General features: G+C 45.9%; 2 protein-coding genes across 2 annotated transcripts; one reads left to right on the top strand and one right to left on the bottom strand.

The window, feature by feature from the left end:
- Positions 1-6,726: 6,726 nt before the first annotated feature.
- QDPR (quinoid dihydropteridine reductase) lies at positions 6,727-43,784 on the bottom strand. The gene is made up of 7 exons (XM_069202278.1): positions 43,568-43,784; positions 41,568-41,660; positions 40,695-40,791; positions 35,969-36,109; positions 19,089-19,197; positions 10,536-10,619; positions 6,727-8,024 (listed from the first exon to the last, which is right to left on the bottom strand). The coding sequence occupies exons 1-7, from the start codon at positions 43,658-43,660 to the stop codon at positions 7,919-7,921; spliced, it is 723 nt and encodes a 240-aa protein (XP_069058379.1). The 5' UTR covers positions 43,661-43,784; the 3' UTR covers positions 6,727-7,918.
- Positions 43,785-110,797: 67,013 nt separating this feature from the next.
- CLRN2 (clarin 2) lies at positions 110,798-233,354 on the top strand. The gene is made up of 3 exons (XM_069234745.1): positions 110,798-111,178; positions 185,243-185,422; positions 232,667-233,354. Exons 1-3 carry the CDS (start codon positions 110,926-110,928, stop codon positions 232,930-232,932), a joined length of 699 nt encoding a protein of 232 aa, XP_069090846.1. The 5' UTR covers positions 110,798-110,925; the 3' UTR covers positions 232,933-233,354.
- The last annotated feature ends 55,004 nt before the right edge of the window (positions 233,355-288,358 follow it).

Raw genomic sequence — 288,358 nt, 5'->3', positions numbered from 1 at the left:
CAATTGAAGACCTAGGTGAGAAATAGATCCCCCCCCATCCCCGTACCGATCGCTTGTGATTAATTAACCTGACCCCCCCCCACATACATCTCAGTCACTTTCACCGAGATGTAATCAGAACCTTCTGTTTCAAGATACCCTCTATGTAGACGACACTCCGGTTTTTCGGAAATATAATCAAGCAATAGATAAGTTCATTGCACATTCAAGACAGACGTGCTGACACTAATAACTGAATAGCTAAGGCATTTTTTAAACTGCACAGTGAAAAAACTGAGATCCTAATTACAGCAGGAAACCTGCCATGCCGGATGACCAACCTCTGGCCTGAGTCACTTAGGGCCAGATGTAGCAACCGGTTTGCATGTCGCAAACTGCAAAAAACGCAGTTTGCGACATGCAAAACGGCCATCGCGATGCAGAGTCACATTTTGTGAGTCGGTACCGACTCGCAAAATGTGATTCCGACTCGCAAATAGGAAGGGGTATTCCCTTCCTATTTACGACCGCATCGCCATGCTGAGTTGCTTTGTGAGCGCGAAAGTGGTGGCAAACCAACTCGCAGTTACCACCCACTTGAAGTGGGTGGTAACGCATTCGCAAACGGGAAGGGGTCCCATGGGACCCCTTCCCCTTTGTAAATGTCGCTGAAAATATCTTTTCAGAGCAGGCAGTCGTCCAATGGACCACTGCCTACTCTGAAAAAATGAAACCAAATGGTTTCATTATTTTTTTGAATTGCAACTCGTTTTCCTTTAAGGAAAACGGGCTGCAATTCAAAAAAAAAAAAATGCTTTATTACAAAAAGCAGTCACAGACATGGAGGTCTGCTGTCTCCAGCAGGCCACCATCCCTGTGAGTGCAGGGACTCGCTATGGGGTCGTAATTTGCAACCCACCTCATTAATATTCATGAGGTGGGTCTTTGCGACCCCATAGCGAGTCGCAGAAGGTGTCTGAGACACCTTTCTGCATACAATTTTGCGAGTTGCAATTTGCGAGTAGGTATGACTCGCAATTTGCAAGTCGCACAATTTTTTCCTGCTACATCTGGCCCTTAGTTCTTTCCACACACTAGTTACTAGGGCAAAAAATCTGGGCATCTAGTTTGAGCAATAGCTCTCTTTCGTCACCCAGATGCAAAAAGGGAGAGATTCTTGCTTTTCAGCAGCTGCGTAAAAATAAGACTAATTATCCGGCATTCTAGTGTGCTTTGAAAACACCTGACTAGCTACTTCTGTTTAATATTTATGTTTTTCCTGTATACGATAAGATGTCAAGGTTCCTCAATCTTCCCTTCTTTGTTTGTCGTCTTCCTCTACTATGTGCTTGGTTCCTAGCGCCAACATGCCCAAGCATGTACACTAAGGCACCTATAAATAAGCAAACAGATAAATAAATTGATAAATAGTGTAGCAGCTGACTCAAACCACGAAACAGTATAAAGATTTCACTCAAAGTTGTAACGTAGTTTCAGGACTTCAGCTCATGGGTTGTGAATTCCTCTGTTCTGGACATTGACAACTACATACAGCCATTTAAGGACACACATGAGCAAATAGAGCTGATGCAACAGCTGTTCATGGGAACTCAGATACCCAAACAATGCCCAAACATGTTAGCACAGGTGAGCAAGGTTTGCGAAAGAGCCAGAGTGCTAGACATCCTGAATAAGGCCGCTGACCTGTGGAGGCACAATGTCAATCCACCGAAACATGAGGACGTTTGTGAGGATGTCGGCGTGAGTGGTAACCCCCCCCAATACGTCATCCACGTTTAGTTTTCAACACTATCAGGGAATCCGCTAATAAATAGTATTTGTACAGTCCTAGATGGTTTAACAGGTCTTACTCTGGCTGCTTGTCACTGCACATAGGGACCATTTTAAAAATATCCTTGCTCCCACATAATGAGGTATAAGTCCACTAGGTCATTCAGATACCTTGAGCTCAAGGTATGGGAAACCCAGTGATTAAGCATGCCACTTTTTATGTGGGTGAGGGCTTTACATTTCCCAGAGATAGCTCTGTTTAAGTTGGCACAATAACGGTCCTGAAAAGCCTAGACTTTTACTTGTGATGTGTAACTGAGAAAGAGCAAAAACTCCTCGGCCCATGCCAAATATGCAGCTGTGGTTTCCTCATCCATTTAATAAGATCACACGTGACATGTGCAGAGTACAGTGGTCAACTAGTGGATGTGAAACTGCAAGGGATTTATATCCTGCTAATATATTCATAATGTTTGAGGAGGCACATAAAGCTTCCAGAGTTAGGTCTGGGCGGTTCCTGCAGTATGCAATATGAGCTCAAATGGCTGTGGAACTGTGGGTAGGTATTCCGAAAGCACCTGAGGAACTCTGGAAGCGACGTGGTCACTGACAACAGGTGCTAATCTGTGTACTACATTGAAGCGGGCAAGCGAGACTGATCGCCCCTGGTAAGGAAATGATGGGAAGCAGAATGTTGAGAGCCAATGTCAGACAAACGGGAGTGGGCCTGTCAACAAATTAAATTAATTCCGAGCAATGCGAGATTAAAGCTAGTTCAGCTCAACTATTTACATAGGACCTACCTGACACAGGTGAAGCTTCATAGAATACATCTGGGGCACCCATAAAAAGCTTCAAAATGTGGAGAGGTCAGTGGTGTTTTACCCCTGGGAAAACAAGAAAAGGTTTTGAATCAAGCGCCAAGACGGGAAGGTCTAGCTAATATGCTGGAACTGCTGGTGCCAGTCCCTCCTCCGTGGGCTACAGTGGGACACAAGATGTGGAAATTGAAATATTAGCTTTATGTTTTAAAAAAAATGAAAACAAAGTTTAAAAATGAAACACCATACTAACCAAATTTTTGATCTATCCTGGGAATCCTTGATCACATTCCATTAGCAACACTCTCTGCAAGTGGGCACAGTGTAAAGCTTGAAATATTGCTTTCTGCAAATCTAAGTGGCTTGACTGGAAATCCATTGCAAGTGGTTGAGTTAGACACTTTAAAATATTGACCTATCGCACTCCCCTCTTTCGGAGTACTGGTCGCTATACTATGCGCTGACAAGGTTTCCAATGAAGCTTCCATTTTGTGTAAAAAAATATATATATTTCTGACACACAGCGAAGGTGCAATGTCGGTATTTGCGCTAGAATGACTACTGCCACTAAATCTACTACACCTCTTAATAGAAATGGGGTCTCTGGTTGGCAGTCAGTGTGCACTCTGTCCAAGCAGGGACCCTCACTCTAGTCCGAGTAAAGGAGATACACACCTAGGATAACTACTGCTCACCCCCCTGGTAGGTTGGCACAAGTAGTCAGGCTCATCTCAGAGGCAAAGTGTAAAGTATCTGTACCAACACACACAGTAACACGGCGAAAACACTACAGAATGGACAAAAACTAGCCAATATTTATCTGAATAGAACAAGACCAAAACGACAACGATCCAGCAGGGGCGTCAGTCCGGGCATCATCTGAAGTTGGTGCACTTGGTTTTCTTGGTTTTTCACCAGGTTCTCCTTTCAAGGGCTGGATTAGGCACCACGTGGCAGGGTAGGAATCTTAGCAGGAGAGCCCAGGTGCTGGCAGAGGAAGTCTTTGATGGTCCTGAGACCTCAGAACAAGGTTCAAGCTCACTCCAAGCCCTTGGAGAATCTTCTCAAGCAGGATACACAGTACAGTCCAGTCTTTGCCCTCTTTAAGGCAGAAGTAGCAACTAACTGCAGGCCAACCCAGCAAAGCACACACTGCAAATGGGCAGTACTCCTCCTCAAGCTCTTCAGCTTTTCTCCTTGGCAGAGGTTCCTCTTGATCCAAAAGTATTCTAAAAGTCTGGGGATTTTGAGTCCACTACTTATACCTCTATCTGCCTTTGAAGTAGGCAAACTTAAAGGAAAGTCTCTGTTGTTGACAAGATCCTGCCTTGCCCAGGCCTGGCCACAGACACACAACAGGTGGCTGGAGACCACAATGTGTGAGGGCAGGCACAGCCCATTTAGGTGTGTCAGCTCCTCCCCCCCCCCACTCTGACTCAGGAGACTCGTGAGGATATACAGGCTACACCCCAGCTCCCTTTGTGTCACTGTCTAGAGGGAATTAACAACAGCCCAACTGTCAGTCTGACCCATACGTGGAATACACAAGCAGGCAGAGGCACAGTGTCACGGTGTCCTTTCCTCGGGATCTGCACGTTGCCGAACAAAAGGCCCACCTCCCCGCGTAACCAACTCAGAAAGCTATTATAGCACAGAGTTATGATGAAGCCAGTCGGGGGGAAGGGAATTAGAGTAGGGAACTGCAGGGAGAGAGATCTGAAAAGAAAAGGTTAGAACAAATATGCATATACCCATACTTGACTAAAGGCGTCTCCGTGATATCAGATTTGAGACCCCTTTTGAAGGGAGGGCAAAGCCCCTTCTTTGAATCATGGAACAAGAACAAACTACAACCTCGGAACCAAGAGATGGCAAGAGCTTTGGACTATGGTCATATAATGAATATCAATCCTGTAACAACTATGCATTCATAACAAACTTCTGATCATAGGCTAGAAATTCTCAAAGACTTAAATATGGTTTTCACATAATGTGCTTTCCAAAAAACAATGAAACTATAATTTGCTTATCTCCAAAAATGCTTTCACATTTATAACTATAGGCCTGAAAGTTTTACTCATTGAACTTCAAGCGCTTTATTCGTTGGACAGAAGCGCCTTGCTTGTTGTTCATGAAGCGCTTTGATAATCATACATGAAGCGCTTTATTCACAATGCCAGAGAGCGCTTTAACTTACTTTATCTGAAGCGCTACGCTCATTATGCTAAGGGGCGCTTTACTCATGTGGCCTGAAGTGTTTCAAATGAGGTGCCAAGGGCACTTTACTCATGTGGACTGAAGCGATTTAATTGCTGTGCCCGGGGTGCTTTACCAACGTAGACTGAAGCACTCTAATTGCCGTGCCAGGGGCGCTTTCCCAATGTACACTGAAGCGCTTTAACTACCGTGCCAAGGGCGCTTTACCAACGTAGACTGAAGCGCTTTGCTCTTTCTGCTAAGGGGCGCTTTACTCTCGTGGACTGAAGCACTTTGATCGTTGCGCCAAGGCCGCTTTACCCTTTAAGCTGAAAACGCTTTGCTCGTTGTGCTAAGGGGCGCTTTACCTTTTGGAAGTAACAACTCCCTTAGAGATTGGACTTATCAAAACCTTACCGCTACGAGTACGATCTACTCGTATCTGAATTCACCATGGAAACAAGGATACTCCGATTTGTCGTCAATCTGCCATGCAGGAAATCTGCTCTTCTTCAGTGGAACCCCCACAAAGTCTGACTGCATTGAAGTCTTCAAAATAGTGAGCAACGTGCTTGGGTGTGGCTGGGCTTTATAGGCCTGCCACACCCCAAGATGGCTGCTGCCTCTAAAAACATGGGAATTGTAGTCCCTTCATAGAATAGCACTGATAAATGCATCTTGTCCACCAATGTCCTGACCATGCAGCTATATGAGCTTTAACACAGGGCAGACGACGCGGATGGCCACTTTTGGAACAAGAGGGGATGATAAGTAGTGCGCATAAAGCGCCACAAATCCGCGCAGCGGAGTTTCAGGCGGGACCTGGACCGCGCACAGCCTTATCCCTGACACACAGAATGGTTAAGTAAGAAAATGCCCACTTACCAAAAGTGCGTTTTCAAACAATCTAAAAACCAACTTTACCAAAAGATGCATTTTTAAATTGCGAGTTCAGAAACTCCAAACTTCACATCTCTATCTGCTCCCAATGGGAAACTGAACTTAAAGGATATTTAAAGGCAGTCCCCGTGTTAACCTATAAGAGATACGCCTTGGAAGAGTGAAAACTGAATTTGGCTGAATTTCACTGTCAAGACATGTAAAACACATCAGTACACGTCCTACCTTTCACATACACTGCACCCTGGCCATGGGCTACCTAGGGCCTCCCTTAGGGGTGCTTTACATGTACAATGAGGGAAGGTTTCGGCCTGGCAAGTGTGTATACTTTCCAGGAAGAATTGGCAGTTTAAAACTGCAGACACTGCAGTGGCAGGTCTGAGCCATGTTTACAGGGCTACTCGTGTGGGTGGCACAATCAGTGCTGCAGGCCCACTAGTAGCATTTGATTTACAGGCCCTGGGCACCTCTGGTGCACTTTACTAAGGACTTACTAGTAAATCAAATATGCCAATCATGGAAAAGCCAATTACGCATACAGTTTACACAGAGAGCACTTGAACTTTAGCACTGGTAAGCAGTGGTAAAGTGCCCAGAATACCAAAAACCAACAAAACAAAGTCCAGCACAAAGTCAAAACACAGGAAGCACAGGCAAAAAGACCGGGGAAACCATGCCAAAGATGCAAGGTCTAACACCTCTGCTGCTGCTCTACAAGGTTTCAAAAACAAAAATCTGATGTGTTTTCCCATAAAGAGCCCGAGTGTTCCACTGTTCTACGACTGAGCCCTCATCTCTGCGGTGATGAAGGTTCCTTCTCTTTATCCTGCAGCATGAGGACTACTCTGATTGCTTCTAATTTTGGATTCAGCTTACGTGGGGGGCAGGGCAAGAATAACAAACCCTTCTCGTCAGAAGGGCCGCAGCCAAGTACTTTTGTTTAATAATAACGTTCAGCTACGGGGAGCACAGTTGCAAAGGTGCAGATATAAAATAGTAGCCTCTTGCTTCAGTCCAATGACTATTTCGACATGTGGTGTGGTATGTTACAGCACAAAAAATGCTTTTTTAATTGAAAAAACAACATCTCTAACGTTACAGCTTTTAGGTGGCACTGTTCCATGTCATGGAGTGGTAGCTCATTAAAACGTTAGCAAAGACCATGAACACATTTAACAAAACAATTTGACAAGTTATCCCAGCATCATACACACAACAGTACTGCAGCTGCAAGCGCTTCTTCTGTCTGAATGATTTGATAAAGGCAGTGGAGGTAATCACAGTGTACATTTAACAGTAAGACTCGAACCCTAGCTTTGCAGTAACTCCCAGAGCAATGGACCGGTAGCCTCACCCGTAGTTCCACTGATCCGTGTAAAGGCCATTTGTCTGTGCTGATTCTTCTGTCCTCTGAGATGTGATACATATCATTTAACTCAGTCACAACCTTAAGTCTATTGAACTGAGGTCTGACACACCCATACCGAGGGAATATGGTTGTCTCGCCATCCCCATTTATCTGTCAAAGTAGCTTGATTATATGATCTATTCTTGTTTTGTACTGTCTCGTGATGTCTCTTCACTATTCTCAAACGGTCCCCACCTTCCCTCTCTCGCACCCTCCGATGTGTTTCCCTCTCTAAGCATCTTCAGCTGTGTATTGCCTGCAAGCACCGCAATGATCATCAACTTCCAAGTCCCTACCACCCAAAAACGTACTTGTAAATACCCGGATAACGAATTTGGAAACCATGTACCTGCTATCTGTAATGGCCGTCCAGAAAACAAAAGGGTGCAGGTTGCAGAAATAAAAGTGTGTTTAATTCTGTGCTTGAAAATTTGTACAGTCCAAAAAAACTACTAACCAAGAAAAACAGGTTGATGTTTAATGACGGTACATTTTCTGATCACAAACTGTCAGAGTGAAAAAAAACACTTATTGTCAAACCGTTCTGAATTCATGTTTCTAAACAGTAGACTCCATGAACATGGCACGTGCCTCAATAGAGGCTTTGCTATTGGTAACTCACTTAGGAACTTGTGTACAGCTATCAAAGGGCAAAAATATAAGGCAGCGTGTACATGGCAGCACTAACAGAAAGTAACGCTTCTCAGTATGCTCGGATGGTGCACTTATCGATGCACTGCAGCTGCAGTCACACACGTCACAACATTCATGACACAGAAAACAGGGTTCAAGCTTTGTCGTGTTAGAGCTCGGCAGTCGTAGTTTAAAGATGCGCAGGGACCAGCTCTGACTTCCCAGCTGTGGTTATCACCTGGATTAGACTTCCTGATTTTGGTCGGCTCTTCCCTGTGGTCCAGTCAAAAAAGGTTCTGTAAAACAGAAGCATATGCCGTTAAAAGCTGTATGCAAGAGGGGCTGCACATGCAGAATCAAGTGAAGCTAGTGGCAGTCATTAAAACAGTTTATGCAAGCACATCACGAGGATATATGGGTTGTAGAAACACAATTGAACTGTCGCTCCCTTTGGAGTATTACCAATTACTTTTTGATCACAAAGTCCGGCTTCTCAGAGCAGGTGAGGTGTGCGAAGCGAAAAGGCTCCTAATTTGATAAAACATGCACTAAACTGACCGGCTAGTACCAGGTCCTGCATGTTATTCAAGCTTGTAATTGATGTAAAATACAGTGACATACCACACATTAATTGTAATTCTGGTTCTGGTCTCACCACCAACTCGTAAAGGGGTCTCAAGATTTAACAACAGAATGCTATATTTAACTGTATTTATTCGTTTCCTCTCATTGCTTACAAACGTCTGGCCAGCAAGGAAGTACTGCAGTAGAAGAAAGCAGTGTCCCTTTTGCCCATGCTGAACAGCAGCCACACTGGTGTAATATATAGCTAAAACACACTGACAAAGCCAATAACTCGCGCATAGGCGAGATCTATTGGCTTTGCCAATGCTTGTTTCCCCCCTTACTATTTACCCACGTTTATCTAGTGTGGTTACATTTAGAAAGCTTGTCAATTGTTACGGAAAGCATTCTGAGGGGCAGAGTATGGGCGAGTTCCCAGAACTCTGTTGACAAGAAATATCAGGAAGGATATCTATTTCCCTCAAATGTTGCAAGTCTATGCTCTAGGGCAAGTGTTAATGTTTCTACGGCTAGCAGGTCTCAGAATTGCATCTTCCACCTTCTCAGTTGGCACCTTCTGCTGCTTCCACAAGGTCAGAATAGTCTGGATTGCTGGGACACGGGTCAGGGTGAACTATTTGCCTCTTAGTGTTGACCCTTGAAGACCCCAGGATGGCCACTCCAGATTTGCTAAGGACCTAAAATATCCCATCCAGCTCTGGTAACATCCTCCCAGTAGCTACTGAGTTTTGGACAATGCCACAGGAAAGGGCCCTTTCATCTTGCATATTGTGGAGCAATTGCCAGTCTTCTGCCTGTCCCATAATGCTAGCTTTTATTTCTGTAAGTAGTTTGCACTAAGTTTCTAACACCTTAAGGTTGGGTTTGGATGTTTATGCCATATCGCTGTTCTTCATCAGTGAGCTCTCTTACTAGTTATTTTCCAGCCTCCTCTGTCCTGGGCTTTTAGTCAGATGTGTTGAATCTTCTATAATCATACACCGAGCCAATTTCATGGGACTGTCATAGGATCCATCTTTTAGACACCTGTTGAACATTGTTACAACAGGATTCCACAGTATAGGTTGCAATGTGGGATAAGCATTACTGAGTTACATGTACTGGATACCAAGTGCAGTGTTAAAAGAGTAATGGCCAACATGTCTCATGGAATGCAACAGCCATAGACAACTCTGTGGAATAAAACTGAGCTTATAGGCCCCACTGCATGCAACTGGTCAATAAGGCCAACTGAGGCGGAAAGGTTTCATTTTGGCACAACGGCGTGACATGCCTCTAGTGGGCATTGTAGCACCACACTAGCCTACTGGAAAAACCTAGCATAATAACCGCAGGTCCTGTGGGATTAAAAGGTCACCCGGATCCATAGTGTAAAAAGCTTTTTGAACGCCAGTGTATGAAACTACAGTATGGCCACACGTCATAAAACTATTAGCCATGCTAGATTGAAGAGACGCTTGAAACCACTGGTATGAAACTGGCTCACAGCTGGACAGAATCATTTGGTTTCCTGAGAAGTGGTATCATTTCCTCTATTCCAAACCGTCCTATCCTCTTCTGTGTGTTTGATGTTTAGCCCCAAGTGGCCAAGGATATGCCTAGACATGGGTCCCTCACCCACTGTGCCACTCAAACAAAGCTACGCCTAACTAAAGAGCCATAATGAGGGAAAACTGACTTGGGTTAATTGTATTCTGCTTAAAGGAGGACCTGGATTGGCATTTCAGGCTAGACTCTGATTTGCACATAGCTGGGTCCAAACTGGGGCGCCATGGTGGCAAAAGAACGATCAGTTGAAATGCTACTGCGATAAATTACCAGTGGTTAGACTTATTGCAAGCATTCCTCCCGTTCCCTTTGTGTGTCTACAGTGATTTATAACTCCTGGTATTTTTCTGTGGCTGGCAGACAGGCATAAATAAAGCCATTATGGCCGTATACATAGGTTTATGGACGGAAATGCTTTTGTGATCTTGCCAGTTGTCTTGTATAAACTACTCTGAATTAATATTTATCCAGAGGACGAAAAGCGGACATGGCCTTTCGATTTAATATCAATGAAAACTCCTCAAAACATAAATTAGAGACTTAGCAACTGCAAAATCTCTAAGATAGCAGCGAAACAGCAGCATCCCAGAATGAATTTAACATGAAAACATATCCGTTGTTACAATGTGCGCACCGAAATATCCATCTAGTTTATTAATGGCTTTCATACTTACTCAGCAACGAAATCCAATGGCGTCCAGGAAGTGTAGTCTGCGTTCGGCATTGATGCCCTATTAGCAGGTGTATCCAAGGTAACCCTGTGATTAAAAGAGATAAGTCTTTGAACATAATGTTTTTGTTGCGTAGTGAGCGCATCAGGTCTCAAGTAATCTTCGATTTATTAATCTTCCTGCAGCAGAAAAAGGCACAGGCATGAAACCATTTCCTCTGACAAACTCGTTTTTTGTGTCTGAACAAAAACCGACTTACAAGTGAAATACTGTAAGATACAGTTCGGTAATTAAACTATTAAAAATCATTTAACTAATATATCTCTATCTGGCCTCCAGAAATAATAGCATTTGCCTTCACTGGCGGATTTATTAGTGCTGACTGAGGAGAGAAACCTAACCTGCCACCATGTGCCCCGTACCCACTGGTCACGACAAACCCCAGCCACATTAAAACACAGTTAAGTATATCACTGCAAAGGCAAAATACAACTGAAATAACTATGACCATGATTGTTAACTTAGATTCGTCGCTAGTATGAGTAGAACACACAAATTGCCAGGAAAAAAACAAATTGAAAAGATAGTTACTACAACACACAGCCTAAAACCACTGAAAATAACAACTGCTGTTAGCTTTCCAACAAAAGAGAAACCTATATCAGCGAGTGTACATCGCTCTTAACGTTCAACCATCTCATATTCGCAGCTACCATCTGACATAGGGTACCATTTGCTCATAAATATAGCTTGATCACCACATTATAACACACTCTTGGGGAGGGGTGCAGGGAAGTCCCAGGTATGCCTGTAAGCACTGATTTTTCCAGGAAAGGTGAGGGGCAGCCCCCGAACAGGGATATAAGAAAAGGCATGTATTACTAAACGATAATTAGTTCTCATCAACCACCAGTCAAATCATGGTCTTGATACAGGGACAGTAGCCATCCATGACGAAAGGACAGTTTGTGCCTGTCCTTCAATCGTCTTTCATCAAGGTCGCCAAAAGTCAAACATTCTGTAGAGGGGCACTTTAGACCACCTCTGAGGAGACAAATGCCATGAGTCTCCTGAGCAGAAATGCATAGCAAGTCTGCCAAAAACTGAGAACAGGAATAGGGTCGACTCTACGGCAATCTAACATTTTTATAGTGTTCCTAACTGAAAATAAAAATATATATTGATAGTTGTGGAACAGGGGAGACCCACCATACTGGGAGAAATTACCAGGTACGAGAACTGATAAAACCTGGTAAAGTCATATGGATATCCAGTAAGGGGCTGTGAGCAGACAATGAGCCCAAGCCCAACCCCTCCTAACTCTCTCCTTCACCACAGAGGGAGCATGCAACGCACCCCTCTGGTTCAGTCATACCCGTGTCGACTCTCCACCCCTAATTAAGAAGGGTCGGAAAGCAGGAAAGGCAGAACCCAGAACTTTAACACTCACTCAGTTAGGAGACCCTGCACATCAAAGCTTTACTAGTTCTTGGTATTTATAGATTTATTCAAATAATAGTATCATTACAGAGAGCAAAAGACATTAGAGTAATGGGAATGAGCATAAAAAAAAAATCATATTACAAAATGCCATGCGCCGTAAAGAAATTAAGTAGCCACAGCACATTTTGTAAATAATCACCTTTAGACTGACTGAGCCTAAATACAGAAGGAACCACAAGCATTTAACCCTCTCTAAGTAACAAACAGGAACGTACGGCATTAGAAATGGCTCTTCCCCAAACAGCAAGTCTTTCATAATCTGGACAAAGAAAGCACACAAATTCATAGCGCAAATGCGCAGCACTAAAAATGTTACTTGCACAACATCAATCGTGTATTAAGTTTAAAACAATACATGCTTGCACATTCATTTAATTTGCTGTAAATTACATGATTTGTTACACAGAAGAAATTGTACGTTTTATTAACGCAAAAACAAGTTTTAAACAAAGAACTGCTTCTGCACATTTATAGTATGGACATGCCAACGGACGTTTAGCTCACAATCTTGTAATATTGCAACACAAGTACATCCCTCCCCCGCGAAAGGTAGCGATAAGTTACATTTGCACACGGGGCCACAGACCACGGGTTGCATCTGAATTTCAATGATTTACTGAAAACAAATAAAACACATAAACAAATATGCACTTTTCTGCAAAGTGGCAAGCACTCTTGATCTTGAGGCCCAGTAATGCTAACTAAACCAGACTTAGATTAAGCACTATCTTCTAATAAAATATTTTAGCTTTACACCTCTAAACGCCCCACTGACCCAACACCACCTGAGTACCACCCGCCCCCACTCCAGCTCAGATTAACTACCTGCTCAGATGAGGTGCTAAACATTACCAGATTTGTCCCCAGAATGGCGGGTAATCATGTGAAAAACGGCCTATTATTCCTGGATATGCATGGATATTTCTAATTCTAGGCGCCTAAAAAATCAACAGCAGATTTGGGCACAGAATTATTGTCCAGAATGGGTAATACTTGGCCTATGTCTCTGCAACCTAAAGCTAGCCGTGTTCTAATCGGGCCCCAAGTGACGGTGAATGATGTAGTATTTATTCTCTCCTGCAACTGAGATCAGGCAACTTAAAAACAATGCTTGTACCATAATTTAAGAAACTGAGAATCAAGTAACTGATATCATGTTGTGGAATATATTGCCAAAGTCTATCCAACATATCAGTCAATGGTTACTGGACAGTACCTCTGGTGGTTCATGTTTGCACGCAGGTACTCGCACACTCCAGTTGAGAACACAAATTATTTCTATGACTCGAGAAGTATAAGAAGAGTAGTCAAGGCGTTCACCAGGATGTCTGGAACTGGGATAACCGAGTATACCTTCAATGATTAGCCAGACCATTAGAGTGACCTCCTCCTGTGGAGGGCAGTAGTGCAGAATCCACATAAAATTGCAGATATACTGCCCAAACTTGTACCAGAATTACCATCCTCTTTAGTGTAACTTAGGTGGCCAATTCGATGCTCCTGGAAACATCTCCTCAAGAACCCCAGTAGATTTTGTCATTCGGCCACTCAATCTAGGGTGAAAGGTCTGCCGCCATATCTGGCAGGGTTGACATCATGAAACACTGCCATAGAAACAAAGGTGAATCTTTCGGCAAACATAAGTATAGCATCTACAACATGCTGAGCCATTCCCAGTGTCATTTTAGAGTCTCCTATGTGGGACACTGATAGTGTACTCTCATATTTGGGGGCATTCCTTATGCCAACATTAACCAACACTGGGGGGATTATACTGAAATGTTTCTCCCAAACAGTGTTTCACCCAAAGAAGCTAGTCCCAAAGCAGACACAATCAACTTGGTGGAGACTTTGTCGCCCTGAAGCTGTGAGTCTGCCAACGTGGTGAACAGAAAATCTTCTGCATTTTTTCTTTTCATATTGGGAACACATCAATTAAAATAAATTGCAAAAAAAAATCCTAACGTCTTCTGGGGCACAGTTATGGCTCCAGTTTATAAACAATTAATGGTTAAACATTACACTTAAAAATAATATCGGAATGTTCAGAGTATTATGGACTGATAAACAGTATACTGTATGTGAATGACTAATCAAAGGAACAAAGATTATATGGGAGTGAGATGCTCATTGCCTTGTTTATTGGTATATATTAAAGTTGATTTGGGAAAAAAAAAACATAAACTTTGCAAAATGATAGCATTTGGAGAAAAGGTAAGTTCTTCAATGTCCTCAGAAATCCTTGGACTGTGTTTTATTAAGCCATGTTTAGAAACCCTGATTGATGTAACAAAGATGCCAGATAGAATAATGCTGTGTATGGAGATTACTGATAAGCATCTGCCATTTATCAAAGGTTTTTAGGTGCCCTTGATCAACTAATCAAATCGATCAGTCGAAATGTGGATTGTGACTGGCAGGGTCCACGACCTCAGTCGAAGAGGCAAGTTTCCAGTGCCCTATGGAACTTCTGTAGAGTAGGACAGGTCCTGAGGTGCAGTGGGGAGGGCACTATAGAGGGGGGAGGGTGTCCCAGGCTTTGGCTGAGAGGTAGAAGGAGTGTCCTCCTGCTCTGCTGTGTTGAATGCAGGAAGTATGGGCCAGTGCAAGGGAGGTGAAGCTGAGGTGCCTAGAGTGTTTGAGGAATCTCAGGCAGTGGTTGGTAGAAGTGGGTCCAGACTTGTGCAGGACTTTGAATGCAAGGGGCGAGGAGCTTGAACTGTCATCTTTTCTGAAGCAGGAGCCAGTGCAGTTTCTTTCAGTTGGGGGGTGATGTGGGTGCGAAGAAAGAGATGCAGGATGAGTCTCGCTGCGGTGTTCTGGATGGTCTCCAGTCTTTGAATTATGTGGTCCTCGTTTCCCACGTTGAGGGTGTTTTTGTAGTCCATTCGACTGGTCACGAGGGCTTGGTGATGGAAGCCACCTGAAAGTCTTTGACTTGGGACCTCATGGTGGGATTGCGGTCCAAGATGATACAGTTTCCTGGTGTGCTCAGCTGGGGTTGGCGTTGGCCCTAGTTCTGTGGGCCACCAGGAGGTGTCCCAGGGGAGTTGTCATTGTCAAACATCAAGACCTTCATCATGCACTGGTGGAAGTTGGTTCTGGCAGTGGTGGAGTTTTCAGAGAGGGAGATGACAAGCTGCATGTCATCAGCCTAAGATAAAATGTTAAGTCCATGGGATTTGACTATGTTGGCAAGGGGAGACAAGTAGCTGTTGAAAAAGGTGGGGCTGAATGATGAGCCTTGATGAACTCCGCAGATGATTGGTTTAGGTTCGGAGGTGTAGAGTGGAAGGTGGACTCGTGTTCTGTCAATGAGGAAGGAGGCAATTTATCTGAGGGCACCTCCTTGGATGCCTATGTCATGAAGTCTGGAAATGAGCGTGTGGTGGGAGACGGTGTCCAAGGCCGGTAAGAAATCAAGGAGAATAAGCTGTCTTTCCTTTGTCGAGGAGGGCCCGAATGGCTTCTGTGGTCGCGATCAGGGCGATCTCGGTGCTGTTGTTTCTGTGGAATCCAAAATGGGAGTCGTCTAGGAGGTGATTGTGTTCCATGTTAATGAGTTGCTGGCTTTTTTATGACTTTGGCCGGGAAAGGGAGCAGGGAGATAGGTCTGAGTTGCTGAGTTTGTAGGGGTCTGCCGATACAAGGGTTTGATTTCTGCATGCTTCCAGTCTTCTGGAAAGGTGTCAGAATCTAGTGAGCTGTTGAGTAGGGTGGAAGGTTTGAGGCCAATCCTGGATGCTCCTAGCTTTAAGATGTGGTGGGAGCATGGGTCAGATAGGGCCCTAGAGCGGATATATTTCATGATGGTAATGGTGTCCTGAGTGGTGAGGTGGTTCCAGGTGGTTATCCTTGGGATGGTTGTGTGTGAGGAGGTACAGCCGTTAAAGTCTTTGAGCTTGAGTTGGGGGTTGAAGTTCCTGTAGATTTTGGCAATTTTATTGTGGAAGAAGGCTGTTGCAGAGGTCCTAAGAGGAGAGATGTTGCTTGTCACCGTTGTGGGGTTGGTGAATTCTTTGACTATTCAGAAGAGCTCCTTACTGTTGTTGCGGTTAGCTTCAATGAGAGGATTTTTTTTTCTTTTCATCTCACGTAGTTGGCAGTGGTATAGGTTTGGTATAGTGCTTATTTGTAAGCAGTTCGGTCAAGTGGGTCTTTGTTGCTGTGCCTTCTCTCAAGGTGCTTGCAGTGGCGCTTACCTGTCCTGTTGCCCTCGGTGTACCAGCTGGCTTGCTTGATGTATCTTCTGTGTTCCTTGTTCTTGATGGGGATGACGATGTCAACACAATCAGTGATCCAGGTGTGGAAGCTTCTGACATCCTGGTTCACGTTGTTGTGGTGTTTGGGTGGATTGAGGACGAGGATGTTCCTCCATTCGGTCTCTGAGCCCTTATTCCAGCTGCGACAGGTGGCTTTGGGTTGTGACGGGGCACGTGATAATGAAGCAGACAATTGAGTGGCTGGTCCATGTGCGTTTGGTGGTGTGGCTGTATTTGATGCAGCCTTGGACATAAATAAGAGGTGAATATGGGACCGAGCATGTGTCCTGTAATGTGCGTGGGGTTGTGTATGAGTTGGGTGAAACTGATGTTGTCCAGGCTGTCAAAAAGGTTGGTGGTGTTAGGGTCAGTTATGTCGTTGAGGTAGAAGTTGAGGTCTCCCAGGAACACGTAGTTCTTCTAAACGATGGCTCGGGGGGGCAGGGGTGGGAGCGATAAAATCAGCCATAAGGTTACAGGAGGCAGTTTGAGGTCCTGGTGGATGGTATGCAAGGGTTCCTTAATGGTGGATTTCTTGCCTGTTTGGCTAGGGAGGTTAAGGTGTTCATTTGCTGGGATGGTGTCGTCTGTGGTGGTGGTGGTGCATTTGATAGTCTCTCTATGGATGATGGCGATTCCTCTGCCTAGCTTAGTGATGCTTTCATGGTGGGTGATTCTGAATCCAGATGATATGACGGTAGTGATGAACGGGGCTGGCACAGAGTTGAGCCAAGACTCGGTGAAGAAGACAATACCAGGTGCAAGAGTGTCCATAAGGTCCCAGACCTTTACGGCGTGTTGGCTGAGTAAGCTAGTGTTGAGGAGGGTGCATCCGAGCTGGTCATGGGTAGCTGATGTTGCACGTTGTGTGGTCTGGGTGTTGCTGAGAGGGGTGGGGGCGTGCGTATTGTGGCAGGTGAAGTGGCTGAGGGTGCACGTGAAAGGTGTTACCGTGTTACCATGCAGTGTGGTGTGGAGCTCTGGCAGTGTTTGTAGCAGGGTCAAGTTGCAGTAGGTGGTAGAAGTGTAGCTGTGGGTGGCAGTTAGACCAGGGTCCCTGGCGATGGGCTCAGTCCAGGTGTGGACAGATGCAGGTGGGCTAGTCTTTCACACACCTGCGCCGCGACCACCACTAAGCAGGTCCTGGGAGGTGGGGGGGTGCTAGGAGGCGGGTGGGGATGGCTAAAAGGCTGGAAAAGAGGGCAAGGAAGTTAGGAGGAGGGGGGAGGTGGAGGCGGTGGGAGCGGGAGGAAGGAAAAGGAAAAGGGCAAAAAGGGGCAGCAGCAAAAGCAGACTAAAACGGTCCAAGGAGAGCAGAAAATGGAAAAAGAGAGAAAAAAGAAAAGAATCAAGGAATAAGGTGAGAATGAAGCAGTAGGTAAAAGACTGAACTGGTGAGTAAGAAGAAAAGGGGGAAAAGGGCTGGAGCAGCAGCAAAAAGGATGGGAAACAGAGCAGGAACAGGCTCAAGAAGAGACTGTCCCAGGTAGAGGAAGAAGAATACAGCAGAGGAGCGAGGGCCTGGAAGAAAGTGTGTCCTGAAGCTGGCTGAGGGCCATCAGAGGTAGGTGGCTAGCTGGGCCTGGGATGGGATGCCAACTGCAGTGGTGCAACATACTCAGTTTGCGCACAAAAATATCACACAAGCCCAAAAGGAACTGAGATTTCTATTGATAATAAAAAAAATTAATTAAGCGAGCTGATGGAATGTATGCCAAAGTCAATAGTCATGATGTCATGGAGGATAGCATGTATCTTGAACTACGGACAAAGGCAGAAAGCCACAGTCAATAACGCCTAGGTCAAAAATCATAAATCAGAAAGCTTAACCAGCTAAATTGATGGTGATTTTGCTTCTTTCTTTCTCAGGTAACAGTGTTTGTTCAGAGGAAGACCAAGCCACCCCTGGATAGGTTAGTTTCTAAAAAGTCCTAACTTCATGATATGAAACGGGCCATAGGCACAATAAAGACAACCCAATCAGAGGTAAACCGTTGTTATGAAACTCCAACACACAGTTGCCCAAACCACCAACCATTTCTGTTTGTCCTTAGTCCCAGTAGTAATATTTGTCCTGGCAGAGAACAGATGTAGCATTCTTACAACTGTCAAAAAAGCTGCAGTTCACTAGAAGGTGAAAGCTGTTCCTAAGATGTCATTCCTGCAAGGCAATATGGAAGGGAACCTCCACGTTATGCGGTAATCATTATGTACTTGAAGAGAACAATCTGCACGCAGCCACTACATACTCCTCACTGCTCAGAAACCAATCACACATATCGGGACTTGCAAGTAATAAATGGGAAAGTGAAGGACTCCAGTTAAGCAGAGGTGAATGAAATTTACATTGATAACCAGTAGTCCAGAAGAACCATATAAACATGTGGGTCCTCCGCTACCATCTCAGCTGCCACCAATAGTCGTCTTATTCTAGGCTGATGAGTAGCCTGTAGCAACCCTCCTCAACAGAGACGTGTGCCCTATTGGTTAACAACAAAAACAAGTAGTACATACAGAAATCTCACATAGAGCTAGTTCCCTTTAGGAAAAACATTTGATTTTCCAGAAAGCTGAAGGAAAATGCAGGGTGGAACAGCTGTCCAAACAATGTCGGAACTTACACTGGAACTGCAATAAGGAAATATTGCAGGAAGCTATAAAAAAAAAAAAACTTTAGGTTTGGCATTACAATGATTAGGCTTCGGAACATGCAACATACAGTTAGCTAAGCCACCAAATGAAGCTTTAGTTAGTTGTACAAAGAAGGTCATGTAATTCTTTGTTCACTTACGGTAATATAGCAACAGCAGCAGATCCAGCTGGCAAGCCACTATTGTCACCGCCAAGGCTTTGACAAAGCTGATGTACAGTTGCTTTTGCCATTCCATAGGCAACCATACCTAATGAAAAACAATAAAGACAGAATAGTCAATTCCCTTAGTTGTAGTTTTCAACAACTCCATAAACTATACTTTAGAACTCACAAACCACCTTGCAATAAAGTTTCTTAATGTGTGTTATTACAATATAGTTATCAAGTAAGCTTATAGGTTATACAAGCTTTTATGTAATGTTATTAACCAATTTATATGAATTTCATGAGCTATGGTTATTAACACACACAACATACGTGAGGCCCTGCGTCCAGGTGGCCCTAGGTCCTCAATCACGCTGTGCACAGTGGAAAAGGTTGAGCACAGCGCCTGGGTTGCGTAGATGTGCAAGGGTTGATTCATAACCTTTGGACTTTGGCAGGGCCTTTTTTTCTCCAATTCATCAATCTAAAACAGGATTTACGAATAAGATGTAAGTGTCACACCCTCAAGATTGCCTCGGGATCACAATTCAGATTTGTGATTTTCAAATCCTCAGCACGATGGTCCGAGGTATCGAGACAGGTAAAGCAGTTCCTGCAAGCCGTTTTAGGTGTCTCATATCCGAGGCTTTAAGAGCCCTCATTAGTAACAGCACCCTGCCTTCCCCTACAACAGGATTTTGTTTTCCAGAAAAAAACGAATTCCCAAGTTAAGTATTTGCTGGGTACAACCTGCAAGGCTTATTCGACCAGGACTTTCTCATAGTCAACCTAAAACTGCACCTAGGTCCTGCAATTCACTTTCATTGACCATCTGTGTGTTATTTGAGCTTTTTGCCGGAAACATAAACGTATCTCAGCTTTAACTAACATTGCTGAGAGATAAAGCCTGCTGCTTGTGCCCTAGCCACTTGACTAGAGCTTGAGCAAGGTTTTCTCTGCAAACTGTTTCAAGCAGATCAGATATTACACTGTCCAATTAATGGTCCAAAATCTCCCGCTGAATTTAGAAATTGCCATTAAGAAGGATTAAAATAATATGTCAATGTAGCTTTTAGTGCAAAGGCGGAGAGAATGTTGTTTTAGTCAGATTAAATACCTGTAAAAATAGCTCTAGATCTTAATTCAGAAGGCAAAATGTGGACATGAAAAATTTAGGACCTAGATGGTAAACATCTCGACTCCAATAACTAGAATAAACACCTAATGTTGCCTTAATCTTCTAATCCCAGGCTATTTTAAGGCAAATGACATGTCAATATTTGAGTATGTTTTTATAATTGCATGTCAATCTTATTGCAGTCAAATTTTGAGCATTTTTAACCGATTGGTGGTATTGTCTACAACTATTTCTTCGATTGGTGCTCACTTGACATACGACTCTAACTGACCTTCTGCACCTGCAATCCTTCTTCTAGTACAGAAACTGGAAAACCTCCAACTACTATACCTATCGTCCTAATCAATCCGCTCACTGGGGCTCCTACCTCTCATGGTCTCTCAAACCTCTTGACTCGCCCACATATTTACATTGTTCACCAGGTGCTTGTTCTCCTTCACAGGTGCATAAGCATTCCAATATGTTACCCCATGCAATATTATTTAGTTTCCTAGACTCAGCATACGAGATACAATACAATTACTCACAAGTAATTCGTCCACAACACTGTATTATTGCCTAAGGCAAGTCAGATTTATCTGTAACAAAACAACTCGTATCACTAACTGCTTTAATTCTCAAAACTCTCTTCCAGCTAAAAGACCCCACCACTCCTATCCCTCCTGTTATTCACATTGACGAGACTACATCAGTGCTCCCACGTATCCCATAGGTCGTAGCATGCCCGCTCCGTAGCGGAAAGGGAAGAAACCCAATGATGATGCATGTCACCAAGGGGTAACCCTGGTGGGTGAGGGTTTTTCTAACAGGAAAATCCTCCTTCCTGTCCGTCCTGTGGTAGTTGTTTTAGCTGGGCCTCTTTTGCAATGTTTTATAGGCTATAAGGAGGACAGACCCAGCCCCACAAACTCCTTCTCCCTCTGTTTTTGTTTTTTAGGTATGTTCACTGTGCCACCAGACGCAAGCAATACCCAACTAACAAAGCCTAAGGAGCTGGAATAGAGTCTGTTGTCCCATTCAAAGGGGACCTGGTTTGACATTTCAGTCTCGACTATTCCCATTGGAGCAGGACCAAGGCTAATTGGAATATAGCAAGATTCTGTCTGGAGTGATATAATGATCTAAAAAGAATGGACTGGAATGTGACCTGGCTGTTTGCCACATCATCTGAAAAGGGAGCGACCAACCGCCACAAGGGGAAAACAATGCATACCTTTTAAACAAATGGTTTTAAAGGAAATACAGGAAACAAGGGGTGTACACCAACTACCAGACAAAGCAATTTGTAAGAAATATGTTTCAATGACAGGGAAGAGCTACTACCCCAACTCACTAAGACCTGTAAGACTTGACCAACCATCCACAATGAAGAATACCTCACCACAGGAGGATTCAAGACTTGTATACTATGCACATTCTTCCTGGTGAGTATATTCTATATGGTCAGACACGCCAGCCACTAAGCAATGGTAAGCTGCTATAGCTGAGCTATAGACTGTTCTGTATGGTAATCCAGATCGGAATAATTTAGTCAAGTAATTAATCACATGGATTATATCCATTGAAACAGGGTCACAATTCTGTCTAATACACCAACAAACCCATTTCTTTCAAGCTAATCTATATGCTTTCCTAGTTACTGATGCCCAGGATTCTGATACCAGTCTGAAAGCCTCTGCCGAAAGATCTACCATTTCCCACCGTCTCCTGAAATCTTCCAAACCATCAAATCTAAAAGTCCCTCTTCTATCAAGAAATGATACTCTCCTTCTGGCCCTAGGATTACCTCTCTGAAAGTCAGTTTTAAAAAATGGGAAAATCTATTACCATTTCCACCATGATTGGGAACCAAGACTGAGACCTCCAAATTGGGATTACTATCATAGCGGTTTCCACACATGTGCAGAAGTACTCTTGGTATTATAGCAAACAGAGGGAAAGCATAAGGAGCTAAACCCCTCCATCCTGCAGAAAAGCATCTATTCCCTAAGCCTCCGGGTATGGTCTCCAACTGACAAATGTACACCAAAAGGAACCCATTATTCCTGAATATTCAGAAATATCTCCCTGTTCAACCTCCAGTTGCTTGGATCTCTGAAATTCCTGGAAAACCAATCTGCTGCACCATTGTTCAGACCAGGAATATGTTCCACCACTACTGAAATTCCCTTCCTCAAACAATATCCCCAAAAGTGTTTTGCAACATCTGCTAGGACCTTCGAATGAGGTCAGCCCATCTTGTTGACTTACCTCATAGCGAAAACACTGTCCACACGAGCATCATACAACATTTCATCATTCCTTGGGCAAAGTAAAATACTGCAAATGAACCTGCTAACAAATCTAAACAACTGATGTGTAACTTCTTCTTCCCAAAACGTCCATCAGTGGATGAGTTCCCACATCTCACTCCCCCATCCTTCTAAACTTGCATTTAACTCCGTCACTATATTGGGCTCCTCCAAGAAAATCGCCTTGTCATTCCATGCCTCCACATTCTTAAACCACCACTGTAACTCCTCTATGCATCCTTGATCTAATTATATCTTCTAGGAGTGTGACCAATTGATTCTTAAGCATTTGGTTTTCAGTCTTTGAAGGGCCTGATAGAACAATGGCCCAGGGAATATCACCTGAATCGTCATGGATATCAGCCCCAGAATCCTTGCCAAAACCCTAAAGGTATCACCTCCATCCTTAAAACGTTCCTCAACTCTTCTTGTCGTTTCTTAAATTCTTCCCTTGGTAACCTCAACTCTGCCTGGACTGTGTCTACAACAAAACCCAGAAACTGAGTTTCCTGACTAGAGCTCAAAGATTATTACTTTTTGTTTATCACAAAGCCCAGTTATTCCAGTAACTCTATAGTCATCTTTGTATGCCATAAGCCTACATCCTTGCGCTGACCTATTAGAATGTCGTCTAGGTAAATTATTAGCCTCACTCCCCTCAACCGTAGCCATGCTGTCACTGGACAAAGTACTTTGGTAAAGCATCAAGGTGCTGAGGAAAGGCCGATGGGAGACTACGGAATTGCCACAGCTTTCCATCCATCTGAACTGAAATATCTCTGGTGAGGTGGCCAAATTGGTATAGTCAAATACACATCCATGAGATCCAGTCCTGTTAGCCAATCTCCTTTCCTTAACACATCTCTTATCAGATAGATTTCCTCCATCTTGAACTGGTGATACACCACCCACTCATTCAAATCTTTTAGGTTTATCACTGGTCGCATACCCTTGTCTTTCGTCTTAACCAGGAATATATTGCTGATAAAACTTAGACAACCATCCGTGACCTACTGAATGGCCCCTTTTGCCACTAAATTCTCTCCCTCTTGTATCACCAACTTTGAATCTTTCTCTGAAAGTTTTCTCTCTTGAGGTGTCCTTGTTTGAACCAGGATATCTATAAACTCCACTTTGTATCTCCTGACAGCCTCTAAAACCCAAGGATCTCTAATTCACAAAACTGGACTAACCTGCCTCCCACCTTCATAGGTATATCTGAAAGGTCTTGTGAAACTCTTACGTGTTGATATTCCTCTTTGCCTATCTCCTCTGGGGGACCTGCCACAAAACTTTTTTTTCTGGGGATAGAAACCTTGATAGTATCCAGAGTATATATGGCTTAATCTTGTATCAGATCCCAAGTGGGTATTGAGGTAGATTGTCCTCAGCTGAGGGACCGACCCCTCTTTTCCTGGCCCTACAAAAAACCCTGTCCCAAAAAACCCTTTTAATATCGTTTTGGGACATTTTTATGGAGCTAAAGACCCCAATGTACTTGACCATATCTTTTACAAAATCATCCCTGAAGAGGTGTTCCTGAGAGGAAGGAACCCCCATCCCTTCCTCATTTGTCAACTCAAACAGTTTTGAGGAAAATACTCATCATTCTCTTGTTAGATAAAGCAGTATTAGCACTGCCCAAAAGGCAAATGGTTCTCTGGGCCCACTGGCGTAATTCCTTGACACTGACTGGAATATCGTTAAGATAGGCACCTTCAACCTTTTCAAAAAATTTTGTTAGGGGACAATCACATCCAAAAGTTGACCCTGGAAGGATTTCAAGTCTCTGTCTAGGCCCTTCCTTGGGTCTTTACAGCTCTCATTGAAAAATGCCACTACTATGGCATCCACATCAGGGGTCATAGCAACCTTATCAGAAACAGAAGGGAGCGGGCACTCAGATCTTAGTCGAGATCTCACCTCCTTAGGAATCTCCCTCCTTAGCCAGAAGGAGATGTAATCAGCCATGTGCTGTAACGGTGCCCATTCAGGGGATAGAGGATGTTTTATTAAAAGTGTGTCGAACATCTCATCTCCCAAAGGTTCGGGTATGCCCATGTTAGACCCCGAGGCCTCCTCTGTTGTTCCTTTCTTCCTGATCTCAATACCATTGTGGTAAGAGTCAAATTCTGAAGAGTAACAGAGATCAATTTCTGGCTGTAAACTTTCATTACTATCAATGTGGATACAGGAACTTTCGGGCCTTTATCCTGCCCATCCACATTGCCAGAAGCATTAACCCAGTCATGACCACCATCAAGTGTCAGATATTCCCCTGTTATCTTTGCTTTCTTGCTTTCAGCATTATATTAGTCTACTGAAATTCTTATCCATCCAAGCTGAACGTTCTGGCTGATCAGCTGATTTTGAAAGCCTATGTTTTTTTAGAGAAAATATCAAATGTCTTGTGGATGGCGTCATTTAGCGACCCCATCAACTTTCCTAATGCTCCATTAACTATAACCTCGAATTTCTCTTTCAGTCTCTGCTGTAGTTGTTCCTCCACCATCTCTGTCACACTAACGTATGCTTAATAGAAAAGGGAGTCGCAAAAACTAAGTATCAGGTGCAAAAAACTAAAGGTAAAATATAATTAGTCCCAGCAAAAAATACTTTTCTAACTAAAGGCAGTGCAGAGATCAAGTTGGACTACAATTGCCAAGAATTTTCACAACTGATTGAAAAAAACAGTGCCCAAATTAGCAAAATGGCAAAACAGATACACTATCCCAAACATGTAAAATGGCAGCCGACATGCATGACAGAAGTGTGATCAGCCACTATTGTGCTGTCTAAGGTGCATTCCTCAAACGTCAGGAAGCACCCAAAAGAGTCATATATGCTTTCATTTGCTACAAATTGGTGCTGGCACTTTAGTATGAGCAGCGCCGCACCGTAGTAATCGGAACCAAAATGGGGGGGAAACCATGCAGTAGGCATGGTCACTCAGGAAAGGTGACTCGCCTTCCTCCCAGCAATGGTGTAGTCGAAATCTAGGCGATGCGCTGCACCGAAAGCTGCAGTCCAGGAACTGTGAGAAAAGCACATGGCCGCTCGCCAACTCGCCTCCCCCTTCAGGGAAATCCACAGTGAGAGCATGAGAGAGCAGAGAGCTCTTGAGATGTACATGTGCTCTGCCGCATTATCTGAAAAGGGAGCGGCCAAACACCACAAGGGGAAAACAATGCCTAACTTTGAAACGAAAGGCTTTAAAGAAAATACAGAAAACAAGGGGTGCTCGCCAACTGCCAGACAAAGCAATTTCGTTTATTTAGTTTCCCTCAGGGTAACTTAGACGTCTACATGGGTGGGGGTCTAAGCCTTAAAAGGGACTCTCCCTTAACATATGATGTTGTGTTTCTCCTCCTTATGCCTTGAATGCTGGACAAATGTGTGATGGATACGTTTTCAGCCAAGTCACAGATTGCCTTTCAGGGAGGTGGATCCAATGAAAGCTCCATGTTGAGCCTATGAGTGAAGTGCTACAGACCAAAGCCTGTAGGGAATCGTTTCACTGAAAGGTACCCCTTAGACAGTCTCTGACTCCCTTCCACTCTTAGTCAGCACGTTTATATCCAACAGGGCATGTACTAATACTGTGAGTGGCCAGGTGGATGACAGGGTGTGCCTGGTCTGCCTTACTTAGAAGAAGATTGGGATTCAAGTTTGAGGGGGGCTCTGAAGGGAGTGATCAAGAGAAAGAGTTGGGCTCTTGTTTTTGTGTTTTAGGATTGTTATTGACACTGCTCCAGAAAAAAAAGTAATAATGCTAGGAATGGCTAATAGGCCAAAACTACAAAAGGAGATAACATGAATTAAAGTGCAGTCAGAGACTGATCTTGCACAGGGTTCTGTTTGTTTCTTGCATTTCTAAAGTTGTAATCTTTCCAATATAGCATAGTGAATTATAAAATAGCGTCAAGGAGCTGCATGCAAATGCAAAGGCATGATTTTAAACAGTTGTCAAAAAGGGTTCCTTTTGTTAGTAATAAATTATTATTACTATATACAATCCCAACTACTGTGTTACGTTACATTTGAAATCCCTTCTCTAGATCATATACTCAACATATAATTCCTATCCGTATTGATGATGTGCGGGTCCTACACCTTGTAACCATGATTGTTTTTTGTCATATTTCCTCTACATTTATTTACATACTTGTACGACTTATTATTTCTGTGTATGGGTGATGTAAAGTGCTCTGACACCCTACACTGGATGAGTACTGCTAAAAATAGGATTAAAAGGATATTAGTGAGTGCCATTTAAATTATCATTAGTGTTATTAGTCATACAGATTCATGTGACATTCTTACAGTGTATGCAGATCTTTTACATGCAACAGTTCAATAAGGTAAACAACCGGTCTTCAAATCATAGTTTCTGCTAAGTTTTTATTAAGTTATAAGCTGTATGCCTTTGTTTCCCTCCACAGTATTGCAGTCTAGGAGTTAGGCTCCAGATAACTCCCAGCCAGGATGATGGCCAGCTTATGGCCATTTAAATAAGGCCTTTGTTTTGGGCTCAGCTGGAAGTTAAAATAAGAAAACCTTCCATCCTTGCAGGTTTCTGCTCTGCTCTGCGGAAACTGCTGAATGTGTCCCGGCGTTGTCAAATTACACCAGGACAAATTCAGCATATTTCATTATGGCCAGTTGGTTTCCAGATCCGGCTCAAAAATAGCTGTGGGTCCGGCTGGATCCCCTACATTGCTCTTGTTCCTGGATGATATTCATGGATAGACAATGCAAATAAAATAACTTAGAATGTAGAACTGAAGTGTAATGGACACAATATTCAATGTCGAACTTTTGAGCTAGATTTGGTGAAGTTAATTGAACTCCAGATACATTTTTCTCCTAGAAGTAAGTAATGGAAAGTGAAAGTTGCCCTGGAAAAGTTCCAATTAAGGAACAGAACACGTTGGCTGGGCTGTTTATTAGTGGTGTCTATATAAATAATAAAAGAAAACAGAGGGGTTTCTTTTGAAAAAAAGTTAGTGGTGCCAATGGACGTTGACATTCCCACACAGGACAGAGAGGACTGTTTGAAAATACACTGGACTTGTCTGAGGATTCATATTTTATCCTAACAGTGCACCTTCATTTAGTATACACAACTTAATAATACTGTCAAGCCACAATCTGATCTGTTTTTGCTTGCCGTTTTTGAAGAAACCCATTTTTAGGATTGAAACTCCCTAGCAGTAAAAATATCAGGGACATTCTAGAAAACGGATTATTAGCATGCACTGACAATGATGCAAATAGGCAATATCACAGATGTGGACTTTGGAGGGAATTCGGAGCATTGTAAAAATCAATGTCATGAAGGCTGCAAGCACTGTAGAGTGTGGGCGTTTTAGAGAGGGGTGGTTTATAAGATATCACGATTGGAAAGCTTCAAACTGTGCATTCGGTTGAATGAAGTTAAGGGTTTGAAATGGAAGGTTTCAGAAGTGTACAAGACAGCTTCACAGGAAAAGTCTTGGGAATTAAGCCAATTCAGAATAGTGTAGCGCGGGCACAGATGAAATTTAAAAGTGCTCATGAGAATGGCGATCCTGAAATAACATAAAATCGATGGCATTTCCCTTGACGTATGCCTGCTGTGTGTTTAACGTGAAAAGGTCCCAGCCTGCTCAAAAGCACTCTCTGTTTGTGCAACAGTCATTTCACAACTTCCATGGCCCTTCTTTGCTTAATAAATAACAGGCACGTTTGGGAGGCACAGAGGCTTGTTGCTCATTTTAAAAGCAAAATAATTGAAACCATCACGCAGACAACATGGAAGTAATTTAATAGGCTCTCTGATCTCCTTCGGCATGGAATTGCACGAAACAGATGTTTTTTCCAGTTTTTTTTTTTTTTTTTTTTTTAACATGAGCAACGTTTCACTGTTTCAGAAGAGAATACAGACCTTTTCCTAAGAATTATATTTTGTTCATACTTTGAATTGCCTTGAGTTTGTGTCAAACGAGTTAATTGCTAAATGAAAAACAAATAATAGGCACAGATACTTTCAGCATTCCTTTATAAGGAGAGCATGGCACAGAACCTGTAATACTGCATCAGGTTTGAGAATTTAATTTACTACTGCATTCCAGAAATTTTAGTTACCAAAATCATTTTCTAAAAATCCCCAAGTATCAGGTTTAAAAGCCACCTGCTTACTGATAGTTTGCACTACTGAATCTAAAAGTGAAGTCTTGCATCTTCCTGCAGATGGTTGTATCAGTCAGGATACTCAGCCATACTCTTCCATGTGTATACGTACCATGTAGGGCACATCCAGGGAACAACCAATCTGATAACCTGTTCAAAGAGACATCGACAACAATGCCCTAATGAGGTGAGCTTGATGCCTACCGCTTGGTGCCAGAAAGGCAATCTGTGGGAAAGGTCTAGCAGAAGGGGGCTTCCAAGCCAGTAACCCCATGCAGAGTTTTCCAAATAATGGGAGTTTTGGTTTTGAGCTACAATGAAAAATGTCAGACATGTGGTGGGTCAGTGCTTAATTTGTAAATAAAAAGGTGCCAGTGCTAAAAGATCTCCTCTTAAACATGCGGCTGCTGCAATTAAAAGTGCGAGCACATAATACTGAGGCAGCGTAATCCTGAAGCCACCTCGGGTTTCTTCAATCCATTTACAGCCACTCCCTGCCCCTTCAGCTCACTTGTGCAGCTTCCTGCTTTTCCCCTTTTTGACGCTTTTTTGTTTTTCTCTTCCTCCTTCTTTTCCATGTGTCTTTTGCTCGCAGTAAATGCTTGAGACAGAAAACTAAGCGCCAGCCCTCAGAAATAAGTGCTGGTGCTCCGCACCGGAAAAAACAAGCACAAATTAAGCACTGTGGTGGGTGTGGGAATGGGGGAACCTCACACAATGTGCTAGCTCGAATGCACTATCCTGAAGCTGCAACAGGTTTAATGAACTCTGCAACTCTCTCAAGTGCTAAATTTTTAGTATGTTAACATCAGCGTTCCACACAGGGCAGAGGTGTGTTAAAGTATTTTCTGCTACAAAAAGGAAAACTGTACTTCTAAAGCATGTAGATGAAGTAGCTCATTAGAGGGAGAAAATTTTAATTTACATCTCACCTAGAGAAAGTTCTCAAAGCTGCTTGGGGTGGGGAACTTGAATGCAACTGTATGATATGCAGCAGGTTGAATGCCAGAGTAGACAAATTCTTAACAGACTTAATACCTATTGATTACTGAAAAATCACAAGGTCTTGCATCTAACACCACGTCACAGAACTATCGTTTTTGCTTGTTTTGATTGTGCCATCGTGCATGACAGAAGTGTCCACCTATGCATTTGCATGTATGGGCACGTCTTGCAATATTGTTTTATAAGCATAACAAAAAACATTCTAAAATTGCAGCCATGCATTACCATGCATGGCAATCACGCACATACATGTGCCACCTTTGAATGTTTTTTGTTAGTTCTAAGAAAAAAGATCCAAGACAGTAATCATGAATGCACACACATGCATGTGGAGGAGGGGCAATTGTTTTCATATATGCATATGGCCGTAATCTTGAATGTATTTTGTTATGCTTTATGTAAAAAGGTCCAATATAGCTATTTACACGTGCACGTCTGCATTCTTGAAATCGCTTTTTCATAAAGCATGAGAAAAAACATTTGAAGATGGGCGCCCTGTGAACACAGTTTAACAAAACATTGAAAAATGGCCATTAGCAGCGGATAGTATGCTTGGAGGCAAAAAGGTACTAGGGCAGAGGTCCGGTGTTAAACAAGGAGTAGGGCTGTGGGTAAAAGGGAGGAGCAGAGAGAGCACGGAGAGAGGAGTTAGAAAATAGTCCCTCGTGCACTGCACTGCCCTTGCATCAGCAGTGGAAGGATTCAACTCAATCAAAGAAAGTACAGGAAGACTGAAATCCTCTTCTGGGCAGGGGAAGGCCATCGATCAGGAAGAGGGAACTTAGACAAGAAAGCAATCAATTCCTGAGTTAGGGGCCGACTCAAAGCCCTCTTTACATATTCTTCATACTGAATACATTAGGCCCGTTCCCAAATGACAAAAAGCTACATGTAGGTAAGCGAGACCTAAAAATAACAGACTTCTGTTGTGCTGTGGAAAGTCATGAAGTGTGGAACGACACCTTCCTAGAATGAAATCACACCCAGCAACTTGTTTTTTGCAAAGACATGTTGTGATCTTGCACCAAACTGTTCAAAGGAGGAGAGTTTGTAGGCCCAATTGATCAGATCTTTATCATGGACAGGTAGCCCAAATTTTGAGCCTGAGGCGGTAAAGTATCTTTCTCTCTGGGAAAAAAACTGGAATGTAAAACTTACCATTGTTGCTGCTGAACTCACCCATGAAAAAAAAACGAATAAGTAATGTTGCTTGCAGTGTCATGTATTTATACATTTTTTAAAAATCTAGGCTCCGTATGCCTCCTCTCAATTTTCCCCAAGCCAAAATGCTTGTATTGTGAAGTTGACAATTAAACCTTTTAACTCGGAACTATCCACAAAGTAAAACATAGCAACCTTAATATTACAAAATCTGCGGATCAGTGCTTGACAAATGCAATATAAAATGCAACATGCAAACAAAACGCTACGCACTTCGCTGTATTGTGGCATATGGATGTTACAATTTAGCCAACCAAGTTACACCCCGTCACTATAAAAACGGATCCATGTTTTTTCTATCTCCCCGTGACTCGAGTTCGTCTATGTCTGCCACTAGTTATAAGGTTCGAAAATTGCTTCCAGACAGTTCTCGGTCAATAAACGGCTGCAGGGAGCAGCCACACGTGGGTGACATCAAAGCATGCCGAGTGGACTTAGCAACATCAGCTGAAAAAGCTTTCACATGCTGGGGCCAAAGGCCACGCAACATATCTAAAACTCATCCGTGAGCGATCGGCATCAGAACAAAACCAAGAGTACTGCACATAATGAAATCTGCGGAGTCAGGTAGTAGCAGCAACCACCCCACCCCCTCGCACTCCCAAGTCCTCTGCCCTCTACAAGGGCATAAGTGCATGCGATCAATACAAAAACTGTCTCATACGACCTACATTTTCTTGAACTGTAATTATTGCTCATTAGCCCGTTTAACTTTTTACGATGACCATGTTTAAGCAAAGAAGCAAAAATAGGATGTTGTTTACATAAGTGGATGCAATCTATTTTTCTGATGACATGGCTAGGTGAAACCTACATTCATTTATTGTGTACTTTAATCGTGTCATATTTAAAGTCCAATACACGATACCGAGAACATATTACACTAAATACTTCGAATTTATTCGTAAAAGTCTTTTTTTTCTGAAAATGTGACATGATTCTGAATTTGCATGCATGTACACCTACAAAGAGAAGGTCTGAATCACAAAGCTTGTACACGTTAGTGATATTTTTGTGACATCACTCCATGTCCTGTTTGGGAGTCACAAAACATGAATTGGCATTCATAAATTAATTTATCGCACATGGTATTAAAAGTTTGTTATAAATGTAAATGTAAGTAAATCGCCTCACAGAAGCAGGTTATGAGAATTCGTGTGTGGGGAAGAAATCAAAAAGGGGTTAAAAACTTCAAAGTTTGTGGGAATTAGCAAACCTTTGGCAGCTAATTTCACAGCCTGAAAAAGCCTGCAGATTCGCTCCTAACAAAGGCAGAGAGATTCTGTTTTTCCCGGTCCAAAAAACAGGACACTCCCAAAACTGGTGGATTTGCAAGGGGAAGAAGTGTCTCCAAAAGAAAAAATATTTTCGCCATGAACAGAGAAATAAAATTAGCTAACGCTCAGATGCGATGCATATATATATTTTGAAAAAAACTTCTATCCGAATATGTAAAGGTTTACATGTCATTATTTCTCTGAAGCCCTGAAAAAAACCTGAATTGGGCCCGGAATTACACACAACACAAATATATCATATCAATTTTTATTTTACATATTTTTATTTGCATATTCTCTACATATTTCAAGTATAAGCAACCGAACATGAACTGAATATAGGCTACTCCCACAATTCTAAGTGAGCAAACGGCAATGAAAGGAGATATTTCAAATTATTCCACTTCTATTCTCAAAAATTCAGACTGCCTTCAACCTTAAAGCAGGGGAATAGGAGGTAAAGGGAAACGATACCACAAAGGGAGGAAAAGAGGAACCCTAAAAGTCACTTGTCTAAAAACAACTCCATGTTGCAGCCCAAAGTGGACTGGTGGTGACATTTCAGGCCTGGAAACCAGCTTTCCCGCAGTTAACAGCAGTTAACAGCTTGTACAAGGTATGGGTCAGCAGCCATATTTAAGGCCTTCGCTTTGTGGACACCCATTAGGAAGGACCAGGAAGGGATCTCATGAGTCAAAATGTATGTTTTCCTTTAGTGGTGCACCATAAGCTGGACAGGGTGGCTAATTACTTCCCCTTCCATTTTCCTCTTCCAGATAGTGTTTGGTAAGAAATCTAAAGGCTTCTTCTAACAGCAGGTACACTTGGCCTCCCTAGTCTCCAAAACCAACACAGCAGATGCCATGTCCAGAACCACAAACTCGACCTGTTCAGGGCAGGGTGACCAGATTTTGAAAAGAAGCAACAGAGACAGGTTAGACATAAAAGTAGGACTAAAGCCTTTAGCCTCACTTTTATATCTTGACTGTCCCATAAAAAAAAAAAAAAAAAAAAAAAAAAGACTTCTCCAATTATTTAAGACTCTAGAGGTGCATACGAAAGGAGAGCTGTTCGGGGAAAATGAGGACGTCTCATCACCCTAGTTCGGGGGGGGGTGGCAACTCAGACCTGAGCCTTACCAGACGTCCTTCCAATTGTGCTTTTTTATGTATCATGGGGCAAACTACCCAGTTTTTAAATTTAACTATACCGCTCATTGAGGCCTCTGACAGCACAAGCATGTTCCAGAGAGTCAACCTGCTATGCCATCATACATGCGGTCCATCACCTCTGCAGAAGGAGATCCAAGCAGCAGAGCGGCAACCTGCCTCTGCGTGAATGAGGGAGCTGCATAAACCACCTAGTTTTAAACCACGAGTAACATGTAAAGTATTTTAAACATTTCTGGATGGGCATCTTAGAACCCAAAATAGTCCTTTTTAGGTCGAGCCCAAGCAGCGCGCAATCTACATCAATGGGCTTGCACCACACGCATCTCATGCCCATCACTTTCATTCGTTCCTTGGCCTGCCTTTCAAAATTCCCTTGATTTCATAGGTAAATGCTTTAGGTTTGCCCAGGTTTGGAGACTGACCCTGTTTCATGGATTATTGCACGATCAGCCATATATCTTAGTGCGGCGCATTACTTTTTTCTTTCGCCTCGCCACTTCACACTGTATCTTGTTTCTTCCTCTTCCTTGTTTTGGACATGCTGCTGTTTCTTTGTGGTGTCTGTGCACAAAGCCTGCAGGCTGGGGTGGGGGGGTCATTTTTTTTTTTTTTTTTTTTAAAGGTTTGTATAGCGCAAACTTGATCGGAGGAGCACTTTACATGAGGATATGAAGTTTCATATAGCGCAACCTCGATCTGACTTAGGTACAAGTTTAGCAGTTAAAAAATATGCAAGCTGGAGCACTTTAAACAGAAAAAAAACCACAGAAATCCTCAAAGCGGTTTCCCCCAGCTGTGCCGGGAGAACCGATACTACAATATTCACCACAGTCAGGAAACTTGCCCCATAATATTTTGCAGGGCATTTATTTTTTTAAACATTTTTGCCCATATCTCAGCATGTGGTGGTCCTACGACAATAAACCCACCACCAAACCGTTCAGCACAACATGCCCTTTCTGTCTATGTCATTTCTAGGTCCCTACACTAGGTTGGTGGGGGGCCCAAAATGGTAACCTCTCCCACCAATCAATGTCTTCTTAAGCTCACTCATGGCCGGAACTTTTGTTGTGCAGCAGGGAGTAGTTTGTGTTTTAAGAGCCTTGTTTGTAATAGTATTGCAGTATGCCTGCTAGGCCTGAAAATGTGTGATGCACCACGTCCTCTAGGGGTTACATATATGATTACACTGCAATACTTTCTGCCATTCTGTTTTCCTGTTGTTATGCCCTCTAGGAGCTTGCTATATGTTTACATGACCATGTTTCTCACAAATGCTATTTTTATTATGGTGTCCTCTAGGCGCTGTTCTGAGCATTACAGTCAAGATACTACAATATTCACTGCACTTGGAAATGTGCCCCATAATACTTTGCCGGGCATTCCTTTTACAAAACATTTGTGCCCATAGCTCACCGTGTAGTGGTCCTAGGACAATGGGACCACCATCAAAATGTTCAGCATGATTCACTCTTGGTCTAGGGCATCTCTGGGTCCCCACACTAAGTTTGGGAGGACCTCGAAATAATAATCCCTCCCACCAGTCAGTGTCTTTTAAGTTCTCCCATGACTGCAACTTTTGTTTTAAAGCTGGGAGTAGTTTGTATTCTAAGGGCCTTGCTTGTAATATTATAGGCCTGAAAATGTATAATGCACTGCATCCTCTAAGGGCTAAATATATGGTTACACTGCATTACATTCTGCATTTCTGTTTTCACGTGGTTATGTTCTCTAGGGGCGGACTATATGGTTATGTGACCATGTTTCTAACAAATGTTATTTTTATAGTGGTGCCCTCTAGGGGCTGTTCCGAGCATACAATATTCGCTGCACTTGGAAACTTGCCCCAAATTGCTTTGCCATGCATTCCTTTTACAAAACATTTTTGCCCATAACTCACTGCATGACATGCTCTGTCTAGGTCATGTCTGGGTCCCCACACTAGGTTGCAGGGGAGGGACTCCAAAATAAAAATATAAAAGAATATAATAAATAATGGCAATATTTTTATTTTTTGCTACGGATAGAGGAAGAAGGTAAATGGAAGGGCTTTTGTTATATGCAGGGCCACTGGAATTATGTAGCAGAGAGGACCAAATTACATGACCGGATTGACCAATGTATGTGGCAAGAAAAATCCAGTTATGCATTTACAACGCCAATAGTTCTAAATCAAACAAGTGCAAGACTTATTGCATTGCAAATGCTCGTTAACTTTGCATTTGCTGCTCCACCAAAGAGTCTGTACCCACAAGGGTAAAAAAGTGCAAACTGCAATCTCGTTCAGACATTGGCACCTTTGAGGAGACCACAAATGCAAGAGCAAATCAAGTTAGTGCACGGAGGATTTAAACAGATCAAGACACCATAGAGATTCATTCCTGATTGTGATTCAGAGACTGGCTGTGCAGGTAAATGGATGGTTCAGTTACATCTAATGGGCATCTGCAAGTTATGCAGGAAGCTAGAAATTTTTGCTTGTGATAGACTGCAACTGCAGATTCAAATTTCACCAAAATAAAGGATATACATGTTTTAAATGAACGGCAACACGTACATACTGCATTGAACAACCTTAGTTGTCTCTTTGTGTGGTTACCTGGGGTTCCTGCTAATCCAGCCTTTGCTCCTGCAAGGGTCAGCAAACCTCCTTCTTTCAGGTGCTTTGTGGCCAGGTGGCTGGCAATTGTAGAAGTCCAAACGCTCTGTTTCCACATCAGGTCACAGTTCTTATAAAAGGCTGCCAAATAAATCATGTATTAAAAACTGCCCGTAACAATGCAAAAAGTCTGTCTTAGGTCTCTAAACAGTACAACGTAATTCAGCGAAAGGAGAACTTCCATGCATAGGGTTTGAGTTCTTGTTTGTACACTATAGACACAAAGACACTACTTCCAATTGTATTGAGATAAACAATCAGTGTGATACACTACGCACAAGCTGCCTATTTGCGTACTTATAGAAGCATACTGAGGGGCATACTTTTTATGACGCACCACCGGCACATAGTGCAGGCCCATATATACAATTCAAAGAAATGCCATTTTAACGCTGCTTTTCATTGCCTTATAGATTATGATGTAAGGCAACGCAGCTCGAGTCGCTGCATTGCCTCACACTGCATTAGGGAGGCTTACCATGGGTGTTGCTGTGGGTTTTCCCACGCAACACCCACAGGTTTTGACGCATTCCCAGATTTACAAGAATCTGTAAACCTGGGAATACATCAAAATTGTATGCATCCACAGGGCAGGCGCAATGAGGAGAAATATCTCCTTGTTTCCCCTTTTGCAGCACACATAGAAAGACTGCAGCACACGTAGAAAGAGAAAAATGCCTCCAAGTATTGGTTTTTTTGCCCCTTTCTGCACAAAAGCAATCCTGCTGACAACGCACACACCCTTACACCATGGTATAAGGGTACCTTGCGTTGGCGCTGGTGCAAGGAGAACTGACACAAATGCACAGTATCCTGTAGATGGGGTACATTTCCTCCCTTTCCATAAGGAGGAGGGCAGCACAACAAGGACACTTGCTGCGCTGCCCTGTGCCACGTGGCTTGTAAATATGCCCCCGAGTTTTCAAATTGGCAGCTTTAACCTGCTGAGGATGTATTATCGATCTAGTAGCTGGACTGGGGCACTGGGTCGAAAATGGCTAATCACACAGCATTAGAAATATTTTCTATCTATTCATCAGCCACCTTCAAAACATCACAAGGCATACAAATGGAGTAAATTATACTATAGAGCCATGAAATTCCTGCTACCCATTGCAAAATTGCTCACTGAGAGCTTGTCACCCAAATCAATCTAAAATTAAGCCAGTTCTTCAGTCCACTTTACCTTTCAAAGATAGTCAACAAAACCTAGATAATATTGTTGCCATAATATTTAGATACAACAGTTCCGTAATTTATATAAACAATCCTAGTCAACACACAGGCACCAAGTCCTAGAAGAGAGTTACAGAGTCATGAGGTTTTATTAGTCCACGTGCGGGGTAGGGGTCATGCCAGCACATACCTTACTTACCACAGACTGGCCAGGTCGAGTTTTCCCTTCCTAGGGCATTCAGATTAGAGGAGGGTATGATAAATGCAGATACTAAGACTTGGAGAAGCCAGACAACTCAGCCATGTCTAACTGTTTAACCAAGGACACTCAGCGACCACCAAATCGAAACCCTTCTCACTCTTGCCAAAATTAATCTGCTGCAACCACATCAATCTGAGGCACAAGCTTGTCCGCCAACTATCACCTAAAAAATAAAGCTCTATCATCAGTTTGGGGATTAAATCAATTCAATAATAAATATGGGGGTCCTTCCTTCCAGCCAGTTATTTCTGCCTTCAATGCTATGGTACGTCCCCAGTTTCAATATGGAGTGGAAGTTCTAACATTTTCTGGGAAATTAAATTGGGAGACAGAAGAAAGCATATGCGTAAAGCGCATGCTCTCACTGCCTCCTTCAAGTATGCTACAAGCTATAAAAGCAGAATGTCAAATGTCGGCATGGACTTGCCAGGGACTACAAGCAACACTGAAGTTCTGGTTAAGTATAAGAGATGAAGGGAACTGTAGGATTGCGAGACTGTGTAAAAAAGAAATAAAAACAAGCGAGTTACATTGGGCGCTACAAGTGAGAGGACGGTTGGAAAAGATCTATGTCCTCTTAGGCTTACCCGGCAACCAGTGGTGTGGTGCACAAATTTCGAAACCTAATCTATGAAGAATAGGGAAGGAAAGAGCAAGAGAACTAGGCCTGAAGTACTTAGAGAGTAAAATTTCAACTCAGGCTATCGTTGTCGGATGGAGGAATCCGGAAAACGTTCCCTATATAGAGGCTCTACCTAACCCAAGATTAAGAAACTCAGTGTTACAGTTCCAAATTGGGCTGAATCCAGGCTATAGAGATCCCAAAGTAAAAGCATTCCTTAAGGATGCTCAGGCTATATGTACATGTGGCTTACAACAGAAATATACTATGCAACACCTACTTTTGGATTGTCACTGTTTTTTAGAAGTGCATAATAAGTTTTTAAAACCAATTTTTAACTAATATAATATTATTAATCAGGACCAAGCACTTAGGTTACTCATTGATATGAGATTTTTAAATGTGACCTGTGCATTGGGCCTATTTTTAAATAGCCTAAGAGGTGTTTTAATTGGAATTATAGGGTCTGGTATGATGTAGGAAGTAAACAGGAATGAAGAGTTTTAAATACTATAACTGGTTGATGGTATTTTAGAAAATTGTGCCAAGTTATAACGAGGCAAGAATTTAAATGTAGAGCACTTTATATCAGAAATTGCACTTTAGGAGATTGTAAGGACCTGAGTCTAATTAGAACCATATGTGGGATAAATCCAGTTGGCACATTGCACTTTATGAAATTGTAAGAATTTGAACCTTGTAGGAAGTAAAGAGGTATGAAGAGTTTTTCACTATAACTGATTATTTTAAAATTATATTGGTCGATGCTATTCTAGAAAATTTTGCCTCGCCTTAATGAAACACAATAAAATGTTGGTGCACTTTATATCGGAAACTGCACTTTATGAGATTGTAAGGACCTGAGTCTAATCAGAATTGTATGTGGGATAATCTGGTTGGCACACTGCACTTTATGAAATTATAAGAACCTGAACCTTAAAACACAGGCTTGAGCATGATGCAAGTGCCACAAATATGAATGAGGCCTCATTAAAATTCGTCACACATTATCGGGCCCAAGGAAATGTCAGTGTGGAACGAATGTCTTAGCTGGTCTATGCTCTGGGCTGATTGTGGCCGAGAGAAGGCTTGGCTGGCTGAGATGATGTACCTTTTAATAACATTTTACTGAGTTCTTGGGAGTGTGGACCCTCCAATGATGCTGCCCAGTCGTTTTTTTTGTCCATTGCACTTGTTTCAGGGCCTCAGATACATGTGCACCACAACTGGATAACCAAGTTTTCATTGTGTACCCTTGACTCTCGAAGGGTAGGCAGGTTAAGTAGCCAAGGCACACTCAAGACTTAATAGATGAATAGCTCTTTATTGACATGCATAAAATCTAGCTAGAATCATGAATAACAAAACACACTTGTTGCTCTAGTGCCAGAATTCTCGGCTATCCTCAGAAAACTCAGGGTCTCATTATCTTGATGTGACTTTGTTTGTAGTCCTCACTTTCAGACTGAATGTTAAAGTAGGCTACAATATGTTTGCCATTTATCCCAAATTTTGAGATGCCCTGGGCTCCAAGGATACCATTCAATGAATTTAGCCCACGACAATTTTGCAAAAATGTCACAGATTTTACAAATATTTTATTCAACAAAAAAAATCTAATACCCAAAGCCAAACTGTGATTCCCTACAGAAAAAGTATGGTTTCAGGGCACCAAAGAACAGTTTTCTAGGAGCCAAATGATTGATTTACAGAGTCACATTCCAGTTTACATTGCCAGTGAAGCTGTGGTGGCCAGTGACAAGTGTCCCTGGCATCAAGCACAGGAGAAGCCTAGCTGTAGGTCCCACTATACCTCAACAGTCAGCTGCTCTAATAGGGGGACTTCTGGTGATTGGCCTGGCACCTATTCAGGGTTGCCAGGAAGGGGTGTATATGTTTAGGGAAGTATATCTTACAAACGGTTGGTCGTGGCTGAAAGCATTATGTGGTACAGCCACCTAAAAGACCTAGGCCACACACTTGACACATTATAGCCATTGCAGAATCAGGGTGAACCTCGCTCAGTCATTGAAACATTAGCCTAAAGGCTTAAGGAAAAGGGGAAACTACGCAGTGTCCTTCTTAACTGGAAGTTGATCCAGAGTGCCACAAGTCATGCTTGATAGGAGACAGGCTACGGCAGAGGTCTTCAAAGTGATGGCGAAAAAGAGCATTTATTATGCTCTTTGGAAAGACAGCCGGGTATGCTTATTCTACTGGTCTTGAATGTGAAGTAGCTGCTTCTGAAGATGATGTGGACTTGGAGAGAAATACTTCGAAAGCAACCACAGAGACAGTAATAATAACTTCATAATTATAACTGAATAGTCTCAAATTTACATAAGAATCCAAACACATAAGTAAGGCTGGTTGTGCACAATACTATTTTCTACACTGACCTGCATGCTGCCACAGCCCTTGAACAGCAGGAAATGCACATGTTTTCACTGCACAAAAACATAGACAGCAGGGCGCGCGCACACACACACACACGCGCACACACACACACACACACACACACGGCAGTGAAGACATTCTTCAGATCGGCATTTCTATTTTTCTCTTGAAATCTGCCACAATATTGATAGTGTTAAGAAAATACTTACATTTTGCTTTTGCAGAGCCACCTGCCCATCCGCCTGCAACACACAAGATGGCATCCACCTTCTGCTCACCTAAAAGGTTCCCGACATCTGTTGTCACCTTAAAGATGTTACAAGCACTGTTATACAAACATTTTGGGAAATTAATATTTTACACTAGAGCTTCAGTAAAATAGTAGGTTTTAGAACTAAGCAACAATTCTAAACAAAGCTGGTGCATGTATGGTTTACATTTAGGGTGTAATTAACATTGACATTTAGCCGACCCCATGTAAATACTCCTCGTATTTGTAAATTCAGTGACTGATTCAAAAACTGAACAGGCGCTATGCTAGGGATCATACAATGTAGTCAATTACGGAACAAGTTACTCTCCACCTACAGTCGAGCCATGGTTTCTATTTAGGCCACCACACCACATTTAAATGTCATTTGATCACAGTATTTTCAGAGAGTATACTGTCTACATAGTATCTGGGCAGAATATTTTCATGTAAAGAAAATACATAATTGCTCAAATATTTGTGAATGATGAAAACATTAAAATATATTTAATATATCATACACAATAGGTCATCCTTGTTATGAGAGCATTATCTGCGAGACAAAAGCCCTCCACACTCCTAATTCTCCTAATTCTCTTCTCTTCTTATGGAAGTTTACATGCGTCAATGCACAGCTACGGGCGACTATTGAGAACTTCTTTTACTGCATGGATGTAAAAGAAGCATTACACTCTAGGGTAACTCTCTGAAGCGTGCAGCTTTCAGGAATTAACCATACTGTTCACGTGACAATAAGTGTGGCGCAAATAATGAATCAATAAATAAAGAAGAAAAATCGGTCCAGTACAAATTGTAAATAAAATTACGTTACCTGGTCTGTCTGCTCGGTAAAGGAGTCTGACATTTTCACAATGATATTAGCGCTGGCATCTTTATTTTCTACCATGTCAATGGAAGCCACCCACTGAAAAACAAGAAAGAGATAGTCTGTACTCTTGTAATATTCACTGCCTATCTTAAAATACATGTTTTGGTCTCAGATTCAATGAGATAAACAGCTCGAAAGATGTAACCTTCAAACAGTTTCGAGTGCAGAAATATTCGCCAACAGTGCAACCTAAAACAATGGATAGATATGTTCTTAGTTTTGACAACAGGGGAACGTCGTTGGAAACAGATTATTTAATTGACTATTTTTCAGATGGGTGGGATTTTAATCATGTTATACATTGTTACTAACTCCTCAAAATAAATAAATATATAAACACACACATGCCACAATGCTCCAAGACTACACAAAAACATTTTCTTACTACAAGCTAATCGTGACATCCCTGTTTGCCTGTGAGGATAAACGTATGTATTACAGTTTCGTTGTGAACTCTTAGTAGCTCTGCCAAGGTCAACATACAGTGTGAAAGGCAATCCACTGATCAGAATTATTGAGTTTTAAACCAGGAACAGCATAACTAACATTTCAGCATTGTCTTCTATATTTACGGCAGGATGTTTATTGCAGTGATTGAGTTCATTACAAGAAAGCATATATCTGCCTTTTGCCAGACAGCCTAAACTACAGCTGCTTTTAAAAGGTGGCGTATTAATAGGCCTACTTAGTACATAATTTGCAACCAACTGTACTATGCAGCTACGGATCTTCTACATATCGGTAACATGGATCCTTTAGTAGCATGAGCAAAAGACCATAGATTTAAGCAGTTTGTCTGGAAGAGCAAAAGTAAGACAAAAACTTATATGGAATAAAATAACCATTGCTTATGTTACTATGATCTTGAAAGTCAATTCTACCAAGTCAGAAAAAGCTTTTCAAATGGAAGACTGAACAGAACTAGAACTACAGTGTACTGAATGTGTAATGTATTTATATAACTGTTTTAATATATCAACGCAGGCGGTGCATATTTGCTGTAAGGATGATTGGCATCAAGGCAAGTAAAATGCTTCTTTTGGAAGAACGTTTAAAAGTTAGTGCTGTAAATGCTACCCTTTGGAAACGTAAAAAATGTTAAAAGTGAATTTAGTCTCATATATTAGTTGTAAAGAAAAAGTGGATTTTTTTACGTTTAAAACAAGTTGCAGTTACGTTTGTGTAAATCTCCCCTGATGTACCGACCATTGTTAGAGCGGCCAGGATGAAGTCAAAGTCCACGTTACTACTATCAAGAGATGTATCTCAATGTCTAAGGAAGATTTCGAACAAAAGTCAAACTTGTAACAGAAACACGACTAGTTTGAAGCACAAGAGCCTTTATTGTGAAAAGGCTCACAATAAATATTCGTGTATAGTTGGGCTGTGGGTGAACTTGTGAGACCCACCCCACAGAGTGAGAGTCGATGAGCCTTGCTGTGAAACTATCAGCAGCACACTATGGAAATCAGTTACAGACCTGCCAACTCATACAGTGCTACATCGGACATGCTGGGGCCTACATAAAAGGTTTAAGCAATACGAGAAAACGGAGTTTCACATTGAACTAAAATAGTAAAGAATACTACTTTTAAAAACATGGAAAGAAAAGAGCAGGACAAACAAAAGAAAAACATATCTAATGTGAAGTATCATTGTTACTTTCACTAATGCACATTGGAAGCATTCACGTATGAATGCAGCGGACTTTAAAGAAACTTGATAAATCATAACTCGGCGTTGCAGCTGAACACTGGCAGCAAAACAACTGCAACTGGAAGAGAGATGACAAATTAGTAAATCTAAAGTGCATTTAACATTTTATAGATTTCCAATTTTGGCTCTCAGCAGCGTGCTTTTCTTTTCAACTAACTAAGGGCATGCAGCAGGTGGCTATGATGAAGTGGAAATAGATACTGGTGTGTAAGAGAAACGCATTTTACCCAGTTCCTCGATTTGAAATAGTCGACAATTTTAGATCCTAGAGCTCCTCTTCCGCCGTACACAAGCACTTTCTGAGCCTCTGCCGCTGCCATTCTGGCTTCTGGTTATCTCCGAGGGGCCGTGGCAACTGCGCACAGACTGAGCGATCTCTGCACAGTACTAAACACAGTCCATCTGCTTGCAGAACATCTGGCCCCGCTGTACAGTTCCTAGGAAACAAATGTAAGTCGCTCTTTGATTGGTATATTCACGCAGCTAACGATTGGTCACTGCGCGTCTTCGTCTTATTGGTCAACGTATGCTCCAGTTTCAGCATGCGGCTGCTTCCTAGGGAGGTTTTCTGTCACCGTGTGCGTCTGGTTGTTTTCCACTTTCTTTTATTGGCGACCTTTTACGTATTTTCTTTGCTCAGGCTGAAAGCTTCAAAATCCTTTATTAAGTCACGTAAACGGGGACGACCATTAACTCCAGTCCACGCACGCAAACGACAACCCTTTAACAACTGTTACATATTGTATTTTTTAATTATCGATGTGCTTGTAAACTGCTGGATGGCTCCATGACACGTGAAACCCCTTTAGCCGGTCCTTTTTAGGGTGGAGCCTGCTTTGCATGCGCTCGCGCATGCGTATAGCAGGGAGACTCTTTTGTATTTAGAAAAGGGCTCCGAGCCCTGTCAACTTCACGTCAGTGCTTTTTATTGGTTCGTGGGCTTCCCTAATTAAATCGGCTTGCTTTCATTAGTCGAGGCACGCATATGTCATGCCTTTTCCAGTGGCAAGCCCTCCTCGAGCGCAGCGACCAAGTACAGAAAACATGCGAGGCTCGCTGTTTTCCATCGGGCTCGTGGACTTTTTTTTAAAACTAATTTACGAGCCCGACCTCGTTTGGCAGAAGTCGAGCGCTTTACCTACTTGATTTCACTTTTTCGGGTTACGTGCATAAATGCACTTTTGCCCGATAGTTGAAAAGTCGGGTTAGGAGTTTACAACCCGATCGGCTCTAACACGAGCAAACGCGAGGCCCGATGCACTGTAAATGCTTGTTTTCTTAGTTAACAGCACATTGCACCGTGGAACTGTAATTGCTAACAAGGGGTTCAAAATAATGGCATACAAAATGTTATTACCAAAAATTCAGGACTAGCTCGCACACGACACGGGGTTAATTGGCTTTTACTGGAAAACATAATACACTCTGGAAGAAAAGAAATGTGGCATACCTCTGAATATTTTCACATATACTGAGGTTCCAAGAAGGGTGATGTCAGTGCTTGCGATGGCTGTCTCCACTAATGTCAATGGGGAGAGCATTCTAGGTTTAACCTATATTAGAGCAAGCGTTTTTTGCTCGCGAGACATATTGTTTACTAGAAGAGGTTTGGAGCCCGTCCGTTGTTTACCATTCATGAGCTTCTTTGTCACTCATTTGCTGCCTCCTAATTGAGCAGCACCTGCGGCTTCACTCTTTTCGTCTGAAGCATGGACCAAGCACAGATTTTTGGGTTTATCAGTGTCTGTTGCATGCCTCGATTCAGGTGCTATTTTTTTCTTGTTGGTGGGGGGGCCGTGATGAAATATGGCATGTGCACGTGTGTGCGTCGGCTGGAGGTGGGGGGGCTCTAGTTCAGCCAAAGGTACTGCGCAAGAGACAACAGCCTCAGTAATTAGACAGTAAGCCAGGCAGCATTATTCCTTTCACAGTGTGCGACCCTTTCTTTCCTCCTGAAATCAATCAATCAGGGTTCTCATAAAGCTCTACTACTCACCCGTGAGGGTCTCAAGGCGCTGAGAAGTGGCAGAGGGTCTGCGGATTAGTTGAAGAGCCAGATCTTGAGGTCCTTCCTGAATTGCGGTAGCAATGGTGATTGCCTGAGGTGCAGAGGTAGGGAGTTACAAACTTTCGCAGTGAGGCAGGAGAAGGATCTTCCTCCAGCTGTGGTCTTGCAGATCTGTGGGATGGTGGCCAGGGCATGTTGGACGGAGATGTCTGGTGGGAGTGTAGAAGGAGAGGGAGTGGTTGAGGTATGCAGGTCCGACATTGCTGAGGGCTTTGTAGGCGTGCATGAGGAGCTTGAAGGTAATTCCTTTGTTGATAGGTAGCTAGTGAAGGTTTCTCAGGTGGCCGGTGATGTGGCTGCGGTGTGGGATGTTCAGGATGAGTCTGGTGGAGGCATTCTGGATGTTCTGTGTTTTCTTTAGGAGTTCCTGGATGATGCCGGTGTAGAGTGCATTGCCGTAGTCAAGTCTGCTGCTGATGAGCGCATGGGTGACTGTTTTCCTGGATTCGGTGGGGATCCACTTGAAGATCTTTTGAAGCAGGTGGCGCGTATGGAAGCAGGAGGAGGAAACAGCATTGATTTGGCTGTTCATTAAGAAAGATGGCTTCAAGAGGGCCAGGTAGATGTTGAAGAGGGTGGGGCTCAGGGTGTATCCCTGAGGCACTCCGCAGCTGATCTCTGAGGGTTCTGAGTTGAACAGTGGAAGCGTAACCCTTTGTGTTTGGCCAGTGAGGAAGGAACAGATCCATTCTAGGGCTTTGTTACGAATGTGTTACAGGGAAATCTGTTAATAAAATAAGACAGATCAATTTGACACAATAATATAGGTTTACTCGATTTTCAGCTGGGAACAACAGGCAATCTCAACATAGAGGCCATGACTGAAGTTCAAAGTTCTGGTTCAAACACCAGTAGCATTTATACTGTAAAAAACACAAAAAACTGTGGTCAAGAGTCCACCATTGACATAAGCAACTACAAGCAGTACAGATAAGATAATGAGGTGCTTCTGGAAAGAAGCACTTGCACTTGTTGGCCTCATGGGTGGGTAAGTTACTCTGACGTCATCCACCATATCTATCTTTCTGCACAACAAGAGATTATATGTTGCGTGCTGCTCATGGTAGCCCTGCCTTGCAAATACTTATCTGACCCTTACACAGTTCCCCTTGCCACAATATGAATGACTTGTGGTTTTTAGGACCCCTGTGCTAAGGAAGGATACACCCTTTTTGTTCCACCCTGTTCGTGCTAAGTGAACATTTTGAGAGCAACAGTTGGTGCAGCTTTAAAGAAAAACTCTCATTCTAATGTGGCTTGGGCTTCTTGTGTGTTTCAGCACAGCTAACTTAACAATGCAGCATGTGTATAAGTTTCCTTAATAATAAGTGTTTGTTTGTCCTAAATATGACATGCCTTTTCTATTGAACCCACAGTCTGTCTTTTTTTTTAACATGTCATGTATTAAGCCTTTCACTACTTACATTGGTTTACAACTATCTAGCCTAAAATGTTTGTATTGGGATTTGGGAACTTATGTTTGTTTGTATGTGATGTATTCCTATTCTTCCTACATCATTCCCCCCTCTAGTTGATTATTCAACTACTTTTCCTACCTTCCCATCTACTAATGAAATTAGGGGAATCATCACATACCCACTACTCTGTCCCTCCCAATTTAGCTGTTATCCTTTTGCAACATGCTATTATTACCTGAAAAATAAGAGACATCAAAAGCAACAACACAATCAAAGGCAACAAGGCCTTGAACAACCCCAACCTCCAGAACGGCACCCATTCGAATCAGCCCTCGAACCACCCATCAGGGGCACCCTCCTCATCGATCATTTTCTTTTGTAGATCATGCAATGTCTGAATGGCCTGAGTTAATGTCCCATTGTCCGCATCATTGGCCGGCACATAAGTACAACAGCCCGATCCAATCTTCTTACACACCCCTCCCTCCATGGCCGTCATTAAATCAAGTACATGTCTGTGTTGCATTACCATCAGCCTAAGGGCTCGAAGTTCTTCCTTGATAGAATTGAACCCATCTTCAGTTGCATTTATGGTCTTCATCAATTCAAAGCGCGTGATCTGCAGCCAGCGTGCAGTTGCTTTCGCCTGAATGAATGGTAGGATGCTACCAAAAAAGATTTGGGCATCATTAAATAGTCTATGTTCCTGTGGAACGTCTTTCCACACTTCAGTACCAAGAAACTCAGAAGCTCGTTTTGTCCGGTAATGGTGAAGCAAGGTTGTGGTCATGTAACTGAGAGATGTCCACGCCTGGTATTACGGGGGGGGTGTGTGCAAAGTCACTAGGGAGCAGAGGCCATTCCAGTTCGGGGGTAGTTGCATGTGGAGCCGGGCCCCACACATCCAGTAGTGATCCATCAGGCTGGAGGTGCCGCCCTGCATATCAGCATTGTAGGTGGTGATGTTGCAGTTGAGGTTACTCCCCACCTTTACTGTCCCTTTCCCTCTGAAACAAAGATAAAACTCTGTTAATTTCATTGCTATTCTAGGGTGTATGGTAGTCCCTGTCCATTTATATCTCTGTATGTTTGCATCCCATATTTCCTGACGCTGGCCTATTATCTTATTAAAGCTTAGTGGACCTTGTGTCTTGGTACCATTCCATAATGATATTGCTCTACATGAGAACTTGACCTCGGTATGCCATTTATCATGGGCAAATACTGATCCTGTGATACTAAGAACTGGCCTGCTTGCGCAATCAGGGGGCAGGGGTTTAGCTAAATAGTTACTACATTCAGATGATGGGTAAGACCTTCCAAAAATACCTTGACGTAATACCCATTTTTCCCAATCTGGGTGAAACATTGTTTGCCCTGCTTCCTTCATTCTTGATATCTCTTCCATTATCTCTTGTTTTTCTGTCAGGACTTGTAGGACTTCTGGGGTGGTGTCAAATCTAGTTGTATTAACTCGTGCAGTAGCAGGACTAACGTGAGTTGGCTGTAGCCGTGCTCTCATTCTGCATAAAAATAGGTGCAGGAGACAATGTGTAATGTTTGGGGATACCTCTTTAGGGAGATGCAATTTATCTACTCCAGCAGCATGGGGGATGAGAGAGTATACATAACAACTGATATTGGATGTGGATGTGCCTATACTGTGCATGTGCTGATATCAAACAAAGCAATATGGAGAGGGTGATGGTCAGTATCATTATCAACAGTTCTACGCATGCGTATAATAAATGATATAGGATCAAAAAAAATTAAATATCCAAGGGCTAAAAGCAGCAATATCAGTGCAACGAGGAGGAAAAACAAACATAAAATACATAACTTAAAAGAAGAATTGTCTAAGATTGAAGCTTTAGAGGGAGGCTTTACTCCAGTTGCTTCTCCTGTTCTCCCCCTTCTTTTTCCAGCTCGGTGTCCAAAGGGATGGATGGCATGGTTGGGGCCAGGCGGATATCTTGGAGTTGGTACCATGGTTTGTGGCCTTGGACTTTCACTGCTGTAGTCGTGCTTTCTGTCACTGGGAAGGGTCCATTGAATTTGCAGTCCTTCCACTTTCTGACAAAATTGCGAATATATACTAAAGTTCCCAAAGGTAATGGTGTTTGTTGATCCTTTACAGGAGTTGCATTGGCGCGCTTCTTGGCTGCACGTGTAACCTGTTTAGAGAAGAACTTTGCAACTTTGGTTAGCTCAGGCATGTATTCATTCATTTCAGTTTGTACAACTTCAGGTGCACTCTCAGTCTCCAATTTATGTCTAGTTGATGGCACATATGTGCTCATTGTTCTACCTGTCACTATTTGATGGGGAGTTAAATGATGATCTGATCCTGGGGTATTTCTCAAAGCAAAGAGTGCCACAGGGAGGCAGTACAACCATTTCTTCTTCAATGTCACACTTAGTTTACTTATTTTGTTCTTGAGGAGGCCATTAAGGCGCTCCACAATTCCATTGCTTTGCGGATGATAAGCTGAGGACAATTTATGTGTTATTCCTAACAAGGTGGTGAGGTGAGAAAATATATTATTGACAAACTGGATGCCATTGTTGGATCTGATCCCCTCAGGGACACCCCACTGTGGTATTACCTCACGGATCAAAAAATTAGCAGCAGATTTGGCATCACAGTGAACACAAGGTCCTGCTTCAATCCACCTCGAGAATGGGCAGACTACAACTATAAGATAGAGATAATGATTGCATCTGTCAATCATATAAATGTAGTCAATGTGCATTTCCTTAAAGGGACCTGGTGGGCGAGGTATTGTGGGAGCTATTACCTTAGAGGTGTGATTTGGTGAATACTGCTGGCACACTGTGCAGGTGTGTATGTACATTGTAATCATCTCATGTAAGTTAGGGACAAACCAATCGTGACGTATTTGGAGGGACATATTGTCTCTAGCAGTATGTGAAGGAAGATGTAGCTGGTTTAGAGCTATCAGTAGCAATGCTTGGGGCATGACAGGCTTCCCTGTTGATATTTGTCTGTATATTAAATCTGTTCCTGTCTGTGTGCATCCTCTGGCTTCCCACAACTGTTTCTCATGCTCTGGTGCATTTTCTTGTATCTCTCTTATATGCAGGTGAGCTGTCTCTGTGTAATGTCTGGATGCATTCAAAGGGTCTGAAGGTGTCAATGTTTCACTAGCTAACAAAACTGTGGTATGTGTATCACTAAGAGGGCGTGTTGCTGCATCTTTGGCTGCCCAATCAGCCAGGGCATTTCCACAGGACACAAAATCCTGAGCATTAGTGTGGGCTGCGCATTTCACTACTGCAACTGCATGTGGCAGTGTTAAAGCTAAGTATCAAGTCCTCTAAAAGGGGGCGGTGCATGACAGGGCTTCCATCAGACTTGAGAAATCCCCGTCTATTCCACTGCATAATGCTGGAATGCACTGTTGTAGTGACATAGGCTGAATCAGAGTATACTGTTATTATTTCTCCTTCCCCTTGTTTGAGGGCTGCCACTAAAGCTACTAATTCAGCAGCCTGGGCTGAATATTGAGATGGCAAAGTTATCTGTTCAGTTATCTGCAGTGTGTCTGAAGAGTTGTGCTGCATCGCTCTGACCACTGCAGCACCTGTATGTCTTACCCCTGTGTCCTGATCTATTGAGGAAGATCCATCCACAAAATATACAACACTACCTGGAATGGGGTCTTCTGTTGCTTGGCTACAGTCATCTGGAGTATATGTGGCACAATCATGGGCATCATCATCAGTGTCTGAAATGGGGTGTGCAAAGAAGGTAGCAGGATTGACTGTGTGGCATTTAACCACCTTTAAGGATGGTAATGATAATATTATATCGTAGCCTGATACTCTCTGTGTTGTTAGTGTTGTTTTAGCTTTCTGAATTATTGCAAACACAGCATGTTCAGCATACAGTGTCAAGGGTGCACCCATGAGAATGGGAGCACTTTACTGCAAAGGCTGCTGTGGCTAGTGCTTGTTCACAAGGGTAATGACTTTTCATGACAGAATCAAGTAGGCCACTAAAATATGCAATTGGTTTGTGGCCTAAAGGATACTTTTGGGTGAGGACAGCCATCATCACCTGGCCATTACAGTGGCAAAAAAGGAAAAACTCTTTGTTATAGTCTGGTGTTCCTAACACTGGTGCATTTGTTATCTCTGTTTTTATCTTACTGAAGGCTTGTTTCATCTCCGTAGTCCATGTTATCCTGTCTTTCTGTGTTTTCGCCTGTTTGATAGATGCAAGCAGTGAGGATATTAAAGTACTGTAGTCAAAAACCCATTGTCTGACATACTTACATAAGCCTAGGAAGTTCTGCATTCCTTTCACAGTCTCAAGTTCTGTTATCTGCTGAATGGATTCTGCTCTCCCAGGCATAACTCGGCGGCCTGATGCTGACAGTAGTTGCCCCAAGTATTGAACTTCTTCCTGACAGTACTGTAATTTGTCCCTGTCTACCTTGTAACCTCTTTGAGCAAGGGTGCACCACAGGGACACAGTGTCCTTTCTACACTGCTCTTCTGTTGGACTACAGATCAGTAGGTCATCAACATACTGCAACACTGTGCTGTCACATTGAAAATTGGTGAGGTCATTCTTGACCGTCCTGTTAAAGACACTAGGGGACTCACAGTACCCTTAAGGTAATCTGGAATACAGGTACTGTGAACCACGATAGGAAAATGCAGTCAAATAATGACTGTCTTGGGGCAGGGGAATGTTGAAAAATGCATTCTTCAAGTCTGTGACTGTAAAGTATCTAGCATCTTGGGGTATGTTGGTTAGGATGATGGAAGGGTCAGGCACTACAGGGAATTCTGGTATCAATATGGCATTAAGGGGCCGCAGGTCTTGAATCATGCGCCAAACATTTCCCTTGGCCATCTTTATAGAGTAAATTGGGGTGTTGCAGGGGGATACACCTGGGTATATGACTCCCTGCTCCACCAATGCCTGTATAACAGGTGCAATGCCCTCCTCTGCTTCTTTGGATAGAGGATATTGTCTCACTCTTTGGCAGTATTGCTCCTTCCTTCAAAGTTATTCTGAATGGTACTGCTGTGCGGACGAGGCCTACATCATAAGGGCCTTTTGTCCATAAGTTAGAGGGTACCTGCGCAAGGTCATTATCTTTGATAGGACTGGAGACATTTATTGGTATCACAGGCCTTGTCTCCAGTGTGGTGCGTAAAGGTACACTGTTTTGAAAAAACATTTCTGTCCTTCTAAAGTCATCAGCAAACAACCGGTCATCTGATATGTCACCCTCCTGCATGTTGGGATCATAAAAGATGACACATGCCCACATCGCACCAGTGTGGTCACTTGCCATCAGTGTTCCATAGGTGGGGGACACTTCTAGAGCCTCTATTTCCAGAATGAGGTTTTTGTCTAATGTTTCAAAACAGGGGCCCTGTCGTCTAAAGAGAAAGTTTTTGGGTAATTCAACTAGTTTCCCTGTCAGTTCTGGTGTTTCTGCTATGATGGTGTACACTGCTCTAGTAAAGGCTAAAATGTCTACAGGTCTGGCTCTAACTTGGTTACCATCTGGGGGGTGTGTAACCATTGCCATGATGCATGTACTAGATACTCCAGGTGTTGAACAGATCATAGTCCCATCCTCTTCAAAGTGAATAGTCATATTTAATTTTGCCATGAGATCACGTCCTAGCAGATTAGCTGGTGCATTTGGGGAGAATAAGAAACATCCATCAACATACCTCCCCCCTATTTCCATCTTCACAGGTTTAGTGAATGGAACCCTCATTACAGCCCCGGACAACCCCTGTGTGTCCATTGATAAATTTGTGGGTAAAATTACAAAAAAAATTACAAAAAAGAATGACAACACTATGTAATATCCCACGGATTGAGAAACAAGTAACAACCAAAATTATCGACTGCCCACACATAAATGTAATATTTTCAAAATTTTCAAAAGATGGAGAATTTAAAAAGAGGTCAACAAACTCCATAAACAAATAGCCCTACATAAATGGCCAAAAATGCCACAAAGAAAGACCACCAAAAGAGCCCATAATAGGTTGGACATTTAATTCCAATAATATGGAAAGACAATCAATTTAAACACCATGCAAATATGAGGTATGATGTGTTTGATATCATATTTATTTCTCTCTATATAAAAAAAATATTATTATTATTTTTTCTTTTCAATAAATATATTGTTAAAAATTACAGAATGATGGCGATATTATGAAAATCTTTAGAACTATGTAGATTATATCCTTTTTAAAAAAAACTGGTGTTTATATTTTGTTTTTTGTATTTTGTCTTTGTAAATATTAGTAATATGTTTCATGTGATATATTAATATATATGTCTTCATCGACTATATGTGTGAATAACATTCCTGGTAGCATGTGTCCCTTGTCTCTTATGATTATGAGTTCTTTATGACCCTAAGTATGTGTATTAGAGGTGATTTTATGTATATATTTTTTGTATGTTTTTGTATATTTTCTTTTTGTTGTTAAATTATTTTTGTATTTATTGTGTCTTTTCTGTCCTGGTGTGATATATACATTCTTTTTGTGTTACATTTCAGCCCTGAAGAAGTCCTTTTGTGTAGGACGAAACGCGTTTGCTGATTGCTCATTTGTTCAAGAAAAAGCAAAAATAAAAAATGAAGATTTTTAAAAGACAACGTTGTATTACTGGGCTTTACTGACTTTGCGCAGTGGTGCACTATCCATATCTTTTTGCATGTAATCCTTTCAGGATTGCCCCTGTGGTGGCAGGTGCCGAGATTTGTGCACAGGTATAGCCATAGATATTGGGCGACAATATACCTCACAGAGTTTTAATGTTTATGGTAGTCCAAGACAGCTGCATTTGTAAGGTTTAACCCGCCACCAATTCAGTAGCACCCCTACTGCAACTTGATATCCGGAGGCGATTCCCCTAATTAGCATGACAACATAGACGGTAGCCCAGGCCATGATCAAGTTTTTTTCCAGGGTGGGGTTCCTAGGGAACGTCTGACAAACTAAGGGTCCCCCTTCATGTCGAAACTCATAGCACAGATATGTCAACTCCTGGGAATAACCCAAATCCACACTTCAGTGTACATTTCGCAAACTGATAGTTTAGTGGAATGCTACAATAGAATTATTAAAACCTTGTGAAAAAAACATATCTGGGTCAGGAAGGGACTGGGACAAGAAGCTGCCTCTAGTACTGTATGCTATTAGAACTCTCAGACATCAACTGAGCATAGTCCATTTGAACTGTTATTTGGACGTCATCCCCACTCTTTTCTGGATATGGCTGCCGAACAGTGGTAAGAGGAGGATTAAGGGAAAGATATACTAGACTATTCCCACACTCGTAAAGATCATTTACACAAGCTGTGGGAAGAGGTCAGAGATTATATGGAACAAGCCTAAAAGAAACAAGCAGATCAGTACAACAAAGGTAGTAAGATGTGCAAATTAGCAGTGGGAAGTAAGGTCTTAATCCTGTTACCCACCTCTGAGAAAAAACTCTTAGCGAAATGGCAAGGTCCCTACATGGTGAAAGAGCAAATCACCCCAGTGACTTACCATGTTGATGTTCCCTATGCCCCTCAAAGAGTTCAGATATATCACATCAGTTTGTTAAAATCATGGGTGGAAGGGGAGGACCACCTGGTCCCTCCACAGCCTCCATTATTAGTCTCATCTTCTAAATCACTAGACATAGATCTACCCACCTTTACACAAGTAAAAACACAGTTGTCCCCGAAGATCGGAGAAAACCTAACCCTGGCACAACATAATCGAATAAAAGTCCTAGTTCAAACTAATCAAGAAGTTTTTTGGTCCTCCCTGGGAAGACAAGAATAGTAGAATATAACATTCATACCGAAGCAGGGAAGATAGAACGACTAAAACCGAATACCAGAGGCTCATTGACAAATAGTCGAACAGGAAGTAAAGACAATGTTGGACAGTGAGATTATTGAACCGTCAACTAGTCCCTGGTGTTCACCGATTGTAATAGTACTAAAACCAAATGCCAGTGTCCGGTTCTGTATTGACTTTCGCCAGCCAAATGCAATTTCCTGCTTCAATACGTTTCCCATGCCTCATGTCGATGAGCTGATTGGAAGAGTAGGGCTAGCCCATTACCTAACCACTCTGGATTTGACTAAAGGCTACTGCCAAATTCCCTCTCTCCAGCCGACAGAGAGAAAGCAGCCTTTTCTACTCCCTCAGGATTATACCAGTTTAAGGTGTAACCATTTGGTCTACATGGCACCCCTGCTATTTTCCAACAGTTAATGGATACCTTATTACGATCTCATCAAGATTACGCTGCTGACTATTTAGATGATATCATTGTCTATAGTCTAACCTGGGAGCAGCAGTTAAGTCATCTAGAGACTGTGCTTCACATCCTCCACAACGCCAGGCTAACACCTAACCCAGAGAAATGCCACCTAGCCAAAACCTCTATAAAATATCTAGGTTACGTCATCGACAGTGGTACAATAAAACCACTGACCTCTGACGGATTTACTTACAAAAAACAATCCATGCACCTTTAAAACCCTGACAAAGATTCAACAGGTCAGCTCTGACACACTGAAGTCTTTCCTCTGCTCAGCCCTAGTCCTACGGTGTCCTGATTTTCAAAAACCATTTACACACGACATCTGGAGATTGGCGGCTACAGGACGATAAAGAAAGTTCCGGGGGTTCCACGTGCCGAACAATCAACAATCCTACTTCTCGTCAGAGAACGTAGAGTACTCAGATTGGTAAATGGGGAGGGAGAGCCTCAATGAGATGCTGGAATAGGAGGAGAAGGGCAGGAGAAGAGAAAGAGGACCCAAGGCCAGGACCCAAAATTAAGTCCCTGATTTAAGACGTGTGGAGTGCTGAGAAGTGACTACAGAAGAATACCCTTCCGGCATCAAGTGGACGAGGAAGACACACTTGCTAGCATACCAAGGTATGTGACCGCATACACAGCCAGAGTGACTGGTTTTGGGTTTGGAAGGGCAGAGGGAGTGAAGTAACGGGCCAGTTGGCATTCACAGGGATTTTTGTTTTGCATGACTTCTCTCCTCTGTGGACACTCAGTACACACTAGTGAGCACCTAAAAATCACGTAGATATAGGCAGCACATGTTTAACGAGTTACCAAGGTACATGTCGGTGAATGAAATAAAATCCTGCACTAGACCCCGAACTCCACACTGCCCTCCCCACTAACCCTTACCCATAAGTAAAGAAAAAACCCAAACTTCCACTTACCTGCGATTGTCCTTTTAAGTGAGGTACCGGGAGCCGGATGGTGAATCCTATTATAACTAGAGAGACAGAAAAGAAGAAAAGATTAAGGAAAATTCAACCATTACCAACATTCCCGGACCAAAGAAGAGGAAGTCATTAGAGACATGATAAAACCATAATTTGAATTAAAGAATAAATAATGCAAAGAAAGCACAATTTTTTTACTGGTAATTTTTCTTCAGCTTATGGACTAACATCTCCAACTTCCTCACTACTGCGGGACAGGCCATGACCAACTTGCTGCAGGGGCAGCATGAACTGACTCTCCCTCGCACCCACTCCACCACCACTAGGGTAGAATATACACGATGGTGTTGTGATGAGCAGAATGGAAAGGGATCTGGAACAAAAACAAACTAATACAAAAATACAAATAGCTAAAATAGTAAGCTAAAACAACTAGCTGAAATAAATATAGAACAGGTGAAGGGACCCCCTGGGAATTTCCTAGAGAGACTTTAACTGTAGTGTTGGACGTAGCCCTTTTTGCATAGGTAACCCAAACTTTTTGCCTCCCTCTTCTTCAGAACTTTGTGTTGGCTTTCGGCCTCTGGGAACTTTACCACAGCTAACCAGTTCTAAAGTGCATGTGATGTCTCCTCTAAACAAGGTATGATTGGTTTACACCTGTTTGGCTTATTTGATTACCTGTAAGTCCCTTGTAAAGTGGTGTACCATACACCCATGGCCTGTAAAATAAATGCTATTAGTGGGCATGCAGCACTGATTGTGCCACCCACAGATGCAGCCTTTCAAACCTGTCTCAGGCGTGCCACTGCAGTGCCTGTGCATGCAGTTTACTGCTGCTTTGAATTGGCTTTTAAAACTACTTGCCAACCCTTAAACTCCCCCTTTATAACAGATACGTCATCCCTAAGATATGCCCTAGGTAGCCCTATGGGCAGGGTGCAATGTACGTAAAAGGTAGGACATGTGCTTTTATGTTTGGCATGTCCTTATAGTGACAAACAGCCTGTTTTATTTTTCACTACTGTGAGGCCTGCTTCTCTTGTAGATTAACATTGGGAATACCCGTATACAATTTAAGTGGTAATTCTTGATCGGAAAGGAGTATCTTTGACATGTTTGGTATGTTTAGAATGGTAAAGATAAGTCATACTTACTGGTGAAGTTGGATTTCACATTACTATTTTAGAAATGCCACTTTTGGAAAGTAGGCATTTCTCTGTGCTGATAACTCTGCTTTGCAGCCTGCCTCCAAAACATGTCTGGTTTGAGTGACAACTACACTTTGTGCATTCTCTCTAGACATCCACAACACAGGAAGGGCTGGGTGTGACAGGGAATACATCTGCATTCATCTGTACACTGATAGCCTTCCTGGGCTGGGAGAGGGAGAGGTGGTTCACATTTACATGTCAAAAGATTGGGACCTGCCCTTACACAAAGGGGCTGAATTACCCCCTACTGATCGTCTGGAGCCAGGTCTAGGCTTCCTTTAAAGTCACCCCTTCATCAAGGAAATTTTTTAGCATAAGTACTGAGCTTCTGACTCATGTTTTTAGTCACTGCATGGGATTTGTAACTAGGCGCTTCTGGCTCTAAATTCTACACATTGCCAGAGGACTGCTGTGCGACCAGGAGGATTCACCATTTGGACTACTTACCTTGTGCTGGTCTGCTGCCTGCTGGGCTGTTGGAGGGACTGCTACTCTGCAAAATTTACTTCATGTGCTGGCCTGTCTGCCTGCTGCCCCCTTTTCCAAGGGCTTGTTGGCTTGCCTCCTGATTTTCCAGAGTCTCAGGACAGAAAGGACTCTGCAGCCACCTAAAATGCCATGTGTCTCTGAGTCCGGCAATAATAAGTATCTAAGTGGGCCAGTGCCTGATGTGGCTACGTGTATATCGCTCATCCTGCCGAGGTTCAGCGCTCCTTGTCTGCCTGTAGTAATGGAGCCCGTCTGTCAGGAACAAGCACCCTAATTGATTTTCTTGATGCCACAGTGCTGAACGGTGACGGAGCCCCCGTACCCTAGGGAGACTTGCTGAGGAGTGGTGTGTCACTCGTCTGAGCGAAACCTTCTAGGCTCTACCCGTGACTCGAGATGCCCAGGTTGGGCACCCTGACTCTGTAAGTCACCAGCAACATTAGCGCCACCTTTCTGAATAAATCATTGCTGTGCATGGGGACCACTGCAGCACGTGCTCCCTTTGGAAGGCACATTGCCTGGGCAACGCAGGAGACTCCACCGACATCAGAGCTGTTCCGCTCTAAACCAGGAAGCGCTTGGTTGTCGATGCGGGCCCTGCTCCAGAGGCCCGCCGACAAGTGTGCAGTACTGCTCGGAGGAGTCATGAGGACCACCTCCAACCCCAAGGGACTGTGAACAAGACTGGTGTGGGTTCCAGAAAGCGTTGAAGCTTACTGTTGGAAAGTGGGTTACTGGCAGCGGTAACTATGAACCTACCACTGGCACTAAGGCCACTAACCAAATACAGGTTCAGTACAGGTCCCAGTAAATTAGCCCCTTGCTCAACCCTTGGTAGCTATAACCGAGCAGGCAGGCCTAACTTAGGAGACAAGAGTGTAAAGCATTCAAAAACACCAATACAGTAAATAAGTGAGACACAACACACAATAAAAATCCCACACCAATTTATAAAAATAGGTTATATTTTTATGAGTAAATAGACACCAAAACGACAAAAATCCAATGTAGGGAACCAGCAATATGAATTTTAAAAGAATAAACACTTTTTAGCGCTTAGAAACACAAAGTGCCAACTTTCCCAAAATTCTCCAAACTTCAGGAGGTGTTTCCTGAAGTCTTCCTTGCAGGTACAAAATGTCCAAAACACAAACCCAAGAGTCTGGAATCTCCGGGTGGGTCCTTGGAACCAGAGATATGAATTTTTAAAAGAATAAACACTTCCTAGTGCTTAAAAACACAAAGCGCCAATTTTACTAAAATTCTCCAAACTTCTCCAATCTTCAGGAGGCGTTTCCTCAAGTCCCCCTTGCAGGTACAGAAGGTCCAAAACACAAATCCAAGGGTCCGGAATCTCCTAGATGGTCCTTGGAAAGGTGGACCACAATTCCCGCAATGCACCTGGCCAAATCCTTAAAAGTCCATTGGATGCACTCCAGGCTGGGGACTTTTGCTGGGGATGATGCAGGTGAAGCTCTGTTAACCTGTAGCTGCAGGGAGTCCACTCCTGAATCCTTCTTGAAGCAAGGCACTGTCCCCAGGGCTGTAGTACCAGATTGTGCAGCAGGTGCAGTTCACTGCAGGTCAATGGTGCAGATTCAGATTCCAGCAGGACAGTCTTTCTTTCTCTTGTAGTTTCAGGCAGCAGATCTGAGAACCTATGCACCTCTCACATATTTATTCCCAGCTCCTGGGCGGCAGGAAGGGGGGCGCCCAACCAATAGAATGCAGCCTGACACCCAGATGCATGACCACTTCCTGCAAAGTGTGGCATATTCCTGCCCCAGGAAGCACCATTTTTCCAAAATCCATGATGTCTGAAACTAAGAGCTGACTAAACCATCCTCCAGTGTGGCTCATTTCCATAGCCCTCCTCCTTCTTACATCTGCAAATTCCTTCCTTAAGCCTAATATCTGACTGAGGGGTCCAGAAGGTGGGGGTTAGGTGATCTGGCATTCTCTCCTGTCTTGCTCTCCTTTGAGTTTGTATGTTTTATTACCCCTCCCCCTGCTCATGCATTCCTGAGTAGCCCCTGAGCTGCCCTTCACCAGATATGCTCCCCCCTGGACAGCTACTTATCACTTAATCAAGCAGCTCTGCTAATCCTGTTAGCACTGACGAATCAGAAGGGACAGTCACAAGGCTGGACTTTGGCTTACAGAAAGAAAAGCCTTATAACTTATTTTCACCAATGTCCAATTGCTGGATTTATCAAAACAAATCTTTTAAGTCCTTGAACTACTTTTCTGTGCTTTTCCTTACTATTTTTACCATGAAAATACCATATAGCAATGATAGCTTATGAAGGCAAGTATCTATAGTGGGGGAAAATGAAATGGTCAGTTTTCCCTTACCTGGGTTTATAAAACATATTTTATAAGACCCCTGCTTATGGTTACATGACCCCCGCCCCTGGGATACCTAGGGGAGATCCTGGGGGAACCTAATATGTGAAAATAAGGAAGATCATCACATTTAAAGTGCCCAAAGCACCAAAGTCGAATTGGGACACCATTTCCATGTAAATGCAGTCTGCAGAGTCAGGCTGCATTTTAAAATGACAGAAAACCTTCAGCAGTGCACACATGCAAAGGGCAGCAATTCTGCTGGGTCTCTACTTCCATGCCCTATTATATAGGGGCTTATAGGCAGATTGTACACCCTTGCCCATTATATACTAGGGACTTACAGGGTCTGTCAGGACAATCGAAAGCGTACCCTAATACCTAGTGTACTCTACTACAAGTGTGTGTTTTAACATAACACTGGCTTGGATCTGGCTAACAGAGCCCAGGGCACAGTCAGAGTCAGTTATCATCAGCACCAGTCAGCAACAAACAAAATGGAGATGAACAGGACAAAAAGCTGACTATGCAACACTTACCCGCTCTGATTTGAGGGGCATGTCTTACAACCTTTACGGCCACTGTAAAGAGCCCGAGCTAGGCCTCTCGTGCCTCCCTTACACCCTCCCACTCCCTTGCACCGAACATGGGACATGGTCCCTCTCTGTATTGTAGAGGTGGAGGTGAGCAGGCCACCTAAGAAGTCACCAGCCATCCTGCGCTCCTTCGCAGGGACGGTTTTCCTTTTGGATGTTTGCTATCAAATTACCAAATACTGGGGGTCATTCTGACCTCGGCGGTAAAAGGCCCTTACCGCCGGTCAGAAGTCCGCCATTCTACCGCCGCGGCCGCGGTAAACCGCCACGGTCATTCTGACCCACAACGGCGAAACCGCCAAAATCCCGACATCCAAGGAAGGCCGCCTCATCAGCGGGCCGCGGAAAACTGGAGATGACCAAACCTCCACCGTCACGCCAACACAAACACGCCCATGCCATTCTGACCCACCAATCCACGCGGCGGTCTTTCATCCGCGGTATTCCATTGGCGGTACACACCGTCGCGCTCAAAATACACACACAGCTCCAAAACACAGCCACATTGGACAATTTGAAATACACACACCTGACACACATACAAACAACACTCCCACACATCCAACCAACTATAAAACACACACCCACATCACCCACAAACCCCTACGACCGAAGATCATAGACGAAGGAGAGAGAGAGACACATCACAGAATAGAGAGCTACATCACACAGAGGCACACTACACCATCACACACACCACATAGAAGCACAAAGCACCACACACCAACACACTCTTCACCATATACACCACCCCACACCTCATCCACACCACCCCATGGCACCCCAAAGGCACCCATGCTTTTCGGACCAAGAACTCCGGGTCATGGTGGAGGAGATCATAAGAGTCGAACCCCAGCTCTTCGGCTCACAGGTGCAGCACACCACTATAGCCAGGAAGGCGGAGCTATGGCAGCGGATCGTGGACAGGGTAAACGCGGTGGGACAGCATCCCAGAAATCGAGAGGACATCCGCAAACGTTGGAACGACTTACGGGGAAAGGTGCGCTCGATGGTCTCGCGACACAACATCGCAGTGCAGAAGACTGGCGGGGGACCCCCACCCACACCACCCGAATTCACAGCATGGGAGCAAGAGGTACTAAACATCCTGCATCCTGATGGCCTCGCTGGAGTACACGGAGGAATGGACTCTGGTAAGTACAATCTCAACTACTTCACCCCCCCCCCAGCATTCCAACCCCCACCACCACCCTCACCCCCAACCCCCCATCACACATCCTCCCTGAGAATGTCTCCCCAGCACAACCCACCCAACACCAACCCCTGCATGCCACCACAAACTATGGACACCCATCACCTAAGCATGACCACTGCACATACCCCCCCCCAAACACCCCCACAACACCTCCCCCAAGGGAATGACAGCACTGGGGGACAAGGGCACCCATAAATCGCACACAATAGCACACACAGAAACAATAACCATACTCTCTTACCCCATGCAGGACCCGAACGCCAACACACCGGCCAGGAGGGTCCAGAAATGTCCATCCCCCCGCCGGAAGAGGCACCCAGTGATGACAGCAGCTCTGTCGACCTGGAACCTGATGACCAGCCCGGACCATCGGGGACCTCTGGACAGTCGCTTCCCCACACACAGGCCACAGCAGACCCAACCCCCTCTGGGAACAACAGCACAGCTCCCACCCAGCGGGCCCATGGCTCTGTCTCTAGGACAGGTCAATCAGCGGTGTGTCTGCCACTACAGGGCCCCCAGGCTAACCCACCACCCCAACAACAACAGGGACCTGGGGGCAGTGGTAGTGGGCACACCGTCCAGGGGACAGAGTCCGAGGGAAACAGGGCAACTCGGAGGGCTGCTGTGCGACAGGGGGGGGAGGAGAGGCCCAGGGAACCGACTCTCCAAGAGGCCCTCACCACCATCATGGCAGCCTACCACCGCTCACAAGAGACGATGGCGACGGTACTGGCCAGGTTCCAGGAGATCCAGGCACAGCAGGAGGAACGCTACATGGGGTTCAACAATCATCTCACCAACATCTCTACCGCCATGGGGAGCATAGTCCAGGCCCTCCACCGGATAGAAGACACGTTGCGGGACCATGTGGCACCACACAGGGCCCCTGTCACTAGCCCGGACCAGGAACAGCCTACCACCTCCGCCGGCGCTAGTGGACAGGAGGCCCCACCACAACGACAGGCCACCAGAACCCCACCTCCTGCTGAAGAACAACCACCCCGCAAGAGGAGCCTGAGATCCAAAAAAAGACAGAGTAGGATGTCAAGACCCCCGCCAGCATGAGATACCCCCTGGAGTCATCCCACTGTCCCACATTGCCACCCTGTCCAACCTTGAACTGCCCCTGCTCCATCCTTCCACAGGCATATGGACAATGCACCTGTGAGACTGAGAACTGGACTCTGCCATGGACATTACTCCACCCCCACCCATCACCGTGTGAATATCATGTACCATCATCTAGCACCAAAAATAAATCACGCAATGCACTGAAATCATGCTGGAGTCAGGCTGTATTATTTACAAATGTAAAACACATTACCGATCAATTATGTTCTGTAAACTTTGTGCTGAACACATACCGAGATCAATAAGCATTAGTCCATGGGCTAACCAAGCAGAAGTCACGCAGTGGGTCATACAGCACTGAAAAGGGAAGGGAGAATCAAACATCAGTTTCAAATAACTGGGGGGTCATAGACAAAGTTGAGAAGCACGAGGCATTCAGGAAAATTAAAATGGCGTGTGTGATTCTTACCTGTGTGCTACTGAAAATACTGTTGGATAACTCTGTCCCTGTTGTCTGGGTCGTCCTCTGAGTCTTCCTCCTCTTCACTCTCCACAGGCTCCACAGCTGCTTCAACACCACCATCTGGACAGATTGTGAAGCATACAGCAGGCCACGATGATCTGGCACACCTTCTTTGGTGAATACATCAGGGATCCCCCTGTCATATGCAGACACCTAAACCTGGCCTTCAGAACCCCAAAGGTCCTTTCTATGATCCTCCTAGTTCGCCCATGGGCCTCATTCTACCGTTCCTCAGCCCTGGTCCGGGGATTCCTCACAGGGGTCAATAGCCAAGGCAGGTTGGGGTAACCAGAATCACCTATTAGCCACACACGTTGTCTCTGTAGCTGTTCCATCACATAAGGGATGCTGCTATTACGCATCACATACGTGTCATGCACTGAACCAGGGAACATTGCATTCACATGGGAGATGTACTGGTCAGCCAAACAGACCACCTGGACGTTCATAGAATGGTAACTCTTCCTGTTTCTGTACACCTGCTCATCGTCTTTTGGGGGGACTAAGGCTACATGGGTCCCATCAATGGCACCAATTATGTTGGGAATATGTCCAAGGGCATAAAAATCACCCTTCACAGTGGGCAAATCAACCTCCTCAGGGAATATAATGTAACTCCGCATGTGTTTCGTCAGGGCAGACAACACTCTAGACAAAACCTTAGAAAACATTGGCTGAGACATTCCAGATGACATGGCCACTGTTGTCTGGAATGAGCCACTTGCAAGAAAATGGAGGACTGACAGCACCTGCACCAGAGGGGGAATTCCTGTGGGTTGGCAGATGGGGGACATCAGGGCTGGCTCCAGCTGGGCACACAGTTCATGGATAGTGGCACGGTCAAGTCGGTATCGTAGTATGATGTGGCGTTCTTCCATTGTCGACAGGTCCACCAGCGGTCGGTACACGCGAGGATTCATCCTTCTCCTCGCAAATCCCAGTGGACGGTGCCTAGGAAGGACAACATGGAGCACAGAGTCAAGATAATCACTGGTACGTTCACCACTGCTTGCATGGCACACGGTTATCTAGATATTGAAAGGCGTGTATGTGTGGCAATGCCAGGCCTAGGCCTGTGTGTCGCAGTAGAAATTATGCCATGTGGGCCCTTGAAATGGCGGCTGTCTGACCTGTGAAGTGGGACAATGGGATGTGAGGTCACTGCGCTGGCGGAGCACACCGTGGCAGTAGGCGGTCGAAGACCGCTATACGGAGCCGCATTGGATAACATTGAAGCCTATGGGTTTCAGGAGCCAATGACGATGTGCGCTGGCGGTCGCGGTACGCACCGCCGCGGTACGCACCGCCGCGGGCGTGACCGCCATTTTCTATCTGCTTAATCACTCGAGACCTGATCATCCACAGGAGAGGACCTATACTGCAAGTGCTGCTGTGAACTCGGTCTGGAAGTGACAATGGCTGCTGCGACTGGGGAAAGGGCCCCTGCCTTCACGTCTGAAGAGTTGGAGAAGCTCGTGGATGGGATCCTCCCCCAGTATGCGTTACTCTACGGTCCTCCAGACCAACAGGTGAGTACACCGGGTGCACATGGAATGGGCGATGCCTGTGTGGAGTGGGGTGGATGTAAGTTGGTGGGGGGCGAATGAGGAGTGCAACGCACGACAGATGAGAGCATGTGCTATATTGCAAGGTTGGGGAGGGGGGGCCAATCACATCTAACATGCAGTAAGTTGATTAATGTTTCCTTCCCACCCTGTACATGTCACATAGGTCAGCGCCCATCAGAAAGTCGAGATTTGGCGTGCCATCGCCAAGGAAGTCCGGGCCCTGGGGGTCCACGTCAGACGGGGCACCCACTGCCGCAAGAGGTGGGAGGACATCCGCCGCGGAACCAGGAAGACCGCCGAGTCACTGCTGGGGATGGCCTCCCAACCTAGGAGGGGTGCCAGTCGTACCCTGACCCCCCTGATGTCCCGGATCCTGGCGGTGGCCTACCCTGATTTGGATGGGCGCTTGAGAGCATCACAGCAGACACAAGGGGGTGAGTATCAGCACATTCAGCTAACTTTCTGCGCAGTGGAGGCGTCTGGGTGGGGGAGGAGGGTTGGGGGTGACATTAGGCCAGGGCGCTTTCTGTAGTGTAGTCCTCTCCCTTAGGCATGGCCCTGTGCTCCCGGCCCCCACCTCCGTAGGGTGACAAGTCCAGCTATTGATGGTCCAGCCTCACACATGTGCGCGTTTGTCGTCTCCTGACCTGTTGTCCGAGTCAGAAGTACTGAGTAGTGTGCCCCGAATGCGCGGCTTAGTGCATGCGGCTCCTGTGTCTGTCCTCTCCGCCAACGGTGTTGACATTGCATGCACTCAACCAGGTCTTCTCTTTCTCCCCCCACCCTTCTTCTTCATCTTCTTGTGCATGTGTGCATTAGCATCATCAGGCGGAGGAGATTTGGCATCGGAGCACGAGGGAGCTGCAAGCCACAAGGCCCCGGTGGGCACAGGAACAGACACCGAGGGCCCAAGTGAGCCGGAGGGCGAGGGGAGCACCACGACGGGGACCGGTGGTGAGAGCAGCGACAGCGACACGTCCTCGGATGGGAGCTCCCTAGCGGTGGCGGCAACATCCGGGCCCCCCGCCTCTACAGGTACAGCCGCCACCCAGTGCACCAGCCCCGCCCTCCCAGCAGCCCCTCAGCCTACGCTCCGTGCCCGCTCACCCAGGAAGGCGGGCGTCTCCTTTGCCCCAGGCACCTCAGCCCCTGCCCCTGTTACCCCTGCTGCCCTCAGTGAGGAGGTCATTGATCTCCTCAGGACACTCATTGTTGGGCAGACTACCCTTTTGAATGCCATCCAGGGGGTAGAAAGGGAGGTGCATCGGAGCAATGCCTACCTGGAGGGCATTCATTCGGGTCAGGCTGCCCATCAACGATCGTTCAGTGCTCTGGCCTCAGCACTGACGGCAGCCATTGTCCCTGTTTCCAGCCTCGCTCTTCTGACTGCCTCCACCCTGTCTCTGTCTCCTGTTCCTCAGCCTATCCCATCCACACCATCTGACCAGCCTGCACACACCTCAACACCCAAGGGCAGCTCATCCAGACACAAGCACCACAGATCCCACAAACACTCACCCAAGCAACACACAGATGCAGACATCCCAACAGTCACTACCACCCCTGTGTCCCCCTCCTCCTCGTCTCCCTCCTCCCTCCCTGTGACGTCGACACTCACACCTGCATGCACACCAACATCAGCCAGTGCTTCCATCACCACCACACCCTCCTGTACAGTCCGCACACGTGCAGTCACCACCCCCACTGCCATTTACACGTCCCCTGTGTCCTCTCCCACTGTGTCTGTCACCACCCCTTCCAAGACACACAAACGCAGGCAGACACCCACCCAACAGACATCCACCTCACAACAGCCTACAGCACCTGCACCTTCACCCAATGACAGCACACCTGACTCTCCTACAACCACATCTTCTTCCTCCACTTCCATCTCCACTTCTCCTACCTTTTACCTTGGCCCTAAAAAAGTTTTCCTGGCTAATCTTGACCTCTTCCCCTCTGATGACCTACCCCCTCCATCTGCAAAGAGTCCCAAGAGCACCACAGCCACCACCAGCCCAACTTCGGGTGTCACTGTTGTGCATGGGTTCTGGAGTCCACCCTTTGCCAGCAGTGACACCTCCATCAGCAGCAAGGACACATCCAGCCCCCCCCCCGGCAAGAGGACCAGGAAACACAAGGGCCGCCGTGCGAAGACTGACACGGCTGCCCCCAAGGAGCAGAGTTCGCCCACTTCACCAGCCACAACGTCTAGGGGAGGCAAGGGCCCGAGAGCCCCATCTAAGGAGCGTAAGGGCAGCAGGGCGGAGACGTCAGCCAGCAGGAGCGCGGAGCAGGTGGGCCCCACATGCCACATCCCAGCTGTAAAGGAGGACACCAAAGGGCCCAGGACTCCGTCACCGAAGGGCCCAGGAACATCACAGTCGGAGGGCGTCTGAGCACGGAGCCCAGGCCAGGTCTGGCTCCCTTGAACCTACTGGATGTGCACCGCTGAACAGGGCCCGCCGTGCAGAAGAGCACCGCTGAACAGGGCCCGCCGTGCAGAAGAGCACCGCTGAACAGGGCCCGCCGTGCAGAAGAGCACCGCTGAACAGGGCCCGCCGTGAAGATAGGCACCGCTGAACAGGGCCCGCCGTGAAGATAGGCACCGCTGAACAGGGCCCGCCGTGCAGAAGAGCACCGCTGAACAGGGCCCGCCGTGAAGATAGGCACCGCTGAACAGGGCCCACCGTGAAGATAGGCACCGCTGAACAGGGCCCGCCGTGCAGAAGAGCACCGCTGAACAGGGCCCGCCGTGCAGAAGAGCACCGCTGAACAGGGCCCGCCGTGAAGATAGGCACCGCTGAACAGGGCCCGCCGTGCAGAAGAGCACCGCTGAACAGGGCCCGCCGTGAAGATAGGCACCGCTGAACAGGGCCCGCCGTGAAGATAGGCACTGCTGAACAGGGCCCGCCGTGCAGAAGAGCACCGCTGAACAGGGCCCGCCGTGCAGAAGAACACCGCTGAACAGGGCCCGCCGTGAAGATAGGCACCGCTGAACAGGGCCCGCCGTGCAGAAGAGCACCGCTGAACAGGGCCCGCCGTGAAGATAGGCACCGCTGAACAGGGCCCGCCGTGAAGAAAGGCACCGCTGAACAGGGCCCGCCGTGCAGAAGAGCACCGCTGAACAGGGCCCGCCGTGCAGAAGAGCACCGCTGAACAGGGCCCGCCGTGCAGAAGAGCACCGCTCCGCGGGGCCCTTCCTGTCAAGCACCGCTCCGCTGGGCCCTGCCGTCTCAAGCACCGCTCCGCTGGGCCCCTTCATCTCAAGCACCGCTCCGCTGGGCCCTTCCTGTCAAGCACCGCTCCGCTGGGCCCCGCCGTCTCAAGCACCGCTCCGCTGGGCCCCGCCGTCTCAAGCACCGCTCCGCTGGGCCCCTTCATCTCAAGCACCGCTCCGCTGGGCCCCTTCATCTCAAGCACCGCTCTGCTGGGCCCCGCCGTCTCAAGCACCGCTCCGCTGGGCCCCGCCGTCTCAAGCACCGCTCCGCTGGGCCCTTCCTGTCAAGCACCGCTCCGCTGGGCCCGCCGTCTCAAGCACCGCTCCGCTGGGCCCCTTCATCTCAAGCACCGCTCCGCTGGGCCCTTCCTGTCAAGCACCGCTCCGCTGGGCCCCGCCGTCTCAAGCACCGCTCCGCTGGGCCCCGCCGTCTCAAGCACCGCTCCGCTGGGCCCCGCCGTCTCAAGCACCGCTCCGCTGGGCCCTTCATCTCAAGCACCGCTCCGCTGGACCCCGCCGTCTCAAGCACCGCTCCGCTGGGCCCCTTCATCTCAAGCACCGCTCCGCTGGGCCCCTTCATCTCAAGCACCGCTCCGCTGGGCCCTTCCTGTCAAGCACCGCTCCGCTGGGTCCCGCCGTCTCAAGCACCGCTCTGCTGGGCCCTTCCTGTCAAGCACCGCTCCGCTGGGCCCCGCCGTCTCAAGCACCGCTCCGCTGGGCCCCTTCATCTCAAGCACCGCTCCGCTGGGCCCTTCCTGTCAAGCACCGCTCCGCTGGGCCCCGCCGTCTCAAGCACCGCTCCGCTGGGCCCTTCCTGTCAAGCACCGCTCCGCTGGGCCCCGCCGTCTCAAGCACCGCTCCGCTGGGCCCCGCCGTCTCAAGCACCGCTGGGCCCTTCATCTCAAGCACCGCTCCGCTGGGCCCCGCCGTCTCAAGCACCGCTCCGCTGGGCCCCTTCATCTCAAGCACTGCTCCACTGGGCCCTTCCTGTCAAGCACCGCTCCGCTGGGCCCCGCCGTCTCAAGCACCGCTCCGCTGGGCCCTTCCTGTCAAGCACCACTCCGCTGGGCCCCGCCGTCTCAAGCACCGCTCCGCTGGGCCCCTTCATCTCAAGCACTGTTTATGGTTCACTGTGCCCACCATGCCTCCTCCTTGACCAGTGGAGACTGTTATCCACTTGAGAGACTGTGGCTTTGCACTCCCCAGGATGGCACAGTGGGCAACCCACCCACTGTAGAGACTTGAGAGACTGTGGCTTTGCACTCCCCAGGATGGTACAGTGGGCAACCCACCCACTGTAGAGACTTGAGAGACTGTGGCTTTACACTCCCCAGGATGGCAGAGTGGGCAACCCACCCACTGTAGAGACTTGAGAGACTGTGGCTTTGCACTCCCCGGGATGGCACAGTGGGCATGGTGGCCCCTTCGTGGATCTGGCGTCGTGGACTCATGTGGCTGTGGTGCCCCCCCTTCCCTTCCCCCTGAGGTGCCTGTAGTATTTTCATCAGATGCCCCTGCAGTGTTCTCTCCAAAGGACTCAGGTCTCCTGTGTGGGCTTTGCCCTTGTGTCGCTACACTGTAGCCCACGGACTGTTCCATTTGACTTTGATGTAGCGGACTAATTGCCTCGGTTCTCCATGGCAGTGTGTATAGTATTATTTTGTTATGGATATTTTGCATAGTTGCCGATACATATCAGAGTCTATTTTTTATATAAAATTTTGGTTCACAATTTAATTATGTCTTTGCATTTTTCAGGGGGGTTTGGGTGGTGTCACTGTGCATTGTTGCTCTGCATTGGTGTGTACATAGTTTGGGGGGGTGGGGGTCGCATATGTGTGTGCCCGTAACCTTTCCTCCTCCCCCCTCCAGTGTATCGTAGGTGCAGTACTCACCGCTGTCGTCTGCGCCGGAGTTCGTACTCGTGGTAGATGAGCAGGTAGACGAGTGCAGGTAGGATGTTTAATTCGGGTTCCATGCTGTCCTCCGTACTCGTGGAGTGTGTTTTGGTGAGCGTTTTCCCGTCCGTAGTCTGTTTCCGCCGTGTTTTTATCGGCGGGGCTCCCGCCCCGGAAAAGGTGGCGGATTGGTGAATTGTAATACTGTGGGCGGTACATTGTCTGCCGCCTGCCTGTTGGCGGTGACCGCCGTGCTGTTTGTCTGTACCGCGGTAGCGGTCGGAGTGTTAATGTGGCGGGCTGTGTTGGCGGTTGCCGCCAGGGTCAGAATTCCATTTTTTGGACCGCCGGCCTGTTGGCGGGTTGGCCGCCGCTTTATCACCGACCGCCAGAGTTAGAATCACCCCCACTGTCTGGAAGGTGCGCAGGTGCTCCTGTGCCCTGTGGTCACATGTTATAACCATTATGATATTTATCCTAGACCTGTATTACCGTAAAGTGTAAGAATTCAAACAAAGAACCTCCCCACTAAACCTGTATACATTTTTTAAAACTCTTTATTTTATATAATTGTACACAAATAACGACTGTCGTTGTTTATGAAAAACATTTCTGTGCAAAATAGCAAACAGTGTCATTGTTTACAAAGGAGAACCCATTTTGTAGTTTATAGAGGAAAAACCTAGCCCCTACACCCTTCACTACATTCATTCACACATTCATACTCATAATTAACATCACATTAACAACACATATTCCGGACTCCAAGTATAGTCCATTGTGTAGCCTTTGTTCCTTTTAATCAACTATTTCTGTGCAGCATCTGGTGAACGTAAAAGTGGTTGATGCATGTTTCAGTGGCTGCTTTATTTATGATGCCACCTTCCTTAGGACAAAACTCCAATGGTCTAAACATCAAACATGCAAGGTTTGAGGTGTTTTTTTCCACTGGCTTCACAATGTTTTAAACATACTGCACCCTCAGGAATTTATTGATAGAGGGCATATGAAATGGTCTATTATTGCTGTTTTCTGAGTATATCAATATACTATTTAGTCAATTTAGTTAATACACTTGCTCCAAGACTGTCAGTCATCTTTTGTCCATGATTATCAACTTGTCAGAGAGCGTCTGCTTCTTAGTTTGATGTCTCTTTTCTTCAAGGCCTTTTTGGAACCTCACTGGTGATTAGAGAAGCTGTAAAGGGTGGAGATATTGTCATCATGAATGCAGAGGATTACAGTCAGGAAATATTAAGACAACTATCAGGCTAAAAATGTTATAAAAAGGCCTTTGGTAATCTGATACCTATTGTTAAACAACTCAAACATAATTGATTAGAAGGAAAGAGGTTTCCTTTCAGACAATGAATATCATTACCATTTAGTAAAGTATTCCAGGTGTTCTTGTTTTGTTTACCAAAGGTTCGTACAAAAGCCCCGTTCCCACCTGGAAGGCCAATCATCTTTGTGAGGAATTTACCAGCATATATTCAGCACAGCAAAGACATCTTGAATAAATTCAAAGATGTATTATGGTTACAAGATACCTTTATGTTTATTACTTGGGATGTGACCAATTTATAAACTTGTACCCATAAGAAATTTGGAATGATGGCTTTGAAACACTGTCTTTCTACAAGAAAAGAAAAGCCAATGTCTATGGACATACAGCAATATTTATGGACATGCTTGATATTGTCTTATCCAGTAATATCTTCCATGGTCGATATTATCTTATCCTTCATGAAGGTTCATGGTACTATCAGTTGCAGGGGACTGAGATGGGCTCCAGGTCAGTTCACTCTTATGCAACTCTTTTAATAGGTTGGTATAAGATTGAGCATGTCTGAGGCCCGTTAGCTGCAACATGGATTGACTGCATTTTCTTTTGGCTTCACTATATTGACAATATAATTTTCATTTAGAATGGGAGCATGGACCAACTAAATAGTTATCATAAATTTCTACATGACAATGGCCCTCATTATGTCCCTGGCGGACGGCGGTATTTTGGAGAAAGGTACTGCCAACAGGCTGGCAGTACCTTTCCCCAAAATATGACATTGGTGGTTTGGCTCAAGCCAAATGTACCACTCCGTCCGCCAGGGCGGTAACAGCCGCCAGGCTGGAGACTTCGGTCTCCAGCCAGGCAGCCTTCACAGTCCCACCCTCGGGATTATGACCCCACCTACCGCCATGGTTTTTGTGGCAACCTTACTGCCACGAAAACCTTATTGATAAGCACTATCAGTGCCAGGGAATTCCTTCCCTGACAATGATAGGGGTCTGCCCGCCCCCCTATCCCTCCCAAGGGTCCTCCCCCACCCTCCCTCTTCTGACCCCCACAACATACACGCACATTCACGCACCAACACACACACGCATACACACACTCATACCCACATTCACCCATGCATGCATGCATACATTCACACACACACTGACATACATACAAGCACACGTGTTCACACAATACAGCATACACTAAACACTCACACTCATTCATGCACACACGCATTCAACACGCCTCAGACCCGCATGCACACACACACAAAACAGTCACGCACACCCCCACACACATACACAACCCCCCCAACCCCCTGCCCTGTCGGAGCACCCGAATTAACTGCTTGCAGGGGGTCCTCCGGCAGGAGACGAAACGCAACACTGCTGCCAGCAGCAGCGTCCAGCAGCGGAACACCACCAGGTCGTATCATGTGTCATGATATGGTCAGCGGCGTTCTACTGTCATGGCGCTGCTGCTGAATATGAATTTTCAAAAGAATAGGGCCCTCATTACAACCCTGGCGGTAAAGTCTGCTGACCTCCGTGCTGACTGCCACAAACATACTGTGTCCGCAGCGGAAATCCGCTCCGGGTATTATGACCCACACTTAGAAATCCTCCACAATACAGACACCCACACAAGTCCGCCACACCAAAGGTCAGTGATAAACTGGTGGTACCAAAACCCGCACTGTTACTCCCACAGGAATACGCCCACACTATCACGACCCACGAATCAACGCAGCGGTCATTCAACCGCGGTAAACCATAGGCAGTACACATCGCCACGCTCAAAATACACACACACTTACAAAACACAACCACATTGGACAATTCGAAATACAAACACCTGACATACATACACACACCACACTCACATACCCAATCCAATATAAAACACCCACCCACATTACCCACAACCCCTCACAACAACATTTTTGGAAGAAGCAGAGAGACAGAAAAGCTAAGACAACACCAGCATCCAGAGACACATGGCACCATCACTTATACACCATCCACACACAAAACACCACACACCCCAAAATATCACATCTAACATTACCTCACACATGACTCACACCACATCATGGCACCTCAAAGACACCCCAGGTTTTCAGAGGAGGAGCTCAGGGTTATGGTGGAGGAAATCATCCGGGTAGAGCCACAGCTATTCGGATCACAGGTGCAGCAGACATCCATTGCAAGGAAGATGGAGCCATGGGGGAGAATTGTCGACAGGGTCAATGCAGTGGGACAGCATCCAAGAACACGGGATGACATCAGGAAGAGGTGGAATGACCTACGGGTGAAGGTGCATCCTGTGGTATCCAGACACCAGATAGCCATCCAGATGACTGGCGGTGGACCCCCAACCTCCTCTCCCACAACTAACAACATGGGAGGAGCAAGTCTTGGCGATCATGCATCCTGAGGGCCTCGCAGAAGTAGCAGGAGGACTGGACTCTGGTAAGTCATATTTCTACTATTATATCCCCCCACCCTACCTGCATGCCATCACAAACCCCAACCCCTACCCTCACACCCATCACCCCAACACCTCACATATACCCCACTATCACAACCCACACATCCCAATACCAAACCCTGCATGGACACCCATCACCAAAGCATGTCCAACGGAGAGACTCACCCAGGGCACACAATCACCACTCACACAAGGGCAAAGGCGATATTGCAAGCACAGTAGTAGAGAGAAACACACCCACTGCACAAGATGGCACACACAGATACAATAACAATGCATTTACACCCCAACAGGACCCCTACACAACATCACCGGACAGGAGCTGCCAGCTATATTCAGTCCCCCACAGAAGAGGCCCACAGTGACAACAGCAGCTCTGCACGCCTGGATCAAGATGACTAGCCTGGCCCATCAGGGACCTCTGGACAGTCGGTTCCCCTGCCACAGTCCCAACTCACCACTGAACCTCTCCCCTCAGGAAACACCAGCACAGCACCCACCCAGCGGGCCCATGCCACTGTCCCCAGGACACATCAATCAGCAGTGTGTCCACCTCTACAGGGATTCCAGGCAGCCTCACTAACACAGGACGAACAGGGACCTGGGGTCAGTGGCAGTGGGCACACAATTCAGGGGACAGAGGCACAGGATAACAGGGAGGACTGGGGTGCGACAGGGGGAGGACAGGCCCAGAGAACCCACTCTCCACGAGGCACTCTCAAACATAATGGGAGCATACCACCATTCCCAGGAGACCATGGGCACGGTACTGGCCAAGTTTCAGGAGACCCAGCGGCTGCAGGAGGAACAGTACCTGGGGATCAGGGAGGACTTGAAGTCCATTAACACCACCCTGGTCACCATTGCAGGGGTGCTGGCAGACATGGCCAACACCATGACGGAGACAGTGGCATACCACCGGGCCCCTGACACCAGCCCGAACGATGAACAGCCTTCCACGTCCGCCGGCGCTAGTGGACAGGAGGTCCCGCCACAGGACCAACAGGCCACCAGCACCCCACCCCCTGCAGAAGGAGAACCACCCCGCAAACGGTCCCTGCGATCTAGGCACAAGACAGAGAACATTGCCAAGACCCCCGCCAGGAAATAGGACTCTCCTGATTGTCACCCTTCTGTCCCACTCTGTCACCCTGTCCACCTTGAACTGCCATTACTCCCCTTCCTATGCCCCCTTGGACAATGCACCTGTGATACAAATAGACTGGACTCTATTCTGGACATTCCTCCACCATCATCCCAGCCCATTGCACATCCCCCTCTACTTATTAGCACTTAAACACCCTTGAATAACACAACAATCTGGAGTCAGTCTGTACTTTCACTAATGTATTATTAGAAATCCTTAGACAAATATCAATGTAAATGTTCATTTGCACATACCAATGTATGACATTTGTTGGGCAGCAGTAAACATAGCAGAAGGCAGAATGAGGTACCCAGATCTGTGAAAAGGAAAGCCACAGTGAACTGTCAGGGTCCATACACAGAGGTTAAACGGCTGACTTATACAATGTCCTACAGTAGTCAGATATGAGATGAGCTGTGCCAGTCTCTTACCTGTGTCTCAATGGAAGTACTGCATGATGATGTTTCGGTTGTCAATATCTTCTCCCTTTGCCTCCTCTTCCTCACTGTCCACAGGCTCCACAGCTGCCACAAGACCATCATCAGGCCCATCCTCATGCATGGATACATTGTTGCAGGCAGAGTCTTGCTTCTTTGTTGCAGCTTGTCGTGTCCTGGAGCGTCCAGATGCAGTTTCTTCAGTCAGAAGTCGAAGTGGAGTTTGCAGAGGACTCCTGCTGGAGTCTTGCAAGCCGAATCTGAGGAACCACCCACAAGAGAGACCCTAAATAGCCCTAAAAGGGGGATTGGTCACCTAGCTGGGTGACCGCCTATCAGGAGGGGGCTCTGACGTCACCTACCTGCATTGGCCACTCAGTGCTCCCAGAGTTCTCTGCCAACCCTGAATCCAAGATGGCAAAACCCAGGGACCCTCTGGAGGAGCTCTGAGCACCATCCCTGGGGTGGTGATGGACAGGGGAGTGGTCTCTCCCCTTTCCTTTGTCCAGTTTTGCGCCAGAGCAGGGACTGCAGGTCCCTGAACCGGTGGAGACTGGTTTATGCAAGGAGCCCCCAGAGTGCATGGAATCATACTACCAATGCTTGCAAAAGCATTGGGGTATGATTCCAACATGTTTGATACCAAACATGCCTATGTTCAGAGTTACCATTATGTAGATGGAAATAGGTATTGACCTAAGTCCAGTACATGCGTAAAATGGTGTCCCCGCACTCACGAAGTCCAGGAAAATGGGCCTGGAGTATGTGGGACACCTCTGCTAGTGCAGGGGTGCCCTCATACACAGGTACTTTGCACCCTGCCCTCTGCCCTCTGGCTAAAAGGCCTGCCATGGGGTGACTTATAAGTGACCTGGTGCAGTGAAAAGTGGCAGTGAAAGGGTGCTTGCACCTTTTCACGCAGGCTGCAATGGCAGTCCTGCAAAACCCTTTGCTTGGGCTCCCTATGGGTGGCAAAATATATGCTGCAGCCCATAGGGATTCTCTGGAGCCCCAATGCACTGGGTACCTTGGTACCATATTCTAGGGGCTTACAGTGGGGCGCCAGTGTGCCAGTCGTGGATGAAATACAGAGTTCTGGGAGGGAGCATAATCACTGGGGTCCTGGTTAGCAGGATCCCAGTGAACACAGTTAAACACACTGACAGGCAGAAAAAAGGTGTAACCATAACAAGTAAGACAGTACATTCCTACAGGCAGGCACAGCCCATTCAGGTATAAGTGACCACTCCTCCCTCCACTCTAGCACAGATGGCTCATCAGGATATGAAGGCTATACCCCAGCTCCTGCAACTGTCAAACTGACCCAGACAGACAATACACAAACAGGCAGAGTCACAGAATGGTTTAAGCAAGAAAATGCCTACTTTCTAAAAGTTGCATTTTCAAACTAGCAATCTAAAAACTTCACTAAAAGATGTATTTTTAAATTTGAGCTCAGAGACCCCAAACTCCAAATTTCTATCTGCTCTCAAAAGGAATATGCACTTTGAAGTTATTTAAAGGCAGCCCCCATGTTAACCTATGAGAGAGATAGGTCTTGCAATAGTGAAGACTGAGTTAAGCAGTATTTCACTGTTAGGACATGTCACATACATCAGTACATATCCCGTCTTTAACATACACTGCACCCTGCCCATGGGGCTACCTAGGGCCTACCTTAGGGGTGCCTTACATGTATGAAAAGGGCCGGTTTAGGCCTGGCAAGTGGGGACACTTGCCAAGTCGAATTGGCAGTTTAAAACTGTACATACAGACACTACAGTGGCATGTCTGATCCATGTTTACAGGGCTACTAAGGTGGGAGGCACAACCAGTGCTGCAGGCCACTAGTAGCATTTGATTTACAGGCCCTGGGCACCTCTAGTGCACTTTACTAGGGACTTACCAGTAAATCAAATATGCCAGTCATGGATAAGCCAATTACACATACATTTTACATAGGAGCACTTGCACTGTATGACTGGTTAGCAGTGGTAAAGTGCCCAGAGTATCAAAAACAGCAAAAACAGAGTCCAGCACACATCAACCTGGGAAGCAGAGGCAAAAAGTTAGGGGAGACCACCCAAGGATGCCAAGTCCAACAAATATCTAACCACCACAAGGACACTTTTGGTAACTTGTCATATAATAATGAAAATTTAGGGACATATAACTCCATATATCCCATATGACATGCTCAAACCTTATAATAACATCAGTTATGGCCAATTACAACAAAATGCCTACCCACATATTAATGACTAGGGGTTGCCGCTATTCTATGAGAAAAGATGCAAGCATGTTGTTGATTACTGAATAAATATATCTGTCACCTATTGGGAAGGTATCAGTTTTATAATACCGTCATGCAACAAAAATATTAGATGTAATTATGTAGCAACTTGTTCCCTATCTGTTTGCGTCATGTTTTATTATGTCTTTTACTTGTAAAATATTCCCTCTATGATAAAAATAGCTTATCAATACACACTTCTTAAAATTTATGACTTTGAATAAAGGACGATAACTGGAGACGACATTTAAGGAACATGTATCAAAAAGATGACACTGCAGCTACCGTGAATGAACGACTAAGAATACATAGTTTATTATTTAGTAATCTCTATACAAACTATGGAGGGTCTTCTCTGGATGAATGTATACACATTTTAAAATATACAATTCATCCCATTTCTTTCTATTTCTCTCTTCTATATTTTCTTTCTTTTGTAACAGCTCATGAGCGAGGCACTGTTGTGGACTTCCGTATGACTCATAGACCAGTTATGGACAGTGTTAGTGTAGCATAACAAAAATTACTTATATGAAATATGTTGTGTACTGTGCACGTTAAGTTATAGTATTTGTTTTTACAAATTAACAAAAGATTTTGATGTAGTATGAGGTGAACTGAATTTGTACCTACTTTTCATACAGGTGGTTGATGACTATAGACCGTGTGGTAGAAGATACAGATGGCCTAATCTATTTTCTCTCAAAGTGTTTCAATATAAGAACCTATTGGCAATATTGTTAAGAATAATTTCATCACTAAATGCTTATGCTCATATGAGATCAGTAAAATCCTTTTGTTTCCTTTCTTTTCATGTTCCCTCCCGGGTATACAATATGTGATGAGAACCAAAAATAATATATTGTGTAATGAAGACACAATTGAGATTTTCCTAGCCTTGGTGTCTGAAAGGCTAGATTGTATTAAAGACACGGAGGCGAGTATTATGCAGTCTGAAGTCAGGATATTGAAATCTTGTTTATGTGTCATTTCATGGAAACAGCCCTAAAAGAAACAAGAAAAAAAATTAAGCCAATAAATTTCCATGAAATGACACATAAACAAGATTTCAATATCCTGACTTCAGCTTCCAAGGCACAAACCTTTCACAGGAGGATCTGCATTCCGAAACTTTTCCTGGCTCCAAGGATAATATCTGAGTACTTGTACTTGCTGAATCCACATTCGGTGCAGACAAACTTTGAGAACTTGTACTCGCCGAGTACATGCTCTATGCAGCGGACCAAAACTGACATCATCCTCACACCCCCCATCATGAAAACATTCCACAGGAATCTTCACAACTTTGGACATATTCCACCAGTGACCCCCATCAACCATTACAGCATTGACACAATTTGTTTTTTACCCTTACAAGAACACTGAAACCTGGGCCCCCTTTCTTAACATACATACATCTTTTTATACGAACTACGTCTCCCGGACAAATCTTACAAGATTTGGTGGCCTTAATGGAATCGTATCTGTTTTTCACCAGTTCCTGTCTCACACTGACCTCTTCCCGCTTATTCATACGCTCTTCCTCACTCAATCCCCTATTTTTCACAGAATTTGATAGCCATGCCGGAAATAAAATAGAAGTTGGTTTACGCCCTCTAAACGCTTCAAAAATAGAGACCTTGGTCAAAGAATGAGGTGTCGAACGATAGAGACACAACATAGCCTTCACTGCCTCTTGAATGTCAAAATTATTTTTCCTAGCCCATTTTATACAATCCACAATTACTTTATTCATCCTCTCCACCAAACCATTGGTTTGAGGATGATAAAGAGAACTTCTTAAATGCTTAATACCGGACTGCTTCAAAACATTTTCCATTTCCAAGTTGACAAATTGAACTCCAATGTCAGAAATAATGACTTCTAGAAAACGTTCCTGCATGAAAATGTCCTTGAAAAAGTTCACCACATTAATTGCAGTGGCAACAAAACATACTTCCGACCACCTACTGTGATAGTCCATGAGAACGAATGCATATTATAAATTGTAAGGCAGGAAATTAAATGGGCCAATCACGTCTATACCAAACTTCGTCCAAGGTCTCTCTGGAAGAATAATGGGTATTAAAGGTGGAACACACACCTTCAATCCTTTCTCAGCAGACTTACAAATCACACACTCTTTGACCACAACGTCCACGTCCTTATCCATAGAAGGCCACCAATAATTCTCTCTAAGTCTCCTTCTGGTCATTGTAGCCGCAAAGTGACCCTCATGGGCTGAATTTATCAACCCAGTGTGGACCCCAAATGGAGGAATACACTTCTCACATCTCAAAATCACCCCATCTTCAATCAAAATTTCCTCAGCAATTTTGCAAAACGGCTGTAGTGACGAAGCCACATTCCTTTCTTTGGGCCAACCATTAACCACAAACTCCCTCACTTTAGCTAAAATGTCATCATCAGCCTCAGCATTCTTCCAATCAGACTTGCTAACAGCTCAGCAAACCGGTAGATCCACACTAGCAACAAAACAGTCTTCACTGCCATCCTCAGAACTCAATTCATCCAAATTTTCAATCGGGAATCTTGAAAGAAAATCAGCCCTCACATTATCTTAACCTGACAAGTGTTGAACCTCTAAATCATACTGCCGAAGCTTAGTGTAAGACGAGCAATACGTGGAGTAGTATAATTGATCTTGTCACCTCTCAAATTATACAGAAGTGGTTTATGGTCAGTCACTATTACAAACTTCCTACCCCACACATAACTTCTAAATTTCTCACTTGCCCAGACACAGGTGAGAAGTTCTTTTTCTATGACAGAATTATTCAGCTCAGCATCACTCAACACCCTAGAGGCATAACTGATGGTTACTTCTCCCTGTAGAGATTTCTGGGTCAGCACAGCTCCCAACCCATACTTGCTTGCATCTACCATTATGGTACACATTAATTGAGGATCATAAGAACGTAATGCCTTAGCATTAGTCATTTCCCTTTTCACTAAATCAAAAGTATTCTGACAGTCCTCAGCCCACACAAGCACTGCACTATTTTTCAACATATTGGACAAACACCTCATCTTAAAGGCATAATCAGGGATGAATCTGGCATAAAGTTCACACAAACCAATGAATGAGCACAACTCATCCTTATTTTTAGGAGGAAGGCAATCACTAACCGCCTTGACTAAGCCTGGTCTAGGTTAGACGCCCACTGAGGAAATGACATGTCCCAAAAACTCAAGTTTTCTTCCAGGAATCACACTTTTCACTTTTTACAACTACCCTGTACTTTTCAAAGATCCGTAAAACTGACACAAGAATCGAATCATGTTCCAACAACTGTTTATCAAAAATAAGTACATCATCCTGGAAGACCAAAGCCCCAGGAATTTCTTTCAATAGTTGTGACATAATCCGCTGGAAAACAGATGCTGCTGAGGCCAGCCCAAAAGGCATCCTCTTAAACTGAAAAATACCAAAAGGCGTGTTAAAGGCTGTGTAATGTCTAGAACTAACTTCAAGTACCACCTGGTGGTATGCTGACATCAAATCAATCTTAGAGAACCATTCAGCAACATTAATTTCTTCTAAAGGATCATTAATCCTGGGAAGAGGAAATGAGTCTATCCACATTTCCTTATTAAGACTCCTTAAATCCAGGCACAAACGCATTTCACCATTACGTTTGTGTGCGACCACAATGGGTGACAACCATAGGCTAGACTCAACAGGTTCAATCACTCCATTCTCCTGCAATTTCTCCAACTCCTGTTTAAGGTCATCTCTCAAACTGTACGGTATAGATCTCAGTTTGTGCTTAATAGGAATAGCACCTTGCTTGACTCTAATTCGATGTATAAAACCCTTTGATGCATCCTAATTTTTTCTCAAAAACACTGGGGAAATCTTTTCGTAAACTGTGTTCATCCAACCCACCATATTCACTAACAACCATCACTTGTTCACTGGTCCCAGGTTTGAGAACCATTCCAAAGAGGCCCTGATGGAACCACCACAAAATATTGAGTCCCTTGACTGCCACATACACTTTTCCCTGAATTGTGTGTCCTTTGAACTCCAAAACATCTTCAATAAAACCTTCAAGCTCTATCCTCCTGCCTTCATATGAAACTGGAGCTCTATCAGGTGGAAACATCTTCCTAGAACCCCATGTTTTCTTAAATAGTTTAGACGTCACCATGATGATGCATGTGCCAGAATCTACCAACAAATGTAACATCTTTCTACCAACCATAACATCCACATAAGGATCCACACATTCATCAGGATCCCCAGATCTAACGGAGTCATCTGTAACTATAACAACCATATCTCGGAACCTCATTCTCCAACATCTGATCCGACACTGGATCCACCTCAGAAATACAATTGACTTTCGTATTCTTGCTCACATTGCTTTGACAAACTTTGGCAAAATGGCCAGTACGACCACATTGCGACAAACAACTGTCTTGGCTGGACAACCCTTATAATCTGTTCCTTGTGGCAAATTTCCACACCTGAAACAAATGTTATTGCGTTATTGTTCATATTTCTATTGTCTTTTCATGTAGGGGCGTTGCCAATGGCATTGACTTTCTCTTCTTATTTATGCAGAAGAGCTTGTTCCTTAAGTGCGACCTGAGCAAGTTCAACACTCTTTGCCACTTTAATAACTTCTTCCAATGACGGGTCTCCCATAGTAAGTAACTTCTGTTGGATGCGCTTGTCAACACAATGACCAATTAACTGATCTCTCACCAACTGATCATGAAAAGTTCCAAATTGGCAATGCGAACACAACTTCCTCAGCGCACTAATGAAGTCATCGATTGATTAACTCTGAAATTGAACTCTTTTGAAAAATTTGTGATGTAAGACTACCAGGCTAGGATGTCTGTCAAACCTCAGAGACAGTTTTTTCACAGTATTCTGATATTCGTCCAACTCTTCACCATCTGCCACAACAACTTCAGGTGTTTCAAAATGTCTCTTCCTTTAAATCCTAAAGAGTGAGTAAGAAAGATTTTTTTTCTTTCTGGTCTGTAATGAGCTGCACCTGTAGCACCCAGATAAGTTTCAAAGGTGTTAGACCACTGCCTCCACATAACAGGTGGTTCTCCAGGTGCATCTAAAAAAGGAGGAGGAGCTGATCCCGATTTCATGCCTTATAAAAAAATAAATATGTAAATATAAATCTTCAATCTAAATCAGTTACTTCTGTTAAGAATAAAAAAAAAATTATTTTAAGAGGAAATTAAATTTTGCATATCAAACTATGTGTTCCAGCAAAAAAAAACAAGGCTTTGAAGGCACTGCGATTAAAGAAATTATCGACAAAGTGAATCTGCTGTGCACAGCTTGTTGCCTATAAACCATAGGGATGATCTCATTAAGGTTGAAGGTCCGACGTCAGCTACACGTGCACTACCTGCTCGCGATAGCTTTTTAAAAAATAAAAACAGAAAGCTCGCGCTCAAACAGTTTCTCCTTCCAATAAAGTTCGAAAGAGATGATAATTATATTATCGTTCAAGGAGACATTCACTTGTTAAAGCGAACAACAAATCTTACTTCTCCAGTAACGTAGCGTCGCAGCCGAGGACATACGGACTGCCGCTCCTTGAACGCCGAAACAAACGCACGGGTTCTTGAAGATGGTGGCTCCCGCCACTCGTCACCAAGTTATTTTGAGGTCTGAATCCAATATACCAAGGTAAGAGTGTATAAATCCTCTTTATTTGCGGGAACCACAACCAACACGTCCAGCAGTTATCTCTCTATTGCTCGTGTCCGGTTGTTAGGACAATACCAGAACGAGCACACATTATTCCACAATCTAACTTTCTAAATAGAACAAAGACATAACACAGTTCTCTTATGATGTCATTCATGATTGCCGTTCCCACTGGATTGGTAGGTTACATATCCTCATGACTATGCAGATTTATACAGCCTCTGGCTGCTTTGGTTTGCTCGCCACATTGATGGGGGAGATCCACGGGGTTGGGCTGCACATGCGTTCAATGATGGCAGCTTTTTCTAAGAGCGTCACTTCTCCCTCCACCCTAGCATGGAGGTGGAAGGCAATCCTTCAGTGTTAAGTGCCACTGGGGTCATGGAATCATCGATATGTAGGCAGATGGCAGGGCTTACCAGGTAACCTATGCCATGAAATAGAGAAACAAATACCTGTAGAAGCCTGTCAAGGTCGTGAGCATGCATGCTGAAGGCAAATTGGACTAAATTGAGCTACTGGGTAGTCTGGCAGCTGAGGAGAAATCGGACCATTCCTGGGACACATAAACTTTCGCTGTCCAGCTTGTGGAGTCATGAGAGAGATCAGGGTGGAGCATACCCTTAGCTTTTGCAATTAGCGGTTGCAGAAAAGGTACTCTTGCACACTTGTGTGGCATAGAGCAGGACAGTTGGATAGACCGTGGTATACCTCAGAGGTCATCAGATTAATGGAGGCATCTGTGTCAATAAGGGCTGAGACTGGCTGGCCTTAGTATGCAATACATCCCAATTTTTTTTCTCCTTACTATTTTTCTCACCACTAACCATGCATACATCTCCATCTCTTTTGTTCTCCTTCCTCAAACTTGTATACATTTTTCAGTTACTTCAGTGCTTCTAGCAACTTCCCTGCTGCTTTTAAAGACAATTCTCCAGAAGACCATAGTTTCTCCTGGATCTTCTTGGATTTTATTTTAATCAATAATTGATCCCATAATACGTGGTCATACCTCATATGCTGAAATGGTCATGTCACAGCTAACCCTCTTAACGCAGCCATGTATTGGTCAATTGTTTCGTCTTCTTTCTGTGCTCTTGAATAAAATGTATATTGTTCCATTACCACAATAATCTTCCTGCCATACCTTTCCTGCAATTGTTAAACTGTACACTAGTACACATCTGCATCACCCACATTTTGCAAAGGCGGGACATTTTTGAATTCTCTTAAACCTATAGCCCCTAACCTAAGCTTAAGTAGGGATAAACACCGTTCAGTAGTACATTCACCATCCTCTAGTACTTCCACATATGCTTTAAATAAATCAACCCATAACACCCATTGAATGGGCAGATCCCCCAGCTCTGCAAGGAAAAACAGTGGCGGTTGAATGCTAGCCCTTTTTACTCAGGCACTAGAGCACGTCCACACTCCAGATTTCTCCTCCAATGGCAGCGCCGACCCTCTACAGGGACGCGGCTCCAACACCACGCAGGCGCACAACTGCCATGTACACTGCAACTCCTGCCAACCTCAAATTCCTCTGGCTCCAACTCTTAGTAGTGACACAGCTTCGACTCTACACAGGAGCACAATCGCCCCTGCACCCAGTATTCCTGCCAACCTCAAACTACTTCATCCCTTCCATTATCCTGAGCTCTCCATCCATCTCACACCCTTAACACCATAGCTGCCAAGATACACGATCCAGGACACCGCGTTCACTCCTCATCAGCTAATGCCTTACCACCAACTTTGCTCTCGCCCATCCCATCACCATTGTTAAGAATAACTCCACTGCTGTTAGGTATGAAATATGAAAAACCTGGTGGAAACAGAAAGTATAAAAGGAAACACCTACCTCCAGACACAGAGACGCCGCCGCCATGGCAAATGAACTGCTAGTCTTCCCAGCGTTGTATCTCGCCAGACACCTTCAGGACTACCGACGAAGACGACAACCGTAAGTATACATAGCACAGAGGGGAGGGAAATGGCAGTGATACACTCCGACAGAGAACACACATACCCCACACACACAGTGAAGGCCACACACACGCACACACAACAAACGTCAATGCCAAATATCCAATACACACACAAAGCCATCCAGATACATGCCAAACATACAGCACAACACACAACAACACCACCAACACACCCCATAACCACGCAACAACAACTACCCCACAAACACCTCAACGATGGCATAGACGGGCATGTTGTGCGACACCACACATATACACACACCATGAACTCCATGTAGCAATGACACACAATCAATAGCTGTGAACACACAACCAGGCACAAAACATACAACCAACAATCAAGGATATACACACATGCAGCACTAGACACATGGATGCGCACAACACCACATACAAACAAACAAGCAAGCAGACACACACATCACAACATCCCAATAGCCCAAACCATCCACCAAGCACATGCAACAACACAGGCAGAATCCAAACACAGACCTCACACACCTTTGCACACAGATGTCACACCACCATGTAGAAGGAAGCCAGGACAAGCATCTTATCTTTCCAACCTCTGCAGTGTGGGCAGATGTATTCCAACAATGAATGAACTATATACAAAATGTGCTAATGGAAAGTCTAAATGTCCAATTCAGCAGGATACATTGTCCAGTAAAATGGGCCCAACTTGACTCCTGATTGAAAATAGGCCTCCACTTCATAGGGGCAGCAATGGGACAGGCAGGCACCTCAAGGTGTGGGGGTGGTGGGGGAGGCTTGGATGTGGAAGGAGCACGTTTCAGCTTGGGCTTGGGAGTGGTGACCTAAGCACTGGGACGGGTGGATTTTGTTGCTGGGTGGAGGAGCAGGGGAAACACCAGAGGAGTACCCAAGGAATGGAAGGGCCTGAGAGGAGCGGGGGACACGCTGTTTACGGGGAAGACGGGGTGGGAGAGGAGTAGGGAAGAGGTCAAGGGCGGCAAGGAAAACTCTCTTAGGTACACAGGGTGGTCACATGATTGAGGGTTGGGAGTGGAGGTAGAGGGGGTGCTCATCTGACGTGTCTGTGTGCTGTACATGGATGCTGGTGTGTGCAGCGTCTGGATGTGTGTGGTAGCTGAATGTTGGGTGGGTGAGTGGGTATGTATGCATTTCTTGGGAGGGGGCAGAGTTGCAGGGAGAGGGATTGGATGAAGTGTGAGTAAATGTTGTGGTGGTGTGTGCAAGTGAGGTGGATGTGCTGCAGGTGGCAGAGACGGTAGTCATGGTGAGTGTGGATGTGGTGTGTGGGGTGTGTGACTGTGAGTCTGTTGTGATTGAGGGGATGACAGGAATGACAGCAGGATCAGTGTGTGATGATGCTGTGCTGGCAGGTATGAGTGGAGATGTGACTGTACGGGAGGAGGTGGTGGGAGAACTGTATGTTGCTGTGTCTGTAGATGTGTGTGCATGCTTGTGTGAACATTTGTGATGCCCATGTTTTTGCGCACCTTTTCTATTGTAGTGGGTGTATGCATGTGTGTTGGTGTGCATTGGACGGGTGTAGGGAGAGGGCTTGTGGATTGGGAACAGGTAGGTGGAGGGGGGTTGGAAGATGAAGGGACACTGGCTGCCATCAAAGAGGAGGCCAAAGCCTGAAACGATCTCTGGAGGCCAGACAAGGCACCGTGAATGCCTTCCAGGAACACATTGGTCTGCTGCATCTGGGATGCAAGTCCCTGGATGGCATTCACGATCGTTGTCTGCCCCACAGAGAAGGACCTCAGGAGGTCAATAGCCTCCTCATTGAGGGCAGCAGGGCTGACTGGGGCAGGGGCAGAGGTGCCTGCACGAAGGAGACGCACGCCATCCTGAGTGAGCAGGCACGGGCAACTCGGTGGGGTGCTACAGGGAGGGTGGAGCTGGTAAGGGGGGTGGTGGACAACGCTGATCTGGTGTGGTACCAGAAGGGTCCGCCACTGCCAGGCAGCCGCCATCGGCGGAGGTATCTGAGTCAGATGTTGTGGTAGCTCCAGTCTCCCCTGTGGTGCTCCCCTTGCCCTCCATCCCACTGGTCCCCTCGGCTTCACTGGTGGCTGCATCCTGGGTCCCGTGGGCTGCAACATCCCCACTCGCCGGTGCCCTTCCTTCCTCGCCAGATGATGCTAATGCACACATAGACAGAGGAGGATAGAGAAAAGGAGGGTGGCAGAAACAGAAAGGGGGGAAAATATTAGAACCCACACATCCACTTTACATACAAACAATGCAGATAACAGTCCTTGCCTGCGAAACAATAGACTAATTAGCAGTCATTCCCATATAAGGTCATGCAAGCTATGTCCAACCCCATCTCAACCCTGCAGACAAAACTCCTGCATGAAGACAACTACATGTCCATCAATGCCAAAATGACTACTCCTAGAATCAAGCCCAGGACTATACCCAATCACATGTCATCCATTACAGGATGATACTAATCTAAGCAGAGAGGGACTCAGGACGCTAACTAACTGCTAGGAATGTGAGGAGTACATGTGGTACAGAGGATCCATTGATGTAGGAAGTGATGCAACTGCAACCTTCACGTAACATGCCTGTCATTACCCATATACAGTGCCATCATGACCACTTCGTACTACTACAGTACATGCAGAGATGGAGGATTCAGCCATTGACCTGATAGCAGACTTGAGAGACCCATACCTACAGCTGAACATGTGTTACTGTACCACCACTTCTCATCCTACATGGCTCAACATAGCGACCGTCACACACTCCTACTTGATGGGTGTGGCAAACCAGGACTGTACATTCCCTAAATCGCATCTGACCACATTCATTCCAAGTCCAAGGAGGGTGACAGAGCACAACCATGCAGTAGTGACCTGACAGTCAACACTTACCCCCTTGTGGCTGCTGTGCTGCCTTCAAGCGCCCATCCAAATCATGGTACACCACCACCAGTATGCAGGCCATTAGGGGGGTCAGGGTCCAATGTGCACCCCTCCCACGTTGGGAGGCTGTCTCCAGCTGGGCCTCTGTGGTCTTCCTGGCCCAGCGTCACAGGTCCTCCCACTGTTTCCTGCAGTGGGAGCTGCGCCGGCAATGGACCTCCAGGGACTGCACTTACTTGACGATGGCTCACCACAACCCTTTCTTCTGGTGGGTGCTTACATGATTGGAAAACAGTGTGAAAAGGGGGGACATGATGTAAATGATACCGATCCAGCAGTAAGCTTTGGCGACACACAACGAACACTGCTCATGCACACTGGCAATATTCCACACATTTCATGTGCATGCTAGAGACCCGATCAGTCATGAAATGTCAATGTGCACATGCATACATCGTCAAACACCACCCAACATGTGTGACAAAGGACGTTGTACTGACCTGTTGTCCTGGAGCTCCGTACAACCGCCCATACAGGGGTAGGACCCCTTCCACAAGTTTTTTCAGCTCCTCTGTTGAGAAGGCTGGGGCCCTTTCCCTTGCAGTGCGTCCCATTGTTGTTCCAAGAGACAGGACACAGCAGCACACAAAGTGGAGGTCTGTCTAGCCGGAATGCCAGGAGTCAAGTGAGCTGTCCCACACAAAATAGCGGTTACGACCATAGCGGTCATGACCGTCACTGCCAGCGGTGAACGTCATTGGTCCAAGTCTCCCATTGACATCAATGTTAACCAATGAGGAGTTGCACGGCGGTTCTGACCGCACTCCACCATGACTACTTCCACCAGCGAAACGAGGTAGCTTCCAGTAGTCCAATGCATGCCGAACACGCGGATGCCATTTTAGTCTGTGACAATACTGTCCTGAGTTACACAGCGTAACTACCTGCATGTCATCACAAATACATGCTTCAGGTCTGACATGGTGAATATAGAAACAAGTAGTGCGTGTCTAGTAGCATTTACAGACTTATCACAACAATTGTCAACATATTTGATCAGTATAGTAAAACACAGGAAAGGTGTAGGTGTACATGTCCTGTATACGTCCATTCACACAGGAATCATGTGTCATTGTCTAGTTCGGTACGGAGGGTAGAGTAATGTGTACTCCCACATTACAGTCAACTTGCATTACTATTACAAAATGACTGTCATGTGTCATACTTAATAGCCTACATTGTGACAGATACCCTGATTGTTTTTGTATCCCTGCACAGATTTGGCCACAATGGAGTGATGAGGAGTGCACCAATTTACCGACCACTCGTAGATCTTGAAACCATGGAAGAGCGCCACATCATCATGACCTATCAACTAAGCAGTTTGTGCATCAGAAACTGTTTACCCAGTTGAAGCCAGACCTCCTGCCGGGTTTGAGGAATCTCCATGCCATGCCTGCAATAGTCCAGGTGTTGTCAGTCCTGCATTTCCTGGTGAGCGGCTCTTTTCAGGTCACAGTGGGACTGGCTACAGGGTTTTCCCAGCCCAAGTTCTGTAAGGTGTTGCAGGATGTGCTGGATGTCCTACTCAAGAATGTGCACAGGTACATTAGGTTCCCACTACCTCCTGATTTTCCCACTGTAAAAGCACTGTTCTACAACATCTCAAATGTCCCACATGAAATTGGGACCATTGATGGGACTCACATTGCCCTGGTACCTCCGAGGATCAATGAACCGGTCTACTGAAACAGGAAAAGTACATATTCACTCAATGTACAGGTGGTGTGTCTTGCAGACTAATACATTACACAGATGAACGCTAAATTCCCTGGAGCAGTACATGATTCCTACATCCTGAGGATCAGCAGTGTCCCTGCAATGATGTCACAGCTACAGGGAGAAAGGGCTTGGCACATAGGTATGTGTACTGCTCTCCATGTCAGACGTCTATACCCCTCATGACACAGTCAGCACTCCGCCTAGCAATGTTACCTATGGCCATGTTTCCTTTTCCACACAGGTGACTCCGGATACCCCAACCTGCCCTAGCTCCTGACACCTGTGAGACATCCAACTACATTAGGGGAGAACAGGTATAATGAGGCACACGGCCGGACGAGGCGTGTGATTGAACGTACTTTCGGTCTCTTGAAAGCCAGATTTTGTTGTTTTCATGTGTCTGGTGGTGCTCTACAGTACAATCCAGGGTCTGCAAAATCATTTTTGCATGCTGCATGCTCCATAATCTGGCCCTCTGAAGGCACATCCCACTTTTGGAGGAGGGGGACGTTATTGCTGGAGCAGTGTTTGTGGCCGGTGACTCTGATGCTAAGGGGGAGGCTGACGAGGATGAGGCACATGGCACCAGGACTGACATGATTCGTCACTACTTTCCTTGATGTATAGGTATGTCTGCATTACATATCATCTGCGCATGGGAGATGTATTGCTGAAGCCAATCTATAGCCAGTGTTTGCATGCATCAAGGTATGTGTGGAGACTGGAGCCTTACATATTGGTTAACGACCTTGAAGGGTAGGTGACTCACCATGAGAGGTAGTGGAAATGCACAGCTGCTAAGTTCATTTCTGGAATGCTGGTGCTATTGCGGTACAGCCTTCTAGTTGTACTAAAGGTTTAGGGGCATCATGCTGCCGATTTGGGGATATATTAGTGGGACTTATCAGTCTTGTCCTGCTGCGTAGGCATGTCCTGCATTGTCATCTGTCAAGTACCTGTTCATGACTACTCAGGGAGTTGTGCAATTGAGGATGTTACCTATGTTTTATCTTTCCTGTCCCACACGTATGTGAATGCCAATGAAGACCCTTACATATGGTGTAACATAGCTGCTGGGACACTCATCCTGTGTTTGTGTTCAACTGCTATTGATGTATGACTGTGGATTACATTCCTTACAACCTTGTACCTCATTCCATTTATTTATCCCTCTTCAGGTGACATCTCTGTTTGCAGTCTGCACGCTTATTTGCCTGTTTTCATAGTTGGCATAGTTGACAGTTGATGTTAAAACAATATGGATGTACTTACACATCTGCTGGAGTATCCCGCTCCATCTGTAACTTGGTTGTAGCTTGGTTGTATAGACGTGTATTCTTTTGTTGTTCTTCAACATATTTGGCAATGCTAACAATAAAGAGACATGCGCCATGACTTGTGATAATAGGTGTTTATTTAGTGTTGTATTTCACAGTTCAGAGGAGTGGGGTAGTGCTCTAGGTGATGAACAGAGTGGGTGGTCCAGCTGTTAGGTTCATAGGTCCTGTGTCCATTTGCCTCCGAATGATGTGACCTTGGTATTGGACAGCCAACAGGGTGTAACAGTGGCACACAAGGATGACATTACAGAATAGGGATCACTTCCTGGTGGGGGGATTGGTCTTGGCCTGAGGTCCTGCAGGATGTCTGGATGGGCGACCTCTTTTACGGGGGGTTCCTCAGCTGCAGGGGTAGGGGTGCTGTTGTTCTGTGGGTCCTCCTGCTGTGCCTCCAGTCCAGTAGCAGGTGCCGATATTGAGGGCAGTGGTGTTGACTGACTACTGGATGGGGCCTGCTGTTGAGTGGAGAATGTCTACAGGATGCAGTTGAGTTCCTTGAACTCCCCTAATATGGAGGCCATGGTGGCATTGTGTGCCTGCCACTGCTGCCTGGCCTCCTGTAGTATTCCTCCTGCAGCCTTTGTGTGTCTTGCAAGGTGGTGAGTATCTGGCCCAACTGGTCCTGGGTTTGCTGGTAGGCTGCCATGACCCTGGAGACGGCCTCCTGGCCAGTTGTGTCCTGTACCTGCCTCGTCCCTTGTCCCACGATTGGCTTTCAACTGGCCCTTGCCCCCTGTGCCTGTGCCCCTTGTGCAGAGTGCCCCCCTCTGACTGACACCACGACCATCACTGTCTTGTGTTTGCACCGTTGACTCCTGCCCCTGTCCTGTGAGGCACACTGATGATTGATGTGACCTTGGGACATAGGTATGGGAAGGTGGACTCTGCTGTGCACTGGCTGCCACAGGGGAGGTGGTTTGAGTTGTGGACAGGGTGAGGCTGGTGGTGGTGGACGGACCACTCATGCCTGATGGGCAAGGTTCATTGTAAGATTCTAGACTTGCATATGAATCCTCCCCTATTGGTGCTGCATCCGGGCCTGGGCTTCCTGTCACTGGGCTCCTCTGCTGTGTGTCAGTACTTGGGAGACCTGTGAGATGAGAGGTATTGTGTCAGATGATGGTATTTCTGCAGTGACACACATAGTTGTATTCCCTCATTCACTGTATTTGCAGGGCAGTAATGACATTGATAGTTTCCAGTCCACTGCTTGTGATCCCATCAGTGAAAGGTTACAATGGCCCTAATTTGGAGTACAGTTTACATTTGTCTTGCTACTGACATTGCCATGTACTGATGTGCATTCCTACCACATATTGGGACATGGTTTAACATGCAATAGCAGAGATGTGATATGGACGTAGCAGTCAGGCAAGGGTATGGAGAGTTGCATTGTGGAATTTGTGGTACTTTCTGCTGTGTGAGGCATACATGCACTAGGTTGGGCTGTGAGGGGATGGTGTCAGTGGGGCGATGTGGCATCCAAGGGTGAGTATAGAGCCAATGATGGGATTGTGCACATTCGGGTGGTTTGAGGTGGTGAGAAGGTGGTGGGGGTACATGCTGTGCACAGGGACATGGGGGCCAGTGAGTATAGTGGACTTACCAATGTCCAGTTCAGTAGCAATTCCCATCAGCCCTTCCGGATTTGGTATGGCCAGGACCATCTCCTCCCACGTTCCATTTCTGGGGGAGGTAGTGAGGGTCCTCCACCAGTTCTCATGACGGTCAATTAATTGGTGCCTGGACGCCATGGCCCGTACCTTCCCCCTAAGGTCATTCCACCTCTTCCTAATGTCCCCCCTTGTGCATGGATGGTTCGCCACTGCATTCACCCTATTGACTATCCTCTGCCATAAGTTGTTCTTCTGGGCTATGGATGTCTGCTGGATCAGTGCTACAAACAGTCGCAGCTCCACTTTGACTATTTCTTCGACCATTACCCTGAGCTCCTCTTTTGTGAATATGTTTTGTTTTTGTGGTGCCATGGTGGATTTGTTGTAGGTGGAGGTGTATGGTGTGCAGGGATTCTAGGTGTGCTCTTTGTAGTTGTGATTATGTGTAATGGTATGTGTGTGTGCTCTGTGGTGTTTGTGTGCAGTGGTGTGTTGTGTGATGCGTGCTTAGTAATATGGTGCTGGTATTTAGGTGCAGTACCTCCTTTCAGTGTGATCTTTTCTCGCTCTGTCAGGTTTTCTAGTTGCAAAGGGTTCTGGGTATGTGTGGGGTGTGTTTTGTAGTGCTGTGGACAGGTGTGTGTATGTGTTTCAGGTGTTGCTATTGGTGTTATCCTATCTGGTGCAGTGTTGCTGCGGTGGTGACTACTTTTTTTCCCGCGGCTGTGTGGACCGCCAATGGTTTACCGCTGTGTTGGTTTCCGCAATGCTGATTTGTGACTCCGAATTTGGCGGGCGGCATTTTCTTGGCGTGGCGGTGGTGCAGCTGCCTCCTTCATACCGTTGTTTGGGCCGACAGTGTTGTTTTTTTCGGTCTAAATTTGGCGGTGTTGTGTTTGTCACTCGTAATGCGTCAAGCTTCACTCCACCATCGCTGGCAGTGTATCGGCTGCTGTTTGCATGGCGGTCTTCGGCAATGACTGCCAAGCTCGGAATGAGCACCTTACTGTCCACCTCATTTAAAGGCTCCACTAGATCTTTTAACTGGCCAAGAATTGTGTTCAGATCCCATGGCAGTAGAAGAACCCTAACAGGTTTAACAGACCTGAACAGACCTCTTAAAAAATGGCTTATTTATTATTTTTAATAGAAGAGATGACCTGATGAGGATGATCGCCTGAACCATGAAAGAGCCGTCAGATGTACCTTCATGGAAGCAGACTTAAAGCCTACTTGAGCTAGATATAGGTGGTATGGCAGAATTTTATGCTGTTGTGCTGAAATTGGATGCAATCTGGAGTCTTGATCCAAGAAACATTTCCATTTCCATTTGCCTTGATACGTTTTAACAAGGAAAGAGGCCTTAGGTTGGGGTAGAAAGTCTCAGCACTCCTGTGGAAATTCTATTAGTACAAACTCCAGACGTTCAAAAGCCATACCCATGGGTTCAGAAATGCTCAGTCATGACGTAGAACCTGCCCATAGTCCTGTAAAAAGAGATTGTGATGTTTTCACTGAGGATTGGTGGAACATCCGAGAGTTGAAGGAGGTCTGTGAACCAACATTGTTGAGCCCAAGCTGGGCAATCAGGATCAGCTGGCATAGTTCTCTCTTGGCTTTGCTAAAAACCCTTAGGATGAGGGGAAGAGGAGGCAAGGTGTGTACAAATGTCTTGTTCAATGATATTGAAAACACCCTCCACCTCTTTCCTTGATGCCACTGCCTGTTTTCAAGGTACTGGCATTTTTCTTGTTTGAATTGTGTCACAAACAGGTCTATTGATGACTAAGCCGATTTATGAACAACAAGAGTCATTCAGCTCTGATTTAACTCCTATTTCTGAAAGACACTTTCAGACCAGTGGGAGTTAATCTGTTCTTAATGGAAGTCCTAAAGGAGTTTTGCTTCTTCCGAAAGTGAAGATCTCCTACTTCCCTCTGTGTTGATATAAGCACCACAGTGGGGTTGTTTGTTCATATCAGGACTGGAATTTCTCAACCTGGGAAGATTGGCTTGTATTCCATTTTGAACCACTTTGAGCACCAGGACATCTATGTGAGGGTCGTTCTCCTGGACTGTCCAACGACCCCTGGATTCCAGTGCCTTACAACATTCCATTTGATGACATGACAAAGTAGCTTATTTGCTGTGAGATTTGACCATTCCAGCCACCAAGTTAAGCTTGCTTTGATCATGGTTAGCACATGAATTAGACAGGAGAACACACCTGGTTACTTGGAACCACTGGGCATCCAACTCCTCTTGCATATGCTACATCCACAGCCAGGGTAGAAGTACCAATGGAATGCAAGATCTAATGCCCAGTAGTGCCTTTAAGTTGGAAAGACATTGTTTCCAACTTTTGAATCTGCCAGACGAGGGGCTGATGATGCATACTTTCCTTTAACGGAAAGGCTTTGCCAACCCTTGTGCTGAGGAGGGCTCCTGGGAACAAGGTAGAGCTTTAGTCATGTTGATGATCACACCTAAGTTGCAGAATAGTTTCACAGATTCCATTATAGATGGGTCTGCTTCTCAAAAGGTTCTTCCCTTCATCAGCCAGCCACACAAATATGGGAAGATTAGATACCCTTGACGGCATGCCATGCATTTTGTGGATATCCGTGATGTTGACTTGAAACCAAATAAAAGAGCCTTGTATTGATAATGATACCCAGATATCTCAAATTTCATAAATATGCAATATTTGAAGTAAATGGGCATGTGAAAGTAGACATCTTGTAGGTCTAATGCAGTCATAAATCCCTGTTCCTGCAGCAAATGTAACACTTACATTGTGACTTTAAATCAGATTACAATGTTTACTTTTTCATTGTTCCATGCCTCCCAGTGATGAGATTCCAGGCATTTAGTTTGAACCAGCTGTGTCCCTGCGAGGAGGATGAACAGGCTGCTTATGCAATATACGCAAGCATCCAGCACAAGTTTCCTGAGACCTTAATTCTACAGTAGTGTCATGCAAAGACTGCTCATGTAGGTATTTGTTGAACTCCTGGCGATCCAGAATGGGATGCATCCCTCCCGATATTATTCTGACCAGATGCAAACTGGAATGGACCCTATCAGTGTCTTGTCTTTGCAAAGTTCAAGTTGTGTTTCTTCTTTTGGTTTGGAGAAATGCCATGCAACTCTTCTCATTCATTCCCTGCTTGAGAATGATGTGTTAACACTGCAATAGCATGGATAAAATAAATTCAGAAATAAAACAGAGAGCAGAAAAAAACTCTAGAAGTTGAGGCTATTGGATCAAGATAGCCACAGGAACAGCAGATATAGCAAAAAAAAAAGAAGTGTCAGGAGGACCAGTGAGAGAACATGTCTGCTTTTATGTCTTGCAGCTGAGCATAGAAGGCAGAAATCCTGCCACCCACCGGGTCTGGAGGTGACAGTCAAATCACAACTAACCTGTACAACCTGTACATCCAAATGCTGCTGCAAGAGTGATGCAGAACCCACCAGTCTCTTTCCCTGTCAGCAATGCTGAACACAGCCAAAAACTGTGCTAGGTGCTGATGGTAAATAGGGGGGAGGGATATGAGAAAAGGCACTTCAGAGATGTTGTTTTGTAGTCACACAGCTCATCTCATCAGATAGAGGTTTTCCTGGATTTTCTGTGGTCTCTCATGAGTGATGGCTTCCTTACACTAAACAAAACAAAATACTACTGTTTCTCTCTGCTCTTACATCAGCTTACAATACACACCATTTTTTCATTTACATAGTAACTGATGTAAAAACAACATATAAATGGCACTATTCCTTTATCTTGCTATAGCCAAACAAATCATTGTGAGACTAGTATTGTTCTGTTGTCCTTTAGCAGTTGTTAATGCTTCAGACACCCATCAGAAACAAAGGTTCACTAAGGACCTGCATAGAACACTGGAGAGGCCCAAGAGACTGTTATCTGCAGCACAATTTCAGAATGTCAATATCCTATGGCATAGATTCAGAGGACACTATAGCGACCCAACAGGAGTTTCATAATCCAAATAAGTAATATCAAGCTCTCGCTAGTTACGGCTAACTTAAAGCCTCTGAAGACAGAGCTGGGAGAAGTTAAATAATTCCAAGGATGCATTGAAAATAAGGTGATGCTGAGCAGGAATTTCCAGGAGTGCCACAAACAGACGACTTCTGGGACGATGTTCTCAAAATCTGGCTTCAAGATTAGCTCCACTGGAAGGCCAAGAACACAGCTGAAGAGCTGAGCTCAAGCAGAGGAACAGAGGTAAAGAGCAGAGCCCAAGAGATGCTTCCACATGTAACCAAGGAGAAATATCAAGCACCTGGCCACATCCTGTGTGTGGCTTTTGTAGACTCTGAGATCCTCTAATCCTACAGTAGATACTTGAAATGTAGGATCCTCAAGTCCTGAATTAGATACTTGAATCCTATAGTAGATCCACAAATCCCACTATATCCTGTGCCTCAGATGAGGCATAAAGTCACAGGTTTTGGGGTTCCAGCAGGGGTCAGGATCGACTGTGCTGGTGATGAGGGGGTAACAACTGGGCAGCACACATGGCAGTCACAGCTGTCTGGTGTGACTCCTGACGTGCCAGCCAGGATGGAATTCTGAGTGCCACTGCCCTGAAAAAAGGGTGGTCAATAATACCCAGGCCCAGATGTTGACAAGAGTGAGGGTAAGCATCTGTGACAGGCAATGGCAGGAGGGATGTTAGGCGGAAATAAGGTAGCTATAGATGGCAGGGGATAACACAAAGTCACTAAGGGCATAATTAGTTCTGCTATTTGCTTTGCTTTAGAAATTCTTTATCAATGCCTGGTTGGTGTAACCTGCGTAAAGTGATCTATTAGATGGCGGTAGATAGTAAGTGTTGGACATGGACATTCTAAGGTGAATACCCCGAAACGTTTTGCTTTTTCCTCCCAGTTTTTTGCTGACTCCCTTTGCGTGGCCTTAGGACTTTGGTCACTCGCCAACGTACTGCAGTGGGATAGTGCATGCACCCTTCCTACACATGCCGTGAAGGGGCGCTTATGTGAATGGATGAGGTGCTGTACCCAGGAGTGCCCTGTAAAGAGGTACATCTCATACCAGGGGCAGGTATAGTTCAGGCTGCTAGTAGGATGCTGTACTGAATGTGCCACCCAGCAGAATGGCCTGTCAAACATGTATCCGGCCTGCCATGGCAGGCCTGTGGAGCCACAGTTGCCCTTGCGCAAACTCTGACTAGGTCTTACAATACCCCTAGAAAACCCCCTGAAGGGTGGCACAGGTGGTAAGTGGAAGGCAGGGCGGGTACACATGGGTGTTCCGTGCCCCTGTATTGAAGAACCCCTACGTGGGTGTTCCCTGCCTAGGTGATAGGCTCCTTCCATGGGTTTTGCTGATTCTCTTCTAGTGGCCTTAGGGCCCTGGGCACTTTCTCACTGTCAGTATAGTGTGAAAGTGCATGTGCCGTCCCTACAAGTGTTATGAAGTGGCGCTAACCAGTGTGTGCTGAGCCTGTCACTGCAGGCCAGTCTGTGTGCTTGCACAATGGTGTTTTCAGGCATGTGCTGAGTCTGTCATTGCAGGTCATTGTGTGCACACTTGCACAATAGTGTTTTAGCATGTGCCCAGCCTGCCATTGCAGGCCTGTGTGTGCGCACTTGCACCAAGGCTGTTTCTAAATGTAGTAAAGAATGTGTGTTTTCACTTCCTCTGATGGCTGTTCTCCCTAATGGCTAACAACGGGGAGCAATTGAAATCGCTCCCAACTGCAATAGTGGATTGCAGTGGGGCAGTCTCATGGTGTTTCCTATCATTAGATTTGCAGTGATAAACCCCTTCCTATGGTAAGGGTGGTTTTGTCATTAATAACTGGGAAATGCCACTTCTGGAAAGTGGGCATTTCTCTATACTAAAGTTCATTGAGTGCATTTCTGCCTGACTTCGGTCGATACTGGAGGCTTCAGGAGCACATCAGTGCATCACAGCTGTAAACAATGGGCACTCAACTGGAACAACAGACCTCTGCCATTTGAGGGCCTGGCTGGATAGATCGGAGGGAGAGGTTTTGACACTTGGCCTTGCGGAGTCAGATGAAGGCCCCACTAAAGATTAATATCTGCATTTCACGGCACCATGCCAGACAGGACTGAAATTTAGGGGAGACATCTGTGGTTCAAAGAGAGCACCTTTGAACCACCCCCAACTTCAAAGGCACACTACAGTATAAGTGGTGCCATACTGCAGCAGGGTAGAGATACAATTGCAGGGATGTGGGACTGGAGCTGCTGGACAGCTTGCTGCACACGGCTCGAGGAATCTATTGTGCACAAGGAGGATTACTGCCCTTGCAAGGGACCGCACACCCTTCCTGAATTGTGGTTGGCCTAGACAGACTGCCTTCTGCTCTGTGGCACCCTGAAGTTTGCTCTCCAAGGTCTTGTCGGCTTTCCCCCTGTTCTTTTGTGGCGGTCTCAAGGACATCAAAGGCCTCCCACAAGGGACCCACACCATCTGCTGGTGACACCTGTAGAGCCATACCCTTGTAAATGCCCACATCGTCTGTTCGATTCCAACTGACAGTGCAGAGTGAGTGTGTTGGAAATGGGGTCTTTTGTTTAGCAGTCAGGTTACCCCCTGTCCAAGCAAGGACCCTCTCTCTAGTCAGGGTAAGTCACACACAATCCAAATTATCATGTGCCCACCCTCTGGTAGCTTGGCACTGAGCAGTCAGGCTTAACCTAGAAGGCAATGTGTAAAGTATTTGTGCAATAAATCATGCAATAACATAGTATAACACCACAAAAATACACCACACAGTGCTTAGAAAAATATATATTTATCTGGTAAGATGCCGGTCAAAACGATCAAGATTCAATAAGTATACGTTGAGATATCACTGTAAAAATGATATAAAATGTCTTTAGTCTTTAAAAAGCAACAATTGTCTCTCGCAAGCACAAAGTACCTGGTTTGCGTTCAAATTCTCTGAAAGGGACCTTAGAGGAGGAGTTGCATGGAAAACGGGAAGGTGAGCGTCGATTTTTCCGGTTCACACAGACTATGCGTAGTTGAGTTTTCACGCAGGGCAGGCTTTGCGTCAATTTCTGGTGCTTAGACTGGGATCCTCTCGGGTTGCGGGGTTTTTGGACGCCCCGGGGACGATGCATTGAAATCCTCAGCGTGTAAGACGAAGTCACAGGGGCTGCGTTGATCCGGTGGATGATCCGTGGAAATTTCTGCCGCACGGCAGGCGCTGCGTCGATTCCTCTAAGGAAGTCAGGCTGCATCGTTCTGGCTCGGCTTTGCATTGATCCAGTGGGCCGTGCGTCGAATTTCCAGTTGCAGTGCTGGCGCTGCGTCAATCTCCTCATCGGGAAGTTGGGCTACGTCGTTCTGGTTCGGCGTGCAGTGATTTTATCACCGCGAGGCAGGCTGCACATCGTTTCTTGTAGGCTGTGCTTCGATTTTCACCGCACAAGGAGTTCTTTTGAAGAAATTAAGTCTTTTTGGTCCTGAGACTTCCGGGAACAGGAGACAAACTCTATCCAACCCCTTGGAGAGCACTTATCAGCAGAGCCAGAGGACAGCAAGGCAGCAGGGCAACAGCAGGGCAGCAGTCCTTTGCAGAAAAGCAGTCAGGTGAGTCCTTTGGGCAGCCAGGCAGTATTACTTGGCAGGTTGCAGGTTTTGGTACAGGGTTTTTTCTCCAGTGGTATCTTGTCCAGAAGTGTCTGAGTTGGTAGGGTCAGAGACCCTGCTTAAATACCCAAATGTGCCTTTGAAGCAGGGGAGACTTCAAAGAGTGGCTTAGAAGTGCACAAGGTCCCCTTTCAGTTCCATCCTGTCTGCCAGGGTCCCAGTAGGGGATGTGGCAGTCCTTTGTGTGAGGGCAGGCTACTGTCCTTTGACATGTAAGTGTCAGGTCCACCATCCTCCCAGCCCAGGGAGACCCATTCAATATGCATATGTGTGCAAGTGTGACTGAACATCCTGTGTTTAGGGTTTATCTGAGTGAAATGCACTGTCAACTAACCCAGCCAAACTTGGATTGTAAGGTACAGAAGGATTTAAGTGCAGAGAAATGCTAACTTTCTAAAAGTGGCATTTCTAAAATAGTAATTAACCCCAACTTCACCAGTCAGCAGGATTTTGTATTACCATTCTGGCCATACTAAATATGACCTTGTTACTCCTTTCTGATCAGAATCTATCACTCAAACAGTATATGAGGGTAGCTCTAATGTTAGCCTATGAAAGGAGCAGGCCTCACAGTAGTGTAAAAATGAACTTAGGAGTTTTAAACTACTAGGACATATAATCTGCACAGGTACAGGTCCTGCCTTTTATCTACTTAGCACCCTGCCCTATGTGTTACCTAGGTCCTACTTTATGGGTGACATATGTAGAAAAAGGGGAGTGTGAGGCTTGGCAAGTACTTTTAAATGCCAAGTCGAAGTGGCAGTGAAATGGCACACACAGGCCTTGCAATGGCAGGCCTGAGGCATGGTTAAGAGGCTACTTATGTGGGTGGCACAATCTGTGCTGCAGGCCCACTAGTGGCATTTAATCTACAGGCCCTGGGCACATGTAGTGCACTTTACTGAGGTCTTACAAGTAGATTAAATAGGCCAATTGGGTATTAACTAATGTCATCATGTTTTAAGGGAGAGAGCATTTGCACATTAGCACTGGTTAGCAGTGGTAAAGTGTGCCGAGTCCCAAAGCCATCAAAAACAGTGTCGAAAAAGTAGAGGGAGGCAGGCAAAAAGTTAGGGGTGACCACCCTAAGGCTGTCAGGTCTAACAGAGCGTGAAACTAAGAATTGTGCCTGGAGACCGGATTGCCTGGAGCGGAGCCCCAAAAGTATTGTCCGCATCTAAGGAGTGTGGCCCCTGCATTGTTGGGCCTCAGGACACATAAGTGTCTTGGTGGTGGTGAGTGGATTCACCAGTTGTGGGACCCCACGTGGCTCACTTCATCGATCGTGCTGCATCTGTCTCGTTCGTCACGCTGACTGCATGCTAATTGCGTGCGGTGTCTGAATCACAGGCTGCAACCCTCTGAGGTGGGGGTGTAACTGTAGTAGTGCCTCATTCTACCTTGTGCGTCACTACTGAATTTGTGCTGTGTGTGTGTGTGAGACCGGAACTGTCTAATTTGATGTGTATCAATGCGCACCAGGCGTTGGGCCTCATTTCCAAGGAAGTACTGGATTTGCATCTCTTCAATTGTGAGTGATTGGAACTGTTTGATGCAACTCAGATCAACGCGCACCACGTATTATGCCTCACTTGCCGGGAGGCACAGGATTGGTAACTCTTCATCGTAAGTGATTGGGACTGTCTGGTGCGACCCATATCAATGCACACTGGGTGTTGTGCCTCATTTCTGGGGAGGCAAGAAACTGGCATGTCATTGTAATGTGTGAAGCCAGAATTGTGTGATTTGACTCGGATCATCGTGCACCAGGCGTTCTGCCCGGATTGCCGGGATGCAACTCTGATAAACGTGTACCTGACGGGGCCCTTTTACCTTCCAAGAGGCTCCCCTGGTACATTCTCCTCTGCTCTCTGCATCGATCATTCCTTTTGGGCCCTCTATTCGGTGAACTACCTGCCTTCTCCTCTCCCGGCCCAATGATATTGCGTGCCAGGTAGTATTCATGATCCGGGCCTGGGTGATGAGAGTAACGCTTCTGAGAGTGATGGGAAGTGGATGAAGAGATTGGACGACCCTTCCCCCCTGGTGCTTTGCAGAGCTGGGCCAGAAGGCACGTTTAAAATCCTTTAATTAAACATTCTATTGCCCTCAGTTGCTTCTGCTCCGCATTCTGTGGGTGAACTTCATGAGTGGTTGCCATCCCCCTTTTGTCTGTCAACTGCTTCCTAATCAAACCTGCTACCTACCCCCCCCCACTTTCTTCCCTGGGACCTCAAATAAGAGTGACTCTGGCCGAGAGTGGCCTACTCTTGGGGGGGTCTCTTTCTAATCCATGGGTTTGGGGTAGTCGGGTGAGAAGGAAGGTGGAGGAGGGTTTGGGCCGTAGGGTCTGCATTGTGCTACCAATGTATTTGCCGGATATCAGTTGCACAGCATTGCTCTGCTGCATGTGTGTTTGTAAGTGTGCTCCATATGAGCCTGCCTGATATCCGTAGCCCTCTATAGCAGTGCTGAGTAAATCTGTGAGTGTGGGGGTGCTTGCATGAGGACCGCCTGCTAGTGATTATATCGTCAGGTGGTGCTGCTTTACACTTTGATTTCTTGCCAACTAGATACTACATTTGACATTGGTTCTACCTGTGCGCCGTTGGCCCACAGTGCTGCTAAAGTGTTGTCATTATCTGTATGTACATATTCCTAATATCACTGTGATCTGGTGTGCATCCTATAACTGTGTGGTATTGCATTATATTAATTGTCAGGGTGGGCCTAGTTCTGACAACTTATTGCACCGTATAAGGGTACTGAGGGGATAACATAGGATTTCTCCCAAGTGTGCATACTACTGATATTATTTTAACATGGTTGGGCTAAGTACTGCTAGTAAAATTACCAAGTGTGAACAATGCCCAGAAGTCATGATGTTTATGTTGTGTTAATTAATGTGGGTGTCGAATACAAACTTTGATTACCTACTGCACGTGTGAAGTCTCTTTTGTGAAGTTCAGTGTATTTATTGTGTGAGAGTGCTGTGTCAATGCTTTACACCAGTGGTTCCCAACCTTTTGACTTCTGTGGACCCCCACTTTATCTTTACTGGAACCCAGGAACCCCCACTGAATCATTATTGGAATCTGAGGACCCCCCCACTGAGTCATTACTAAAAGCTGTTGACCTAATCTGTTAATAATATTTAATTTTCTAAGCAGTTGTGGACCCCCTGAGGAGGCTTCGCGGACCCCCAGGGGTCCACAGACCATATGTTGGGAACCACTACTTTGCTCATTGCCTCTGTAATAAGCCTGACTGCTCAGTGCCAAGCTACCCAAGTGTGAGCCCAGATTATACAGTGATTATAATCACCCACCCCTGATAGGAGTGTTAGGTTCTGCCTAGCTGAGGCACCACCAAAGCCATCCCAAACGTGCTGCCTCCAACAGAAAGGCTGTGTGGAGTAAGGAGGTTGAATGGGTTGATTTTACAAGGACAGCATGATTGGAAACTGCCTGTGTAAAAGGACCTACCTGTAGCTTTGTGAAAAGGCTGCTGTTGATATCGTAGCTCCTTAAGTGAATGTGCTATGTCTGTGTCACATTTGATAACTTGAAGGTCTTCATCTGTAAGCCTCCCAAAGAAGTAGTAGCCATAGAAAGGCATGTCCAAAATCCTGAGATGCACATCAAGTCTAAAGGAAGCAGAGCGCAACCACCACTGGCATCATAGTAGCACTGCCATTTGTCAGAAACCAATAATGCCATATCTGTCTTGGCTATGGAGGCTTTCTCATCATTGCACAGAATGGCGAGTGCTTCTCCCTTCTTTACTTCAAGCACAAGGTCCAGTTATGGAGCCATGTCTCTCGACAATCGACAGTCCTATATGTTGGCTATAAGATATGGATACCCTGTTCCCAAAATTGGCCATCTTCTGGTCCTCCCTGTCAGGGTGTGACATGCACGGAAAAGATGGCTTCTTGGAGCCGTTTTTAGCAGTTTGAATCACAACCAAATCAGCTTTAGGATGACTGATTAGGCATGCTGGTGAATTGTATCTGGTTCTAAATTTTTTGTCCATTCTAGGGGCCAAGATTGAAACTGAAGCCAATGTTTGCATAATCTTTCCAACATTTTTCAAGATGTAATCAATTATCAGTATTGCCTTCACTGATTTCTTGGGTTTCTCTTGAAAATCACAGAGGAAATAATCAGTTTGAGTCACAGTCAATGATAAGTCAAATAGTTTAGACGTGCTTTCCGTTTGTAAGTGCAATTATGTAATATCTCCCGGAGTTAAGTCAGCATGTGGAGGGGTTGGCGACTTCTTGCTGAGACAATATAGTCATCCTATTCATTGCCACTGAGCTCTTCTTGTTCCTGAATGCCTCATCCAAAGACCCAGCTGCAGTGGAAGCAACATTTGTTGAGTATTTGTAGGTGGCAGTGGTAGTGGAGGAATCAACACTGTAGTATTAGGCTCTTGTTGTGAGGGACCTGATTGAGGTGAAGCAGCAGAACTTCCACATGAGGTGCATGATGTGGAACCCTAATATAATAGTTTTGCATTATACATTGCAGATCATCAGATTATTAATAAGGTCTATTGGGGGTTCCTGGTAGAATGGGTCCTCGTACTATTCATCATAATGTCTATCTTAACGAATGCGTCCATAAGCCCAGTGAGATGTCTTCCTCATAACATCTGCAGTCAGCTTCTTCCTGCTGCCTTTAGCGGTCAACAACTTTACACTTTACATAAAGCTAAGTAAGGCTATTGCAGTTACAAAGGGTCTCTCATCCTGGAATTCACCTTATGTGTCCAAGGGCTTTGCAGGGATCTGCAAAAGTAGTTGAAATTGATGTGTGGAGGCCAATATAGGTGACAATCTGCAAAAAGGTGATAGAAACATCTCTGAGTAGAGGTCTGAGAAGGACTCCCTTCCACACAATGTGGAGTAGAAATCAGATGTATGGATGCCTCTGGTGGGAGTGAAGTTTGTGCATGCTTACTGTTAGAAATGGGTCTTTGGTTGACAGTCAAGTTATCCTCTGTTCAAGCAAGGACCCTCACTCTAGTCAGGGTAAAAGAGAATCACCCTCAGCTAACGCCTGCTTACCCCCTTGGTAGCTTGGCAGAGTGCCTGCTTTCCCCCTTGGTAGCTTGGCAGAGCAGTAGGCTTAACTTCAGAGTACTAGCTGTAAAGTGTTTGTACCAACACACACAGTAACTTAATGAAAACACTACAAAATGGTACAACACCAGTTTAGAACAATAGGAAATATTTATCTAAACAAAACAAGACCAAAACAACAAATATCTGACATACATAAGTCAAGTTATGAACTTTTAAAGATTAAATCCCAAAATAGCGCTTAGAAACACAAAATGCTTCGATGAGCTGTTAACACGGCTTCGGGAAGGAGTCGTTCCCAACAAACCGACACCAGTGGCGCTGGCCATGGAGTCACGTAGACCCCCAGGTACAGTACCTTTGGTGAAGAGTGAGAACAAGCCGATGCGCGAAGTCGGGGATCGCAGCGTCTGTGTGAAACGTTGAATCCATGCACTTCGAGTGGTGTCGGTCACGACGTGGTGCGGCGACTTCCACAGAGTCGTGGACTTCGGCAGGGCTGCAGCGGTATCAGGCCTACGAAGGTCATCGCGTTCCAGCGAAGATCACGGAGTCTGTTGCTGGCAGCGTCAACGGATTCAGCAGCTGCGTCGGTCCAGAGTTGTCCGAAGTCAATTTCCTTGAATTTTCACCACCTTTTCCTTTCAAGGGCCCAGGGACTGGATAGGGCACCACTTATCAGGGGAGGAGTCTCTCCAGAGACTCCAGGTGCTGGCAGGGAGAGGTCTTTGCTGTCCCTAAGACTTCAAACAACAGGAGGCAAGCTCTAAATCAAGCCCTTGGAGATTTCTTCTCAAAATGGAGGGCACACAAAGTCCAGTCTTTGCCCTCTTACTCTGGCAGAAGCAGCAACTGCAGGATAGCTCCACAAAGCACAGTCACAAGTAGGGCAGCTCTTTTTCCTCAGCTCTTGAGCTCTTCTCCAGGCAGATGTTCCTCTTGTTTCCAGAAGCGTTCTAAAGTCTGTGGTTTTGGGTGCCCTTCTTACTCCCAATTTCTCCTTTGAAGAAGGCCTAATTCAAAGTAAAGGCTCTTTTGAATGTGGAATCATGCCTTGCCCAGGTCAGACCCCAAGCACTCACCAAGGGGTTGGAGACTGCATTGTGTCAGGACAGGCACAACCCTTTCAGGTGTAAGTGACCACTCCACCCCTTCCTCCTAGGACAGATGGCTCATCAAGAAATGCAGACTACACCCCAGCTCCCTTTGTGTCACTGTCTAGTGTGAGGTGCAACCAGCCCAACTGTCAAACTGACCCAGCCAGGGAATCCACAAACAGAAATGGTATAAGCAAGAAAATGCTCACTTTCTAAAAGTGGCATTTTCAAACACACAATCTTAAAATCAACTTTACTAAAAGATGTATTTTTAAATTGTGAGCTCAGAGACCCCAAACTCCACATGTCCATCCACTCCAAAAGGAAATCTACACTTTTATCAGATTTAAAGGTAGCCCCCATGTTAACCTATGAGAGGGACAGGCCTTGCAACAGTGAAAAACGAATTTAGCAATATTTCACTGTCAGGACATATAAAACACATTACTATATGTCCTACCTTAACCATACACTGCACCCTGCCCTTGGGGCTACCTAGGGCCTACCTTAGGGGTGTCTGACATGTAAGAAAAGGGAAGGTTTAGGCCTGGCAAGTGGGTACACTTGCCAAGTCGAATTTACAGTAAAAACTGCACACACGGACACTGCAGTGGCAGGTCTGAGACATGATTACAGAGCTACTTATGTGGGTGGCACAACCAGTGCTGCAGGCCCACTAGTAGCATTTGATTTACAGGCCCTGGCACCTCTAGTGCACTTTACTAGGGACTTACTAGTAAATCAAATATGCCAATCATGGATAAACCAATTACATACAATTTACACAGAGAGCATATGCACTTTAGCACTGGTTAGCACTGGTAAAGTGCTCAGAATTCAAAAGCCAACAGCAACAGGTCAGACAAAATAGGAGGCAGGAGGCAAAAAGATTGGGGATGACCCTGCATAAGCAAAAAAAGTCCAACATTTACATCATTGGCTGGAGTATGGTCTTTTCTAATGAGGCATTTGTGCATTTAAAGTGACTTTTCTTGTACTGTTTTCTGTAACGCATTGAAAACAGGAATAACTTGGTGGTTCTATTTGCTATTAACTGTAATTGGTGATCTCTTAACTTGCTTTAAGAACATCTATACTGGTGTGTTTTGACAATATGTAGTTTGTTCAGTCCTGATACAGCCATTTTAAGCTCCAAATGAGTGCATAGCTGCACTAACCAAGTCTTAAAATGTCGGGTTGATAATTAATGCCTCTCTGTATGTTTTAAATGTGCGCTAGTACAAATTCGTTTTTGTGTAATTTCTGCAGCACCCTATTTCCAAAAAGGCACTCAAGGCTTACATCTGCACCTACAGATCTTGAATTCTCAAATTTGTACATTTGAACAAATGGCCTATGTCCTTGGGCTAAACTCCAGTGTTGCCACATCCTTTATTCACCAATTGAACGCCTATCTTTGCACACCATACATGCTTCTTTCACGTGCATGCTTCTTTCTAAGAGAAATACGTTTGTTGGCCATTTGAGGTTGAGAGTGGGATGTCATGGGTTGCTGTCCAATTTTAGATCTCCAAGAGTTATAGATGGAAGCCAGCTACCATTAACAAATCATAGGCTGGCTGACCAACAAATAGACAAGAACAGGCACGAAGACATACTCCTACATATTCATTATAGGGGTCTGGTTTGGCCAGCACTGTGTTGTTCCCCTGGCACTTTCTCAACGTCTACCTGTTCCATTTGTACATTTGGGTCGGGTGAATTAAGAACGATTTCAGATTTTAGGGAACAGTCATAATATTTACATATCTAAAATCTAAGACTTTCTATGCATTGTGCTTCATTCGTGAAGAATATCTTACCCTGAGATTTCCCAAAAAGTCTGGTACAGCAGGCATCATGGATGAGCGGACACATCACCGACATGAAGCTCTTTAAACATGAAAGCATCAGTGTGCCAACTTTTGCTATGTTTTGAAACAAAAATTGTTTTTTATTCCACGCCTTTGTTTTATTCTACCACTAGCGTGTTTTAGTTACATACATACACTTATAAAGATCATTAGTGATTGCCCCTATCAGCGAAAAATCACAGGAAACAGTTTATGCTCCCAGTCTCCACAGGCACTGCTACAATGTGTCCAATTAGGCAAACTTTTGAACTAAATGCCCCCTGAAATAAAGTGGTATTGACAATCGCCTCCAATTCGGGAAAGGTTTAAAAATATGACTCTACCTGTGACTATAAACATATGTTGCAGACTATGGTCTGTACACACTGGGAGGTAGGTATGCACAGCTGAGACACACTACGCACCTTGGCTCAATTTATCAAGGCTTTTGCGTAACCCTTGCACCACTCAAGGGGGTGCAGGTCAACGCAAAACCTGTAATGAGATTTACCAAGCCACACACCCGGCGTGGTTTGGTATGTCCGAAGTAATGCAAGGCAGTGCAAGTCACTACCTTGCGTTACTCTTGCATCCACCCATGGATTCTGAAACATTACCAGATTTCCCAATACAGGGAAGGTGTAACAAGGAGAAATATCTTTATTTCCTCTTGTTTTTTCCTCATTCTACGTGTGCTGCATTTTGCAGCACACGTAGAAAGAGGAAAAGTCCACAGAGGGTTGTTTTTGTGCACAAAGGTGTCCCTGCCTGCACAAAAACAATCCCGCCTGTAACGCCTGCATTAGCGCTAGGCAGCAGATTGTGCGCTAGCGCAGGCAGAGAGTAGGAATGTGCTGTATCGTGATAGATGTGGCGCATTCCTGCCCTCTTCATTTCATGCAGCTCAACAAGGTTTTTTGCTGCATTGTGTTGCATGAAATAACCATAAATATGACCTCTCTTCGCTCCATGATTTCAAACCTCACCCACTTCAACCTAAGGGCCTTTAAAGTTTGGCGGACGGGTTACTCCGTCCCCCGTATTACGATCTCCCCATTGTGTAATGAGGTCTTAATACTGCAGATGGGATATCCGTCACGTTTGTGATGAAGTAACCCCCTCTGCCAAACCCTAAATCAGGCCCCATGTCACCCACATACAACATTCAGCACCCTTCCTACAACACACTTCCTAAAGTGCGCAGGGAACCAATGGAAATGGGAGCGCTTTGCGGCCTTGTCTGTCTAACACATCTTCCCTGGGTGGCTGCAGAATGCCAGACTGGTAATGGCATAGGCACCATGCAGCCTTGCACTCGGGCACATGCTGCATTCCCCGCACTGCCGCTTTAATTGCACTCTGTGGGCATGCGGGCATGAAGCGGTCTCTCATTCAGCCGTTGTAGAGACGAGGCATGATTTTGCAATTTTATTAGTATCTTGCATTGGTTAGACAGTGGTGACATTAAGAAAGCGATCTGGAGCCACCCATGCATAGATGTTCCATACAGTTTAGCTGTCACTAAAATTAATTTTGCAAAATTTAAATTTCATTTTCTACTCCTATAAATATCGGGGACATTCTACCCTGTAAAACAACCTGATTGTCAGTGAGATTGTGTTTACGCATTTCGTGCATGATGAGGAATGGCTGTAATCCGAGTGTCTGACGGCGGAGACAATGCAGTCGTCCAGTGAAACAGTAGTGGCGCAGAAGAGATGGGGTTACACACTACGCCCTGGTGGAACCCGCTCCGCGGTGTTATTTTCTGACAGGGTTTTCTTGCCCCAGCGACGCGGGACGTCATCCTAGCACCAGTTTTCTTCGGACTTGGTATATCCCTGTTTTATCTGGGTATTTTTTTATTTTTTTAAGACATGGGCTTAAAAACAGCATATTGCGAGGAACTGCCATCTCGTGTTTGTCCCGCTCAGCACCGCCGCAGTGTTGGCGAATATCCTTGCTCCACGGAAGTCCTGAACATGATCTCCTGAAGCGCCTAGGATGCCGAGTTGTTTCAAAAAGACCCTATTTTCCTTAGTTTCGGCTCTAAGTTTTGCCTCTTTTCTGACCCTTACTGTTGCTATGGGAACCCAAAAGTGGATGACTGGAAAAATCCTCTGTCAGACGGGAGTGGACTTGGTCAACGCCTCCGACCCGGAGCTGCACAAGTTTGTTGGAGACATTTATTATGGACTTTTTCAAGGAGGCAAAATCCGCCAGTGTGGACTGGGCGGGAGGCGCTCCAAATTCACAAGTAAGTAAAGGTGTGGATTATTACAGCCCGAAGAGATGAGCTTTGAGACGCACTTCAATCATGCTTTTGTCTGCACGATGTTGCGCTAAATAAATTAGTGCTTGAGGCTCATTTTACTTGGTGCGTTCGCAGCTCTCGAGTGTAAAAGGCTGGTTGCTGTCCGGAGAGAAGACTTAAGTGATGAATGTATTAATTTGTGTAACACGCCGTGGTTTATATTGGTTAGAAAGAGAACCGTCTCCGTTGTTCTGCTTCTACACATACATGTGTATACATACATACTTGTGCATCCTTTCACACATACACTGCATCTGGGTCAAATAAATCATTTACACATAAGGCAACGTTGTCTTGAGTGATGGACTCTCGCCCAATTTTACTTCATGCTTTCCACGCCAGCAGACTCTCCTCCTGGACATGAATTATTCCACCTCCCCCTTGAAGACACCCTGCCCTTTCTTTCTCCCTTCTTACCCCGTTTTATTTACTACCATTATCCCCTCTCGCCCCCGCTCTTTTATTATTCCTTGCCGAGCATGTCTGATTCTGATTATTTTAATTATTTGTGTCATACTTCATTATACAAGTGCACTATTCTGTTGCAAGACGATTTTCTCGTATAGGGTTATCGTTCTTCAGTGTCTAGTCTATAAATATCCCTCTAATCCATCTAATTTATTATAGTACTGATGACTGTAAATATAGAAGTACAGAAGGACCTATATTACAAAAACGCAGCCCTTTGGCTGAACGGCGTCAACATTCGCCACATTTGTCATTATAGAAGGGTGCGGAAGGCTCTTTCTGTAACATGGAATTTATATGTCTACATAGGGGTGGTGCAAGCACTCGTAGATTCCTTGTGCAACATTCTCTTTCTTACATGGATGCTTTCTCCATACCTATAAAGGTATTATTCCCAACAAGAACCAAGACGAGGGCAGAAAGAGCCTTGTGTGTTTCACAGTAGGTAAACCACCCAAGAGGTTGTCTGCAGTTTGAATCCCTGCCATTGGGAAACACGGATGCTGTCAAAGAGTGTTCCAAGAAACCTCAGCTGCCCTGGCATTGTGATAGTTTTTCAAGGGATACCTGTCACAGAATCAGGAAGCACTTCGGTCCATGGCTCTGTGCAAGGTGCATGCAACTTATAGCTACTGAGGAGGATCCTTTGGTCCTGAAGAGTGTGGATGCTGTGAGTGACTGCACCCCACGGGAAGCAGTCTTGTCCCCTCTCCTGCCAAAGGTAGAAACTTAAGGCATTCAGCAAGATATTGGCTAGTGACATCACATCTTTAACACAATGCATCACTGAAAATGGAGCACATCTACTCTGTTGGCACATATGACCAGCGGTGGCTTCTCCGTTAAGGCTGAGGAGCCTCGCTCCACTGCTATCTTAGGAGTGAAAACAAGAAAAATAAAATGATGGTAAAACATGTTATTATCATTTTATTTTTCCTCGCTAAGCCGAGTCAAGGGGTGGGGTGGGACTGGACCATCCTGACTGAAAGCAGCTGCAGCAGTCAGGAGGAGTGGTGGGCACTGCAGCAAAAGAGAGCATGTCGGTTGGGACGGCTGTCTTATGATGGCCAAACCGACATGCACACTTAGATCTCTCCACCCAAGCTGTGGTGCACAGCCAGGTGGAGAACAGGCACAGGCTCCCAAGGCCTTGTAAAGGCCTGAATCGGGCCTTAGACCGGACGCTGCTTGGCACAAAATAATGGACACAGACACAGTAGTCAGGTTGAGACCAAAGAACCACGTGTGTTCTCATCCCCCTAATTATATAGCCAGGCCTGGTCAGAGGATATCCTGGACCCCTTCCATAGTCAAAGTCAAAAGCAGTAAATGCTAGACCATCAACCCATAGTCTTTTACATCCCTCTCCAACTTGGCTCTAAACTTATTCTGTTTTGTTCATGAAACACAGGAAGTCTCTGAGTCTCTGGCTGGGCTGCAGATTCAGCCAGAGACCCTGGTGCCGAGGAGGGAGATGGCTGGTGCCCTCCTGGGCATCTGGGACCCTGTGGGTCATTGCAGTCTTGTGGTCAGCTTCGGGTGTTGGACTCTTCAGGTCATGGGCATGTGATCCTTGGGATACAGAGTGCATGTCCCATGTGCTGTCCTCTGCTTCTCCGTTGTCTTCTGCATCATCCGTTGTGGAACCTTGCAGGACCATGATATATTCCAAGTCACTTGTTCCACTCCTTTCCTGGCAGTGACCATCGTGCCTGTCATGGAGATGACAGGCCATGTCCTAAGTTCGAACAGTGTTCGGAACTTCTATTGTGGGTATCTGTCTTGCATGATCACATGATCTACTGGATCTACTCGTCTCATGGTCACATGTCGTCTATGGTTGGCTTGTGCGTTTGTTTCCTGCCTTCGTGATTGGGCCCTCTCTGGGTTGTAGGGAGGTGGTGCCCATCCTGGGCATATCGGTATGGTATCTCCAGAGCCCTATGTGCGTGAAGAAGGTGGTGATGTACCTACTCTCCTCAGCCAGACGTAGCTGGTGGTAGCCAGCATTGAGGTCTAGTTTTGAAAACCAGCGATAGTCATTCAGGCCGGCGATGATGTCATTGATGGTTGGCGTTATGTGCCTCTCCATTATAATCGCTTGATCGGGGAGGTGCATATCAATGCAGAGGCACATTTTCCTGGCTATTTAGGCTTTGTTGCAATCAAGATTGGAGAGACCCATGGCCTGGGTCCTACGACATTCTCTATAACATCTTTTTCTTCCAGTTTGTTCAGCTCCTGTTCTACTTGCGGGTGAAGATGGAACGGGACACGGCGGTGTGGCGGAGCAGGCGGTTTTACCGACTCATCAATGTGCATGTGAATCGGTGTGGCCTTCAAGCACCTGGGCTGGTGAATAACTCTGGGAACTGTTCTAGTAGCTCAACAACTTGGAAAGCTTTTACAGCTTTTTGAGAACGACACAAGTCTCAAATCTTCAGCTAGATGGCTGCCAAACAGTGTGTCTGCTTCCTTTCTACAATGTGTAAAGTGGCTCATATTTCCTGATCATTTGATTTAACCTGTGTGGTTATCTTCCCTTTCAGTGGTAGTGGTATGTGGCTTCCGTATGTAAAGATTTTCATGCTAGACGGGACCAGTGAAGGGCGTGGTTGGAGGCAGCAGTATTGCTGGATGCTCATTATGTTTACTGAGGCACTGAGGCCTGAAGTTGCCCGTGAAGGAGATGGGAAACACCTCTTCTTCCTCCGGCGAAAAGTGTTCAGGCCATTTCCTTGCTCATTCGTCCTGCTTTGGGAGTTCAGGGTTTTCAAGCGAGAGGTGTCTCACTGCTCTGGTGGTCCAATGCCTACCTCTAGTGCCTCTATTTCTGGTCCCGCCTCGACAGATAGTTGAAAAATGATTCATTATCCCACAGTTTGAGCACTGCTATCCTTGTGTGGGGCAGTGTTTAGGGGCAAGCCATTTCTCAGCCACAGTACATGCATTCTGATCCTTGTTTTGCTGGCGCACCATCTTGGGGCTGGCTTTGGGGTGTTGGGTTTGCATGACATCAATTTGCTCTGTGTGGACAGTGGGGCCTTTCTCCGAGTTTTTTGTGATGGTGTTGTCCATTTCAGTCGCTCTGGCCACGGAGAGGTCATGTGACCTGGCCATTATGAGGATGTCATCTAGGTTGATGTTGGGATTCCTTAGCATGAGCCCTCTCAGTGTTTTGTTGCGACAGCCTTGTATTATCTGAGTGTATATCTCCTTGGGCTGGTCATCGGTTGTGCATGTGCTGGCTAGTTCTACTAGTCGCGCATTGAACTGGTCTATAGATTCCCCTTCTCGCTGTCGTGCCTGGTGGAGCTTGCCCCGCTCTAAAGTCTGGGTTCAGCTGAAGGTCAAAATGAGCTTTAAGCGCTCTTACCGCTGCATCGTATTCATCAATGGCACCAGTGTTGAGTAGGTGCTGGAACAACTTGTACATTTTGTCACTGCCGAACTGCAGTAGTGGACATCTGCTGACAGCTCCCTCACATTCACAGGTAGCGATTAAGTCGTTTTTTAGTCTTCTGACCCATGTTTTCCACCATGGGGACTATGTTGCTGGGTCAGCAAGTTCTCTGAATGGGGGTAGCGCACCTACCGTGGTGTGCTGTTGTGGAACTGTGCTGATGCTGCAGGCGCTGGGTGGTCATCTGCCATGTTGCTCATGGGCGCTTGGGAGCTGATGTGTTTTGGGGGAACTGCGATTGTGCTTCCCTTTCGTTTTTCGTTTTTCCCTTTTTGTTATATGCACTCACAATTATTGTTTACTTATGTTTCCTTTTGTATACAGTAGCTGGTGGTTAGCTGGGCAAGCAGCTCCTACTCACTGTAGCCCCTTGCTGGTGTGAGGCAGTAAACCAGGCCTACCCGGGCTGGAAATGAGGAGCAAACCAGGCCATGCATACTCCGCATGTGGCGGACTGGAAGGCCGTGTGGCTGGGCTTTGGAGTGGGGGCATGGTTTCAGGCTAAAGCAGCGTTAGCGACAGCTGGGCACTCCATGGGTGCGTTGGGTGTGGTCGCTGGCGCAGATGCAGTGAGCGGGGAGCCTGAATTCAGGTAGGGGGCACCGGCTGCAGCGCAACGTCCGTCTTGGCCAGTATACGGCCGATCAAAACAGGCAGGCTGGGTCAGTGCAGTGTCGTACCGCAGACTTTGGCAGTGCGAGGATGCATGGTCAAAAGATCCTCATCGCCAATGTCAAGGCCTGAGAGGGGCCTTAGTTCGCGTGCTGCTTGGCACAAAAGAACAGACACATACACAGTAGTCAGGTTGAAACCGAAGAACCACATGTGTTCTCGTCCCCTCTATTATATAGCCTCTGGCCACACCTGGATATCCTGGACCCCTTCTGGTGTCAAAGTCAAATGCAGTAAATGCTAGACTGTCACCCCACGGTCAATTACAGGCCTGACTGAGTGTCAAACCAGACCACTCAGACCAATAAAGGTGCTTCCTTCATGCTGCATATTACCAGCATGAGAGCAGCTTCTGGATAGGGGAGTCTGGGAGCCTGTGCATGGACCGCTGGGACTCAAGGGGAGCAGAGGAGCAAACGAGCATCGAGGCAGCAGCTGGCAGGTAAGTGCTATTTTTTTTTTCTCCCCTGCGCTACCGTTTGGGCTGCTCCCCTACGCTGCCTCCCCCGCGCTGCCCTTTCACACTGCCCACCACTTTTCTTTCCCTACAGCCACCTCTGCATATGGCACATATCATTTTGTATATATTTTGTAATAGCTGACCCACACTAGCCAGCCATGGCAAATACATACTATTTCCCCATCTTCTAAAATGGAAACATCTGTTCTATCCTTGTATTAGCAAACTATATACTCATTGGGGTTTTCAGGTGTGCAGCTCAGAAGCCATTAGCAGAAGGCCTGAGGACTAAATGGAGGCCTGTTTGACAGATAGTCATAACATTTCCATGTTTTACACCTGCCACCTGAATGTGAAAGAAAAATCCAAAAATTGAATTTGTAGAGTATACAAATGTTATTCTCTTCACACCACCAGTTGGTGCTTAGATTATAAGGAGACATTGTCTACTGATGATAAATCAACACCATGTATCCTTCTGTCCCTTGCTTCAGTCTCAGAGTGAATCACCTGTTTTTGCCAAATTTCAGCACCAAACTACCAGACCTGACACAAATTTTTCTCCTGAGAACCACCATAATTTCTGCAATTATATCATACTCCATTTGGGCATGACCAGATAATGTGTTAATCAGTGGTGGCCACGTTAGAAGTGCCACACAACCCCTGTTGGTAATTGTGTCACAGGTAAATACACTAGGTCGATGATTACCAGGTGCGTAGTTGCCACACCATTCTGAGTTCTCTTGTTTGGAATGAGGAATAGTGTGATGAACTGAAGGCCTACATACCTGATTTACCGTTGTTTTGCCTTTTTTAACATTGCCTCCCATTTAAATAGCGCTACGTGAAAGAGAACCATATTCAATATGCAGTAATTACTTTAAAGCTCTGAATCCCAATTCGTTCATGAATGGGAGTTCACTCTCCAGCTTCCAAGCAGACTTCGCCAGGGACTCCCTTATTCTTCAAGCACTCCTGTGCGACTCCCAGGGGCCGCTCAGGGGCCAAATACTATAGCAACAGTTTATATATGGAGAATGGACAAGAAGGGGGGATCTCCAAGCACACAAGCTGATTGTCTGCCAGTCCACCTTGTCCTGCATCTCCAAGTCGCTGATCCCAACAATCCTCGCAGCCTCTGCAATTATACTTTGTGTAACTTGCAAAGCTGCACTGCTGGCACCACCGATCCGCAAGCATCCTACCCTTGCTGTCCTCAGACGTTGTCTGATGCGCCAGCCCCACCCTCATCCGCTCTCCCCCAGCACAACCTCTCTATCGCCAGCAGCAGCCTGTAAGTTATTTGCCAGAGCCAGGGCCCCAGACAACAATGGAGGTCCTTTCGATACACTTTTAGGGCTCAGAAGGCCCACAGTTGCACCTCCCATCCAACGCCTTTGCAGCTGCACTCCACACCAGCAGCTGTCGCAAGGAATACCTCTGTCCGCTGGCTGATTGCCAGCCAAATCGACCTTCATGAGTGATCTGTACAGGGATATCAACCGTCTGCGAGCTCAGCCCAGCTCAAAGCCTCGGGGAGCAGCGGTATTAGACAGATAGCCTTCACAGGCGGGATAGCTCTATTACAGAGTGACAGCTATGTTCCTCAGCACAGCCATGCCCAAATCTTTTGCGGTTCAGTCACAATTCTGTAGTGGTCAGGGAGCAAGCAAATGTTTTTCCTTATTGATGTTATGAATATATGCAACCCTCCATGAAACAAAGTCTAAAACATACCATAATTCAAACTTAATACACTTCTGAGATATTTGACACATCCATTTTCTCTCCCAGTGTCACTCTAACTTCAGTTTTCTCTTGTATAAATACAGAAACCTATGTTTCGCCAATAGCAGAGATTTCCCTCTGGTAAAATAGTGGAAAAAATAAAAAAGCTTATTATACTTGAAAAGATAGTAGAAATATTTTTATGTTAAATACTAATTTAAATAACATCTAAATATTTATTTTGAAGCTCAAAATAATAAAAACATGTTATAGTACTATTAACTGAATTTTAATTAAATATTTAATTATTTCAATATATTAAATTAAATAAACTTTTTAGTCTAAAATTTAGAAATCTACATAAAGTAAATAAAATATATTTTGTTATGCAGTAATAATTATTAAAAGTGATGTATAGAAGTATTTAAAGTTATATAATTATATTTGAATAAAAAGAAATGTTACATTGATTTTTAACTCCAAAAGAGGATATTAAAATAGTTTACAAAATTTAATTTAATTCAACATTATTTCCAATGGGCCTGTATTTGAAGTCCCTCTTTCCACTGATTTCTATGAGAGGATGTGATCTGTTGGGATCTGGACTTACTCCAGCTATTGGCCAGTACTCTTGCTACTGTTTTGGGTTCATTGGCTGTAGTACGTTTAGAAGTGCACCTTGTGAATGGCATTGGGATTACTCCTTTGTGGGTGAGTGCATGCCCCTCCATAACTTTCCCCAAGCTCCTCCTTAATCCTCACTTAACATCTCCCTTTTATTAGTAAGTATTCCCCATTTTTCAGCCCCTCCCTTCAGTCCCTCCCACATTTACTCCAAAAACGTATTCATACTGGTGTGAAGACTGCAGTCAGGGCAGAGATCTTAGCCCAGAAAAAGATAGGAGAGGGTGAGGCACAATATCTGCACGTAGGTTTGTCAATCAATGAGTTTTTGTAAAGCGCGGCTACTCACCCGTGAGGGTCTCAAGGCTCTGTAGGGGGGCTGGGGGTTTGAGGGAAGGGTGGAGTCTGATCCGAAGAGCCACGTCTTGAGGTTCTTCCTGAAGATGGTGAGCAAATGGGCTTTGTCTGAGGTCTAGGAGCCGGTTATTCCAGCTCTTTGTTGTGATGTAGGTGAAGGATCGTCCTCCAGCAGTGTTTTTTCGAATGTGTGGGATAGTTGTCAGAGCCAGTTGAGCGGAGTGGAGGGATCTGGTGGGGGTGTGGAAGGAGAAGCGGTGGTTCAGGTATGCTGGTCCGATGTTGTGTATGGTTTTGTATGTGTGGGTGAGTAGTTTGAAGGGGATTCGTTTTTCTATGGGGAGCCAGTGGAGGGTCCTCAGGTGTTTGGAGATATGTTCTTGGCGTGGGAGGTTAAGGACAAATCTGGCAGCGGCGTTTTGGATGAGTTGCAGCTTTTTGATGTTTCTCGTTGTGGTGCTGGGTGTAGAGAGTGTTGCCGCAGTCAAACTTGCTTGTGACTAAGGAGTGGGTGACTGTCCTGTGGCAGTCTGCTGGGATCCATTTGAAAAATTTCTGGAGTTGACGGAGGGTGTGCTAGCAGAAGGAGGTGACTGAGTTTACCTGTCGGGTCATAGATAGGAAGGAGAATAGCATTTTGAAGTATGTTAGTAGTAGTACTAAACCTATTACAAAATGCAGTTTGTGAATAGGCCCCTCTGTGTTTAATGTTTTTCTAATGAAATAATGTTACACAAATAGAATAACAGTAGTTTATTTCCAGTGGTGATCGGTAATTAGTTTTACCCTGCCTGTTCAGATTTGAACCAAAAAACAATTATGGTTATCCAGAGACTTGTTTCTTGTGCCTTATTAGAGCTCATATCATGTGTGTTTTTGATTAAATCATATTAACTACTTCTTCTGCCAAATTAACAACCTCTCTCTGCCCATGCCTTGTGAGTACGGCAAACGGTGGGTATTGTGTGGTGGGCAGCCCCATAGGGGTACTCTCCTCAAGTGCACGACTGCCAGTAGCAGCACTTATGGTTCATCAATTTCTACTATCCCTTCTAGATCTGCAAAATGGGATACAGTGCACAAGGCATTGATGCTGGCTATGTCCTATGTGTACAAGACAGGAATACTGCATGCAATGCATGTGCACATTGGCCGCATGGCATGGCCACATGCAGTGCCCTGTGGATACTGTGTGTGGGAGCATAGTGCACAGGGCATGGCCTTCAGCCATGCCCATTGTACAGTTCTCACAGGACTTCATCAAAGATCACTTCCCGTGAGGATTGTGGACAGTAGTAAACCACAAAGAGGATGATGGTCATTCCCGTTAAATATCATCAGTTTTTTTTTTACGGATGGTATGGCAGTTGCCTACAGTATCTGCACTGTGGTTTCTTTGGAGAGCGGTACTGCACACAGAGCATGGCCATAGGTCATTTCTGTGGGCAGGACCCAGAAGACACAGTCTTCATGTGTGCAGTATCCACAGAGTATTGCAGCAGACTGTCACCAGTGGGTATAATGGGTAGGTATACTATGAAAATGGAAACCCTCAAGCCATGTCGTATATACAGATCATACAGTCCATTGTTGTGTTGTGTGTAGTGCAACCAAAATAGAGTGAACATTCAAAGAATGTCATTAAAACAAAAGAAACACTGAAAACAGTTCTCTGGTAAGAGCACATACTATTCTACATTAACAAAAAATGGTACATGTTTTCTGAAGTTATGTCCTATGAAGAAATGTCATGGTTACAAACCAAACCCTCAAGACCTCTGAAAATCTTCTGTAATACCAAGGTATGCAGCTATAATCCATTCTCATTTCCCTTGTTGGGACCACGCAAGACAACAATGGTAGCACTGTAAAAACTATCTTAAATTACATCACATTTCAACAGTCACATCGTTGATGGGATCTCTGACATCAGAAAATACAGGTCTGCAGAACTAAAATAAGGGTACAAACGAGAAAGTCCTGTGTAAACTATTCACAGAAGGAAATGTGGCTCACTGGTTTAGGCTCAGGAGTTTCTTTTGGGGCTTGTGAAGACTGATTTTGACTGATTTAGCAGGAGACATGGACACAACTCCCAGCTTATGAGGAGGATTGCAAAATCCCTCTGGGAGTCTCCAGTTAAGAATGGGTGTGTTAGCTGATCTCCTGTTTACATATCCCCCACAGGCTCTTAAGGGTTGAATTCCACATTCTGGGAGCCATGTCATGAACCACAGGAATAATACATAGCATGCCCTGGTTGGAGAAAATTAGAATAGGGAAAAGCTTCTCACTCCTCACTATGGCAAGTTATGTTCATACAGATAATGAGTGTTAGACAACCCTGTCAGAGTAGCTCTCATCTGCAGGGGTTGCATTATATATAGATACGGATCCTTACCCTGGCCCCCAGAAACAGTAGACACACAGTTATTGGTATTTTACAATAAAAATGTTATTTATCACACACACTTCATACATAAATCCTATCAAAATAACGGTCATTGTCACAGTAATCTCAGTAATCATAATGCAAAACAAGGTGAATATTAGATATGTTTAAAACATATTATATCACACATACCTACTAATACCATTCAGATTAGTTTGTCCCAGCATTATCATTTTTGTATTGGCTAAATGGTTATTACATTTCTTTAACTATTTATATGCCAAGTCATTGTAAGTATTCCTGCGGTATGCAGAAAGCTGTTGGGTCTTCAGTCTTAGAGCAGTACTTCGGGATATTCCTCTAACAATCAGTTCTCCCATCTTCCCATTTTCCTCCTGCAACAGGGTCGGCGCATTGGTTGCCACTTTCAGTAGGCATGACATGCTTCAGGTATCTGGGTCCACTCCTAGTGAACCAGGCACAGGAGCAGGTGTAGAGACACCACAAAGACACCCCCGATTCTCAGAGGAGGAGCTAAGGGTCATGGTGGAGGAAATCATTAGGGTAGAGCCACAGCTATTTGTAGCACAGGTGCAGCAGATATCTATAGCTAGGACGATGGAGCTATGGCAGAGAATCGTGGACAGGGTCAACGCTGTGGGACAGCACCCAAAAACCAGGGATGACATCAGGAAGCGGTGGAACGACTTACAGGGGAAGGTACGTTCCATTGCAGCAAGACACCAACTCGCTGTACAGAGGACTGGCAGTGGACCCCCGCCTCCTCCCCCACAACTAACAACATGGGAGGAGCAAGTCTTGGCAATCATGCATCCTGAGGGCCTTGCCGGAGTAGGAGGAGGACTGGACTCTGGTAAGTCAATCTATACTACTACTACCCCCCTACCTGCATGACATCACATACCCCCACCCTCACTCCCATCACTCCACTCCATCCCACCCCCCCCACCATCACATCTCACTCATCCCAATGCCAAGCCCTGCATGCCATACCAACCCATGGACACCACTCACAACCCTGCATGGACACCTATCACTAAAGCATGCACACTAGAGAGAATCAGCTATCCCACCACATTCCAATGTACACAAGTGAAAGCTGCCAGGGCAAATACGACCAAAGAGGACAAGCCATGGATGCACAATATGTCAGACACAGAAATAATAACACAGCATTTACATCCCCACAGGTACCCCAGCCAATGTCAGCGGAGAGGAGGTGCCAGCAATTTACAGTCCCTCCACAGAAGAGGCCCACAGTGATGACAGCAACTCTGGACTTCAGGATCTGGATGACCAACCTGGCCCATTAGGGACCTCTGGACAGCTGGTTACCCAGACCCAGTCACATACCACTACAGAGCCTCCCCCAACAGGAAACACCACCACAGCACCCAGTGTACCCATACCTCTGTCCCCAGGACATGTCAATCAGCAGTGTGTCCACCTCTACAGGGACCCCAGGGCACCCCTCATACCCAAGACAATCAGGGACCTGGGGTCAGTGGCAGTGGGTACACGGTCCAGGGGACAGAGGCACCGGACAACAGGGAAACTAGGAGGAGTGCTGTGCGCCAGTGGGAACCGACTCTCCAGGAGGCACTTGCAGAGATCCTGGGAGCATATCAACATTCCCAGGACACAATGGGCCCGATTCTGGACAGTGTGCAGGAGAATAGGCGGCTGCAGGAAAGACAGTCCCAGGGGATCAGGGAGGACTTGCAGGCGATCAACACCACCCTGGTCTCCATAGCAGGGGTGCTGGCAGACATGGTCAATATTATGAGGGAGGCAGTCTCACAACAGCGGGCCCCTGCCACTATCCAGACACCTGAACTGCTTCCACCTCTGCTCCCGCTAGTGGACAGGAGGCCCCGCCACAGGACCAACAGGCCACCAGCACCCCTCCCCCTGCAGAAGGAGAACCAGCCCGCAAACATTCCCTGCGATCCAGACTGAAGCCAGTTAAGCCAGCCTGCCAAGACACCGCCAGGAAATGAGACTCTCCTGATTGTCACCCTTGTGTCCCACACAGTCACCCTGTCCACCTTGAACTGCCATTGCTCCCTTTTCTATGTCCCCTTGAACAATGCATCTGTGCTACAAATAGACTGGAACAATACCCTGGACGTTCCTCCATCATCACTCCATCCCATTGCACTTGCCCCTCTTTTTCTTAGCACTTCAATAAACACCCTTGGAAAAAATAGACGTATAGAGTATGTCAAATACTTTAAATATGTATTTATTTAACCAGGTTCAAACAATGCAATTCAACTGTACGGTAAATTAGCATATGTTAGTGACCTGTAGCTGGCTGCAGTGATCACACCAGGAACTATTGTGAGGCACCAACATTTGTAAAAATGAATTGCCAAAGGGTACAGTAAGTGGGCATAGAAGTGGGAAATAACAGCATGCAAGTGCCATAGAAATTAAAAATAATTACAATGAAATGTGAAGTAACACTGTCTTACCTGTGTGTCATTGGAAGTACTGTCTGATGACTGCTGTTCTGTTGTCCTCATACTTATCCTCTGCCTCCTCATCCTCACTGTCCACAGGGTCCAATGCTGCCACACGGGCATCTCCAGCCTCCTCCTCCTGCAGAAAAGACACATGGGGTCTCAGGGCAAGGTTGTGCAACACGCAGCATGCCACTATTATCTGGCAGAGCTTCTTAGATGAGTAGCACAGGGATCCACCTGTTAGCTGGAGGCACCAGAACCTGGCCTTCAGGAGGCCAAAGGTCAGTTCTATAATCCTTCTGGTTCACCCAGGTGCCTCATTGTAACGTTCTTCTGCCCTTGTCCTGGCATTCCTCACAGTGGTCAGCAGCCAAGATAGGTTGGGGTAACCAGTGTCACCTGCAAATATTGAGGAACAACATTTAGCCACACACTATCCCATATGGCCCACACCATACCCATACACCAACATATAGTAGGTCAGGACCAAGGCTTACCTATTAGCCACACCCTGTGCCTCTGTAGTTGCCCCATCACATTTGCAATGCTGCTATTCCTCTGGACAAACGCATCATGCACCAACCCAGAATATTTAGTATTGATGTGGGAGATGTACTGGTCCATCAAGCACACCATCTGTACATTCATAGAGTGGAAACTCTTACGATTTCTGTACACCTGTTCATTTTGACGGGGGGAACAAATGCAATATGTGTTCCATCAATCGCCTCTATTGTGTTGGGGATATGTCCCATTGCATAGAACTTGGCCTTCACTGTTGCCAAATCTTCCACCTGGGGAAATACAATGTAGACGCACATGTGTTTAATCAGGGCAGACAACACTCTTGTCAGCACTATTGAGAACATTGGCTGTGACATTTCTGCTGCCAAGCCCACTGTCACTTGAAAGGAACCAGTTGCCAGGAAGTGGAGCACAGATAGAACCTGCACAAGGGGGGGGGTTACCGGTAGGGTGGCGGATAGCAGATATCAGGGCAGGCTCCAATTTTGCACACAGTTCTGTGATTGTGGCCATGTCAAGTCTATAGGCGAGGATAATGTGCCTGTCCTCCATTGTTGTGAAATCCCCCAGGGGTCTGTACACGGGGGTATGTCTCCATCTCCTATTCATCCACAGCGGTAGCAATCTATGTGGCAAAAGAGTGTGGAGCCGGTCACAAGCTGAACAATCGGGCTACAACAGAACATTGCAAGCTGTTAATTTGTAATGCATCAGTGTGAATGTTTGTCCAAATTTAAACAGTGACGCAGAAATTATCCAGGGCTTGTCCTCCACCCCTGAAATGGAGTCCGCCTGTCCTGTGGGGAGGGACAGGTGGAAGTGAGGTAATTCCGCTGACGTTGTGCGCCGTTGCGGGAGGCGGTCGGGAACCGCCGTGCAACTCCTCATTGGGTAACATTGGACCCTATGGGTTACAGTGGCCGATGACGATGTACGCGGGTGGTGACGGTACGTACCGCCGTGGACGTGACCGCCATTTTCTCTCTGTTCACTCACTTGATACCTGACCTTCAATGGGAGAGGACCTACACTGCAAGTGCTGCTGTGACCTGAGTCTGGAAGCGACAATGGCTACAGTGTCTGGGGAAAGGGCCCCTGCCTTCACTGTAGAGGAGTTGGAGAAACTGGTGGATGGGGTCCTCCCCCAGTACACGCAACTCTACGGTCCTCCAGGCAAACAGGTGAGTAAACTGTGTGCATGGTGGATGGCACATGGTTGTATGGAGTGTCGTGGATGGAAGAGACGGGGGGGACAGGCCAGCATGTGAGGATGGTGTATGGTATGTTTTTCTGGGCCAGGGTGGGAGGTTTGTGGCCAACGTGTGAGGAGAAATGTACGGGGGAGTAACATAAATTTTTACTTCACTATTCCTCTAGATCAGCACACACCAGAAGAAGGGTATTTGGCGTGCCATCGCCAAGGAAGTGCGGACCCTGGGGGTCTACCATAGATGGATCACCCACTGCTGCAAAAAATGGGAGGACCTGCGCCACTGGAGCAAGAAGACGGTGGAGGCCCAGCTGGGGATGGCCTCCTAACATGGAAGGGGTGCCCGTCGCGACAAGACCCCCCTGATGTACCGGATCCTGGCGGTGGCATATCCTGAGTTGGATGGGTGCTTGAGGGCATCACAGCAGCCACAAGGGGGTGAATACACTCTCATTCAGCTGACTCTGCACGCTTTACGAGGTGTCTGGGTGGGGGAGGTGGACTGTGGGTTCCCCTAGGCCAGGGAAAACTTGGTAGGGTAGGTCCCCTGTTAGGAAGGCTCTGTGGCACTCCAACCCCAATAGTGGTTGTGGCCATCTACACCTAGTCTGGTTCCTGTGGGTTCCCGGTGTGCAGCAAATGGGCTTACGCATAGTCCCCCATGGCCAGGTGATTTTCCTAAGAACTGTTAGTGCATGGCCTAGTGCATAGGGCTGCTCCCTGTGTGTTATAGTGGTGTTGCAGGCATTGACCATGTGTCTCCTCTGTCTTTCCCCCCTTTTTGTTTTGTCACCCTGTCCTTGTGTGCATCAGCATCATCTGGCGGAGGAGCAGTGGCACCGGAGCACGAGGGAGCTGCAACCCACATGGCCCTGGAGGGTGAAGTAACAGAGTCCGAAGGCACCAGTGGGACAGAGGGCAAGGGGAGCTCCACAACGGGGAGAGGAGGAGACACCAGCGACAGCAACTCCTCCTCTGATGGGAGCTCCCTTGCGGTGGCGGGCACCTCTGTGCCCACCACATCAACAGGTACAGCCACCTCCTACCAGCACCGCCCTCCCAGCAGCCCCTCATCGAGTTTCCCATGCCCGCTCACCCAGGAGGGTGGGCATCTCCTTCGCCCCAGGCACCTCAGGCCCTGCCCCGGTCAGCCCTGCTGCCCTCAGTGAGAAGGCTATTGACCTCCTGAGATCCCTCACTGTTGGGCAATTAACTATTTTGAAGGACATCCAGGGTGTTGCAGCAAACAAGTGCATACCTGGATGGCATTAATTCTGGTGTGCCGGCAACAGAGAGCATTTCAGGCTCTGGCCTCAGCACTGATGGCAGCCATTGTCCCTGTGTCCAGCCTCCCCCCTCCAACTTCCTCTACTGAGACCCAATCCCCTGTACCCCAGCCTATCCCAAGCACACCATCAGACCAGCATGCACACTCATCAACACACAAGAGTGGACATGGCAAACATAAGCACCACACATCCCACAGGCACTCACACAAGCACCATCCCCAGACACACCAACATCTACTGCCTCCACTGTGTCCTCCCTCCCTGTCTCGTCTCCACTCACACATGCATGGACTACATCTTCATCCACTGCCTCCATCACCAGCACGCCCATCACCACACACCGCTCACGTGCAATCACCACCCCCACTACCATGCACAAATCCCCAGTGTGTCTGTGAGCCCTCCTCCCAAAGTACAAAAACGCAGGCACACACCCACCAAACAGCCATCCATCACACAACAGCCTCCAGCCCATGCACCTTTACCAAAAATTCAGCAGACGTACACCTCCTACAACCACTACCTCTTCCTCCACTCCCAAACCCCCTCCATCTTCCCGTCCCAGTGTGTCTACGAAACTCTTGACCTCTTCACTACACCTCCCCCCATCCTTCCCCTAGGACCAGGTTGGCCAGGTCCCAGCCCAGCACCTCAGCCACCAAATCATCCAGCACAGTGGTCTCAGCAAGCCCGGTCACAACGCGGGCGGCACCCATCAGGGCTGCCAGTGTGCCACCTATCGAGGCCAAGGCGCAGGCCCATCCGCCACCTGTCAAGGTGAAGAAGATGCCCACATGCTGGAGGGAGAAGCCGCACCAACCACCAAGCAAGGGCTCCTCCAAGCCAAAAGGGGACAGTGCCAAGGGACCAGCAGCGACATCAAAGGTGGGGAAGGGACACAAGGCGAAGGGCATGTCAGGACAGGGCACGGAGGCTCCGGCTAAGGGACCAGAGTCACCCCTTCTGTCAACCAGAACATCAACCTGTACAGCCGTGGACACCGCCACCTGCACCGCCACCTGCACGTCTGCTGCCTCACCAACAGTCCCCAGCATCATCCCCAGTGGGCAGCCGTCCGAGGCTGCAGGAGACGCCCTGCTGTGTCCCTCCACAGGTGCAGACACATGCACCACCGCCAGCACCTCTGCCACCGTCCCCGCCGCAACCACCGCCACCAGCCCCGCGACGTGCTCAGACAGTCCCACCACAGCTGACATGGCTATCATCCCCAGTGGGAAGCCGTTCAAGGCTGCAGGAGACATCCTGGACCCTGCACAGCGTACATGAGGCACGACACACAGCACTGTTTGTACCTGCTGTGGCAGGCGAAGTCGCAGCAGGGTGGAGTGTGTCTCTGCCTCCATGGAGTATCATGCTACCTGTTCCCAGGCAGTCCCGTGGCACACACACCCAGGTGAGGGAATGGGACCTGCCACACTGCATGTGAAGCACTCTGGGCACAATGCCCCCTCCAGAACCAGTGGAGAATCACATCCACTACCTCAGTCCTTGGCAGGATGAAGCACTCTGGGCACTAAGCCCTCTACAGAACCAGTGGAGAATCACATCCACTACCCCAGTCATTGGCAGAATGAAGCACTCTGGCCACAATGCCCCCTCCAGAACCAGTGGAGAATCACATCCACTACCTCAGTCCTTGGCAGAATGAAGCACTCTGGGGACTAACTCCCCTCCAGAACCAGTGGAGAATCACGTCCACTTGAGGGACTGTGATTTTGCACTCCCCAGGATAATGCAGTGGGCAAACCACCCACTGGAGAGACTTGAGAGACTGTGACTTTGCACTCTCCAGGATAATGCAGTGGGGAAACCACCCACTGGAGAGACTGTGGCTTTGCACTCCCCAGGATAAAGCAGTGGGCAAACCACCCACTGTAGAGACTTGAGAGACTGTGGCTTTGCACTCCCCAGGATAATGCAGTGGGCAAACCACCCACTGGAGAGACTTGAGGGACTGTGGCTTTGCACTCCTCAGGATAATGCAGTGGGCAAACCATCCAGTGGAGAGACTTGAGAGACTGTGGCTTTGCACTCCCCAGGATAATGCAGTGGGCAAACCACCCTCTGGAGAGACTTGAGAGACTGTGGCTTTGCACTCCCCAGGACCAATCAGTGGGCATGTAACCCCCCCGTGGAGCAGTGGCGTCGTCCGTTCATCCGACTCAGGTGCCCCTCCTCAAACTCCTCATGAGGTGCCAGTTAATTGTCCATCTGATACCCCTGCAGTGTTCTCTCCGTTTCGAGTCAGGTATCTTGTGTGGGCTTTGCCCATGCATTTTGGGACACTGATCCACGGACAATGATTTCATTCATATCCGGACTTGTGTAGTTGGTGTACATATTTGTATATACTGATATTTCAATTTGGCCTATCTGATTTTTCAATGATTACACACGTACCAATCATTTCCTTTTTTCCTTGCATTCTTCCAGGGGGTGACGTGGTGTATGTTTAATGTTGCTGCATGTATTTGTGTGTATGGTGTTGTGGGTGAGGGTGGGCGTGTGTGTCACTCTCTTTTCCCTTCTCCCCCTTCCCTGTGTGCTAGGTGCAGTACTCACCATGGTTGTCGCCAGCGTCTTTGCTGCTCCTGATAGAAGAGGAGGTAAAGCAACATGGGCAGGACCTGTAACTCGGGCTCCATGGTGTCCTGGTTCTTCCTTGAGTGTCGAGGGGTGAGTCATTTCCCTTCAGAACACTGTTTCCACTGTTCTTTTGATGGCGTGGGTACCGCCCCGGAAAAGGTGGCGGATAGGCCTCTTGTAATACAGTGGGCGGAACCTTGTCTTCTGTCTGTCTGTTGACGGTTACCGCCATGGTGTTTGTTTCTACCGTCGTGGCGGTCGGAGTGTTAAAGGGGCTGTCTATGTTGGCGGTTTCAGCCATGGTCGTGATTCCATTTTTCAACCGCCGGCCTATTGGCGGTATTATCACCGCTTTAACACCGACCGCCAGGGTTGTAATGAGGGCCAAAGTGTTAGCTGCAAAGTGTGAATTTGGAACTAACTTGGATGTATATTTGAGAGATCAACTAGTTTCCAATTGTTACAACAAGAAATGTCAAGAAAGAATTTTGACATGTAAAATTCTGACACTAAACGAAGTCATGGTCATTGTGCATTGCTTAGAATGATTATTAATATCTTCAAAAATGTTAATGGAAGATCTTAAAAACAAAATAGATGACACAAAGCACTGTACCTGTGTCTTCAGTATGTGAGTCGAATGAAATGGATATCACTGCTTTTTCTAACATAAACAAACTAGAGAAGAATATGGATAAGAAAATGTCAGGAACATGGTACAGACGTGGATCAAAAGTTAACATGGGAAATAGTGCTACGAGTACAGCACCAGGTAAGAAGTGCAATTATTGTTTAAAAAAAAGGGGCTCTTCTATAGTGTTTGTAAATCATATAAACAGAAAACAAAAGTTAAACAAGTTAGCACTGATGAAGGCAAATTCTGTGACGGTATGAACAATAGGTTGTTAACTGTGGACGTCAATATGCTGACATTAGATTCAAGGAAGTGTAAAGCCCCTATTTCTGATGTACCTATTGAGGGCATTAATTTGGGAGTGATGGCTGATTCAGGATCCCTGATCACCTTTCTTGCTGATACCACATTTGATAAGTTCTGGTCAAAAATATTGTTGTGAACTACGTATGATAATTCAAAGGTTTTGGGGAGTATGACATAATTATGAAAAGGTATTTTACAGATGTGATTACATTTAAAGTCAGAGACATTTTCACAAAGATTTCTGATGCTGAGAAGGGATGTGTTATTTTGGGATGGCAGGATCAAGCCAAATTAGTTATCATACTCAAACCTGGACATAAAGAACCAGTGGTTCTGGGAGAGTTGCCTATGTTGTCAGTAGAACAAGCAGACCAAGAGGATTGGCCTGGTAAATTACATATGTTGTTTAGTAAATAGGCATAGGTGTTTGCTGAGGAAGTGCGTCTCATAAAAGTGTTTGAACACACTATTAAGTTGAAGAGTAATGCATCACCAGTTATTCAAAAGGTTAGGCCTGTTCCTGTTTGAGTGAGGAAAGATTTGAAAGCATTGCTATACAATGTGTACAAAAGGGATCATCTCTCCTGTGGAATCCTCTGAATAGGTTCCAGCTGCATTCATTGCCCAGAAGAAATCAGGAGACATATGTTTGCGTGCAGACGTAAGAGTTCTAAACCGAAACATTTTGGTAGACTGTCATTCATTGCCCAGAATTCATGCTATGCTGGCCAACACAGGGAAAAGTAAGATCTTTTCTACAATAGACCTAAGGTCCGCATATCACCAGATTCCCCTTGCTAAATAATCTCAGTCCTTGATCACATTTATAACATACATGTATAGGCGGATGCCATTTGGACTAGCATCTGCAGCAGCAACAGGAATTCAAGCTTTTCAGGACGAGCAACATCTTATGCTTGTAAAAGTAGTTTTGAGTAAATTACAGGAACATGGCATGACAGTCATGAGAAATGTAAATTTATGACAAATCAAATTTGGTCACAAAATATTGATAGAAGGTATTAAACCTAAAGAAAGTCTATTGAAGGCAATCAGGCTCCCGTTCCCGAAGATAAAGATTCTGATCAGATTGCTGTCAAGACTTCAAGAATTCAATTTTGAAATTAAATATGTACCAGGCAGAAAAAATATCTGAGCAGACTGTTTGTCATGTCTACGGTGAAAGATGAAGAACACTACGATGGGTATATTGAAGAGGACGAATGTGTCTTTTCCGTTCAGATGCTACTGAAGAATTTCGTATTTTGGAGACAGAATGGGATGAGTGTTCAGTGAAGGATGAGAATTTAAACCTGGTGAAGAAGTATTTAGTGAAAGGATGGCCATGTGACAGAAATCTAAGGGCCTGATTTAGAGTTTGGCGGATGAGGTTACTCTGTCACAAATCTGACAGATATCTCATCCACAGTATTACGATCCCATTATACCCTACGGGAATTGTTATAGGGCGGACGGGATATCGCTCACGTTTGTGATGGAGTAACCTGTCCACCAAACTCTAAATCAGGCCCTAAGTGCTGAAATGAGGTGTTTTGCGCAAGTTGCACCAGAATTGTCTGTAGTCAATGGTATTGTGTTGAGACAAGATACCTTTGTGCCTCTTGTGGATTTGCAAGCAAAACATATTACCTTTGGCAGATGTAGGGCATCTTGGTATTTCTGCTACCACTAAAAGAATAAAGCATAGTTATTGGTGGCCAGGAATTGATGGTCAAGTAATACATAGAGAGTTGTTTGGAATGTTTGTGTTCGGATAAACACTGAAAGATGTCAACATCTCCTTTGTGTGCGGATGAATGCCTGAAAGGTGCTTGGGAGAAAATTAGGGTGGATTTTTCGGTTCCTTTCAATTTGTTTAATAATGAAAAAAATATTTATTAGTTGCAGTGGAGTCTTTTTCCATGTGGCTGTATTTTGCATTTCTTATAGTTGCTGATACAAAGCATGACATAAAGTTGCTTAATCAATAGGGAAGTTGGTTGCATCTTGGAGATCTGTGTGACAGAAAGGATGCTAAACAGTGGGTGATGTATCAGGCATCATCAGCTCACAGGTTCAGTGATGGAGATAATTTGAGTGATAATATAGCACTCAGAAATAACATGATTCGTTCAGAGGATGACAACCGAAGCAGAGTTACCAGGTGTATTTGAATGAAAACAGCTCCTATTAGGTTTAAAGATTATGGGCCTGATTTAGAACTTGGCGGAGTGGAATACTCCATCACAACCGTGATGGAAATACCATCCGCCGTATAACGATCCCATAATATCCAATGGAGATGATATGGCGGACGGGATATTCCATCCGCTAAGTTCTAAATCAGTTCTTATGTTACTTATTAATTATATTACTTTAAAAGTACAGTAGAAATTTAGCTCTTATATTTTGTTAACTCAGTTTGTGTTGTTACATATTATTTAATTTTTTTGTGTTTTTTTTATAAACATTTTTATTGAGTTTGTATAGTAACACCAACAAGCCCAACAGGTCGCAGTGGCAGTGCGCAAACCAAGCATTACACCAGATTAAAGAATATAACAGAAACATATGGTCCAGAAAGGTCATCGAGGATTAGGGCACTGCACTTAATAGGTAGATATTACCCCGTACCTGCGGTTTCTTCTCCCCAGGTCCCCATCAATTTCCCCCACACCTTATCATGCTTATTGGGACAGTTACTTGCCTCATATACAAGCTTTTGATGTTGCGCGCACCAGTCAACTCCTATACGCCACTTCGCCACTGCCGGAGCTGTCTCTGATTCCCAGTGTGCTGCGATGTCCCTCTTGGCCACTAGACAGGCTGTTTCGACAAAGGCCCGATCTGCTCTATTGGAACCTATCCCCTCAAGGACTCCTAAAAGGATTCGCACCAGGGCAATCTCCACCTCCTTTTGAAAGACCCTGGCTATTTCTGCCACTATCGCCTGCCAATAGGACACAATGTGCGGGCAAGTCCACACCATATGGAAGAAGTCTGCGTCCGGGCCCGCGCATTGTGGACAGTCAGCCTGGGTTCGGAGGCCCATTCTGTATAGTTTCATAGGGTGAGATATGCAGTGTGTAGGAAATAAGTCTGTACTACTCGGAGATGGGAGGACATGGCTAACGTCCTTAGAGCCATCAGGGCGTCTCTCCAGTGGTCGTCATCCATTGGGCCTGTCCACCGCTCCCACCTCTCACAAAGCTTGTCAAGATTCTGTGTCGTGTTTGTAATCAGTGTACGATATATGCGTGACACTCCCCCTTTACCTAGGTGCCCCATCAGCGTCTTGGCCTCAACGTCCCAGCCTGAGCATGTACATGCAGTGCATGGCGGAGTTGCAGGTATTTGTGGAACTGAGAGTAAGTGAGAACTGTTGTTGAAGCTCCTGAAAGGACCTCTTGTGGGATCCCGCCCAGATGTCACCGAGCGATGAAATTCCAATAAGGTCCCACTTACGAAACCCCTTAAGTGCCGAGGTGTCTTTTAGCCGTGTTCCCTGCCACAGCGGGGTGTGCTGCGTGAGCCGACACCACCACCCCGTCTCTCTCTGCATGGCTCTCCACCCCATCAGCACCACCCTCGTCAATTCTGGAAGTGTACGCAGCAAGGGCTTGCCATATAGCATCCCCATCAAACCCGGGAACCCTAAGGTTAAGAGTTTTAGTTGGTAGACGGGGTCTGACCAGCCTTCTCCCATCCAGTCATTGATTACTAGCAGGTGCATTGCTAGGTAGTAAAGGTAGAGGCTGGACATCCCCATGCCACCCTCATAGACATCGCCCTGGCAAACGTGAAACGGCAAGCGGTGGCGGGCGTTGCATCACAGGAACTGCCACGCAACGGTCTCCATGTCTCTGAACCATCCCCTGGGGACGTGGTAGGGGTAGTTTTGGAGCAAATAGAGGAATCGGGGGAGTATCATAATTTTGTAGAGCGCTATCCTGCCCAGGACATTGAGGGGAAGAGACCGCCATCTCTGGAGGTCCTTCCTGATTCTCCGGGTTAATGGTTCAATATTAAGGGACCATGCCAGGTCGGGCAACAACGCTATTTGCACGCCCAGGTACCGCAAGCTGTTGCGCCGGATGGGGATAGTGCTCTGCCAGTCGTAGCAGTCTCTGGCCGGGTAAAGTGGAATCAAAAGAGACTTACTGGGATTGACCTTCAAGCCAGAAGTCTTAGTGAACAGATCCAACAGTTGCATCACTCTAGGGCTGCTACTAACTGGGTTGGCTAGGAACAAGAGTACATCATCCGCATATAATGCAATACGGTCTTCCTTGCCAGTAGGCCATGGCCAGCCATCAATCAAGGGGTCTTCCCTAATTAGCTTTGCGAGCAGCTCCTTTGCCAGGGCGAACAGGAGTGGGGACAGGGGGCATCCCTGGCGCGTACCCTGGCGAATAGGAAATTGGTCAGACATCACCCCATTCACTTGCACTCGGGCCGTTGGGTTAGAATATAGGAGCCCGACTAGTGCTCGGAATCGCGGCCCGAGTCCGGCTTTCAACAGGACTCGCTGAAGGTAGGACCATTCCACCGTATGAAAGGCCTTCTCGAAGTCCAGAAAGAGAAATGCTAGTGGAGAGGTCAAAAGGTTCAGTTTGGCCAAGGCCACATGTAGTCGCCGAATACAATGTCTGGTGCTCCTAGTCGGCATAAAGCCGCATTGGTCCAGGTTGATCAATGTGGGCAACACCCTTTTTAATCTTGTGCCGAGGACTTTGGATAGTACCTTGAGTTCTGTGTTAAGCAGCAAAATGGGGCGGTACTCTGCACAGCACTGCGAAGGGGGGTTATTCTTCGGGATCACCACAACAGTGGCCAAGTCCAGACCAGGGGGAAGACTCCCTCTACCCTCGGCCTCCTCAAACATAGTGAGCAGGGGGTGAGTGAGGACATCATCAAACTTGGTATAGAACTCTGCCGGGAAACCGTCGGGACCTAGGGGGTCATTCTGACCCTGGCGGCCGGTGACCGCCAGGGTCACCGACCACGGGAGCACCGCCAACAGGCTGGCGGTGCTCCCGAGGGCATTCTGACCGCGGTGGTTCAGCCGCGGCCAGAAAGGGTAAACCGGCGGTCTCCCGCCGGTTTACCACTGCCCTTGTGAATCCTCCATGGCTGCGGAGCGCGCTCCGCAGCCATGGGGATTCTGACACCCCCTACCGCCATCCTGTTCCTGGCGGGTCTCCCGCCAGGAACAGGATGGCGGTAGGGGGTGCCGCGGGGCCCCTGGGGGCCCCTGCAGTGCCCATGCCCAAGGCATGGGCACTGCAGGGGCCCCCGTAAGAGGGCCCCGCAAAGTATTTCAGTGTCTGCTAAGCAGACACTGAAATACGCGACAGGTGCAACTGCACCCGTCGCACCCCTGCAACTACGCCGGCTCAATTCTGAGCCGGCGTCCTCGTTGCAGGGGCATTTCCTCTGGGCCGGCGGGCGCTCTTTTGGAGAGCGCCCGCCGGCCCAGAGGAAATGTCTGAATGGCCGCCGCGGTCTTTTGACCGCGGTGCGGTCATTCAGCGGCGGTACCTTGGCGGACGGCCTCCGCCGTCCGCCAAGGTCAAAATGACCCCCCTGGTGTCTTGCCCGCAGCCAACTCTGATATGGCCGTCTCCACTTCATGGAGGTCTATAGGCTCGTCGAGATCTTGTTTATCCATCACTCAAATCCTCGGAAGGGACACCTCCTCCAGCAGGGGGGCCTCTCTTTCGACTTGGGGCCTAGGTCACTGTTCATAGAGCTTCCTATAGTAGGTGGCGAAGCTCTGTGCTATTTCATATGGCGTCTAGGAAATGGCACCCGTCTCATCAATGACCTCTGGCACGGATCTGTTTGCCATCGGTCCAGTCGCAAGCCAGTGTAAGAGCTTGCCATTTTTGTCTCCCCAACCATACACACTGGCCATGGAGGCTCGCCACATGTTCATCACCACCTCCAGAGTAGTGTTTAGAATTTCCTCCCTAAATAGTGATAATTGCCGTGTATCCGATGTGTGCGTGGAGTCGGAGAGCAGGCCCTCCAGACGCACCACTCTAGCCTCAAGTGCCGAAACTTTTTACAGGCGTGCGCGCTCCCGCACCCGGAGGAGGTGCCTAGCATGGCCGCTGAGAGTAACCTTACAGGCAGCCCAAATCGTGCCTGGTGAGGATACGGACCTGAGATTAAAGGCAAAGTAGTCCGAGAGGTGCTCTCTGAGGGCCTGGACATAGTCACTATCCTGCAAGTACATCGGTCGCCTGGTCGCGTCAATGTCGTCAAAACGAAGAGGCAACGGCGTGTGGTCTGAGACCCCCTGGGGAAGTATCTCCACTCCCGTGACTTGGGGAATATCAAGGGCGGTACAAAGAAGAGATCTATCCTGGCATGGGTGTGATGCGCTGCTGATGTGTGAGTGTACTGCCGCCGGTGGGGGTGCCAAGTCCGCTATGCACCACATAGGCCGAGGCCCTCCATCCACTTACGCAGCCCAACCGCTCCAAGGGTTCGGCCCGAAGACGTGGGTCCAGCAGCATCTATCTCCGGATAAAGCACTGAATTGAAATCCCCCCCAACACGGTGAGTCCCGGTGGGAGTCCAACCACCACGTCCCTAAGTATTGCAAGGAGACGCCCCTGTGCTCCCGAGGGGGCATAGATACTGAGTATATTGATTGGGTTACCTCTGAGCAGTCCAGAGACTGCCACATATCGGCTCTGTGGATCAGATCGGGCTACCGTCACCACCATGGGCAAAGAGCGGGGTAACAAGACAGCTGCGCCCCTCAAACCTCTAGAAAATCCTGCATGGTAAACTCTATCATAGCCCCCCCCTCATAAGCATGGGGCACCTAGGGCCTAGCAGGTGCGTCTCCTGGAGCAAGACCCCGGACGGGGTAAAACGACAGATAAAGGAGAATACTGCGGATCGCTTAATTTTGTCAAGGAGCCCGTTTACGTTCCAGGAGAGGACCCGGTTAGCTTGTTCTGATTTGTGCAGGGAAACAATAATGGGAAGTGGGCCTGTCTGAGCGTCCCACCACGACCAACTAAGCAAGGGCCAAGAAACGCAACATGAACCCCACATTGAACAACTATAACTAAGTGTACCCACTTGACCACCCAACTGCCCCCCACCCCATACTTCCAACCTAGAAGCATCTGTCGCCCTAAACTGTGCCCACAAAGCATCAACTACAAAATTGGAGTGGTGGACCCCTCTATTGAGCCGGAGTTCTGCAATGCGGCTCACCGCCGCTCTGCTCCCAGTGCCAGGAAGTGTGTCGATATCTCGGCCTCACCGCAACACAGTGTGACCTTGGATCAGGTTCAGGTGAGCAGGGGGGACTGACTAAGACGCTCTCCCTCCGGGGCTGGAGCCAGCCCCCACCACGCAAGCCTCCTGATGCACTTTCGCCACCAGTGGGGCTTGGACTCAATCGTCTCTCTGTCTCGGATGTATTGCCTTGGCCACTCTGCTTTCTCAGGTGGGATCGGGTGTGCCTGCGTCCTCCTCTTGTTCCTGGGGGGCTGCCGGAGTCCAACACCGGTCGGCCAACTCCCGGTCGTGGGGGCCTCTCCGTGCCACCCGGTGTTCCTCTGTCAGCCAGTCCCATGCACTCTCCGGCGAGTCAAAACAGAAAGCTTTCCCATCCATGAGGACCTTACAGGGAAGAGGAGCATATAAGTCAATTGCATCGCTCTAAGCTTCTGTTTAACCCCTTCATATGAACGGCGTCTGGCTTGCACCTCGCGGGTGTAGTCTGGGAAGATAAGAATCTTATGATTCTCCCAGCGGAGGTCTGGTTGTGCCCTCGCTTCTCTAAGGATTACGTCTCTATCCTTGAAATTGAGGAATCTTGCGATCATCGGCCGCCGAGGGCCACCCGGAGGGGGCCGAGGCCCCAGGGCCCTGTGAGCTCGTTCAATAGCAAACCAAGGTTAGAGTCTTTGATCCAGGACCCATGATTTGATCCAATTCTCCAGGAAATCTATTGCACAGATCTTTTCCGCGTCCTCTGGGAAACCCACGAAGCGCAAGTTGTTATGTCTGGAGAGATTTTCAGCATCTTCTGCCCTATAGTGGAGTTCCCCTGTACGGGTCTGTAGCTGGGCGACCTTGGCCTTGAGGTCCACGAGTTCATCTTCTGCCTGGGAGACTCGGCTTTCAACTTCAGTAATTCGCCCGCTGTTGTTCGCAGATCTTGTTGCAGCAGGCCCACGTCTTCTCGCACCTCTCCGACCTTGTCTTCAACTGCCAGCTGCGAGGATTAGATAGCCTGCAGGATCGTGCTGACACCCTCCGCAGCAGTGGTCTCCAGCACTGGGTCACCCACCGCACGTGAGGTATACTGCCTGGCGAACTGGTCAATACGCTTCTGCGACGCGAGTGGCTGCTTACTTGTTTTGTCTCTCCCCATGTCTTTCACTGCTCTGCGCCTTGGTCCGAGATGGGATCGCCTCTAGGCCGTCAGCCCACCTCCTTGATTTCCTCTCCCTGGCGTCCCCACCTCAGTGTACCACTTTGCCGCTGTCGCCCACCGCCTGGGCCCGTTTTCACCTCAGCCGGGGCTTTCTGCTCCTCTCCGCACCACTCTCCGACCCGTGTCTCGTCTTCAGGGCAGGCCGTGGCAGACCTGGCGACTCTCCCCTCGGCTATTCGGTGTTCCCCACTTCCCTTCCTGGGGTAAGTCAATCTGCTCTAGGCCGCGTTTCCCCTAGGGGCCCATATGTATCAGTTCTCGGCCCCAGGGGGCACCCCTGGCTCACCACATACTCAGTGGGGGCCCCAATGTCATCTGGGGGGGCTCCAGAGCCCCCAGTCTCTGGGCCCCTCGTAACCTCTCAGCACCTCTCCTCTCGTGTACCGTGGGCTCTCTATCAGACTACCGGCACCAGCTGGACTCACTACTGCTCCTCCGGCCGACGGGGAGATCTTCTGCGCCTGTCTTGGGGCGCGGATCCACTCAGACACTGGGGCCCGGAGGCTCCACGCGCCATCGGTCTTTCCTCCGCCTCTGTGCTCCACCGGGCCACAGCTCCGACCTCAATCCCCGCCGATGGGGGCAGGCCGTCTTGACCCTCTTTGCCGCAAGAGCGGGCAGATTTGTTTATGGGGCCAGTGGCGCCCCTTCCTCGCGGAACGCCGCTACTCCCGCTGCCTGCCGTTCCAAATGGCCACTGCAGCACTGACGGGACTCCGCCTCCTCCAGTCCACCCAGGAGCATGCCGCCAGCACCGGCTCCTCTCTGTCGGGCCTCTCTTCAGGCGCGTCGCTCCCCAGCCGAGGGCACACTTCCCTCCCCTGCTCCGGTGGGCCCCCCAACATGCAGGGCCCAAGTAAGGAGTCAGTGGACACAGGAATGGCGGGCCAATTTGGGGCGGATGGCGGTGAGGTCCGGAGCACTCTTAGAGTTCGACCGCCATCTTGACGCCCGTGGCCACGCCCCTAATTTATTTGTTTTAAGAAGGGAATGGGGTAGTATGAGTCAAGCATTGGATTTATGTTAGTGATAGAATTGTGTGATGCAAGAGGTATTCTAGAATGTAAGCATGGACAGCTGTTTTCTGAGATGCAGTGCCAGGGAACAATCGTGGGTTCTATCCTGGAATACACTGATACTGTTCTCTATGCTTTGCGTCGCACTGAGTCTTCTTCCAGCAGCGATCTCACTACACTAGCCCAAAGGATCAAATAATTTTGGCTAGTGGAAACATGTAAATGTTAAACAATGTTGGGCTAAGGTAGAATCCTTGGGGGACCCACCAGTTTAAAGGTAGCACATCAGACTTCCAAGACAGGAGGTCAATACTCTCCCATAAAGAAAGGAGCAACTCCATTTAAGTGCTGATTTGCAGACTCCCTAATTAAACAGGGCCTTGCTTGATCAGAGCAGAATGGGAAATGATAACAAATGCCACAGTGAAATCTAGTAATAGTAGTGCAGCTGAATGGTCTTGATCCAGAATAGTTCTGAGATCATCCATCACTGACACTAGCATGGTTTCAATGCATTGAAGTGGAGGAAAACCCAATTGTCAGTAATCAAATGCTGTTTTCTTCTAAGGAAAGTGAAATTGTTTTTCCAAAGAACTTAATTGGAAATGATAGGAATGAGATTGGGGGATTGTTGCCTAAGATATTAGGATCAGCTGAGGTTTGTTTAAGGAGGGAAATCACATGTGTCTCCCTCCAGCAATCTGGAACTAATAAATAGCAGAATAAATAGAGAGGTTGCCAATATTCGTAGGAATTGGTTCACTCTATTTAGGGGTGAGTGCAAGAGCTGGAAGGAGAGCCAGGCTGGCCAGGCTAGCCAGCTTTAAGATAAGAGAGAACCTCCTTAATAGATAATAATTGAAAATCAGTGAGGGCAGTATTTCCATCACCAGATCCAAGGATGGTAGAAATTGTAAACTTGTCTGCATATCAGATATGTTTTTAGAGAAAAAGGATGAGAGATAGTGATAAAGATGAATAGAAGTGCCAATAGGTGATGAACAAGTTTCAGGGGACAAAATACTTTTAATAATGCTGAACAGTTTGTGAGAAGACTTAGCAGAAGTCTCAAACATTCAAATGCCTTTCACCAGTGCTTCACATCAGTACCATGGGACAGAGGGTGTCAGACGGTTTGAAATGATCTTGTAATGTCTAACTTCCTCGAGGGCCTCCGAGACCCATGTACTAAAAGCATTACCTGGTGATGAAATACAATGCAAAATAGGACAAGGATTGTGTCAGAGAGGTAGACCAGCACATCTAACTTTGGACCATGCTCTACTCATCTGGGGAATCTTTGGTTTTATAGAACGTGTCTTTTTGTTGCAGGTACCACCCCTGGTTTCTGCTCATCTTAAGGTCAGATTATAGCTTTGTGTTCCAAAACATAATTTCTTCCTGTCTCCCTCATACCAAAACATATCCGTGCCAAGGCCTGACCCACAACTTTTATCCTTTGGTCTCCTGAACATCAGGGTACCAGACATGCATAATTTATTTCGATTGAGGGGCCTATATGCAATAAACTGGGTGTAGTGCTTTTGAGAAATTTGAAAAGCAACTGAAAGAGAAATTTTGGATCACAGACCCTGTCGTTTGCTCAAAGTTATCACCCCCTGACTGCATATCTACATATGCTAAGGTTTTTTGTTTGGTGAAATATCTCCCTCACTATAGCTGGTTTCTGCACGGCTGTGCTCAAACTGATATTTGTAAGATTTTCTAGCATTTGCTTGAAAACATGGTAATTCCCCCTAATCTCCTGCAAGCAGGGCATATTCCTTTTAAGGCTTGAACGCCTACTTTGTTCTTCTGAGTCACCTGAGTGTGGTGGTACCATGCATGTATGGGTTTTCAATATGTTCAGGGTGGTCAGGGGCTATAAACTGTGTGCAGTGCATTTTGGAAATTTGCAAAGCAACTGCTATGGAAATGTTGTTTAAAGAACCTGTCTTGTGGCCATAGATATTACCCCTGGGTGAGCTGGAAGCATAGAATAATCTTACATGTTAGACATCTTTGCAGCCGAAGGTTTCTATTTCTGGGCAGGTTTCCCTCAGTCTGATTTACTGGTCAGGACAACAAGCAGAGCAAGACATTTGTCAGATTTTTAGCTTTTTTTCAAAACATAATAATTGACTCCAGACTCCCTCAAAACAAAAAAATATTCCAGCCAAGGCTTGCTTCCCAGCTTTGTTCCTTTGAGTCTTCTTACTATGGGGGTACCAGACATGTGGGTTCCCACAGGCAACAAACTGGGTGCAGTTCACTTGAGACATTTGAAAAGCAACAGGAAGTGAAATGCGGGCTTAGGGTCCCTGTCTTTCTTCATAATAGTGTACCCAGTGATGGCACAGACCCCCATGGGGGGCTGTGTAGATCACTGCAACTGATATCTATCACCCAATGATCAGTGGGTAATACCCAAAGTAGCACACTGAACAATACATACAAGGAATAGAGGTGGCTAAAAAAAGAGACAAACATTCAAATTAACAAGGAGTGCTGGAGCCATTAAATTTAGAGAACGTTTTTTCAGTGTCAGTGGGGTCTGGAGAAAGGCTTCACACGTGTAAAAGAAGACAATATGCGATGTCGCCAAATTATGGCACTTATTAGTCAAACATGCTACAATGTTCCTGCAGCGAGGACCCTTGGTTTATCGATTTGTGATTTGTGTTGGGAAGACAACTACATCCTAAAGAGAGCTTGTTGAAGTAGTAAGAAATAAAGTACATTCTGTTTAAACTTTGGATTCTTTTGTGTAGGAAGAGAAAGAATTCCTGGACGAAGTGTCATCTGATGTGGCATATAAATAGAATATGCATATAGGATACAGGTGGTAATTAGAAAGTGAAGCACATGCAACCACATATGAATTGAAATCACAGAATGTCATGGACTTTCGTTGTTTTCCAGTTTTACAAAAGACAAGTATGAGGCGACACTTACTTATGAAGTTAGAGATAGTTATCTTGCAACTAGGGAAAAAGGTTGATGGGCAATTCAGTAGCTGCTAATATATATACTTACACTTCAGTTTCATATGAAGAAAGGAGAGGGTTGGTTATACAAAGATTTCTTTAGTGTATATTCTTTCACTGTTTAAGTAAGATACAGAATATTCTTGGCAAATTGTTAAAGATGTCCTATTTGCCTTTAGATACTCACTTTTGAACTGCAGATGTCCATGTCCAGCAGAATGATGAAGCAAAGCAATGCTCTCCTGTGTTTTTCTTTTCTCCCTAATCCTATTCCCATTGTATTGTTTCTGCTATTTGTCCAACATATTATACAGTGCAGAGTGAGTAGTGGCTGTGGTGAGGAGTGAAACTGTGCATTTCTCTCACTGGATCTAGAGTACAATGTTAGTGCTTTCTGACAGACTGCCTAGCCCAACCTAAGCAATGGATTCAGGCAGAAATCTTTCTCGGATATTTAATATCTTAATTGCAACAGGAGGTCAGCTGTATGAGGTCAGATTTAATTTCAAGTAAGGAAGAGATGAGAATCAGGAAAAGGGAGGAAAAGAAAGATGCTAGTCAGCAACCTTTGCTTTCAGAACCAATGAGCACAAATACCATTCAAAGAACACCTGCATGATGATACACTACAGGCCTGATTTGGAGTTCGGCACATGGGTTACTGTGTCACAAATGTAACAGATATCTCGTCCACTGCTTTACAAGTCCCATTGGATATAATGCACTTATAGCTCATCTGCCAAACTCTAAATAAGGCCCTAATTCTCCTACACTTTCATATGTAGTAGCAATACCTTCTTACCCTTGGCACTACATGAAAGATTCCTAAAAGATCCTAAGAAGCTTGTGTTATTTCCTAATCCTTGTCAGTTGCATTTCTGATACAAACCTATGACTTTCCTACATGATCCATCTTACATGGCCTTTATTTTCTCCTAGTTAAGTAGGAATACAATACTGAAAAATTCATTACTTAATTGGTAGAGAGAAATGGTCCCTTCTTTTATATTTTTCAGCCTTGAATCGGATGTCAAAATTGTCACATATTTTTTAAGTTACATTACCGCATTCAGTCGCTCAGTGGTTGGAATGGGTGGCCAGAAGAGAAAATAGTGGCATTGCTTTATCAAGGGCTACCAGATTAATCAAAAGATGCCCCAGTGCAAGAATTTAATCTATCTACCAATTGTGCAGAACTCATAGCTTTAGTGGTGCCCTCAGACATGTGCAAAATAAAGGTGTTAGTATTCAATTTAAGCATACGGTTGATAAGACTATGAAAGTTTTAGAACTTATACAACTATGCAGTGAAAGACACCCTATATGTAACAGAGACAAACATTAACAGAATCTGATTTTAGAAGTAAAACTGTCATTTAAGAATCAAGCATTAGTAACATTAAGTATAGAAAGACAATAGCCATCAACAATGAAGAGGACTGCCTTGTCAAGTGAACACATTACCTCAATTGCTCATATAATAGTTCCCATGAAAATATTTTGCCTGGCAGACAATTAAAGATAGTGATATATCTGTTTTGTTGCAATTAGTAGTTTGCAGTAATGAAAATGTGTTCTTGAATTAACTTAAGGCAAACTAGAGCTAAGACTCCATTGTTTTTCTATGACGTTTCATTGTGCCATGTGAATAGACTTACATTTCCATGCCTTTCTAGAATTCAAATTAAATGCATCCCACAGAAAAGGACAAAGCCTTTTATAGACTGTTCTGAATAAAGAATGCACATTCAAGGTAAAACCTAGCTGCCCCAGGGAGAATCACGTTATGTAACCTTTTCTGTTCCCTGTGTAGACAGTTGCTTATGAGAAGCTCTATATCGTAGAATTATAAGAATAACATACTACTGTATTTAATGTATGAACCCCATGGTTTAGAGCTCTATAAAAAAGGTGTGTTTGCTGATTTGGTGCTGAGCCCCTTTCCACTTGCTTTAGAAGGTTAATCTATGATGGAATTGTTCCCCATCTTAAGCTTTGTATTTTGATGATCAGACCTTTACTGAGTTCGTGATTGATTATGTATTTTAACTGAACTCTGCACTTTGGTTTACTGACTAATTGATTTTGACTATTTTGAATTAACTCCTGTACACCAAACATCCTTAAATAAAAACTTTAATATCGATACTTCATTGTCCATCATTCTTGTAGGACCAACTTAGTTCCACATATCTGTTATTTGAAATTGTCACCTTTGACTGCTTAAAGAAGAGATGAGTCTAGCCCATCTAGGGACTAGACTGCTACCGATCCATCAAGACAGGCTTTGGAAAGAGATTGAATGGGTTTTGAAGGTTTCTATAGTTTCAGACTTGTTAGATTCCAAAAGCCCCAGCAATGGATCTCCAGTTTTTCCATTTTTATAATTCCTGTAAATAAGAAAAAGTTACCTGAAAAGGTGAACGCAGTTTGGATTGTGTTATCCTCAGGTACAATGGGACTTCATATGCATTAAATTTCTTTAATTTGTTGTAGATATCATCATGAAAAGATGTTTTTGATTTGATAGATGTTCCTCAGTTCAAAGTAGTTTGGGTATACCTTGGTTTATGTTATTCAATCTTCACAAACAGTACAGTTGAATTCACATGAATGTCAGGTTAGTTGTTTGACTACTTGTGAACATACTGAGAACTGTACATCTAAGGTCCTAGTAATGATTTCTATATATCCAGGAACTGGTTGTGGGATTTCGCTACCTTATTATTATGAGAAATGTAGTGATGTATTCAATATAAAAAGCAAATGTGTTACCCAGAAGTAGAAGCTATGATAGCAAGATTGTTTTGCAACCTGGTGCATCAATACTTTGTAGTCAAGTTTATACAATCACTGAATCAGAGTCTGACTCAGAGACTGAACATTTTCAGTAGTACTTAGAAGAAAATCTGGCGCTAAAGGTTTCATGCGACAATCATAGTCATCTGTTTCCTCTCCATTTTGTTTCATGCCAATCAAAGGGGACAAACTAATAACTTGCATCGGTTACAGAGCTTCTGTAGAATCACAACATTACCTATTATAGTTGATAGCTTTCTTGTTAGACCATATGTGGAACACAAAATATTCACATAATTAGATCTCAAAGGAGTTAGAGAGGTTGATGAATGATCCATCACATTTCACACTAAATTTGGGTTGTTGGAATACTAAGTCATGTCTTTCAGATGCTGCAGTGGTTCTGCAGAATCTCAGTACTCTATTGATGTGATGTCTCCTAGACTTGTTATTTGCATAGTTTACTTGGATGATATTCTTATATATTCACATTTCTTGCAACATGTTAAGGTAGTTTTACAGCAATTGAGAGACTATCATCTCTTTGATAAGATGGACAAATGTGTTTTTCATAGTACTACAGCAGAATATGTGGGATATTCAATTAAACCAGAAGGTATTCACATGAGTTGGCCTACATGCATCGTAGTCAAGGCTTTTCAGAGATTTTTGGGTGAAGTTTTATAGGAGGTTCATTTATCAGTTTACTAAAATCACAAGACACAATATGAAGCTAGTCTATAACATATCAGCTTTTGAGTGGCTAGACGAGGCAGATGAGGCTCTTTTTTAAATAATGTTTTCTAGTGCTCCTATTTTTGCAGTTGAATACCCTCTTTTTGTGGAAACAGATGCTTCCTATAATGTCTTGGGGGGTATTTTACCTCAGGGAGACTTGAACGCTGGACAGATAATCCTTCAGCCTATTTTTATAGAAAAAATCCCACCATTAAAGTTATCTTATAGCATCACTAATAAGGAACTTTTGACTTTTAAATGACCTTTTAAAAAGTAGTGATATTACTTGATAGTGGAAAAACATCCAATAGAAGTATTTTACAGATCACAGTAGTTTGCAGTTCTTACAACCAGTCATAGCATTTACTCATCAGGTGGACATTGTTCTTTTCTGACTATGATTTTGTAATACCCTACAGGCCAGGTCCTAAGTCTTTGTCCCTACAGAATCAACTAGGCAATAAGATTCAATTTACTAATGTGTTACCATCGATTTTGTTGCCAAATGATCCTCTGGTTGCTTTTACTAATATGTAATAATTTTTTTACAAAAGTACAAACAGGGGATTGGTCTGTTGATGAGAAGAATTTGCTGAAGGAGCAAGAAGATAGATGTGAAAATCTTCGGCTGCTGATAAGAAGAATTTGCTGAAGGAGCAAGAAGATAGATATGAAGATATGGTTTATTGTACCAAGGAAAAGCTGTGCATTTACTGACCAGTTAATACATCAAGCTTTGAATTTGGGTCATCACTCTAGGGGTTGGTGTACATCCTGACTTTATCAACAGTCAAACGTTTTTGGTGATTAAGTATATTCACATATTTCAACGGTTTTGTGCTCATATTAAATCTTTCCATAGTAAATTGTGGGATTATTGAGACCTTTTCCTATTCTACTCACATATTGTCTCAGTGGATTTTATTGTGGAATTACCCAAAAGTCAAGGTTAAGTGGTAGTTCTAGTGGTTGTGAATAATTGGACTAAAACATAGTAGTCTACATCTTATTAAGGATTCCCCACTTCTTAAGAGTTTGGCACAGGTTTGGCAGGTTTTGGCACAAAATCACCGTCCAACTACATGGCTTTACACAGGTTCTGATCATTGATAGAGGGTCTCAATTTACTTCAAGAACTTGGTCTATATTGTGCAAGGAATTAGATATGGTAGTCCATCTTTCCACCAGTTAATACCCTCCAAAGGACAGAGAGACTGGGATGATAAATCAATCTTTTACACTATATTTAAAATATTAAGCATTACATCAAAATTAGCATTAGGGTATGACGTCATCATATGATAAAACTGAAGATTCATCTTTTGGAATCTCTCTTCTTTTGTATGTATTGACATCATCTTTGAATATTTAATATGGATCAGCCCACATGTCCATCAGTTCCTTCAGTGCACAAACACTTAAATTAAATCAGAGGTTAGAACAGGAAGCCTTGGAGAAAGCTAAAGCTGGTTATAAGCTCTATGTTGATTGCAAGAGAAATCCTGCTCCTTGATATATTATTGATGAGAAAGTATGGTTACTCACAAAAAGCTACATTTGTAGAAATCTTCGTGAGTAGGCACCTACATTTGGGGTGTTCATTTTCCATAAAAAAATGTAAATCGAGTTTATGTAAGGTTGAAAGTGCCTTAGTCTATGAAAATCTATCTGGTATTCCATTTATGTTTGTTGAAGCCATGTTCTGCAAAGACACGTCTTGCTCCAAATTCTTTGCCAATTAAACTGAATGCTGGAAGTAAATACGTGGTGCACACAATTTTGGATGCAAGAATTGCTGGAAACAATTACCATATTTAGTAGACTGGAAGGGATCTGGCCCTGAGTAATGGTCAAGGGAACCAGCTTTTAAACTTAATGAGCAACATTTGCTATATGATTTGTTTGCAAAACATCATGCTCTGCTACTTGGGTGGTAGGACTCTCAAGAAACAGAGGAGGAGACAAGGCTTAGCGTTCACTGGATATAGAGACACCATATTCTAAACCTATATGCATCGTGTCCTTTAAAAGGATAGGGAGGCTGGCAGTATTTACAAAGTGTGGGGCTGGCCTGGCGAAAAGATTCATGTTTGTGAAGAGACTGTACATTGACATCCGGTATGGGATTACATTTCTAAGAAAACATGAACTATCACAATGTTTGGAGGTGGTGATGGCCATCTTAGATTTTTAGGTTTATTGTCCCTCGTGTTTCACAGCGTTTTTGCTCAGAAGGCATGCTACAATGTTGCAGCAACATGGACTATTGCTTTTAGGATTTGTGATTTGTGCTGGAAAGACAATTATGCTTGTTGAAGAACAATTCTGTTGGAAGACAAACTATTTTTGCCCATAGACATTAGTGGTTAAAGACACTGTAAAATAAGGCTCTCATTACGAGTTTGGCAGTCTTTTGGCAGGACCACTGTGGTTGCAAGGGCCAAAATGCCACCTGTGTTGGCGGTATCCCACCTGCTGTCTTAAGAGTCCACAATGAAGACCGCCAAAATACAGCCACAAATCCGACACCTCCAGGACAAATGAGGGTGAGAAAGAGGTGGTCCCACCACCAGCACTGCCACGCCGACAACATCCTACTCTCCATATTACGACCTACAAATCAATACAGTGGTAGTTGCACAGCGGTAAACCAATGGCAGTCCAAAATGCTGTGCTCTAAAACTCAACTCAGCAAGAACACAACACCACTCCATCTCACACCCAATATCCCCCCTGCATGCAATAACACCACCCAGCCACAATGCCCACACAGTCCCTCCCAAGTGCACGGATAGCAATGCCAATAACAAACACTATGACTCCCACAATGCACCTGCACATCTACTGCAGTACCTGTTAACCGGACTGCACAATATAACACCTGCATGTATAACTCTTGCACCCTCCACACCCACTGGATGCATAGAATGAGGAAAACTCATGACAATGACAGCCATGCAATTCCCATGCCCCATTTCACAATGTAACAAGTCATCCCCTTCACAATCCACAATCCAGTGCTGCATCTGCCATTGCCATAAGTACAGATCAAGTGAAGCCACTGTATGCATCAGACAAATAGACAACTAATCACACCTTCACCAGGTAACACTCTTCCACTCCTTTCACAGGTACCTCAGCCGTTTGTACCATGGAGAAAATGCAAGAGACAGCCAGCCCTCCCAGGATGAAGGCCCCAGTGGCGACTACACCGCAGAATGCATGGACAGTGACGACTTATCTGGCCCATCGGGGACATCTGGTCAGTCCTCCACTCCCAGCTACACCCTGCCCACAACCCACCCCCCCACCCAGTGGCAACAACATTAGAGCCAACCCCTCAACCTGTTTCATAAGAACAGGGCAATTAATTGTGTGCCCCGTAGCAAAGGGCCCAGAGGCAAACGCTCAAACCCAAGACAATGAAGGTCCTGGTGACACTGGGAGTGGGCACACTGTGCCTGGCAGGGTGCGTTGGAGGGCACCTGTGGGCCAGAGGAAGGGGGAGCCAAGGGAGCCAACTGACCAGGAGTCCATTTCACAAGCCCTGGGCGCATACCAGCAATCCCGGGAAAAGATGGGCCAAATAATCGCTATCTTGGGGGAAAACCAAAGGCTCCATGGCCACCATTGCTGGGGTGCTCAGGGACCTCCCCAACTTCCTGCATCCCACATCCACCAACCAGCAAGCCGCCTCCATTGACAACCCAACATCTGAGTCATCTACTACTGCGGAAGCCAGTGGACTGTAGGCCCTGCCAGGGGATCCACAGGCCACTGACACCCCTACCTCTGTAGCTGAGTAGCCCCCCCCCTGAAAACATGGTCATCCATCCAGGCATTCTGCGGGAGCAGATACCAAGACAAAAACCACTGCCAGGAAGTGAACTTCCTTTGAACATTCTCCCTTGTTTGACTCTGACACACCCTTTTGACTGTTCAATGCCATAACTCAAATTGTCCTATGGCCCTTGGACACTTGGCCTGAAGTACCTACAGCTAGGCCATATACTATGAAGATTTCATCCAGCATGACGCCACTCATCAACTGTTGAACCCAATATGCACAATAAACACTGTAAAGCACAGAAAATGTATATGTGTCTTCATTGTATGATGTGTAAATGTTAATAAACGTAATTGACATGTCACATACCACCCATCAAACCACATCCAGTGCAAATCACAGTAGAGATATGCATCGTCTGCAGGGAACTTAGGACACCACAGATGGCTTATTAGTGGTATGAAAGGAGAGTCAGTAGCCCAGGCACACACCAGAGTAGACCCAGTAGTCCAATCTGTAAGAACGACAACAAAGGGACGCAAATCAGGATGTGAGTCAAGGTGCCACCCTATGTACATATGCAAGAACTTGCCATGATGGCCATTGTCATATGCCTAGGAAAGGCAATATCATATTGCACCTCTACATCACAAATTCATTAATTTCATAACCATAAATATGTAGCTGACATATGCAATGGGCTGTAAACAACACCTCCAACTGTATGCAGACACAACTTGTCATCAATGCCTCAACCAGCTGGTAGGATATGTAATGAAACTCTTCATACAGTCCATAGCCTGCTTCACTCCTGGACAGGAGATGACATGACACATTGCACATAACAGGATTGTTGCAAGTAGATGTAAACCTGCCAACCTATAGATTGTCAAAATGGCAGTGTGTTGACCACTTTCACTGCTCCAGACATACAATCAGTCGTCCTTCATCAGCCACATATGGGAAGGGTAAATGTGGCATCCTCCCTGATAAAACCTGGCCAGGATGGACATTTCATTGTATCCAAGTGCGAAGATGTAATTTGCAAAATCTCACAGGCAACATACCTGTAAGTCATTGGAAGTACTGATTGATCAACTCCCTCCTGGACTCAGCTGCACCATCCTCATCTGCCTCCTCATCACTCTCCATGTGTCCATCACCCCCAACAGGTCCAGCAGCCACCTCCTCATCTGCCAGTAATGGGATGTGACATCTGAGGGCCAGATCATGAAGCGTGCAGCAGGCAACAATTATCTAAAACACCTTTTGGGGACTGTAGAGGAGGACACCTCTTGAGGTGTTGAGACATCTAATCTTGCCTTGAGTGGGCCGAACATCCTTCCAATCACATGTCCTGTCCTAACGTGTGCCTCGTTTTTATGTGTCTCTGCATCGGAGGCAGGGTACCTCACTGGTGTCAACAGCCAGAGAAGGTTATCCAGAGTCTCCTGTGTGAATAGAGGTAGGACCTGTTAGAAACCAGAAACAGACACATGGAAGATAATGTTGACAGGTGCAACAACAGAGACACACATCCACACAGGTACCTACCAATTAGCAAGCCCTCTCTCGTTGTAGACATGTCATAAAGTATGGGATATTGCTGTTCCTCATTATGTAGGCATCATGGACAGATCACGGAAACTTGGCAGTCACCTAGGAGATATTCTGGTCCGCCAAGTACACCACTTGCATGTTTATAGAGTTGAAGTTTTTCTGTTTCTGATAGACATGTTTGTTGACACTTGGAGGAACCAAAACAATATGGGTGTCATCAAAGCCCCTATTACGTGAGGGATATGTCCCAGCTGCACAGTTGCCAAATCCGCAGGTTGGGGAAACCGGATGTAAGCGTCCAGGTGCTTCAGGAAAGCTGACAGTACATCCCATAATACAATGGTAAACATGAGCTCTGTCATCCTTGAAACCAAGCCCACTGTAAACTGGAAGGACTCTGTGACAAAGAAGTGCAGCACCGACAACACTTGGGCCATGGTAGGGATGGCATTGGGATTGCAGATGGCAGGCAATTAGATCAGCCTCCAACTGAGTACAGAGTTCCATGATGATGACATGATCCAATCTCTAGGCCTGCACGATGCGTCTTTCCTCCAAGGTGGCGAGGTCAACTATCGGACAGTACACTGGTTCATTCCTCATTCGCTTCATTACATGATATCTAGGATGGAGAGGAAAATATAATTTCATGTGATGTGCAGGTCAAACATGTTATTAGTCCAATATATTGTGATACACACCAAACAATGCAGACATGACTGAACGGATAATAGTAACTATATGTAGGAGTATCATTAATGGCATGCAAGCTGACAATAACAGGTCATGTACATGGTATGTGTCAACCAATACATGTGTGATGGTGCAGGTCGAGTGCAGATATGTGTCCCGCACCGGACATGCATGTACATAAGACAGTGATATTGGTAGCAAAATAGCCAATGGGCCAGTATGTAGGGGCATATTCACTTCATGTTACATATGTGTTGTATCCCACATGTATGTGGCCGTGTATGATTTACATAAATGAGCCTGTGCATTAATCGGGATATTTCAGTGTAATTTCTCAGATAAACCCATTAACTTTACATAAAATGGCAGTCGCCTGTCCAGCAGCACAGGATAGTTGGAAGTGATGCAATTCTGCCGGCGTATGCTGTCATGGCGGTAGGTGGTAGTAACTGCTGTGTAACTTCTCCATGGTTGCCATTGCTGCCTATGGGGGACTGGGGCCAATGATTATCACTGCCGGCGGTGACGGTCCTGCACGCGGCAGCCGTGACCGCCATTTTCTGCAAATTATCACACTTGACTCCTGACAGTCCACAAGCAAGACCTTCACTTCGTGAGCTGCTGTGTACTGTCTCTGGGAGCCATTATGCCATGTCCTGCAGGTGATAGGGCCCCAGCCTTTTCCCAAAAACAACTGGAGAAGCTGGTGGAAGGGGTCCTACCCCTGTATGAGCAGTTGTATGGGGCACTAGAGGAACAGGTGAGCCCCTTGCCATTAGCATGTGTGATAGAGGTGTGTCACTGTGAGTGTTGGTGCCACACCGGCCACGGTGTGCATGCATGCTGGGGGCATGGATATATGGAGTGTGATCCGTTTGGATAGATGTGGATGGCGATGTGTGTGTGTGTGGTGTATATAGGCCACTGCTGTTGATATAGTTGCCACTCCTAATCACATTCTCCTCCTGTCTGAGTCACCCATCCAGGTCAGCGTACATCAGAAGAAGGAGCTTTGAAGGACCATTGTCAAGCAAGTGCAGACCCTGGGGGTCCATAGCTGGCGGAGCACCCGTTGCTGAAAGCAGTGAGAGGACCTGAGACGCGGAGCCCGAAAGATTGCGGATGCCCAGCTGGGGATGTCCTTCCAAAGAGGGAGGGTTGCCTGTCAGACCCTGACCATCCTAATGGCCCTCATTTTGGCTGTGGCCTACCCTGAGGTGGATGGGCGCTTGAGGGCAGCACAGCAGATGCAAGGGGGATAAATACTGATTGTAAACTGGTACCTGACAGGCCTTGAATGGGACTGGGTGGCTGCATACTGGCATACTGTGAATGTGTATACTGCAAGGTGCACATCGACAATGTGTATCAGTGACCCTGCCTGGGTAACCATGGAGTAAGTGTGACAAGGCAATGGCCCTAGTGAAGTGCACTTCCAAACTTGACATGGGTGGGCCTGTTTCGACACCCTATTCATTTTGTCTGACCAGCTCCATACAAATCAATTTTTGTATCAGAGCTGTCAATGCCATTCCATCTATGTAAGTCCCCTACTGTAGCTGCTTTTGCATTGGCATGGTACAGTAACTGCCATTGACTATATGTGGGTGTTGCTTAACATGTCCTCCATGAGAAGGGCCTCAATGGGACTGGAGTATTGGACCGATAGCTGACTATGCAATTATGCCTCACTGTGCCTCACTGTCAGAGTTCAGGGATGTGTTGTGACACAACAATGGGATACTGCTAATGGCTCTGAGATGAGGGCTGATGGTACATCAAGTGCCACTCATTTAGATGTCGTGTGTGGACTAGGCCTTACTAAAATGGAGTGCTACTAATGCAGATGATGGCCCAGCGACCTAACTGATGTGACAACGTAAGGTCTCCATGTGAATTGTTATATGTTCTAGGCATATCCTAGTAGTACAGCAAAGTCACAGCCTCCACATGCCCATATTCCTAGCTGTGTGCACATTTGATGTAAACTAAGATTTACAGCTTTGAATGTGCAATAGGAATTGGCAGACATGGAGTGCCTTGGCAATGGCATTCCCTGACATGCCATGTAAAGTGTGAAATGCACATGTTCATATATGTCAATGTGAGTTAGTTGTTTACTGTTTCCCTACCTCTCTTTTTCACTCCCCCCACCTCTCTTTCTCTCCCTTTGTGTGCATCAGCATCATCTGTCGAAGGAGGAGCACAGGTGACTGGGGATGCGGCAGCCCACGGGATGAGCAAGGCCTAGTTACCCAGTGCGACGGAGGACGAGAGGAGTGCTACGGGGAGACTAGTTCTTCAACATCATCATTGGATTCTTCCTCCAATGGACACTCCCTGGCAGTGGTGGACCCATTGGGGACCACCCTTGCACCATCTGTGTCCTCCACCCCAACTTACTAGCACTGCCCTCCCAGTAGCTCTCCACCCAGTTGCCCGTGCCCGCTCACCCAAGAGGGTGGGTATCTGCTTCGCTATCTCTGCCCCTGCCCCAGTCAGCCCTGCTGCCCTCAGTGAGGAGGCTATTGACCTTCTGAGATCCATCTTTGAGGGTCAGACAACCATTGTGAATGCCATTCAGGGACTGGCAGCTCAGATACAGCAACGCAATGGGTTCCTGGAAGGCATTCATGGTGCCCTGTCTGGCCTGCAGAGATGCTTTCAGGCTGTGGCCTCCTTGCTGACGGCATCCAGTATCCCTTCTTCTTCTGTCCCACTCCAGCTACCTCTCCACAATCCCATACCCCCCTCCCAACTCCCATCCAGTCAGACTGCCATTCATCCACCAAAACAGGCATGGTTCGCAGTGAGAAACACAAGCACCACAAGACCCACCACCACATGTGCATATACAACATTCATCTGCACATACAACAACATGCACTCCCTACACTGACTCCGACACCACCCCCTCCTTCACATACACTACACCACTCACACCTGTTGGCACAACATCAACACTCCCTGATCAATCCACTAGTCCCATCTACCCACAGTCACCACACTTCCAGACCCACATATATCCACCCCATTCACCACATGCGCACTCACCAAAACTATCAACACCCCCACATGTAGCACATCCACCTTACCTGCAGGCACCACCCCAACAATCACCCATCCACCATGGCATCACCCTGCACCTCCTTCTCCCCTCCCAAAACACCTACACGTCCGCAGTCACACACACAACAGACACCCAGAACACACATGCCTTCCACCCAAGCATCTTCACCCAAGACACCTACACGTACACACCTCAAAACCACTCCCACTCCCTCTCCCTCCACTCCCAAACGCTTTTCCCATGACCGCCTAGTGTCCCTGAGAAAAGATTCCTTTATGAGTTTTTCCTCTTCCCTACCACTCTCCCACTCCATGATCCCCCAAAATGCACTGTGTCCCTCCCCGAACCCAGCCCTTCCACCTCCCAGTTTTCCCTTGCCCCCCCTGGTGTTTCCCATGCCTGCCCACCTGCCAAAAAATCAACCCCCCCAAACCCAAGCTCCCCCCTTCCTAAGGACAAACAAAAGGAGTCCCAAAGTAAGGGGAAAGCCAGGCCAAACTCCCCCATCAGCCCAAGGGCAAACCCAAGGACCCACCTACCAAACCCCACCATGACCACCACCCCATCACCACTGAGGTGCCTGCCTCCCCCTTGATGCCACTACCATGTGGAGGCCACTTTGCAGTCAGGAGTCAAGTTGGGGGCATTCAAAAGTGCCATATGTGCGTGGTGACACATGGACTATTTTGACTGGCCAGTTGGCCCTATTTGTAAATTTTTTGAACAATTAATATCATTCTATCTAATATATATGGGCCAACTGCCTGTTGGTCTTGATGAAAGCATACTTGTCCTGCCTTTCCTTCGGGATGGATGTGTTCTATTTGTGAGATTTGGTATGTGTGTGTTTTGTGTATCTGATGTGATTGTGTTGCATCATGTGTTGTGTGGTTTCCTTGTGCCTTCTACTAGGTGTGATGTGTTGTGTGGCATTGTGTGGTTGTTGTGTGTGTGCATTTATTTTGGTGTGTGTATGTGTGTTGGTACGGGTGTTTGCATGTGTGGCCGTTGCTCGCCATCCCGGATGTGTGTTTTGTATGTGTGTACTAATGCCTTTCCCTCCAGTGTATTCTAGGTGGGTGTACATACGGTTGTTGTCTTTGTCCCTAGTTCTGGAGTCATAGGGCAATCAGGAGCTGTGGGAAGACTTCAAGTTCAGGTTCCATGGCGGCTCCGGACGTGTCTGTGTTCCTGAATGTTAGTGTCTCCTTTTATATTGGTAGTTTCCACCAGAGGTTTAGTGGCGGTCCGAGCGTGCCGGAAATCCTGACGGTGTGTAACCTCGTAATATGCTTGGCGGTAACATGGTCCCCGTCGGACTGGAAATGCCTGCCGCATCGGTCCATCTGCACTGGCAGCAGAGGTGGTGTATTAGCTGTGTTCCATTGGGAACACCGCCATGTTCATAATATGATGGTCTTCTCCACCAGGCCTGTGGCGGTGCGACCGCCAAATCCATGGTGGTGATCCTCAGACAGCCAGACTTGTAATGAGGGCCTAGGGGCCTGATTTAGATCCTGGCAGAGGGGGATATTCCGTCATAAACATGATGAATATCACATCCGCTGTATTTTGATCCCATGGGGATCATAATACACCAGATGGGATATCTGTCACATTTGTGACGGAGTATTCCTCTCCACCAGGATCCAAATAAGGCCCTAAGTATGCTCTTTCTGAAGTTTGGATTCTTTTTTGAAGAAAGAAAAAAGGATTCTTGCATCGATGAACATTTGATATGACATTTATATACAATGTGCATTTAAGTTACAATTGGTAATTAGTGAGTGATGCATGTGTAATTAAGAATAGGAATCACAAAGATGTAATCAATGCCTGTTGTTTTCCCAATTGCACAAAAGACATGTCAGATTTCAAGCTAACCAGTATCAGGGGAACATATTTATGAGGCTAGATGTAGTTTTTTGGTGCTAAGGAAGAACGCTGATGAGCATTTCAGTAGTCACTTATAGTCACTCAGTTATATTTTGTTTCAGGAAGGTCAGCTTTATATCACGAACACAGAGAGTTTGTTTCACAGAGATGTATTTAAGGTACACCTATTCATTATTTAAGTTAGATACAGAGGTAGATTATTAAAGATCTATTATTTGCCTTTAGACACTTGGAGGGTTGCAAGCCAGGCAGAATGATGAGGTAGTGTGGTGCTTTCCTGTGTCTTTATTTTCTTTCTTATGCCATTCCCCTTCCCTGCTTCTGGTGTTGTAATTTGTAGATATGTCAAGGTATGAAGAATACTCCATTCCCGGTGGAACCAGAATACAAAGTTAGTGCTTTCCGACACTACTTCGGAGTAATTCAGAATTTGGGGTGGTATAAATGTTTCTTGGTCGTAAGCTCAGAATCTTGGATACATTAAAAAAATAGTTAGTCTTCATACACTCCCATTCGTTACATTTCTGGGGCCTGGTTACAAGTGATCCATTACATTGTGATCCCTCTATAAAAACGTTTGCACAGACATCACAATTACAAGTGTTGCCATGATTATTGTACCCAGTAAATACCAGGTGTTATGGAGATCGTACCATTCATTAAATGTAAGCAGCTCAAACCTGCCAGACTTTAACCCCTTCCGTGCTGACGACGGAAAGGTTCCATCCTCAGCCACGGTGCTCGTGTGCCGAGGACGGAACTGTTCCATCCTCGGCACATGAGCAGAAAATCCCTCTAGTGCCAACATCCGCAAAAAGAGCCTCAGGAGGCAGGGAACAAGTTCCCCACTCCCGAGGTTGCTTTTGGTTTTCAGTGAAATGATGAGCAGCATGTGATGTCATTTCACTGAAAACGAAAATGAAATGAGCTGATCGGCTCATTTCACTTTTCCTGTCTTAGTGCTCAGGGGTCTATCTCAGCACCAAGGCAGACAGGAGAGGTATCATTGGAAAGGGGAGAATCCATTTCCAATGGCAATGGTACCCCTCCCTACTGGATCCCTGACTGGGGAGGGCCACAGGAGGGTGATGCTCAGGCAGGAATTTACCCATAAGGCACCAGGGAGGGGGGAGCAGTCCCTTGGGAAAGGGCTTTAGCCACCCCCCATATTTTTGGGCCACTTCAGTCTTTTGGCCCCCCAAGGGGGGACAAAGCCCTCTAGGCAACAGGGATATTTTTTTATTAATATGTAGGGGTGGGGGCTTCTCAAAATGGGCATGTAAAATCGCCCACCCCCCAAAATAATTGGAAACAGTCTTTCTGCTCCACCCGGTGGGATAGACCCTCGATCTGTCCCCCAGGAGGGGCAGAAAGCCACTAGACACTAGGGATTTATTTTTTGTTAGTGTAGGGGTGAGGGCTGCCCAGAATGGGCATGGGTAAGCCCCCACACCCTGCCCAAAAAAGGCCACAGTCTTTCTTCCTTCTCTATTGCAGGCACATGGCCCACCTACACAAGTGAGGTATAATGTTTATCAGGAGACCGAGGAGAACACTGGGTGGTGGGAAATGTGTGCTGGTGTGGTGATCCCACACAGAAATGTAATGAAAATGTGATTTTTATTAGCTAAATTTGAGGCTTGAAGGGGATTCTGGGCAAGAAAATGTCAGGGGATCCATACAAACCACACCTCCCTGGACTCCCTTGAGTGTTTATTCTTTTTAGAAATGTCTGGGTTTGGTGGGATTCCCTAGATTGCTGCCGAGCCCGGGACCAAAAAAGCAGGTGCCCACCCCCCCCCTTGCAAAAACAGCTCATTTTCTGGTAGAAATTTTTGATGTCTCCACAGTATGTTTTGGGCCCTTCCCTGTTGTGGGTACTTGGTCCACCTACACAAGTGATGCAGCATATTTATTTGGAGACCTGGGGGAAAACATTGGGTGGTAGGAAATGCGTTGCTCCCCTCAGATTCCAGAACTTTCCATTACAGAAATGTGATGAAAACATGTTTTAGACAATGTTTGAGGTTTGCAAGGGATTGTGGGTAACATACCCTGATGAAAACCACACAACTCACCCCATCCTGGATTCCCCGGGGTGTCTAGTTTTAAAAAATGTACAGGTTTGCTAGGTTCCTCTAGATACTAGGGGCTAGGGCCCAAAATCCACAGCGAGGCACATTCCAAACAAAGAGTCAGTTTTGGGTGGAAAAATGTGATGAGTTGAGCCGTTTTCTGTCACGGGCAGCCGGCCCATCCCCTCAAGTAAGGTACCATTTTTATTGAGAGACTTGGGGAGATGCTGGGTGGAAGGAAGTTTGTGGTTCCCCTCAGATTACAGAACTTTCCATCACAGAAATGTGAGGAAAATTTGTTTTGTTAGGCAAAGTTTGAAGTTTGCAATTAATTCAGGGTAATAGAACCAGGTTTGCTAGGTTTCCATAGGTGCCGGCTGAACTAGGGCTGAAAATCCACAGCTAAGCAATAGCAAAAAAAGGGTCAGTTTTAGGTGGAAAAATGTGATGGGCCCATGTTGCATTTTGGGCTATTTCCTGTTGCAGGGTCACACAAGTGAGGTACAGGATGCTTAGAGGAACAGCGAACAGCAGCGCAAGTGTTATTGCCAATTGTATTTCTCGAATTTGTGCTTTCCAAATGTGACACAGTGTGTAAGAAAAAATGTTGGAAGCTGGCTCTCTATATAGTGTGCAAAAATGATGTACACTGTGCAGAGAGACTGGGCAATCACACCTTGGTATCCAGATGTAAAAATATATCACCTAATGCCCTATTGTTTGTAGTAGCTTGGCTGAGCAATTAGGCTAATCCAGAAGACGTGCTGAGCATGTGTTGTACTCAAAGTATCAATAAATGTGGACACACACTCGAAGGAATAACTTAAGACCAATTTACAAAATTACTTCAGATTTTTATAACATTTCTAAGACCAAGATCATCTAAGTCGGGTAAGTATTTTTTTAAGTTATGATTTTTCAAAATTTAAGAAAATGTTCTGTTTTTTTTGCATAATTACGCACCATAGGAATCAATGGGAGAATTGTTTTACATTGTATATAAAATCAGGCAATGCTGTCACAAGTGTCAACTTTTGTTTCCAGGTTGAGGTCATCAAGATGTCCTGTGGACAAGCCAGAGAAATTTGGGCGGCTCGCATTTCCGGCGGGAGCAGTGGCTGAAGGTCTTGGACCTGGTGCACCACAGAGAAAGGGGACCACTTGGAAATGCACTGCACAGGGGGACTTAGCTGTAAGTCTGACGGGTCCACTTGGAAGGTAAAGGTCGCAAGAGGTTAGGGACCCCTAGAGCACAGCTGGTTCTCTGATGCAGGGGTCAGGGAGGCCAGGTGCAGAGCAGATAGGCCAGCCAAGGGACGTGTGTCCCTTGGCTGACCTATTGAGCCAAGAGCAGGTCACATTGATGGTGGTTTGCAGGTCAGCAGGACCATTCTGGGGGGTGGTTCTTGGGTGTCCTGAAGTCCCTTGATTGGTACTTGTTCCGGATCTGTGGATAGTGCGGAGTTGCCTTTTTTCCTGGGTGTCCAATGTTGGGGTCCAGTACCCCTGGCTATTTCATGGTTCAGCCACTAGAGGTTCGAAGTGCCACCAAACTTGGTACACTTGCAGGGTCTTCCTCTGGATCTATTGGGTGAAATTGGATCTGGCTGCTATGTCCGATTCTTTGTTCAGCAGTCAGTCAGTGAACTGGACTTCACTGGTTCTTGCCCTCTGGGTGGAGGGATTGATAACTTCACTCTGGAGGGAGGTTCTTGGGCATTTTTTAGAGTGGTGGAGGTCCTCTGAGGTTTCTTAGAGTCCGTCTAAAGTCATGTCGACCCCTCAGCGGCAATTGTCGAGTCCTGGGTGTGGCAGGCAGGATTTGACGTCTATTCCTTTGTGCAGCAGGTCTTCTGTTCTCAAGCCTTGGGTCCTCTTTGTTGCTGGCCTTCTTGTGTCTGTCAAATCTGATCTGCATATCTAGGGATGCCCACTAAATACTGCATTTAGTGGGCATTTAGAGGAGTGCCTGGTAGTGGCCAATGGGCCACTTACTCTAGGGCGGCTACACCCACTATTTGACCACTTCCTGTGGGAAGGGGTCACATACCTAACCCTAATAGGTTATTTTCCTGCCATCCAAGATGGAGGAAAATTAAATGGAGTGGTCACCTCGTCGGTCACACCTGAGAGGTGGTGCAGACTGAGAGTGGCCACTCCTCCTAGTCTTTGTGCATTTTCCACCTGTTTCTCCTGCCAAAAGTGGGGGTTTGAAACAGTGGTGACTATATCCTGCTAAAAGTATGGCTGGGGTTTGAGTTTCAAGGGTGGCAAGCCCTTTGAGGCTTGCTGGTTGGGCAGTGCACATTTCTGGGGTAAGAGGTGTAACACCTCTGCTCAGGAAGGGCTTTGTTTTCTGGTCCCAGAGAGCAGAGGCTCTATCCCCAGGGATCCAAACCCCTGTCTGGTGGTGGCAGGCTGGTTTGAACTAGCCAGCAACTATGCCAGGGTGGTGTAGGTTTTGCAGGGGCATCTCCAAGGTGGCCCCTGGGTACATTTTATAATAAATCTAATACTGGTACCAGTGGGGTTTATTACTCTGAGTTGTTTGATACCAAACAACCCAGGGTTCAGAGTAGCCATGATGTAACTGGGAAACTCATAATGATAAATGTCCAGCACACGTACTTGGCTCCCCTGTACACTTACTATGCCTCAAGATTTTGTAAAGACACAGTAGGGACATATTTGCTCATGCAACTATATGCCCTCACATCCACTATAGTGCACCCTGCCTTAGGGCTGTAAGGCCTGCCAGAGGGGTGACTTACCTATAGTGCATGCAGTGTTAGTGGACAGGGCACTCTTGGTGAGTGCCACATCAAGTTTACAACATAATTCTGGAGGGAAACATTTAAGTACACCTTGTCATGCAGTGGCAATGGCAGTCCCCATGAGGCTGGTGTGGGGCTTCTCAGAGTGGCACAATTGGTGCTGCAGCTCTGGGGGGCCCTCTTCAGCACCCATGCCCTTGATATCAGGGGTACCATTTACTAGGGACTTACAGGGGTGACTGAAGTGCCAATACATAGTACAGTTTTGAGGAAAGAGATCTTGCACTGGGAGCCTGTTTAGCAGGGGCCCAGGGCACTTACAATTTTGAAACCACATCATTTTCCAGGCAAAAGTGGGGGGCTAACCATGCAAAAAGAGGGATCTCTAACAGAAGTGCCCTCTAATTCACATGCTTGTATGGGCACCCTCAGATTCATAGTTGTGCAAATTACTGCTGCTTCTAAACTCCATTTATTGTGCCCATTCTGGAAATACATAGGTTTTCTTCATACCTGTTTTTCACTCTTTATATTTTACCAAATGAATTACTGTATACCCGGCACACAATGAAAAACTATTGTGAGGTACAGCTCAGTTAGTGGCTCTGGGTACCTCGGGTACTTGGTAAACCAACAAGCCCTATATATCACAGCAACCAGCAGGGTCCAGCGGTATATTGCTATAGTTATAAGAAGTTATAGTCGAAAACGTAGACACAAATGGCTGTTTTTTTTCAACTCAATTTCAATATTTTTTATTTCAATTGTTATTTGCTATAGGAAAATCTTAAAGGATCTACTCAAATGACCCCTTGCTAAATTCTGAATTTTGTCTACTTTTTAGAAAGCTTTCCGGAATCTACTATTGGTTTCACACTCATTTCTACTACTAACTGGGCAGAGGTTGAAAGCATAAAAAATAGGAAAAATGGTCTACCTCCCAGTTAAATGCCAAAACTGTGTTAAAGAATGTGTTTTCTGATTTGAGTCTGCCTGTTCCTGAAAAGATGGTGATTTTAGCACTGAAAACCCTTTGTTGATGCCGTTTTCAGAGAAAAAAACAGACCCTTTCTTCTGCAGCACCTTTTCCCTTTTTCCACCAAAAAAACATAATGTAGCTGTATTTGTAGCTGTATTTTGCCTAATTTCTCTTTCCCTTCCAGGGGAATCTACAAACGCTGGGTATCTTTAGAATTCCTCAGGATGCTGGGAAAAAGGGCACAAATATGGCGCGGATACCTTATGTGGACAAAAAGTTGTGGGGTCCTAAGCACGAACTACCCTAAATAGCCAAAAAGGGCTCAGCACTGGGAAGTGGAGGGGGATGCAGCAAAAAGGTTAACAAAGGGAAAAAGCTTAGTATTTAATGGGACATGCAGATTTTGGTAAATCTGCATGTTATTCTGCAAAAACTAAGAATATGCAATAATGATCACATCCGATAAATTGCAAATGCCTTTGTACTGGATTTTTATTGATTGTGCTAAGTATCACATCCAACAGGGCATATATTTATAATCAAGCCTTTTGCTACCGAGTGTATATTTAGCTACAGTGAAAAGACACTGTAAACCAAAGTTGATAGCTGGCTCTGGGTACTGTGGGCTTTTGAGTAAACTTCAAACACTATGCAAGCCTGCTGGAGGCTAAGAAAGAATCCAAAAAGCATCTGCCTCCTTGCTGGAGCACAGACACACGTGTCTATGTCCCTGCATTATGAGCCGGACGCTATGGGCCAGATTTACTAAAAAGTGGAACAGCGCAGTGCTGCACCATAATTGGCAGTGCTGCACTGCATCACTTTAGAAACACAGGGATGCACTGTATTTATTAGAATACGGTGCAGCCCTGCATTTCCCCTTGCACTGGTGCTAAATTTAGCTACCAGCGCCAGCGCAGGCATCCTTGCACCATCGTCTGAGTTGAGGGGTTTGATTGTTTATGTGGGGAAAGGTGTTCCTTCCTGCACATAAACAATCACTAATGGCGATTTGCCACTTCTGTGTGTGCTGCAAAATGCAGCACATACTGAAGTGCCAATCTGAAAGATTTTGTGCATGAAGGGACACTTTCCTGCACATAAACAATCATTTCTGGCATTTTGCTTTTTCTATGTGTGCTGCAAAATGCAGCTCCCATGGAAAAAGCAAAAAATTAGAAGGAATAAAAGTATTCCTCCTCGTTGGCCCTTGGTAACGCCACCCTTGGGTTGGCGTCAGATTTTGGCGCTGCCTCAGTTTCACGCCCACAGCAGCACCCATTGCATGCCCCTTCCAAGCAAAGTGCTGCATGTGAAGGGATCGTATTTACAAGGTGGCATTAAGCAATAAAAAGTGTCATAATGCCACCGCGTAAATACGGCGCAGTTCATAGCGCCACCTGATGCTCCAGTGGCGCCAGGGGCTCATAAATATGCTCCCACATGTGCATTAGTGCACCAGCGGGGAGCTATGGCTATTTGGGGGTTTTCTTTTCTAAGAAAAAAACAGATACTGTCTGACTCTTTTCTGGGGCAAAGACACGCATTTCTGTGCTCCAGTAAGGAACCAGGGGCCAGATGTTCAAAACTTTTTGCACGTCGCAAACAGCGAATTTCGCTGTTTGCGATGTGCAAAAAGCACATTGCGATGCCCAATCCCCGTTTTGCGAGAAACCTGGTTACGGGACTGCGAGTCGCAATTAGGAAGGGGTGCTCCCCTTCCTAATTGCGAGTCGCAGCGCGATGCTGTATTGTTTTGTGAGCGCGAACACGGTCGCAAAGCAATCGCAGTTACCACCAGTGTCACACTGGTGGTAACCCATTCTCAAAAGGGAAGGGGTCCCCATGGGGCCCCTTCCCCTTTGTGAATGGCATGGAAAACATTGTTTCAAAGCAGGCAGTGGTCCTATGGGCCTGCTCTGAAAAAATGAAACGAAAACGTTTAATTTTTTAGTTTTGTAATGCATCTCGTTTTCCTTTAAGGAAAACGGGCTGCATTACAAAAAAAAGCTGCTTTATTTAAAAGCAGTCACAGACATGGTGGTCTGCTGTCTCCAGCAGGCCACCATCCCTGTGAGTTCAGCCTTTGCGACCCCCTTGCGAGTCGCGACTCGCAAATTAGGAGTCGGTCTGACTCGCAATTTGCGAGTCGCAATGCAGATTTTTAGTACATCTGGCCCCAGATCCATTAGGATTTTTTTTCTTAGCCTAATGAAAAATGCAAGTATCACCCAACTCCTCACTGGGGCACTTTCACCAAGCCATGTCACCATTCCGAGTGCACTGCCAGCCTTTCCTCCCCCAGAATAAATGCAGCACTTAGGACTTCAGGGTATTTCTCTTGACCAAGGTGAATATATGCGACAGCAGGCATTTGTGCCAGAGGAGTATGGAGGGAAATTAAATAGGAAACAACAAAGGAGCCCGAGAAATTGGAAGGAAATTACATTTTACCACTTCCTGTGAATACATCACTTTTTCTCCTTTTGTTTTTGTTTCCCATTTAAGGGGCCTAATAGCACAAATTGTTCAGTTATATATAAGCGGATAGTTTCACTTAACCACCTTCTATCCTGGAAAGTACTAAAGAAACCAGATCCAGAGCCTTAAAAAAATTAGGGAGAGATGTAAAAGACAAGGAAAACCACTTCAGGGGCTTCAAATCAAAAGCAATGAGAGTGTTGCTACAGAAGGGGGATAAAGGAACTCAAACTTTATCTCTGCTATATTTCACTGATACTTATCAGGTTTCTTCTGAGGAACTGGAAGTAATTGTGTAGTGCCGGAGGGGAGGAGATGCATGGAAACCTGGAAACAATCTTGTAGGACAGAGAAATCGGAGAAAGAAGGGCCCATCAATAAATCCATAAGATTGGTGTTGTTAAAACCACGATAGTGGTGATACTAAGAATCGCGTCTCTTATTAATCAATAAATTCAATGACTATTCATCAAAAAGTTTTGTTTCTTTCTCTCTTCATCCTTACAAGACTCTTCTACTTTTCAGGGTGATAGAGGATGCACAGACTAGAAAATTCAGAGTATTTACGTTTAAGTTAAAGAACGAACATATGAATGATTCTTTCCCTCCCCATACTGAAGTAAAATGCATGAGACATTCTGTCAGATGAACGATCATGGGTACGCCAGCAATGAGCCTACAAACCCAAAAACCATTGCCACAACAGCTAGGAGGCAAAGTTATTTGTAATATTAGTATCATGGCGTTGATTAAGGGGAGATGACTCCTGGCTGGATGGATCTGTGATGGAAGGATGACTAAAAAGATTTAGGGCCTGATTACAATTTTGGAGGAAGGTGTTAATCCGTCCCAAATGTGACGGATATACCACCAGCCGTATTACAAGTCCATTATATCCTATGGAACTCGTAATACGGCTGGTGGTATATCCGTCACATTTGGGACGGATTCACTCCTCCTCCAAAGTTGTAATCAGGCCCTAAATAATCTACCCGAACAGATAATGCCTCACAAGCAAGTAGCAAGGAAATAAGAGAAATGCAGAAGGTGATAATTTTGCTGAAAAAAAGTTATGTTGCTTGCAGCCTGCTAATCACACTGTAGTACATTAAAAAGGTAGCACACCAGGCCAGTAGCAGTCTTGGCAATAGATCCGGATTGTATCGACCAAGAGCACCTTCTGCGACGAGAAGGCAGAACGTGACTGAAATGTGCATGTAATTGACAAGAATGTTTCCCAAGCAAGTAAGGTTAAACTTTGTGTTAAAGTATTCTTATCCAAAATAAGAGCCCACAGCATAACGACCTCTTCCTGTGCCTTCCGAGCGAAAACTGTCCTTTCTCATTCGGAACACAAATAGAGCCCTTTAGTTGCCAGGCCTTTTCCCCCTCCTGTGCCAGGCCTTTTTTTACCTATTTGGAATAGTTCTCGCTTAGGCCCTCATAACTTTTTGTCCACATAAGCTACCAACATTTGTGTCCTTTTTTTACAACATCCTAGGGATTCTAGAGGTACCCAGACTTTGTGGGTTCCCCTGAAGGAGGCCAAGAAATTAGCCAAAATACAGTGAAAATTTAGTTTTTTTAAAAACAAATGGGAAAAAAGGGCTGCAGAAGAAGGCTTGTGTTTTTTTCCCTGAAAATGGCATCAACAAAGGGTTTGCAGTGCTAAAATCACCAGCTTCCTAGCTTTCAGGAACAGGCAGACTTGAATCAGAAAACCCAATTTTTCAACACAATTTTGGCATTTTACTGGGACATACCCCATTTTTACAATGTTTTGTGCTTTCAGCCTCCTTCCAGGCAGTGACAGAAATGGGTGTGAAACCTAAACATTTCTGAAAAGTAGACAAAATTCTGAATTCAGCGATGGGTAATATGTGTGAATCCTACAAGGGGTTCCTGCAGAAAATAACAACTGAAATAAACAAATATTGAAATTGAGGTGAACAAAACAGCCATTTATCTCTACGTTTTACTCTGTAACTTTTTCCTGCAATGTCAGATTTGTGAAAGCAATATACTGTTACGTCCCTGGACTCTTCTGGTTGCGCGGATATATAGGGCTTGTAGGTTCATCAAGAACCCTAGGCACCCAGAGCCAATAAATGAGCTGCACCTTGCAGTGGGTTTTCATTCTATACCGGGTATACAGCAATTCATTTGCTGAAATATAAAAAGTCAAAAATAGGTATCAAGAAAACCTTTGTATTTCCAAAATGGGCACAAGATAAGGTGTTGAGGAGCAGTGGTTATTTGCACATCTCTCAATTCTGGGGTGCCCATACTAGCATGTGAATTACAGGGCATTTCTCAAATAGACGTCTTTGTTACACACTGTCTTATATTTGGAAGGAAAAAATGTAGAGAAAGACAAGGGGCAATAACACTTGTTTTGCTATTCTATGTTCCCCCAAGTCTCCCGATAAAAATGGTACCTCACTTGTGTGGGTAGGCCTAGTGCCCACAACAGGAAATGCCCCAAAACACAAAGTGGACACATCACATTTTCTCTAAAGAAAACAGAGGTGTTTTTTGCAAAGTGCCTACCTGTGGATTTTGGCCTCTAGCTCAGCCGCCACCTAGGGAAACCTACCAAACCTGGGCATTTGTGAAAACTAGAGACCTAGGAGAATCCAAGATGGGGTGACCTGTCGAGCTCTGACCAGGTTCTGTTACCCAGAATCCTTTGCAAACCTCAAAATGTGGCTATAAAAACACCTTTTCCTCACATTTTGGTGACAGAAAGTTCTGGAATCTGAGAGGAGCCACAAATTTCCTTCCACCAAGCGTTCCCCCAAGTCTCCCAATAAAAATGGTACTTCCCTTGTGTGGGTAGGCCTAGTGCCGGCGACAGGAAATGCCCTAAAACACAAAGTGGACACATCACATTTTCTCAAAGAAAACAGAGGTGTTTTTTGCAAAGTGCCTACCTGTGGATTTTGGCCTCTAGCTCAGCCGCCACCTAGGGAAACCTACCAAACCTGGGCATTTGTGAAAACTAGAGACCTAGGAGAATCCAAGATGGGGTGACCTGTCGAGCTCTGACCAGGTTCTGTTACCCAGAATCCTTTGCAAACCTCAAAATGTGGCTATAAAAACACCTTTTCCTCACATTTTGGTGACAGAAAGTTCTGGAATCTGAGAGGAGCCACAAATTTCCTTCCACCAAGCGTTCCCCCAAGTCTCCCAATAAAAATGGTACTTCCCTTGTGTGGGTAGGCCTAGTGCCGGCGACAGGAAATGCCCTAAAACACAAAGTGGACACATCACATTTTCTCAAAGAAAACAGAGGTGTTTTTTGCAAAGTGCCTACCTTTGGATTTTGGCCTCTAGCTCAGCCGCCACCTAGGGAAACCTACCAAACCTGTGCATTTTTTAAAACTAGAGACCTAGGGGAATCCAGGGCGGGGTGACTTGTGGGGCTCTCACCAGGTTCTGTTACCCAGAATCCTTTGCAAACCTCAAAATGTGGCTAGAAAAACACTTTTTCCTCACATTTCGGTGACAGAAAGTTCTGGAATCTGAGAGGAGCCACAAATGTCCTTCCATCCAGCGTTCCCGCCAGTCTCCCGATAAAAACGGTACCTCACTTGTGTGGGTAGGCCTAGTGCCCGCAACAGGAAATGCCCCAAAACACAAAGTGGACACATCACATTTTCTCAAAGAAAACAGAGGTGTTTTTTGCAAAGTGCCTACCTGTGGATTTTGGCCTCTAGCTCAGCCACCACCGGGGAAACCTACCAAACCTGTGCATTTTTTAAAACTAGAGACCTAGGGGAATCCAAGATGGGGTGACTTGTGGGGCTCTGACCCGGTTCTGTTACCCAGAATCCTTTGAAAACCTCAAAATGTGGCTAAAAAAATACATTTTCCTCACAATTCGGTGACAGAAAGTTCTGGAATCTGAGAGGAGCCACAAATTTCCTTCCACCCAGCGTTCCCCCAAGTCTCCCGATAAAAATTATACCTCACTTGTGTGGGTAGGCCTAGCGCCCGCGACAGGAAATGCCCCAAAACACAACGTGGACACATCACATTTTCTGAAAGAAAACAAAGCTGTTTTTTGCAAAGTGCCTACCTGTAGATTTTGGCCTCTAGCTCAGCCGGCACCTAGGGAAACCTACCAAACCTGTGCATTTGTGAAAACTAGAGACCTACGGGAATCCAAGATGGGGTGACATGTGGGGCTCTGACCAGGTTCTGTTACCCAGAATCCTTTGCAAACCTCAAAATTTGGCTAAAAAAACACGTTTTCCTCACATTTCGGTGACAGAAAGTTCTGGAATCTGAGAGGAGCCACATATTTCCTTCCACCCAGCGTTCCCCCATGTCTCCCGATAAAAATGGTACCTCACTTGTGTGGGTAGGCCTAGTGCCCGCGACAGGAAATGCCCCAAAACACAAAGTGGACACATCAAATTTTTTGACATAAAACAGAGCTGTTTTTTGCAAAGTGCCTACCTGTAGATTTTGGCCTCTAGCTCAGCCGGCACCTAGGGGAACCTACCAAACCTGTGCATTTGTGAAAACTAGAGACCTACGGGAATCCAAGATGGGGTGACTTGTAGGGCTCTGACCAGGTTCTGTTACCCAGAATCCTTTGCAAACCTCAAAATTTGGCTAAAAAAATACGTTTTCCTCACATTTCGGTGACAGAAAGTTCTGGAATCTGAGAGGAGCCACATATTTCCTTCCACCCAGCGTTCCCCCATGTCTCCCGATAAAAATGGTACCTCACTTGTGTGGGTAGGCCTAGTGCCCGCGACAGGAAATGCCCCAAAACACAAAGTGGACACATCACATTTTTTGACAGAAAACAGAGCTGTTTTTTGCAAAGTGCCTACCTGTGGATTTTGGCCTCTAGCTCAGCCGGCACCTAGGGAAACCTACCAAACCTGTACATTTGTGAAAACTAGAGACCTATGGGAATCCAAGATGGGGTGACTTGTGGGGCTCTGACCAGGTTCTGTTACCCAGAATCCTTTGTAAACCTCAAAAGTTGGCTAAAAAAACACGTTTTCCTCACATTTCGGTGACAGAAAGTTCTGGAATCTGAGAGGAGCCACATATTTCCTTCCACCCAGCGTTCCCCCATGTCTCCCGATAAAAACGGTACCTCACTTGTGTGGGTAGGCCTAGTGCCCGCAACAGGAAATGCCCCAAAACACAAAGTGGACACATCACATTTTCTCAAAGAAAACAGAGGTGTTTTTTGCAAAGTGCCTACCTGTGGATTTTGGCCTCTAGCTCAGCCACCACCGGGGAAACCTACCAAACCTGTGCATTTTTTAAAACTAGAGACCTAGGGGAATCCAAGATGGGGTGACTTGTGGGGCTCTGACCCGGTTCTGTTACCCAGAATCCTTTGAAAACCTCAAAATGTGGCTAAAAAAACACGTTTTCCTCACAATTCGGTGACAGAAAGTTCTGGAATCTGAGAGGAGCCACAAATTTCCTTCCACCCAGCGTTCCCCCAAGTCTCCCGATAAAAATGGTACCTCACTTGTGTAAGTGGGCCAAGTGTTTGTGACAGGGAAGAGCCAAAAACACGTCGAAATTGAGGGGGAACCAAAGTGGGTCCAAAAGGGCAGTTTGAAAAAAAAACATTTTTAGGCTGACAAGTGCAGCAGAAATGTTATCGGTATAGATGAGACAATTCTGGGTGGTAGGAATTTTGTGGATTACTGCAGATTCCGGAACGTTCCATCACAAAAATGTGGGAAAAATGTGTGCTTTCCAGCAAAGTTGCAGGCTTGCAGGGCATTGTGGGTAAGGAAATGGTGCAGGGTGCATGTGAAGCACACCACCCTGAAATCAACTAGATGTTTAGTTTTCAGATGTGTCTAGGTCTTGTGGATTTTTCTACATGGCAGCGTGCCAAAGTAAAAAAAAAGTGCAGCCCTCACCATTCCAAGTGAGACGATTCTGAGAGTTACCAAGCTCTCATGGCCCAAATGTAAAACAAAAACCAAAAATAATCAAATGTCCTCCTGCTTGCCATGGGATAAGATGTTTTAGTGTGCGGGGGAGAGCTGAAAGACTGTTAGTCCCTTCAGTTCGGGTGGGGGCATAACCAGGCCCATAATGGTTGGTAGCCACCACCCCACTATTTTCTTTTTTTTTTTTTTTTATTCCCTGGCAACTAGAAGACTTTCTGTCCCCCCCCAGTGTGTGGATCGGGGGTAATTGCCCAATCTGCCCACTGGTGGGCAGAACAACTTTGGCCCCATTTATTTGGGGTGCGGGTATGGCCATACCCCCAACCTCTTATTTTGAAAACAAAATCTTCCCTGGTCTCTGGTGGGGGCAGATGGGCCTTCCAAAATAGGCCAGTCTGCCCCCAGGGGGGGCAGTTATGGCCAACAGTAATGTGCCCCCATGGGGAGAGACCCTTGCCCAAGGGGCTGCCCTCTCCAAACAAAACACACACATACACACACACCAATCCATGGTGTCTAGAGGTTTCTGCCCCAAAGGGGGCAGATTGGCCTTACAAAAATAGGCTGATCTGGCCCCAGGGGAGTGACCCTTGTCTAAGGGGTCGCTCCCCATACATAAAAACATAAAGTAAATTAAAAAATATATATATTACTGGTGTCTAGAGGTTTCTCTCCCCCCCGGGGGCAAATCCGCCTAATTATATTAGGATGATCTGCCTCCGGGGGGGCAGAAAAGGGCTAAAAATATTTTGCCCCCCCCCCGGGGATTGGCCCTTGCCAAAGGGGACGCTCCCCTAATGCGTTAGTATAAATTTTTTTTTTAAAAAAACTGGTGTCTTGTGGTTTCTCCCCCAGCGGGGGTGTGATGCTATTAATTGTGTTTGACCAATGACTTTGTGTTTCACCACTGCGCATATTAGTTGCTCAATGTTCACCAGTAGCACATTGTATGTTTTGTTCAGCCTAGCTGCCTATTGGCTTTGACATGGCATTAGCCATTATTTTCTGTATTCAGTTTAGCCGCCTATTGCCTTTGACATTGCATTAGCCATTACATTCTGTATTCTGCCTATTGGCTTTGACATGCTGTATTCAGTTTAGCTGCCTATTGGCTTTGACATGATATTAGACATTACATTTTGTATTCAGCTCAGCTGCCTATTGGCTTTGACATGATATTAGACATTGCATTCTGTATTCAGTTCAGCTGCCTATTGGCTTGGACATGATGTTAGACATCACATTTTGTATTCAGCTCAGCTGCCTATTGGCTTTGACATGACATTAGACATTACATTTGATATTTAGGTTAGCTGCCTATTGCCTTTAACGTGGAGTTAGACATTGCAGTTGAGAATCCAAGCTGTATTTTTCCAAGCTATGTTTTTCTGTCTTCTTCACACCAGCCTAGACCTGATAAGAGAGAGTACATTTGGTGTTTTCCTTTCTGCTCAGGCTTGGGAAGAGGAGAAATCTAGGAGATCTGGCCAGTCTCCAAAGGCTTGCGTAGTTTTCCCGAGTCTGAGAGGAGGGGGTACGCTTTTGTAAGGATGACTCGGGCTTCAGAGATTTAGATTCGAATCTGCTTGACTTCGGGCTGGAACTTGGCGCCAGTTGCCAGTCTCCCGTGTGGGTAGATAATCTCTTTCTCGCAGTTGACCGGAGTCATCAACTTGCAGACCCCAGAAAGATGGAGCTGTATATAGGTCTCACACGGTGAAGAATTTAATTTGTTTTGCTTTGCATTGAATATCTTATATATAGAATCTGCTGTGTACATTGCAACTGAGAAGTACTGTGATATATGTTGTTTTCATTGCTGCAACTACTTTTGTGCTTGAAATCTAATAATTTGTCTCTCAAGAACTTGTGGGTGGGGAAGAATTAACAACAATAAAGGTCTTCTTTGAACTCAGAAGTGCATTCCAGAGATGTTCTGTAAGCTCTGATACGAGATAAGCAGGAAGGCAGAACAGGGGGCAGAAATGGCCTAGAAATAATTTGCCCCCCGAGGAGCAGCCCTTGCCCAAGGGGCTGCTCCCCGTACTTCAAATAGCCCACAAAAATATATATTCCCTGGTGTCTAGTGGTTTCTGCCCCCCCTGGGGGCAGATCGCAAGGCTGATCTGCCCCCAGGGGGGCAGAAATGGCCTAATAATAATTTGCACCCCTTGGAGCGACCCTTGCCCAAGGGATCGCTCCCCAAACATTTAAAAAAAAAAAAAAGAACATTTTTCCTGGTGTCTAGTGGAGTTCTGCCCCCCCAGGGGGGCAGAAACAGCCAAAAAACAAATTGCCCCCCCTGGAGAGCGGCCCTTGCCCAAGGGGCCGCTCTCCTTATTTAGTAAATAAAAAAATCCCTGGTGACTAGTGGTTTCTGCCCCCCTTGGGGGCAGATGGGCAAAAAAAAAATAGGCTGATCTGCCCCCAAGGGGGGCAGAAATGGGCTAGAAAATGTTTTGCCCCCAGGGGAGCGACCCTTGCCTAAGGGGTCACTCCCCACAAATAAAATAAAAATAAAAAAATCCCTGGTGTCTAGGGGGGATTCTGCCCCCCCTAGGGGCAGATCGGCCTATTTGCATTATAAATTGCCCCCCTGGAGAGCGGCCCTTGCGCAAGGGGCCGCTCTCCTTATTGAAATAAACAAAACCAAAAATTTCCCTGGTGTCTAGTGGCATTTCTGCATTGGGATCGGGCAGCAGAAATCCTCAGAGAAGCCTGAAAGGAGAGGAAAGGCCTTTCCTCTCCTTCCAGGCTTCTCTGACCCCCTCCACGTGATCCGGCACTGGAAGGCCTCTGATGAGGTCAGCGCGTGAATGTGCGCTGATGTCATCAGACGCCATGGGGGGCTCACGGAGGGGTGGCGGGGTGGAAGGAGAAGCGATTCCCCTTCCATCCCTGCCTGGGGGAGGGGTGTGCCTGGCCATCGTGGGGGAGCGCTAGCACTCCCCCTGGGGCCCATAGCAGGTCGAGGTGGTCTCGTGCAACTGGTGCCGAGGATGAGACCACCTTGTCCCAGGCACACAACCGGTTAAACACTGCGAGCCAGAACACATTCAAACAACAACAAAAGAATACATGGAATTTCTTAACATGCACATGCATGTGCATGACATCATACAAAGCTTGACTGTATATAACATTACATCTTCTTTCCCTTTTGCAAAACAAACGTTCTACTTCATAGCACATTAATAAACAAAGAAATCTTTGTACTTTGACAGTACATAAACATTACATGTCTTGCAAGCTTTATCATGAGAGTGAATACTTTCTTTGGCAACCTGTGAAGTCTCTGCAACAGACTGATTGTTTTCTGGAGCACAAAAACTTAAATCTAAAATTTCTTCATCATGCTCTAATGAATGAAACGTTTCCAAACCATTGAGTACATCAACATTTTGCTTCTGATTAAAAAACAGATGAGATGTATCTTGTAAATCATCTTCCTGGAAGTTTTTGTTATCCAAAATCTTTCTTGCCTGTTCATCAGACAGTTTAACTACACATCTTCTACTCCACCACCCCTTTTTATCCAATAATAAGGAACCCTTAGATACCTTAAATATGCAAACTGGTGAAGAATAATTAGAAGATCCCTTTTTAACTCTAACAGGACTTTTGATCAAAACCCAATCACCCAAGGTAAAATTCTGTTCTTTTACACGATGTGTGGCATCAAAATGACTTTTCTGCAAATTTTGTCTGGTTGTTGCATTAATTCTCACTCTAGTTGAATCTAAACAAGAATAACATTTTGGTTGCCCTGCTAAGTTCTTAATCCAATCAGGACAGACTACAGTCCTATGATCCCTTTTCCTTAACAGCCTAAACGGAGAAACCTCTGTAGTCGAATGCGGGGTAATCAAATAAGACCAAACCTTTTTATTCAGAAAATGTTCCACCGAAGTATTAATAGCAAGCGCAGTTTGTATCCCCTCCTTCAAAAATGTAATGTGATGTGAATCTAGAAAGTTTTTCATTTGAGTTTAGGTGAAATGTGAACCATTATCGGTAACCAATTCTTTTTGGTGCCCCTTCAATATTAAAAATCCTGTGTAAAAACTTTATCACAAAGGCTGTGTTGGGCGTATATGTGAACTCAAAGTAAACCCATTTAGAATAGTAGTCAACCACTACCATAAGAAATGTTTGTTCATGGGGTAACAAATCAAAAGGACCTGCAATATCAAATGCAATTTTGTTCCAAGACTCAACAGGGAGAGGAACACAATGTAACGGTGTCTGTGAAGTTTTCCAGTGTTTATCAGATAGCAAGCAAGTTTCACATTTGTCAATCCATTGAGACACATTCTTATCCATTGAAGACCACCAAAAATATTCTTTTAAGATTCTAGAAGTACCTCCAATACCTAGGTGCCCTCGATGAGCAGACTCAATTAAACTACTGCGTAAAGATGCAGGTGGAATACAATGATCTGCACGCATCAAAACTCCTTCTACTAACGAACGTTCCGCTGAAATTTGGGCGAAGGGATTAAAAGAGTCAGAGCTTTCTTTTGGCCACCCTTCCCTTACATAAACTGTTGCTTTCTGCAAAACTGCATCCTTTTCAGGTGCATCCATCCAATCTTTATATTCAATACTACCCACAGAGTCCAAAACATCCTCAATGATTGCCACAACACACTCTGTTTCATCATTTTCATAATCTAGGCCAACACTTTGTAGTGGCATTCTGGACAGGCAGTCTGCCCTGACATTTCGACCTCCAGAAATATACTTAATTTCAAAATTGAACTCTTGTAGGCTAGAAAGTAACCTAACCGATGTGGAAGACGCGTTACCAGTTCCATTTCCATTCAACAAATGTAATAACGGTTTATGATCTGTAAAAATTTCAAATAGAGTACCTCATATAAAAGTTTAGAATTTTTCAACAACCCAAGAACACGTAAGAGCTTCTCTTTCAATTGTAATATAGTGAGATTCTGCCAGATTCAAACTCCTGGAAGCAAATCCAATAGTACGTTCCTGCCCTGAAACCCACTGACTAAGGACAGCACCCAACCCTTTTTGACTAGTATCAACCGTGATGGTACATTTATGACCTGAAATATAAGATGATAACACTGGTGCCTTTATAATCAATTGTTTGACATAATTGAAAGCTTCATCGCAAGAACTGTCCCAAACAAAAGATATGCCCTTTTTAAGCAAAGACCGTAGAGGTTGTACTACTTGAGCATAACCTGGAACAAATCATGAATAATATTCTGTTATGCCCAGAAACAACCTAAGTGTAGCTTTATCTTTTGGAGGGTCAACATCAGTAATGGCTTGAGTAAGTGACAACTTAGGTTTAATGCCATTCGAAGAAATGGAAAGACCTAGATAATCCAACTTATTAGTTAGACATTTTTAGGTCCTAGAGTGATACCAACTTTTTTGAACAAATTCAAAACTTTTCTTAGAATGACAAGATGTTCAGCAACAGAGTTTGAAAAAATGAGTACATCATCTTGGTAAGCCTGCACTCCCTCGATTCCTTTCAAAATGTGATCCATAAATTTTTGAAAGACACTGGCAGCAGAAGCCAACCCAAAAAGCAATCTCAAAAACGTATATGCTCCAAAAGGAGTCACAAACGTAGTGAGATCAGTTGACTCTGGTGCTAAAGGTATTTGGTGTTATGCAGATTTAAGATCCAATAAACTAAAACATTTTGCAGTACCAATATTTGTAAAAAGATCTTGAATCTTTGGTAAAGGATGACAATCAACTAAGATATTCTTGTTAAGGGATCTCAGATCAGGACATAAACGAATCTCGCCACCCTTTTGTGTGCAACAACAATAGGACTGACCCACTCAGAAGCATCAGTGGTAGTAATTACACCTTCATGGATCAAATCATCCAAATTTTTCTTTAAATCCTCTCTCACACTTAACGGAATAGCTCTGACTTTATGAGCTACAGGAATAACATTTTGCTTCAACCTTATCACATGCTCAAATTTGTGTATTTTTTCAATTTTAGAGTTAAAAACATCTTGAAAATCATCTAGCAGTGTTTTTAGAGCACAATCATCAACAGTGTCACCTATGTAAGAAATCTGAGTGTGATTGACTTGTACAGGTTTTCTCAGAACCAATCTTTGCTAAGTCTTGCCAGCCCAAAATATTTTTGCCTTTGACAGCAAAATAGATTTTAGAAGTAATTTGTCTACCCAAACATGACAAGGTTTCAATGAAAAATCCTAACATATCAATATCATTGTCCCCATATGCCTTGGGAGAAATATCAGTTTTATGCATGTGAAACTTATCAGACCATTGAGCGTAATAAAACTGATCTGAGATAATAGAGAATGGTGCGCCAGAATCAGCCATTATACTCAACGTGTAGCAATGATCACTTCACAAAAGGGACATTTTTATTCGAAACTTGGTTGAATAAAAACTGTAGAAACAACGGTTAGGACCATCTTATCAAAATCATTCTGCAGAGTGACAATATCATCTTGAATTTAGACACTGCTAACTTGAAGTACACTCTTACCTTTACACACAGATTGGAAATTACCTATTTTGTGACACTTAATACATTTTTTGCCTAAAGCTGGACATTTAGGACTGTTGCCTACATGTGAAGCAGAACCACATCTAAAACATACTAAATTTGGCTTTTTATATACAGGTTTGATAATGTTATTTTTAAGCACAAGCGCATTAATTGAATCAGAACCTTAGAAGGAATTAATCACACAGTTACTAGAAGACAGAAGAAATACATTTGGATGACACCATAGCTCTTTCAATGCTTTTCGCCATATCAATTACTTCAGAAAGAAGAGGATCCCTGCAACTTAAAATCCTCTCTTGTATTTTCTTAGAGAAACAATTGTACACAAATTGATCTCTGATGTAGGTATCCAGCGCTGGACCAAAATTACAATTTGCAGCCAAATTTCTCAGAGACGAAATTTACTCCTCCACAGTCTCGTCCACTTCTTGTTTCCTTTTCACGAAATTAAAACGCTCCAGCATCACGTTTGGCTTTTCATCCACAGGCCTGAAACAGAATGTGAAAAAAACTGAGTCGTATTCAAGGTGGAAGCACTAAATTTAATACCATTTACTTTTGCTGGTTTTGTGGCATCAATAGGTTTGTTTGACCACTGCTCTTCGCTGCCGTATTAACTACATGCTGATGCATTCGTTAGAACTGTAGAAGCAATTAATTTAAACCAAGACTTGGATTTCTTTACAAATATGTATAGCGAAAATAATTGTCATAGAGTATTAATATTTTTCTTTTGGAACAATAGTTCTACGCCAGTCTGAGTCTCTGTGTTATTTAGTATATGATGAATTAATATTATAATGTTTATCTTTCCTGTCCTTAAGCCCTTAAACACCCTAGTAACATTGACGAATGTATATCATAAAAGTATGTACCTAGTATGCCAATGTGAGGTATATATAGGCATCATGGGTATGAGGAGTAAATGTCAAGAGGCATGCCCCTCCCATGAATGAACAAGATCTGTGCAAATGCGAGAAAAGATGTCTGGTGCTGACGTGCATTGACACCCAGGTAGTTAAGGGGTTAAATATAATTTATGGCTAGCATTATATAGTTAATATAAATACGGATAATGAGGGTGGGGAATGTCATTCTTGTTAATACATTTGATGTAAGAGCTTGGAAATTGTCTTGCTCCAGCTTGCTTTATACCAGTATTTCTAACAACAAATGGAAGTACGGTGCCTTTGAAATTAATTTCTTTACAATGATTCCATTGCTCTTAATATAAAACATACAAAATGGTAACCTAACCCTAAACATTTTTTTGTGTGAAATTCCATATGTATAAAGTTTGGTAATTCGGTTGTAAAAATAGGTAATTATCTAGGCCAACTTGCAACATTCAAACTTGTATGCAAGTTTGAAAGAGGAATTCTGTATCTATGGATTGTAGCATGCCAAACCCAAATATTTGTACAAAAGACTACAAGTCTGTCTCTAAAACAGATGAAGCCCATTTTGTGCCTACATTGCCACAACACTCTCCTACGTCAGCTGTAATTGGGAGTAAAAATGTTGTACAGCTTCACATATTTCAAATCTGACGTGTGCTGTAGAAGGTAAGTATTCCACTTGTATCTAAAAGACCATATATTCTTAAAAGACCATGTTGGTACAACAAATGTCAGGCTTGTGTGTTTAAGTGCGAGAATTGGAAAAAACATTATAGTTCTAACATTTGTTACAAAAATTCTATAAATATCAAATTTGATTAATATCATAAAATATAACGAAATCAACGGGAGCACTGATTATTTTTTATAACCCTTGCATAAGTTATAGAAGTTGTCATATCGCTTACATAAACTTTAGCCATAGTCTTGGCAAAAGACTTGGGGCTGTGTTTATAGGCCTTAAATACGGCGCATCCCTGCGTTTCTAAAGTGACGCAGCGTGGTGCTTCCAATTTTGTATTAAAGTATGCTATTAACATACACGAACCTGAAGCATGCTGTTGTAAATATTAGAAAGGGAAACTGATTAACGTAAGGGTTGTCACCAATCAACTGCTCAGTTTGCCTCGCTACTCACATGTTGTATAGAGACAGCTCTCTCAGAGAATTCTTATTTTACTGATTGTGGAGAAACAGTGGTTGTGGCTTTATCTTGAATGTCTGAGAATGGAAATCTGCTCCTAGGGATAAGGAAGATCACCTTTTGCTGATCCATAGGACAAATGATTCCACATCATATCCCCGTGGACCTTCTCTCCTGATCCTGGAGAGTGCAGGAGGTCCATGAGATATAGAAAGCAAAGCAGGAAACAAGCCAGTAGACCAGGAAACAAACCAGTAGACCAGTGGCAAATGGACATTACTTCAGCCAGTCCATATGAAACATCTACCATGTGTATGTGGACTGATAAAAGCCCTGCAGATTGAAGAGTTTCCAGTGTTGGCCAGCCAGGTTACTAGCCTATATTCCTCCATAGCCTTTTATGATGTGAACTACCAATGTCTATGCTACATGCTATATTGCCAGTCAGCTGTAAATGGTGCATAGGTCCCAGCTTACCATACTGTATGCATGTATGTATGTTTTGGTTTTTCTAAAACCTGAACTCAGTTGGCTAACTGGCTTGTGAGTAGGCCTCAGTAGGGATACATGAATGGGAGGAGTTAGGAGAAGGGAGTATAGCTAGTGAAAAAAGTAAAAATCCCACCTGTATGAAGTAGTTTTCCTTGAAGAGGTGAGTTTTCAATTTCTTACTGAAGTGTAGGCGGGTTGGTGCTGTACTGATGTTGGACAGGATGTTCTACCAGATCCTGTGGGTGTATACTGTGAAGACTTGTTTTCTTTTCCCTGCAGTATATAGTCTCTAATCTGGCAATGTCTGAGCTCATTGTTTGTTGTTGACAATCATATATTGTTAGGTTATTAGCTTTGTAGACAGAGGTCTTTGAGTAGCGGGGCTTGTAACTCATACAACTGATCTTGAAGATAATGTGGGCTTCCAGGGGAAACCAGTGCAGGTCCTTTAGTGAAGGGTAACATGGTTAGATTTCTTCAGCCCTTTGATGACCCATTCTGCTGAATGAAGGACGCCTTTCGTGGAGTGAGGGTGATATCTGTGGTGCCGTTGAGAAAGAGTATTGCCTCCCTCTAGGTGGGAGAGGACTATGGCTTGAACAATCATTCTGAAGTTTTTTCTGGGAGAAAAGGTTTTAGTTTTGTTCAGGAAAGAGTTGGAATTAGACTATCTGAGCAATGTATTGTTTCAGTGGGGAGTTTGAGTTGAAGGTGAATCAGAGGAATGTGGCCTGCACTGTCTCCTTATATTGTTTTTTGAGACACCATTGTTTCTTATGGAACATTCTATGCTTTTTGTATATGCCCCATGATCCCTATGACCAATTTTTGTTGCAATATTTTACCCTTAGAAGATGAGTTTGCTGCTTGTGCAAAGCTTGGAAACAGGTTACTTAGTTGAGTTTCAATTGTTTTAGCTCTGTTAGAATCCAGCCACAGCTTTCATCAAAACTATTCTCCCTCCTCACTTCATTGCATAACAATCCAGGTTCCTAAAGCTTTCTTTGAGGAGAGTCAATCAATCAATGAATCATTGCACTTATATGCCAGACATTAGCCATACCTGGGGCTCTATACAAAGCAGCACAGGTTAAAAAAGGTTGGGTTAATGCAGTGAGTGGAGTCACTGTACTAATATTCAGATGATTAGAAAGTATGTATGTTTATGGTATAGCGGAAAGTGATGTATGCGGTATTAAAATACAGGGAAATTAGGTGTAGAATTACCACGGTTGAATTTCAGGTTATTCGGGACAACATCATTTATCCCTTCCTGTACCCTAATGATGTGTAACATCTCCAAAAATATAAAATTGTAAGACCCAGTGTACTCTCAGTTTTTATATTGTTTGATTGCTAAGAGGATAGATATTCTTTAATCTCAAATGGAGACAAATAGAGAGTTCAGCTTGTTATGGAAAATGGGAAAATATGGGATTAATTGCCCTTTAGCTTGTTACTAAATTAGTTAGTAAACTGTATGATCTCATCTTAAGTTACTGATTTTTATGGTTTCTTAGAACCTGGCTATAGAAGCAATAAAGTCAAAGCATGCAGTAACTGTTGCAACTGATCATGTGTGAATCTGTCCCCATGGATTTCAGTTGTCAATCAGTAGTAAACCTAGTAAATGAAGACAAAATGCAGACATTATCGAGGAAAAGAACTGTAGTGATATTATTAAATATATAGTCAATGTATTGAGATTTACATAGGTAGTTTTAATATGTACATATCATATGGTAGATGATAAGTATCGATATCAATACATCATTGGTATGTTACTACTCAGGTAAGGAAAATAGAGTATTCCAAAAATAGACTTTTAATTGCACTTTACTTCAAAAATACCAAAAGGGGTGGAGGTGCCTTCTCTAAAATGTAGGGTAAAGTTTAGAATTCTCTGTCATTTCCTACTATAAGCTGTTCTTTTGAAGAAGTGATGGAGTTCATTGCAGGATTAATGGCGATTGGTCCAAAAGAATAAAGAAACATTTCAGACAGACATGCAAATGCAAAGCACCTAGCATAAGATGGAACAGAAAGAAGGGTGGAAGCTGTTCCCTTTGATCAAGTGATAGTGCTTAGAATATCCTGGTATTCATGCTAGTTCTACGGCTTACTTTGCTACCTTAGGCAGATCACCGGAAAGAAAGTCTCATCTACACCTAAAATGTTATGGTTTCCAGAGGTTGAAAAAATGTTTGAGACACTTATTCAAGGTGTAGGGATCAGCATAAGATGAAGGAAACGTTTGTGTAACAAAATATTGTAATTTGGTACTAATTCAGTCTGCATAATTGGGCCGTTTCAAAGCTTCTGCCTAATTAGGAGTACTCAGGAAAAAGTGGTAGAGCACACCATCACCTGAGACATTAGAGATTGAGCATTGGTTTTTGAAGCATGTAGTGTGTCACCAAAATGTGAGAGGCCCCTACAATTCCTGTCATCATGTTGTAACTGCCCTGCTACTGGCAATGAGTGTATTCAAAGGCTCTAGACGAAGCAGACCCCTCTGGGTTGCTAAGAGAGATGGGATGTTCATCCCCTGATCTTAAAATTAATTATCAGCTGAAGCACGTGGGTACCAAATCACAGAGGCATTTACGAGTGTGTGAAGTACTGGAGTGCTTGAGTCCTGGGGTATTACTTCACGTCCTCTTAAATGCCTTTGTGAATTGGCCCCATAATCATCTGAAGTGTGAACAAAATGTTACTATTCAAGGATTATTGATAGGAAATTAACTCAAATAGAAAAGAATGTATGTATTGCATTTTCTACGAACCTGGGGTTTCACATTTGAGTCCACAAAGGCATTTATGAAGATGTGAAATAGTACTATAAAGGCATTTGTGAGTATTCCTTCACATACCTATAAAGTCATTTTTTGAACGTTCCCTATAGCATTCTTCTGTCATAGGTGGGGAAGCTTTTCCTGAGAGCTGGGAAAAAAAATAGGAAGGCAGGATAAGAGTTCTAACCTGAGAGTGTCTAGACTATTGTTTACAAAGCTTAGCCTGAGAGTTTCCAAGAACATCCGATCTCAGAAATCTGTGGTATGCTGATCAATTAGTTCACTTGTTAAACACTGGCCCAGAGCCAGAAGGATGTATGGCCTCTGTCTGTACCAGTGCATACCAGGATTAGATATCTGCAGTAGAGTCACAATTCTTATGCCCTTTAAAAACAGTCACATCACAGCAGAAAAACCCCACCCCCTGGGTTAGGATGCAGTTACCTCCATCACAGATACTGGCAGCAGGACAGCCCTACTTTTTTCCTGCGCAGGGGCACCCTAGCTTCCCGATGGAAGGGGACATAAGACACTCACATTCTCAGTTTTTTTCTAAACCTCCACTCCACAGCTCAGTAGTCCATTATTAACTATGCACCCTCACAATCGGTATTACGGAAGGGGTAAGGCAACCTCTGCAGCTCCTGGGGCAATTTCTTCAATGGAGGCCTAGATGTTAATGACCAGAACTTTGAGACATGGGCCTGATTACGACATTGACGGAGGGATTACTCCGTCACAAACGTGACAGATATCTTGTCCGCCGTATTACAAGTTCCATAGGATATAATGGAATTGTAATACAGCAGGCGGGATAGCCGTCATGTTGGTGACGGAGTAATCCTCTTCGCCAAGTTCCTAATCAGCCCATAGTGCAGTCGCGGCTCCCAGGGTTTAAAAGGGGGGGGTACAGCCCATTGGGGGAGGACGTGCGGGGAATAATAATAAAATGTTTAAAAATATAAAAAATCAAACTTACCTGCTACGCTCTCTCACCGCCCCGCTCCTCTCTCCCTCATCGCTCCAGGCAGGCACAGGCTTCCAGCCTGCCCTGCGCCAATCCTGATGCTGCTCAGAGCAGCGTTAGGATTGGCTGTTAGATCCCACCCAGCGAGACTGGGAGCCTGTGCAGATTCTCTCCAGCCCGGAAACTGTGTTGCCAGGCTGGAGAGAGCCCTGTGCGCATGTGTGTTTGGGTGGCCCGAGACAGCAAGCCAAACACACATGCACACTGAGGGTAGTGCACAGTGCAATCTCCTTGTCCTTGTAATACCCCAATGAACCGCCATAGTTTATTATCGTTTGGTTGTTGCAGGTTTGCAGCGGCTGCTGCTGGCGGGGGGGAGGCGACTCTCCTCTGCCCTAATGGAGGAACCGCCACTGCCATAGTGTGTCACAAAAACGTATTTACCCCTTTAAGAGCTGAATAGATGTGGCCCTGAGTACCACAGGCTACTGTATTCTAGATTATTCATCTAGTGGGCAGAATATTCTGTGAATTTGTTACTGTGTGCATGTTATAGTGACTCATTTATTGTTCAATATTGTAACTAGTGTTCCATAAATTCTGAAAAAATCAAACAGATACAGTAGATACAGCAAATACAGATTCAAATAACAACTGTTCTGTGTTACAGTTTTTCCACATCTGGTGAAGAAGCTGAACGCAGCCCTTCATGTGACCATTATCCTGTTCCTTTGCACCGCCATGTCATTCTCTCTGATTAGTTTTGGCTTCTGCATCCACAATATTATAAAAGTTCCTTATCGCTCAATAAAGGGACCAGCTGGAATATGCTTATGGAACGTGTTTGCAGGTAACCAGTATGTCTTGGTTTGTGTTGTATGCATTGTGCTGATGAGTGCATTGTACCCTGAGCATACCTTTGTGTAATGAAATGTGTGTATGTCTTCTAGGAGAGGGGCATCTGAAATAAGAAAAAATCTACATTAGGACATTTGTCAACTCCAAGTTATGTTGCCTTAAGCATTAGTCAATTGTTTCTTAGAAATCCGCTTAAAAATATATATATATATTTTTTTTCCGATTATGTTGCATTACAACATATATTTATTATTTAACGATCTGAATTTATTTACATAATTTTCTGTGTAGAGGTAAAGGGAACCAAAGTTATGTGTTACAACAGTAAGAATAAATTAAAGACTGCAATTACTGTATAAATGTTTCTGTGTAATTTTCTAATTTCATAATAGTTGGGCCAATACTAGTCACCAATAACAATAAAAGGCCAGCAACTGTAATGTAATTAAGTATTACATATTAGGTATCAGTTTTAACATCACAAAACAGAACCAGAGTCAGCAAGTATTGTGAAAGGCAAGCTACGTAGTTGCAGTTGATGCTTAAACAATGAAAACAATAACAAGTTTTTCAGCTTTTTTCGCTGCAACTTCTGGTGTTTATATTCTCCGGTACACATTTAACACGTATTTTGCATTTCGGCAACCATATTATTTCTTTCACTGACGAAACTCGGAATCAATCATTTTAAGAGGTTTCGGGAAGGTAGGGCCATGTATTATCCGTAACAAAATACTGTTTGCTGTGTGTTAAAGGGATAGTGACTGTGGCGTTGATGTTATGTGACATAAATGTCTCTAGATGGTCACATACTTCCTCTGTGGCTTGAAGTATCCTTATAATAAGTGCAGGTTAGTTTAACACATTAATCACAAACCAGTCAGTTTTGCACTTGTCCTAAATACACAAGTCATTTGTATTTCGCAATGTCCAATAAACAATATCGTGGAAGTAGTATGTAGACAATGTTTCAGCTGGCTTGCAGTGAGTGTCACAACTTTCTCTCAGATCAATGAGTACCTGGTGTGTGTTGTAAAATTAATTGTCAAGTATCTGTATGGCACTCTAATAAGTTTGCCACTCTTCCTCAAAAGTGGTAGAAAGCCATGCAGTTGCACTTTTAGGTCGAGCGTAGCGTTCAACTTGTTGTATACTTTTAAGTATACTTATAATATGTGTTCAGGCAAATTCAAGAGATTTCATTTGTTGGTTCCAGTGTCCTTCAAAAATCCTTGCTTGCTAGTGGTCAGTTCTGCCTCTTTGTCCTGCCTTTTTCTCTTTGGGAGCAGGACCAAGTACTGTATATTTACCCTATGTCCTGTTTATCTCTTCTGTAGGGGACTTTTATTCTTTAGAATTTGCCTGTTGGTCTTACACTGTGGGTGTGTGTTCAGCCCCTCCTCCCCACCAGCTCCCTCTGCAAATACAACGAACAGCAGAGAGGGGTTTTTCCAGTCCCCCTCATTTATCTTAGCTCCCACGTTTGGCTTGTAATGGAGAGCTTTAATTTCCTCGTTGCCTCTGACATAGCCATAAAAGACCAGCTGCTGTGCTCCGATGAGAGCTGCTTCAAGGGAGTGCCCTGCTGATTAGTGACTGAAAGTGTGATGTTTGTATGAGTATGATCCCACAAGCCTGCATTTAAATACAGAGAATATGCAACTTTCAATTTATTTACAGAAACTAAATACACTGTAAAAAATGAAAACCAGGCACAAAAATGTACAGAAAACTCTGAGAGGGCAGCTCTGGGCCCCAAAAGGCTATAACTGGCATTGCCTCTTAAAGGTGTCCCTTGAAACCACCCTCGCTCTCATGTTGTCCTTCCTTTCCTCCCTTCAGCAGTCGAACGCTTTTCATTGACCCTGTTACATGGATAATAACTGAGAGGTCTGTTCGTATGTTTGCCACTTGTTTTTGTTAAGCGGTTCACAAAAATAAATGAATAAACAAATGAGGAAGGTGTGTCGCTGTGTGTGGAACTTGTTTACCTTACTGTTGGCAGCCATGTCTGTTGCTCTGAGGTGAGCACAGCTGATAATATAGCGTATGTGTTGACCACTACATGCACTTTTTTCCCTATACGTTCGACGCTAATGCTCATGGCCGCCATCAGCTTGTTTAATGTTCTTTCTTTGTCTCCAGTTGTAACTTAGAGTTCTTTAGATTGATCAGCCGTGGATGCCAGTTCGATGCCGCTGTCCCAAGCACTGCGTGTAGTTCCGCTTGGCTTCCAGCATGACAGGGTTCACGCCACCCCGGGTTACACACGTTTGAGTCACTGTAATAGAGGGCTATAGGGCGTTCCCGTTTATTTCACTGAAGGGAAGACAAACCCGAGTTTAATTTCAGGTCCACGCAGACAGCTGAACACAGCACAAATATTTTGGTATTGCAAACAATTTTAAAAGTAGGTGCACATGGGAATAAAGTGCGTTGAATATTTGTTTCTGGGTTATGGGGGAAAGCAAATACATGATTTTACTGCCACACCAGCACAAAGTGATGCATATGCACCAATGCTGAGCACTTCCCCTTCAGAATTTTTTTTTTTTTGCATGTCCCCCTCCTTCTCTGTGATATATAGGCGCAGTCATAATATAACCCGTGCACTGTAATGAGCACACTTAAAATGTTTTTTAAAAAGTTCACGCTCAGATCTGTTGATTGACAATGCATCATATTACTGCATGATTTAATTCTATATATTGTATCATTGCCGGGCTGAGATGGGATGTGAGGGCGCCTCCTTTCTTACTCGGTGGTGACGCGACAGTGAGTTGTGTCTTAAATGGCAGGTGCTAGGGCAGTCCGGGTGTATGGAGGTACTGGAATCATCAAAGTTCAAGTCTCTCAAGCTGTACACTGTAGGTCACACGCGGATTCTCCGCAGCAGGAGCTCAACACACTGATCTGTCTTGCCTGACATTTACTGCACCTTTAATGTCTGAAGCAAGGTAGCTTATATTGCAACCAAATGGTTAACCAATGGAACCCTGCAGTATTGTGTTGTAAACATGCTTGTGTTAGTTTCATTCATAGAACAATACAAACAAAGAGATGGCCGGCCTGCGTGTCTGGTCTTGGGGCTGCCTCTCGGGTCCTGATGTGGCAAAGAGGAACCATTTGCCTTCTCTCTGTCACTCCCTCTCCAGACGGGAAGACCTGGATGTGCCTTGACTCAGCAGCACCTGCCCGTCCGCCTCAGTCCACCTTAAATCCAGTTTACCAGCATCACGCTGATTACCTTGTCTGCATTTGTTGTGGCACTGTCTGCATCTACCTTTACTACTGCCACTGCCAGCACACACACAAACACACTCTCTCGGTGCCACACCAGGAATGCAAACCACAGTAAGCAAACATGCATATTACAAGCACGTCAGGGCTCACAAACAAAGCACCCCCTTGAGATTTCGCATCCACCTCTTTTGTGAACACAGATATCAAAGCCCCACCACCCCACATGTATACCAAGGCTGGAATTAGAAACAAAATACTCCTGGAACCCATATATTGAGGTTCAATGTGTGGCAGAGGAAAGGGGGTGGAGTCATGAGGCTGGAGCCTGAAATATATAGGCCCTCATTACAACATTGGTGGTAAATGCTGCTTACCGCCGTGCAGAAGACCGCCAACACACCGATGTGACGGCAAAATTCAGCTACAGCTATCACGACCCACATCTCGGAATCCGCCATAATACAGACACCCACACAAGTCCGCCACACCAAAGGTCAGTGATAAACTGGCGAAAACAAAACCTCCACCGTCACGCCAACAGGAATACGCCCACACTATCATGACCCACGAATCCACTCGGCGGTCTTTCAACCGCGGTATTCCATTGGTGGTACACACCGCTGTGTTCAAAATACACACACATTTACAAAACACAACCACATTGGACAAATCGAAATACACACACCTGATACACATACACACACCACTCCCACACCCAATCCAATATAAAACACACACCCACAAACCCTTACTACCAAAAATTCCGAAAGAAGGCAGAGAGAGACACCACCAGAAACAACACTAGCATCCACAGACACACAACATCATCACTCACACAACATCCACGCACATCAAGCAACACACAACACATCCCCTCACACATCACAACACACACCACCTCACACACCACCCACACCACATCATGGCACCACAACAACACCCCAGGTTCTCTGAGGAGGAGCTCAGGGTCATGGTGGAGGAAATCGTCCGGGTAGAGCCACAGCTATTCGGATCACAGGTGCAGCACACCTCCATTGCTAGGAAGATGGAGCTATGGTGCAGAATCATCGACAGGGTCAACGCAGTGGGACAGCATCCAAGAGCACAGGATGACATCAGGAAGAGGTGGAACGACCTACGGGGGAAGGTGCGTTCCATGGTCTCAAGACACCAGATTGCAGTACAGAGGACTGGCGGTGAACCCCCACCTCCTCCCCCACAACGAACAACATGGGAGGAGCAAGTTTTGGCAATACTGCATCCTGAGGGCCTTGCAGGAATAGCAGGAGAAATGGACTCTGGTAAGTCAACTCTTAACTATTATATCCCCCATCCTACCTGCATGCCATCACATACCCCCACCCTAACCCTCACCCCATCACTCCAATACCTCACATATCTCCCACTATCACAACCCACCCATCCCAACAGCAAGCCCTACATGCAACACCAAACCAGGGACACCCATCACCAAAGCATGTCCACTACAGATACCCACAGAGACCCAAAACCAAATATCACACAAGGACCTAGACAAGAATGCAAGCACTGGAGTACAGGGTCACTCACTCATTGCACACAATGGCCCACACAGATGCAATAATCATGCCTTTACACCACTGCAGGACCCCTACCCAACGTCACCGGACAGGAGGTTCCAGACATATCCATTCCCCCCACAGAAGAGGCCCACAGTGAGGACAGCATCTCTGCACATTCTGGATCAAGATGACCAGCCCGGCCCATCTGGGACCTCGGGACAGTCGGTTCCCCTGACACTGGCACAAGCCACCACAGAGCCTCCCCCCTCAGGAAACACCAGCACAGCACCCACCCAGCGGGCCCATCCCTCTGTCCCCAGGACATGTCAAGGAGCAGTGTGTCCACCACTACAGGGAACCCAGTTAAACCCACTACCCCAAGAAAATCAGGGACCTGGGGGCAGTGCCAGTGGGCACACGGTTCAGGGGACAGAGGAACAGGAAAACAGGGGAACTGAGAGGACAGCTGTGCGACAGAGGGAGGACAGGCCCAGCGAACCCACTCTCCACGAGGCCCTCTCCAACATCATGGGAGTGTACCATCATTCCCAGGAGATGATGGCAACAGTGCTGGCCAACTTTCAGGAGACCCAGCGGCTGCAGGAGGAACACTATCTGGGGATCAGGGAGGAACTGAAGTCCATTAACACCACCCTGGTCACCATTGTAGGGGTGCTGATGGACCTTGTCAACACCAGGAGGAACACTGTGGCACAACAAGGGGCCCCTGATCCTAGCCTGGATGATGAACAGCCCTCCACTAGTGGACAGGAGGTAACGCCACAGGACCACAATACCAGCACCCCACCCCCTGCAGATGGAGAGTCGGCCCGCAAACGGTCCTTGAGATCCAGGAACAAGACAGAGAACATTGCCAAGACCCCCGCCAGGAAATGAGACCCCCCTGAATGTCACCCTTCTGTCCCACTTTGTCACCATGTCCATCCATCAACTGCCCTTGCTCCACTTCCTATGCCCCTTTGGACAATGCACCTGTGAAACAAATAGACTGGACTCTGCCATGGACATTCCTCCACCATCACCCCTGCCCATCTCACACCCCCCTCCACTTATTTGCACAGAAATAAACACACATCAAGCACAGGAAATATAGCAGAGGGCACAAAGTGGAAAATGGAAAGTCAAAGTGACAAGTCAGGGTCCATACACTGGGTGAAAATGACAGACTTCTGATAGCTCAAACAATAGTATGAGATGTGTGAGGCAGTGACATCTTCTTACCTGTGTCTCACTGGAAGTATTGCTGGATAACGTTGTTTCTGTTGTCGATATCCTCTTCTTCTGCCTCCTCTTCTTCACTGTCCACAGGCTCCACAGCTGCCACAAGACCTCCAGCTGGACCATCCTCCTGCAGAAAAGGCACTTGTCGTCGCAAAGCCAGGTTGTGCAGCATACAGCAGGCCACGATGATCTGTCACACCTTCTTTGGTGAGTAGTAGAGAGAACCACCTGTCAAATGGAGGCACCGGAACCTGGCCTTCAGGAGGCCGAAGGTCCGTTCGATCACCCTCCTAGTTCGCCCATGTGCCTCATTGTAGCGTTCCTCTGCCCTTGTCCTGGGATTTCTCACTGGGGTCAGTAGCCATGACAGGTTGGGGTACCCAGAGTCACCTGCAAATTTCGAGGGACAACTGTTAGACACACACTAACCCGTAGGGACAACCCCATACCCACATGTCTATTCACACTGTATAGGATCCTTGTCCTCACCTATTAGCCACACACGGTGCCTCTGGATTTGCCCCATCACATAAGGGATGCTGCTATTCCTCAGAATGTAAGCCTCATGCACTGAGCCCGGAAATTTGGCATTCACATGGGAGATGTACTGGTCGGCCAAACACACCATCTGCACATTCATCGAATGATAGCTTTTCCGGGTTCTGTACACTTATTCACTCCTGCGTGGGGGTACCAATGCCACATGTGTCCCATCAATGGCACCTATGATGTTGGGGATATGTCCCAGGGCATAGAAGTCACCTTTCACTGTAGGCAAATCCTCCACCTGAGGGAAAACGATGTAGTTGCGCATGTGTTTCAGCAGGGCAGACAACACTCTGGACAGGATGATAGAGAACATTGGCTGGGACATCCCTGATGAAATGGCCACTGTTGTTTGAAAAGACCACTTGCCAGGAAATGGAGTACTGACAGGACCTGCACTAGAGGGGTTATCCCTGCGGGATGGCAGATAGCTGACATCAGGTCTGGCTCCAACTGGGCACACAGTTCATGGATTGTTGCACAATCAAGTCTGTAGGTGACTATTACGTGTCTCTCTTCCATTGTCAACGGATCCACCAGTGGTCTGTACACCGGAGGATGCCGCCATCTCATCACCTGCCCCAGCGGACATGCCCTATGGAGGAGAACAGCGAGCAGAGAGTCAGCCTACACTTATGTATCACAAAATGTCATTTTCACACTTTTATTAATCCGCAATGTGCCTGTTACTGTGTGTCTGCAAGGCCTAGATAGGTGTGAAGCAGTTACTATTAATGCCATGTGGCCCCCTGAAATGGCGGCTGCCTGACCTGTTAGGTGGGACAAGGGGATATGAGGTAACTGCGCTGGCGTTCTACACCGTCGCGGTAGGCGGTCGAAGACCGCAGCGCAATCCTGCAGTGGTTAACATTGGACCCTATGGGTCTGAGGAGCCAATGACGATGTACGCCGGCAGAGATGGTACGCACCGCCGCAGACGTGACCGCCATTTTCTGTCTGTTCACTCACTTGATACCTGACCTTCAACAGGAGAGGACCTACACTGCAAGTGCTGCTGTGACCTCAGTCTGGAAGCAACAATGGCTCATGTGGCTGGGGAAAGGGCCCCTGCCTTCACTTCGGAGGAGCTGGAGAAATTAGTGGATGGGGTCCTCCCCCAGTACACACAACTGTACTGTCCTCCAGACAAACAGGTGAGTACACCATGGGCAATGCCTGTTTGGAGTGTGTGGATGGAAGATACATGGGGGGATGACTTAGGTCTGCATGAGCGGACTGTGAGTGTATGTGCATCAGGGCAAGGGTGGGAACGTGGGCCAATGAGTATGACAGTACGGACAGGTAAAGATCTTCCTTTTCCCCAGTACTATTCCTCTAGGTCAGCGCCCACCAGAAGAAGGATATTTGGTGTGCGCTCGCCAAGGACATCCGGACCCTGGGGGTTCACCACAGATGGAGCACCCACTGGCGTAAAAGATGGGAGAACATTTGCCGCTGGAGCCGGAAGACGGCGGAGGCCCAGCTGGGGATGGCCTCCCAACGTGGGAGGGGTGCCCATTGCACCATGACCCCCTGATGTTCCAGATCCTGGCGATGGCGTATCCGGAGTTGGATGGGCGCTTGAGGGCATCACAGCAGCCACAAGGGGGTGAGTACAGTCACATTCATCTGACTCTGCGTGCATTACGAGGTGTCTGGGTGGGAGAGGTGGTCAGTGGGTTCCCCTAGGCCAGGGCAAGCTTGGTAGGCAAGGTCCCTCGAGAGGCAGGTTCAGTGGAACTCCAACCCCATTAGTAGTTAGTGCCATCTAAACCTAGTCAGGCTCCTGTGACTTCCATGTGTGCAGCAATCGGGCTTAGGCCTTGTACCCCATGGGCATGTGAATAATCTAGGAACAATAAGTGCATGGCGTAGTGCAGAGGGCTGCTGTGTCTGTAGTGTCCGCTAACAGTAGTGGTGTTGCATGCACTGAACATGTCTTTCTTCTGTCTTCCCCCCACCCTTTTCGTGGTCTCCCTGTTCTTGTGTGCAATAGCATCATCAGGTGGAGGAGCAGAGGCACCGTAGCAGGAGGGAGCTTCATCCCACTTGGCCCTAGAGGACGAAACAACGGAGTCAGAAGCCACCAGTGGGACGGAGGGCAAGGGGAGCTCCACGGCGGGGACACGAGGTGACAGCAGTGACAGCGACTCCTCCTCTGATGGGAGCTCCCTTGCGGTGGTGGGCCCCTCTGTGCCCCCCGCATCAACAGGTACAGCCACTACCCCCCCTACCAGCACCCTCCCAGCAGCCCCTCAGCGTGTGTCCTGTGCCCGCTCACCCAAGAGGATGGGCATCTCCTTCGCCCCAGGCACCTCAGGCCCTGCCCCAGTCAGCCCTGCTTCCCTCAGTGAGAAGGCTATTGACCTCCTGAGATCCCTCACTGTTGGGAAGTCTACCATTCTAAATGCCACCCAAGGTGTTGAGAGGCATTTGCAACAAACAAATGCATACCTGGAGGGCATTCATTCTGGCCAGCCAGCCCAACAGTGAGCATTTCAGGCTCTGGCCTCAGCACTGATGGCAGCCATTGTCCCTGTGTCCAGCCTCCCCCCTCCAACTTCCTCCACCCAGACCCAATCCCCTCTACCTCAGCCTATCCCAAGCACACCATCAGACCAGCATGCACACACCTCAACACACAAAAGTGTCTCAGGCAAACATAAGCACCACACATCCCACAGGCACTCACACAAGCATCATACCCATGCAGACATACCAACATTCACTACCTCCACTGTGTCCCCCTCCTCCACGTCTCCCTCCTCGCTCCCAGTCTTGTCTCCACTCACACCTGCATGCACTACATCTTCAGCCACTACCTCCATCACCAGCACGCCCATCACCACACACCGCTCACGTGCACTCACCACCCCCACTACCATTCACACATTCCCTGTGTCCTCTCCCAGTGTGTCAGTGAGCCCTCCTCCCAAAGTACACAAACGCAGGCACACACCCGCCAAACAGCCATCCGCCTCGCAACAGCCTCCAGCCCATGCACCTTCACCCAAATTCAGCAGACGTATACCTCCTACAACCACTACCTCTTCCTCCACTCCCAAATCCCCTCCATCTACCCATCCCAGTGTGTCTAAAAAACGTTTCCTGGCTAATATTGACCTCTTCCCTACACCTATCCCCCCCGTCTGTCCCCTAGGGCCAGGCTTCCCAGGTCCCAACATAGCACCTCAGCCACCACATCCCGAGGCACAGTGGTGCCAGCAACTATTGGAGTGCGCCAACCATCGAGGCTGCCAGTGTACCACGGAGCGAGGGCAAGGACATTCCACCACCTGCCAAGCTAAAAAAGTTGCCCACATCCCGGAGGGAGAAGCAGAAAACATCTGCTACCAAGGGGTCAGGGAAAACGAAAGGGGATAGTGGGAAGACAGCTGCGCCATCATCAAAGGTGGGGAAGGGCCAGTAACTAAAGGGCAGGTCAGGAGAGGGCATGGTGGCACCAACTGAGGAACCAGGGTCACACCTTCTTTCCACGTCAACGCCAACCTATACGGCGGAGAAGACCGCCACCTGCACCGCCACCTGCGCCGCCGCCAGCACTGCCGCCACAGAGCCCGCAACCAGCACCGCCGCCACTGAGCCCGTAACCAGCACCACCGCCACAGAGCCCGCAACCAGCATCGCTGCCACAGAGCCTGCCGCAAGCACCGCTGGCACAGAGTCCGCCGCAAGCACCCCCACGACTGACACCGCCGCAAGCACTGCCAGCGGCCCCGTGACATCCTGAGCCAGTAGCACCACCGCAGACATGGCTGCCATCCCCAGTGGACAGTCGCCCGAGGCTGGTGGTGAGCTCCAGGAGCCTGGGCAGCTTCTATGAAGCATCACTTTCAGTGGAGAAAGGCATCCATTACCTCAGTCCTTAGCAGGACGAAGCACTCTGGGCACAAAGCCCCCTCCAGAGCCAGTGGAGAGATACATCCACTACCTCAGTCCTTGGCAGGATGAAGCACTCTGAGCACCAGGCCCCCTCCAGAACCAGTGGAGTATCACATCCACTACCTCAGTCCTTGGTAGGATGAAGCACTCTGGGCACAAAGCCCCCTCCAGAACCAGTGGAGAGATACATCCACTACCTCAGTCCTGGGCAGGATGAAGCACTCTGGGCACAAAGCCCCCTCCAGAACCAGTGGAGAGATACATCCATTACCTCAGTCCTTGGCAGGATGAAGCACTCCTGGCACAAAGCCCCCTCCAGAACCAGTAGAGAGATACATCCACTACCTCAGTCCTTGGCAGGATGAAGCACTCTGGGCACAAAGCCCCCTCCAGAACCAGTGGAGAGATACATCCACTACCTCAGTCCTTGGCAGGATGAAGCACTCTGGGCACCAGGCCCCCTCCAGAACCAGTAGAGTATCATATCCATTACCTCAGTCCTTGGCAGGATGAAGCACTCTGGGCACAAAGCCCCCTCCAGAACCAGTGGAGACTGTTATCCACTTGAGAGACAGTGGCTTTGCACTCCCCAGGATAAAGCAGTGGGCAACCCACCCACTAAAAAGACTTGAGAGACTGTGGCATTGCACTCCCCAGGATAAAGCCGTAGGCAAACCACCCACTGAAAAGACTTGTGAGACTGTGGCTTTGCACTTCCCAGGATAAAGCGGTGGGCAAACCACCCACTGAAAAGACTTGAGAGACTGTGGCTTTGCACTTCCCAGGATAAAGCGGTGGGCAAACCACCCACTGAAAAGACTTGAGAGACTGTGGCTTTGCACTCCCCAGGATGAAGCGGTGGGCAAACCACCCACTGAAAAGACTTGAGAGACTGTGGCTTTGCACTCCCCAGGATAAAGCAGTGGGCAAACCACCCACTGAAAAGACTTGAGAGACTGTGGCTTTGCACTCCCCAGGATAAAGCAGTGGGCCAACCACCCACTGAAAAGACTTGAGAGACTGTGGCTTTGCAGTCCCCAGGATAAAGCAGTGGGCAACCCACCCACTGAAAAGACTTGATAGACTGTGGCTTTGCACTCCCCAGAATACATCAATGGGCATGGAGCCCCCTCGCGGAGCAGTGGCGTTGTGCGTTCATCAGGCTGAGGTGCTCCCCACCCCTCCCCCTGAGGTGCCTGTTTCATTTCGATCTGATGCCCCTGCAGTGTTCTCTCTGTTTCATGTCAGGTATCTAGCATGGGCCTCGCCCATGCATTTTGGGCCCAGTGGTCCACGGACAATGATTGGTGCACTATCCGAACTTGTGTAGTTGGTGTACATAATTGTATATACTGGTTTTGGAGTTTTGACTACTGGATTTTTATTGATTACAATCGTTCAGTTCATTTCCTTTTGTCCTTGCGTTATTCAAGGGGGTTTGGGGGGGTGTAAATGTAATGTTGCAGCATGTATTTGTGTGTATGGTGTTGTGGGTGAGGGTGGGGGTGGGGGTGTTGCGTGTTGCATGTGTGTGTGTGTCACTCTCTTTTCCCTCCTCCTCCCCTGTGTTGTAGGTGCAGTATTCACCGTGGTCGTCGGCGCCGTCGTTGGTGCTCCTGATAGAGGAGCAGGAAGACCATCGCCGGAAGGATCTGCAGTTCTGGCTCCATGGCGTCCTGGTTCCTCATGGGCTGTGGAGAGGTGAGTGATTTTCCGTTTTGTGTACTGTTCCTGCGTGTTTTTATTCGCGTTGGTTCCGGCCCGGAAAAGGTGTCGGATTCCCGGGTTGTGATAGGGTGGGCGGTACATTGTCTTCCGCCTGTCTGTTGGCGGTTACCGCCGCGCTGTTTGGTTGTACCGCCGTGGCGGTCAGAGTGTTAAAGTGGCTGTCTATGTTGGCGGTTTCCGCCTTGGTCGTGATTCCATTTTTTTTTCTGCCAGCCTGTTGGCAGTATTACCGCCGCTTTAACACCGACCGCCAGGGTTGTAATGAGGGCCATAGTCTAATAGTCGACTTTTTAAACAAACAAAAACATCTGCTACAAAGAAATTGCCAACAAGGACGTGGAACAATAAATCTGTTCTAGATTTCTTAATTGATCACAGAGGGCTACATTTTTAAATATCTCACAGGATTGAGACACCTACTAGGCACAAAAATCATTATGTGCCCATCAATCCTGCAGCCATCGAAAATAAGAGTGGTAAGGTAACTCTAGTTGTAACACAGTTCTGGACCAGTGCTGTGTTTTGTCCACACACAGTTTTGACTTACAAAAAAGCCTGCACATGACATATCATGCTGGTCACAGATTGATATTTTATTGAGAGAGGAAAGTGGGCTACTGCTTTTGATGCTGAAATCATTTTTTATCAGACAATTCAAAAGTAGCTCGACTTCTAATGCAGCACAATGATGTATTTATCTGCATCGAGTTGCTGCATTCAAACTGTAAGTCCTGGGTTTCGATCCTTATTGTGTCCTTATCGAGTGCGCAAGTGCACTGACATGTTGTAATCTATCTGTGGGATTTTAACCACACCCACCGCACGCCCGTCACTATCACTCGATCATGGGCTTGCTTTTCAAAAATCCTTTGTTATCATTGGTAAATGCTTTATGTTCGTTCCTCCTTGGGGCAGTTTTCTTTCCTCCTTGCCCATCGACCCTGTTACATGGATAATTGCATGCTTCCCGATACGTTTGACTGCAAACCAACTTCTTTTTCCTTTTGCGTCTGTCCTTCACGCTTATGCTCATGGCAGCTGTGGCTTCAATTTATGTGGCAAGACAAGTCCATTTAGGAATTTACAACACTAATAGCTCTAACTCAAGCAAACGCAAGACCCATTGCATTGCAAATGCTTGTTTAAATCTGGCTACCAACAACTTTAGCTCCCTGCAAGACATTTGGTTACCAATTCTTTAAAATATACTTAGAGTTAGCTTTGGCTCGTCCTCCTTTGAGAAGTTCTGCCTCACCTCATGCTATTAGCTATTTAGTGTATCATTTGACCTTCCATTTATAAAGTAGTTGCTTTGCAGCGCATGAGAGATTATTTTACATCTAAAAAGTGCACCAAATTATCACAAATTCGCCCACACATACATCCTATACATAAAGCAATCCTTTTGGTATTTTTACTGCAACAGCTCTTTTTTCCTGAAATTAAGCGGAAAGGCGCAAGGGCTACTTAGGTGCAATGCTTAAGGTCATCTCTGAGCGTGCACTGGTGATTAATGGGAACCCTCTGGGATTGTCTATCTTCTTTACCTGTAGGCATTTAATTGGTGGATAAGATGAATAAGTCTCTCAGCTATGCTTCATTGTCACAGATACATGCAATATTGAATGAGCATAAGCAGGAACATAAATAGGAGACTGGAATAGGTTGCAGTGACCTAGCAGGATAAGTGTCCAAAGTTGTATGAGTCTTCCTGTTGAGTCCTTTCACTGAGTCGTGCTGATTTTGTAATACACTTGCTAATTAGACAGACATGCCCACAAGACAGAATTAAATTATCTGTAAATGGTCAGGGGTTACTTACCTACAGTGCCCTAAGGCCTTTTCTGAGCCGGATGTATAACATTACAAAGCATGCCTTTACAATGCATGCCTTTTGCACACAGGTTTTACTACACATGCCTTTACCACACATGGTAGCCACATTTAAGGTAACAAAAAGGCCCCCTCTCGCTCTACACCCCAAAACACCAAGCTATCCATATCACTACGCACCCCTAAACTCTAATTTTAACATTTAATCTAATTATTTTCTTTTTTGGGAGGAAACTCCTCAACCACCCCATCCCCATTTTTAATTTACTTCTATCTTTCCTTCACTACTAAAACTAAAATTACCCTTCCATTCCTTTGCCTCTACTCATCCCTGAATCCGGTTTCCCCTCAGAGGTTTGGTAATTGCAGTTTCTCCTCTTAAAATGTAGTAAGTTTTCTTCTACTACTCATGCCCTGATCATGTGCTATTTTAGCCTAGTCAAAGGTTTTTGGGTCACATATTTTAAGCATAGGCTGAAGAGTATTGTCCATCCACTGAGCTTGTTGTAAAGAAATGTTTTATTGCAGCTGTTTTGATTGCATAGTTGAATTGGTATTTCACTTCTGCCTTCAGCATAAGAGAATAAATAGAAATAAAATTAAAAATTTGGAGTCAGTGAACATGCATTGACAAGTACTTCACGTTGTACGAGCCCGCCTATGAAGTGCTTTTATTGTTTCAACCGGAGTGAATGAGCATCAATAGGTGACAGGCACATCATAAAATCTAGCCATCAAAACAGTGAAGCAAAGGTTTCCTCTAGGAGCTTCATTTAGCCCAACATTATACTACTAAAATACATCGGACTGTGCAATCCCTGTATAAAGGGCAGTCACTAATTTATTTATTATCAGCGACTTGTGACACACCAAGTTGCCAATTATAAAGAAAAGACATCAGTCCAGTTCTGACCTCACAATGCCTGCTGCCAGAGCCAGCAGCAGAGTTGAAAAGTAGGTCAGGTCACTGGGTATAATTAAAGGAGCTGTTAAAGCAACAAACAGAACATTGCTTTTCTTTCTTCTGATATCTTTAAATAGCTTACATTGACAAGTAGAAAGAACATGTTTATTTTTTGCACTCCTTAGATAGAGAAAAGCTGGAATGTTTCTGCATGTTTCTACACATTTCAAGCTCATGCAGCTTATTTTTAAAACTGAATTATATCAAGCTGTTTCTAATATCTGTTTGCAAAAAATATCTAACAGGTTTTTGATGTGTTTAATTTTGCACTATAGGTTTTATTTCCACTCTTCGTGTTTCCAAACATGCTTGCTCTATCATATGAAAGAGCTGTGCAACAAGGTTTTAAGTGGTTTGTGGGAAAGGTGATGGTGTGAGCATGTATCATATGGGATAAAATACCCCCTGGTGTCCATGAAAAGGAAATTGCAAGTCACAGCCACCTGTGCCACAAAGGAATAGAATTCCCTGCCAAATGGACTTGGATCAGAGAGTAATCATTTGGCCTTTAGGGAAGGATTGACGATATGGCTCTTGTTTAAGCTCCTTTCTTTTTTGTGTTGTTAGGTCTAAATTCAACCATTACCTCGAGATGACAGCACACTTAAAAAAGTTATTAGCATAACATCAACATAATATCTGAAAGAACAGGGCCTCAAGGCAAATTAAAAGTATTTGAGAATGCTATGGGGCTGCTCATGTAAAGAGCAAAGAACTTAAGGTCTTCTGTGAGTATGCACTGGTGATTAGTGTTTCTTCTCTGTGCATCTTGTTTCTTGACCAGCTGCAGGGCCTTTCCTTAGTGTATACGTTCTCTACCTATGGAGTATTTGTCATGTCAGGAGTAAATGAGCATGAATAGGACACATTGATAAAAGTGAACATGTCATTAGATCCAAGTTTGAGTCCAGCTATAGATGGCTATTATTGTCACTAATTCATTCCAGGAATAAACGAGCCTGAACAGGAAACCGAAAATGATCAAAAAAGGTGATTTTAGTAGGAGCATGTCCATAAATCAGATTGAAATTATCAGGAAATACTTAGCAGCTACTCATGCCAGTTCTTGAAATCTTCTGTGGGCATGCATTGGTGACTAGTGTTTCTCTTCTGAGCTTATAGTAACTGTTTCTTCCCGTTCTCGTGCTCTTATCATGTGATCTGCTTTTTTGTCGGAGTTGGCTGGGATGCATATTTTAAGTATACATTTTGATGATTAGTATCTATCATCTGAGCATGTGATGGTGAGCTGTTTCTGTTGTAGTTGAATCCGTTGCCTATACCTCTGTTGCTTTATTTACTTCTGGATATAGCAATACACAGTGAATGGCATTGAACGTGCAGGGATTATTGTTTCCAGTTGAAGAAGTCTTCCTATCAAGTGCATAGAATTGTCACAGATTCCTGTAAGGAGTGAATACCCATGTACAGGAGAATAAAACTGACCACGGTGTGCATGCGCTGATTAGTGAATCAAATTGTTTGAGTGCTCCTTTGGAGTGCTTTCTTTGCCACTGATACATGCCAGGAGTTACTATGTATGACTGGAAGACCTACACTGATCAAAGTGAACATGTGGTGATAACTGTCTCAGTTGTATTAGCTTGCCTATAGGGTGTTTTCTTTGCCACAGATTCATGGCAGGAGATAATGAGCATGAACAGGAAAGAGCCACCAATAAAACAATTATTTGAGCAAGGTTATCTGGAAATGCTCAGGGGCTACCCGTGTTCTGTGCTTAAGATCTCAGTAGACACTATAGACAGTGGCTCTATGGGGTTTCGGGTGCAAATAATTAGATTAATTTATTGCCTGGTCAAACATAAACTATATTAACCTTTGATTGAGATCGTAACAAAAAAACAGCTCATGAATGATCAAGAATGACAAATTGTTAAAAAAAAATAGGGCCCAATATCATAAATATCGTGAATCATTTACATTAAAAAACAATGAATATCAAATGTTCGTCTTGGATTAGTGCAGTGCTCTGTGACAGGTGAAACAGCAGTATATACAAATAACGCAGATGGAAACAATACAACTAAGGCGCACGAATTAAGACAATCAAATCCGGTAAATTTCAGGGAGCTTATTTCGTTTTACATAGCGGTCCTAGATAACCATTTTCAACGTTTCGACCCAATACTGCAAGCATTTAAATGTTTCTTTAAAAAGTGGAAAGTCAAAATTACAATATTATCCCACTTTTAGTAGTCCTCCTGGTAACAATAAAAATAAAATATATTTTTCTTGTGAAATATTTTTTCCTTTCCTTTTTAATCCAATCGATCCGAAGGTGCTAGAGTTTGAATCCAACTAGGTATTTTTGAAATGATATCCAACAGATCAGAACCTAAATTCGTCAACACGTGGGCCCTCATTATGACTTTGGTGGTCTTTTTACAAGACAGCCAAAGCCGCGGGCTCCAAAAGACTGCTAGTGCTGGCGGTCTTCCGTCCACCATATCACAGGTACTGCCGGATTTCCGCCACACTTTGGCAGGTGGAGGCACTCTGGTGGTTCCACCACTGCACCGCCACACCAGTTGGACACACCTGCCATATTATGGGCCATAATATGGCCTGGCGATGTCCTGCCTGCAGGACACTGCCGACGGTGGAAGGCCCCTTCCCGTTCCCTGCCGGACGACCTCCTCCCTGGAACAGGTAAGGTAATCATCCAACAGGGGGGGGTGGGGGGGTGTTGAGTGTGCGTGTATGAGTGTGTGGTGTCTGCGTGTGTGCATGAATGTGTGAATGCATAGTTGTATGTGTGTCTGAATGAATGTTGAAGTGAGTGCGTGTCTGCATGTAAGTGTGTATGCATGTGAGTATGCTTGTTTGGATGGGTGTGAGTATGCAAGCTTGAATGCATGTATGAATGTTGTTGTGAATGCATGTATGGATGCGTGCTTGAATGTGTGTATGAATGTTGTGAATTCGTGTATGGATGTGTGCTTGAATGCGTGTATGGATGCGTGTGAGTGGATGCGTGTATGTAGGTGTAGGTGAATGGGTGTATGCATGGTGCGCGTGTGTGTCTGTGTGCATATATGCGGGAGCGCTGTGGCTGAAAGGGGGTGGGGTGAGGGGGGTCTAGTGCTTGCTGTGGGGGTGGCGGAGGGTGGTCTAGTGCTTGCTTGGGGGCAAAGCCATCTACTGGTGACAGGGAAGAAATTTCCTGTCACCGGTAGCCTTTCCGCCATGGTTTTCGTGGCGGTGCTACCGCCGCGGAAACCATGTCGGAAGACTGGTTCCTAATATCACCAGCGGTCTTCTGTGGACCGCCGGTTCGAAGATGTTCATATCCGGTCCGTTGGTTCCGACCGCTATGGCGGTATGAGTGGAGATGAGGCGGGTTGGCAGAGGCCAACCTGCCACACTCATAATGTGGCAGTCTTTACCGGCAGCCTGTTGGTGGTGGGACCGGCACATTTACCCTGGTGGTCAAAAGACCGCCAGGGTTACAATGACCACCATAATATTCCATTCTTTGTATTCCAAAGTTTTGAGGTAAAGCCAGCCAACATGTGTTGGTGGTAGCAACCAACCACTTACTCGAGGCTGAGAAAGAGTATCTCAATGTGATCCCGGTCTTGAGTGGTTTGAACCCTATCTTTAAGTTAAATAGAATAATATAGAACCTCATTTGATTAATTAGATCCATCCACTTTATTAGGAAGAAATCCTAAAATCCTAATGATCCATAAGTGTTGCGTGAGCTGTGTGTCCAATCCGAGTGTAAGCACATTTACTCATGTAAGTAACTAACTAATTGTTAAACACAACTGGCATATTCTCTCAGAATTATTATTAGAGCCACCATTGGTTGCATTTAAATGAAGTAGAAATATCAAACATTTTGTTTTAAGGGCAGTGGATAAAACATTTTCTGTCCAATGGAACCTCACTCCTGTTAAAGGCAAATATAGATATAAGGAATGCCAAACCTCTAGATTTACTACTAGGACAAACATTTCTTAATTAGGGTCCTACAGACAAACTCAAACTCTTTTTTTAACTGTAATATGTGTAATGCGCTTTATGTCATCAAATGTCAGTAGTCAAAGCTATACACAGGATAGACATTGCAAATGGTAAACCATCTAATCTGTCAACATTAAAGTCGTACCAGATGCAAAGTGAACACAGCACCTTTGGTCGAACACTGTCTGACCCTGCACACTCTGAGGACCATCTACAATAATAAGTAACTGAGATAACCAAGTAGTACAATAAAGGCAGTAATATTCTCCAACTGTTGTCCTACAGGGAGTGCAGATGGATGGACTTACTACACACCACAGTGGATGGCTTAAATGATGTCTGTGAACTGAAGAATGTGTATATACACAGTATTGATGGATTTGCATCATACTGTAGTGTTTTCCTGCATTTGGTACACTAGGATGGTGTCACCCACTACTACACTGGTGGGGCACCACTTCTGTTATCCGGGAAACGTCCTGAACCATGACGTCGGAACAACGATGTTGTCTACAACATTTGGTTTTTAGGGGTTGGGGTGGGGGGATTGGGGTAGTTTGGTTTTAGGGGAAAGGTGGGGGGAATCAGGGTAGTTTGGTTTTAGGGGTGGGGTGGACGGGGATTGGGTTAGTTTGGTTTTAGGGGCAGGAGTAGGGGGCTCGTGTACTTTCATTTTTAGGGGTAGGGGTGGGGGTATCAGGGTAGTTTGGTTTTTAGGGGTGGGGTGGGGTGATTAGGGTAGTTTGTTTTTTAGGAGCAGGGGTAGGGGAATCGGGGTAGTTTGGTCAGTTAAGTGGGGCTGGGGCAGGGTTGGGGTAGTTATTAGGAGTGGGGGTGAATTAAGGGCTTGTGGCGGGCTGGGGGATCACTGTAGTTTGGTTTTTAGGGGCAGGGTGATCGGGTGGTTTGGTCAGGAAAGTGGGGTTGGGGCACGGTTGGGGGTAGTTTTTAGGGGTGGGGTGGATTAAGGGCTTGGGGCGGGGGTAGGGAGATCGGGGTAGTATGGTTTTTAAGGGAAATGGGGGATCAGGGTAGTTTGTTTTTTAGGGGCGGGGTGGGGGGATTGGGGTAGTTTGCTTTTTAGCAGTGGGGGATTGTTGTTTTTAGGGTAGGTGGTGGGGTCGGGAAAGGTTTTAGGGCTCAGGGTGGGTGGGGGTGTCAGGGTAGTTTTGTTTTTAGGGGCGGGGTGGTGGGGTTGGGTAGTTTTGTTTTTAGGGGCTGGGGTGGGTGGGTCAGGGTAGTTTTGTTTTGAGGTGTGGGGTGGTCGGGCTGTTTTGTTTTTAGGGGCGGGGTGAGGTGGTTGGGGTACTTTTGTTTTTAGGGATGGGGGTCTGGGTAGTTTTAGTATTAGGGGTGGGGTACTTTTGGGTCTTAGTGCCGGTGAGGAGTGGCATGCTAGAACCACGCATGCCGTTCCCACACATGCCTTTACTAGGCATGCTTTTACAATGAAAAAATTGTTGTAAGGTCATGCGTGGTAAAGGCATACGTGGTAACAACGCAGTTGTTGTTTCGACCGTGTTGTTCAGGCATGCGTGGTTCTCGCATGCGTTGTTCCATCATTCATCCCTGTTATCCAGTTGATGTTGTTTGAGGGAGATGTATGTTTTAGAGGTCAATATAGGGATTTCTGCAATATAAACTCATAACATGAATCATTAGTTAAGCCATAAAAATGTGTCATACTGTTACCTATACAATGGAGCAGCCTTTACCACAGCAGCCATTTTTGATCTCACACATACAGGCTACCTGTAGTGTTTTTCCATCATACTAACATCTGCATTGTCCTTAGACATTGTAAAAATTATGAATGTAGCGCGTTTCTTGATATTACCAAAAGGAAATTAAAGTTTTACATGCATACTCAGACTATTGACTACTTAACTGAAGCCTCATTTAACTTCCAATATAGAGCACTACGTCCTGCTAGGATAGTAAACACACCGGACACTATAGCAGAACAATGAGAGGAAAACACACCAACGAAGGGTAACAAGGCAAAAAGGAGAAGCTATTAGCAAGGGCATAGCCATCAATGGTGCAGCAGGTGTAGTGCTGCTGAGGAATAGAAGCCCAAGGGGCCCGCTGAATCCTGATTGTTGCTGTATTTTCCTATTTAAATATCAGTCAGGGTTCCCACTCCCTTCTTTGCACTGCAGTCCATGATTCCCTGGTTATACCACTGGCTAACAGGAAAGACTCGGTAAACTGAGAAAGGAAGAACAAAACAAACAAGCATTTGCAATGCAATGGGTCTTGCGTTTGCTTGAGTTAGAGCTATTAGCGTTCTAATCTCCTAACCGGACTTTTCTTGCCACATAAACTAAAAATGAAAAGTAAAACAGTTTCACATAAGCAAGCCGATAGCCACCATGAGCGTGAAGCAGACACACAAAGGGAAAGATAAGTTCACTTGCATGTATAATTGCAAAAGTTCAATTATCCATGTAACCGGCTAAAGTGCAATTATCCATGTAACTGGCAAAAGTGCAGTTATCCATGTAACAGGGTTGATGTCATGCAAAGCGCTCGACTACTGCCCACCGATATCACGCTGCCTAGGAAATAAAGAGAAAAAGTAGTCCAGTACCTATATGGAAAACATGGAGCCTCGTATGTTTTCAGTAGTTGGCCGGTGCGCTTGAGGTGGGCTAAACAGCGGAAAAGGCATGACATATGCATGCCTTTCACTAATGTAACTGTTAGCGCTTTGGTCCTTAATAAGTAAACTTACAAGGGGATGAGTATGGTTGATTAACCTTTTGATAAGTATAGGATGTTCTTACCATAGTTTCGGCACAGAATCAATAATTAACGTGCAATAATCAATAGCTATTAGTCAAAATCAATAATCAATGAAGTCAGTAAAATTCACACACCATGAATCTTCACCCATGAATAATCACACCAATAGTAAAAGTTTAGTACGTTTATTACCCTTTCGTTAACAATACTAAGTTATGAATTTTATTCATCAACTTTAATCAAAGAAATTCCAATAACATTGTTAATCAGCAAGTCGCAGAAGACGCAATCTAATCAAAGCTTGAATAAGAAGACATTCTAAGGCACCAACATAAATTATTAACAAAAAACAGTTCAATAAGTCCAAGACATCCATCAATTTCAGCAATATAGTTAGTCAACTATTTGTCCCTATAATTTGTCAGTCATCATGTAGTAACCTCAGCTAACCCAAATTAGCATCAGCATGTGGGGCTTCATGCAAAACAATTTAGAACAAAATTTTAGAAAACATCTAACTAGGAATACTATCAAAACAGCGCAGTTGGTACCTAGAAAGAAAAGGCATCAAAATGCAATTCAGTCATATTGTCATATCTACCTCTCCACGATATGGGTCAGCAAGCAGAATCAGGCTTCGTCCTCAGGTCATAGGTCGATCAGCACAGCATCAGGCTCTTGGTCAGAGAGAATGAGCCCAATGTCAGAATCTCGACTGGCAGTAAATCTGAATGAGGTCTGCCTAAAATCTCCCTCTACAAAATATGAATCTCGTCTCCTCTGTCACGTTGTTATATCAAAGTTCCCCAAACTAACCCCCAATTTCCAATTGGTCAATTAATCATATGTTATTATTCTAACCAATAATGTCCCTTTACCAAATCTATGAATTCTAATATTTCACATGTCGATGATTGGTTCGCCTTATGATGTTCTCATCATCCAGTTCATTGCGTATCAAATTTGTTGCATCTTCTTCTCCAGTCAGTGTCTTCATTGTTCGCATCCTGGGAAAGTACATCTCACACATTTTACGTACGATTTGTTACTTCACAAGAGACCTCATCTCCTGTCCGTTGGTTCCCAGGAAAACCTTCTGCTAAGCATTTCATTAAAACAATGAGCATTTCACAGTTAGTTCACTCTGTCAGCATTTTATATTAAACGCTAAGAAATACATCTTCTGCATGAGGCCTGGCAAGACAAGACCAAGACACTCGCTAAGTTAAGCCCTACAGTTACTAAGCAATACCATAATTCTTAACTCTAAATATGACATATTACTACATGAATCTAATACATTTTCAATAATTCATATGGATGAATCATATTTTAGTACATTTCGTGAAGACTGGCGGCCATTCTTCGAGGTTAAAATTTCAAGCGTGCACACATTATTTTTCTACATTATTCATTTTTCGACATAAATCATTATTCAGACACCTGCTTCAGCAAAATCAAGCGAATTTTAAAAGGCAAGCCCACGAACCAACCAAACTGATGGGTGTGACATGGGCGTGGTTAAAAGCCCACAGAGAGATTACACCAGGGACAGAGCGCTTTGCGCTCTGGTCCCTAAAAGAGGGAGAGGCACAAGAGAAAACTGGTACAAAAGCAGAGTGAGCCAATGCAACTAGCGACACGTTACCAGATGACAACCACGGGCCTGAATAGTCTTAAATGGTGCTCTGCCACTATTGACCGTACATGACCTTAACACCTGGAAGTGAGAATGTGAGTTTCAAGCAGATAGCAATCTAGTGTCCCCGTTGTCATGGGTTTCCATTCACCTGTCTTCCTCAGGCTTCAGCCCCCATGTATTCTACAGTCTGTGTTCACGCTGAATCCTTTGCTGATGCTGTTGTCATCCCATCTGACATTGTGACGGATCCCCTTTGAGTCTAGCTGTCGTGCACACCCACTGAGTGATTCACTCAGAGATACTGTTTATCCAGCCATTCGGCAAGTGTGCACATATTGTTTTAGGGACACTTACCTGTTTCCCTAAAATGGCACCCGTAGAACACGTTTTCCTAAAATAGCAGTTAAAGTTTTGTCGGCCTTCTGTTACCTATATGTGTAAAAGTAATCTCCGATTCTTTCATAATCGCAACAACCTGCTAATTGTAGATAAGACCATTTTGAAAGAATAGTGTGTTAGTCATGTCAATCAAACAAGAGTAAAGCACTGATGCTGACATCGTACAGGCATACTTAATCCTGCCGACCTTACTATAAATCTGTTTTGCTCCCTCCCTTGGGTAAGCAACATCTTATTACCACAACTGTTTTTTTTTTACTATGAAATGGACTCTCGTTGGGCCAGTTTTCCTCATAGACCATGACAATTTGTTTTTAGATTAAGTGTAAATAAACATATGGCCGGATTTAGAGTCTGGCTGACCGAGTACCAATCCACCAAGGTCTAAATCAGGCCTATAGGGTCTTGTATACTCACTTGACATCTTAGTAAGTCTGCATTCATGTACATAAGCACGTTAGAACACAACCTGCTGTTTTAGTAACTTATACATGTAAACATATGGTATTTTCTCTCTTCTGCAGCTTGTCTGAGACTTTTCAAATCACTTATGTTTGTATTTAGTAAATATTGGAATATTGCTCATTGGGAATTTTTGTCCCCTGCTAAGGAGCAATGGGAACCATTTTATGTTTTTACTTCTTTAGATATTAGAGAGACACTCTTTTTATCCCGATGAGGCACGTAGGCTTATGCAGTTTTGGGCTGAAACGTAGACACTGCTCAACTAGGACTGCTATGTAAAAGAAAACATATGAATGTCTGTAAAAAGTCGAATTTGATTGTCGTAATTATTGCAGCCATGTATGTATTATTTTTATCCGCATGGATTTGTATATGCTGCTATAGCACACATCACAGAACACTGCATTGTCTGCATTATCCAAAATGCATTTTAATATTCATATTTTTTAGATTCGTTTCTCTTCTCTGACAAGTTTCTTCTACTGAGGGTCGTCTGATTGTGAGGTCTCCTCAGAGTTGGCTAGTGGCATATTTTGAACATAGGATGAAGATTTGTATCTCTCCTCTGAGCCTGGCAATACATTCAACTATAATTGTATATTCATTTCTGTCTTTATCCTGACGGAATGAATGGAAATAGCAATGGAAAAGTGGCATAAATGAACGTGAGGCTATTAATCTTTCAGATTGTGTGCATCAGCCTGTGGAGTACTTTCATTGCGACTGATACATGGCAGGAGTGAATGAGCATGAACAGGAAACATACACTGATAACAAAAAGGTACCTTAAGAAAGAACAGGGTATCCATAGGACAGTTTGAAAATATCCGTAAATGCGCAAGGATTGCGTACATCCAGTGCGTCAGGTCTTCTGTCGGCATGCGCTGATATTTTTCTTTTTCTGCTCGGTTTGCTCTATTGTGTGGTACTTCTACTTGGGTTTGAACAGACTTGCTTGAATTGCATATTTCGAGCTCAGGATCAGCATTTCTTCTCTGGGTCTGTGATGGTTTCTGTTGCATATGCTCAAATGATATATTTACGTCTTCCTGCAGCATGGAAGAGCAACCAACATAAGTTCCGAGACAGTAAACATGGCACATGTTGCATGAGTCCACCTATGGAGTTTTTTTATTACCACTGACACATTCCAGGATTAAACATGCATGAATAGGACACAGACACAGCTGTCTATGTGTAACATTTTTCAGGTCTTCAATGTGCTCATTTGTGACATTTTAACATCGCATGCATGACACGTTGAACGGCACCTTAATAAAATATGCAGGTAGAACAGAGTAATTATGTCCATATAATATAGAAGTGTCACAAATTACACTTTTGGAGCAGTTTTATGGTCTAAAACTTCTCACGTTTTTGAGTTATTTATGTACTTTCCTAAACGCAAAGTGCTCTGGGCTAAAATGTCATGACTGTCAGGAGGTATCAGCACATACGACTGCTACTTGGCAGTTGTCTCATGGACTTACCACTTTCCTCAGCCTCCATCTGACATACACAAATAAAATGATTGACATTGGGGCAGTGTTTGTGTTGCAAAGATTAGACGAGGTTTCCCATTTTCAGACAGATGAAATACACTTGGCTGTAGATAAAAGTGTGGAACTCCATGTGCCACTTTGAAGTCTTGCATGTGGAACTCTATTGTTTATCCTGCCTAATCTGATGAATCGACTAAGGGCCCGATCTAGATAGTGGCAGAGGGGTTACTCCCTCACAATCTGTCGAAAATCAAAATCCCATTGGACATAATGGGATTTAAATTTCGGCGGACGGGATATCTGTCATGGTTGTGACGAGTAACGCCTCAGCCAATATCTATATCAGGCCCTAAAACTCTATGGTATAACCTTAATATCTGCAGTCAGCACGTTCAGGCTTTAATCAGGCAGAACTACACGAACGATCAGATAGTTTATTTAGAGGTGAAATGAAAACGACTCCAGATGAGTATATCGTTGAAATGAAAGGGAATGTAGTGATGAACTTAAATATACTAGTAATGCTGTTCACTCACTATCTAGAGGAGGAGTTACTTCAAATAAAGTAAAGAGTGGCACGCGCTGCTAGTCTAAGATGAGAGAGGGACCTTGCTTTACGATGGTGGGAGAATGAGACCTCTGTATTCCTATGCATCTGTAAATTTCAAATACAGAACCTTCAAGAAGCTGATAAGGTAGCAGCCTGGTTGAATATCTGCAAGTGGTTACATTATGTGCGACACTATCAGCGAGTAATGGCTTCTTAGCAGAGCAATTCCATTGCTGGACCTGTAGTTTCACTTCTTATCATTGCAAGGATGCTGCAGAAGTATTTTTTGGACTTTAGGCTAAGCAGCCATGGGGAAGTCCTTCAAGAGGCCCTTCTGCAGTGGCACTATGATGTCATCATAATCTAAAATATATGAGAACCATATTTAAATGATCACTCTTGATACTTTGAGACTATACTGCCGGCTTTGTGTGAAGAACCGAAGGTTACTTAGGCAAAGCTTTAAGGCGCTGGCTGTTGAGTTGTTTATTCTGATCATTCCGTTTTAGAACAAAATGCTGTCCAGGCTGGGGGGAAGGTGAGAATAGTAGGTGGATTCATTACTTGAAGCTGCCACTCCCTGTAGTGAGTCCATTATGCTGGTGGCTTGCATATCTGACCCCATCAACACTGCCTCAATCCCTGCTGCGCCTCCTACTGCCAATTGTCCCCTCACCCTAGCCCTCTCCACCAGCAGGATTCACTGTCCCACGACTTACAAACATTTTCCCCTTTGGGAAAAAGAACCACGACAGTTGGCCTGCCACAACGAATTTATTTTTCGAAATAATACTTACTCCTGTTGCATTCTACAACAGTGGTCGCAGAGACACTCACACATCTCGGCAGTGTTGTGTGTGTGGGGGGGGGGGAGGTGGGGCGCTTTTTAAAATAACCCAGACACACACAGGTTAGTTGAACTTAGTGAATGCCAAAGGACAATGCACCTGGGTACTTTTATTCACTTTGGCTGTGATGTCACGGCCGAAACAATATTAGCCCTATACACGGGGCTCACTTTGCAAATACCCCTCCGTGACAGCGCGGTGTGCGGTGGTCCATCCCCAAACATAACATTCCTCCTTTACCTAGACATCACAACCACCAAAACATGAACACTTAATTAACACTAGAACAACACACAATGAGAGAATGGGGTATTGCCACTCAAAATTATACAAGCACCGTGAGGTGAGTGAAAAATGGTAAAGAGAGAGAGAAAAAAAGAGAGAGAGAGATGGTGCGACACAACATATGTCTGAATCCAGTGTCAGCACATTAAATCAGTTTAATACAAAGTCTTTCAAATGGGAAGACTTCATTGGACACGACCTGAGGTGATATTTCTCAGTCCCTTGCTGCCTGGGAGTTTCAACTCCGGTTCCACACCTTTCTTGTAGCCGGCGGACCTCATGATCAGACTGTAAATTCAAACTGTCCTTCCTTGCTCTCTTGCTGGACTTGGATGGGGTTACTAGGACTGGATGTTCATCATTCTCTTGAGAGGGTATCAGCAGAGAGGAGGAAACATGGCTCATTGGACATCTGTCCAAAGAGTAATCCTCATCAGGTGGTAATACCCCCCGATGGTGTGTAGATGATTGATCGGCCAGACTGCAGCTTTATCCATTTCGTCCTTTAAAGCTGAGGGTTCTTCCACATGGAGAACTGTTCCATTCATAGCTTGAATCATGCAGAGAGCACTTGGGCTGATCTTGGCATGTGGTGTGAGCCGGTCTTCCCTCAGGAAAGTATAGAGATCACATTTCATGTTCTGTTCGTTTGCCAGAGCAATTCTGAGGATCTTGTTTAAAGTCCACATGAATCTCTTGGGCTCTCCATTGGCTTGGGGCCAACATGGCGTGATTCGTCTGTGACAGATTCCACTGGACTGTAGGTACTCAGTCACAGTACTTGGGAGTTGTTAAAATGTTTGGAGGTGAAGCAGTTTTAAGAGGAGAGGCTTTGTGCCTGGAAATGGCAGCTTTAAGTCTGAGCAAATCACAAAAGTTGGAGGAGGGAACATTGTATTTGTGTTTGATGTCAGAAAACGATAGAGATTTTAGCTTACAGCCAAGATCACCAACTACAGAAATTCCTTTTGATCTCCACAAATCTCTTATGAGGCTGCTGTCACATTTAGTATCTTTATTAAACCAGATTGAAGTTTGAAGTGAGTGTTTTATTTTTATCTCTGAAAGACAATGATCAAGCTGTAGTAAGACATGTCTAGTATGTTTAAGAATCATGTTGTCGAAGATGAGATGGCGTTTGGAGATGGTTAGAAGAGACATTAATGAGAGATTATCTGCTAGCAGGCGTTCAGCGGTGATCCATGGTGGTGCAAAATCAGGGGTGTTGTCGAGCCATTTCGACCCTTGGGTAGCCAGAAAAGCAAGTTGGTATTTTCTAAATACTGCAAGGTTGGCCTCGCTTAGATGTTTGGATAAGCGGACTCTCTTTAGAGAAAAACAAGGTATTTTTGAATTCCAAATAAATTTACTAAGGAGGCAGTCTGTGTTATGGAAGAATTCATCCGAACACAGAATGGGAGACATTTTTAAGGGGTGGATACCAGACTTATGTGGTAGGTAAGGAGACTGGGGAGGCAGAGGGAGAGTAGCTGCACCCAATGGTGTCAGTCATAACTTTGATACTCTTCACTTATACTGTGTTTCCTTTTATAGATGGCCGTGGCACCTGACACACCAACCCTATACATATGTTGTTTCAGGCTCCCTGGGATGGAGGATACGGCGGTTGGGGTCATGCTTTATAACAATCTGGACCATCTACGTACATACTTTAAATTTCCCAAGTGTAGCCCAGTAACACAAGTAATCTGACCACTGTAGCATATAAGGATGTAGTTGTTGTGTGGGGAGGGTTATCTGTTGCCTTTCACTTATGTATGGTATGAAAATGTTGAAAATTATAAATCAAATAATAAAAAATAAAAAAAATCGGAGTGATAACCATTTTAATGGATTTTTATGGAAATTTACCCCAGCATGTCAGGAATTTAGGGGGCCATCCGTCAAAATATTTTGAACTTTTTGGAGAACTAGGGACTCATTGTAGCGAATGGATTCAGCGAGGTTGTCATTACATTTGAGACCTAGATATTAAAGAAAATTGGGTTGCCACACCAAGCCTGAAGAGCCCAGGACCTCTTTGATGCACATAATGTTGAGTGGATGAACTTCAGATTTATCCTTGTTAAAGGTATAACCTGAAACCCAGGACTATTCACCGATCTTGAACATAATTTCAGGGATAGCGATGTCTGCATGTTCTGTTATTATTAGGATGTCATCCGCATAGGCAGGCATTTAAAAAGATTTGATGTTGATGCTTTGGCCAATTAAATTATTGTGATAACTAATGGATAGTAGGAACAGTTTTATAGCTAAGAGGAAAAGGGATGGGGATAGGGGACATCCCTGTCTTGTTCCCTGTTTAAGTGTAAATGTGTCTGATAATACACCATTGTATCTGGTTCTAGCACAAGGGTTTGAGTATAAGGCCATTACAATTTTTATAAAGGACTCGTCTAGAATAAAGGTGGACATTGTAGCTTTCAGAAAGGACCATACCACTTTGTCAAATGCTTTTTCAGCATTGAGTGCTATGGCTACAACTAGTGAACTTTTGAATTTAGAGATTTGTACGCTACGACCCAACAGCCTAATATTATCATTGGAGAGCCTGGCTTTAAGAAAGCCAGCTTGGTAAGGGCTTATCAGCAATGGTAGCTTCGTTTCGATATGTTTAGGTAGAATTTTGGCATAGAGTTTACAATCTAGGTTAATGAGCGATATCAGTCTATATTTTTTTGGGGTAAGTATGGTCTTTGCCTTCCTTAGGGATTAGGGTTATAATTGCTTCAGCGGAGGTGCCTCCAAAATGACCGGACTCAGCATAGTTATGAAAAAGATCCAGTAGAGGTCCTCGCAAATTCATCTTTAAATGATTTATAGAAATGTGCAATAAGGCCATCTTGTCCAGGTGCTTTTCCTACCTTAAGGGATTTGATTGCTAAGTGCAGCTCTGAATCGATAATTGGCTGATTGAGTGTAAACTGGTGTTAATCATCTAATTTGGGGAGGCTGAGTGTGTTAAGATAAGTTAAACTGTCTGAAGAGCTGATAGAGGTATTCTCATCATATAGTGTCTGGTAGAAGTCTAGAAAGACATTGGATATTTTTAGGAGGATCTAAGTGAAGATGACCTTCCTTACTTCTGATACGTGTCATTTGTGAGTTGTTTTGTCTGTGTTTTAAGTAGTGGGCTAGAGTCTTGCCAGCAGTGTTGCCAGCACAAAAATGTAGTAAATTAAATTTAAGTACCCATTGGCCAGCCCTGCTGCTCAGGAGTTTATTGAATTCATATTTTTTCTGCTTTAAGGTGTCTACATGGAGAGTGCCCTTTTCGGAGTAATGTCTAAATTCTAGCTGTTTAATCTCAGCTTTTCCATCTGCTGATTTGTTAATATGGGTGCTAATACCTATTGTTACCCCTCTAATAGTGGCCTTAAAAGCATCCCAGCCTATCTGTGGTGAGCAGTCGTCAGGGGGATTTTTGTGGAAAATGTTTTAATGGCCTGTCGAATCTTTTCCAAATGGGTTGTATCTTGTAATATGTCCAGTTTAAGTCTTCAAGATTTATCAATTGGGTTAGTTGTGGCCCAGACTAATGAAGCCAAAATTGATAAATGGTCTGAGATCAGTCTGGGTTTGATGGAGGAGTCAAAGATCATTATCATCAGGTTACTAGAAACCAATATATGGTCAGTTCTAGAGAATGATTGGTGATTGGGGAGTAGAAAGTATAATCTCTAGTGCTGGGATGTTGAATCCGCCATGTGTCTGTAAGGGAGTACCTAGAACAGATTTTAAGTTAAGGAGTAGTTTATGAGATGAGGGTGGTCTGAATGTGGCTCTTGAACTGCTGTCTACAGTGGGATACAGAGGAAGTCGAGAGTCATTGGGAAGTTCTGCAATCAGTTCATCAATATGTTTCCAAAAGCTTATATCGTTAGCATTGGGCGCACAGTTGATCAGCTAATAAAATTCTTTACCTGATTTTGACAATTTATTGAGTATCCACCTCATGCTTTGCTCAAAAAGGATGTCTAAAACCATAATTTTGGCTTGTTTAGTAATGATTGTAAGGACTCTGTTCTTCTTCTTGTGTGCAGGTGAACCTAAAACTTCTGCAAACCATGGGACATTAAAGGAGGCAATATCCGAAATAGCAAGTTTAATTTCTTGTAAAAGTAGTATATCTCATTTGTATTTGTATGTATACTCAATAATCGTCCTCCTCTTAACAGGATGGTTCATCCCTTTGTGTTTAGTCATACAAGTTGCAGAGAATCACATTTTGACTTCGGTGATGTAGCAACGTATCGAGCAAATGAAAATAGATAGGGTCAGCCTGCTATGATGTGTGAGGAAGCTGCACATGCTATAAAAAAAACAAAATAAGTAGACCTAGCAACGGAGACCCACTGATATAAACAGTGAGGAGAGTAATGCAAGTCAAGACCACCCTGGGCATGATATAGAACATAAAGTAATCAGAAGAGAAAAAAGAGGTAGAGTAAAGAAAAAATAGAGTGAAACAAACAATTAAAGCCCACCATCTCCGTAACCTACCCCACTCACCTTAGCCCACCCCAACCCAACCTGAAAAAGGAATAACATCACACCCAAAGAGAGTGACCAAGCATCTTCTGGGTGCCAAGACGTAAGTTTGTAGTCAAGTGAATGAGCCCCAACATACTAGCAATGATGCAAAAATAATGAGCCTTTTCTCATTTGGACTGTAGGCTTGGAGTACTAATGTGAGGTGGTGATCAGGTGACCCTCCCAGGTGATGTATTTGTTCTTACGTATAAAGTCCAGTGTTAGCTCTATATGCTGATAACGCAAGGGTTTGCAGATTTTTGGTCTGGGGTTCTAGTTGTGATGACTTGATCATTTTGTTGTGTAGGGATACAGTGTGCTCTTTCAAGTTCAAAGTGATTATCAACAGAGATGTTAGTGTTGCAAGGAATACAGTTTTGCAAAAAGGCAATGCATGAACCATATTGTTTCTCACTATTTTCAGGAAAGCCAAAAAAGTCTGATGTTGCCTCTCCTATTTCTGTCTTCAAGTTCAGCAATAGCTCTTTGCATTGATATTAAGGTTTCATGTAGGGAGCTGAGATCTTTATTTGTCGAGAAAGACTTGTCTTCGAGGTCACTAATGCGTTGTTCAGGTGCAGACAGCTTGTCAGTCATTTGCTTGATATCAGATCTCATACCAGCCACATCCTGTTGTGTGATATCCATGCTGACTTCTGTTGTTTGTGTACCTTGGAGGGCATCTGAGAGTTCTTTAAGGGTGGTGCCCATTGTGTCCTTCATCTCATTTTTGCTTTTGATGGGAGATTCAGGTGTAGGAGGTTCTGATTCTGTCCTTTTTATAGCATTTTTAGAGTCTTTCTCAGCCATCTTGATATTTTTAATCACTTTGGCCTTTGCAGTCATTGTGGAAATAAGAGTGGAAGTATATTTGCTCAGTTAGGTATTGTCACTCCTGCGATATAGGTCTAACAATTTTGATAGTTCTGATAATCTGCAATTTATGTGATACACAGTTACATAACAGGCACTGCACAGTTTCTCAATAAGCTCCTTGTTTGCTGTATGATACTTGGTTACGGCAGAGGGTTCCTATTGGCAAGGTATAAGGCGTCACGAGGATTCACTCACTGCCCTTTATGTATAAGAAGGTGGGTGGCAAGCACTATCAGGTGATTTGTTTAACATCTTCTTCTTTAACATCTTGTTAAATCCGATCTTGTCCAGTCTCATTCGGGATGTTACAGATCGGTATATGGTGGTGAGTATGGTTAAACTAACAGCAGTACATACTGCCACATTATGTGAATGGCAGGTTGGCTGCAGCCAACCCACCACTTCTCCACTCATTCCACCATGGCGGTATCAGCTGCCGTGCCGGAGATGTCAATCTCCAGCACGGCGGCCGGCACAGTACCGCAGACGGCATTATGAGCCTGCCTACCACCATAGTTTTCATGGCGTTAGCAATGCCACGAAAACCATGGCGGAAGACCCTACCGGTGACAGGGAATTCCTTCCCTGCCACCGGTAGGTGGCTCCCTCACCCCCCTCCCCAACACTCACTAGATACCACCCACCCCCTCCATCCAAGGTACCCAATACAAACACTAACCCTCAACCGCCCAACATTCAAATACACCCCCACCCACGATCCAAACACACACACCACCCCAGATCCAAACACCCCGATCCAAACACCCCCACCCCCTCCGATCCTCTCACTCATCCCCATACATGCACACACCCGAAGACAAGCACCACGCATACACCCAATTGCTCACACTGGCATACACGCATTCATACACGCATACATATAGACATGCTCGCACACATTCTTACACACAATCACACTGACATGCAGACACGCACTCACTTCACCATTCTTACACGCATTCACTCACACACATACAACCACGCAAATAACATACCACACAGATGCATTCACACACTCATGCACACACTCAGACACACACACACACAATACCCCCCACCATCCAAACCCCCCTCCCCTGTCGGAAGCCCAACTTAACTTGTGCAAGGAGGTCTTCCGGTTGGAAAAGGGAAGGGGCACTGCTACCGCCAGCAGCGTCCCACCAGCAGAACACCGCCAGGCAGTATTACTTGTCATAATACGGCTAGCGGCGTTCTACTGGCGTGGTGTGGCGGTGCTAGTGGTAGAAGCGCCACCTTACCACCATCCGCTACCATGAACACTGCCGGTTCTCCGCCCTTCTTGTGGCGGAAGTCCGGCAGTGCTCATAATATGGGCGATGGATGGCAACCGCGGTAGCGATATTTTGGCAGACGTCACTGCGGCTGTAGGTGTTTTTTACCGCCAAAGTCATAATAACCACGGTAATGTATTGATTTCCAACAGTCCAGCCCAGATGTCTAATTACAATGCTATCTGGGCTCCAGTGGTCAGTAACAGTGTTTCTAAACACAGTTCACTGGAGACTAGGTACAGTCCCAACTTGATTCTTCAGTTATGTTTCCAGGAGATGGAGCTTCTAGCTCTGGGTCAGGCTGGAACCAAGAATGCATCCCTTAAGGAATCCAAACCTCACAAGTTCGGATCTCTAAAAAAGGCAAAGTGAGGATTTTTGATTGGCAGGGGCTCACATAAGAACTGTGGAATTTATTAGGCCCATCAGTTCACGTTAAAATTAGGGAACTGGGATTAAGGGTAAGGTTCCAACCCCACTTTGAAAATGATTTCCCTGGAACTGTAAGGGCTACACCAAGGTTTGAAATGGCTCTGGATTAGGAAGTACGTGTGTGTCTCTCTTGAGCTGGAAATTCAGTAATAACATTTTCCACAAACTCAGCTCTGTTATAGGGTCACGAGGGGCTGATGCAGGCTCCCTACTTTCAAATTTCTAAAGTTCTCGCTGTGGTAAATGTGTTTATGTTGTTGGTTCAGGCCAGTCGGTCTGCATGGCTCTCATTGCTCCTGGGTGGATCACTTTCTCAAGATGATCCCCAGGCTTCAGTTCACTGGGTCTAACTCTTTGTGCTCTTCGTCAGGAGCATAATATTGTCCACATACATCTTCCTCTTTTTTCAGGACAAGGCATAATATCAGGACTTCTTCAAATACTGAGCTTGTTCCTAATCTGAAGAGAAAACTGTGACACAGAGAGAGAGTTCTAGTCCTGGCAAATGTCCTTTGGTGCAGCAAAGCTGCTTCTTGAAGCCTAAATGAAGTATGCACTGTGGAGTGAAGGGCTTGTGTTTTTCCTATTTTAAGGGAACTGGCAGGAAGTCAGGGCAAACCAAAATCCTTTGAATTATGAAATCTTGGCCAAATTGCATCTTTTTAGGCTTTCATGCTTGGCTTTTGCAAGATAGGGAAGAGGGAAACACCACATGTTTTATTTGTGGATTCCAGGAAAAGGCTGGCCAGACACTCAATGCTAGGTTTTTCGGTTGGTGAGCGATTCCAAAAAGAAGGGGAACTAAGGGATTTATTGGGCAGATGTCTTGAACATTGCAGGGACGTTTTGAATATACTCCGGTCAATGCAAACATTCATGCAGTCACTGAGGTGAGACTCTTGAGCCAGCAGTATCCTGGTTGCCTGCCTATACATATGAAGAAGTAAAACTGATAGGAATCACTATTTAGTGTGTAACTTACCATGTCCTTAAAACGCATTTCAAAACACGTCTGTCAGTCCCACAACACATTTGTCATATTACACACCCAGCACATTGTACATGCAGTAGGGGATGCAAGGGGCCCAGTGGTGGACCAAGTGGGTTTAATAAAGAATGGATTGTAGTCAGTCAGGGGTACAGGTGAAAGGCCTAAATCCCTGAATCTAGAACCAGATGCCACCATCTGTCAGTCTCCACACGGCTTTGTTTGAATAGGCTGTAGCAACCATTAACTATGGGTGTACTCCCAGGTGACCAACTCAGGAGATTCACAAAACATGGGGCTCATCCAGTGGACCCACAGATTGTTGGGTTCACTGATGTAAATGAATAGTCCAAATTACAAAAAGTTATACAGAGACAGAATGACACATCTTTTCATTTAAGGACATTTGTCCCTACAGATGTTACTGAGCTCTTCTGAGGGAACCAGTCCAGCCCGCCCAGGTGAATACCCTGTCCTTCAAACCAATAACACAAATTTAATTGAGCTGTTCTAATTTCAGAATATTCTCGCTATAGAAGGATATATGTATTGTAAAAGATGGATTTACATACAATGAATCAAAATAGAACACAGTTTGATTTCTCATGTTTCCCCTGCAAATTTGCCACTGAGTTGTCCGTCCTGGAGCTACTTTGGGCACCCTTGCAGTATGGGGTCAAAAAGTGCAAAGCTATTAAAATAGGAACTAGAGAGTTGCATATACGTCAGTATTGATGTCACAGAAAATTAAATTTCCTTTCTGGAACAAAACAAGGACATGATCATTAATGTACTAAGATGGAATTTGGAAATGTAAATTAAGTTACAGCTTTTAAGACTAGGTATGTTTACAGTGAGCAAAATAATTCTCCCAATAGTTCTCTCTAAAGGCATCCACATCTCTGCAAACCTACCCTATTATATTGATTAAAGATGTTTCAGTACACTTGTTATATTGATTAAAGATGTTTCAGTACACTTTTGGGCGTGGCTTGGAACCCATGTAGAGTGGGCACGACACCTGCAAACTCCTGCCTTTTTGCTGAGAATCGCCTTTAAACCTGACACCTGGTGCACCAGGCTACTGGGAAATAGCATACTGGAAGGCCGAGAGCCAGTGGAGAGGCTGCTGGCTGATCCGCAGCAGTGAGGGAAGCAGCAGGCAGTCAGAGACCTGGTGAGGAGGTACTCATGTTGGTGGCCTCAAGATGACAGCCACGCAAAACTAGCGGCATGGTAACTTCTGCCTTGCGCGGTGACCGAGCTGATGACTGGCCCCCCGGCAGTCCCAGTTCGCCACCCGGACTCCTAAGGACCTAATAATGGGTGTTGGTCATTGGTGGGAGTGGCCCTACCAGCACCTGTAAGAGGGACCTGGTCTGCACCCGAGAGATGCCCTAAAGATAAGGAGAGGAGGACGCGCACACTCCTGTGGGCACATGGTGGGTAGTAGATGGTGCAGCAAGACACAGTAGAGCACAGGTGAGCCCCTGGTTGCTGCCTCCTAAATATGATAGAAACACGGGAGCTCTCACTGGTGCCCCGCATTAACCCCCAGAATCATGAAGGCAACTAGGTGTAGCAGAGCAGCTCTAGGACTGCGGAGTGGAGATTAAGAACTAGCCCCACTACACAGGCGTATGAAGTTGCCACCTCTTGCGTTATCAGTCACACATGCCCGCCAGATGTAAAACGATGGATCACAGCAAGTGTTTGGGCCCAACTGCACAGTTACAAGAAGTGCGAGGCAGAGTGGAAGGTTGCCTGGGGCCACTCCAACCAAACTGGGGCATAGCTCCTTCTGCCCTTTTCAGGATGGCATCCCACACATGTCCCAATCGCAGGACTTACTGGCAACTGAGTCCCATGGACAGCCAGGTGGATGTGGCCCAATGGGAGTGCAGTAAACAGGTGACGCTGAAACTACAAGACAGCAGGGGATGCAGGAAATACCCTATTGCAGAGACCTGGAGGGAGCTCTTGGAGACATTTGGACATCCAGGCCCAGCACCATGACCTGGCTGAACCCCCGGGAGGAGGGGTATTGATAGTGTGAGGCCCCTATTGACAGTGATCTACACATTGAGAATACAATGCTGTTGGACCTGGCCCTTTTTGCAGGGTCATCCCCAAAAAATTTTCCTTCCTCGGTCTATTTTTTCTGACCTCTTGTTGGCTCTAGGACTCTGGGCACTTTATCACTGCTGATCAGTGCTAAAGTGCAGGTGCTTTCCTTTCTAAACTTGGTATGATTGGCTTACACTTAATTAGCACATTTAACTTACCTGTACTGTGGTATCCTTATACCCAGGGCCTGTAAATTAAATGCTACTAGTGGGCTTGCAGCTTTTCTTGCGCCACCCACAGAAGTAGCCTTTCAAACCTGTCTCAGGCTGGCTAGCGCAGGGCCTGCATGCGCATTTTACTGCCACAGGGACCTGGCATCTAAATGTGTTTGCCAGGCCTGGAACTCCCCTTTTAAAAGTCACCCCTAAGGTAGGCCTAGCTAGCTCTATTGGCAGGTTGATATGTATGTCAGAGGCAGGACATGTGCCAGGTTGTGTGGCCTGTCCTGGTAGTGACAAACAGCCTATTTGGTTTCTCACTGCTGTGAGTGCTGCCTTGCTCATAGAATTGCATTAGAAATGCCCTGTCTTATGTCTAGGGGGTATTGTCTGATCTGGGGGGGCGTGTTTGGTATGGTTGTAACGGTAGTGAGAAATGCTGCTTACTGCTGTAGGTGGATTTTTTATTTCCATTATATAATTGCCACGTCTAGAAAGTGAGCATTTCTCTGTGCTTATGACTGGTGTTGTGCAGCTTGTCTCCAATCCACGTCTGGGGCAGAGTGACAGCTGTGCTTTGTGCATACTTTTCAGATAGCCTGTACACAGGGAGGGTGGAGGTGTCACAGAGGTGCATCTGCATATTGAATGGTCTTCCTTGGCTGAGAGAAGGAGAGGCGGGGCACACCTGTATTTGTAAAGGCTGTGCCCTGGCCGTACACAAAGGGCTCGGGTACCCTCAACTGATGTCTGGAGCCTGGGCTGGAAGAGATAGGGGACACTTCTAGAACCAGTTGGAACTTGTTGGAACCTCTTCTCCCCCTCTTTATAAAAGCTGTGCAAAACTGAGTTTAAGTACAGGTGGTTTTCCCGATGTGAGAAAAACAATAATGGACTATTGACTTGGACACAGGATGCTGCTGGAGGGACTCACCAGGAACCGCCTTGGACTGCTGCTGTTGGGCTGACCTGTGACCTGCTGGTCACTAGGAGGAACTGCCACTGCCTGCAACCCTTTGTGCTGGCCGGTTTGCTTGGGCCATGCCACCCTGTGCTCCCTCTCACTGTCTCCAGGGGCTAGGTGGTGTGCCCCCTGTTCCCCTGCAGCTTTTCACTGTGCTGATGGGGTGCATGAAGAGTGCTCCGTTGTGCTTGTCCAGAACACTGTTGATTTGTTTCCACCCAGCGCAGGAAGATTGCTGTGTTTGTGCTGCAAAGTGCTTTAATTTGTGGGACTAAAGCGCTTGCTGAACGCTTTATCTTTTGTGGGGAAAGGAACCGCATAACAAGCGATCGCTATTGCTGCCTAAGGTGAAAAGCCATTGCCGCAACACGGGTGGGTCGTAAGTAATGTGCGTGGATGAAGCACGCTGTATTTAGTGCCCCCGGGGCACGGGAAAGTCTGGAGCGAATGCGCTCCATGTGGTGCCCCCGGGTGAGATGCACTGAGAGGAGCACCCCTGGGGGCACAGGCAGGCACCACCTTTGGTGCATTGACTGCTGCGGTCCAGGAGGGCTAGAGAAGGAGCCTTGTGCACCCCATCGGATGCGGGTGCATCGTCCTGCAGGAGAAAGGCTAGCGGAAGGGAGGGGAGCCTCCTCGGAGCCCCCCATTTCCACCGGGCCCCCCTCGCTATCTTGTGGATCGCGGGTGGGGTAGCAACCTCGACAGAGGTCCCATGTTCCCACTGGGCCCCTTCATTGTCCGGGAGATTCACGGGTGGGCAGGAAACCTCGCCTGCCGTCCTCTGTTCCCGCTGGACCCCCCTCATTGTTTTGTGGCTTGCAGGCGGGATGGTGACCATGCCGGAGGGCCCACGTTCCTGCTGGGCCCCCACCCGGTGCTGGTGACATATAAGCAGGCCGGGTGACCCTCGACCGAGGGTCCCGGTCCTGCCAATGTTAACCCTGTTTTCGCTTCAGGAGCAGAAACTTGAGCGCAGATGCTCTGAGATTGGGACACGGACATCCCCGTTTCACCTGCATTGTTTCTTATTGTGGCGCCTAGTGCGGATGGCAGATCGCACTGACCAGTCCTAGTGAGAATATTGTAAAATGATATGTGCATTTCTGATGATGTGTCTTTGGTGTTATGTGCATTCATGATTGGCAATGATGATCATATGTTTAGTAAGACATGCACATTCCTTTAGTAATGTTTACCTTGCTACTGCTTGTGTTGCAGGATAACCAGTAACCTATATATTTTATGTGACTACTGCTGGCTTTTGCAAAGTAATAGTACTGTGTAAAGTTCTGACAACTGCTTGGGCAGCAGCGTATTACTGACACGTGGTGTTTGGTCTAATGAGGTTGTGTACAATACAGTTTTTTTATATATAACTTGATGCTGTGTTTCCTTTCTGGTGGGGATAGTGCATCACGTGTGTTGTGTGTGTTGTGCAATTGCTTTACACATTGCCTCTGGGATAGGCCTGACTGCTCATGCCAAGCTACCAAGGGGGTGAGCAGGGGTTATCTTGGGTGTGTAACTCCCTCGCCCTGACTAGAGTGGGTGGATTCTGCTTGGCTTAGGTGCATACCCTAACCAGAAACCCCATTTCTAACAGATGCCATTTTACTGCATGATCGTGTTGGTGCGTAGTGTTTTTTGGTTTGGTGAACAGTTCAATTGTTATTGTCATAAACTATAATATGGTCTATGGCAACTGTCAATCCTGTGATGTGCTGAAATATGCTTTGTTCATAACACCTGAGGCAGTTGATATCCTGTATTAGAAACTGTACTAGCAGATAATGTCTTGCTTGTAAATGTGCATATCAATAAAGGCAATAAGCAGATAATAAAGCTGCTTAAGTTCACTTGAGGATTGCTTAGAAGATTTACTTGGGAAGCCAAACTGCAGGGATTCAATACAATATATCAGTGAGACACCTTCAGCAAAGGAGGACCCATTGAAGTGTATGGCCCTCTGGAATTATGTAGGCCTTAGGATACAAAAAGGCAATGAAGGTGCACGTACAATGCAACCTAAGGCAACCCAAAGTCCACTCATGATCAGCTTCCACCATCCTTCTTAGTTAGTCCAAACTGAAGGTTCATTTGATTGAAAATATCCCATTAACGATGATCTGGGTCTACAGAAGTTACAACATTTACTTTATCATTGATATGGTTTAATTTTACATTGCTTGATAGACTGTGGCTTAGAAAAATGGATTTTAGTGGACTCCTTGATTTATATGAAGAGCTTGCCAGTATAATGCTGTCCACACCAATGCAATTAGCTGGTGCTAGGAGGCAGATAAAATGTAGGTACATCTGTGTGTGGGATTCAGTGGACATTGCTATAGACAGAAGGAGACTGCAATGGAATAAAGAATCTGTCTCACTATTAAGGGATGTGAAACTGTGTACATTCCTTGATCATCTGGTGGCAATCACAAACTTGTCCAGCTTTACAATATGTGTAGTAGGTAAGTGTTTAACTCCTATCAAGGTCAGTAGGTTTGACTAATCTAACAATGGTGCACTATATATATATCAATGTCATAAGGATGCCTGAGGAGCCCTACTGCTAAGTACATGGAGGGACCCTCCTAATACTCAGACTGACTTTCAGGGAGAAGATTACAGGTAGTTGAGTCCCCCCAGCCCCAAACCTCCTGGAATCTTGTGGGCCCCAGTGCACCATGGGGGATTTGGGGTCCTAAGCTTTGTGCATGATACATATAGGCACTTACTGTTGAAATGCCCTTCAGTGTTAGAATTTTGGATAAATATTTGTAAAAAGGTACTGAATTCATGTAAGGAAATTTGACATATTCCGTAGGACAAAGTGTAGTTGGGTTTTTCAAGACAATGACCCATTTTGAAAGGTTCTGCAAGCTTCATGCTTACCAAAAGAAGGATAGTAATAATTTGCATGCATGCACAACATGTCTTTTAGGGCCTCAGTACGAGGCTGGTGGCTCGTGGTGGCAGTCCGACTGCCACATTAAGACTCTGGCGTCAGACCGCCAGGGTTCTGCCAGCACTGCCAGAATCCCTGATCTTGGCGGCCTGGAAGCGGCAGAGATGCAGCGCTCGCTGTGGATTACAACCTTGTTCTCCGCCAGCCTTTTCATGGTAGTAACACCGCCATGAAAAGGCTGGCAGAGAACTGGTGCAGGGAGCCACAGGGGGGTCCCTGCACTGCCCATGCATTTGTCACCCAGTACCATTGCAATGCTTTTCAGACAGTGAACATCGCAAGGGTGCTGGTGCACCCTGCGGGCTACAACTTTGCCACCAGCTCTATTACAAGCAAGAGCCAATGCTGTATTCTGTTCCCGCTAGGCTGGCCTAGTGGGAAACTCTTAATAGCTCCTGCGGGGTGGTCGCCACGAAGGCGGCGGCCACCCTGTCAGGAGATTAGCAGACAGACTTTCCTGTCCACCAAACTCTTAATTAGGCCCTTAGGGCCAGATGTAGGTAACAAACAATTTGCGAGTCGGAAATTGCGAGTCGTTGCGACTCGCAATTTCCGACTCGCAAAATGGTATCCAAGAAGAAAAGGCGACTTCATTTTGCGACTCGCAAATGAAGTCGCACCGCAGATTGTGAGTCCGCTGTTAGCGAGGTCGCTTTTTGCGACCGCGCTAAAAAACGAACACGCAAATTGCGAGTGGGTGTCGCAAATTGCAACTGTGACGCAAATTGAATGCAGGTGCAGCAGAACACTCTGGAAAACACTTCCTGGCTCTTGATGATGACATCACAGCCAGGAAGTTTACTAATACACCTGGGAGGAGGGAGGACCACACCCATTTTAAACTGCTGAACAGCCAACAGGAAGAACAGCAGCTACAATGGCAGAAACACCCAGGAAGAGAAAGCTGAAATTTGCAGAGAAAGAACTGGAGGTGCTGACGGAGGAATGCTGCCAGCACCATGAACAACTATTTGGGAGAACAGCCCTCAGTGTGCCAGAGCAGGAAAGAAGGTGGATTTGGAGTGAAATCTAGGACAAAGTCAACTCAATGGGTGTGAGCCACAGAAGTATTGAGGAACTAAAGAGAAGGTGGTATGACCTGCGCTCCCGGACCAAGGAGAGGGTGGCAGAGCGGCTCCGGGAGATGAGGGGCACTGGAGGGGGACCATCAACCATACCACCACCCACACCCTTGGAGGAAAGAGTGGAGGAGACCCTGGAGCCAGAGGCAGTGTCCAGGATAGGAGAGCTGGACACGTCAGCGCCAGGACCATCTACCAGTGAGTACCATGAGACATGCATGTACACCCATATCTGCCATACCCACACCCACCTAGTACACAGCAGCATGCACAACCAAAATAGCTCCATTTCAGAGTAGCAGCCACCTGCATGGTGCATTATGGGCAATGTAGTCAAGTAGGCAGTTGATAGGCAACAGTTTATTAGGAAGCAGATAACAGATGGTAGATACTGATAGTGTGTTCCCTATGTCCCACAGGTCTCCCACACGACACCACCTCCAGCCACAGCGTCCAGGGGCCACAGGTCAGCCACCAGCCAGCACAGGACCCAGGACCAGCCACCACAGGGACCTGCACCACCCAACCACAGTCCCCTCCTGATGCATCAGTGGCCATACTGGAGAGTGAGCCAACACCCGGTCCCAGCCACAGTGCCAGTGTACAGGACACGGAACCTCCACTGCGTCGCAGGCGACGTCTCAATGTCCCTCCAGTGCCACAGGGTGATTTAGGGGACGCCTCCATGTCCGCCGCCGAGGCTGCACTCCTACATGGTCAGCGCCTGCAGACAAGGGAGATAAGAATTATTTCAGGGGCCATGCGGCGCATGGAACGCAACCAGACCACAGGGCTGCAACAGGTCCACACTGAGCTGCAACATCTCAACAGCACTGTTGGTGACCTTGCGCTCTTAATAAGACAACTGGTGTCAGAACTTGTCACCGAGAGAGAGGGTGCAAGGCGCCGTGACCGGCAGCTCATCCACCGCCTGGACCGCATGGCTGCCTCCATCATCCGGCTAGCTGTTAACACCACTGGGCTGTCACGGCGCACAGTCAGCCTCCAGGTGGACATGGGCCACTTTGCCAGCGATGTGGCACGTGGGCTGGGACGTATTAGCCACGCAGTCGATCTGATGGAGGAACGACAGGTGGCTAGGGGCGCTGCAGACACGCCGCAGGACAGTGAGGAGGGCTCCACCATTAGCAGTGTCTCAGTCACAGACACCAGGGTGTTGCGCAGTGGTAGCGCACGGCAGGGCACTGCAGACGCACCAGGAACCAGCCATGCTGGGCGAGCACGGCGTAGGGTGTGAGCTACGCACTGTCATAGACTGGAGGCACATGAGGTTAATGTGTCCTCATAGCAGGTGGACTTTTACAGCCCCTGATCTGTAGTTTGTGTAAATAGTTTATTGGTGCACATCATTAAAGTTCTTGTTTGTTCCAGTTCACACCTGGGCTCTTTGCGTGTGACATTCGTGTGTGTGGTGACAGTTAGCACGTACCTTCCAAAGTATTGGTTTGCAATGTGGTCCCGTCTCTGTCTGCCTTGATTTGCAATGCTTCTATCCCCATGATGGCAATGTGGTAGCTCTTGCTCGTCATCCTCCGAATCTGGGTCTTCTGGGGTGAGAGGTAGCCCACGTCTGGGGGCAATGTTGTGCAGTATAGCGCATGCACCAATGATCTTGAATGCTGTTATTGGGGCATACTGGAGGGCACCTCCACTTCTGTGGAGGCATCTGAATCTTGCCTTCAACAGTCCAAAGGTCCTCTCTATAATATTTCGGGTCCTCCTATGTGCACTGTTGTATCGCCTCTCTGTCTCATTGCTGGGTGTTAAGTACGGGGTAAGTATCCATGGTCGTAGTGCATATGCACTGTCACCTGTTTGGCACAAAATGTACAATGTTAGCTGGGCATAGATGGGTTTCACATTGACCTGTGTGTATGTCTGCAAGGTGTATTCAGCAATACCTAGGAGGTATCCGTCTCCAAACTCCCCACGTTCTAGGCGTTGGTGTATCCCACTGTGCCTGAAAATGTAGGAGTCATGTGTACTCCCTGGACATTTGGCAACCATGTCAGTGATAACATAATGGGCATCACATACCACCTGGATGTTCAGTGAGTGGGTACACTTCCGGTTGCGGAACAGATATTCCAGATTTGCAGGAGGGGAAATTTGTATATGTGTCCCGTCGACACACCCTATTACATGGGGGAAGTTGGCAATCCTGTGGAATTCCAACTTGGTGTTGTTGATTTCTGCCTCATTCCTGGGTAGGTATATGTATCTGGACATGTGTGTGAGTATGGCATCTAGGAATGCTCTGAAGAACCGTGGGAGTGCACTTTGGGATACCCCACCTGCACAGTGAGCATAGCACTTGCACATGTGTGGGGATGGCGCTGCCACGCACAGTCTGGCGTTGAAGCTGCGGATTGAGTAGATCTATTAAATCTAGTATTGCTGCACTGCTAAGTCTGTATTTATCATATATCTCCTCCTCAGTCTGTTGGAAAAGTGTCTGTCTGGTTCTGTATATCTTCTCCTGTCTCTGGCTCCTCCTCTTCATCTGCTGTGCGGCGTGGGCTCTCCTCCTCCTTGCTATCACATATATCTCCATCATCTTGAGTAACCCAGGTGCCTTGTGGGTCCCCTTTTATACTTTGGTTATGGTTACCACCTGCTCTGAGTTAGTGGTAAATTGGAAGTGCAAAATGGGGTTTTTGCGACTAGTCGCAATTTGCGAGTGGCTATTGCATATGGTTTGCGACTCGCAAATAGCGACTTCCCATTTGCGGGTCGCAAAATGGGGTCGCTATTTTTGCGAGTCGGTAATGGCTCGCGTCGCATTTTGCGATTCGGAAATTGGATTTTTGCATCCCATTTCCGATTTTGGGGGGTCGCAAATTGCGATTCGGGCCATTTGCGACTTGCAAAAGTTTGCTACATCTGGCCCTTAGTGTGTTACAGTCCCTGGTGTATTTAATTGTGTACACTCGTATTGAAAGTAAAATGCCAGCATTTATTCAGAGGACTCTCCTTTTGCTCAAAATAGGCATTTGACAGTGCTTTTTATGCCTGATTTTAGCAAAGACCTTTTGATTTTACATAAATTATAGGTATGATATACTTAGATAAATGGTCTTACGGCCCCCTGCTCCTCCATGTGTCTGTTTTTGTGCCATTTTACATTTTGTTTCTGCCACTACAGCACAGCATGGGGCAATTGGTGAGCTCACTTCAGCCACTGGCTAGATTTACTTTGAGTGAATGCATTTAGCCCTTTCACAAGGAGCACATCCGGCCCTTTAGTGCCAGTGTTTTTGTTTTTACTTTATTATTACATTAGCATTGCATTTGTTTGTAGATCCTGATGTGATAGCAGGACACTTTCATTCAGGTAAGAGCACAGGGCACATTCCAGCTACATCAGTTTCTGTCTCCTGCTAAAGTTATTGTAAATACATTAGGTTATCTGACTGCTGAGTTTTCACATCATGCCAGCAGCTCACATGAACTCTGAATATGTGTTCTTGAGAGTGTTCTATCTCTGCAGCCCTAGCTTTTTCTGTCAATCATTCCTTCTTTGTGCTTTTCTTTGTTGCCTTCCTCTTTCTTCCTTCCTTCCCTTTCTTTTTCCTTACTTCTTTCTCTCTTTCATTCCTTCGTTTCTTCTTTCTTGCTTTCTTCTTCTCTTCTTTCTTTCTCTCTTCCTCTCTTAATTTCTTTTTTCTTTCTTTCTATTTCTTTCCTTCCCTCTTTCTTTAATACGATTTCTCTCTTTTTTCTTCTTTCATTTTTTTCTTTCCTTCCTTCCTTCTCTTCTTTCTTTCTTTCTGTGGTTTCCATCTTTCTCTCCCTTCTTTCATTCTTATTTTTTCTTACTTTTGTCATGCCTTGTTCCCTTCCTTCTTTCTTTTCTCCTCTTTCCTTTTTCCTTTCTTTCTTGCTTCCCTTTGTTTTCTTCTTTCTGCCCTTATTTCTTTCAGTTTTTTCCTTTTTTCCTTCTTTTTCCTTTTTTTCTTTTCTTCACTTCATTCTTTTTTCCTTTCCTTCCGTCATTCTTTCTTTCCTTTCACCAACATCGGCACGTTATTTCATAACTAGCAATTGGGCGGTATTTATCGCGAAAAATTCTGACTTGAGTTGGATTTTAACAGTTGCAAACAATATCCTACTAATTATAGCACCACTCGTAATGAGAGCCTACATCTCTTGATAGAGACTTTACACCTTCAGGTTGAATACTCATCTCATTGATAAAAGTATGAAAATACACCTTTTTCAACGTTCAAACTTTGTAGATTGTGTCTGTCTTGATGTTATAGTTGAGTTTTTTTTTCTAAAATATGTCCATATTTAAGGATTTTTCAAGTAATTATTTGTCCTGTGTGCTGTTTTGCAGGCGTCTTCATAGTTCTGGCAGTTACAAGCTTCATAGCTGCTGCTCAACTTCATCGACTGACCGAGAGGATAGCCAACTTTCGGGAAAACGTCTTCAAATTTGTGGTTTTGGAAGAACAATATCAGAGCTCTCTTTGGCTCTGTGTGGCGAGCGCAGTAACACATGGCGTGAACTTGCTGCTAATTGCAGCAACAAGAATCCACCTCCCTAAATTTAAGACCAAAACAGAGGAGGCCAACGTCACTCCGGAAGACATCATGTACTAACCACTTGTTCCGTAGAACTGACTGTCGTCATGGTGACGAAGGCGGAAACAACAGTTATGGATGTCATACTCGGTCAGCACGAGGAGGACCAAGCAATCTCCTCTCTTTTGCACAGAGAAATAAATGTACCGTATTAAAAAGCGTGGTTTGTAAATGAAAAACAGTCATGCTCCGTTTTTATTTAAAAAGGGTATATCTGTTTGCATTTCAAATATGAAATTTGGATTATTGCAAAGATGGAACGGTGTTTACTGCTCGTTGCAAACAAAAAGGACTGCATTGGGTAAAGCCCTTTTTTGAAAATTAAGACTTACACCACAGGCAGTCAAAGACTGTACATGGAACACAAAATAGGTTTAAATAAAAATATTACAGAGAAGACAACTTGGATGTCTCAGGCCTCAGTAGAAGGTGAGCAGTCAGAAGAGCGTTTGATGGAATGTGAATAAAACACATCAGCGCGTGCACTGCCGCATGCATGAAGCCTGTATCCCGGAAGGATTGATGTACACAATAAACGAACTCTGTGCTTGTTTTTGTTGTTATGTTCTTTCACATGTTCCATCAAAGAACCCTCCTTCATTGTTAGGACACCCGCGAGGATCCTGACGATGAAAAGATATCGGCAACGTTGAACTGGCTTCTTTTATGTTTCACAAGACTCAAAAATCGCCATCCAGTAAGTTAAGAAAGTGCCTTTCAGTGCCACTTACGGCTAAGCCCTCAAAAGGTAGCGTCAAACCATAAATAAATCATGACTATTGTGAGCGCGTCTGACCTTAATAAGTAAACTTACAAGTGGACACGGATAGGTCGATGAACCTTTTGACTCGCAATTAAGATGTTCTTACCATAACTCTAGTACAATCAAATTGATAATCAATACACAATATCAATAATCAACAACAATCAATAACAGTAATAAATCAATAGTCAATAACTGTCACGCACCATGACCTTTCAGTCGTGAATAACCACACCCTTTAGTAAAAGTTAGAATATTTATTTCCCTGTATTAACAATGCTAAGGTCATGTAGATTAATCTCAAAATCAAATGAAACACATAAAGAAACAATACTGGCTGTCCAAACCGGTGGAAGAAACGTAAGCTAATCAAAGCTTGCACTATGACACATTCTAAGGTTATGGTGCAAATTAATAACAAAGTCAACTGTGTCGAAGAGATAACATACATTTGAGTTCAGCAGAGAAATTCATCAAGCATTATTCCGTATTAGCAGATTTTCATTAGTGAGGATCCTTAACTAACATCAGATTAGCATCAGCATGTTGGGGTTCATGCAAAACAATTTAGTAACACAAATTTGGAAAAACATCTAACTATGGCTCTATCAAAACAGTGCGGTTGGTACCTAGAAAGAAAAAGCAAATAGATATAATAATCAACAGTCTAATTCATAATACCTATCCTCAAATGTGAATCAGCAAGCAGAGTCAGTCTTTGTCCTCAGGACATCAGTCGATCAGCAAGGCATCAGGATTCAGCATCAAAGTTCAGAAAACGCAAAGTCTTTAAGTATTAAAGTTAAGCACGTCTCTTGTCAAGACGCAAAATGGGCAAGAATGAGCTATGGCAAAATGCTTAAGGCAAAAATACAAAATGCAGAATGCTGGGTTCTTCTCAATACAGTCTCATTAAATCAAAACCAGTAAAACTATTTCCCAAATTCCTATTGGCCATTTAATCACATGCTCACACTTTGTCCAATAAAACTAAAACTCCAAATCTATGAATTCTACTATTACTCCGTTCACATATCGTTGATTGGTTGTCTTGCAATGTCCTCATCATCCGGCTTGTCAGGTAACAATATTGTTGAAGCTTCTACTCCAGTCATTGTCTCCATTGTTCTCCTACTGAGAAAGTCAGTCTCACACACATTACACACAAAATGTTACATTAGCAAGAACAGCATCTTCTAGCAATCGGTTCTCATGAGAAAAGCTCTCAGCTACGAGCACACTTAAACAATGCAAATGGAAAATCACAGTTTAACTCTCAGCCATTTATTAAACGTTAAAAAATACAGCTTTAACAGAAGGCCAGGCAACTAGGCCAAGACCTTTGCTAGGTTAAGGCCTACAATCAATAAAGCTAATACATAATGTATAACCCTTAATATGACATATTACTACACTAGTCAAACATATATTCAACATTTCACAGTATTAGAATATTAATAAGTACACTTTGTGAACATTAGCGGCCACTCATCGTAATCACATTTTCAAATGCGTGCATTATTTTTCTACGTTATTATTTTCTACACAAACCTATTATTCAGAATACATGAACACTCATTAATAATTTTTATTAGAATACCTGCTCTAGCCCTAAACATGAATAGAAGGTGACAGTAATACAGAGTTAGCATTTCTCATGGGGATCACTTTAAGGTCATCATTTACTATGCTTTAAAAGCTAATACTGATTCATTTATTATGAAAATTGTAATCTAGCATGCACCATTTTTGCCATTTTTCCCAAATTCTCCTTGTAGAGTTCAGGCTCGCTCACTGGCAGCACACACTCAATATGCACCATATGGGGCTGGTCTGACAAAAATTGCCAGGGCTGCTTTGGGTTCCCAGTCAGGTCCTGCACAGCAGCCTGTTGGGAAGCCAGGTGACGTTGTGGGCATTGCGCAATTTCACCACGGTCCCCTAGGCTGTCAGAGAAGCTGTGTCCTTTACATGGCCCCTACCCCAGTGGGGCTTCAGGTGTATCCCCTGAATATTGAAACAATAATATCGACTGGGCAAAATATTGAGGACAGAATATTGAAAATAATATATCAACAGCTATGTCTAGAGTTTCTCTATTTAACTCCACATATATGTAAATACACAGTACATATATCTTCAAGGTACGTAGATGTGGAGTTAGGAATAGTAAGTGTATACTTCTTCAAAGTACGTAAACGTGGAGCTAGGCATAGTAAATCTATGCTTCCCTAGCTGCACTTACCTTTTGCTCATTTGTTTTCGATATTCTGTCCTTGATATTCCTGTACTACAATAATGTTACAATCAATATTAAGTAGTACAGTTGGTTCTTCACATTCAGGCAGCTATGGGCGGAGGAAGGGGATAGTATGCAGAGTGGTGCTGTGGCTCATGGTCGTTCTCACCTTGTCCTCCATAGGGCCAGAGACAGTGGGGCATATTTAGGGACCCCTAGCACCATTCTAACAACACAGTAGAGTCATTTTTGTTTTTACGCTAACGTGGTGTTGGAAGGCAAAAAATGCCCCACCATATTTACAAAGTGGTGCAATGCACTTAATGCGCCACTTTGTAATCCTTTGTGCTACATTATACCTGCCCCAGGCATAATGTAGGCAAAGGGGGCGATCCCCAGTCAGGGGGGCGAAAAAATGGCAAAAGGAAATTTAAGAGATTTCTTTGCGTCATTTTTTTCAGCACTTTTAGCGCCTGCTCAGAGCAGGCGTTGAAAGCAGGCACACCATTGATTACAATGGGCCTCAATGAGCTTTGCAGGATTAGCATCATCATTTTTTACGTTAATCCTGCAAAGCTCTGGAATAGCTTCAACACTTTGGCATTAGTCCCCAACTACCGCCATGGTTCTCCGTATTTTAAATACGACACACACATGGTGGCGTTAGGGGGACCCTAAGGGGTGCAAGAAAAGTGGTGCTGCTCTGTGTGCAGAGCCTCTTTTCGTAAACATGCCCCAGTGTCTTTCAGCTGACCCCTGTAGCAAAGTTCTTTTTTGACAGGGTCAGCCCCCACTTTTTGCCAGGTTTCTGGTGCAATTTCGACTGAAAGTGCACTGGGTCCCTGCTAAACAGGTCCCTAGTGCCAGATCTCTTTCCCCAAAACTGCACAGTTGTTTTTGCCAATTGGCAAACCTTTAGCTGATATTGTAAGTCCCTAGTAAATGATACCCTTGGGGTACTATAGAAGGCCCCTGAGGGTTGCAGCACAAATTGCCCTACCCTCAGGTACCATCTTACTAACTGCACACCATGCCGCTTTCTCAGGCTACATGTCTTGGTGCAGAACTAAAATGAAAACTCAACATGGCACACAACCTGTGTTCCCTGTCCCCTTTACACTGCATGCAATATATAGTAAGTCACCCCTCTAGCAGGCCTTACAGCCCTAAAGGCAGGGTGCATTATGTTACATGTGAGGGCATACATGCATGAGAAGATATGCCCCTGCTATGTATTTGTCTATTATCAGACATAGTAAATCAACAGAGAATCCATTTTAAGTATATGTGCTGGACACTGGTCATTACGAGTTCCCCAACTACATGATGGCTTCACCTAAAATAGGGATGTTTAGTATCAAATATCTTGTACTATTAAACCCTCACTGAATCCAGTGATAGATTTATTGATACATGCACTCAGATGGCACCTTAGAAGTGTCCCCTGAAAACCTACCAACTCCTAACGTCGGCACTGACTGGTCAAAACCAGTGCAGCCACCCTGAGGTGAGAGCCAGTGCTCTTGAGGGTTCAGAACAAAGGTATGCTCTGGGCAGAGCTGTGACGTCCTCTCCCAGGCAAGATGGGCATTCCACAGTGGGAAGCTTCAAAGTCCTTGCCACCTTTGAAATGCGACCCAGGCCTCTCAAAATGGTAGAGAAGGCAGACCCCCAGTTCCTGACCCCACATATGGTGGCAGGACTGGTGGAGAAATTAGTCAAATTAGGAGGAGTGCCCACTTCATGCCAGTCCCACCCCTAAGCTGGACAAGCTGAAGTGGACACTACTTTTTGAATTCGTCCCTCTTATGTGGAAGAAATTAGGTCAATAGGGTTAGGGCTACACCCACTTCCCAAACAAAGTGTTCATAAGAAGGGTGTAGTCACCTTAAAGGTGAGTAGCCCATTGGCTACCACCTGGCACTCCCTGTAACACCCCTAAATTCAGTATTTTGGTGGCACCCCTGAACCTTAGAAGTCAGATTCCTATCGACCTAGGAAGAGCCGACACCACAGAAGTGGCACCAGCAGAGAAGACTGAAAACACCAACTGACTTGGCCACAGCCCTACTGGCCTGCACCCAAAAGATGACTTGCCCTGCAGGCCAGGAAACTCCAAAGCCTTGGGAGGACTGTATGCCTTTGATAAAAACCAAGAACTCCTGTGGACAGCGGACCTGTCCAAAAGATACCAAATCCAAAGAAGAAGAAGTCTGCCTGAGGAACTGCAAAATCGCCTCTAGATCCACCTCTGCAACCGACACCCACAGCCCGAGTCCAAATGGCCCACCAGTCCTGTAAAGGTTCCCCAGTGCTTCTGAACAAGAGTACACTGCGGGCTGACCCCTGCTGGACTCCACAGAGGGGCCTGCAGCCTCAATCCGAGGACTCTCCCTAACCGTGACCTGCCTGGTAAGCTGTTTTCAAAACCAAAAGACACCCCTGCACCAGGAGCCCCTGTCAGTGTCTCTACGACCCCTGGCATCTCTACTTACCTGGGCAGCTGTGGATTGTCCTCGCCCAGCCTCCTGGTCAGAGCCTACAGCCTGTTTCTGAAACTGATCTCCTCCATTGGATAGCATTGAGCGCCCAACACTGTGTTGGCACTCTGCATCCGGCCACCCTGTGCCGCTGAGGGTATAAATTTGGTGCTGCCATGTGGCCACCCTTGCACTTACCTCAATTCCAGGAGATGTATATCTGACCCCTCTTTACTCACCTGTGAGCAGCGCTTCATCCGTTAACCCTGTCTCTATTGGTTAACATTGGACGCCCAACGCTGTGTTGGCATTCTGAACCTGGCCGCCCGATGCTGCTGAGGGTGTAAGTTTGGTGCTGCTTTGTGGCCCCCATCCCCGGTACTTACCTCAACTCCAGGAGACCAACCTCCCACACCGCTTTTAGTTACCTGTGAGCAGCAAATCTTCATTCACCCCAAGTTTTATTGGTTAACATTGGGCACCCGACTCCAAATTTGACCTCTGCACCCCGCAGCCCCTATGCCGCTGTGGGTGCACTCTTGGTACTGATTTGAACCTTGCCTGGTGTTGACCTAAAACCCCAAAGACTGGATTTGTAAGTTGTGCACTTACCTGCAAAACTGCATTCTGAAAATTGCACTGTCGATTTTTTAAATTGAAAAGTATTTTTAATTTAAAAACTGCTTACCATGTAATGAAGTTCTTTGGTTCAAAGCATATATAAAAGCAACTGTTATTTTTGTAAATTGGTAACTGATTTATTCTTTGTGTGTGTCTCATTAATTGCCTCCAGAAGTACAACAAATGATTAACACAACTCCTTGATGAGCCTAACTGCTCGCCCACACTGCCACAAATAGAGCACTAAACCTATTTATTTCTGCCTCTGCCTGCCTTTGGGGAAACACTGGACCCTTTGCACAGTGTGCTTCATTTTAAGTGCACTAGAGAGACAGCTTCCTACAATCCCTCCTCTGCCAGGCCTTCACATTCAGGCCATAGTGGGGGGAGGAAAGAGTGCACAAAGGCTGATAGGCCTCACTGGAAGGCCAAGTTGGGTGTTGAGGCCAATGGGCCATTTTTACCTCTGCCTGGCTGGCCCAAATTTCACTAATTAACTTACCAGCATATGCTTCGATTTTTGTCACAGTTTTCACTCCTCATCAGATAGCACCAGGGGTGAGTGTGCAGGCTGCAAAGCGCAACATGTACCTTGCAGATCACATTCTCTTATGTAACATTTCCTATATATTGATTTACGCACTTGTATGATTCATTCTGTACAATATGTGAGTGTGATGTAAATAGCTCTGGCTCCCTACACTGGGATAACTAGCCCTATAAAAGTAATTAAATAAAAAAATATTTATGCATGTCTCTTACATACAGGTGTTGAACAGAGTCTAAAAAATGCCTCCAAAATATGCCTCCAAATCATAGTTTCACTTAAGCATTTGTAAAGTTATAACTAGCTGAGCACCTCTGTTTCCCTTCATCGCATGTAAGTGTTCGGTTCCAGATAGCTCCCAGCCAAGATAAGACTCCAACAAAAGATGAGCCGATGGTGTTTTAAGTGAGTGTTTGTGTTGGGCCCTGCTGAACATGTAAATAAGGAACCTCAATCACCCCTTGCAGGCTAGTGCTCTGAATGGAAAGCAAACAACCCGCAGGCAGTGCTAAATGTGTGCCAGTGTCTACAAATTACACCAGAACAAATTCAGCATATTTCACTGGGGCTGATCCTGTTCTCAGATCAATTTCAATAACAGCTGTGGGATATGTGATCCAGTTGGATCCCTCCTCAGTTCCTGTATGTACCCAACTCAATGGTACTCCTTTTAACAACCTCAGTACAATAAAAGACTGAGTGTACCCGTTGGGGTTTGAATCGGTGACCCTGAGGTCAAACACAGATCCAATAGTCATCTGCACCCCTAGGCCTGGCTTCTCATCATGTGACTCTGCCCGGGCTGCAATGATTTAATTAAAGGAGAGGTTTATCTGCATTTAAATTGTGATAGGTAGCTGACGCAGGTCAAACTTAGAGAGAACATAAGACTGCTTGTCACTTGGTGGTGGCGGACTCACCTGGACCACTCATTGCCTCAGTGACCTGCTGGAATTCATGCCATCCCACTATCCAGTACCTTAAAACCTTGACTGTGGGCTGTTTTTCACACAGTGCAAGCTCATACTTTGTTGTTGAGCTGGTGACTGCACAAGACTTTTGTCCTTGGAACCATTACCTAGCCATTGCGATCTTCTCCGCTCAGGTAGTGATGGAGACAAAGAAGACAGCTATCAGCCTTGTCACAAGTATGGGCAGCACTTCTCTTCCAGTAACTCATTCTGAAGTTCATCCCCAGAAATCAATCACCTGAGGCCTGAAGCAGCCATCAGGCACTCTTTCTTCACAAGGCTGGTCCCTACCTGTCGTGCCACGAACTGTCTGCCAGTTGCACCCTTCTCTAAACCAGCCCCACCAGCTTCTTCTGTTGTTTTCTCTGGGTGGTCATTTCCACCAGCCAAGCCCCCGCCCACCTAATGCTGATTCATAGGTAAGACTGTTTACAACAGAGGGCAGCTCTGATTTGTGCCTGTAAATAAAACAATTATTATTTTTCCTTGGGAAGGCTTGAAATACTTTCCATTGTTTATGTGCACTATGTAAATGGTCAATCATATTGTTTTATGTGAACAAACTAGGTATTATTGTATTTCTGTGCGGATGTTAGTATATCTGTGAAGTGAACCCATTGTTCTTTTTAACTTGGAAAATGTATTTTTTTGTAACAATCAAGTTCATTTTCTGGGGGAAATAAATATTGCCATAATTAGAAATTAATGTGGCACAAATAAGAGTTTAGAAATTATATAGTTTAATGGTAAATTCTTAAACTCTTAATTACAGACATTGCACTTGTAGTATGCACAGTACTCAATATAACTATCCTACTCCCAATTTTAACACACTTTTAGGCAAAAGTAATGTTTGTAAGATATTCAGTAGAGGCTGGTGGTTTTTGAAAATGGAGGGGTATAATACTTGCTTTGAATATAGTGAGCGAGCAAAGCAAGGGTGCCCATATCTATTAATGATCCGGAATGTTTCATACCCAAATTTTATTTTTAAAAAGCAGCTCAAATAGTGTATTTTACAGCACAATTTTCACATAAATTTGCTCAATTAATATAGGTTCAGATACGGTGTTTATTAATACTGAAGTACTTTAAGGATATACCAAGTCAGTGAAGCCGCATACTCCCCAGGAACTGACCCCATTTAATTCAGAATGTGCAGCAGGTGCCCCTGCTTGTCAGTAAATACCTCATTTGTGCCAGGGCTAGACATATGAAGAAAGGATGCCTCCCATAAGCCACAGGCGCACTTTTAATGCCACGAATTACATACAGTATGCCAGTGTCAGAATTTTGATGTTATGCCAAGAATTACCTTTAGTCAGCAGGATCAGTGACAGAATATTGGAAATAAAAATATCGTGTGGACAGATTATGTCAAAAATATGTAGTACCAAACTAAAGTATAGATTTACTATTGTTAACTCCACATCTACGTTACTTGAAGAGAGAGATATATATATATACAGTATATATATATTCCCCCTCTTGAAGCCACAGATGGCCCTCGGGACCGCACCTCGGTCCCAAGGTCTGCCTACCCCTGGGACATAGCTGTTCAAACATAAGAAACCATAGACATTCACCAGTTATAGTTAGAGTTACCTGAAGTAACTATAACTTGTTCCCTAGGGTAACTATAACTCATGTTCCTGCTATGCTATAAAGTGTGTCCTGCTTTGAAAAACGGAAGCTTTCATCTCTGTCCCCTGCGCGTGCAGGGAGCAGAGATGAAATGCTTCAGTAAGCATGGAGCTGCTGTCAGCCCATAAAGGGCTAAGAAAAAAAAAAAAAAAAAAAACGTATAGCGCAGTGTGAAGTTCGCTAGACCTTCACGCTGAGCAGTCAGGCTACGAGACCAGCCAGGCTTGCCTACCTTTGTTTTTGTTTTTTTAAGTACAAATTAGTTTTCTTTTTAAAAATGAAAAATACATTTTTTTTATTTTAAATTGTAGAGAAATATCTCATTTTAATTAAATCACACTTCAAAGCCCAAAAAACTCTCTTTCTCTCTCCCTCTCACTTTTTTCTCTCTCTCTCTCTGACTTTCTTTCAATCAGTTTCTCCCACTCACACATCCACTGAGACACTTATGCACCCACTCACAGACCCAGTCAGACACTCACGCACCCACTCACAGACCCACTCAGACCCTCTTCACCACTCACAGCCCCAGTCACACCATCACACACCCACTCACAGACCCACTCAGTTACGCACCCGCTCACAGACCCACCCACTCTCACACAGCCACTCACAGACCCACTAACACCCTCATGCACCCACTCACAGACTCGAGCACAAACTGACACACCCACTAAAACACTGATGTACGCATTCAAACGCCCAGACAGACACTCTCACAGCCACTCTTACCCAAGAGACACCCTCTCACACCTATTCTGACACTCAAAGAGGCCACAGCCAACTTCCACTACGCATGGCCAAAGGTCTTGCAGTCAACCTCCCTTGCGCACCAGCAAAGGCTGTGCATGGTGCAGGTTGGGTGCTTATAGGGGGCTGGCTTCAGGGCCTGGCCACAGGTGGTTGGATTAACGTATAGTAATGAAAATTGCTATATGTTAAAAAACTATAGCAATTCACTGAAAATAACAAAGGTTACAGGTACGTTATAGTTAGGAAATAGATTTTTTTTTAAAACATAGCAATTCACTTAAAAAAAACAAAGGTTATAGGGACGTTATAGTTAGGCTCACATTTTAAATGTACAAAACCATAGAAATTCACCAGTTATAGGTAGAGTTACCTCAAGTAACTATAACTCTTGCCCTGGGGTAACTATAACTCATGCCCTCGCCATGCACTGCTAATTAGCCAACAAACTACAGCACTCATTACATGTTGGATAACATCATTGATAAAGTCACGGTAACATCTGCAGTAAAATTATTGATCACATATATGTGCATGGCTGGAACACGAGTTAACTCAGGTAACTCTAACTATAACTGGTGAATTTCTATGGTTTCGTACATTTAAACAGCTATGTCACAGGGATGGGCGCCCTGGGAAATAGCAGGAGCCGGCCCTGGTGATCTGTGATGCCAAAAGGGGGGCTGTGCGGCCCCCCTCCAGCATGCACACAGCCATGGGGACCCCCATTCTTTTTTAAAATATTTGCCCCAGGTGGTGGTGGTCCCCAGAGCAGCGGGGGGCTGTGCGGCCCTCCCGCTCATAATTCAGTGTAGCCCAGGGGAGGTGGTGATCCCCAGGCCTGTGGGGGAGGCCATCGGGTCTCCCGCACTTATTTAAAGCATTTTTGCCCTGGGGTGGTGGTCCCTGGCACATGGGGGGGAGTGGGGAACAGGCCCCTCTGCATTAATTACATTGACCGCCCCAGGGAGGTGGTGGTTCCGCTGCCCTGCTGCATATTTAATATTTGCCCTGGGGAGGTGGTGGTCCCCAGGGCAGCGGGGGGAGTGGCACGTGGCCTGCAGCATATGACCCGTAAGTCCCGGGGAGGTGGCGGTCCCCAGGGCAGCAGGAGGGGACCAGGAGCCCCCTCACTTCATTTTTACACAAAAGCCCCCAGGACTTGGCCCACACAGGGATTTATAGAAACGTGCTTCATTTTTTTAAATTTTACAGCGGATCCGCGGATCCACTGCGTCTCTGTCCCACCACCAGAGCTAAGGGGTCAGGTTGTTCATACCCTGACCACTTTTCTTTATTTTTTACTTTTTTGGGGGGAATACGTCTGACAACACTTCAACGGCTTCTGTTGTTGCAGTGTTATCAGCCAATCAGATATCTGCACAAAATCGGGAGGGGTCGCAAATCCTTTACGCCCCTATATAAACAAATTTGGATTTTCTTTAATTTCTCTAAAACTACTGAAAAGAATTACACCAAAGCAAAAAAGCAGTCTTTCTGGACCAGACCTACCTTTCTGCCAAATTTGGTGTAATTGTGTACAGTAATTCCAGCGCTATCGCTGTTCAAAATCCCTGTGGAAAAATGAATGGGGAAAACATGTTTTGGGACCTCCCTTTTTTCCATATTATGACCATGGCGAACGCGCCACAGGTAGACTGCTGGCACCGCCACTTTTTTGCCGGCATGGCTGTGCCGGCGGTCTTAATCCTCCATGGCAGCGCTGCAAGTAGCGCTGCCCTGGGGATTATGAGCCCCATCTTCGCCCGTTTACATGGCGGTTGTACTGCCATGTAAAAGCTGGGCCCCTATGGACAGCCCTGTTGCATGTTTCACTGTCTGCGCAGTGAAAAGCGCGACAGGTGCTGCTGCACCCGACGCACTGCAATATTGCCGCCGGCTCGATTACAAGCCGGCGTCAATGTTGTGGACTGTTTCCTGTTGGACATGAAAGCGGGAAACTCGTAATAGGGGCTGCAGGAAAGAGACCGCACTGGCGGTCTTCTGAACGAGGGAGTTTGGCGGGCGGCATTTTCTGCCCACCAAACTTGTAATGAAGGCCTTAATCTTTTTTATTCTCACTTGCTCAGACTCTCGCATTCTCACTGAGTTACACTGTCACGCATGCAAAATTTCAAAGGGCTTTATTTTAGATACTTACTTTCAGCTACCTGAGCAGTTCAGCTTCAGCTTACGGCACTGGGTATATTGACAGTTCAGGAACAAAGCTTTTTCCAGCCTTGAAAACTGAAGCAGAAAGCTGGAGTCTGTGCACTGATGCCTAGGCTCCAACTTTCCATTTCTTATATTTTCACCTCATCTTCACGCATCTGACCAGAAGGTGGGACTACCTGTACTAGTGACACTTCATCATGTTACAAATAGGGAGGTTCCGAGGCCTGGCAGGGCCCTAAGGCCAAGTCTCGGGCTTTGCCAGTCCTGGTCAGTCTCTGTGATGGCTGGTGCAGTTCTCTCTGTGCTATTATGCTAGCATCCAGACAGATTTACTGCCTCAGGCTGCAGCAAGGGTGGGCATTGTTTTACTATACCACTAGTCAATAACAGTCACCATTGGTATTACTAAGAAAAGAGGGCAGAAACAAGGGTGAATTGCAACTGAAATTGAAAGTTTCTATTAGCTAAAATACCTCATTACTTAGCTTTTTCTCTTTTTAGTCATTGTGCAACCTTTTCTCTGGGTTACCAACCTCGTCTCTTTTTACCCTTGGCTTTGCACCAGATTTCTGATTTATGTGGTAAACAGAATTGGGGACACAGTTGATTGGAAGCAGGTATCTTACTACCTTGAATAAGGTGTTGAGACTGAAAGTAAGTATTCAGGTTTTACAGTTGCAGTGTTTCCAGTCTTGGTCAATTTTACTGACCCTACAAGCTTTAAAATGCTTAAGGTACCACAATTTTCTCTAAAAATGAGCACCTGACACTAACAAAGCAATGTTGCGCTCCTTGAATGTGGGCCACTTTTTTGGGTTCTTTTGGTCCCAATTCGACCATGAGTTCAACAGGCAAGTATATTGTTTGCTTCACTTCCCAATGTAAAGTAATTGCCGAGGAAAATAAAATAAAAAAAGCAAGGCTGGGAAAAGAGTGGAACTGTTCCACCCATGTTGGTTGAATAGAAAATGAAAGAAGGAAGGGAATTGTCAGTGGTGGCGCACAAACTCCTCTTTCAAAATCTCACCAAAAGCACGCTAACCGCTCACACCTGGGGCAGAGAAGTCACCATACGGACTATGGTGCTCCCCAATTGGACCCGTTTCTGTTGCATCTAAGCCCAAATCAAAAACCAGAACTGTAAAGTTCTCAGTAAGAATGACAGATTATTTTTTTAAAGGTTTATATATTGAATTATATAGAAGAATACATTAACTATGCTATCAATAAAGTTAGCAGTAAAGCACCCAAATCATAAGTACAAAGACCTCAGTGAATTTCTATGGAAAATCCAGCATAGATTTGCTTTGTAAGAATTGGAATGGGGTTCCATTTTACAGAGGAAAAGTATATCCTTTTATAGGACCTTGGACAAATGATTTCATACATACCTACACAGGCACCCTGTTCTCAGAATATGCACCAATGAGGAACGAGCAAGAAGAAACATTTTACTACGAAATACATTTGAAGATTCTCTCATAACACTATTTCATTAAATTCAGTTGTTCTAACAGTTGTTCTAACAGCCACTATAATTAAAACATTGTATAAACAATAGATAGCAACCCCCTTCCCCCCCCCAAGTCGGGGATGGAAGGGGAAGACCTTCCCCTTCCACCCCCGACCCCCCCCACCCCCCCCCTGTGACGTCAGCGCGCAAGCGCGCGCTGATTTGTCTCAGGGGCCTCCCTAGTCGCACTGGAAGCTCTGCTTCCAGCGCGATTGAAAAAGAAATGCAAAAGCATTTCTCTTTCAATCACTGGGAGGCCCGGAGGGGTTTCAAAGGGAAGGAAAAGTATTTCCTTCCCTTTGAAGTCCCTCCGAGGGTTTCAAAAGCCGGATTGCTTGCAATCCGCTTTTGAAACCCCACTAGACACCAGGGTTTTTTTTTTTTTTTCTGTTATTGACAAAAGGGAGCGACCCCTTGGGCAAGGGTCGCTCCCAGGGGGGGCATATTTTCGGGAAGGCATTTTCTGCCCCCCCGGGGGGCAGATCGGCCTACTATTGGCCGATCTGCCCCCAGGGGGGGCAGAAACCTCTAGGCACCAGGGACCATTTTTTTATATTTTCTTTTTATGTTTCATTTTTTTTTTTTTTTTTCGTGGGGAGCGACCCCTTAGGCAAGGGTCGCTCCCCTTGGGGGAAAATTATATTTTGGCCATTTCTGCCCCCCTTGGGGGCAGATTGGCCTATTTTGGTGAGGCCAATCTGCCCCCAAGGGGGGTAGAAAACACTAGACACCAGGGATTTTTTTTTTTTTTATTGTTATTGACAAAAGGGAGCGACCCCTTGGGCAAGGGTCGCTCCCAGGGGGGGCATATTTTCGGGAAGGCCTTTTCTGCCCCCCCGGGGGGCAGATCGGCCTACTATTAGGCCGATCTGCCCCCAGGGGGGGCAGAAACCTCTAGGCACCAGGGACCATTTTTTTTTTTTTTTTTTTTTTTATGTTTCATTTTTTTGGTGGGGAGCGACCCCTTAGGCAAGGGTCGCTCCCCTTGGGGGAAAATTATATTTTGGCCATTTCTGCCCCCCTTGGGGGCAGATTGGCCTATTTTGATGAGGCCAATCTGCCCCCAAGGGGGGTAGAAACCACTAGACACCAGGGAGTTTTTTCTTTGCGTGAATTTCACGCAAAGGGAGCGACCCCTTAGGCAAGGGTCGCTCCCTGGGGGAGAGGGCAATTTATTTTAGGCCATTTCTGCCCCCAAGGGGGGCAGAAACCTCTAGGCGCCAGGGCAATTTTTTTTTTTTTTTTTTTGTTTCTTTTTTTAGAGATGGGGAGCGACCCATCAGGCAAGGGTCGCTCCCCTGGGGGGCAAATTGTATTTAGGCCATTTCTGCCCCCCTGGGGGCAGATTGGCCGATTTTAGGTCAATCTGCCCCCAAGGGGGCAGAAACCACTAGGCGCCTGGGATTTGTTTTTTGGCGCCAATGTCACGCAGGGGGAGCAACCCCGTAGGCAAGGGTCGCTCCCGGGGGGGGGTGGGGGCTGCGGGGGGCAAATTTATTTTAGGCCATTTCTGCCCCCCCCGGGGGCACATCGGCCTATTATTAGGCCGAACTGCCCCCAGGGGGGGGCAGAACCCTCAGGGCACCAGGGCAAATTTTTTTTTTTTGTTTTTTTTTTTTTTTCAAGATGGGGAGCGACCCATCAGGCAAGGGTCGCTCCCCTGGGGGGCAAATTGTATTTAGGCCATTTCTGCCCCCCTGGGGGCAGATTGGCCGATTTTAGGTCAATCTGCCCCCAAGGGGGCAGAAACAACTAGGCGCCTGGGATTTGTTTTTTGGCGCCAATGTCACGCAAGGGGAGCGACCCAGTAGGCAAGGGTCGCTCCCGGGGTGGGGTGGGGGCTGGGGGGGGGCAAATTTATTTTAGGCCATTTCTGCCCCCCGTGGGGGCAGAAACCTCTAGGCGCCAGGGCAAATTTTTTTTTGGTGTTTTTTTTTTGTTGTTGTTTCTTTTTTTAGAGATGGGGAGCGACCCATCAGGCAAGGGTCGCTCCCCTGGGGGGCAAATTGTATTTAGACCATTTCTGCCCCCCTGGGGGCAGATTGGCCGATTTTAGGTCAATCTGCCCCCAAGGGGGCAGAAACCACTAGGCACCGGGGATTTGTTTTTTGGCGCCAATGTCACGCAGGGGGAGCGACCCCGTAGGCAAGGGTCGCTCCCGGGGGGGGAGGGTGGGGGTTGGGGGGGCAAATTTATTTTAGGCCAATCTGCCCCCGGGGGGGGGGCAGAAATCTCTAGGCGCCAGGGCCAATTTTTTTTTTTTGTTTGTTTGTTTTTTTAGAGATGGGGAGCGACCCATCAGGCAAGGGTCGCTCCCCTTGGGGGGCAAATTGTATTTAGGCCATTTCTGCCCCCCCCCTGGGGGCAGATTGGCCGATTTTAGGTCAATCTGCCCCCAAGGGGGCAGAAACCACTAGGCACCGGGGATTTGTTTTTTGGCGCCAATGTCACGCAGGGGGAGCGACCCCGTAGGCAAGGGTCGCTCCCGGGGGCGGGGGTGGGGGCTGGGGGGGCCAAATTTATTTTAGGCCATTTCTGCCCCCCCTGGGGGCAGCGAACTGCTATTATTAGGCTGAACTGCCCCCAGGGGGGGGCAGAACCCTCAGGGCACCAGGGCAAATTTTTTTGTTGTGTTTTTTTTTTGTTTGTTTGTTTTTTTCGAGATGGGGAGCGACCCATCAGGCAAGGGTCGCTCCCCTGGGGGGCAAATTGTATTTAGGCCATTTCTGCCCCCCTGGGGGCAGATTGGCCGATTTTAGGTCAATCTGCCCCCAAGGGGGCAGAAACCACTAGGCACCTGGGATTTGTTTTTTGGCGCCAATGTCACGCAGGGGGAGCGACCCCGTAGGCAAGGGTCGCTCCCGGGGGGGAGGGGCAAATTTATTTTAGGCCATTTCTGCCCCCCCTGGGGCAGATCGGCCTATTATTAGGCCGAACTGCCCCCAGGGGGGGGCAGAACCCTCAGGGTACCAGGGCAAATTTTTTTGTTGTGTTTTTTTTTTTGTTTTGTTTTTTCGAGATGGGGAGCGACCCATCAGGCAAGGGTCGCTCCCCTGGGGGGGCAAATTGTATTTAGGCCATTACTGCCCCCCTTGGGGGCCGATTGCCCGATTTTAGGTCAATCTGCCCCCAAGGGGGCAGAAACCACTAGGCACCTGGGATTTGTTTTTTGGCGCCAATGTCATGCAGGGGGAGCGACCCCGTAGGCAGGGGTTGTTCCCGGGCAGGGGCAGGGGGGGCTTGGGGGGTCAAATTTATTTTAGGGCATTTCTGCCCCCCCCCCTCCCGGGGCCGGCTGAGCTAGAGGCCAAACTCCACAGGTAGGCACTTTGCAAAAAACACCTCTGTTTTCTGTGAAAAAATATGTTCTGTCCATGTTGTGTTTTGGGCCATTTCCTTTCGTGGGCGCTAGGCCTACCCACAGAAGTGAGGTACCATTTTTATCGAGAGACTTAGGGGAATGCTGGGTGGAAGGAAATTTGTGGCTCCTCTCAGATTCCAGAACTTTCTGCCACTGAAATGTGAGGAACATGTGTTTTTTTAGCCAAATTTTGAGGTTTGCAAAGGATTCTGGGTAACAGAACCTGGTCCGAGCCCCACAAGTCACCCCATCTTGGATTCCCCTAGGTCTCTAGTTTTCAGAAATGCACAGGTTTGGTAGGTTTCCCTAGGTGCCGGCTGAGCTAGAGGCCAAAATCTACAGGTAGGCACTTCGCAAAAAACACCTCTGTTTTCTTCCAAAATTTGGGATGTGTCCACGTTGCGCTTTGGTGTGTTTCCTGTCGCCGGCGCTGGCCTACCCACACAAGTGAGGTATCATTTTTATCGGGAGACTTGGGGGAACGCTGGGTGGAAGGAAATTTGTGGCTCCTCTCAGATGCCAGAACTTTCTGCCACAGAAATGTGAGGAACATGTGTTTTTTTAGCCAAATTTTGAGGTTTGCAAAGGATTCTGGGTAACAGAACCTGGTCCGATCCCCACAAGTCACCCCTCCTTGGATTCCCCTAGGTCTCTAGTTTTCAGAAATGCACAGGTTTGGTAGGTTTCCCTAGGTGCCGGCTGAGCTAGAGGCCAAAATCTACAAGTAGGAACTTCGCAAAAAACACCTCTGTTTTCTTCCAAAATTTTTGATGTGTCCACGTTGCGCTTTGGGGTGTTTCCTGTCGCGGGCGCTAGGCCTACCCACACAAGTGAGGTATCATTTTTATCGGGAGACTTGGGGGAACGCTGGGTGGAAGGAAATTTGTGGCTCCTCTCAGATTCCAGAACTATCTGCCACAGATATGTGAGGAACATGTGTTTTTTTTGCCAAATTTTGAGGTTTGCAAAGGATTCTGGGTAACAGAACCTGGTCCGAGCCCCGCAAGTCACCCCTCCTTGGATTCCCCTAGGTCTCTAGTTTTCAGAAATGCACAGGTTTGGTAGGGTTCCCTAGGTGCCGGCTGAGCTAGAGGCCAAAATCTACAGGTAGGCACTTCGCAAAAAACACCTCTGTTTTCTTCCAAAATTTTGGATGTGTCCACGTTGCGCTTTGGGGTGTTTCCTGTCGCGGGCGCTAGGCCTACCCACGCAAGTGAGGTATCATTTTTATCGGGAGACTTGGGGGAACGCTGGGTGGAAGGAAATTTGTGGCTCCTCTCAGATTCCAGAACTTTCTGCCACAGAAATGTGAGGAACATGTGTTTTTTTAGCCAAATTCTGAGGTTTGCAAAGGATTCTGGGTAACAGAACCTTGTCCGAGCCCCGCAAGTCACCCCATCTTGGATTGCCCTAGGTCTCTAGTTTTCAGAAATGCACAGGTTTGGTAGGTTTCCCTAGGTGCCGGCTGAGCTAGAGGCCAAAATCTACAGGTAGGCACTTCGCAAAAAACACCTCTGTTTTCTTCCAAAATTTTGGATGTGTCCACGTTGCGCTTTGGGGTGTTTCCTGTTGCGGGCGCTAGGCCTACCCACACAAGTGAGGTATCATTTTTATCGGGAGACTTGGGGGAACGCTGAGTGGAAGGACATTTGTGGCTCCTCTCAGATTCCAGAACTTTTTGCCACAGAAATGTGAGGAACATGTGTTTTTTTAGCCAAATTTTGAGGTTTGCAAAGGATTCTGGGTTACAGAACCTGGTCCGAGCCCCGCAAGTCACCCCTCCTTGGATTCCCCTAGGTCTCTAGTTTTCAGAAATGCACAGGTTTGGTAGGTTTCCCTAGGTGCTGGCTGAGCTAGAGGCCAAAATCTACAGGTAGGCACTTCGCAAAAAACACCTCTGTTTTCTTCCAAAATTTTTGATGTGTCCACGTCAGTTCTCATTCTTGGGAGCAGTTCCTTCAAAATCTCTGTTCCCTTCCAGATAACGTGTTCAGGGCTAACTTTCTTTTCCCTTTTCTCTCTGTCTAATCCTATCCTCTCGTTAAACTCATCTACAAAAACTCTTGTGTCTTTTCTAATTCTGCAGGTTATGTCATGCATGCTTTGATTAGTGGCGATCATGTTAGTTACGAAAATATTGAATTTCATCATATATTTACTCTGATCTCTTGATCTGAAGGCTTTGGAAGAACGATAAACATGTTTAGAAGCCCACAAACATATATTTACATCAGTCACAACTAGTATATTTTCTAAAGGTTTGTCATTATCATAATTCTGTTGACGATATAGATTTAGAAAGACAGCGCAAAGAAGGAATAACACAGAGGTAAATGTGAATATGCCGCCCATTCAGCCTCTGAGGCTGTGAGGAAGGAGCAGACAAAACAATTTTGTACCTGCATAATTTTCACATAATTAGCTAACAACTGGAAGTACACAGTATAACTATAAACACTCTCATGATGAAGGACATGTGAAATGTTGCTTTCATGCACTTTTTTTACTTACAATAATCTTATTTGTGGTGTTTACGAGAGTACAACGGATAGATAGATGTCCAACATCCACCCAACTATAGGAACAGAAATGGCAACTGCCAGAACTACAAGTAAGAATTTGCTGCACAATATTATCTTAAATCATATCAATGAAATAGATTGTAATCTTAAAATGAAGCGATCAGTCCTCTAATCTCTACCTATCATCATTATCCCATTTAAAAAGCTATACTGATTTTATTCTGCGTCAGATGGAGGCCTAAAGCCCTAACAACCTGTCGCCAGTACCTTGGCTCTCTAATTGTCCTTTTCAATCTTTGTCAGTGATCCGTATAAGTGAGTTCCCTTTGCGCTTGTGCTGACCTCAAGAAGGTTCATCTATGTCGGTCAGACAGTCATGAGATTTGATATTGATTCTTGCAAGGTATGTCCAATCCGGATCTGAGTGCTTTTGGTTGATCTTTCTCTTGGATCATTTGGAAGTTGTCAAGTCTATTCCGTCATCCACAATGTCAGGTAGTTCTTCTGGCTTGCTAAAATCCCTTATTGTCTCTGGGTTTTTTGAAGTTGTCAACAGTCTCTGTTGTCTTGTCGTAGTCTTTGACCAATATTCCTCGGTTGAACCACAATCCTTAGGGGTGCTTGTGATGTCTGGCTCTGATGAAGTTGTTTCACTCTCAGAGGTGAAACCTTCTCTGGTCGTCTCATTCTCTGATTCCTGCAACCTTAACTCAGTCAGGCTTGATTCAGCTTTTGACGAGCTTTTGCTTTCTCTGTGAATACATATCCGCAGTCCAGTGGTTGGTACTGCAGTTTTTGTTGGGATGACAACCCCATTACCTGGCTCTTGTTACTGTTGATGCTTACTGTGGGAGACTGTGAGCCCTCAGACTGGTCTTCTTCTTTGGGAGCCGCAGAAATTTCAAACTTAGGTAGGCTTGATGACTTAGTGGATGTTTTTTCTCTTCCTCCTCTTCTGGTCTTATCCTCTTGGTATGTGAGGCATGTGTCCAGTATGGCACAGCAGCGGTGTTGATGACCAGGACCTCCCCAACGCTCCTCCAGATGAGACTTGCACATGTGCTTCTTTATGTTAACCAATCATTGGGGTACAGATCATGCCCCGTAGTCACTCGGACAGCTGGAGTAGGAGCATCAACCTGATGGAAGATATACCACACCACATCAGCCAATCATTGTAGTACTCGAGAATCAGATCATCTGTGGTACTCACAAGAGCAGCTGCCAAAACAGAAGGAATTTGCAGAGCTCGTCCTGTCAATACCAGAAATACATCATGTCATTTGAGACATATAAAGGTACAGGTCTTAGCCAATTTACTTTGATAATTCCATTCAGTCTCTCTATGATGCCTAAAGTTTCAGGTCTAAAACTGCAATGGAATCTCTGGTCTATCCTTTCCACTATGCATAATAACTGCATTACAACATTCTTGAACTGACTTCCTTGATCCAATTTAAGATGATATGACATCCTGAATCGCAGTATCCATCCTGTAACAGTAGTTTAGTGATTGTCACATATCCTGGTGGAATATGTCTCAAGCCAGTGTGAAAATAAACATACGGATGTACCTTAGTTGGTTGCATCAGGACATCTCCACAAAATCGATCTGAATGTGGTTGAAAATACTATCAGACTTCCCGATATAGCTCATGGTCACTTCAACCTTTTTAAGCACATTTTGTTATTGACAAACAGCACAATGTTGATACAAGCTCTCTTCCATTGATTGAAAATGGGGATTGTGCCAATATTGTTTAAAGGTACCCACTATCCTGTCTCTTCCCACATGTATTGGATCATGCATTTGTCATACCATTGCAAGTTACACTGATTCTGGGAGCACTGGCTTCCTGTCACTGGACACCCAGATGTCACTGGCATCCCTTATACATCCCCTCTTTTCCCATTTAGCCTTCTCTACATCTGCAGCAGGTTGTTGGAATTCTCTCAGTTCATTGAAAGTGTGTACAGTGTTTAACATCATATTTGTCATGGCTTCCCTTCTGCATTGTATGGCTCATCCATGTGAAAGGTGCTGGTGTCAAGTGCACAATATCGGGTGATTTCATATGCATAGTTGTTGCCTCTGGTGACAAAGTTGTTGCCACTCTTGTGTGCAGCACACTGCAATTTTTTGGGGCAATTGCAGAGCTTCCAATAAATTGGACACGTATAGCTTGTTTCTAATGGGGGGCCCAGCAGAGGTCATAAATTCCCTCTCTGTGGGTGTGTTTAAGATGGTGGATGGGTAAGACACTCTTTCTCAACACTCCATTGCTGCCACCGTGAGCCGCGTCTAACCGCTTGCAGAACTAGCCAGATCAGGCCCCACGATATTCTCAATTAGCATGGCGACATCCCAGGGAACCTAGAAATCTGCTCCGTCGGGTCCTGAGATGAAGTGAGGTGGAGAATCGACATACGGTATGGTGACCTGCAGATTTAAGATGGAAATGGCTGGAGCCACCGGACACACCCAGCATGTACAAGAACCATCCTGCTAAAGAGGGGTGGAGAGCTGGTGCTGAGAGTCTGAGATCCACTGCGGTGGGAGTGCCCAACATCTATGAATATTAATTGAGCCTTGAGGATTGTGACCCACACCACAGCTATGACACCAACGCCGGAGCATGCGGCCCAGGCCTCGGTGGACCCCCTGTCTGTGAGTGTATCACCCACCAGGGGAGTTACGGGTCCTGCTATTGGCCGCAGTGGGCCCTGGAGCCAGCATGCCTCGTGGAGCCTGCATTCCTGCCCGCTGTGGAACATTGAGAGCTCATCACAGCAGACTGGACACCTCACCTGCAGAGCCTGAGTTACCTGGTGCCTCCTGCTAAGTCTGTGAGGCCCTGAAATGCCTCTGGCTCTCCCTGGCACAACACTCCTGACCTGTGGGAATTGATGAGGTACACCCAACTTTATAGCATGCTTGCATTCAGCGCCACTGGAGGACACTAATAAAGTAAGGTGGCTCACTTTGTGGGACTCCAATTATGAGGTCCTCCTCCTTTCATCTATCCCACGTCCATGGTCAGGCGTCTCCATTCTGACTCCTGCCAGCCTTTGTGGCCCCGCGCAGGATTGTATTGAATGAGGATTGCACACTGCTCCTAAGGACCATAAGCACTGCAAAGGTGGGCACGACTGGAGTTTTTGCATGGCAACCCAGTGAAAACAGGCGGCCTGAACTCAGCCATTACCTTGCAAAAAAGGAGATCGTTTCACCCAGTCATAACTGTAGGAGGCTGGCCTGGTGTGTAGTGGGTACCTATGATACTTACATCTTATACCAGGTCCAGTTATCACTTATTATTGAAATGTAGGTGGGGTCTATAAGCCAGGCTCTCTAGAGGTAGCTGTAGCTGAGCAGCCAAGGCTTATCTAGGAGACATGCAAAGCTCATGCAATACCACTGTAGTCACACAGTACTCACAGATATGAAAGAAAATACTCAGTGTTACAAAAATAAAGGTACTTTATTTTGGTGACACAAATGCCAAAAACCCCATGGAAACTATACTCTCTTAGGAGGTAAGTAATACACAAATTATACACACTAGTATGCAGAAATAGGCATAAAACAGTTAGAAAACAGTGCAATTAGTGAAAATCACAATAGTTAGAATGGGCCTGGGGGAACACAAACCATATACTAAGAAAGTGGAATGTGAATGTTGGTTTCCCACCTAGGCAAGTGAAGTGTGTAGAGGGGTGCTGGAAGTATTAGAAAACACCAAAGGTAAGTACAAGCCACCAGCAGTGGATTCCTGGACCTGAAGACCCGTGGAAGAAAGGGACAAAGTCCAAGAAGCAAGAAGAGTCCAGGGAGAACAGGACACCCTGCTAACCTGGATGAAGTTGCAGAAGAATAACCACTGGTAAAGAACAACAGTCAGTGCTGCACCCAAGAAGACAGATGCGGGTTCCTGGTTGGTGCATTTGGGGTCCCACGCCAGATGTAAGATTGCAGTCTGGTTTGCGTAGCTGGAGTCCGCCAACAAGCCTTGGCACATGCAAACCTTGCGGTTAGTGGAAAATGGCACTGCCCGTGACCAGGAGGGACCTGGTGGACTCTACCCAGGAGGGGCAGTCAGAAGGGTCTCACAGCAACTAAGGGAGCCCACAGAAGACCAGGCAGCATGCACAGGAGTCCCACAGCATGGGGATAAAAGAGGTGCAAAAGGAGACACATGCAGCACTACAATAAATCCCACGCTGCTCCAGAACCACTAAGGAAGATGTGCGTCGCAGGATAGAGTGCTGGGGGCCGGAGCTGCAAGGTGCACGAAGAACTTCATGGAAGGATGAAAACAAGCATTGGCAACTGCAAAACACGCAGTGCATGGGGGTACTGTCTTGCGTGGGGAGGCAAGCTCTTACATCCACTAAAGTTGGACAGAAGGACGTCAGGACCATCAGGACCATCAGGACCACTTCAGTCCACCACCTGTGATGCAGGATCCACGCAACTCGTCAGGATAGGAGACCCACGCAGCCAGTCGTCATTGCAGAGGGGTGCCTGCTGAAGCAGGGGAGTGACTCCTTCACTCCAAGGGAGATTCCCTTACTCTTCTGGTGCAGGCTGAAGACAGGCTGTCCTCTGAGGATGCACAACCAGGACTCTGTTGCAGTTACTGACAGGAGATGAAGATACAATGTTGCAGAAGTCATCTTTGCTTCTTTGTTGCAGTTTGTAGAGTTCCTGGAGGGTCCAGGTGCAGTTTCTGCGGTGAGAAGGTGAGAAGGTGAAGTAAAGGATGCAGAGGATTCCTGCTGTAGTCTTGCAATCCAAATCTGATGAACCACCCAAGAGAGAGACCATAAATAGCCCTGAAAGGGGGATTGGTCAGCTAAGCAGGTAAGCACTTATCAGGGGAGGGCTCTGGCGCCACCTGGTGGCCCTGGCCACTCAGATACTCCCTGAGTTCCCTGGCAACTTGGAATCCAAGATGGCAAAACCCAGGGACCCTTTGGAGTAGCTCTGAGCACCACCCCTGGTGTGGTGATGGACAGGTAAGTGGTCACTCCCCTTTCCTTTCTCCGGTTTCGTGCTAGAGCAGGGACTGGGGGTCCCTGAACTGGTGTAGACTGGATTATGCAAGCAGGACACCAAATGTGCCCTTCAAAGCATTTCCAGTGGCTTGGGGAGGCTTCACCTCCCAAGCCTGAAACACCTATTTCCAAAGGGAGAGGGTGTAACACTCTTGTCCCAAAGGAAATCTTTTGTTTTGTCTTCCCGGGCTTGAGCTGCTCAAACAACAGGAGGGCGGAAACCTGTCTGTGAGGTGGCAGCAGCTGGGGCTGCCTGGAAAACCTCAGAAGGCTGGAATGGCAATACTGGTGGTCCCCAGAGTGCATGGAATCATACAACCAATGCTTGCAAAAGCCTTGAGGTATGATTCCAACATGTTTGATACCAAACATGCCTATGTTTAGAGTTACCATTACGTAGCTGGACATAGGTAGTGTCCTATGTCTAGTACACGTGTAAAATGGTGTCTCCGCACTCATGAAGTCCAGGAAAATGGTCCTGGAGGTCATGGGGGCACCTCTGCTAGTGCAGGGGTGCCCTCACACACAGGTACTCTGCAACCTGCCCTCAGGGCTGGGGGGCCTGCTGTAGGGATGACATATAAGTGACCTGGTGCAGTGTAAATGGCAGTGAAAGGGTGCATGCACCTTTTCATGCAGGCTGCAATGGCAGTCCTGTAGAAGCCTTTGAATGGGCTCCCTATGGGTGGCAAAAGATATGCTGCAGCCCATAGAGATCCCCTGCAACCCCAGTGCCCTGGGTACCTCAGTACCATATACTAGGGACTTACACGGGGGCACGAGTATGCCTATGTTGAGTGAAATACTGGGTTACCAGTATGCAACAACAAAATGTAGAGGAGAGAGAGCATAATCAATGCGGTCCTGGTTAGCAGGATCCCAATGAACACAGTCAAGCACACTGACATCAGGCAGAAAATGGGGTTAACCATGGCAAAAAGAGGGTACTTTCCTACAATAACCCTTCTCTGAGATAAAGGAATAACATACTCCTGGGAGAACCCCTTTGCATCAACTTCTGCTGGGAAGGGAAAGGGAAACTCCACCAGCATCGATCCCTGATGAAGGCTTACAAGGCACTCTAAGCTGAGAGACCCTCAAACGACTGTCAACACTGCCCCCCAGGAGCACAGGGTTCGAAATCGGTATTGATGAAGGGGGAGAGGATCTCCTAAAATAACCATTGACCGCACTCGAGACTATGGCAAATGAACACTGTGCAGTGCTGGAGACACTATCTGGAGATGCCAAAGTGTGAGATCCCGCTTCAGCACAGTGAAGAAACCTAGGGGAGAGCCGGAGTCTTAGGCCCAGGGTTGACTGGGATGAGCGTTTGGGGGTGGGGTGGAGAAACTTGAGACTAATGGGAGCTACGGACCCCTCTGCCAAAATACTCTCAGGGACGATGCTGGGCACTCTTGGATTCACACGTTTGTTGATTTTTATGTTTTTGTTATGGTGGGGGTTTTAATTTGAATGTTGGGATAGGAGCACACTCCACCTCAGGAAACACATTACATGATAGATGGACATCGCCATTTGATTCCCCTGAAATACAGCCAACTTTAAACATGCATTGGGAGACCCATAAGACAGACATTTGCCCAAGGGCAGCAACAGCCTGCCGTACCTCACGCCAAGTAAAAAGTTATCACCCTTAATTTAAAGGAGTTAAATAATCTGTCCAAGCACCGAGCAATTCTATCCTACTTAGATCAAACAGGAGCTGACTTATGCCCATTGCAGGAGACACACTTACTCCCTGGGGACTGCCATGGACTTTTGATCCCGGGCATACCCACACCAATACACTTCCTCTGCTGATACTAAGATGGCGAGAGTGGCACTACTGACCTCATGCTCATTCCAGGGGGAAGTGGGGAACAAGTTGACCGAGGTCAGGTGGGTGACTGTCGGTTTACAGGGTGCAGGTGGGGGTTATTCCCTTGTGGTGGATTTCTTTTACGCACCTAACAAGGGCCAGGAAAAATTCCTCAGACAGGTAGTAGTGGAGGTGATGTCCCATCAAGATAAGCAAGTGCTACTGGGCGGGAACCTGAATCTGGTCTTCCATAATGACCTGAACAGATCAGCACATACGTTTGGAGAGACTGGGGCCATTTGTAATGAGGGGGCCCGATGGGTGCGTTAAATGGGGCTCAGAGAACTTTGGCATGAGTGTCATCCTCAGACCCATGACTATACATTTTATTCTCATGCACAAGACATATGCCCAATTGGACCACTTTCTAGGGACCATAGGAATTCAGAACCTACTCACAGATGTTGAAATAGAGGCTTGCTGCGAACCCGGCCATGCCACAGTTTCTCTTGATCTTGTGTTCCCACACCCTGCAAATGGCTTTTCGGCCTTGGGGTATGCGAGAAACTCTCCTTCAGAGGCCTGCCCTGTGGGTGACATCACTCAAGCCATCGCTTGCTACCTAGAATTGAAAGACACCACTGACACTGACCACTGAATTTTTCCATCTCCCTCCTTTGGGAGGCCTTAAAAGCAGTAATACGGGGAGAGCTTATAGCGATCTCTAGTGCTGATAACAAACTTTGGAGGGAAAAGCGGGTGGGGCTTTACCAACAGGTGCTAGAGCTGGAAAGGATATATAAACGTACTGGCATGCCCAGTGTCAATAGGCAGCTGGAAGCAGCTAGAACTCAACTTGCGGCTTTGGATCAGGATAGGGCAGAGTACGCTTTACTCATACTTCAACACTCTTTTTACGTAGGAGGGAAAAAGCCCAGAGACTGATGGCGGGGGTGGAATCCCTCCATGCGCAAGATGGCAACACAATTGTAGGGGATGCTTCCATCACATCTGCCTTTCACCAATTCTATGAAATCTCTATTTCTGACAAAGTCCCATAAGAGAAGATCCAGAGGCATACCTCTGCCAGCACCACGGGGTTAATGGCAGAGCAGGTGGAGTTGCAAGACCATCAAATTTCTCTCCCAATAAAATCTCAAACATATTCTCTGACTGTCTCTTTCAAATGAATGAGTAGGTCCTCTTTGGTAATATTTGGGTAAACGCAACTATAGGTTCTGGTGTTTGTAGCTTGAATTCTGCGTCTGCTGCTTGGGTTTCTATCCTGACTCCATCCTGCGTACAGTATATGACACAGTTAATTTTACAAAGGAGATCCCGTCCTAACAAGTTTACAGGTCTACTGTGCATGTGTTGTTCTTTAATGTCTCCAATTTTTACTGGGACGGGGGCAGCAATCTGGTAGGCAAGCTGCTGATTTGTAATGCCTGCAACATGGACTTCTTTTCCCAAGAAGGGTAGGTTCAGGACCTCAACTTTTCTGTCAAGCAAGTGGCTCCTGTGTCTATCACGAAAGATACAGGACGACTGTTGACCTTTCCATCTACATACAGTCCCCCTTGCCCACTTTTAGGAATGCACAAAGTATGCACTCCTTCTCCCCTCTCAGGCACCATCATTGGGTCTGGTCAAAATGTGTTGAACACTCACACATTATGGGAACTAGAGTATACTGGGGCACAAATGTGTTATGCAGAATCCTATTGCTCTGTTAGAAATGGGTGAATTCCTTGTTGCGTCTACATATGTCCAGGGGAATTTTGTGACATGAAATTAGGATCTTTGGGGTCAATATAGGAGGTCTAGTGTAGGAAGGTGGCTCCTTATATAGTGCACTGCTACAGTGTTAAAAGAGTCCAAGCAAACCCTAGAGGAATTACAGAGGCACAACTGACACTCCAAATGTTATCTTTTGTGGTAGTGTGGCAAGCAGTTAAGCATATCAGAGGGTAGTGCTAAGCATGCATTGCAAACACAAAGGCGGTAAGCGAGACACACACTAAAATAAAGAAATACAACAGAAATGTATACAAATAACACATACTTGTATACATTTTGATACCAAGATGATTGGAATCGGGTACTTTTCGAATTATGAATTTCTGCAGTTTTCAGAAGTTGACACAGTGCAGTTTTTGGAGCGGTAATGTTATCCTCTGGGGGTGGAATCATATACTGCATAAGGGTACTTAGCAGCGACTTACAGGACCCATCTTCTGGAATTAAGGTAAGTATGGGGCAAGGTCCAAGGCCACACCAACACTTCATCTCCGGGGGCTCTGGGGCATCCCGGTGCAGAGGTATGTTACGGCATTGGATGCCCCATTCACTTCAATAGAGATTGGTCTAATCAGAAAGAGGCTGCATGCAGGTACTGGGTAGCCAGTCCTGGGGAGCCCACATGGGGTCTTGACCCTTGAGATTGTCAGGCAAGTAGGGACACTGTTGGCCCACTTCCCCACGGGCTGCGAGACTCGGTACAGTGGTGTCTTTTGGAGTTTGTTCTGATGCAGGGGATACTTTCGGTTGGAGGGGGCCTGAAGAAAGAGGCTGCAGGAGGCATCGGGAAGTCGACTGTTGGCAACCCCAAGGTGGGCTTTGGCTCTGGGGAGCCTGGGTACCACACTGGCACCATTGGCACACTTCAACTCGGGTTATGGGGCACAGTTACAAAGCTGCTGTCAAGTGTCGGGTTTTGGTGGTCCAGAGTCCTCCTGAGTCTTCTTTGGTGCCTGCTGGGTGCAGGGAAGCAGATCCGCTAATCCTCAAGAGATCCTAGTTACTTCCCGAACTGCTGGCAGTCCTCCCAGACTTTTGGAGACAGAACAGCCACAGGACAAGTCATCTTTGGAGCAATTGTCGAGGGCGGCAGGTAGGTGAGCGGGGTTGGGAACAAGTCAGTTACTGCTCCTCAGTTCTTGCTTTTTGCTGCTCTTCGGGTCCTTCTTCCTCTGTAGTCCAGCAAATCTGATATCCTGGTATCAGGGGTCCAGGATTGAATGCTCAATTTAGGAGCATTAAGGGGAGTGAAGGTAGTAGCCAATGTGCTACACACCCCTGTGGTCACTATGCCCCCTAGATGACAACTTCCTTTGGGGAGTGGGCATCACCCTGTCCCAGAATTCCTAATTCCAACACACACAAGATGGTGGACTTCCTGAGACTGTGTTCATTTTAGGCTGGTCACCCTAGTGGTGTGTTCAGCCTGCAAATGCAACACGGCTGTTGCATAGCTAGTATTCCCCCTGTCTAGGTGCCAAATGGGCCCTGGGGCAGGGCAGTCGGCATCTCCCTTCTGAGGGAAGCCAGATCGATCTGCAAACCAATGACAGTGGGCTTCTTTTAAACTCCCCTGCCTTGGAATACAGGTTTGCAGGTCATCCTGTTAGGAGGGGTGTGTTAACACCCCTGCCAGAGCAGGCTTTGTTCCTTACCACCCGAGAGCAAAGGCTCTCACCCTTGGTGGGGTCAGAAACTCGTCTGTTGGTGGCAGACTGGTAGAAACTAGTCAGTCAGTCAACCAGCAGTGGGTAGGTTTTCAGGGGGTACCTCTAAGGTGCCCTCTGGGTGCATGTATTAATACATCTATCACCTAAATCAGTGAAGATTTAGTAATACAAGATGTTTGATACCAAACATCCCTATTTTCAGTGAAGCCATCAGGTTTATAAGGGTATCTCTAAGGTGCCCTCTGGGTGCATGTTTTAATAAATACATCCCCTAAATCAGTGAAGGTTTATTAATACAAGATGTTTGATACCAAACATCCCTATTTTCAGTGACCCCATCATGTAGGTGGGGAACTTGTATTGATCAGTGTCCAGCACTTGTATATAAAATGGCTTCCATGTTCATTATTTTGTCTAAGAATCAACAAAGACAAGGGCATATTTGTTCATGCACATATGCCCTCACTTGCAGAGTAATGCACCCTACCTTACGGCTGTAAGGCCTGCTATAGGAGTGACTTAAAAGTATTACAGGCAGGGTTAGGAGACATGGCACACAACTGTGTTTGGAGCACCTTCTCAATGAGCCTGCATTGGCAAGCTGTATGAGTGTGGTGCTGAGTCCCTTAGAGTGGCACAAGCTGTGCTGCAACACTTGGGAAATCCTCTATATTACCCCTGCCCTAGGTAACAGAGGCACCCTTTACTAGGGACTTACAAAGGTGCTGAAGGACCTGGCCACCTGGGAATCAAGTGACCAGGTGTCTTGTTTGGGATAGAAAAACTGGCTCTGTGTACCTGGTTAGCAGGAACCCAGTGCACCTCAGTCAAAGTTGCATCAGAAACCAGGAAAAAAGAGAGGGGCTCCTGCAACCAGAACCTTGTTTCCTACATCTAGGTATCAGACACTCTCACTTCCATTGACCAATATTGCTGCAGATGTGACAAGGGGTAACCTTCTTTAGGGCACTTATTCTAGTTGTTGGTGTGTTGCCTCAACCTCTTCCCATTCCTGAGGCCTTTCCTCCATAAGCCATGGAAACTCCTTGCATACAAATCCTGATGCTGGGGTCAATGTCAGGTCCTTGAAGGGATATTTGATATCCATTTACTCCTCTGTTGACCCAAGGGTAGGTCGCTCCCCCTGCCGCTGCAGCTCTTCCAGCTCCTCCAGGTTCCTGAGTTCCTGAGACCCACCTCACAGTAAGTACCCCCCACCTCCCAGCCCCTCGCCCTGCCCGCGCTACTCACCCTCTCTCCTGCTCCTGCTTCTTTTCCTCCTCTCTGTCTCTTCCTCCTCGCTCCTCCTCTGCAATCTTCTTCTGTACTCTTCTTTTCCCCGTCTTCTCTCTTCTTCTGTGTGCTCCTCAGCCTCTCCTGTCGCCTCTCTTCTTCCTCATCTTGTTCTGTGGTCTCCTGCCTTCTGCTCTTTGTCTTCTGTATCTTCTTTGGTGATCTTCTGTTCGTCTGCTCTTCTGCTTCTTCATCCCCTGCATCTTCCACTGTGTTCTTCTGTTCTTCTGTGTTCTTCTCTTCTGTTCTTCTGTGTTCTTCTGTGTTCTTCTCTTCTGTTCTTCTGTGCTCTTCTGTGTTCTTCTCTTCTGTTCTTCTGTGTTCTCCTCTTCTGTTCTTCTGTGTTCTTCTGTGTTCTTCTCTTCTGTTCTTCTGTGTTCTTCTGCTCTTCGGCTTCTTCGTCTCCGGTATCTTCCTCTGTGTTCTTCTGCTCTTCTGTGTTCGTCTCTTCTGTTCTCCTGTGTTCTTCTGCTCTTCTGTGTTCTTCTGCTCTTCTGTGTTCTTCTGTTCTTCGGTTTTTCTCCGACTTCTGTCTCTTCCCGCCCCTGTCTCTGCCCTCTTGCTCCTGCCTCACCCCCCTCCCTCACTCGCCTCCCCCTCACTATCACCCCTATCTACCCTTTCGCTACCTGCCTCCCTCACTCCTCTACCTATCTCTCCATCTAACTCCCTCACTCACCCCCTCCTCCTATCTACCTATTTTTCTATCTCTCCACCTATTTCTCCATCTATCTATTTCCCTATCTCTCCCCCCGTCCCGACACCCCCCTGTTACCTATCTTCCTATCCTCTCACTCTACCTCTCACCCTCACCCACCTCTACCACCCCCCCTATCTTCTCAACCCTTCTCCTATCTCTCTCCCTATTCTCCTAAAACTCTAACACTCACCCCCCTCCACCCTTAAAACCCCCTCCCCAGCTTTTCTCACTCTACCTGTCCCCCCCTCGCGCTTTCCCGCCGCGACCTCCTGCACGCCCCGCCCCCAGCTCCCATTCGCCCCCAGCTGACCCCTACCCCCCTCCTCCCTCTTATGGCGGCCGCTGCGCGACAGTGGTAGCGACCCTTGACCCAAGGGTAGGTCGCTCCCCCTGCAGCTCCTCCAGCTCCTCCAGGTTCCTGAGTTCCTGAGACCCACCTCACAGTAAGTACCCCCACCTCCCAGCCCCTTGCCCTGCCCCGCGCTACTCACCCTCTCTCCTGCTTCTTTTCCTCCTCTCTGTCTCTTCCTCCTCGCTCCTCCTCTGCAATCTTCTTCTGTACTCTTCTTTTCCCCGTCTTCTCTCTTCTTCTGTGTGCTCCTCAGCCTCTCCTGTCACCTCTCTTCTTCCTCATCTTGTTCTGTGGTCTTCTGCCTTCTGCTCTTCGTCTTCTGTATCTTCTTTGGTGATCTTCTGTTCGTCTGCTCTTCTGCTTCTTCATCCCCTGCATCTTCCTCTGTGTTCTTCTGTTCTTCTGTGTTCTTCTCTTCTGTTCTTCTGTGTTCTTCTGTGTTCTTCTCTTCTGTTCTTCTGTGCTCTTCTGTGTTCTTCTCTTCTGTTCTTCTGTGTTCTTCTGTGTTCTCCTCTTCTGTTCTTCTGTGTTCTTCTGTGTTCTTCTCTTCTGTTCTTCTGTGTTCTTCTGCTCTTCGGCTTCTTCGTCTCCGGTATCTTCCTCTGTGTTCTTCTGTTCTTCTGTGTTTGTCTCTTCTGTTCTCCTGTGTTCTTCTGCTCTTCTGTGTTCTTCTGCTCTTCTGTGTTCTTCTGTTCTTCTGTTCTTCGGTTTTTCTCCGACTTCTGTCTCTTCCCGCCCCTGTCTCTGCCCTCCTGCTCCTGCCTCACCCCCCCTCCCTCACTCGCCTCCCCCTCACTATCACCGCTATCTACCCTTTCGCTACCTGCCTCCCTCACTCCTCTACCTATCTCTCCATCTAACTCCCTCACTCACCCCCTCCTCCTATCTACCTATTTTTCTATCTCTCCACCTATTTCTCCATCTATCTATTTCCCTATCTCTCCCCCCGTCCGACACCCCCTCTGTTACCTATCTTCCTATCCTCTCACTCTACCTCTCACCCTCACCCACTTTCTACCACCCCCCCTCCCCTATTTTTCAACCCTTCTCCTATCTATCTCCCTATTCTCCTAAAACACTAACACTCACCCCCCTCCACCTTTAAACCCCCCTCCCCCAGCTCTTCTCACTCTACCTGTCCCCCCTCGCGCTTGCCCGCCGCAACCTCCTGCACGCCCCCGTCCCCCAGCTCCCATTCGCCCCCAGCTGACCCCTCCCCCCCTCCTCCCTCTTATGGCGGCCGCTGCGCGACAGTGGTAGCGACCCTTGACCCAAGGGTAGGTCGCTCCCCCTGCCGCTGCAGCTCCTCCAGCTCCTCCAGGTTCCTGAGTTCCTGAGACCCACCTCACAGTAAGTACCCCCCACCTCCCAGCCCCTCGTCCTGCCCCGCGCTACTCACCCTCTCTCCTGCTCCTGCTTCTTTTCCTCCTCTCTGTCTCTTCCTCCTCGCTCCTCCTCTGCAATCTTCTTCTGTACTCTTCTTTTCCACGTCTTCTCTCTTCTTCTGTGTGCTCCTCAGCCTCTCCTGTCGCCTCTCTTCTTCCTCATCTTGTTCTGTGGTCTTCTGCCTTCTGCTCTTCGTCTTCTGTATCTTCTTTGTGGATCTTCTGTTCGTCTGCTCTTCTGCTTCTTCATCCCCTGTATCTTCCTCTGTGTTCTTCTATTCTGTGTTCTTCTCTTCTGTTCTTCTGTGTTCTTCTATTCTGTTCTTCTGTGCTCTTCTGTGTTCTTCTCTTCTGTTCTTCTGTGTTCTTCTGTGTTCTCCTCTTCTGTTCTTCTGTGTTCTTCTGTGTTCTTCTCTTCTGTTCTTCTGTGTTCTTCTGCTCTTCGGCTTCTTCGTCTCCGGTATCTTCCTCTGTGTTCTTCTGTTCTTCTGTGTTCGTCTCTTCTGTTCTCCTGTGTTCTTCTGCTCTTCTGTGTTCTTCTGCTCTTCTGTGTTCTTCTGTTCTTCTGTTCTTCGGTTTTTCTCTGACTTCTGTCTCTTCCCGCCCCTGTCGCTGCCCTCCTGCTCCTGCCTCACCCCCCTCCCTCACTCGCCTCCCCCTCACTATCACCCCTATCTACCCTTTCGCTACCTGCCTCCCTCACTCCTCTACCTATCTCTCCATCTAACTCCCTCACTCACCCCCTCCTCCTATCTACCTATTTTTCTATCTCTCCACCTATTTCTCCATCTATCTATTTCCCTATCTCTCCCCCCGTCCCGACACCCCCCTGTTACCTATCTTCCTATCCTCTCACTCTACCTCTCACCCTCACCCACCTCTACCACCCCCCTATCTTCTCAACCCTTCTCCTATCTCTCTCCCTATTCTCCTAAAACTCTAACACTCACCCCCCTCCACCCTTAAAACCCCCTCCCCAGCTTTTCTCACTCTACCTGTCCCCCCCTCGCGCTTTCCCGCCGCGACCTCCTGCACGCCCCGCCCCCAGCTCCCATTCGCCCCCAGCTGACCCCTACCCCCCTCCTCCCTCTTATGGCGGCCGCTGCGCGACAGTGGTAGCGACCCTTGACCCAAGGGTAGGTCGCTCCCCCTGCAGCTCCTCCAGCTCCTCCAGGTTCCTGAGTTCCTGAGACCCACCTCACAGTAAGTACCCCCACCTCCCAGCCCCTCGCCCTGCCCCGCGCTACTCACCCTCTCTCCTGCATCTTTTCCTCCTCTCTGTCTCTTCCTCCTCGCTCCTCCTCTGCAATCTTCTTCTGTACTCTTCTTTTCCCCGTCTTCTCTCTTCTTCTGTGTGCTCCTCAGCCTCTCCTGTCACCTCTCTTCTTCCTCATCTTGTTCTGTGGTCTTCTGCCTTCTGCTCTTCGTCTTCTGTATCTTCTTTGGTGATCTTCTGTTCGTCTGCTCTTCTGCTTCTTCATCCCCTGCATCTTCCTCTGTGTTCTTCTGTTCTTCTGTGTTCTTCTCTTCTGTTCTTCTGTGTTCTTCTGTGTTCTTCTCTTCTGTTCTTCTGTGCTCTTCTGTGTTCTTCTCTTCTGTTCTTCTGTGTTCTTCTGTGTTCTCCTCTTCTGTTCTTCTGTGTTCTTCTGTGTTCTTCTCTTCTGTTCTTCTGTGTTCTTCTGCTCTTCGGCTTCTTCGTCTCCGGTATCTTCCTCTGTGTTCTTCTGTTCTTCTGTGTTTGTCTCTTCTGTTCTCCTGTGTTCTTCTGCTCTTCTGTGTTCTTCTGCTCTTCTGTGTTCTTCTGTTCTTCTGTTCTTCGGTTTTTCTCCGACTTCTGTCTCTTCCCGCCCCTGTCTCTGCCCTCCTGCTCCTGCCTCACCCCCCCTCCCTCACTCGCCTCCCCCTCACTATCACCGCTATCTACCCTTTCGCTACCTGCCTCCCTCACTCTTCTACCTATCTCTCCATCTAACTCCCTCACTCACCCCCTCCTCCTATCTACCTATTTTTCTATCTCTCCACCTATTTCTCCATCTATCTATTTCCCTATCTCTCCCCCCGTCCCGACACCCCCTCTGTTACCTATCTTCCTATCCTCTCACTCTACCTCTCACCCTCACCCACTTTCTACCACCCCCCCTCCCCTATTTTTCAACCCTTCTCCTATCTATCTCCCTATTCTCCTAAAACACTAACACTCACCCCCCTCCACCTTTAAACCCCCCTCCCCCAGCTCTTCTCACTCTACCTGTCCCCCCTCGCGCTTGCCCGCCGCAACCTCCTGCACGCCCCCGTCCCCCAGCTCCCATTCGCCCCCAGCTGACCCCTCCCCCCCTCCTCCCTCTTATGGCGGCCGCTGCGCGACAGTGGTAGCGACCCTTGACCCAAGGGTAGGTCGCTCCCCCTGCCGCTGCAGCTCCTCCAGCTCCTCCAGGTTCCTGAGTTCCTGAGACCCACCTCACAGTAAGTACCCCCCACCTCCCAGCCCCTCGCCCTGCCCCGCGCTACTCACCCTCTCTCCTCCTCCTGCTTCTTTTCCTCCTCTCTGTCTCTTCCTCCTCGCTCCTCCTCTGCAATCTTCTTCTGTACTCTTCTTTTCCACGTCTTCTCTCTTCTTCTGTGTGCTCCTCAGCCTCTCCTGTCGCCTCTCTTCTTCCTCATCTTGTTCTGTGGTCTTCTGCCTTCTGCTCTTCGTCTTCTGTATCTTCTTTGGGGATCTTCTGTTCGTCTGCTCTTCTGCTTCTTCATCCCCTGTATCTTCCTCTGTGTTCTTCTATTCTGTGTTCTTCTCTTCTGTTCTTCTGTGTTCTTCTATTCTGTTCTTCTGTGCTCTTCTGTGTTCTTCTCTTCTGTTCTTCTGTGTTCTTCTGTGTTCTCCTCTTCTGTTCTTCTGTGTTCTTCTGTGTTCTTCTCTTCTGTTCTTCTGTGTTCTTCTGCTCTTCGGCTTCTTCGTCTCCGGTATCTTCCTCTGTGTTCTTCTGTTCTTCTGTGTTCGTCTCTTCTGTTCTCCTGTGTTCTTCTGCTCTTCTGTGTTCTTCTGCTCTTCTGTGTTCTTCTGTTCTTCTGTTCTTCGGTTTTTCTCTGACTTCTGTCTCTTCCCGCCCCTGTCGCTGCCCTCCTGCTCCTGCCTCACCCCCCTCCCTCACTCGCCTCCCCCTCACTATCACCCCTATCTACCCTTTCGCTACCTGCCTCCCTCACTCCTCTACCTATCTCTCCATCTAACTCCCTCACTCACCCCCTCCTCCTATCTACCTATTTTTCTATCTCTCCACCTATTTCTCCATCTATCTATTTCCCTATCCCTCCCCCCGTCCCGACACCCCCTCTGTTACCTATCTTCCTATCCTCTCACTCTACCTCTCACCCTCACCCACCTCTACCACCCCCCCTATCTTCTCAACCCTTCTCCTATCTATCTCCCTATTCTCCTAAAACTCTAACACTCACCCCCCTCCACCCTTAAACCCCCCTCCCCCAGCTCTTCTCACTCTACCTGTCCCCCCCTCCCTCGCGCTTTCCTGCCGCGACCTCCTGCACGCCCCGCCCCCAGCTCCCATTCGCCCCCAGCTGACCCCTCCTCCCTCTTATGGCGGCCGCTGCGCGACCGCGCAGTGGGCGCAACGCTGGCGCGCCGGAGGCACGCCAGAGGCAAGCCCGTCTGCGCCCGTCTGCGCCTGGCCTGCGCCCAGCGCCACGACCCCTGGTCCCCAGCTCTCCCGTACCCCGCTGACCCGCTACGACCCCACCACCCTCCACGCCCTCAACCCCGGGCACTCCAACACCTGCTTCCAAGCCCACCCCAAACGCACCCATGGACCCTTCGCCTGTAACTCCTGCAAACGCATCTTCCACCGCGCAACTACCACGACCACCAGCCCACGCGCCATCAACCACCTCAAGTGCATCCTGGTCAACGCTCGCTCTGTTCACAAGCACGCCGTTGAACTCTGGGACCTCCTGGACTCCACAGCTCCGGACGTCACCTTCATCACGGAAACCTGGATGAAGGCCTCATCAGCTCCAGACATCGCCACTGCCATCCCCGAAGGCTACAAGATCTCCAGAAAAGACCGCACCAACCAAGTAGGAGGAGGTATCGCCATCGTCTTCAAAGACTCCATCAGCGTCACCACCTCCACCGAAGACACCCCTCTCGCCGCTGAACATCTGTCTACCGTCCCCCCGGACCGCGTGCCCCTTTCAGCGACGCCATCGCGACTTCATCTCCCCGCACGCCCTCGCCTCGCCGGACTACATCCTCCTAGGTGACCTCAACTTCCATCTGGAACAAAAAAACGACCCCAACACCACCGCCCTGCTCGACAACCTCGCCAACCTCGGCCTCAAGCAACTGGTGAACACTGCCACCCACATCGCCGGACATACGCTTGACCCTATCTTCTCCGCCAGCAAACACATCTTCTTCAGCCACACCTCCGCCCTACACTGGACCGACCACAGCTGTGTCCACTTCATATTCCGACGCGAGACCCGCCACCTCCGCACTCAACCCATCCCTCGTCGACAGTGGAACAAGATCCCCGAAGAGCAACTCTTCTCCGCACTCGCCGCCAACCAACCAACCCTCACCACCGACCCCAACGACGCAGCCCTCAGCCTCACGAACTGGATCTCCAACTGCGCAGACAACCTTGCTCCCCTCAAACCACGCATCGACAGGCCAACACCAAAAAACCTCTCTGGTTCTCTGACACCCTCAAAGAATCAAAGAAAACTTGTTGCGCCCTCGAGAAGTCCTGGCGCAAGGACCACACCGCTGACAACATGGCCGCCCTCAAGAACACTACCCGCGAACACCACCACCTGATCCGCGCTGCCAAAAGGAACTTTTTCACCGACAGACTGGACAAAAACAGCCACAACAGCAGAGAACTTTTTAGCATCATCAAGGAGTTCTCCAACCCCAACGCCAACGCCGTCACGCCCTCACAGGATTTGTGCGAATCCCTAGCCACCTTCTTCCAACGCAAGATCAGCGGCCTCCACGACAGCTTCGGACACCAGACCCAACCAAACATCACCGAACCCGCACCCCCGGCCATCACCCTCAAACTCTGGACCCACATCAACACTGAAGAAACCAAATCCATCAGGAACTCTATCCACTCCGGCGCCCCTTCGGACCCCTGCCCTCACTTCATCTTTAATAAAGCCGACGACATCATCGCCCTGCACCTCCAGGCCGTCATCAACTCTTCTTTTTCTTCTGCTACCTTCCCCGAATGCTGGAAACACGCCGAAGTCAACGCCCTACTAAAGAAACCTACGGCTGACCCGAGCGACCTGAAAAACTTCCGCCCCATCTCTCTCCTGCCCTTCCCAGCCAAGGTAATAGAGAAGACAGTCAACAAACAGCTGACCACCTTCCTGGAAAACAACAACCTGCTCGACCCTTCACAAACCGGATTCCGAACCAACCACAGCACGGAAACCGCCCTCATCTCAGTCACAGACGACATCAGAACCCTGATGGACAACGGTGAAACAGTCGCCCTCATCCTCCTCGACCTCTCGGCTGCCTTCGACACCGTCTGTCACCGCACCCTAATCACCCGCCTCCGCTCCACCGGGATCCAAGGCCAGGCCCTGGACTGGATCGCCTCCTTCCTCTCAAACCGTTTCCAAAGAGTTTACCTCCCACCGTTTCGCTCAGACCCCACCGAGATCATCTGCGGCGTACCTCAAGGCTCATCGCTCAGCCTAACACTCTTCAATGTCTATATGAGCCCCCTCGCCGACATTGTACGCAAGCACGACATCATCATCACCTCCTACGCCGACGACACCCAACTTATACTCTCCCTCACCAAGGACCCCACCAGCGCCAAGACCAACCTACAAGAGGGTATGAAGGGCGTCGCAGATTGGATGAGGCTCAGCCGCCTAAAGCTGAACTCTGACAAAACGGAAGTCCTCATCCTCGGCAACACCCCATCCGCTTGGGACGACTCCTGGTGGCCCACAGCCCTCGGCACCGCACCGACCCCCGCAGACCACGCCCGCAACCTCGGCTTCATCTTGGACCCTCTTCTCACCATGACCAAGCAAGTCAACGCCGTGTCCTCCGCCTGCTTCCTCACCCTCCGCATGCTCCGCAAGATCTTCCGCTGGATCCCCGCCGACACTAGAAAAACCGTGACCCACGCCCTCGTCTCGAGCCGCCTGGACTACGGCAACACCCTCTACGCTGGGACCACCGCCAAACTCCAAAAACGCCTGCAACGCATTCAAAACGCCTCGGCACGCCTCATCCTCGACGTACCCCGCAACAGCCACATCTCCGCACACCTGAGACACCTGCATTGGCTCCCAGTCAGCAAAAGGATCACCTTTCGACATCTCACCCACGCACACAAAGCCCTCCACAACAAGGGACCGGAATACCTCAACCGACGCCTCAGCTTCTACGTCCCCACCCGCCTCCTCCGTTCCTCTGGCCTTGCGCTCGCCGCCGTCCCTCGCATCCGCCGCTCCACGGCGGGTGGGAGGTCTTTCTCCTTCCTGGCAGCCAAGACCTGGAACTCCCTCCCCACCAGCCTCAGAACCACCCAGGACCACTCCGCATTCCGGAGACTCCTAAAAACCTGGCTCTTTGAGCAGCAGTAACCCCCCCTTTTCCCCTAGCGCCTTGAGACCTGCACGGGTGAGTAGCGCGCTTTATAAATGTTAATGATTTGATGTGATTTGACTCTGTTCTGTGCTAGCTAATTGGGTGTAGGTGTTGCTTATGTTCCAACATGTCACTGCAATTTTTTGCATACTACAGGATCTCATCAAGGGGTTTATTCTGCCAGCAAAGAACACCCTGGATAATTTGACTGCTGATATCAGGTGTAACCCTTGCATAAAGGAAGTGAGGAATCATACTATATTATCTCCTATCATTAAGTCAGAGCAGTCAGATCATTTAGTCCACTATGCTTCCTTCACACCTGCATTAATCTCCAGAAGTATGCATGCACTGACTCTTAAGGTTCTTGAGAGGCTCAGAAAATCTTGAGCCAATTTATTTCCTTTTGGGGAACCTTAATCTTTAAGTGTTTTAGGACTCCCTCATTTTTGATCTTGACTAAGGGTGAACATGCATTTGTTCCTGCTACCCTAGGAGGCTCCTGAGTAGACCAATCCACTGCTCTCTCACATTCTGACCATAGGTCCTTTGGGATTGCCACTTTGAATAACACATCCAAATCCTCCCACTTGACCTTTGAAATGGTGACAATCTGATCCATAAGAGTGTACCATTTATCTAGATTTTCCTTTAACTTAGAAAGTGAATTTGTGAAGTGGAAGACAATTGTCAAAGACCAAGGGACATGTACATATGCTTCTCCTTGTACTTCCCTCAGAGGATATTCCCCTATGCCTTTCCTGTAGCTTCTCCCTCATACTCTTTGTTACTCTTTTCGTCTTGGACTATAGCTTTCTAAACTTCTCAGTCACACCCAATCCATAATGTTCTTGATCAACTATCTCACATGTGTTTTCAACCTTCTCAGCTTCAGTAATGTAAATTCCTTCTCACCCATCACCCATCATCATCCTGACATTGTTCTGCAACTTCTTTCTCTGTGTCAAATCAACTCCACATTCACCAGCCACCTTCTCCATTCTTGCATGGGCCTCTCGTAATACTCTTGCTGCTTCCTTGATCATGTAGATCAATTTGCTCTCACTGTGGTATCCTAGGAAAATCCATTCATAGGTTACCCTTAACGACTTCTTCAAACTCAGCTTTCAGTTGGGAAGCATTAAGGGGGTCATTCCAAGCTTGGCGGGCGGCGGGAGCCGCCCGCCAAGCGGGAACCGCCAGAAGACCGTACTGCGGTCAAAAGACCGCGGCGGTCATTCTGGGTTTCCCACTGGGCTTGCGGGCGACCGCCAAAAGGCCGCCCGCCAGCCTAGTGGGAAACACCCTTCCACGATGAAGCCGGCTCCGAATGGAGCCGGCGGAGTGGAAGGGGTGCGACGGGTGCAGTAGCACCGGTCGCAAATTTCAGTGTCTGCTAAGCAGACACTGAAATTCAAAGTGGGGCCCTCTTATGGGGGCCCCTGCAGTGCCCATGCCATTGGCATGGGCACTGCAGGGGCCCCCAGGGGCCCCACGACACCCCATACCGCCATCCTGTTCCTGGCGGCCGAAACCGCCAGGAACAGGATGGCGGTATGGGGGTCGGAATCCCCATGGCGGCGCAGCAAGCTGCGCCGCCATGGAGGATTCCCATGGGCAGCGGAAAGTCGCCGGTACACTGCCGACTTTCCGTTTGCCCAAAGGAGCACCGCCAGCTTGTTGGCGGTGCTCCCGCGGACCCCGGCCCTGGCGGTTTTTACCGCCAGGGTCGGAATCACCCCCTAAGTCTCTGTGAAGTATGCCCTGTATCTCACCACAGAGATTGTCGAGAACTCTCCTTGAGGAGGCCCTAACGCTATTGGCCAGCCTCTGGTGTGGGGTCCTTGGGGACTCTTGGAAGGGTATGATTTAGTATAGTGCTAGCAACTGTCTTAGCGGACAAAATGTATCAAGATCTGACGAAGGCGGTGGGCTCCTCAAAGATGGGTCAGAGGGGTGGAACTGTAGTTTCTGTACAACTTGGGGAGTACAAGCTTCTGTAGGGGTTTCAGTGTCTGTCCCAGTCTCAGTAGCCACCAGAGCTGTAGCACTCAGTGTAGCTGTAGCAACATATGGGGATGATCTTATGCTGAGGAGCTTGTCTTTGAATGAATGTTCCTCCTCACACTCTGCTTCTGTCTCATTTTTAGATTTCTGTTTCACTCCCGGTTTTTCCTTTGCTATTTCTTCTCTCTCTCTATCAGAGGGTAAGTTTCAATGTTCTCAATTACTTCTCCCCTCCATCTTTCCTGCCTCTCTTCATCCTGTGCATTTATCCAAAAGAAAGCCTTATTGCGGACCTTTAAAGGAAATGTCCTTCTTTTCTTTTCACTTGCCACCTGCTCCCAAAGATTTAAAGCCTCAAACTGTATGGGCCTGGGCTTTGGTCTCAAATCATAAATCCTCTATCTGAAATTGTCTATTCTGGGAATATGAAAAGTTTTGCTCAGGTGAAACCTTAATTCTCCATATTTGGATGTAGATTCATGCCATTGGCTAAGCCATATGCACATGCACATGTTTAACTCTTTCTTTGCTGCCATTTCCATAGCTGGTGTACCTTCGACTCTTATTTACTTGCATTTTTCTCTTTCCATTTTTCTCTTTTCTCTTTGGTAACAAATTCTCAACCACTCTTCTTGCCAATCTCACACTATCCCCATACTATTGTGTTCATGATTTTGCCACCGGTACCAGCACATAAATCCTATCACAACGCAGCTGTGGCATTTGCCAGCAAATCTCTGCACGGCATCCCAATGACGCAACACCTGAATCCTGCCAGAACCTCCTAACCTACTTTACACTTCAGTTCTTCATTTTCCTGCTTCATCTAGACAGAAATCTCTACAACCGTAAGAATACTACCTACTCTCACGGAACAGTAGATTCTCGACCTGCAGAAGTCACCACACTCAGAGTGCTCACTCTCATGCATAAGGAATGAATCACCACCAAGTCCAATTAATACACTTATACGATATAAAAGGTTACAGCTCTATCTTGTTGTGACTGATAGCACCTAACAGAAAACCTCACCTTAGCAGACAAGTTCAACAATTCAATGAATCTAATTTGAGGTACCTCTCTTCAAATGTATGCCAAAGATATAACAACTTACACTTCTACTGAGTTTCAAAAATCTAAGAATATCATCAAGAACATGATAAATATCGCCCTCAAAGTTCAAGAGCTAAAGCCATGTAATAAATATTCTAAGATTTTATCCACTGCATTCCATCACAATACGCCTAGTACAGTCCCCCACATACTGCCTCACTGCTCATTTCTCATCCATTCTTGGCATGCACATTTGATAGTCATGTCATCCTTCTCCAGCAACCTCATCTTCTGGAACCAGGATCGAGTTGGGACTGGGTCAATTTAAATCTCAGCAAAAGAACTCCAGGACCAAGAAGGTGCAGTAATCAGATCTATTGCCAATTAGATTTGTTTAATGCAACTCCATCTTTCATTATCTTACCAAAAGCACCCAAACGGCTGGGACCAGGAGCAGTGTAGTCCCTGTATGGATTTTCGTGCTGCCTGATTGGACCCATCTCTATTACATCTAAGCCCAAAGCACAAACCAATGCTGTAATATTATCAGTAAGAATGATAGACACAGGTCAAAATTTTAAAGGTTTCCATAATGAATTATATAGCAGAATACATGAAATATGCCATGCATAAAGTAAGCAAAAATACAACAGGGTTGAGCCTATATACCCCTCTAGAGCTTAGGCTACAAGCAAATATTGTATAAAACATATCAACGCTCAAAGTTCATCCTGTTCATTTAGGCCCTCAGTATGTGTCTGAAATTTTTCAATATTTTTTGCTTAGATAGTTTGACTGGGAACGTTTGGCCCCGCCTCACTTGGTTCTACTGAAGCAAGCATGAAACACCCGCTTCTTGTTGATGAAGCTTGGACTGCTCTGTCGACACGACCACTCAAAGTATTCCACAGTCGCGTGTGAAATGAAAGCAATATCTGAACTGATGTTCAGTATGTGAAAATGACTTCCAGTTGACCAGATAATGAGCAAAATAGTTTTTTTGCATTTCCCTGTGTGTCCTCATAATCCAGTCCTGTTAGTTCTAGTAGGAATGTTATCCACAAGGGTCATCTCTGCAAAAATGGTGGTAGGCATTTGGTAAGACTCACGGATTTTGAATAAATAAGGGATTTAGTTGCCACTTTTGATGTAATACAAGTAATATTTTGGGATTCTGCGAGGCTGCTCACTAGTGTGAATGCCACATGTATATTAGTTGCCACGTTGCTTTTGGTGGCACACATGATTTGGTGACAATAAAGATTGCAAACACTTCTGGTTTCCGCAACCCATCAGTGTAAATTCTATCTAGCCAACAGGGTATCACTACATGTACACTGCCTTTTGGTGACACACACAATTTGGTGACAGCTAAAACGTTCTGGTTTTGTATGATCACTATCGTAACATCATGAGTTAACGCACTGCATCATGGATATTTGGTTTTCCCATTTTGTGGGGCTGAGCCTGTGCACCAGTGAACTCTCACTTTGAAATAACTTATTGGTGTACTATTCAATGTATTGGCAATTGGTTGTGTTGACCCTCTGACCATTTAGTTTTAATATGTTTGTTTCAAAGTGAATGTACATACCCTTGCTTTGTCCTGAAGAGGCCTTGAGTAAATAGGTCAAAACGCATCAACCACACCACAAGGAGCCCACTGGCCAAGACCTAAAAAGACACTATTGAATTGAGGACCGTTGCTCTAAATAACTAGAGAAATTGGACACACAACTCTTTTAGCCGGTCCCTTCTGGGAGCAGATTAACTTTTTGACTCATAGTTCAAGAATCTGGGATGACCTTCATTTCTTACAAATATTATGGGTTGGCAAGGATTGTGCTGTATTCAAGATGCATGATGAATTCTTTGAAAAATGTTTTATACATGTATGAGTAATTTACATTTAATTTATGATAAATGACAAACAAATTCTTTTCATCAATATGTGTTGAGTCTTATATGATAAAGTGTGCTGAAAAGCGATATCCCAGTAGTAGAAATTGATAAAAGTACAGTAGTTGGATGATAACAATTCAAGTGTTGTTGATGTTGACTAATGGTTTTTGGATTTATACTGCTGGAGCTAGCTTTTTTTTTGTACAATCAATAAAGTTGGCAGCAAAGCATACAAACCATAAGAACAAAGAACTTAGGGGCCAGATGCACAAAATTGCGGATTTTAGCGATTCGATATTAGGAAATGGCAAACAGTGATGTACTACAGTATGTTTGACACTTTTTGCAATTCCCAGTGGGTCCCAAATGTTCATGAGGCAGGTTGCAATTTGCGATCCATTGGCAATGGACAAAAATCACAGGGATGGTGGTCTGCTGGTTTCACCATATCCGTGATTGCTTTTTCAATAAAGCAATTTCTTTTAAAATGCATCCTGTTTTTCTTAAAGGAAAATGAAATGCATTTCTAAAACAAAAATGAAAAGTTTTCTTTTCATTTTTTAACAGTAGGCAGTTGTCTGTGGGACCACAGCCTACTCTTAAAAAATGTCCCTTGAGGCCCCTTTCCCATTTGCGAATGGAAATGTTTTGAAACCATATTTCTGTCGCAAAACATTCGTTCATGCCAGTGAGATTCGCTGTTAGGTTGGGACACCCTTAACACGCCCCTTCCTAATAGCAAATCACAAACCCTATTTTGAGATTCAGTAATAGGTTACCGACTCGCAAAAAAGGGTTAGCTCATAAAAAATGGCTTTTTAGCGGTCGCAAATGGCCTGATTTTGCAAATTGGACCTTTTGCAACTGCTAAATACGTTTGTACATGTGGAACATGGTGAGGTTCTATGGAAAATCTAGCATAGATTCATCTTGTAAGAATGGGAAATTGGGTTCCGATTTACAGAGGAAAAGTACATCCCTTTAGAGGACTTTAGACAAAGGATGTTTTACATTTCTACATAGCAGTGCTTAATTTGTGCTTGTTGTTTCCGGTGCTGAGCACCGGCACTTATTTTTGAGGGCCGACGCTTGTTCTTCTGCCTCAAGCATTTGCTGCGAGCAAAAGACACATTGGGAAAGACAAAGGACGATATAACAAAAAAGTGTCACAATGGGAGAAAGCAGAAAGCTGCAAAAGTGAGCTGAAGGGCCAGGGAGCAGCTTTAAATGTATTGAAGAGGACCGAGATGGCTTCAGGATTACGCTGCCTCAGTATTCCATGCTCCCACATTTAATTGCAGCAGCCGCATGTTTAAGAGGAGGGCTTTGGGCACCTGTACATTTTTATTTACAAATTAAGCACTGCTACACAGGCATATGGTTCTCAGAATATGCACCAATGAAGAACGAGCAAGAAATACACTCAAAGATTCTCTCATAATACTGTTGCACTGAATTTAGTTGTTCTCACAGTTTATTGACACATTGTATAAGCCATAGTATGAGACAGTTAGAATGTCAGTAGTTAGGTACAACATGTTGAGAAGAATCTTGGAATGCTCCCCATCCTTTATTGCAAAGCTCACAATTTTTTATTTAAAGCAGGAAAAAAACAATATCAATCATCACATGGTGTGCTATGACATCAATTCAAGATGGAGGACAGGACCAATTTAGTTAATGATAGCACAAATTCTGTTCTAATACATTTAAAGCTAAGAAAAGAGAAAAACAGCTTCCACATCGGCCTCACTCAAAAGTGATGGGGTGAAAACTATTTTGTTAAAAATATGAGTGTGTCTCGTTTAAAAACTCCTTGAAGAGGGATCTGACACAGGTAGGCATGGGACAAAATGGCAATGACCTTGCAGTCAGATGGCTCTTGTACTCTTTTTTTTCTTTAAATAAATATTTTATTGGTTTCATCAAGTACAAACCAGCACCAACAAATGCCAAACTTCTTGCCACTATACATTTTACCACAGTGAAGGTTAACGTCTCACATTAGAGTAAATTTAACATAATAGTAATAAGAACAGCATGCATCTACGTAGGCCCTCCATAATGCTATCTTGCCCTCATCCATTTCCAGCATATCAACCTATGTAACAATCATACTAGGCTCTGATCATGTCACAGTAGAAACCTCAGTTCATTCATCGCCTGATGTGGAGGTAGAGCATACCCCCCCTGGTTGTATACCTTTCTCCAATAGTCCCACCCATACATCAATGTCCTTCTGGACCCTCTCATCATGTACACAGCTCCTCAAATGCTCCTCGTCAGCTGAAGCCCATTCAACCATATTTGCCACCCACCATTGGTCACTCGGTCCAATCTGAGCGATCCAACCAATCACATTCCTTCTTTTAGCCAATAACAACATCAAATGCAAGAACTTAAAAGCCATCTTTTGGGTCCTTGGTCAACAGATGTCCCTCAACACACAAACCAAAGGGTCCACAGCCCCAGGGATCCACACCATGATCATCACATGAGTCAGCATGTTACCCAATAATCATACGCCTCTGGGCAGTACCAAACCAAGTGCATCAAAGAAGCCTTCAGGGCATGACACCTGTGAAAAGATTCAGTCCTACCAGGATCTATTCTAGGCATCAATACTGGTATGACATATGTATGGTGAAGGTAATGGAAATGCAGAAGTTTGAATCATGCATTACTCAATACTGTTTTCATCAGTGCACACACCTGGCACCACGAGGCATCCTCAATCAGCACACCCAGGTCCACTTCCCAGGCCCTGCAGTCCAGGAATGGGACCCACCTAAGGTCTGCAGTCAACGCCTTGTAACGGTGTGATAGCAAGTGGTGGTTCCCGCCCAGTTCCAACAGACATCCAAGTGAAAGTGAAGGGGTCGGGCCCCAGGAAATGTGGGCCACAAATTCCACATAACAGCTTCAATACTAGCATGTTGTAAAAATTGGCCTATCCCTACACCTTAGCACTCCTATGCTGCCTGAAAATCAATAAACTCCTCATTAGGAAACAGGTCCCCCACAACCTCATAACAACCCACTATCCAGGTAGCCTCCAACATTCTAATAGCTGAGAGATTCTAGATAAATGATTATTGGGTGAATGGAGCCCTACCCAGAACACTTTTAACAGCATGCTCCCACAGTGAAGTGTCCATGATTAGATAGAGCTGCAGTAGGGTCACTTGCCCCCCAAATTCTCTCAACAGTGATTTCTCCCAGATACCCTCCTCAACCATCCAATTCACCATATGCTGTATTTGGGCTGCCAAATGGTATTGCTCTAGATCCAGTACTGTCAGACCTCCCTCCTCCAAGGGCAGCCTCATATGGACCCTAGCCACTCTACTCTGTCCTTTAGCCAATATCAAAGCCATCATGAGAATAGTCAGCCTATGAAAGACAGTCCGGGACAGAATGTCAAAAGATTGCTGGATAACATAGAGGCACCGTGGGAGAACTACAATTTTCGCAACAGCACACTGCCCATGGCAGACACTAATTAGCTCAGTCACCAATGATCTCAGTCCCTCTGGTACCCTCTCTATGTTGCATTGTTTATGTCTTTGTGTGGTATTGGCGATAACCATCCCCAAATATCAGGAGTCCATTTCCCATTAAAGGGGCACCACTGACAGTTCCCCCTCCCTGCAGGTAGCCAGAGACCCTAATGGAAATACAAGAGACTGCCCCTAAAAGCAGTTAAATATGACAACACGATGGGTAGAGACCGCCAAGCGGATGATAAGTAAAAAAGTGTATTGTCCGCATATAAGGACACCAAGTGAGTAACGCCCTCCATCAATGCAACATTCGGCCACATGTTGTTGGATCTGAACCCTGAGCAGCACTAGTGCAATAGCAAAGAGGAGGTGGGACAATGGACACCCCTTCTGCATGCCCCACTCCACCTCTCAGAGCACAGAGGACCTCTGTCCTACCCTTATCTGGGCGGTGGGTGTTGTACACAACAGATGCAACCAGGAACGGAGATGCAGTCCACAACCCATAGCGTCCAGCACCTGCATGAGATACTGCCATCCAACCATATCAAAAGCTTTAGCTATGTCTACTGACACTACTGACACCACTGCTAGGTTCTCATCATGACCCTCTCCCTCATTTAACACATCAGTTTCTGCAGGTTCATGGAGGTTCTGCGACCAGGTATAAATCTGCATTGGTCTGTATGAATTTGTTGAGTAACACCGGGCGTAGATAAAGAGCCAACACCTTATAAAGTATCATGGTGTCTGTATTAATTATCATGAGTCACCTATACACTGAGGGATCCTAAGAGTCCCCCCTTGGCTTCGACAACATGGTAATGAAGCCTTCTCTCAAAGGCTCTGGAAACAAGCCCCCCTACAATGCCTCTATGTACATCTCTAATAAATGTTGTGTTAGCACCGATGAGAAGGCTTGGTAGAACTGGGCAGGGAAGCAATCGCATCCCAGCACCTCGCCCCTCCAAGTTTCCCAGCGCCTGTGTCAGCAATGATGCCTGAAAAGCCCAAACCAATGCCTAACAAGAAGGAGCAGAATCTGTTCTAGGTGGAAGCACAATGTGTCCAATATATTGTCCTGTGTGTATACTTCCTGTCCCTGAAGATTACGAAGGTGCAAAATAAAAGAGGAGCCAGGTAAGACAGTGGCCAGACCTGTCCCCCTTCCTATGGAGAAGATGACAATAAGATTTGAGTGTAAAACGCTTTAGTCTATCCCTAACCCTTACCACGCAAGAGTTGTAACTCATCCCGGCGCCCCGCCATCCCTCCGAAGCCAGACACTGACCTTGCGCTAGGGCATTCTCTTTCTGAATGAGCTCTGACTACAAAGTTTGACACACCCAACAAGACAGGCCAACACAGCAGCCTCCCATTCAACTGCATGAGACCACATTGTACCACGCATTGCAGGAAACCCCCTCTCGTATACTCTGGAAGCAAGTCCCCCTCTAATGCCTCTAAGCACACCTCTAATAAACATTGTGTGAGCACCGATGAGAAGGCCTGGTGGAAATCGGTGTTGTACCATGCATCACACGAGACCCTCTCTCATAAACTCTGGAAGCAAGCCCCCATCCCGTGCCTCTAAGTACACCTCTAATAAACATTGTGTGAGTACAGATGAGAAGGCCTGGAGGAACTCAGTAGGGAATCCATCACACCCCGGTACATTGCCCCCCCAACAGCCACCCTAGGACCATGCAAATCTTCACTAATGTGAGGGCTGCCTCCAAGTCCTGCACCTCTCAGTCTCCCAGATGTGGTAGCAGTAGTAACGTCAGAAAGGCCCTGACAGACACCTGCGAAGAAGAAGCAGGATTATGAAGGTGCAAAATAAGGTGCGGTTCCTCCCTCCGGAGAAGCCAGACAAGATGATGCCCTGACCTGTCCCCCTCCTCATGGTAAAGTTGGCAATAAGATTTGAGTGTAAAATGCTAGAGTCTATCCCTAACCTCTGTGACTTCACGCAAGAGTTGCAGCTCATCCTGGCACTCCTCCCCGCCATCCAAATCTGGACACTTAGCCACAACAGGGCATTCACTTTCTGAATGAGCTCCAACTGCAAAGTGCACCGCACCCCACAAGACAGGCCTATACAGCGGCCTTTAAGATATACTTTCATGGTCTCCCATTCAATGGCACCGTGTCTGGGACCCATTAAGCTCGAAGAAGTCGTTCAGGGCTTCAGACAGTATTTCCCTCCCTTCAGGGTCCTGCAATAACCCTCCACGGATAATCTCCATGGTCCCGGAGTCCGCTGGACCCCATGTAAATTCACACTAAACCGGAGCATGACCTGACAAATAACTGGACTTTCCCAGGTCTCTCCAGCCAGTCCTGTTGCTGTGTGTCCCCAGAATCAGTTCTCTCAGCCGTGGGGACCCCCCACAAGCCCACAGACAGTATCACCTGAATCACCCCGCCAGACGGTCCATTGGCAGTCTCAATAAGCAGCCACTGGCACTCCACCACCAGTTAGTGCAGGCCTTAATCATATACCTGCAGGGGCACCCAAGCTCCAGTCACCCACAGAGTAGGCCTACTAGTATCCAGTCCATTCTTTACGCATACCAATTCCAGTGAGATCTCGATCCATCTTCAGAGAGCCTGCTGCAGTCAGGATACTGCCTAGCCAACACAGGCCAGTCGACCAATTTGGAGGCCTGAGGGCCACCAGTAACTCCCTCCCGGGCACCTATGCCTTCATGAGGATCACTGCCACTGGACCACTCTCCTGGCCCTGGGTCACACTGTTCCAGCACTCTGTTCTTAACCTGGCTTCCAACCAGGCACTGATCATAAAGGGAGAGGAGACACCTCCCCCAGCTATTCCATTGTAGGGCCCCTTTGTTGGGCCCCAGGCCCGCTGCAGCACCAGACCACTCCTTGGCCCTGACCCTCTCCAGCCTAGATCACGTTTGGGAAGAGCTGCCTCACCCCCACAGGCTGTACAATGTGGGTGCTCCCCAGCCACTGGGAGGGTCGCCTTGGCCGGTCGCCCTCCAAGCACAGCCTTTTGCAGCCTCTCCTCACTCCTCTCTGGGGCCCCCACAGTCCATCATTGCCAGGGAGGTAAGCTGTTCTCCCGGGGCACCCGCTCTCTCCAGCACACTGGGTGCAGAGGGCCTTCGTGGCCAGCGGTCGAACCTCTGCAGCTCTGCACTGCAGCCACGCTCTGTGGGCTGCTATCTGCTCCGGTCAAGCGCCTGGAGATCTGGGGAGGCAGCGTTCCCCCAAAGGCTCCCAATCCAGGCAGGAGCTGTTCAATTGGAAGGTTGCATGTAGCCGCAGCCTGGGTGGGTGTGAGCCAGCAGGATTTTAGAGGATTTAATGAAGTGGGGAGGTGGAGCTCTTTACAGGCATGTCCAAGCAGCCATCTTGGCCAGTCACGCTCCCCGGGCTCTTCTACTTTGATAAAGAGTGTGAAGGAGAAAAAGGCAGCTGGCTGCCATGGATAAAGTTCAAAGGAAAGTGTATACTTTTTTGTGAAGCAAATAGTGAACAGTGTTTAGAACATGACTTTACCTTCGATAATCCCGAGTTTAAAGATCAAATTGGATGTATTTTCCATTCTTTGGAATAGATATGCATTTAGCCAAATAGCAGAGCTTAGTTTTTAACTAGAGTGAACAATCTTCCCTGGTGATGGTGCTTCTGGGTTTCCTGTCGCCAGGAGTTGGTTTTGAAGAATGGCTAGAAATATGAGGCTTAAGTATTACCAATTAGGTATATGATCTATGCAAGAAAGATTATTTCTTTGCCTCAAGAGTCAATATTCTAGTGAGTGGCATTTTTTAGGACGATAATAAGAAGTTCTGGTAAATGAGTAAAAGCCTTAATGCTCAAAGGCATTGGGGCTGGTAGGTCTCTAAGAAAAAAAACAGAGTTAAAATGGGCACTTGGGGCTGAAAAGCCTGAGTAGATGATGTGTGCTTGAGGACTAGGAGGAGAATGTTAAAATATATGATTGATAGGTTGAGTTATTGAAACAATGATACCAAGCCATATCAATATTTCCAAGCTCAAGCCTATCACAATAAAATGTTTTTTCACATCAAAGCTACATCTTTAGTTTAGCAGGTAATATTGTCCAATGGTGGCTTTGTTGAAAGCTGAGTTCTTCAACGTGTACCCAGTAGGGGGCTTTGGCCTGGTCTGCGAAGCAGTGCTGGAAGAAGAGCATAATGGACTCATGCACCCTAGATCAGGCAGGTAAGTGGTTGTGCTTTGGAGTATATATGCACTGCACTTCATTGTCTATGTGATTTGTCCACTCTTCCTCACTGAAACATTTGGTATGATACAGAAATGTGTAATTGTTATACATTGTTTGATGCTGATATGATGAGTCAACCATGGATATCAAGTAGATGGGTTTGAATTTCGGTTTGGAAGTATGAAGAGCAAGTGTTTTAAATGGTATGTAGACATTAAATGCTAGCTTTACTTCATGGCAGATAGGTTGGAGGCCTGCATTCAGTTTGGAACCAGGATCTGCCTGGAGGAAAATAGGGGGAGCCATGAGCCAACAGCCCAGTTGCAGTACACCCTCTAATTCCCTGTACTGGTGTAACAGAAAAATTGCAGGCAATTTTACCATAACCATGCAGTAATTCCGTGCAATTAAGAGTGAAACTCATTGAATTGGGAATTATTGCGTGGGATCTATTTTTTGGATTGTAAAACTACTCGGAATTCACAATTTTATGGACTTTTACCTCATATCGTTACCATCTGCACTGAACCTGTGGGTGAGGTGAGGGAGTTAGAAGGGGGTGAGGAAAGTGCAGGACAAAAGGAGAAAGCATATTCTGGCCGGAGGGAGTGCTGTGCGCCCCCCCGTCCCTTGTCAGAAAAACCAATGGAATGAAACTTGCCTGCTGGAAGTCTCATGCAATTTGAAACATGAAACATCTAGTCAGTTTTTCCTACACATAGAAAAAAAACTGTGTGCAAAAATGTAACTGCTTGGACTCAGGCAGAGCGAACTTCCATGAGGTTATTCTGCTCTGCCTGACTCACAATCAAGTCAATGGTGCAAAGGCAATCGGGGGTAGTTTTGCCTGAGTGTTAGGATTGTACTAGGAGGTAAATTAGCAGTGGTTTACACTGTGTTAGCTGATCCATACATTAGTTGGAGATGACAGAGCCAGATAGAAGAACAATCTCTAACCTGTGGGTATCAGTTAATGCTCAATAATGTATCATATGCTAGTTGTGCTTATCATACTAAATGTTTGTTATTGAACTCTAGTTTTTCTAGGAATTCAGCACTGCTTTTTCAGTGTAATTATCCATACATATTGGTTACATTGTTCCTACTGGACTTCCTAGAGGAAGGACTGCATTCCACGGGATCCTAATCACGTAGTAATCATTGTGGTCCTTTTGAGGTGTTGACTACCAGACAGTGCAAGCTGTTTGTTGGCCAAAAAATACCACTGTCAACTTACAGTGTTATGTTACATTATATGTATTTTCTTAGACCTAGCATCCTTGGTGTGATTTCCGCTAACTTTCTGCCTTCAGAACTCCTGTTTTGGCTCACTTCGTTTTTGCTGGCCTATAAAAATCTCTCAGAGGATCTCCTAGAGTGATGCTAACCAATGCTGAAGTACTTGCGTTCTTTCCCTAAAACATGGTAAGGTTGGCTTATACGTAACTGGCACTTTTAATTTACTTGTAAGTCCCTAGTAAAGTGGCACTACATGTGCCCTGGGCCTGTAAATTAAATGCTACCAATTGGCCTGCAGCACTGATTGTGCCACCCACTTAAGTAGCCCTTCATACATTCCTCAGGCCCACCATTGCAGAGCCTGTATGTGCAGTTTTCAACTGCCATTTCAACCCAGCAAAATAACCATTTTGTCAGGCTCCAGCCTTCCTTTTTAATGCTTATAAGTCACCCTTAGGGTAGGCCCTGGACAGGCCCAAGGGTAGGGTGCAGTGCATTTAAAAAAAAAAATAACATGTGGTTTTAAATTTTACATGTCCTGGTAGTGAAAAGCTCTTAAATTCATGTTTCACTTTTGCAAGGACAATCTTCCCAATGGGAGGACATTAGAGTAGCCTTATTACATTTAATAAGTGTAATTTCCAAATGGGAAGAGGTGAACAGTTTATCGTTGGTGTCTCAGGAATCCCAATCCAAAATCCTAATTTATACTGAAGTCAAAAATTGCAATTCTGAAAATGCCACTTTTTGAAAGCTGGTATTTTCTAGCCTTAGCCATTTGGTGCCTGCAGCCTCAGATGACTGGGTGTAGTTGACAGTTGGGCTTTGTGTATTCTTCCTAGACAGCCACAAACAGTGGGTGCTTAGGTGTGACTGGGCCATCACTGGCAGGATGGGTTTGGAGAAACTGGGCCCAGCAACACTTATACTTGAATAGGCTGTGTCCTGTCTCCATACAAAGGGCTGCATACCCACTGTATTTAGTCTGGAGCTAGGAAGGTAAGGCATCTGTGCACTTCAAAGACATGCCTCTAGAAGCTTCTCCCCACTTTAAAGGCACAACTGTGTATAAATACTGGACCTCAGATACCATTTTTTCAGTACCCTTTTGACCTGTGGATACTCTGCAGGGAAGAAGGACTGCTGTGGTGTCTTGTAATGTAGTTTGTGTATTTCCAATGCTTGTTTTTTGCATTGGCTGGCAGTGTTAATTTACAA

The sequence above is a fragment of the Pleurodeles waltl genome, chromosome 1_2 (assembly GCF_031143425.1).
Source record: "Pleurodeles waltl isolate 20211129_DDA chromosome 1_2, aPleWal1.hap1.20221129, whole genome shotgun sequence".
Classification (NCBI taxonomy): domain Eukaryota; kingdom Metazoa; phylum Chordata; class Amphibia; order Caudata; family Salamandridae; genus Pleurodeles; species Pleurodeles waltl.
Note: the sequence above shows the minus strand (reverse complement) of the source record. Positions and strands in the feature narration are given on the sequence as shown.

What these genes read in the sequence shown, in the direction of transcription:
- CLRN2 (XM_069234745.1), top strand. Translation starts at nt 110,926, where the DNA reads ATGCCGAGTTGTTTCAAAAAGACCCTATTTTCCTTAGTTTCGGCTCTA. An exon ending in GAGGCGCTCCAAATTCACAA is followed by an intron (nt 111,179 to 185,242) that starts GTAAGTAAAGGT and finishes TCTGTGTTACAG; the next exon opens with TTTTTCCACATCTGGTGAAG. An exon ending in CTTATGGAACGTGTTTGCAG is followed by an intron (nt 185,423 to 232,666) that starts GTAACCAGTATG and finishes GCTGTTTTGCAG; the next exon opens with GCGTCTTCATAGTTCTGGCA.
- QDPR (XM_069202278.1), bottom strand. Translation starts at nt 43,660, where the DNA reads ATGGCAGCGGCAGAGGCTCAGAAAGTGCTTGTGTACGGCGGAAGAGGA. An exon ending in TTACCGAGCAGACAGACCAG is followed by an intron (nt 40,792 to 41,567) that starts GTAACGTAATTT and finishes AACATCTTTAAG; the next exon opens with GTGACAACAGATGTCGGGAA. An exon ending in CCATTGGATTTCGTTGCTGA is followed by an intron (nt 8,025 to 10,535) that starts GTAAGTATGAAA and finishes TCTGTTTTACAG; the next exon opens with AACCTTTTTTGACTGGACCA.